This window comes from Periophthalmus magnuspinnatus, chromosome 21 (genome assembly GCF_009829125.3).
Source record: "Periophthalmus magnuspinnatus isolate fPerMag1 chromosome 21, fPerMag1.2.pri, whole genome shotgun sequence".
Classification (NCBI taxonomy): domain Eukaryota; kingdom Metazoa; phylum Chordata; class Actinopteri; order Gobiiformes; family Gobiidae; genus Periophthalmus; species Periophthalmus magnuspinnatus.
In genome coordinates this window covers 11,061,890-11,348,953 of record NC_047146.1, presented here as the reverse complement: position 1 = coordinate 11,348,953, position 287,064 = coordinate 11,061,890, and the positions used below count along the sequence as shown (strand labels likewise).

The 287,064-nt window shown below is 40.2% G+C and overlaps 19 protein-coding genes across 30 annotated transcripts; 7 read left to right on the top strand and 12 right to left on the bottom strand.

Moving 5' to 3' along the window:
* The first annotated feature begins 62,779 nt into the window (after positions 1–62,779).
* On the top strand, positions 62,780–65,956 carry hnrnpa3 (heterogeneous nuclear ribonucleoprotein A3). Of its 2 annotated transcripts, none has more exons than XM_033986562.2 (10): positions 62,780–62,911; positions 63,006–63,152; positions 63,212–63,422; positions 63,513–63,602; positions 63,684–63,755; positions 64,079–64,129; positions 64,194–64,310; positions 64,394–64,510; positions 64,576–64,643; positions 65,827–65,956. In XM_033986562.2, the coding sequence occupies exons 1-9, from the start codon at positions 62,780–62,782 to the stop codon at positions 64,626–64,628; spliced, it is 990 nt and encodes a 329-aa protein (XP_033842453.1). In that variant the 3' UTR covers positions 64,629–64,643; positions 65,827–65,956. The 2 variants fall into 2 exon arrangements, with proteins under 2 accessions (XP_033842453.1, XP_033842452.1); XM_033986561.1 differs by lacking the exon at positions 65,827–65,956 and adding an exon at positions 64,746–65,290.
* Positions 65,957–67,116: 1,160 nt separating this feature from the next.
* nfe2l2a (nfe2 like bZIP transcription factor 2a) lies at positions 67,117–72,976 on the bottom strand. 2 transcript variants are annotated; one of them, XM_033986560.2, is made up of 5 exons: positions 72,772–72,976; positions 70,061–70,327; positions 69,734–69,826; positions 69,491–69,664; positions 67,117–68,657 (listed from the first exon to the last, which is right to left on the bottom strand). In XM_033986560.2, exons 1-5 carry the CDS (start codon positions 72,805–72,807, stop codon positions 67,437–67,439), a joined length of 1,791 nt encoding a protein of 596 aa, XP_033842451.1. In that variant the 5' UTR covers positions 72,808–72,976; the 3' UTR covers positions 67,117–67,436. The 2 variants fall into 2 exon arrangements, with proteins under 2 accessions (XP_033842451.1, XP_033842449.1); XM_033986558.2 differs by having other exon boundaries at positions 69,491–69,826; positions 72,772–72,947.
* Positions 72,977–75,428: 2,452 nt separating this feature from the next.
* Positions 75,429–92,288, top strand: agps (alkylglycerone phosphate synthase). The gene is made up of 20 exons (XM_033986763.2): positions 75,429–75,618; positions 76,701–76,790; positions 77,906–77,996; positions 78,073–78,193; positions 78,258–78,332; positions 79,006–79,077; positions 79,251–79,330; positions 79,994–80,074; positions 80,770–80,895; positions 81,347–81,455; positions 83,115–83,242; positions 83,432–83,483; positions 84,870–84,946; positions 85,025–85,137; positions 85,782–85,851; positions 86,460–86,521; positions 87,040–87,129; positions 88,057–88,156; positions 88,259–88,316; positions 91,717–92,288. Exons 1-20 carry the CDS (start codon positions 75,443–75,445, stop codon positions 91,836–91,838), a joined length of 1,893 nt encoding a protein of 630 aa, XP_033842654.1. The 5' UTR covers positions 75,429–75,442; the 3' UTR covers positions 91,839–92,288.
* A 1,332-nt stretch (positions 92,289–93,620) lies between these two features.
* pde11a (phosphodiesterase 11a) lies at positions 93,621–123,806 on the bottom strand. 4 transcript variants are annotated; one of them, XM_033987282.2, is made up of 20 exons: positions 122,710–123,806; positions 122,043–122,201; positions 117,773–117,862; positions 117,133–117,273; positions 116,855–116,919; positions 111,381–111,513; positions 110,833–110,908; positions 108,931–108,998; positions 108,754–108,846; positions 107,686–107,736; positions 105,246–105,392; positions 105,048–105,155; positions 104,124–104,233; positions 102,943–103,033; positions 100,689–100,789; positions 100,450–100,527; positions 99,756–99,819; positions 99,593–99,667; positions 97,894–97,977; positions 93,621–95,171 (listed from the first exon to the last, which is right to left on the bottom strand). In XM_033987282.2, exons 1-20 carry the CDS (start codon positions 123,499–123,501, stop codon positions 94,938–94,940), a joined length of 2,760 nt encoding a protein of 919 aa, XP_033843173.1. In that variant the 5' UTR covers positions 123,502–123,806; the 3' UTR covers positions 93,621–94,937. The 4 variants fall into 4 exon arrangements, with proteins under 4 accessions (XP_033843173.1, XP_055086335.1, XP_055086333.1 ...); XM_055230360.1 differs by lacking the exon at positions 122,710–123,806 and adding an exon at positions 122,610–122,624 and having other exon boundaries at positions 94,120–95,171; XM_055230358.1 differs by lacking the exon at positions 93,621–95,171 and adding an exon at positions 97,762–97,832 and having other exon boundaries at positions 122,710–123,800.
* A 712-nt stretch (positions 123,807–124,518) lies between these two features.
* On the bottom strand, positions 124,519–125,792 carry LOC117389589 (cytochrome c-b). Its single transcript, XM_033987283.2, has 3 exons — positions 125,673–125,792; positions 125,131–125,305; positions 124,519–125,053 (listed from the first exon to the last, which is right to left on the bottom strand). The coding sequence occupies exons 2-3, from the start codon at positions 125,300–125,302 to the stop codon at positions 124,908–124,910; spliced, it is 318 nt and encodes a 105-aa protein (XP_033843174.1). The 5' UTR covers positions 125,303–125,305; positions 125,673–125,792; the 3' UTR covers positions 124,519–124,907.
* A 1,020-nt stretch (positions 125,793–126,812) lies between these two features.
* Positions 126,813–151,133, top strand: osbpl6 (oxysterol binding protein-like 6). 2 transcript variants are annotated; one of them, XM_033987141.2, is made up of 23 exons: positions 126,813–127,083; positions 131,859–132,127; positions 138,260–138,382; positions 138,589–138,642; positions 139,389–139,502; positions 139,587–139,757; positions 141,595–141,736; positions 141,884–141,987; positions 142,249–142,341; positions 143,272–143,440; positions 143,663–143,793; positions 145,295–145,402; positions 145,738–145,869; positions 147,037–147,124; positions 148,165–148,418; positions 148,577–148,714; positions 148,915–148,978; positions 149,233–149,311; positions 149,408–149,552; positions 149,699–149,843; positions 149,929–150,055; positions 150,162–150,284; positions 150,391–151,133. In XM_033987141.2, exons 2-23 carry the CDS (start codon positions 131,972–131,974, stop codon positions 150,500–150,502), a joined length of 2,772 nt encoding a protein of 923 aa, XP_033843032.1. In that variant the 5' UTR covers positions 126,813–127,083; positions 131,859–131,971; the 3' UTR covers positions 150,503–151,133. The 2 variants fall into 2 exon arrangements, with proteins under 2 accessions (XP_033843032.1, XP_033843030.1); XM_033987139.2 differs by having other exon boundaries at positions 126,814–127,083; positions 141,592–141,736.
* A 4,049-nt stretch (positions 151,134–155,182) lies between these two features.
* prkra (protein kinase, interferon-inducible double stranded RNA dependent activator) lies at positions 155,183–158,518 on the bottom strand. Its single transcript, XM_033986609.2, has 8 exons — positions 158,341–158,518; positions 157,260–157,432; positions 156,882–156,963; positions 156,571–156,640; positions 156,214–156,331; positions 156,048–156,142; positions 155,813–155,975; positions 155,183–155,567 (listed from the first exon to the last, which is right to left on the bottom strand). The coding sequence occupies exons 1-8, from the start codon at positions 158,382–158,384 to the stop codon at positions 155,410–155,412; spliced, it is 903 nt and encodes a 300-aa protein (XP_033842500.1). The 5' UTR covers positions 158,385–158,518; the 3' UTR covers positions 155,183–155,409.
* A 159-nt stretch (positions 158,519–158,677) lies between these two features.
* casp10 (caspase 10, apoptosis-related cysteine peptidase) lies at positions 158,678–225,334 on the bottom strand. Of its 2 annotated transcripts, none has more exons than XM_033986607.2 (13): positions 161,976–162,140; positions 161,212–161,492; positions 161,026–161,131; positions 160,826–160,958; positions 160,657–160,730; positions 160,543–160,588; positions 160,437–160,456; positions 160,335–160,365; positions 160,183–160,263; positions 160,027–160,094; positions 159,840–159,948; positions 159,150–159,645; positions 158,678–158,912 (listed from the first exon to the last, which is right to left on the bottom strand). In XM_033986607.2, the coding sequence occupies exons 2-13, from the start codon at positions 161,487–161,489 to the stop codon at positions 158,747–158,749; spliced, it is 1,608 nt and encodes a 535-aa protein (XP_033842498.1). In that variant the 5' UTR covers positions 161,490–161,492; positions 161,976–162,140; the 3' UTR covers positions 158,678–158,746. The 2 variants fall into 2 exon arrangements, with proteins under 2 accessions (XP_033842498.1, XP_055086336.1); XM_055230361.1 differs by lacking the exon at positions 161,976–162,140 and adding an exon at positions 225,331–225,334 and having other exon boundaries at positions 158,684–158,912.
* LOC117388849 (protein FAM237A-like) lies at positions 162,499–163,212 on the bottom strand. The gene is made up of 2 exons (XM_033986405.2): positions 162,855–163,212; positions 162,499–162,620 (listed from the first exon to the last, which is right to left on the bottom strand). Exons 1-2 carry the CDS (start codon positions 163,210–163,212, stop codon positions 162,499–162,501), a joined length of 480 nt encoding a protein of 159 aa, XP_033842296.2.
* Positions 166,775–187,990, bottom strand: LOC117389040 (disintegrin and metalloproteinase domain-containing protein 23). 3 transcript variants are annotated; one of them, XM_033986603.2, is made up of 26 exons: positions 187,657–187,960; positions 186,961–187,178; positions 186,518–186,594; positions 184,506–184,569; positions 183,766–183,848; positions 183,613–183,676; positions 182,011–182,083; positions 181,686–181,753; positions 175,360–175,425; positions 175,202–175,270; positions 174,714–174,880; positions 174,503–174,587; positions 174,345–174,432; positions 173,833–173,884; positions 173,529–173,628; positions 173,368–173,439; positions 172,882–172,968; positions 172,695–172,775; positions 172,570–172,620; positions 172,438–172,501; positions 172,228–172,333; positions 171,899–172,018; positions 171,649–171,817; positions 169,762–169,873; positions 169,340–169,430; positions 166,775–166,945 (listed from the first exon to the last, which is right to left on the bottom strand). In XM_033986603.2, the coding sequence occupies exons 1-26, from the start codon at positions 187,730–187,732 to the stop codon at positions 166,900–166,902; spliced, it is 2,349 nt and encodes a 782-aa protein (XP_033842494.1). In that variant the 5' UTR covers positions 187,733–187,960; the 3' UTR covers positions 166,775–166,899. The 3 variants fall into 3 exon arrangements, with proteins under 3 accessions (XP_033842494.1, XP_033842493.1, XP_033842497.1); XM_033986602.2 differs by lacking the exon at positions 169,340–169,430 and adding an exon at positions 168,475–168,565 and having other exon boundaries at positions 187,657–187,954; XM_033986606.2 differs by lacking the exon at positions 169,340–169,430 and having other exon boundaries at positions 187,657–187,990.
* cmklr2 (chemerin chemokine-like receptor 2) lies at positions 190,441–193,555 on the top strand. Its single transcript, XM_033986915.2, has 3 exons — positions 190,441–190,617; positions 191,717–191,818; positions 192,410–193,555. The coding sequence occupies exon 3, from the start codon at positions 192,422–192,424 to the stop codon at positions 193,496–193,498; it is 1,077 nt and encodes a 358-aa protein (XP_033842806.1). The 5' UTR covers positions 190,441–190,617; positions 191,717–191,818; positions 192,410–192,421; the 3' UTR covers positions 193,499–193,555.
* Positions 194,776–203,434, top strand: LOC117389625 (INO80 complex subunit D). Its single transcript, XM_033987319.2, has 10 exons — positions 194,776–195,336; positions 196,605–196,851; positions 196,936–197,738; positions 197,850–197,952; positions 198,026–198,250; positions 198,965–199,074; positions 199,208–199,341; positions 199,418–199,635; positions 199,772–199,929; positions 200,091–203,434. Exons 2-10 carry the CDS (start codon positions 196,634–196,636, stop codon positions 201,074–201,076), a joined length of 2,955 nt encoding a protein of 984 aa, XP_033843210.1. The 5' UTR covers positions 194,776–195,336; positions 196,605–196,633; the 3' UTR covers positions 201,077–203,434.
* Positions 203,474–210,639, bottom strand: stk24a (serine/threonine kinase 24a (STE20 homolog, yeast)). Its single transcript, XM_033987320.2, has 11 exons — positions 210,248–210,639; positions 208,813–209,043; positions 207,650–207,706; positions 207,413–207,521; positions 207,169–207,326; positions 206,763–206,948; positions 206,548–206,684; positions 206,314–206,437; positions 206,171–206,239; positions 205,954–206,090; positions 203,474–205,885 (listed from the first exon to the last, which is right to left on the bottom strand). Exons 1-11 carry the CDS (start codon positions 210,287–210,289, stop codon positions 205,852–205,854), a joined length of 1,284 nt encoding a protein of 427 aa, XP_033843211.1. The 5' UTR covers positions 210,290–210,639; the 3' UTR covers positions 203,474–205,851.
* Positions 211,301–215,681, top strand: cfap91 (cilia and flagella associated protein 91). Its single transcript, XM_033986404.2, has 17 exons — positions 211,301–211,388; positions 211,479–211,555; positions 211,769–211,917; positions 211,990–212,073; positions 212,148–212,204; positions 212,271–212,449; positions 212,690–212,867; positions 213,266–213,423; positions 213,499–213,648; positions 213,721–213,851; positions 213,911–214,015; positions 214,085–214,156; positions 214,244–214,390; positions 214,455–214,676; positions 214,878–215,026; positions 215,107–215,189; positions 215,484–215,681. Exons 1-17 carry the CDS (start codon positions 211,301–211,303, stop codon positions 215,651–215,653), a joined length of 2,199 nt encoding a protein of 732 aa, XP_033842295.2. The 3' UTR covers positions 215,654–215,681.
* Positions 219,468–224,969, top strand: nr1i2 (nuclear receptor subfamily 1, group I, member 2). Its single transcript, XM_033986922.2, has 9 exons — positions 219,468–219,639; positions 221,117–221,295; positions 222,080–222,210; positions 222,307–222,476; positions 222,567–222,910; positions 222,985–223,130; positions 224,065–224,181; positions 224,541–224,646; positions 224,726–224,969. The coding sequence occupies exons 2-9, from the start codon at positions 221,123–221,125 to the stop codon at positions 224,868–224,870; spliced, it is 1,332 nt and encodes a 443-aa protein (XP_033842813.1). The 5' UTR covers positions 219,468–219,639; positions 221,117–221,122; the 3' UTR covers positions 224,871–224,969.
* A 43-nt stretch (positions 225,335–225,377) lies between the features above and the next one.
* gsk3ba (glycogen synthase kinase 3 beta, genome duplicate a) lies at positions 225,378–243,956 on the bottom strand. 2 transcript variants are annotated; one of them, XM_033986809.2, is made up of 11 exons: positions 243,108–243,956; positions 238,805–238,998; positions 233,222–233,305; positions 230,161–230,271; positions 229,827–229,957; positions 229,626–229,732; positions 229,187–229,284; positions 228,969–229,076; positions 228,642–228,828; positions 228,079–228,177; positions 225,378–227,968 (listed from the first exon to the last, which is right to left on the bottom strand). In XM_033986809.2, the coding sequence occupies exons 1-11, from the start codon at positions 243,193–243,195 to the stop codon at positions 227,898–227,900; spliced, it is 1,278 nt and encodes a 425-aa protein (XP_033842700.1). In that variant the 5' UTR covers positions 243,196–243,956; the 3' UTR covers positions 225,378–227,897. The 2 variants fall into 2 exon arrangements, with proteins under 2 accessions (XP_033842700.1, XP_033842701.1); XM_033986810.2 differs by having other exon boundaries at positions 228,981–229,076.
* Positions 243,957–244,872: 916 nt separating this feature from the next.
* On the bottom strand, positions 244,873–254,951 carry gpr156 (G protein-coupled receptor 156). 2 transcript variants are annotated; one of them, XM_055230645.1, is made up of 10 exons: positions 254,769–254,951; positions 252,586–252,734; positions 249,472–249,599; positions 249,252–249,369; positions 249,074–249,184; positions 248,873–248,998; positions 248,697–248,792; positions 247,896–248,132; positions 247,284–247,442; positions 244,873–246,772 (listed from the first exon to the last, which is right to left on the bottom strand). In XM_055230645.1, exons 2-10 carry the CDS (start codon positions 252,694–252,696, stop codon positions 245,495–245,497), a joined length of 2,364 nt encoding a protein of 787 aa, XP_055086620.1. In that variant the 5' UTR covers positions 252,697–252,734; positions 254,769–254,951; the 3' UTR covers positions 244,873–245,494. The 2 variants fall into 2 exon arrangements, with proteins under 2 accessions (XP_055086620.1, XP_033842709.1); XM_033986818.2 differs by lacking the exons at positions 252,586–252,734; positions 254,769–254,951 and adding an exon at positions 250,475–251,878.
* A 5,772-nt stretch (positions 254,952–260,723) lies between these two features.
* Positions 260,724–264,086, bottom strand: lrrc58b (leucine rich repeat containing 58b). Its single transcript, XM_033986814.2, has 4 exons — positions 263,379–264,086; positions 261,752–261,880; positions 261,389–261,666; positions 260,724–261,303 (listed from the first exon to the last, which is right to left on the bottom strand). Exons 1-4 carry the CDS (start codon positions 263,834–263,836, stop codon positions 261,110–261,112), a joined length of 1,059 nt encoding a protein of 352 aa, XP_033842705.1. The 5' UTR covers positions 263,837–264,086; the 3' UTR covers positions 260,724–261,109.
* A 549-nt stretch (positions 264,087–264,635) lies between these two features.
* fstl1b (follistatin-like 1b) lies at positions 264,636–278,745 on the bottom strand. The gene is made up of 11 exons (XM_033986815.2): positions 278,600–278,745; positions 278,437–278,493; positions 268,277–268,378; positions 268,064–268,193; positions 267,606–267,638; positions 267,040–267,170; positions 266,767–266,885; positions 266,566–266,678; positions 265,992–266,102; positions 265,815–265,909; positions 264,636–265,692 (listed from the first exon to the last, which is right to left on the bottom strand). Exons 2-11 carry the CDS (start codon positions 278,491–278,493, stop codon positions 265,651–265,653), a joined length of 933 nt encoding a protein of 310 aa, XP_033842706.1. The 5' UTR covers positions 278,600–278,745; the 3' UTR covers positions 264,636–265,650.
* Positions 278,746–287,064: the final 8,319 nt, after the last annotated feature.

Sequence of the window (287,064 nt, the reverse complement as noted above, 5' to 3'; positions counted from 1 at the left end):
GTACGCTTTCCATCCGCAGAGAAACCAAGAGGGAGTGCAGCGGGAATTATGTTACAGGGATCAAAAAATAATAATGATAATAAAATGATTACTCTGCGCATAGTAGATTATGAAAGAAAATCCCCATTAAAACAGAATCAGGCATTTATGGGTAATTATGCAAATCATGACTAAATAAACGGTGTCTGTTGGAGTAGCTTTGTTTTTGTGTAAATCACAGTTCATTAATACTAGTTTAGGATGATCTGGTGTGATTTAATATAACAGTTTTTATGAATGAATAGTTATTAATAACATCCCATTTTTCTGAGTGTGTCTCTCAAGTAAATCTTATGTTAAACTCAACACCGTATCAGTTTCCTTAAGGTTAATCTTTTTAACCTTTTCTATTATTAGACTGATAACCTGCTGTGTATACAATGATTTTCAAGAGGATTACAAAGGTCCTAATAGAGGATTAGCTTAATCCCCTTCTTGTCTGTTCCAAATTCTATTACACTGAGGGATTAGACTATCAACAATAGCTCAGGGCTGCAGGGCTGAGAGGCTGAACTCCAAGACAAGTTGCTGTGCTTGTTGTAATTGGACATAAATGGCTGTTAAGCGCCACAATAGACTGTAAAATAAAAGGACCGTGTGATCCCAGTGATCTCGAGGGAAACTGGAAATGACATCACAGTGGCATGCAACATTCGTGCTCAGTATTTTAGCCTCAGTCAGTGGGACTGTGTTGGTTTAAATTTGTAATTACAATCTGGTGACAAGAATGCACAGTCTCCTTTGTGTGGTCCACAGTGTGCAGGCTCATACAGAGATGATGTCAGACTCCCCCTATAGGACACAAGTGATAGTACACAAACAAAAGGAGAGCTGACGCTGGAGGATCCGTGCCAGATTTTTGTTGTGTTATAGAAAAAAACAGTAGTGTTGAAAGGGATTTAAATGATAACAAATTCACGTTAAATAGACTAATGTAGACTCAATTAAAATATATCTTATCTTCTATCTTTAATGGTTGATTATAATTACAAAAAGAAAGTTTTGATTTCTTTGTATACAACATATGTGCACTAAATATCTTATGCGATGACATTTAATGCACATTTTTATCTGAATTTGAACACTTATTTTGCTTATTGACAATACACAATATTTGCACTTTCATTTGAAGCAATTAAAACCATAACGTGGTCTTGTTGTGCAGATGCCACAGTTACTTTTAGTGCCTTGTACTTGTTCTGTTTACTCTTGACGACACACAAATAACTCTGATTGTTTGCTGCATGCTTTTAAGCCAAATGCTTATTGGTGGATATTCGTGGAATTTGAGTGAGGGCTTCACACTGAGCCAGAGCAGAAACACGGGGAGTTTGACAGTGCTAATGGCTATAAAGATAAGTGGAAGAATGTTGATGCTCGAGAAAGCCACAGGCAATGGCGGAGGATGAAAGAGAGAGTTCACAGCCAGTCCCACACAACTACTAGTATTTATCAAGTCTTACACTTACACCAATTAATCCCTTTAAACGCTGTTTACAGCAGAGGATAAATAAGTGTGTCTGACACTATTATCTCATATCATGTCCCATAATGCTTTTGGCCTTTGCCTGCTGTGTGAATGAAGATGTGGGTTTCAACATGACACCATAAATATACAGTGGAGACAGTGATAGTTTGTTGCTGAGAAATGGGATACTGTCTGCATAGCCCTCTCTCTCTCTTGTCTTTTATCTGTCTCTTTCTGTCCTCATCTCTGCGGCTCGGCCTGCATCTGCAGTCTCTGAGGTACGGCCAAAGTAAACATCATGTTCAGAGCTCTCAATCACAGGATCTCTCAGAGGAAGAGGGGGCAGTGCCCGGGCACAGGACTGGTGGGTGAGGGACAGGAAGTCAGTCACTCCCTCACAACAGCTCTCATTCCTTTGCCAACTGGGGATTCACCTATATTAGAGCAAAACATCAGCATGCTCAAGTGCTTCTACTTGACATAAATATTTGCATGACATGGCCGACATGGGAGATCCTATCATATGTCATGCAAAGTCATCATAGTCCATTACAGGCAGCACTCATGCTGACCACCAAGACAGACAGTGGCTAAGTAGAGAATAATGGCTGACTCCTGGCCTAGCGGCAGCTACAGTTACTGAGACATGGGATCATTCTGTCATCACGTTTTTAAACAAAATGTCATCCCAGCTATTATACTGTCATTTTTAGCTGCTCTGTCACAGCCCTGCAACAGTCCAGTGACAGATTGTCCTCCGCTGCACGCCTCTCGGCAGTTGTGTGCTGCGCTTTTTCCCACGTACTTCAACCTTTGCCTGACTGCAGCACATAACTCTCAATTGTGCTTTGTGTAGCAGCATGAGGAAGAGGCTTTGTTATTTTTGGTGTTTGAATGTGTCCGTGAGGTGTTGTGTGCGCGAGTTATTTGACTTTTTGTCCATCATCACTTACTGTACTGCAGAGGATGTGAGGCTTGCATGCAGCAGGACCAGTGTATGGCATTTCCTACATGTGCTACAAGAAAATCACATTTTGTCTTTGTTTTCCTCCCCCCTTAATTCTGAGTGTGCCTCACTGATGGCTTTGGCTGAGGACCAGCACAGTTTGCCAAGCGGGTTATCCTGCTGTGCTCTTAAACATAAATCTACTGCTAAATAGTAAGTCCTGGACACACGGACAAGTTGTTCTAAAGGGGCTGACTGAAAAAAAATCACTTTTGAGATGTATGGTTGGTGTTAGGTTAACAGCTGGGACAAAGGTGAGAAAGTTTCAGTAAATTTTAAACACGTCCATATCTCAGTGTGAGATGGTAGTTCCTGTTTTTACTCTGTCAGTCAAATCTGTCAACCACAAACTCAAATAGGGCAAGAGTCATGTCAGGGGTCAAAGAAGATGGCAACTCAATAGTGCATCTCGTTACAGTTGTAGCTGTGATTTTGGGTGGTTGTACACTATTTCAGTAGCCACAATTGCTATGGGGCTGATAGATGGCCAACTACCTTCTCACACCCCCACCAATAAAGCACTCATACAATTACAATGGAAGAGTGGGTAAAGTTTATTTTCAAAGTACTTACAATCAAAAATGTGCATAATTAAAACTACCAGCTTTTCATTTACGAAGAATTGGCAGTTTCCCTAGTGATTAACAATTCAAAACTAAATATTATGTCTTTTTAATAGTCAGATGTCTACAAAATGTCACCTATAAACAGGAAGTTGAAACATGTGAATATGCTAGTGAGACTTTTTCCTCACTTCTGGACCCTGCATGCTTGACCTGTGCTTGTGAATTTACATTTGGAGCAGTAATCCTTGACAACTTCTTAAATTTGACATTTTGTGGTCAGCCGGGCCAGCTGTGATCAAGATGAGAATTATCTACATGCTGTGATGCTACGCTCCTGTAGAGAATGATCACTGTCGTCCCCAAACAATGGAGCTGATTTATGAAATATGACAATACCCAGACATTCATGATTATTGATTGGTATTGTTAGCAGCTTTAAAAGAGCCATATGTCTTCATCTTCACCAATGACATATGTATAACAAATAAGTTTACTGCACAGTGAAAGCCGAACCCACAGGCAGCATTTAAGCTTCTGATACACATCACAGGGTTATTTCATTACATCTACTGTCATTATGGTGAGATTCTTGCATGAATTAACAAAATAAATGAATACAAACCTCTTTCTTGACAAGCACATCCATAAAAAACAGGAGGGTGTGTTATTGAAATACAAATGAGTTTTATATTAGACAGGTGTGCACTTATTATAGGCAGTGTAATAAATACAATATCATAATACACTTATAACTTTTACAATGCCGCTTCAGTGAGATGGGCCCAGTATGGTCTTTCAGTGCTCATGCATCTTAGTCAAGCATTAGATCTCGCCTAGAAATGTGTTTGCAGAAAATAATCTATTTGTTTTGAATAGTCACAGACAGGAGGATGTTGCAAGCGCCATGTTTTCAAGGTTAGCAAAGTTGTTCTGATGAATGGTTGTTTGAGACTGCACTCGTATGTCAATGTTTACTCCATTAGTGACAGCTCTGAGGCAGTAGGCCACTTAATATTGTGTGCGTGGCCCCGACTGTCCCCGCATGCTGGTTCAAAAGTTCACCCACTTCCTCAAGGGTCTCATCACATTCTCGCCACATCTTGATTTTCAAAGCTTCACGGGGAGAGACTGGAGCTGTCAGGGGAGATACCACAGAAAAAAAACAATGATGGAACACAGGTTTTGGAGAAGGGGCCATGCACGAAAACGCTGCCTCTTGGTTTTCTGGTTTGGAGGCCTGGCCCACAGAGCACATATGAAAGAGTGTGTAGTGGTACGGGCTGTGGGATACTTGCATACGGCTATACAGAGGGGGGATTGATTGTTCTGGAAACTGATGAAGCCCGGGCACAATTAGATTGCTAGGCAGTGCTGTGAGGTGAGAGAGCAGCCTGCCTGCCGTGCTGTTGATGGATGGTAAAATAATAAGCGCTGCGTATTAACTGCAGAGTTCACCACTAGGTTAAGGTGGAACCAAAAATTGATGCTCTTAATAGATTGTGATACGACCATGGCGATGTTTAAAAGATTACTTGTATTGTGACGGTGAACAGCCATTTTGCATGTGTTAAAGGAGGTTTTGCTGTCAAATGTATTGCATAAGAATTATTAGGGGAACTAGGTCAAAAGTCACACCAGGACAATTTAATGCCTTCATGAACATTTTCATGACTTATTTCAGTAAACCATAGTTTCATCGTAAAGTCAACACGTATGAATACTGCATATGTTACTACTATTTTGGGAATACAAGTTGCTACTAAAACGAGGAAGATACATTATATGCATTTCTCATCTAACCTTGCTAGATTATGTGTTGTTCAAAATGCTCTTTTAACATTAAAGGAGGATATGTCACCTGCTTAGAGATATTAATGCTTTGTCTAGAATATTTCATTGTGTGGTCTTCAATTTATCTATCAGGCCAGGTTACAGATCATCCCAGCCCACTCACAGTAGAAATACATGTTTTACAGATTTTTATAACTTAAGTCTGCTTTGCTTTTTTTGTGTGTGTTTAAAAAAACTGTACTATTTGGCATACATTTTAGGCTACTCCACCTCATGTGTCTAGGAGTCAAAAGAGTAAGTGGCCATGACACAAGGGAAGAAATATAGAGGGCACTAAGCAATCCATCTGCAGCCCTTCTGTATAGATAAAGATTAGGAAGGCCAAACAGTCAAACTCTAAATACATTTTTTTCTTGAAAAGCGCTTCCTCAATGCTCACTTACAAAACAATTTTCCCTCTTGCTCAAAGTGCGTAATCCTACTGGTCATTTGTTAGCCGGCGCATCTCCCACAAAGTGAGTGTGGGTGGAGGAGGGGTGGCTGGTGTATATATACAGGAGGTGAAAGCTTATAGTAGCATATCAGAGCTCGAGATTTTCTGTCATTTATCTCAATTTCTAGCTCACCGTGTCTAGTAATAAAGGCTCAAGTGAAAATGGTGTTTATCATTGGAATGACAACATCTCCCAGACGCTGCAGGAAGAAATCTAGTCAAAGAAAAAAAAAAGAAAGATAACACATTTTTCAATAACAGGTCCTTACTCTGCGCAGAATCCAATTAGCAGAGCCTTGCATCATGATAATCAAGCGGAGGTGGACTAGTTCATTTAGGCAGCCGGATAAGAGAACACAGGGAGGTCTGGTCAGGGGGAATGGGGTTAGTGGCTGTTTAGACTGGTGCATACATCAGCACTACACTCATCTGCTGTGGGGAGCTTTACCCCCTAGTGGTCAAGAGGGGCAATAACGAAAGGAGCATGTTGCTGGAGCGCATAAAGAGGTGGTGAGGATTTAATGCTGATTATGGCAATATGATAAAACACCCACTAATTTGACATGCTGGGGAGAGAGTTGTTTTTCTTTTTGGACAGATTTTGATAAATAAAGCCAGTACACACAGGCTCAGGATATCAACATGACTTCATATACAATGTAGTTGGGGACTACTTTTTGATATTTCTGACTCATTATAGTCTATATTATATGGCCACCCCAGATTAAATGAACATTAAAACATATGCACATGTTTTGTTGAAACGAAAAAATCAGTGTTATAGCAATTTTAGATTTCTGTCACCCACCCTTGATTAAGAACTTGTACTTGAACATTATTTAATATAGTAAAGATTTGTATGCCATGTTATGTAGCTAAATGATTCTGTTTTGAGCAATACAAGTGTTAGCTTCAGATGGCATCCGCAGCTTTAAGCGGTAAACTTAAGAAAAGAAAGTATTAAGTGGTGGTGTATTTTAGTACAGAAAAGTACAGAAAACTGTGGAAAGGACACTTCTTTTCTGAGCAGACTTTAGGAACATCCTGATGCCTGAATGATTATCCCACAGCTCCAGTTGAGTGTGGAGATGTGTGCAGATGTTGTTGATGTTGTTGTTGTGATGTGCCTCTGCTGTATCCCTGCTGCTCAACACTTGGCAGGCCTCCGGGGAACCATGTGATCACAGCTTGTTCCTATAGAGACTCAGTACAAACCTGAGCTGATTTTCAGCGCTCACAGTCCTCCTGGCGTGTGTCTGTCTCTGTCCCCTGGTGTGGAGATGGCGTGGGGCCCGGGCAGCCTCGCTCTCAGAGCTGACGGCTGCAGAGCAGGTGCACATGTTGCCGCAAGGGCAAAATGGACATTTGTTCGCTCCTTCCTCAGCAAAGCTCAGTGCTGACATAACAATTTACCACCCACCAGCACATACTATGTTTGGATCACTCTTTAACATTTACATGGCCATGCAGTGATTTATTAGCACCAGTATAATTCTCTGTTCAAGGATGCAAGCTGCACAGTATGTCTCTGTGTCAATATTCTGGATTGTTCTGACATTAGGAGCAGCTCATAATCTAACATTCACACACATAATATGTCTTTGTTTTATAACTGAGACGCTTTATAGCATTGATTGGAAGAATTACTGCTGAAACGCTCATTGTTCTCTGCTTTGCAATATTCTTTATAAAGGCTTATTCCATATCCTTTTGATTGTAACAAGTCTATATAAGCAATATGTTAAAATGATTATAGAGCAGCGTCTCAAATAAACAGCACTGAACTTTTGCTGACTCATGTCTTTTTGAGGATCTTATTTATAAATACAGTAAATTTGTTTCTTTTAGCGCAATATTACATTATACATTAAAAGCAACATAATGGCAGGCCTAATGTAATTACATTGTAGCTCATGTGAGCAGCCTGTTCTGGGGTTGTGACTGTCTTGTCTCTGTGCTCAGGGCAAAGCAGTGCATTGTTTGTGACTAGCATGAATTTTGGCCTTTGACCCCACTGTTGGCCTCTGCAGCCCCCCTGAAAGTTCACAGGATGGTCACAGAGTCTACTGCAGACGCAGTGTTGATGGAAAATCCACGCCCTTCTCCCCCTCCTGCTCTGTCTGCCTGTCTTTAGTCTGACACGCCTAAGAAATAAACAAACAGATGGACATTTGACACTTAGGAAATATATAAATATAAATATGGCCCTCATCACCGAGCATTTCACATAACACTGAAATATTATATTTCAAATGATCAACACCCAAATGTCATTAGAAATTAGATCAACAGTCAATATCACTAGTAATCAGGTCTATAATAAAATGTAGAGTTTTATTCATTTCACTGATATTGTATTTACTATTGAGCATCAACAAAATGTTTAAAACATATTAGTTAAAAATAAAATCTTTAATCTATTTCATAAAAAATACAGTTGATTTTAGACTTGATTGCTAAAATAGGTCTCAAATTTTGATTTGAGAGCAAAACACTGAACCTGAGACTCTGTTGAGTTTGAGAATGGTAAATAATATTTTGTACTGCATACTCTCGTGACAGGGCATCAGGTGTAAACATTTGCCACATCACCTTGTGAGGTGTAGTTGTTTCTACTCAGAGATGTCTCACAGCGTCAATAGAATAAAACTCTATCTCCATGTGCTTAAAAGATGGAGGCTTTTGCGTGGCTGTTGTGATAAACGACAACAGCTTATGGAGAGTGTCAGAGTGAAACACAGGACCTGAGCTGCTGGGCCAGATTCATGCCTTCGACTATGCACTGTGGCTCCAGGCACCACCGATGGCGGATGGGCTTGATGCTCATCACATGAGATATCACATGCTGCTAGGCAGAACATCCACCATGTCCTGAATGTGAGATATACTGGGGTAACATGGAGATCCTTTTGGTTTAGGGGGATCCATTAATACTGAGGATCTCCCAGCCCTTCTGATCAGCTGGATGTAAATGAATGTACGCAGAGCCAGAGCTTGGCAGAGTGCTTGGCTCTGCAGCGATGGTTTGTTTAGGGATCAGATTAGGCTCATGTCATTTCATGCTAGAGATGATAATAATGGTCGCTGCTGCAGAGATGGTGTTGACATCATTACTCATGCGTTGTGCCACACACATCAATCTTCACATGCTGTACTGACGCTCCCGAGGTGAATGCATTTTTCTCTTTGGAGTTCAGCGCGGGGTCACACAGACACATACCCTTACATATGATACTAGCACAGCAGGCAAACCGCCACTCACAACCACCATTTTTCACACATTTTGAAGCATTGCTGAGGTTCTATTTTTGTTGTAAGAAATGTACATGTGTACATATACATGTCTTGGTGTGTTCATGTCTCGATGGATCAACAGTGCTCTGCTAATCCTTCATCAGACTACCGCATTGCATATTACTTTGCACATTGGATATCTATTGAACCTAGCACACATTTAGAGGGCCTTTTCTCTATTACTGACAGGTAGAGTGAAGGTGCAAGAAAGTCTAGATTAACCCACCTAAACTGCAAGCCGTCATCTTTACAAAGTATGTTCTGGAGGTGTGAAAGGGATCATTAGTTGTGTGGCAGAGGAAGCATTGGTGTTGTCAGCTACCTGCTACTTACCTCCCTCATTACAGTACGCTGCTTGGCTCTGGTGGGAGTGTCAACATCATTAACATGACTGTCATTAGTCCTGTCCCACTCTGCGTGCAGCTTGTCCCATGGTGAAAAATGAAGCATCTTTCACAAAAGCCTACCTCGCTGCTGCTCATGCCTCTGTGTGGTCCTTGTTTACATGGACTAAGAACATTTTGTAAAGATGGAAGAGCCAGTTTCAGTTGGTAGATAGATCAGCGCACTTACAGTACATTTGTGTTGTGGCAGTATGCAACTGATTGACCACGACTTTTGATTAAATTGACTTTAGAGACAGACGTTACTATTTTGATTTTGACTTATGCGAGATGTTTACAACACTACTTGATTCTACAAAAGTATGGAAAATTATTTTTCACATATGGATCTCATTTGATTAAATTGGATATAAACTAAATCAGGACAAGCTCCAACTATAATATAGATCTAAAGCATAAATAATATTTTTTACAAATTGAAATAGATGGAGACTTGGAACCTTTTCAACACCAGTGTTACATGTACAACCGTTTTAGAACTGAGAATGGAGTCATAAATAGAGGCCAGGCTACATAAATTCAACCACCGAACCGAGCTTGTTTATCTACTCTGACTTACTCATCCAGTACGGCTATATCAGCACATACAGTAAAAACTTTAATGTGGCCATTGGACACAATAAGATAACAAAGCAGCCATGCTCAAATGCTAATAAGTAATATTCAACAATTATTTTGTTGAATATTTGAGTTAGTACAAGTATTTTTGTCACATAGTTCACCTACAGGATCCTGGTAAAGATACCTTCATCATGTTGAACACAAAGAGTGTCCCTCACACCTTGTCATCTGCCTGACTTGGCTGGATGTTATTGTAGCCAACTTCAAGGCCTCAGCAGCAGCTGCAATCACTTATAGCAGCATTCTGCCTGAGCCCTCAGCCCCTCTGTGCCCCCTAGTTTCCCATCAGCCTTAAGGGGGTAGAGCTCCTTGCACTCAGTTTCAACTCTGAGCCTCTGTGTCTTCTTGGGCGGAGACCTCCTTGACCTCTGCAGAGGTGACCGCAGAAGTGGAACAAGGGGAGTGTAGCGGTGCAGGACCAGTCCCTGTGCAGAGTGGCTGCACACACTCTGTTTTCACAGGCTTTTGTAAAGACTCAAATTCACTGTGGGCCGGGCTTCTCTGCTCTCAGCTCTTGTCCAATGGCAGGGATGGCTGTGTGGCTCCACTGATTTACGGTGCATCATTAAGTCAGTGCATTCCTTTCCCCTGTGGCCCAGGTGGCGCTGGGGCCTGAGGAGGGCTCTGAGGAGCAGCCCAAAAGAGGGAGAGACACAAAGGAGCAGCTGTAGACCACAGAGTCCACACTACACAGAGAGGAAGGACCTATACTAGTCATATCAGCACCTCACTGTCCACTGAGGATATACACAGCAACTGTAAAATACTAGATTCTGATTTACAGACCTATACTGGCAACGGTTCTGCGTTGACAACAGAATTCAGTTTACTTTTTATTGCTTTCCTATTCAAAACACAGAATAGTACTTTTTTAACAATTTATTGAACTTTGACATAAATACACTCATTTGTTATATAAGGAAACTCAAACAGTATGCTTTCGTCCATTTCACTATTTATGAGCCATTTAGACTGTTTACTGTATTCATGTGTTCAACCCCCTGTGCTGCCTTAACTATGGCAGGAAATTGAGCTAAGCTGACTGCAAAACAAAGAAAGCTGTATCCAGAAATAACAGCTGTCATAAAATAAAAAAATTAAGCCTTGGTGTTTGCTCTAATGTAATGTTTTAATGTCTTTTATAGCTGTGCTCTTAAGGCCCTTTTACTTTTCGCTTGTAAACGTTGTGATATGAGATTTACAGCCCACTCTATTCATAATGTGCCAAACATCTCTCATATTTCAGCATCTCAAACAACCCTGGGTCATCATGGCAGATTTTTGGAGCTGCTTTGCCCTCTAGTGGTTGGTCCCTGTGTCACTGCAGTGAACACACCCACATTTGAACCAGCTCTCCTCCCATTTCTCTCTCTCTCTCTCATTCTAACCCACAGACCCAAGCCTAAGAATGTGTAAGCAGACGAGTTGTCAGTCTAGACCAGGACTTCACATTAACAGCTTTGTCATTCTCCAAAGAGTGACAGTAAATGGAATTGGCTGTTAGATATTTCAACACTTTATGAAACTTTACAAGCAGACTTTAATATTTACAGGCCACTAAAAAGCCTGGCGAGCCCTGACCTAGGCATTAACGACACAGTGCGGTTTATGTTAGTGGAGAAAAGGAACAGCTTACACACAAACAGCTTGATTTATCAGTTTTATGGTTTGTTATGTAACTTCATTAAACATGTGGTGTGAGCCAAGGAGCAGGGCTGCACTGCAAGCTCCCCAGAATCAACCATGTCATTGTAGTTAGCCATACAGTGCCCACTTGTGTCCTTTTTTAGTAATTTAAACATATGATTGGAAAAATAATGGGACTAATATAAACTCACTGAACCAAACATTAATATATGATGTATTCTTACTTCCTCAGTTTTTATCCTAGTGCAAATTAAACATTTGACCATTTGATCTGTATAAAAAGGGGACATTTTATACATTTTAGATGTATACTGGATGCCGGCAGTATTTTAATTCTCCATATAACATGGGCATACATTTGTACTTTAGACAAACTTCTCTGTTAAATGTGAATACCTTTATTTTGTCACTATATTCAAACACAATCCCAATTTAATACAATATATGAATTAACTTTTAACTCTTATCATACATACAACTTTCCTCTTTTGTATTTTTAATAAGCTTTTCTTTGACATTTGCTTTGGATTGCAGGGTCTGGAACAGTGTGCTGTGATGAGGTACTTCCTGCCTGCTGTTCCCGTGCGGCAGCGGAGCCCTGCACAAATTGGCCTTGGTGTTGGTGAGAAGCCCCTGGGCCCCCCTGGTTGACAGTAGTAATGTGAGACGGACGGCGTGCCATTTGCTGACCAGGCCCACTGGCTTATCTCTCCACCACAGCATTGGTCACTTCACACCCAGGCCACTTGACCATCCGGCTGCATATTTCACAATGAGGTGCGTGTCAGAGTGTACCACACAGCCAGAGTGCAGTTAACAGAAACACTGCAGCATTCTTTTATAATGACCCAATTAAACTGATATTAGTGAATACTTGCCATAACCAACAATGACCTGCTCTCAAGAAACCTTGAGGAAATTGTGAGATTTTTCTCACCACTCACGATTTATTTTCAAACAGAATTTACAACAGCTCTTACCATCTATTAACATGATTTAAAATGCTTGTAAAGGTTTACACACTAATCAAAATGTATTTGTATGTTTTTATGTGATATCTTGAGTTGGTACATCTGCCAGTAACACCTTTCAAATTTTACTAAAACACCAAAACTATAATATCTAAAAATTTGAAAACATTTATATCACTTGAAAAATTACCCCAGATGCCATCAAGGATCCAGTAAACCTCATACTTAAAAATCAAATCATTGCCCCTTGAGTTAGGCTAACAAAAACAAGAAACAGATTTATGTATACTAATGAGTCATGTCGCATTATTCATCCATCTTATTGAGGAAAGACAAAGAACCGAGTCATCCATAGTGGTGCGTCTAAGGCCAAAAGTTTACTCTGAAGTAAAAAAAGTATCTACATAGTGTATAGTTTTGGTGTCTTCTCAGCATTTTGTTTTGCTGCTTGAACTTAAGGCTAAAGAATGTCTTTTTCCACAGCTTGGTCAGCAACTGAACCAATCTTTAGGACATTTTCAATAACGTGCAAAACAAATTCCTTTGTAATCGGATTAAAAGTTCATTAAGAAATAGATGTGTACATGAAATGTAGTTAACATGAATACTAATGTCCCTTGTGAAGATATATAATCGATTAAGCCACTTCACAGGTATTTAATGCGTGGCCATTAGGAGTTACAGCAAGAAAAATACCTTGAGCGCAGGTAGCAGTTCTGCACAGAGCCAAGTGTGTTTGCTGACACAGTAAGCCTACAGCCGTCACACAAAATAAATGTTCCGCCCAATAGCAAAGCAATTTTGCAATGCATCACTTTAAGTGAGTGGACCTCTGTGCCACAACCAGTCTCTTAACCTTTCCTTAATTTGTCTCGTCTTGTTATGAGCTCGCCGCAAAAACAACCTTGCACTAGCACTGAGGAGAACTGGACCAAATCAAAGCTTACTTAAATGAATTTTTTGTAATGTAACAAAACCAAATGGAATTGCTTTCTCTCTCAATAAGGCTTTATAGACACAGAAACATATAACTCTATATATGGCCTATTCTTCCTGTTGTCACGGCACCATCTATTTAGTAGCAGTGGCTTTCTACAACTCAGTAACATCAAACAGCTCATTTCAACAGAGAATGCTGATAAGTGCTGATAAGAGAATGTTATCGCAGTCTGAAGGAGGCTCTGACCTCCCGTTTGCTTGTAAAAGGTTAGACGATACAGTGAGGAAAGTATTTGCTTTAGTCCAGCTTTCACAGCCAAGTACAACACAGTGCTTTGAGAAGCTAGAGCGTTTGTATGGTTTTAGACTCCACACCACAGGCTCCTGGTTTGATTCCAGTATTAAAATACATCTCAGGAGAGCCACTTTTCCACTTGTTTAATGCATCATCACTCTTGTTCAACAACCTGACACGTTTTAGCTAGGATTGTCGCCACAAGAAGGAAGTTGTAAAAGCTAGAAAGAATCCCATCCCGGAAAGACTGTTTTTAGTGCATTGGGTATTGTCACCTTGAAAGCACGGTGGTCCCTACAGGAGCTAGCTTACCTATCAACATTCTGAAAATGAACCTAAAAGAGGATAATCACAGCCCAGATTTTGAAGGTGTGAAGCAACATGTTTCAGATCGGCAAGTTTAAACTTTAGCACTTGTTTATGTTGTGTTTATTCCTTCCCTCATTCCCTGGACACTTTTGGTAACTCCAACCCTTCATTAGGCCTTATTACGCACACAGCTCACTCAACATCTGGCTTGGGGGCTCCCAGAATGGCTCATTTGCTGTGCTTTTTATTGCCGTCATATAGGTGGTGTTGTAAATGCCTGTGCGGTATTGTTTTGTGTTGTGGGAAGTACACGCTGTATTCACACCAATGTCTTGGAGCCACATGAAAACTAAACATAGCCACAATCCACATTTTGTACAAGGGATAGAAAAGAGCTACTGTCATATTTTGAATTATTGCTTGATTAGGAAATCTCATTAGCAGTGACAGTATTTAGCTTTAGTGGGAGTGGGTTGTTCTTGTTGGGGTGCGATTGGATGGAGTGGGTTGAATAAGTGGCGTCTTGTACAGGGATTGGCAGGTCTATAACTCCGGACGACAGGTTTGTCATCTATGTCAATGAGCCACCAGGGAGCCGGCCCTAATATCAGACCCAATGCTGATGGATGGCTGCGGTTCCAGCTGCTAAGGCACTGTCACAAACAGGTTCCTCTGTCGCCTGTCAACACGTGTGCGCCGCTGAGCTTAGCCATCTCAACCTTGGATGACCCGATATGTGACCATGGACAAGTTATCATCGTTAGCTAACTGTGAAGAGATACTGTGCAGTTTAAGTGAAATTCTCATTGGATGGCAGCCAATTTTTCTATGTACCAAGAATTATACTAGATATAGATGATTAAATCTGCTCTAAAATACATAAAGCTATGCTTCAAATGTCTGTAGATCTAAAACATGCCAACAAAAATGATTGATACAAGTTCTTTTCCAGGCTTGACTTTCAGCTTGAACAGTTAGGGACTATTTATTGGAATGTATGGCTTTTGGCTATTCTGCATATGCTCATGTCTCATAGTAAACGCTGTCATCAAGCAAGTAGTAGTGCAGGTAAAAGGTATATTATTAAGTATGGCATACCTCACTTGGTACAATAACACTGTAAAATAACCAATTGTAACTCAAACGGAAAACCTAATTTTCTTTCTCTAGAACCGTGTTTCCCAACCAGGGGTAATGGACACCTTTTTACATAACTATTGAGAATGTTTTTGAAGGAGATTTTGGACATCAGTATCATTATAGTAATAATAATCAAGTAAAGAGATTATTAATCTGCAGAATCTGCTTCGCTGTTGCTAAAATTGTTTTATTATCCAAAATACAGGCTACCCAAGTCTATTTTTTCTCTTACAGTAGACTGGCCAGCAGACTTTTTTTTCCCCTTTTGTCACAGCTCAAATTAATTGCAGCGTTGTTGGACATCCCATATATGACATCATGAAATGGTCTCCTAAGTGTCAGGTCCTGCCCATGCCCTGCACACACACAGGCACAGCTCATTGTTTCATTGTTCTGTGCAGCCTCTGGAGTGGCTCAAGTGTAAGCCTCTACAGTACAGCAGGAAGGAAGAGGGACCTGGTGGGGGTGGGGACCATAAAAGCTGGCAGCCGCCCTCCCGCATTGTTCAGCGCTGCCACCATTCCTGGCCACAGCCACGGCATGGTCCATGTGCGCACTGCATCCTGGGATTTTAATGGCACTAAGTGTTATTGTCCTTTAAACATGAATCCAGGCAAGGCTGCTCATCTGTCTTTGTTCTGCCCGCTGCTGTTAAAAGATACAGAGCTTAAAGGAAGACAGTAATGTGGAATGTAAAATACTTTTCTCCATTGTTAAAGAATTCCTGCACATTTTGGATGAGGCATGTATCTAGTTTTAATTGAAAATACACCAATTGAATACAAAAGCATTTAAACCATTGAGCTTTGGAGAGCATTCAAATGCCTTCTTCTAGCACCACCTTGTGGCTGCTCACAATGAATATTTTTTGTAACACGCATATCCACCGTGCGTTTGGACCCATTAAGATATATTTCATGCATTATCAGTGCGTAGTTGTTACAGTAATTTAGTATTAAATGCCATAGAAGTGTCATGGAAGTGCTGGCTGCAGTAACAACTATGTAAATAGCATTAGGGGAGTAGGGTGATAGTACGAGGATATTAGTAATAGCTTGAAGTAATAGCTTTATATTTGTATCAATACAGCATCCCCAGTGAACCCCGGGAAGAGTAGTTAATGCTCAGGTAATCCAGAATAAAGAATTCTAACACTCAATATAATATATTTACTTGACATTGAGCTCAACCTATAGTAACTGTACTTGAGAACAGTTTTTGATTACATCCTTCAAGCACCATAATTGAAATGTGTGGGTCTAAAAGACTTGATTGTAGGTGAGTGACAGATCTCTCGTCACTGCAGTCTGTGGTGATGCGTGCCATGGAGCCTTTAACCGAGTGCACTGGGAGAGCCCCTATGTTTTGGAATGCACATGCCTCTCTCACAGCCTATTCATGTGATTTAGGGCTGTCAGGGAAGCTAGAGCAGCCAGGTCCAGACAGGAGGGGGCTGCACATGACAATGAAGCTGAGGCTCAAACATACAGACACTGTGCCCCCTGCTGGTGGGGTATGGGAGAACAGGGTAAACATGGGAGGCTTTTTTCTTTTCAGTATATTCAATTATTGTCTGCATTTAACTTTTACTTACATTATGTAACCTTCAATCCACCTTTAGAAGAAATATTATCATTTTATAATAATTATTTCATATCTTTGTGAATAAATGAGTATTGATCTTAGCCATTAGCCACGGAATATTAACAGCAATTTTAAATCAAATCAAAATCAAACTTTATTTATATAGCACTTTTCATACAAAAAAAAAGTAACACAAAGTGCTTTACAAACCATTAAAATCAGTCCCACCCACCAAACCCACCCAGCCACCCGACAGCCCAACAACCCAAGTCCATATTGAATACTTTAACCCTATATACCAAGAAAAAAAAATCCCAATTCGTGTGAGTATGATGATAATTGCCCTGTAATTTTATATTAGTTCATGTTGAAGGCCATATTGAAGTCAGTTAATGTATATATATTTATTTAGTCACAGTACTCCATTGCTGCATACACCTCCATGCATTCCTTCAGCCTCTCATGACCATCTTTATTAATCTCTCTGCTTATTTCTCTTCTTGGTGACGTAGATCATGTAAATATGGGCAGAAAATATCCCTGTGATCTTAGCTGCAAATAGAAAAAGGAGACCCAGGAACATATTTGGTCTGACCGCTAGACCCTCTGAGCTAAACGCAGCCACTTTTCCAGATCCAAAGGACTAATTAAGCCTGTCATAATCAGTTCTATGCTACATTAACACACTGTAATACACTACAGTTTGCCTTGGCTCTCACAAGTGTTGCTGCGTAGCCCCAAGCGTTCACAAACTCTAGCCACCACTTCAGCATAAGTGTGGGGCCAAGTTTTACCGACATACTCCACATAAACAGAAAGTTGAATTTATTTTTATTTTTATATTGCAAGATCCTTTTTATGTGTGAATTAACCCCTTAATAGAGGTAGGTTTACACATTTGCTTTCTAGCATGCTTTTTATATACTCCTACTTCAGAAATGTTTTTATTGAAATAATATTTCCACTTTGAGTAAGTCTATGTGACAAAATCTTGTATTAACAATATTAAATGATTTTACTGGTTTGTGTTTTTTACATTGCTCCTTCAAATATGTTAAATCCTTTGAAAATACCAGCTTTTGGGCATTATTTATGTTTTTATAATTACAGTAACTTCAAATTATAATCAGATGTTACATCTAGACTGTCTTTTCTTTTTTATTTACCTAAATAGTAGTTTTCCAAAATACATTTCTACTCAGACTTAAGTAATTTCTTGAGCATCTACTTTGTACTTCTACTAGAGTAATATTATTTTGTAGTACAAATGATTATAATTACAATTAAAATTACATTACTACAAATTTTGTCTACTCTACACATCTCTGCCCCCGTTTGATTTTATCAGATAATCCTCTTTTTTGAGAGAATATTAGCATGGATGCCCTGGCCAGGAGTAAGCATTTTCAAGAATATAGGCATTGCTTTTTGATATCAATATACAGTATGATATAGGTGAACCACATTTGTTGCTCCTTTATCTTGTGCTACATATAGCAGGTCACTAAACTGGTGGGAAACGCTGTGCACGTTTAAAGCAGAGCCTGTATTTTCAAAATCAATTTCTGTCTCCCACTCCGTAGTAGTGCCACTGAAGTCATCAGGTCACGCACCTCCCTCCACAGTGGTTTGCCAGCCGCTCGCTCGCGCTGAAAAATGGAGCTCTCTGGACTGGAGGTGTATATGAGCAGAGATAGTTTGACACCACCATTTGTTTGGCTCAGGTGAATACAGGCAGACAGCAGCCCAACTCTGCAGCGGAGCAATACTAAGGCCACAGCATGGGCACTTGCTCCTTAAAGCTGGACTATAGGAAAGTGTTCATAATGTCTATATTTCTATTATAAAATACAATTTGAATGAAAACAACCTTTATCTGTTTCATTATAGAAGATCACAGAGTTGCTTTGAAAAAAAAAGCAGTTGCATTTCATATTTTGCCAACAGTGCAGTGATTTTGAAGTAATTGTTTTCAGCTGCTGCTGCACTGGTTTTCATTTCCACTCATCAGAAGTGTAGCATGTTTGGGCTTGACAAAAACATTTAATGGTTCACTATCTAACTTTTAACTTTTTAAACAGGTTGTGGAGGGTCCACAACCTGTTTGTCTCAGTGGAGATGTTATTGCTGTTGCTAGAATTTTCCAAAGTATGCCATTAAACACATCTATTTTGCAGTTTTTTTCAAATGGTGTTTTTATTGCTCAGAAATACCTTGGAAAAACATGTGTTCTCATTGATAGTGGGATGGCCTGTCTACTTATCTGACCTGTATCTTGGCCTAGTGGCATCAAACCTTACTGTGTTTGTAGAACATTCTGAGGAAAAGCAAAAACATCTCCGTGGAGACAAATAGGTGGTGTACCCTACCAGAAAAGTTACATGGTGCACCTTTAAGTTACCATTCTTATATTTTGCTCTTATCAAGCTTTTTACGGTCATAGGTTTGTTCTTTTCCTGCTTTGCTCTTTCTGTAATGAATTTCTAAGAGTGGCTTGTTCAGTATTCTTCTTCTTCAGCTCTGCGGGAAATGAATTGCCCTTTATTTAACATTACAAATTACAGGTGACCCACGGTGAGGAGCGACATCAGCCTGAGAGGTGCGACAAATAGATTTAGAGGGGCAATGACTCGCTCTTAGATTCCTGTTGTGCAAATGCAAGAAATTAAATGACAGAGGATATTAGGAAATCATTTGTGATTCCCACTGTGATGAGTCTAACACGGTTAAGAGCCAATGAATATGTCTGTTTTCCTCACAATTAAATCGAATTAAGTATAAGATTGCATTACATTGATTTGTTGTATTGCAAATTGTCATGTTGATGTTGCAAGCAGAAGGCTAATGAGGAGATGAGGTTAGGGCTGCTGCAGGGCGGGTTTGTCTTCAGTAAGTCTTTTACTTCTGGACTGAGAAAGACCACAACATCATACACCCAGAACTGGAGACTAAATTCTATTTTACAGATATAGTTGGTGTTTTCATAATGTGGACAGCAAGTGGACCAACCCACTTACTGTCCACATTATGAATATGCAGCTGGTCTAGTCATTGAAATGGAGATGTGGAGGCTTTGTCCAAACACTTGCACTTGTCGCAGTAGTTGTAGGTACATCACTGCTCACTTTTACTACTACTAATATTGAGCATTATACTATAAACATGTAGCAAGGATGGTTGCTATCATTCATGTATATTGGTGTCCTGTGCACACACAGTAGCCCTGCGCCTCTGTGTAAGTGCATCAGTCCTACACGATCACATTAGCTCACAGATAAATCCATCCGTCCCCTCCTGGATGTGCTCAGAGCTTACACCATTTTGGGCTCTCTGTGCCACTGACTTAGGCTGTTGAGTAATGAAGTGTTGGAGTCAGTAATGAGACTGTTTACAGGGCCTGCTTGTTTCTCATGAATCAAGCCCAGTGTGTGGTTAGATAAATACCAGCTTGGCCCCGCACGAAGCCAGTCAGACCTTCTCCTCTGCTCAGGAAATGGCAGCCAAATTCCTGTGAAATGAATGAAGAGGAAATGTGCGAGTGGCAGCACGAGATGCTCTGAATGTAGCGGCTGGAGAGCCCTCGCCGCTGTGGACCTGGGCCAGGGCTCGCGAGGTGAGACTGATGGAATAATAATACACATCCTGAGTGTTCTTTTCATTAGCAGCACGGTTTCATGTTTTTCATCATCCTGCTGAGAGCAATGGAGAGAGCCTTATTTCTGAGCTGGACAAATTACCTTTCCCTTTGGGAGATGCAGCTGCATTCAATACCGAGTATGTGCAGTGTGTGTTGTAGATGGGCTGGTGGCTGAGTATAGGGATTTCCTGTGGAAATGATAATTAACCACAACATGAGCACAGTGCTCTCGCACTAAATATTGCTTTATAGGACTAGCTTCATCATATTTCCTACCTGAGATTTAGATGTAACCTGCTTCCTTTAGGATGTCAGTTAGTCCAGTTTCTAATCTCAGTCAATTTGTGCCTGTTTATAGTAGATTTTCATAGGTATCCACAGTTTAGAGCATTATCTGTGATTCATTTCAGCCCTTAACCAAACCAAAGCCTCCATTAAGTCCACCTGTAAACACCTCATGTCCCAGGTGACCTATTTTCCTAATTACTGTCCACATTGCCCAGCACTTTGCTGCCTATCGGGTTGGAGGAGACCTCCAGAAGACAGTACGTTTGGACAAACTCCTGACGACTACATTAGCGTACATTTTTCTGCACAGTTTCTTCACTGAGATGAAGAGTTACAGCTCCTCTCAAATGAATGGGACTGGAGTGATAAATCTGCTGCTCTAATGTCCACACTCTGAGTTTTGCACTGTAAATAAAGACATGGGAGACAGGCTGCACTTACTATGGGAAAGCCTAGAGGAAATGCTTTCCTTGAAAACAGATGGGTGTGTATGAATCCAGCCAATCAGAAGGCTTTCTATTTCCACAACCAACCCTACACGACTTGGCTGTTGAGTTTGTCTTTTTTATTTTAGTAATGCAGTGCAACACACTTATTCATATGACCACACTCCAATGTAAGAGATAAAAATATCCTTACGATACAGCTACTTCCTTTAATGCATGTGGATCTGAGAGTACCTACCAGAGCAACATCATCTTACCAGTAACATAATTCATACCTCCCGTTTGGGAACTGGACCTTTTCACTGAATCCTCCAATAACAAACCATTAGTCACATAATACAGTAGCAAAAAATTATATCAAATGCATCAGTAAGTATATTTCTAAATGTGCTATTCGCTGGAAAGATGTTGGCTACTGCATATGCAATCCGCTCATGCAGAGAACTGAAACCATAGATGTCCATCCATTATTTTATATGCAATGTGAAATGGCATAAAAAAGTACCGAACACATGAGGAAAGTGAGGTATTAACAGCCATGGAAAGCCAGGACACCAGTCAGATTTTCCTCCATTCCTGCATAAACTAATGAGATCAGCCACAGGTGTTTAGTTAATTGAGAAGATAGTCCATGAACATCAGGAACACAGGGAGATCAGATGAACCGATGCATGTCCATTCTTGTTTGTTAACTTTTGATATTAAATAATAAAAACAATAACCATGCATTATTTTTCGGTGAGATTGTTGTGTTTAAAGGACACATATTATGCAAAAATTCCTTTTTTTATTATTATTATTATTATTTTTTAAATCTTTTTGCCATTTTATATTGGTGTTCCCTCATCAAATACATACCTGGAGTTGTATTTTACTGCATTCACAGTTTTTTTCATTCATTAATCTAAAGTCATCTTCTCAGAGAACTTCAAAATGCTCTGTTTAAATTTTACCCATCACAGATAAAAAGATGGACGCCTCTATAGTTTTTAAATTCATAAGCCATCTCATTCTCTGGTTAAACTGTGTTCACAACGCATGGCTCTCTGTTAGTTTAGCATTCACATTGGAAGGATTTAAATTAACATTTTCCCATTGTTCATTCCTGCCTCTGACAGCAGAGGGAGCTCCAACACCTAAAAGTCCCCCCTTTGAAAATGGAGGTGTAGTTTATAAAGTGCATTTTCCAAATGTAGACGTTATTTTAAGTTAGAAAAGGTGAAATATTTTACTCCCAAGGTGAGCAAAAGCAAAAAAAAAAAAAAAAAAAAAAAGTTTAAAAAAGAATTAAAGACACACAAATATATCTGTTCTTTAAATAATAAGATATATAGTATACCCCACAACAATTACTACAATTACAATAGACATAATCAATTGTATTTTAACTGTAACCACACAACTTGTATAATATGTAAGCAGCTATTTTGCTAATGTGTACTTCAAGGACCACCTGGATGCACCTAAAGGTACAATTTGGACACCTTTACTTGACACTTACTCTCCACTGGTGATGTAATATTTTTTATTTTTATTTTTTTGCATTACCAACCTCATAGTCAGATATATATGATATATCCTCATGGGGTCAATATTACTTAAGACCATCAAAACCTCATCCATCGTGACCCAAGCTGCGAACTCCAGTGCCACCTTAATTGCCTTCCTGATACATTCACGCTGTCAAAACAAGGTAATAATCAAGATCCCTCCACCGCAGCCATCGATGTTCTGCACTAATCAGAGCTCCTTCATTGATAAAACAGACATCTGTGTATAACAACACTTTGCTTTGAAATAAGGACCTCATTTCATGTTTGCAGCGTGTTTGATTCTGTTCATTATTTTCTCATCTATCAGTTTAAACAATACAACAACTTCCCATTCTTTAGACGAGCGTTGCAGTGGAGTGGAAACACGCCTTCACGCAGACCATCAAAAAGTAATTGGTTTGGAGTGGAACGGAAGAATCAAAGAGCAGATTTTGGATGACATCCACAGTGATGGAGACATCCTTTAAGTAAATGTACAAATCTTTAAAAGCATCCAGCACCATATTTACTCCAACTCCGGCCCGTCCAACTGTGCACCAGGTGACAGACAATTCATGCTTACTCCTGATGCTACCTTTTGCTCTAATGAAGTCCACAGCCGCACTCAGAAACTTCTCTGGCTGGAACGTATTTGGGGAAGTTGTATTCGTGACTTCCCGATGGGACATGGTACAGATGGAGCAATTAAAGCTGAGCCACAACAATCGTATTGGAGAATGAGCACAAACAATGCTTTCACTTTTAAGAATTTCTCACTGAGGTCCACAGAAAACAATATAACTAGCCACATGAGGACAGAAATTGTGAGGTTGCAGCTAAATAGCAAGCCGCTGTGTTTTGTTCAGGGATTTCCATATTTTTCTGTTAAGTGCATCATGAAAGTGTGGAGTATGTTAAATTTGTCCAATTTACTATAGTGTAAGACTTGCAACTTTCTTTCAAACACAAAGGGCATGTCCTTGTGCACTGGTCTGTCAGATAAGTCTCCTGGCACACTGCCCTCTGATTGGTTGTCTCTTAGGCTGGGCTCAGAGAGAGAAGGATGGTCACAGCAGGGTTGCTAGAAATCAGATTTGGTCCCATCTTCTGGTCTCCTTCTAGCTAATACTATTATTTTGATAATTACTAGGTTCAAATTAAAAGGATTGGATCATGTTTGACTTCATATTTTCGTATCATTTAGTCTTTCAACCTCTTTTCTCTGTATGTAATGATAGACTTTATGGGAAATTGTTTCAGTCACATTTAGCTGTTTGTATGGGTGTAAACTGTAACATATCAATATCATTTTGTTACACAATGCATACAATCAATTACAGACCTCTATCACACAGGATCTTTTGTACATTTTCACCTTTATTTTACAAAGTGCACTGTTATACACACATTGTTTATTTTTAGACAGGAAAACATAGGATACACATACCATTGTGATTATTCTTATGAAGAAAATATATATGATTTTTGTTTTTTGGAGCGTGTGGGTCCCTCCAGGCAGTACTATACATTGCAGTCCATAGTAAGTGAGTGATTTCAGAGACATTCCCGGTTGTGTTGTTGCAGCAGAATCACAGATGGGCCACACACTCAGCTCATTATTCCATTATAGCAATTAAAAGAAGACTACCTGGTGTGCAAAAATGGAGAGCAACCTGCTTGGCTATACAGTATGACCGCGGGCGAGCTGGTCAGCAAGTCACGCACAAGTCTGTGAAGTTTAATGGAACAAGTTTTCTTCTAAAGCAACATTTTGTGGTAGCATCAAACATGTTTACACTTATTTATGTTGATGAAACCATGTCAGACACACAATGCTTATCGAGAAAGTTCTGAAAGAGTGAACTCTATTGGCGGCAGCTTTACAGTCTCATCTAGATTACGTTTTGACAAATGATTATGATGATTGTGATATTTTCTACAGACAATTCGACTTTTTCATTTCCTGCTAAATTGTCTCGGCTCCAGTCTCCGCGTCCTGGTGGGCTTCCCTCCAGTCTCATCTGTGCTCAGTGGCTTTATTAAAACTAACATTTGTCAGCAGGAAGATAGTGGATATGCAAAATGTGGAGCTTTAGTAAGTCTGCCCGTTGAAAAAATAAGATATGAAGAACGCCCGACACAACAGATAAGACTCATGACTAATGTTGGCAAGATTTTTGTGTTATTACTCTTTTAATATGTATTATTTTGAGCTGAATACACACAGCATTCCAACATGGACACAATTGAAAACATCATGCGCAACACACAATAGCTAAACCGACCTAAGTTACATGGTCTGGTTAAGTTTGATTTCTAAAGCTGAGGACAGAAACATATTGAAGACTCTGATGAAAAAGAAAAGATGAAAAAGTGATAGGCCTGAGTCTCTTGGACAATACAATGAACAAAAGGAAGAGGACCTATTCTGTCACTCACAGGCCATCCTCATGTCTAATGAACGCTCTTCTGGGGAGCTGGTCCTCAGAAACTCTTTTGTACTTTGACAATGATTACAGTTACAATCTCAACTGAAACCTTTTGTTGGTGGCATAGTGTAAATACTTATCTATTAGGCCTGCAACTAACAATTAGGCTGGTGAATATTCTTTTTATTAATCGATTAGTTTTGATTGCGAAGGCCCGTAAAAATGAAATTTGACCATTGGACCAAAATCCTTAGCAGATTCTTAGATTGGTAAAACTAGCTGGTAACATCATGGGGGTGTTCAATCTGACTGGCCCACAGAGCATCTTTGAACAGTTGTGAGACAAGCTCTGAAGATCATCTGAGATCCCTCTCATGTGCTCAACACACAGTATGAGCTCCTGCAGTCTGGGAGGAGATACAGGGCTCCTAAATACAAAAATTACAGGTATACAAACTTGTCTGTACCCCAGTCCATAAAATGTATTAACAACATGGACTAATATTGTTCAGTTCTACATATTTTTCTTTTGTCTTTTGTTATGTCATGTCGGTATGTTAACGATACTGACCCCTGCTCTGCGGCAATTTCTCCATGAGAAGACAAAAATAAACAAAACCTGAACCTAAAATTAAGTTAAAGTTGTGTCGGGCGTTCTTCATATCTTATTAACTTAATTAAATTAAGTTAAAGTGATGCTTAGGTTTTTCATCAAAAACACTACCTGTTTCCTGTTATGTTTTGGAGCCTTTATTGTTCATATTGTCCAACACTTATTCAATTACTAAATTAGCTGACAATCATTTAAATAATTGATTAGTTAGATTAGATTATGATTTATCTAAAATACATTAATTAAACTGTGTAATTAATGTATTTTATTGTTTCTCAAACAATGAAGAGTGGCCCTTGACTTGTTTTCCATCCAATGTAGTAAAATTACTCATGCTGTTAAATTGAGACAGTATTTTCATATAATACATGAAAAGAAACATGGTGAGAATATATTTAATATGAGATAAACAAGTATCATTAGATCCATATGTTGGTTTGTTGATATAGTGTAGTGCTAAATGTATAGACATAGTGCAAGTCATTTCAGTGAATATCATTTGTGCTGGCTCCGTGAAGCCAGGGGAGCATGCTGTGTGAGGAAATTGTTCTGCTAAGTGACTCTTCCCCTCACATCGCCGAGCGGCATTTCTCTGTATAAATGGCCGTCCGGGCTATTTGACAGGAACACACATCAATCTTTGTGTGTCACTGCAGAGCCAGGGGGCGAGCTCTGCCTCCACCAGTCACAATGTGTTGAGTTTGTCTCCTTCGGCCACCCTCGCCCTGTACAGCATCAGCGCTGAGCACTGTTCTGGAGACTGGACACATTCATTAGAAAAATCACAACTGCAGACCATACCATGATTCTGTCTATACCTTTTACAGGAAGTGGGTCTGTTCAAAACGGTTTAGGAAAAAAACTAACTAAAAACCTTAATTGTCTTACATTTAACTAAACACCTCTTCTCTCCTAGTATTATTACCAAGCACAATTATTGCTGGTTTGAAATACAAAATGTGTTTTTTCTCTTTTCTTTTCACCCTTCATAATGAGCTTTTGTCACCGTTTGTTGTAAAATTACAACCCTTTGACGCAACAACATTTACATTTCTTCAGCATACAGTAATTTGTAAGCTTTCATCCACCAGTAATAATCAGTTCTCATAAAAATGGCATATCTATAGTTGGCTTCCACTGGTTCCTCAGCTCTCTCATTTTTCACGCTTACATTGTCATGACCTAGAAGAGTGTGTATGTTTCTGATGTGTGGAATAATGCGGTGTGCTGGTGTGGTGCTGCTGCGGCCGGGGGAGCGCGTTGCCATAAAATATTAACGACTTGGAAGCCCAGCCTCATGACAAGATGAATGTAATTGGCCCTCGCAGCTCTATCTGTGCATGTTAATGAGAAGGGCTGGTATTTAAATCAGGGGCGCCCCAGACACTGGGGCTGCAGTCCAGAGCATGCACAAACAAAGACACCCTCAAAGAGCACACATGTAATGAGATAGATGCTCCAAAGGAGCCATATTATATGCTAGCTTTTTTTCTTCTTTTTTTTCTAACATTATTCTTTCTTTGTTCAAAAGGGGGGGTACAATGGGGATACAACTTCTTCCATATGAAAATACATTGCATTTATGCATTCAAGTCTCTCAGTTACTCATTATACCATCTACATCTTCAGTATACTTACTCAAGCCACAAGATGTCAGTAAGAGGACCAATCATTACATTGTAATACAGCTCCTCAGAAGTATGTTTTTTATCAAGAAGGACAGAGTAGGCAGGTGCTTTTTAAGCTGTCTTCTATCCTCTTTGACTTTCACCTCTGTGAAGTTCCTCTCAGTAAACACAGATATGATTTGCCTAAGATGGTCCATGAGCCACATGCTGTTCTAGGCTGCAGATGTCTCTTAAAATATATGTTTTGTTTGCAAACATTCAATTAGAAAACTATTCTATACCATCACATCATGGAGTTTAAATGACACATGATAATGCATTCTTCAGTGTATTTTTTTTTTTTACATGTATTCACTGCATTTGCAGAAGTTATTCTGCACCTGCCACACCTGTCCTGCAGCAGCTGGGGTCACTGAAAGAGAGGACTGTGGAGCCAGGCTAGTCTCTAACAATATGACCACCTCAGGAGAGAACACAGGGCACAGGTAAGTGCACACAAACAGCTTTAGACTAGCCTCCCAGGGGGCAGAACATGGGGCTGGAGCGGCCAGCTCCAACATTATCTGGATCTTAACGGGGAGGAAGGCCACCTTGTGCAGAATGCATGTGTGGCTAATGCTTTATTTAAACTGTAGGCAGTTATACATTAAGTTACAATATGAATTACAGCCAGTAAGTGTTCAACTGCTAACCAGAGGTTAGCCGGTTCGAATGTCACCCAAGCGTATGTAGTCTTTATTGTGTCCCTGGGTAAAACACCCACACTGCTCTCTGCATACCTAGAACCACTTAGATAAAGCAATGTGTCTCATTATACATAAATGATACAGTCCAGAATATTATTTCTCTGCTAAAAGGTGAGTGGATCTCAATAAAATCACACATAATCAGGAATTATTATAAACATATAACATAGGTAATATAGTAAATATAGTTTTAGTGTGGTGTGGATTATTCACATATATTAATTTAACTGACTAAATCTGATTCAAACTTGTTTCATGATGACCTGGTGACCAATGCCGCCTACATATGTGAAACCGTGTTTCTTTCCTTTAGTTATTATTTGAACTTTGATGTGGCAGTTGCAACGTGGTCATCCTCAACAGCACCTTATAAAAACTCGCCCAGGGGGTGTTCTCTGGTCACATGACTGTTGAAGGAGGCTGTGGTGTTTCTGAACCCTGGCTGGCATGTTACTGTGTTTGTGTGTGACTCTGTACAGACTAGGACAGACCTGACACCCTGGGGTGGGGGAGGAGCAGGCGCGAGGACAGATGGTCTCCCTCATGGTGGCTGAAATAAAAGAGGGAATTAGAGGACTCTGAGGTGTACACTCTGACGGCAATTACAGCAAATAGATTGGAAGTGGACCTCCAGGCACCTGGGGAGGCAGCTCTGCGGGGAAGCTCCACCTCTCCAGGTCAGTGAGCAATGCAGATTCAAACAGTGGCAGAGTACAAGCTCACACTATTAGCATGTCATTGTGTACCAGCCCAGAAATCATACAACAACAACAACTAACCTCAAATTGGATTTCTTTCTAGTCATTTTCTTGTTTGTATCTGTGTAAAAGACGGCTTTACAAAACCAATTTCAGACATCCCTGGGAGCTGTTTTGGTTAGTTATTCAGCTGCCTGCAGGAGTTTGAAAACAGTCAATTATTTTTGTCTTGCTCGCTTCCGCACATTGATTCTCAAACGATTTTCACTGCCCCTGCAAGTAAGGATATGCAGCGATTGAATTAAATAAGCCCACCCAATCAATATAAAATACGTAACACGTCCATGGTTCTTTTTCATATCGCCTGTGGAGACTTTGAAGTCATTGCCAATGAAAATGCAAACAAAGTTGATATGGACTTTTATAGATTTGGGAGCGTCTTTATGAAGTGAGTATATCAAATATTTGGGATGTAAAATGTTTAATGCATGTCTTCTGGCAATATTTGTGCTAAGAATTTCAAGTAGGATTTGGTGTTTCTGTTCTCTTCTCTGTATTCTGAAGTCATTTGAAACAGTAGAGATCAGCAGATTCCATTAGCTCTGCCCTGTGGCTGAATGAGTGAAATAGCACTTAGAGAACAAGTGTCTCTAACCCCAAAACCTCGTGTTCCCATCAATGCAGAAATGATAAAGACCCAGCCTAATGAAACTAACGGCTCCCTGCCAATGCCCGCCATAAAAATAACATTTGGGTGAGAGGGACCTAAAGCTTATCCATTAACCTCAGGGATCTGTCTACAAGACGGTGCCAGCACTTCTAAAATACAGACAAAATGGCTACAATAAAGTTACATCAGCACTAATTATTAAAACTCCCCAATTGCTGCACAAACCATCATCTCATTATTATAGGCGGACTAATACTGATTTGTATTCAATAACTAGCCCCACACTTTACCTTCAAACTAAATGAGGAAGCTTTGTATTGTGTACAATGTAAATAAGGGCAACTTTTGGCTCGTGAGTTATGGCCTCGAGCTGCTTTCCCTCGCTGCATAAATTCATGAACAGTAAATCACTGGTTTCTAAAAACAAAAGAGAAGATCCATGCATAAAAGATAATTAGGACATGAACATATGTAACTGATCAAAGTGGTTAGTCATACCCACATTTGAATAGTTTTCAGGCACCAATAACTTTCAAATGCACAAGTTCAAGTTTCCTGTTGAGTTTTGTAAACAAACAGAGTTTACACGCTATACCTCTTAATACTTGTAAACCTTAATGGCTCATTTTGCTTTTATAGAACCAATTAGATGTAATGGTGAAGGGAAATATTTTTGTCACTGCATAAGAGAAATAAATTCTAAAAGTTCTTCAAGATGTTCATTGTCAATTATATGTGATGTGTCAGGACAAAATGCACCTGAATCGGGTAACCAATAAGTGGGAGCAACCGAGCAGTATAGTTAAAGCACTGCAGTTTGATTCCATTATGACAACGTAGTGAATATATTTTTTATTTTTATGGTAATATCAGTGTTTCTCAAACTGTGGTACATGTATCACTGGTGATTGGTGCCCTCTGCAGTTTGAGTATTCATTTTATTTAGAGCTTCTTAATGTTTTTGTCCTCCTTTGGAATGATTATGTAGAACTATCTAACCATGGTCTCATATAGTCTGGGATTAGATCTGGTAGTATTTGGAAGCCAAATTTTATCTTATTAGTAGTGCTTGTTTAAAAAAGTTTGCAAAACAGTGGTCTATGTACAAACAAAAGCAATAGTTTCACATATTGTCAGAAGCACAGTTGGTGTCCCAGTACATCCCTGTTCTTCTATAGACATATTTTTATAAAAAAACACATACAAAAACATACTCAAAATACAAACAGTACCTTTAAAAGTTTATTAATGTCTATTTAAACACTTTCATTGGTTATGCTGTTGAAGCCATGCAGCTGCAGCAAACACTATTAATTACTGCATGGAAGCAAAAGCATGCATTGCAATGACCTAAACCACCTCAGATATTTCATTTCACGCTTTGGCATATGCAATTAGGCTATTATTCATTTAACACATTCAGATACCAGAGATACATTTCAACCTGAATAACACTGTAGCATTCGCACAATGTAAACGCACACCAGTAAATGTAATAATCATCAAACAGATTTAATAAAATAAAAGTAAATGTTATCAGTCTTTAAAGAACTATTCAATATCCTCTGTGAATGATTTTAATAGAGTGAGTCATATTTCAGGTGGCCTGCATTTCAGATTGTATCACAGCTCAACATTCGTCACCTGTCAAATTATTTTCCCCTGCATGTCACGTTCATTTGTCAAGAGCGCCGTTGTTCAAAGTTGCCTGCCGCTTCGCATCCTATGAAATCAGATTTAGAAGGATTTTTATTTGGATGTCATACTTATGGTAATGCTACAATAATAAAATTGCTTGCAAGTCTAAATGCTATTTATCTAAGTCGGGACACATTAAAGCAAATATAGGAGACTAATGGTGGAGGAATGAGAAGCTGAATACTTCACTATGTTTCACTAAGTTTAATTGTTATTAGGTTCTTTGTTATCAAACATTCTCACGTGATTATCGCATTTGCATTGGTTGGTATTGAATTAAAAGAGATATATGCAAAATCAACTTTTCTAAGCTTCTAACCTTGTTGTTAAGACAAGAGTGGATTCATGCATTGATTAATATTTCAATTACCTCCTATCCCCGCCCACATCTACTTTGTAAAAGTTATTTGAAAAATGTAAACTCTGAGTGATACATGTGGGTACAATTTTGTGAAATACTAGTATGGAGTGGATGAGTTTTTTCTCGATAAGATCTAAGATGGAATGAAAGCCTGATATGTGTTTTCGAATTTACTTACAATACACTACCCCGTTACAAGAAACAAAAGACCAACTTGCAAATATAAATGATTTGTGACCTTGTTGTGTCATAGATTTGGACTGTTTCCACCCTTGCTAAAGCAGTTTTACTAAACATGAATCACTTGTCAGAGGTAAACAATTGCAGCCTGTTAAGTGTAAAGAGGAAGTCATTACACTTAAACTCGTGTTACCTGAGTTTTGAAGGAGCGTTAATGAGTACTGGACCTGGCTGGACTCCGGACCACCTCAGACCAGTCTCCTCCTATAACTCCTGCTTCTTACCAGCTTTTTAACACCTTTATATTTCTACTGGCCCTGATCAATGCCAGAGGAAACCATTTCTTATCATTCTTCTAGCTACTTAGCGGGCACGTCTGAATTATAGCCGGTGTATCCCATGCACATTTATTCTTCCGTCCTGACAGTTTTATGGAAGTCATTATCCGCTTTGTGGCCATAGCTGTGAATGGAGAACCTGTGGGGGTTTTATGTGTAGCCAGTAGCTCCTCCGCTCACTGACCACTTTTAATGTTCTCCGAAAAACCAAAAAAGCATAAATTGGGAGGGGTTTGGAAAGGAGAGTAGTCAGAGTCTGTTGATGTAAGGGCAGCCGAGAGAACTGGACTTGAGTTTTATTTACCTCAGGTGCAATGGCTCATTATAATGGTGTTAATGAGCAGCAGATGTAGTGGAGTGAGGAGGGAAAAATGTGGCGTGGTTGGGAGAGGGTGGAGGGGGGTGAGGTGTGGTCTGAACAGGACTGGCCCTACACGGAGGTCCGGTCCCTGGATCCCATATTTTCTCCTGTCACAACAAACACTCTCTTCATGCAATAATATCTACTCTGCAAGTACTATTAGCTAACACTGAAATAGCAGGATTTAGTGAGAACCGTCGCTATGGTGCTAAGCTAACACATTACTGCATGTTGGTTGAATGATTTCAGTCTATAAGGGTGTTTAATTTGAATGTCATTTTGTATATCAAAATAATCTAGGTTGGCAGTTCGATTTCCACTGCAATACCTTGGGCAAGACACTTTATCCTCCTGGATTGTCGGTTTCTGATCGTGTGATGGATGGTGGTTGGAAAGGCAATGACGCATAATACCATGTCAATTTCTATGTGCTAAATAAATTTCACATCCGCCATCATGATTTTGCACATGCAAAAAAAAAATTTTGCACAGAACCACAAACAAAATCAATTCACAATTATGAAACAACCCAGTTTAAATAAATAGTTAGGAGTGGCCAGGGAGAATGTCACAATAAAGGAAGTTTTGAAAAATTGAAGGGAAAGTCTGATGAGTAGGATTATGCATTTTATTGTGTATATTATTCAGATAAAATTACTTTATATTATTCATATATTACGGAAATTAAATTAATATTAAACTGTATATGGATAAACAAAATCTTTACAAATAGGTGAGCCACTATACTATACATCTGAATACAACAAACATATAGTAACACTGTATAGCATTATTTTTATAGTAAATAGTGGCATATTTCATGTAGTGACCGGTGCTCATTGTTTGTGATGAGTAAGCAGCCCGGGTTCCATGTGTTTCCCTCGAGACGCGGGTTGTGGAGGGAGGAACAGTATTTGGTGGAACGGCACATTTGTCTCCCTGTTGAGTTTATTATTTTCTCATTCATAAAAAGTTATGTGCAGCTAAAACGCTCCGTTACTCTGCACCATGTATCTGCTTTATTGCAATGTAAAGAGAGCTTAGGTCCACCACCGTATTCTCTTTGCAGAAGAATATTGCAGGAAATAAATGGTATAATATAATATCAAGCATAAAATAGTGTTGAATTACAGAGCAAATATATAAATTAGATGACTAAATACACTTTTAAATGTAATATATTTTTGTTTTATTGTAAACTAAACTGTTCAAAGTTCAAAATAAATGGGAATGTCATATTTCCACGCCAAAAGGGCCAATATATTTACTTTCTCCGTTTATGCGTATTTATTATACGTATTTATTACAATCAATTCAAAATTCAATTCTGTCAACTGGACAAAAAGTTGTAGGAGTTTTTATTATGGCTCATACCTGGACTATCTAAGGGATTACCCAGATACCCCTTTATAAAGAGGCACAACATTTATAACTATAGGAAAGGCAAAGGAATACCATTTTGCCTTATTTGTAATTGACAATTTTGAGGTTACTTGAAACTAACATTGAACAAACATATGTGAGGCTGTAAATAAACAATTATTAAATCGTAAAGATGAGTCTCACAACCAAGCCAAACTGAAATGCACTTTTAATTTGCGTCATTAATATAGCCTAAGCTAGATCCCCGAAAAGCAGTGAAAAGTGTCACCTTCACCCTCGGCAGTTCCCATTGAGTGTGTTGACAATGGAGCGGCTCAGCTTTGAGTTTGCCTTTGTGCTTGCTCTGTGACTGAGGGCTGCCAGTAATGATCTCCAGGAGACCAGTGTGCTCGCCAATGGAGGGCCGTAACAGTCTTTATTCAGGCGGAGGTCTGCTGTGGGAGCATCCTCGTCCCCACGGCAACAATGCAGGCAGCCGGGGCACACACTCACTAGGCCCTCTTTTACCTTTTTATGGGCCTGGCCTTCCCCCTGCTATTCAGCCAAATGTAGGCCATCAAACTGCACAATTTATGACCAGGGCTAAATTTGACCTTGGGCCCCTCAAATGCCATTGCCCCAAGAAAAAAACACAAGCTATAAATTTGAAAATGTCCATATTAAGACACTAACGGGTTTAATAGTTTGCTGTTTACATTTTAGTGTTATTTGTGACCTTTGCAACTTTAAATATGACCCAGTTTCACAATATTGTAGCCAGACATCTGTTTAAAACTGGGATTGTCTAGTTCAGGGATAAACCTCAATGCCATCGGCCATAAACTTGATATGTATTTTTATAATCCCCTTAGTATGTCAGTAAGTTTAATAATAAAATACAAACTAAATGTGTTGCAATACATTTGTTGGTACAGTATGGATATTGGCTGCTGTTTAAATATATTGCCATAAGCACTTTTTGGTATTTCAAATGACTTTGCACTTAGCACTACAACATTATTGCTTGGTTAGAGAAGTAAAGGCAAAGCGTATACATTTTTTTGATCATGGAATTATATGTGTTCCAGCAACAACATGGACGTAAACTGCTGTAAATATGTAGTAGTTCCTTTAACAACAGAAATATAGTGCGAATACCATGTGCAATATATCAATTATCATATATCCTACTGTGAGAGACCTTGTAATTCTAAACCCTATTACAAAACATTACTTCCAAATGTCTTAAAAACAATAAACCACTGAGTACTAGCGAAAACATTCAGCACAGCACAGATAGACCACAGGTTAAACAGGATTTTATACAGTGCTGGTACTGTCTAATGCATTCTTTCCGTCGCTGAATAAAGCCCCTATTAGAGATAATGGAGTTGTCCTTCACGCCCGGAGCTTGAGAGCCACTGCACCTTTAGGGCCTGACCCCTCATACCTCTCCACTGTTATTCCCCCTGTTTCCTGATGCAACACCCTGACCTGCCTGACTTGTGCCTTCTGGTTTGTGAGTGTAGCTGTAGGGAATTCCATATTATTTACGGCAGGGGTGTGCCTGGCCCTGTCCTCATCCTCCTACAGACCCAAACCCACTGCTGCTATCACTTTTTTATAGCTCCAGTTGTTTACGGCACCATCTTTTTTTTTCAAGGAAGCGCAAATTCCCATGTCACTGATTGCGTCTTTCACACTGTGTCTTCGTAAACAGTGTAAAAATGCGTAAACAAGTCCTGCAAAGAGGCATTATTGCACATAAGTCGGATCTCTCTCAAATGCGTTACATTATGGCCGTTTCATTAGCGCGTGTACACATTGGACTAAGAAGCATGAATGATACAAGACCAAAGCGAGGGCTCTTCATCTCTGCTGCGTTGCATGGATTCTCCTCACGCATTTCCCAGTGAGACAAGGGCTTCAGTAATCTGTATCCTTTAGTGAGAGAACCCCACCGAGATGCATTAAAGAGATAAATTGGTATCATCCACGCGGTGACAGACTCCTCATCTGTCTCTGCTCGCCCCCATTGATCACAATTTATTTTATTTGTGTTGTTTCATTATTAGGCGGAAGAAAAGCATTGCATTAATAAAGCCCTGATTATAAAGTTAAACAGAAAGGCTATATGGCTGCACAGGAAGATCGGGTTAAAGCACGCGGGCAATGGGACGCCGGTTCTCGGATCTGCTTACACAATCAACAGAGATTTAATTCATTTTTAACGATTATCAGACTATCCTAATTGGACACACTCAACTAAGGAGGGCAGTAAATACTATTATGTCTTGTATTAGTCCTCTCCAATAACGGTGGAAAAAATGTCATGTATTGATGTTGTAACTTTAGCAACATAGATTAGCAACAAGATAAGAGTTTTTTCCAACATTAGCCAAAACTTAACCCCTATAGTTAATATTTCACAGGAAATTCAATGAAAGGTTCAAATGTGTAACCATAAGTCACAGTTTATACTGAATATCCACCATAAACATTGTAGTGTCGATATGGAAATGTTGGTGGTGAAAAAGAAAAGGCTTGATACTCAATAGCAATTTTGATACCACAGTGATAATAAAAACACACTTTCTGGACACTAGAATTTTATTAGTTTTACACAAAATAATTATGTGTTTTTTCAATATTGCCATATGTTTTTATACTGGTTTTGATATAAGACTATTCTAAAACTATTGAGGAAGCCCTACTATAGAGAAAGCTGTTAAGTTTGTCTTGTCAAAATGACTACTCTACTACAACATATAGAGTCTTGCCTAATTGACACCACCAATGAATCACTTCAGCTATGAAAATATTAGTGTTAATCAAACATTTTGTGTGTCTATTCAATTTGTAATTGGATGTTGTAAATCAGTGTATTAATGACTAACCGAATAAAACTGCATGTATTCAACACTATATAGAAATCAGTCTATTTGTCTTTAACTAGTGTTTTAATACTTTACCATGAAAGGTTTATATTTCCTAAAGAATGCAAATCTTAAAAAAAAAAAAAGTTGAATAGAATCCAGGGCTGAATAAAGCTTGTATTGACGGTGCAGTTAATTACAGTAGGTTTGTTCAGGTTAGCGAGGCGCTGCCAGGAACAACACAGTGCTAAATGTTCAGGTCTGGGTGTACGTGGCCTCAGCTGTTTGTCATGAGGTGATGTGTTAACGTGCTGACAGCACCATATATCAGCACCATTTCAAATGACCTGTTTAATATTATCCCTTTATACAGCTCTGCAGCTGACCATAAACACACCTCCGCATGCAAAACCTGGACCTGCGATCGCCTATTACAACCCATTATACTCATCATAGTTGCAATAATAACTTAATTTAGCAAGATATAGCGCGCATAAATTTCTGTTTTTGAGTTTAATCATCCTTTTTAAACATTACTGGTCAATATATTCCACACCAGAGCTTTCCTTTAGTGGCTGTTATTGTCAGTTTTCCAAAGGTCCAAGGTGAGGAGACATCCACGGTCTAATGGCTCTCGTAAAACCGCCCACTGATTGGATATAATCTATATTTCCTTTATTGCAACGCTGGGGTTATTAAAAGCCTTTTCACTTTCTCAGATCTGGCCAATAAAAGTCACAGGGAGCGGATAAAAGAAGTTGTAATACGTGAAGTAATGGTAACGTGCCCGCTGAGACTTGGCCACTGCTGTTCTTGATGTCATGCGTTGCTCCTACAGCAGGGAGCTCCTGTCCGGGTTATTTTTACCCGGGCACCTGGTTGTCGTACACGCTCGCACTGGTCTTAGCTCGATATCAGGTGCGTGTGAGAGCAAGTCATCGCAATTAAGATTCTGCCTTCATCTCCTCACGGTGCACAATTACCGCTCGGCTGCTGTTGGCTCTAATTGCTCTTTCTGCTGGGGATTGGTGGAGAGCCAGTGCTAGTGATGGGGCTGGGGATTATCTCCTTTTCTTTCTTACTCTGGCCCCTTAAAAAAAAATCATTTGTAAACTCCCCGGTGTAATTACAGAGCTGCATGATTAATTGTCTATTGAAATTAGCCCTGCTCTAGCTTTCATTTTTACGGCAACGAATATTAATTAATGTGGACGGTCTCTTTGCTTTTCACAGCCTTTTAGATATCTTTTGAATATTCATTACCGCACAGCGTCTTGAGTCATTGAGTTGACACTTGGCTATCACAAAAATATACTTATTCAGAATTGTGCCTGATTTTTATTTTTAAATTAAAAAACAGAATGAGTTCATTTTTAACAGTGGTCCAAAGGTTTTCCTCACTCACCTTTTGCATTCTAAGCATCCAAAGTATTCACTCTGAGTTTATAAGCACTTTCCACAACTTTCAAAGGCAAGAGCAGAGTTTTGTTGGCATGGTAATTCTAACAACAACTAACATGTTAACCAAGCACTTCCTGAATATTGGGTAATAAAATGCTTCATAATTAGATGCAGGCTTTATATAGAGCACTTATTTTGATCTCAAGAACTGCCTTTACAATATATCTGTACTGGGGCTAGACAAATTTTGCTCAAATACTAGTATGTTTAAAGGCTATAAGGACGAGGAGGTCGGCAGGTGAAGAAAGTACGCTTGTATTTAAATCCAGGCTCAGGAGTGTCAGAGAATATGCAAAGCAGCTTTTGTTTTTCTTTCCAGAGCCACGAATGGTCACATATAATTCAGTTTGTGTTTGTTTAACCCTTGTGGAGAATGACACGTTGAATAAGTGCTATATAATCACATTCAGCATATTGTCATGGTGTAATGTGGGGAGACCAATGTCACCTTGAATAAAGCATGTGTCCAGAGAATACATTTGGGTAATAATATGGAAATGCACACTAAGGTCTGAATCAGATTAACATTTGAATATCTTCATATTCTATCAGCAGGCCTGCGCTCTCATTGGCCTGGACCCCAAACCCACAGCTCCACACACTTACACACTCAAGTGGAAGGAGCCAGTGGTCAAATGCTGATAATGAGTTTGAGTCATGATTGTAGCCTCTGTAAATGAATGAGATTTTCTTTATTTGTTGCAGTGTTTTATGAGAGAGCCACAGGGGATATGCTATCCAGCTTTATTTGATTGTTTCTATAAAATATTATAGACAGAAATGCATGAGAAGTTGTAATGGTAGTTTGGTGTTTCATTCCCGCACCTTCACTCGAAATGATGACCATAAACAACCATGAATAAATATATTTTCATCGAATGTTCTTAAGTCATTTCTGTGTTCTTAGCTATAAAAAATCATGTCAGCCATTACAATCGCTTATATCAAGTTTAATGCTGGCCAAACTCGACTAAAACCACGTTTAGTGCAATGGTGTTTAAATAAAAGGGACAAAATATCAGTATGCAGTGTGTCTTGATCTGGCTGAACATTTTGATTGGTGAGTGAAAACTCTACTGCTGTTTCACTGCTCTTACATGATATCATTAGAGTATTTTACACAAAACTGTTTTTATCCTGGAAATATAATAGAAAACTAAACTTAATGCCATAACACCACTACTCTGTTTTTATGAATTTTTGGGATCGATGGAAAGAGCACCACTGTTTTTTCATGCTTGTCTCAATAAAGTGACATATCCTGTCATTGCAATGAGTTGCCTGTATTCCGCATTTCTATGTGAAAGCTCCTGTTTGGTGTACATCCCTATGAAATTCAGCTGACCTTGATCTTAAATCTGCGCTTCGACAAAGAGTTCAGAGGGTGCTTCTGCATATAGCCGTACAGAGGAGTGAATGACTGTGACATAAGTTGATCCACGTGGTGACGATGCACACCTCTTGCTGCCTGTAATACATCAGTGCCAGGTGGATCCAAGCTGATTGGATTAGAGGCCAGGCTCCGGGGACACTTCATCTGGACTTAACCAACACTCACTTTAACTCTATCTGTGCTAACGTAGTTTAAGGACTTTCAGGACACTGCTGCTGCCCCTTTTAGTCTAAACAAGAGGAGTTTGTAGCCTGGTATTTTTGTATAGTTTGTAAAACTTGTATGACATCTACGGTTTATGGAGTCTTCTGCACCTCCTTAATGTGTCACTCTGTGAGCACTATACTTTTTACTATGTAATATGAATTGTTATGAGTGAACGAGGTAGCAATTCAGTCATTGTTTGTATGTTTCAATATAGTGACTTACTGGCAATTGTCCAAGATGTAAGATGACGCAATGGTCATCTTTGCAAGCATTGCCCCAGCCACCCATGTACCACAAATAATACAATGTGGTGCACATTGTAAAGATGACCTTTGTTTTGGTTACCAGAACGTTTCACAGAGGTTATTCTGGTGTTATAATTCCTATAATAGCAAAATCTGCTTCATTAAGTTAATAAAGGCTATTTAAACTAAATAGAAAATATCCAGGTATTATTTTCAACAACTTATTGAAATTTCCCACCATGGGTTACATTGGAAATCACTTGGTTGATGGATTTGAAGTAAAGGGCACTTGATGAATGACCAGTGCCTCAGATTAATGACTGTAAAATATTAATGACTGTAAAATTACCTTTAAGAGAAAGATAAGAGGAATCACATTCTCACCACTCTAGACTGACAATACTCTGTTTATATACACCACTATGGGCCTTAAATTATCCAAATATGTGTTGTTACTGATAATAACATTCCTTAATGAAAATGTAAAGACCTGATATTGTTGCATATGAGTCTAGTTTTGGTTGAGTTTGTAGTCCTTAACATTTCAACCTTATTTAAAACTTTAATTACAATAAGTTGTGCAATTAATTTTATTGTAACTTTACATACAACATACAAATTTAATTTCACTTAATATTATTTACCATTACATATTATGCAACATCAGTTCTCAAACATCAAGTCATTGCTGTACCTGAGTCTACTGGCATGGAGCAAGGACAAGTGACTTCATTCTTCTGTGTTGTAGGCCACCTCTCCTAAAACGAATGTCCCATCTCGTGCACCGCCATGACCCCCATCCTCTGTGGAGTGCTGCAGCCCCAAAGTACCCCGAGTTGCCATAGTTACCTCCTCCTGGCTACTTCCTAAGGTCACCAGCTCCAGAGCACGTTCCTCAGAGAACAGCATAACTAATGTCCTGCAGATTCTGGCTGATGTAAATAGTCTCCACTGACAGCCCACTGTACAAATACTCAATTAGGTTTGCTTAAAGGAAATGATTTGTTGGGATGCACAGCACTCAACTTGTGTGACATCAGCGTTGCCTGGGTAACAGCAGCTGATTGCATGGACTGGAATTAGGTATTGATCAGAGGAGGGGGCTTGGCGCCAGTGCGGGACTGGAGCGATTTACACAGAAAAGGGAGTGGGGGCAGGCTGCATACTTTGCCCCAGCTCTGTAAGCCGAAAACCCCTCAGGAACCAATTTACACAGCACCACAGTGCAATATCTTCAACAGTCAATAATGGAAATCTGATGCCCCTTCGCCATCAATGTGACCGCTCCTCATGCTCTCGTTAGAGCACCTTGAAAGTTCTAGGCCAATCCATGGACACAATAGATTTCCAATAGTGTAAGGATATTTTGACTTTGGTATTCTCCCTGTAATTACACCTCAAAGTAAGGTACTGCCCCTTTGTTTCCTCAGTTTAGTCTTGCTTTTCACATCAACATGTGTTTTAGCACATATCCAGAATGGTGCTAAGTTGTATTTGTAGTAGAAAGACTTATGAGATATTGGACATTATTATAAGATTTTAAAAGAATAGTGAAAAGTATGTAATATTTTTTTATTTCCTATTTCAACTGCCACTTTCTGTGTATTTAGTGAGTTTAAGTCAGGTTTTGTGTCTAATTAAACATACAAATGGTGGTCATTTTAACTTTTCATTTATATTGTGGAAATGACTCACCTGACTCTAATACAGTTATCATTATCAACCAATAGATATCCAGCTTTTCATTTCCTCTCTATTTTTCCATCTGCACAAGTTTCATAGCAACATAACTGTGCCCCATTGTGGTATTTGTTATTAAAACTCAAATGCAGCTGAAAGTTTTCAGTCATCCAAAACTTGCCATCCAGTTTATTCAAGAGACACTCCCTCTGGTGGCAGCTGAATGCAGTGCTGTCCAGTATGATGTGGGTGATGTAACACTCTTTGACATCTGAACACATTTAAGTCTGTATTTAGCCAATATCCTGCTCTATTCAAGATAGACCTGTTTGACACTGACCAGACCCTCTGTATGTCAGCCTCATGTCTCATCACTGGAATCGATTATATAATACATTTGCCATGATGTGATGAATGCATATTAAAGTGGAGCTCAAAGGCAACGGACCTGAGCTCTTTAATACAGTCCAGCCATCACTAGGAGTAAATTCCAGGACATAAAGGTAATGGAAACGCAGCCTGTCTGAAGCCCGGCCTATTCGGGGCTTTTAGGGGTGTTTATGACGCTGGGGCACTGGTACCTTTCCTTTAAGTGCAGTAATTCGATGACACCAAATACACGGAGACAAAATTATGACCCGTTCATCAAGCAAAGCAATAAGAGCTTCATAAAATGGGATTTAATTGGACAGGCAATGATATAGAGCGAGTCAGATATAAGCCAACGCCAGAGGGAGAGAAATCATCCATTCCTTAGTAATTCGGGAGAATCTAATCAGGACTCTGGTGTGAAAACAAAAATCAGATACCTCCTCAGAGCGGCTGCCTACACGTCTATTCATTTTCCCCTGTTTGTTTGCCGTGATTACACAGAGGCTGGTGCTGCGACTTTAATATGTTGTACATCTTTTTTGTCTCTTTCGCAGCAGTCCGTTCAATGTCATCTCTTTGTTGTCTCAAAATGCAATCAATGAAGGTGTTCCCAGCCCATCCAGTGAAAGTCACAGCCAACCTATCCCAGGCCTCTCTGAGCTCTTCTGTCAAATCTTCCAATCGGGCCCATATTTCTTGGAGTCATGTTGTGCGAGGGCTCACTCCAGTTTGTGCGCGCATTCCCACCTAATATACAAAAGATCTATTGAAATATGCATGAGGCTTGTGATGTCGGCACTAAAAATACACTCAAATAGGGAATACATTGACAGCTCTGTTATTGAGCTCTCCTTGAGATTCTTCTGTCAGCGTGGCCACGGATGGCTCTCAGACTCATGTATTATCAAACACACGCAGCACCTATCCCTCCTCCCTCTGCCTCGCACGCCAGCCCCTGTAATCCATCTCTGCACCGTGCCAACACTACTACTTTTTACACACATCACTCTTTGATTTGCACACATGCAAATCCAAAGACATTGTGTTAAGATTTGTCTTTAATATTTTATTAAAGCAATGGGATCACCTTGAACACAACAGTAATATATACATTTACAAAGACACCTGTTATGTTGAAGTAGTAGCTCATAACAGTTAAAGCTGTTCTTGATGTATTTTGAATAAACCAACTGTCCCCGTCTTCCTACTGCCACTGGGCCATGAATGACACTTGCATGTAGAGAGTTGTTGACACAATGGCATGAAATCTTACCAAGCACTATATTTCACATTTGGCAGAAAATGCATGCAAGACTATAATTATGGGGAAACGTTAAAGTGAATTTCTATAGAATATAGTATTAGATATCATATACAATAACCCTTTATGTTGTAATGGTAATATCATATGAAAAACAGATATTCCAAAATCCAGTACTTCAAAGTTGTGTCTGCAGATTTTGAACATTTTTGTCCACCATAACAAACCACTGTACTTTTACAATAAGGGGCCACATTCACCAGGATCAGGTCCTGCTACACTTCTGTAATTGGGTAAATTTGGGAGAAGGTGCCATGAAATACCCCTTTGCAACTTTAATAAGTTCCTGTGCTGGGCTGCAGGTTGGTGCTCCCGAGGTGCTGGTCTGAGTGGGCCAACATTTATCACATAAACATTGCACACTACTCCTGCTAAAGCAGACAAATGCCTTCCTGCTCTGCAAGCCCTTCCCCAGCCATCAGAATCAGGCCAACAAATCCTGCTTTAATAGTTATCTATGGACTCGCTCGCATGCAATGAACACCCACATTTATTTCAGCGCGTTCTCCCGATGAGGGTAAGTGGATCAATTAGTGAAGACTACAAGTTCAGCATCTTTACACATAGTATCAATTGTTAAGTTGAGCCACAGCAGGTCCCCAGATTATCTGCGATCTGCTCCTCCCCTCTCCTCTTGCTGCTATCCCTCTCCTTTGCCTCCTGCTTGGGCTGTGCGGGATCCTTACATTACAAATGATCCTGATACACACAACCTTGGCACACACCTTCGCGCTAATGGCCCACAGATTGATTTTTAATTAGTAACACTTTTGGACGTGAGCCAACTCAAATGGACTTTTATGAAAAACTAATCACCTTTTAGCTTTAAGTGTTGAATGGTGCAAGTAAGTGGACTCTTAACAGCGTTTACACATCCACAAATGAAAATGGGTAAAATTGCATTAAACAGTAAGTCTCCATTTGTTACATTGTACTTGGAAGAGGATATATCTAAGAACGCACAATATGTCTTTTTAAGTTATTGTTTTTATTCAAGTAGCAAATAATAATGATGCATTTTATATTATTTAACTTATTAGATGTTGTTCAATGTACAACAATGCAATACTAACAGGAACATATGTACATGAAGAGTGACACAACAGCATAGTCGAGTGTTGTTTAAGATTTGTTTTAAATTTGTTTTACTTGCCTGCTGGCCCTTTACCTGATTTTTTCTTTGATAATCTTGTTTTTTTTTATCATTTGAGTTAGTTTGTACTTTTATTGAGCAGTACAGCATTCATTAATCATTAAATATACAAAATTTTCACCACAAACAACAAGTGCTTTGAATGACTTATTGATATCCTTTTTGTTGCTTTCTTTTAATATTTGCTCTCATAGATGTTCTGTAAAGTTGTGTGAGGGGACAAAAGTGGGTCAGGTGGTGTGTGGTGGCAGGTTTTGGCCAGGGGAAAAGTCAGTTGGTGTCTCATACTCAGGTCAGACAGTGCACATGAGTTTAGCTGGCACTGCTCCTTCCCTCAGTGTACCCGCCCTCAGTGTCTGAACTGGGCCAGTGTTTGTGATGGCACAGAGACCCACATGTGCCCTCAGACCACGGAGCAGAGCTGTGGAGTCTGCAGCACAACCCAACATCCATCATAAGGACTTACTGTCACTTTTGAACAGGTCCTGCTCTAAATATATTTGCTAAAGGTGCACTATGTAACTTTTCTGCTTATCTCATTGGAGATGTTATTGCTCTTACATGTTCCACCACAGTATGGCATTAAATATGTTATATCTTTATTGTTGGAAAAAAACAAAAAAAACAAAAAACATGCATTCTTAAAATGAGCAGACTTTCCTAACAACAGACCATTGGCTCGGCCATGGAGATTTAAGTTTAATGCCATATTTGGAACACTTCAGGCAGCACCATGGAGACAAGCAAGGGCTGGACCCTTCCTCTGGGAGAGTTACATATTGCACCTTTATATTCAAACAAGGTCTGTGCATTGATGTCAGATTATCATTTCACTTTTTGGGGTAATTTACTGTGCATTGATTGATTGAATATATTTTTGGCTTTTTTCTCTCTGTTTGGTAGGTTGTTTTCATTATCATGTATTGAGGTTTTTTTGTTGTTGTTGTTGTTTTTATTTATTTTTATTTATTTATTTTTTGTGCTGTATACAGCTGTAGGACAGAGCTGTGATATAACTGTAAAATGTAAGTGTGAAAGGAGTCATCACAGCCTGGAATCAGTCCCATGACAGTGAGGTCAGTGATACCCATCATCTCTGACTTGTGATTATTATATTATTAATTCAGTAAATACATTTTTTGAAAACATGTTAAACTCATATATCTAAATAATCAGAGTTTTTTCTGATTACACAGTTTATGTTTCAGCAGTGAAAATGCATCAGTTATGTTAGATGGCCACAAGCAGAACAGTTGCAAGTGACAAGAATCTTACTAAATTAAGGTTTTGGGATTGAGTATTGCACATGACATGACTGATTCAGTTTCCTTCACCAAAGTTGTTTTTCTCAGTCAAGAAAATTAAAAGTGACCAATGGCCATTTTATATTTGTTTCTATATTTGTGTTATATTTGTATATTTATTTCTTCTCATTTATCCTTTTAAAGATGTATTTGGAGTGATTTGTGCATGTTTGAGCAATCTTTAATCAGCGTAACGGCAGACGCCCTCTGCTCTGTATTTCCTTCTCCATTTTGTTTTCTTAATCAGTGATACGCGTAGGATTCGGCAGCATCTCGTAGTCATTTTGGTAAATCTGCAACTCACTACCGTGAGCTACCCTGCAGCTATTCATCGACTCTTTTACGTTTAGTGTGACGTCTGCTCCCATTGGGCACTGCAGTTTTCTAACACAGAAGTTAGCAAACTTTTTTCTTTTACTAAGTCGTTTTAGATGAATATTGCGATTTAAAATGTGCACATATATATAATATAATCCACAGGTGTTGTAGATCATAACTATATAGGAGGCTCAAGCACCATATGTGTTCTTTGAAACAACAGGATAGCACAATATGGTTTCTGTATAGCACACTCCACTGCACATCTCTACTGGCTGCCTCCATGAGCCATTGTTGTGTGTTTTTGTTTGTGTTGTGTTTACCTTGCCCGGGGGTGTGCTCACACTACTGTGGGTGATCAGGGCTATCGCACATTCCCTTCACACACACATACACACACACCTCCACTTGTGACCTAACAATCCACTCAACAGTAATTTATTGGTGCGATCCATCATTATCATGTTTTACTATGGCCACCGTTGGAGATATATCTTACAAATAGTTGCTGGGCTGGGGGTATGACAGTGAGCTAGAGGGATGTCCTTTACCTTTTGTCCTCTGCCAGGAGTCTCAGTCCCACAGACAGGGCCCAGGAAAGAGGCAGGGTGTGACTTGGGAGCTGGCTTATTAGCACCGCTGCATTGTGGGCCAGCTGCAGGACTCCCAGGGTAAGAGGGAAGAAAGAGCGTTGTCCTCGGTAACAGCGGCGTCTGTGCCATGTCATGTGACCACCTTTGTATTCGCTGGCCATAACTCACTGCCTGAGCTGGGGGATTGATCCGCGCCTGGACACTCCCTGGAGGAGCCTGGCACTCAGTGGACTCAGAGCCCACAGATTAATGCTAGAGGAATCCTGGGTACAGGCCTTTGTCTCAGGCCAAACACTTAATGTCCCCCGAATTTGTATCCAGCAAAGGTTGAGTCCCATGTTTATTTGGGTAATGAATTGCTGTAATTAATGCACCTATTGATTCCTCCTCAGTGTCTTCCACAAAGGCCAGTCCGATTTCTAATTTAAAGGGAGTGGGAGTGTTAGGATGAGGGAAGGGAAGGAGCAGCCGGTGTTATAGGCAAAACAATCGCACCACAGGCTTGTAGAATGAGAGTGTAATTGTTCAATGAATCACATTTGAATACATTCAATTAAATCTCTCCAAGTGCAGGGCGTTGGGGCTGCTCTCGCTCAGCCCTGTTTCTGGTGATGCAATAAAAATGTAAATCCTCAGAGGGCACAGGAGAGCCCGCGAGGACGTTTGCCACGCGCCATCTCGGATCTCTGGTGCCACACTAATAACCACAATGCAATTTTCTCACACAAACAGGGCAGAGTGCATTAGCATACCATCGGCGGGAATTGTGGCTGCACTTATCTCCATCAGTGTGAAGATTTCTCATGCAAAGGTGGACTCTGTGTGTGGAGCAAAGCAACTCTTCAAGGGCAGAGTAAGTAGAAATGTAATCCACTTATCTCACTTTGATAAAAGCATAATATTACCTTGTGACATTGTGTGGTCTCCTTTAGGTACCCTGCACCTTCTGCGCTCAGCCCTCCACTAAACGACTAACAACAGCTGATTCATTTATTACTGTGTTGCGCCTCCCGTGAGTAATTACACAAAATCAACCTTTGACCTTTGATGTTTATTGGAAAAAACTTGTACTTAAGTGTAATAATGTCAATAAGTGAATATTGATCCAAAGTGTAATTACTGATAAATAACAGGTCAGTCCTGGTCAGTAAGGTCTAACTTTAAAAGAAACATTATAAATTACACCTGTTAACACAGGCCATATACACTCATGATGAGGTGGTCCCCTGGTGTGGATGACTGTGATATGTAAATCCAAGCACAGCACCATAGTGTGACAACAGAACATAGCCAGTTCTTCATCTCATTAATAACAGGCTTCAGTAAATGATAGCCAGCAGTGGAGTCTATTGGCCAGTTTTCAGTGTTTTAAAAACAATGATGATGACTAATGATTCCTTCTAGATTTTCCCAGAACCTCTGGCATGCCTTATTAAATACAAAATAGGTAAAAGACTAATTAAGCAGACCAAACAGCAATGACGGCATGCCCAACTGCCAGAGCCAAGTAAGAAGTTGAAAAATGACTCTGGTGCTATTTCAATTAATCAGATGTATTTTGCTTAATTTTGTTTGACGTTGGCAGAGGATACGTCCTCTGGGAGTATCTGTCCTTTGACCACTAATGCTTTAGTAATTCTTCCATCAGTGAGAGCCATGATTGAAACAATCAAGTGTGTGGCCAGTGTATGTGTGTGAGTGTATATAGGTAACATCTGTATGGGAAATGGCACATATGTTATTTATACACAGTATAATGAGAGAGGTACTGAGATTATGTACTGCCCCAAACATGCACATTTATGCAGTTCTCCCTATACTATTCTTCCAATAAAGATATTACAGTACACCCCCTTGCATCTTTACTATTAGCTTAATACAGCTATCCATGTAAAAATGTCACAATAAAGTCTCTGACACTTAATAAAGACTGTAGTTCTGTAGTACTAGAATTACACAGTAACGTCTACACCTACACTTCTGATTATAGCAACTCACACAGCCAATGAAAACACACACGTTTCATGGAAGCTTTAGTCCTTGCTACATCTTTATAGTCTACATCTTTATAGTCTATATCTATGACTTGTTTTCATGTATTAGTGGGATAGTTCTCTCACCAGTTGTATTGGATTTGATTGTAGAGCCCACACAACTGAGAGAGGAACCTGATTAACCTTACAGTGACTCCAGAAGTGTGTGAGTACCTACACTTCCCCCCGGTTTTAGCTTGAACCCAGGAAGGAGATGTTGAACTTAACCTCTGCTACAGTGATGAATTAACAATAGAACAATTCAATGCCCCAGTAATTACCAAACAGTGTGGACATGAGCACATTTTTCAGTGCCACCAGCTCTGTCTGTATAGGTGGCTTTCATCTGGAATCCTGGGGCTCTTGCTCTTCCTAACTTTGTTTTCTGTGACGCAGATTAGATCTGCCACCCCATTACAGATTCATTTTCCTAATTTTTCATGTCTGCGCCGCACCCCATCTGCACAGGGCTGATAATTGTGGGGACCAGCCCTGGTGATTAACATCAGCAGAATTAATTACGCCCGCCATTAAGGCTCCAGGTTGCACACAATGATCAAGAGAAATTAACTTTCTCCCAGGCCCCTAAATCATCTCACCTTCAAGTGGAGTGATGGCAGACAGACAGGCCAGAGTCCTGGACCTCTGGGTGCCCCCTTATCCAAACACGAGGTGCACCTCCACAAGGAGATGAGAGCTGTGTCATTTACCCTTCGTCTTGTGGGATGAGTGAGAGCTGCCCTGGGTCCAGTGACAAATGGACCTGGGCTGGAGCCACTGCCGTCCCAAACCAGGCCTGAGAGTGTCCGCTCCAAGACGGACAGATGCTGAGGGCTCAGATCAACAAATATCAGCCTCATTGCTCCTGGTCGAGGAGACTATTGGCCATCTTTAAAGGTGCACTATGTAACTTCTCTAAGGGAGGGTCCACTACCTGCTTGTCATTGAGATGTCATTGCTTTTCCTGAAATGTTCCACAGAATGGTATTAAACGTGTCTGCATTTATCTAATTATTTTTTTTTTTTAGTTGCTTAAAAACTGTGATAGGAATCATCTCTCCACAGATCTGGCCTGTGACGTGGCTGGGTGCACCTTTCAGTTTGGACACAGGTTTAATGACAGTAACAGTAGACTAGATAGGAACCAAAATTGGTGGCAGAGTTGTTATACAGCTGGCAGTTGGAAGAGATATTTACATGTGTTTGAGTACTCAAGAAGGTGCTTTCCTTCAAACAAGAGAATTGAATTGTGAATATCTACTCATTGCCTCATTGTTGTCTTTACCGTATCTAAGGCCCATAGAAGGAGACAGGCTTTAAGCAACCATATGACATGTATTAATTGTGCTGTCACTGGAAAGTTCTGTTTGAAAAGGCAAAAGTTTTATTTAACATGGACATTTTAAAATACAAATCAAGGGATTAGGAATTTAAAACTCTACAGCTCTCCAGCTAAAATAGCAAGGATTGGTCAAATAGTTACATCACTTCTACAAAAAATAAGGAGTGACCATGCATATGGGCACCATAAAACACAAAATGACAAGCTTACACCTACCCAATAAATGGCAATAAAGTTGCTGAGCTATGTAGTGGGACAAGGCAGAGCAGCAGCTACCTGCAGACACCAACTTCCTACCTAAATAAACCACAAAATGATCTTGTAATGCAGAAGTGGTACATGGCGGCCAGCTGAGTGTGACATCATATGGTGTTGTTAGAGGGACCACGAGTGGATACACATTTTAAGGTTCCCTCAAGTAACCAAGTGAAGCCAACAGCCTATACCTACTCAGTACGCAGCTCTGGTGCAGATGTCTTGCCTTACACGTGTCAGACAGTGCCCGCCAGTGCAGTCAGTGAGCAGCTCCTCCAGGGGAGACGGATGTGTTTGTAAGCTATGCTAATGGCACAGGCCCTTTGCCCTCGCAGCAGGAGAACAGTAGTAATGTCAGCAGCCGATAAGCAAATTGCGTTGCTATCATATTGACTTGTCAAGGTTAAGCAGTGTGAGCCAGGAGAGAGGAGGGGGAGAAAGCTAAGACTTGACAAGTGAGAGAGGAGATGCACAGTGTAGTGTTTAAATTTCAGTTGCTTTAAATACGGCACCCTGTAGTGCTAGCGGTCACATGGATAGCAGCGTGTTCAGATGGGTAGACTGGGCTCTCTGCTCTCAATTACATTGATTAGATTTGACTATGCAAGATCTAATTAACTCAGACCCAAGCCGCTTTGGAGTTTGCCGTCCATATTGAGTATATCAGGTTTTGAGGGATGACTTTGAGTCAACAACTTGCACTACGATGCCATTAAAATGTAGCCCTGTTGTTTTAAGTGCAAATAATAATGTAATACTACTATTAACCTGCAAGTAACAAAAAAATCTACAATTACGTTATAATCGGCAAATGTCTCTTTAAATGTCTTGTTCTATTTGTAGCTGTCATATATGACAGCATACAACTGCCAAATCTGTACTTAAAATAAAAATGATCAGTATCATGTTTTAACATGATACTGTCATGAAATTATGTGATACTATTTCAAAATGTCGTGATTTCATGTTAAAACATGATACAAAATTATCATAAAATAACGTGATATGTACAATGAGGACCTATGACATCAGTGGAGGATCTATCCACTTCCACTGTCCACTACCCACTGCACACCGAGCACCGGGTACTGTGCAGAGGCAAAGCCGCAAATAGGTGAAGGGCTCCAGGCATGAGACTGTGGATAGGCTGTCTGCGAGTTAGGTTCCCTACTACTAGGATACTACTAGTAGAAATAATGTCAACATAGTTTCACGTAATTTTGAGATGGTATCATGTGATTTTGTGATACTATCAGGTAATTTCATGATAGCATCATGTTAACACATGACGCTGCTGATTTTTTATTTAAGTACGGATTTGGCTGTTGTCCACTGCCGTAGTCACAGCACTCATGGAATTGCTTGGCATAACTTTTTTGAAGGTTGTATCACACAATTATTAGTACTAGCATATCCATTTTTAATAAAATAGTAACTAAACATTAATGATATTGTTGCTGAGTAAACTTGCTCAGATGCTACAAGTGCAGAAATTGGCCAAAACACACGAGCAGAGTCGGAGGTGGGTCCCACAGAGATTGTCACGATGCCTCCCTTTAGCTCTAATTAGCTGCTGCAGTTTTGCCTGGATTCTGTGGATTATCCCTGGATGATATGCAGTCAGCATCTTTCCTGTTCCTAAAAGCACAAGAGGTGCACTATCATCAGCTCCATCTTCTCCAGCTCTGCCTCTGGATGATTTAATAAGGTTAAAAGACTAGTCAGCAATTACCCCCAGCTCATTGGAGGAACACTATATTGGATTTGTGCTGTAGACAAATGCCAGACAGTACGTTCACAAAGAAGGTGGCCAACTCTGGTTAAATTTGAACAATGGAGGTTTGTACTAATAAGTAATTTCCTTTGTATTTGAATGAATCCTGGTGAATTGTGACCACTCCATTAATGACATTTTCATGCTCGTAATTGTTACAACAAACAGAGTCATTTACTGCTAACTTAATCATTTCTGTAAACTTTATGTCTACATAGTTAGTTTAAACTACTTTAATATTCATAGTTTCTGTTCCTTTGCTTCTTCTTAAGACACTGAATATATTGGTAGGTTTTACTGTGTGGGCTACTTGTAATTGGTTCTATATTTGTCAAAATGCTGTCAAATATAGATATAAATTTTTTATGTGTAAGTATTATTTCATACAAAATCAGTAGATTTTTTTATGTATTGATAGGCCTACTTTTCATTTGATGTCATCAACATTGTTGGAGGAATAAAGCTAAGTCATTAGAGTCACTAGAACCTTACCCGATTTAGCAATGTTTTTGAAACTGCACATGCCCAGATACTTTGGCACAAGCGCTGAAGTTGGCCTAGTAACTGTACTTAGGACAAATCTCATTTCTGAAATTCATTTGATCAAATTTACTCTTGAAATATAATCTGTTTTACTGATAAATACTTACTCAAAGTGTCAGTACAGTGAGGCTAAATCTGACATCATAGGTAAAAGAGCTAACTTCTCCATCAAATTGTCAAAACTGTATATGAATACATTTAAGTTTAGCCATACTTTAAACTCAGCAAAGAATATACAATTAAAAGAGTTAAACAAGCTAAATTAAAAAAGTGCCAGATCAGACTGGGTGCCAAATCAGGTAATGACATCACATATTGACTTAGCTAACAAGCATTAGCCAAGTGTCACTCTTACCCTTTTTTTTGAAGATATATAATGCTATAATATAATGCTCACATTGATCATAGGTTCATCTAAAACTTATCTGTCTCCTCATGTTTGTGTTGTTTATCATTATGGTATCAAAATAAACTATATTTGAGAATAAAATTTCTTATAATAGTTTATATTTCTATTTAGTTTCAGCTCCAGTCACGTCAGCACCTCCCATGCCCTTACTAAACTCTTTTTTGAACTCACCAGTCTTCCCTGTGTTTGGTCTATCTCCTAATGATCTGGCTGAGACTTTTCAGAGACCACCGTTCTTTGACATTTACTGCCTCTGCTGTTTGGAAACAGGTAAGCAGAACACACCATCTACAAAGTGGTCCCCTTTGACACCAGCACTCCACAAATCAGGGCTGAAGGCCGGGTCTGCACGGAGGGCCGCTCACACAGAGGTCCTTAAGAGTGGACTAGGAATGTGGCAGAACAAGCAGGCGTCTGGGACTTGTCTGGCATCGTGTACTTGGTTTTTACCAAGCTCAGCACAAGACCAAAGTCCTGGGAAGTGAAGGGGAAAGAAGTGTCTAGTTCAGACCTGTTCCACTAAACTAAGCCAACACTTTTATCCCAATGATACAACTTCTATGTAGGTTCTATTATTCTGCTGTACAAAGGTGAGTGAGTACATAGTATTTTGTACTAAAATCTAGCTTTTTTAAATAATTTTCCTCTCTTTGAAATACATAATATTTTCCTATAATTAATAAACACAAGTTATTGCAATAATACTGGTAATGCTAAATCACTACCACAACCTAAATTCAGAATACATTTGAACTTTTAGTCAATACTTTATTTTTCTTGTAAGGTTTTTTGGCCCATAGTCTTTATTCAACAGGACAATGGGAAGAACATTCAACTAAAAAGCCAGGAGCCAATCAAACAGCCTGGCATATGTGCTGTGGCTCAGAGGCTCGACTTCCAAGCATCATTGCTCAATACATTTAATAATATAATACTTTACTTGATTTTTTATTCTTTTGTCACATACTTCCATGATTTTACTTTCAGAACCAGTCCTGCTTGTGGGTGGTACGGCCTTGGTTGAAATTAGCCCGGCACTTATTAGATAATACTTCCTGTATTAGTAGTGCAGGGGTGATAGCAGGCAGATTTACAGCTCTCTGCCGTGGTGCGACTTGTGCGGCGCTAACTCTGCTCATTAAACAGAGGATGTCATCACTCCACACCCGAGCTGCATGTACTGTGTCACACATATCCCCCATAGGCCCAGTGTCCGTCCACCTCCATCCACAACATCCTCTAAATCTGTCACTGCCACCTGGAGAGGCCACATGTGCTGGGACATTACACCTACTCCTATACAAGAGCCCTACACCCCGCGACATGTGTGGAGGGGCGGCCCGGGACAGTGCTCGGTTCTTCCCTTATGGGCCGAGGTGCAGACGTGACGCTCATTACACACCCAACTTCTGTATCAGGCCCGATAAGAGGAGCAGGGACAAGATAAGGAAGCAGCCGCGGCCAGATCCCAGAGATGAAAGTGGCACCGAGACACTATCCAAGCATTTACTGGTCACCCCTAAGTAAAACTAGGCATATACACTGTGGGCTAAACAGATCAGCCCCCAGTCTAAGAGGGCATATGTCCTAAAATGGATGTAAGATTGCATAGATTCAGAATATATTTGCAGTGGTGTTCAAAGACTGAGTCTGACTGGTGACTAAAAAGTTTTAACATTATGCATTTTTGAAGTAATGTGAAGCATTTTTTTATGTGGCTATATGATCTATATGATTATATATACTGCAAATCTATATTAATATTTACATGTTGTTAATTGATTGATAAATAACACACTGTACAACCACTTAGATCACTCAAGGAGGTATGGCAAACATGTTATACTTTGGGAGAAAGATAAGGGGCCTATAAGGAGTCAAAACTTCAATGTAGCTTAAACTTCATGACTAAGGCTCCCTCCAAAGTTGTCTTGAAGTATTGCAAGCACTTTTCTTTACTAAAAATACTACAATACAAAGTTATGAAATAATTAGTTTAATAACTTTTATACAACTGTCTTCATCTTAGAACACATCTTGCCTCTATGTGATAAAAAGCACATGGATTTGCTTACAGTTTAACAGGCAAAATGACCCACACCAGCTTTTGCTAATAAACTGCATTCAGAGTCATTGATGCCTGTAACTATGTAAGTCTTTTTTTTTTTTTTTATGGGATGCCATCGTATTAGACCTAAAATCAAAATTGTGTTTATTGACTCATTGCCATGATAAAAAAGTGTAACGACAAATGAGTTTGTGCCTGAAGCTCATTATTCAGCCTCCTCATAGTCATGCAGATACAGTGTCCAAACAGTGCTATTAGACAACTTGTCTGCGGGAATTTAACCATCGCCTCTGCCAGCGATGGATGACTGCCCTCACCATCAACAGTGCAATCATTCTGGGCCATAGTAAGCGCAGGGGAGAGACACGAGGAAGAGGCCGGTCCAAAGATGGATGCGTGTTATTGTTTGTGGGATGACAGTGTGTTTCAATCAGGTCCTCTGTGCCCTAATCCCAGGTAGAGCCGTCCAAAGTGCTGAGTCAGGGCCAGCTCCATCGATCCATCACGGAGGGTTAGTGGTGGGCAGGTGTACTCCTCCTCTCCCCTGGGACAGAGGGAACACCTGCCCCGCGTTGCTCCAGTCTTCATCATCCCGCCATCCTTTTGTCTCCCTTCTGCCACCAGCTCAACGTCGGGGCCGCAAAAAAAGTGTGAAAGCAGCACTTTTCTGCTCGTTTGTCGCCCGTACACAAGAATTAGAGGCAATGGGGAGAGATGGTTTTCCCCTGTCGCCCACACCTACACCTCTCCTACCTGATGTACACACAGGATTTACTGAATGGACTGCACACTGACAGATTCCAGAGGTGCAAAGAAGTCATTATATTCTCAAGTATAGTTAGGAATAGGTTAAATATATATTATACAGTATCACCCTCTTCTAAAACTACAGTTGCTTTTTTTTTGTCTAAATAAGTATGTTTTGAGTTAAGTGGTTAGTAATTGTCTTTATGCACATGATGAATATAACTGTCCTACTTTTTTGAATGGTCGAAAGCTCACTACAGGCAAAAGTTCACTACAGGCAAAAGTCATGTGAAACCCATGAATAATATGGTCTAATGGAGTGATTTGACTTGGTTTATGTTTAAGACTAGACTGAAAACCACCCTCTTCTCCCTGGCATTTAATTCTAGCTAGGCAGGATGTCTTGGTCTTTTATTAATGTTTTATTGTTCTTCATCTATGTATTTTTTTGGTTTTTGTTGTTGTTGTGTATTTTCATGTGAAGCACTTTGGGCAGCTGAAGTTGTGCTATATAAATTAAATTAAAATGATTAAGATACACTGTGTAACTTTGCCACCTACTTGTCTTCATGGCGATGTTATTCTTTGCCTGGAATGTTCCACATTCCACTATGGAGATGTTATGACATTAAACATGTGTCATAACATCTCCATAGAGACAAACAGGGGGCACCTTTAATATCTCAACAATTAGACATACTGAATACAAGCATAAAGTTTAACACCTTACCTGTCAGCACAAACTAAAGTTATTTTAATAAATTTTTATCAAAAGGCTCAAAAGTAGTGGCACCCCTGATTGTTGTCAGTGTTGACAAGATACATGATCTTGTGCACTAACATAAATCAGGGTCAACATTTGATAATATTCTGTTTAAAATAGTAGAAGTATCTTAGTATAAAAATAATGTTAGCTCCCATTCGGAATCTGAAAAAGTAGCATTAAAATCAGAACATGAACAAAACAAATCCGAGGTTAGAAGCCTATTAGTCCTGAAGTATAAGTTATAGTTGTTTCTTATCCAGTAACTACAAGGTTGTGGGTTTGATCACTGATGGTCCTTAGTTCATGTACAGTGTTTGTTTGCACGGTGTATAAGTAGTAGTTATTTGGTGTTAAGTGCTTTGAGGGCCCTTTGAGTAAAAATGTGGCTTTAATCTAACTGACAGGGGTAGACTGACAGAAATGAGTACCCCCAAACACCATCAATCCCTCACTCACACACCACACTCATACAGAATACTACTAATGGATAGTGAAACATAAGAAATAGTGGTATTAGCGACTGTGATGGTGGTGGAGTGCAGTGGCTCAAATTATGCAGGTATAAATTGCACTATTCATTGGAGGTATAGGTTGGAAAATTTATCTAAAATAGGGAATGCATTTACTTTTACTGGCATTAATATTTTGAATAAACAATACCATAAGGAAGAGACTATCTGCACTCCAGCTAGTCCCCAAATCTTCATTTTATTAGACAATGTGTTATGAGACTGAATACAGTGCTATTATAATAACTGCAGTAGTGTTCTTATTGCATGTGAGCCGCTTCAGTGAGGGGCCACAGTCTGTGTTTCTGCTGCAGGCAGTCAATTAGTGCCAGAGGGAAACACAGCTCTCTCTGTAGCCCTGCACCAGGAGCTGTAAATAAAGCTTTTATTACACTCACTATCTGCGCCTCTTCTCTCCACATCAATAGGCACTGGGCTGTTTCCGAGCATAATCACAGCCCCACTTCCACTCGATCTCAGGCTCAGGGAAGGTCATGGTCACTGCTTTAACTACAGGGAATGACAAAGTAGTTAGATGTGCATATAGTTGAAATCAAAAGCTAATAGTAATTACTGGAAGTAAGCCATTATCCAGATAGTACAGCGTTTAATTGAATTCAAATCCAATATGTATTTATTAGGGATGCAACGATGCAGTTTTCTCACAATTCAATATGTATCTCAATATTACGATTCTGATACATTTTAGGCCTCAGTTAAACAAAAACAAATGTTTCCTCAACTATTTGTATGCTAATGGTCAAAACATAATATTTCAATAAATTACATTACGTCTTCTTTGTTTGGAAATTGCAGAGTTGGGCAGAGTCCCTATATTACTTATGTAGATTTGAATTTTTATTCAACTCAGAGTTGATAAAATGATAAAAAGATTGCTGTACTTTGAACTATAACCTTTAATCTGAATGACATTTCTTTTTAAGTTGCATGACCTTTATATCCGTTGATGGTTTGCACTGGACAGTTTATGGCTAAGAAAGCTTTTACAAAATTACAATACCTGCAATTGACTACTTCAAACTATTGGCACACACCATGAGAGAAAATAACACAGCTTTGATAAAGCATCTGCCATAAATATCCCCATATGCTCTGTAGTATTTCACTAGTTGTAAAACAAATTACAAATAGCCCTTAGCCTATTTATCCATGTGTTATTTATACCACAAGTTGCTATGTGTTGCTGTTGAATTCATCTAAATTGTTAATGGCTGAAGTTATTCTGTTTTGTTTATGCTTATTTATTGCATTCTCAATGATGCTCCTGTGTCCCTTTATCTTATATCCTAGAATTGATTTATTCAATCCCACAGACCCAGATCACACAAGATACTGTAGATTTTAAATTATGATTGAGATAAAACTGTCTCGAAACCATAAAGTATATTTTATTTTTTCCCATAAAGCTAAAAATCTAAAACCCCCTTGAGTTTCTGGTGACAAACCTAATTCGGTGGCATGTTCTCTATCAAATGCAGACACACACGTCAGAACAAACCAACCAAACCAACCTTAGGCTCCTACAAATCCAGTGCGGATTCTATTTTTATTCTGATTTACACCCAGTTTCCTTGATGTGAGCGGACAGGAAACAGATGTGAGGAATTGTTCTTTCCCCCCAAATTCCACAGAGACGCATTGTAGCCGCCGGAGGTGTGAGCCAGGCTTTGTACTTGCATGTGAAAAAGGTAGTTGACGGCGACTTAATTGACTCTCTGGTTTTCCTACTATGAATGTACATTTCCTGTTCAAAGTTTCCATTTACGTAGGTCCATGCGTCCAGTGGCGGCCCACGGCCATGCGCCGTGGAACCAGGAGAGGACCGAGCAAGAACCGAGCAAGAACCGAGCAGGAACCGAGCAGGAACCGTCCAAGGTCAAGCACTACAGCTCACCGCAGTGCGGTCAGGGTCTACCATCAACACTTATATTCACTGACAATTACTCAGGCTATGACAAAAGACAAGATTTAACACCTTTTCAACAGTTTTACTAAGTTACTGCATACTCTACTTTTGGAGTAGACCTATGTCTAATCAGATGCACTTGAAATGGGATAAAGTGGCAAAGAGGCCTGTAGCCTACACACTTTGAGAGTCTTTTAGCGTCCTGAGATATCCTTTGACGCTTGAATGCGATTTCAAATTTGGACCTGTTTTTTCGTGGACCATGGTGCCATCTAGAGGATGCTTACATCAATAGCCCACAATTCTTTTCGCTTTTGAGTTATCTTTATATAGGCTATTTAAATAGCAAATGTTCATTATAGTTTTAGCTTTAACTGAACCTATGTATTAACCATGTTTTCCATAATTTAGTCCATGCCTATTTTAGCGACCCATTGGTTAACCACAAGTTAATCATAAGAGGCTCTCCTATCAATCTAGAGTCTGTTCAAGAAAGAGAGGGGGGGAAAGTATGTAATTGTGTGCATCTCACTTTGAGTGTGTCATCCCTCACCTCACTTATAACTGGTCACCACTATAACACCACTTCGCCATGATTTACTGTGCAGATTTCTTTTTTTCTTTCTTTTTTTTTTTTTTTGCTGACACAGACCTTAACCATTCGGCCTCAGACTAATGGTAAACTATAATTTGCAGGTGTAAAATTAGAATAAAACCTGTATTAATTATGTAATCATACTGCTGCCTGTGTGCACATACAAGGATGTCCCCACTCAGGAGATCTTTATATCATTAATTTGTCAAAGACTAATTACAATCAGACTGGCCAAAGCTATGGTAAAACAGTGCAAACAGAGACCAAACCGTTATACTGTTATTTATTATATTAATTAATTAATTGTTACCGTAATTACATTTAAGTCTCCTTCCTTTTTGCACATAAACCAATAAACATGAGCATATGGAGAGGAGCTTTTAGCCATTTATATATAAAACCCAATTTAACCCAATATCTAACTCTGCCTAACTCTATCCTGTGATACTAGGTGTCAAAGAAACATGTGCTCCAAGGATGAGGACATTTGAGACAGGTAATACAGATGATTTTATATATATTCTGTGCCAATAAGGCAATCTTGGAGGCAATCTTAATGGATGGATGTTTTTTTCATATAGACTGGGCCTATAAGGATGATTTTTGGTCATGGTTTGTGCAGCATCCACCTGATAAGAAATCAGTATGCCTATACCAAATGTTAGGACAGTGCTGTTGATAACTGGGTAGCAGCTTGTAACTTTTGTTGAGTGCTTCTATTCAAACAGGCCTGGCCTACATAGTGCAGTGGGATAAATTGAGGAAAACACCGACTGGCCGGACTGTGTTGGGATCATAAATTCTCATCATTAATAGTGTCAGAAAAACATTAGCTTTTTTATAGGGGCTGTATTTTCCTCACACTCTACAATAAAGTTAATGACGGACATTGTCTTAACCATAAAACAGTCATATATTTGGAGATGCCGGTCAGCTTCAACAAGGTTCGGTAGCATCTGGCTCTTTCATCATACTTGTCAAAGCAAGTGTCCATGTCATTGGGCTGAGCTGCAAACACAAATGTAGTCTATAACATGTCCTAGCAGAGATTTGAATCCCTGACAAAGGCAGCATACAACTGCCATATCTCTACTTAGATAAAAGTCAACTGTATCAGTAGTAGTAGTATTGCCTCTAGGAGTAGGACTACTGCTTGTGCATAAATGGCAAGGCCACATCACCAGTGGTAAAATGAGCCCATGAGGGAGCATTGAAATGACCATGTCAGCGCTGTAAGCTACCTGTGGTCCTCCACATCTAAGTTCATGGCTGAGTGAACGCAACTTGGAGCTATGGGAGACAGATGACTTGAGTTGCCCTCTTTATGCACAGATTTAGGTATACACCCATAGCCTACAGCTGTGCACACAGCAAGAAGTAGCTTTCTGTTGTTGACAAAAGCCTACATCTTTGGTAAATAAATGATATGTTTAATAGCACCTACTTAAGCAGCCTCTGTATCCTCATTCTGATCCAGCAATCTGTCTGCTGACATTATCACGGAGTAATCTATCCCCCTCTGCAGCGAGTCAACCACAGAGAGTAGCCAGTGAGGGCAATCCCCAGCCCTGCTGAGCCAAAAAGACAGCATGACGTTCTGTCTAGCAGCCTTGGGGAGTGAGCATCACTCTGCCTCCAACAACTTGGTCTGACAACCTGCAGACAGCCTATCCACAGTCTCACGCCAAGAGTCCTGTACCTATTTGTAGCTGTGTCCTTGCGCAGTAACCAGTACTCGGTGCTTTGGCCCCAGGAAGATGAGCTTCCTGAACAATGGACTAGTAGGGTCTGAAGCTCCAGAGGGAAAACATAGACCAACACAAAATCATTCTAATTTTGATTTACACTATTCATCCAAATGTAACATCCATTGTAGGCTATGCAGTTTACCTGGGCACACACTCCATCCTACCACTGCCACTCAACTAAGTGTCCGGCTTACTTTTATGCATGGGTGATAGATTATTGCATTACAGTGGCTGCAGAAGACAGACACTGCTTAAGCAGGTGCTATTAAACATATAATTTATTTACTAACTATTACTACTACTACTACTGTGGGTGGGAAAAGTCATGCCAACATCTGTAGCATAGCCTATATCTCGCCAAGCAAATGTGCAAAAGTGGATAGAGCCTCCACTGATGTCCTAGTTCCTTATTGTACATATCATGTTATCTCAGGGTAATTTCTTATCACATAGTTTCGTGAGAATTTTGTATCACATTGTAACATAATTTCATGATGCTCTCTCATAAATTCATGATAGCATTAGGTTAAAATGTGATGCTAGATTTTTTTTTTTTTTTTTTATTTAAGTGCAGATTTGGCAGTTCTGTGCTGCCGTACATGTCCTTTGTAGTATTGAAGAAATACAACTAACTCTTAAAACAAAGGTGCATATGAATATTGTAGCCTACTCTACATTTAAGCCTATTTCTTAAATTAATTCTCAATTTGACCGTGGCAAATGAGCCTATCTGATTATTTTCTAGAATGCTTATGATATACATTAAAACGAAAGAACAGGGCTTGGAAGATTAAAGCGAAAGAACTGGGCATGGAAGATTAGGCCACAGCCGTCTTGGAGATGTTAATTTGAAGAACCAACCAAAAGGGGGCGCAAATGTGCTAACTAATTTTAGAACTAAAACTGAGACATTGAAATTGCAATTACAAACAAGTCTTGACTATTACCACATTAGGCTACAAACAAAACTCGATTAACAGGGTGAAAATAACGTCGGACTATATTATTGTAGCACTGTCTATCAATTAGGGTATCCATGATTTTCTGTTCTTAGTAGCAAGAAGCCGTAAAGATCGATTAGATAAAGGGTGCTCCTAGTCTTTAATTGTCTGTAGCCAATATAATTATGTCCGATTGAAGTGCGCTCATTAATTTAGGCGTTTAGCCCTATAACTACTACGCACCATGGTCATATGACTGTACCGTGCTATAGCCGCCCCAATCCACCAGGGGCAGTGTCGTTTGAACGCGCTATTCCATCTCATAAAGAATGTCCACGGGCATCAAAATGGAGGTGAGGCGTCTCTCGTTCTGTGTGCAGACAAATGTGTAAAACAGCAGAATTAGGCCAGTTTTGTTTCTAAGACGTATAAATTATTATTCTTCTCATTCGGATCTTCTTTGCTGTGTTATAAGACAAGTGTTAAGCAACTGTTTTGAAGTGCTAGTGGAAACTTGTTTTTCTCGATAGCTCGGTAGCGTCAACATGCTAGCGCAGCGTCAGGCGGTCAATGTAAAACTAAGACGACTTGGAGGCTAAAATCTGTGCATATTAAACGAAAAATATTAACACGATGTAATTTATTATGTTACAGAATCAGGATAGTAGGGAGCCTGAACAGGTAAGGAAGCTCTTCATTGGAGGCCTGAGTTATGAAACGACGGAGGATTCTTTGCGAGCTCATTTTGAAAAATGGGGAACGCTCACAGATTGCGTGGTATGTGGTCTAGTGTGTTTTAGGTGATTATGCACCCATCCAGATTTTTCACCTTAATAAAATTTTGTATCTTATCTTCATTTCACCTTAACAGGTTATGAGAGATTCTGACAGTAAGCGCTCCAGGGGCTTTGGGTTTGTGACCTACTCCTCTGTAACTGAAGTCGATGAAGCCATGAGAAATAGGCCCCATAAATTGGATGGGCGGGCAGTTGAATGCAAAAGGGCAGTGCCCAGAGAGGTGAGCAAGCTCACAATTTCTTTTTAAATGCACCATACACTTACCATATACGCTTTCAGGATTCCAACAAGCCTGGTGCCCATTTGACAGTGAAGAAAATCTTTGTTGGCGGAATAAAGGAAGACACAGAGGAACATCATGTTCGAACATACTTTGAACGCTATGGAAAAATTGAAAGTGTTGAGATAATGGAAGAGCGCTCCACTGGAAAGAAGAGGGGATTCTGCTTTGTTACTTTTGATGACCATGACACTGTGGACAAAATTGTTGGTATGTTTAATGGCTACTTTAATGATGCAAAGTAACAAAGTTGGTCATGTAAAATGTAGCATTAATTGCCTGTTCTTCCTGTCTGTAAAGCTCAGAAATATCATACCATCAACTCCCACAATTGTGAGGTCAGAAAAGCACTTTCAAAACAAGAAATGAATACAATGTCTAATTACAGAGGTATGGGTGAATTTTTATTACAAACACGATTTACAGTTGCTATTTACTCACTAGAGCTCACAATCCTGTTTCTCATTCCAGGTAGAAGTGACAGATATGGTAGTAGAGGAGGGAACTATAGTGGTGGCAGCAGTGGAGGCAACTTTGGCAGAAGTGAGTAGTCAAAAAGAAGGTGTCACATTTTTTTGATACTAGTTCAAAATGTTAAATTGAATATGAGTTACACAAAAAGGTCAAAGCACTGTGTCGCAATCTTGGGGAAAAAAAAGTAGTTTATTCTTAATCAGTGGAAAATGTCATTCAAGTATAAAGTGTCATTAGTTTATTGATGTGGGTAAATTAAAAGCTAAAGTTGATTATAGAAGCCCCTCTGATTACAGACAATGTTTTCATTCTAAAACTTCGATCCAATTGACTTTAGATTTTTTGCTGTTTGATTTGATTGAATTTAAGACTGAACAATCTCCCCTTTTTAGGTGGGGGTTATGGTGGGGGACAGGGTGGATATGACGACGACTATGACAATGGTAAGCTGCGTTTCACAATCCAATGAGATGTCTTGGTCCAAGAGTGTAATGTGCTTTTTTGTAGGCCCCGGAGGTAGTTACGGTGGTGGTTATGGAGGAGGGTGTGGCGGCTACACATCTGGGTCGGGGTATGGAAACCAAGGTGGAGGATATGGGGGAGGCGGAGGCTACGGGGATGGAGGTAAACATTTTGCATCCCTCTAAAACTGGCAATATTGCCACAAAATCAATTCTGTATCTTAATTTTCATTAAATTATTTTCAGGATATGGAGGAGGTGGAAATTACAATGATTTTGGAAATTATGGAGGGCAGCAGTCCAACTATGGGCCCATGAAGGGGAACTATGGTGGGCGCAATTCTGGAAGCCCATATGGTGGTGGTGAGTATGAACATAAATTTATATGAGAACTGTGGCATGGTTTCTTAACTGCTTCTTCACTGCAGGAGGTTATGGCTCTGGTCGTGGTGGGGGCAACTATAACTCGCGGCGATATTAATTATTTCATGTTTTGGTAAGTCTTAAGCAGTTGCACAACACCTCCACAGTACAGTACGGCGTAAGTCTGTTCAAAGTGCAGAATAACCCTCTGTTTTATCCTGTATCCATTCAACAGGCTTCAGTTCTTAGCAGGAGAGAGAGACAGAGAGAGAGGAAAGCTGCAGGGTACTTTGAGAAAGGAGCAGTCAGACTTAACTGCAGCTAAAAGACTGTCTAGATATTCCTCTTCTCTAAATGTGATGATTCACCGAACCATTTTTTTCCTTTTGTGCGTCTAAGTTGTGTGTATTGTGCCTATGGTATCAGGGGTCCTTTTTGTATTCAAAGCCAGTTTTTAATGTCCTTACTTTTCTATATAGTTAGTTCCTTCTGGTTGCATTGCAAAATTGTGTTCTTGCTGGACATTTTTACCAGGCTTCATATCAGCTAGAATTACTCACCACACTTTCAATTTATCATGATTGCTTTATTGCAAGTGTATTTTCATGTTGTATGTGACAAGAACCGTGTGAGATCATTTTATACCAGTGTCAACAAATGTGTGATGCTGCATTTAGGAACTTCTCAAAATGCGTGTTATGTTCTGAGCAAAGTAAAATAGATTGTTCAAGGTATTTTGATCAGTAGAAAGAAATGAATAAAATTGTGTAGTAAAGTGCAGCAAGGTCTAGTGCTTTATTTAGAAAAAAAAAAAAGTTGTCTGTTGTTTGTTTAGCTTATGAAACCTGACGCAGAACACCCTTCCTCTCAATCTAGGTGCCAAGGTATGGGTATATGTAGGACAAGGACTCATGGACTGATGATCACACATGTAGAGGGAAAACAGCCAGAAGCACCAACAGTTGGGCACTTGGTGTCACTAGTGTGGAAGATTGCACATGACGATCAGACAGGACATCTCCAGCGCGAGCACAGAGGACCAGTCAGCATTTTGAGAGACAGAGAGGCGAAAGACGGCATCCAGCACAATGCCAATGGAGGAAACTTGCATTGTCTGGCTGGTAGTGAGCGTCTATTCACTCTCAAGAAGGCTGCCACTAGCGAAGAAAGACTAGTTCCTGGACACATTGGTTCCTGTTGTGTCAGAAATGCGTCAGGCCAACAGAATATTAGTTTTCAGATGTTAAATACAGAATACAGAGTCAATTATGCTACAGAAGATCGAGGTAAGAGTAACTGCTTTGCTTGATTTTCAGATTTGGAAAGAGGAATTCTCTTCTTGCGGAAAAGAAGTGATAGCATGGAAGGTAATGGATGGGTAAGACTTTTCCAAGTTTTCTCAGGTTCAGGTGCATTCTTATAGAGGTATTTGGACTGTTTAGAAGTCTTTAGATTAAACTGCTTTAAGTAATGGTTTTGAAAGTGGGGTAGTCTACATTTATAAAGTAAAGAATTTTAAAATGGCCTTAACATGAAGAAATTCATATATAAATACAAACCATATATATATATATCTCATAGCAAGTTATATAAATACTGTAGCCTATACTAAATGCAAAAATGCATTACCCAGCCTCAAGTTAATTGATGTAAAATGTATGATTTCATGATAGTCTATTCAAATAAAGATTATATTCATATTTTCTGCTTGCTCATTTTTATGTTCTTTTGGGGTTTTAATTTTACATGTGCGCAGGTATAGTGAGTATTTAAATCCTTTTGATAATGTCAGATAACCTTTAGTTAAGAATGTAGGGAAAATGTGCTTGTGGAGTAAGAACAAACACCATTTTACCTTGCAGTGTAAACTATGAGGACGCTGGTCTAATGCAGATCATTTTACAATTTTGAGTTGAACCTAGTTAACCTTTGTCCATGTCATGACGAACAACGGCTATTCAAAGCCCTACCCTTAATGTAATTTAATCTCTCACATTTCCTTAACAATACACACAATCCTCCCAGTGGGTGGGTATTCATCACACTGTGGGGACTGAAATCTCAAAAATTTGCTCATGAATTAGTTGGATTATGCACTATAAATTATGTAAAGAATTCATGCATATGTCTCTGTGTGTTCAATAGCTAAACCTGTATTTGCTATCTTAGCCAACCTGTTTCTTGTGTGGCACAAGGCCTGGTATTCATACGTTTGTATGTGAAAGTGCACTGGCAGCACCTTGATTGCATAAGCTATTTCTTTGAAAAGGCAGCTGGTTGCTCTGGTCATGTGGGAATTTTGCATGAGAGCATTTCAAAATGTTCTTATAATAATGTGTGATCAAATGGGTGAAAGTAGGTGTGGTCTCATTACATGTTTGTTCTACAGTATTAAAAGAATTGGGTTACTGTAAAACTTTTCCGGCTCTATAAGAACAGATTGTGAAAGCTTTTTTGTTTTAAACACAAAATGCTCTTTATACTCACTTAAACCACTACAGCATGCCACCAAAGTTAAGAACTAGCTTGAATGGATTGTTATGTAACCATTCTTTACATGTCCACATGGCTTTAATTGTGTTAGTTTTATAAAACTGGAGCCCATATAGCAGTATAACACTAGTTTATTGAAAATATTTCAGACTTTAAAAAAGGCAAATCAGTTCTAAGATTAATGATTGAATGCACACAGAAATATATACACAGTATATACAGTAGAATAACTCACAATTTGACTCAAAAGCAAGTAATATTGTATACAAAAAGCGGTATCAGATATAAAATAGTAATGTTAAAATATTCCAACATTTTAAGAATAAGCAGAAACCACACACAAAGCAAGGAATACCGTACTTCTGCTTAAATGCGGTATCTTAAGCTGCACAACTACAAAGTTATTGCATAGTGTTTCAAGGTCAAAGCAGTGTTACTTAAGAGATAAGTGGTTGTCTTCACGCTTAACAAACGTCTTTTTAATGCGAGGAACAAGAAAGACGCTGCCATCAGTGGACTGTTGCAGTGAGTACTCAGAGGGAGAGTAGCCGTTTCCTTTTTCATCTTTCAGCAAACTGAAGACCTCCAGGTAAAGGCTGCTGAGCTGCTTTTTCATTTCCTTCAGATTCATCAGGTTTTTGCTCTTTTCACTGAGCAACCGCTCCTTTTCATCTTGTAGGGAATCCAGATCACTCTCCAGGCCTACTATGTTTTCCATTTTGCGCTTTCGACAGTTTTGGGCAGCTACCTTGTTCTTACCACGGCGGCGAATATCACGGACCAGGGCCAGCTGGGCCTCATTCAGTTGGTGCTTTGACATGAGTTCATTGAAATCATCCACAGGTAAATTGATTATCATGTCGACTGTGAAAGGGATTTTGAGGGCCTTGGCTCTCTGTTCGTCTCTTGTGAGACGCACATCCGAGCGCTTCTTCAACTTGTCCTTTGTAAAGGGACCTCTGTTGTGGCCGCTTTCCTCTGCTAGCTTGGTCCTCTGTTTTTTTGGATTCTTTTCATTCTGTGTTGTTGATTGATCTGTTGATATGGAAACTGATGTGCCTGGTAAGTCATCAGGTGTGAAATTTAATGAAAACATCTCCGAGTAGTCAGATTGTGCACTTCCAGGGTTATGGTCTGTCTCATCCATGTCGGAATCACTGTATCCAAAGCCATCATAGACTGATTTACTTGGTGAACTTGCGTTTGAACTTGTATTTGGACTTGCATTTGATATTCCTGAATCAGAATCTGGCATTTCCACGGTGAGGCCTGGTTTGTCTCTGTCAAAAGCTTCTCCTGGTGAGAGGCTATACAGATCTATTGGAGTGAACGGTGAATTGTTTGGTACCCCAGACATGATGTTGCTGTCATATTCATCACGACCACTGCTCTCAGCAGTCACATTCTTTGGGTAAAACAGGTCACAGAAGTCTTCAGCTTCAGCAGTGTAGTTAGCTGGAGCATCCACTTGGCTTTGATTGTCAGAAGGAAGGACATTGGGTGTGACCGCATTAAAAGAGCTGAGATATCCAGCAGCACAAGCATTGCTAGCATTCTCTGACACGGGGTAGTAAGTATAGTTTGGATTCTGCACTTCTGAGTTTGGATAAATAGTAGTCTCGAGGGTGTCCTCCATTTGCATGTGCATGCATTGCTGAAAGAAAAAAAAAATTAAAATGTGCCTATATAGCATATACACAGATGGTCAATATAGCCTTACACCTGTACTGTACAGGCTTGACAAGCCTCAGATACACTATTCATTTAGCCAGTCTCTGTAGTGGAAACATGGATCTATAGAAAGCAACGTCCAGCCACAGCTGCCCCAAGGTAGACAGACTGAAGCAAGGCAGGTAATGTGTGCCATTGACTCCTGACCACCACTAACCATTTACTCAAAAAGCACATTCACACTAGGTAAGTGTCTTGCCTTAAGGCACAACAATATGCACCCAGATTATTGATTAGAGATTATGCAACTGTTGTATCTAAACTGGTGTTTATGATGTGATTTGTGTGTGTCTAGCATTTGCCTTTAGCTATACCATTTAAATGGTTCACACAAATAAAAGCACAACTCATTTGACATTCTGTCAACTTTAAATGAAATCTAACTCAAGAAATAACTTTGGTTAATAGTTTACTTATCCACTATGAGAGTTCAGAGTAGCAAAAGGGCTCACACCACTCTACCTGTCACCTTATTCAAATATAAGTAGCCTTTGTGAAAAGGGCAGATAAGGCCACTTTCTGAAAACTTTTAGAAAACAATGCCCTCTCCATGTGTTATTTCTATTTAAAACAATTATCAGAACATTATCAGAATTCACTGCACACACCTGCTTCCCCACGAGAAGCAAATCCTGCACTCAAACAAAAAAACGTTTGTCCTGAATGCTGGGCTCCAGCAGTTCGAGCATTCTTTGGGTATTTGTAACAGAGTGCAAACATTGACTCCATTGATGCAGTAGAATCCATGTATTATACCTGCAGCTCTGGGAGAGACAAAAGCTCCATCCAGGCTTGCTCCAAATCCGTGGACATCCTGTGTGGTGGCAGCTGGACAGGGGAAGGTGTGGTGGGCAGCAGAGACGGCTGCTCCGGAGTCATCACAGTGGTGCTGGGCGAACTGTCTGCAGTACACAGGCTCATAGAAGTATTCTGTAAGTACACCATCAATGAGCATGCTATATCTACAAATGTTTCATTGAAAAATGAAGAAGTATTTACCCCAGTTTCCTCTACAGGAAATGTCTCTGCCAGCAGCTGCAAGCATTCATCAAATGAAATGGCATCATTATTCTCTTCAATGAAGGTGAGATTCTGTAATGACAATACAAAAGTAGTTTAGATCTACCTTATTTAAACAACTGCAGAAACCTCTAATACAGGAGAGGGCCTATGTGTACTATTTACACCAATGCAAAACGACCCACCTGTGCCTCTGTAATAGCACAGGATGGGGTGGTTACCTAGTTACAGCAGCCTGGGCCTATCAAAGGTAGTGGGAGTGGTCCAACAGTCAGGACATGAGTAATGATGCTTTTGTGCTTGTACCTGTGTAACCTCCAGAGGCGTGCCTGCCGCCTGCAGCGGGATGCTGGGTGCCGGGCGGGGGATGTATTCTCCGGTCTCCTCATCAAGCTGGAGCTGTGCCAGCAGGGCCTTCTCCTGCTCCTGAAGCAGATGCTGTCTTTTCTGCTCATCCAGCTCACGCTGTCTCTGAAGCTCGCACTCTTTCTGTCGATGGTTGTAGTCAAACACCTCACGGCGTGCACCCAGATCTATGTCCTGTTTCCACAGGATGTCAATCAGGTCCATGTCCTGTGTGGGATACAGACACGGTCAGATACACATACACACAACACCAGCATCTGAGAGGAGAGCAGCCTGCTTGCTGTGAAGCATGGCGGCAGCCACACCTCTGCCACAGTATCTGTTTGCAATGGCAAGACTGGCAGTAATGTCGAGTGGTAGGCCTGGCATGAATAATGGATGTACTTCTCTTTTAGTACACTGCCAAATCACCACCATACACCAACACCAGTCAGTCACCTTACCAGAGTTGCCAAGTTGCAGTTACCTATCTGATTAAGGCAAGGTGTGACTTTTGCCTGTTGCCTCCAAAGGGCAGCTGCTCAGTTGAAAAACAACTATAGTCACCCTGGCTTGGTAAATCAATACTTAGTTTACTACAAATGAAAATAATATAAACAATTTTAAGATAGAGGTGGCAAAACTACATGTCCATAACTCCTCATGAAGAATTATGTACACATTGGGCACCATTAGTAAAGCTGCTTTTTCAGATGCAACTGAATTTGCCATTGAATTACTTGCAACCTTTTTACTGAAGCAACTGCTCTCACAAAGGGTGAAATGTTGCATAAACTCAACATCCTTCCTCAGAAATGTTTCAGAGCACATGACCCGTTTGTTCCTCAGATTTATTAACATAACTAATGGACTAATTCTTATGCCACAGCCTGGAGGAAGTGAAAAGGAAAATGCCAACAGAAACAACCAAAAGATGTAGAACCAAATAAACATTCTGAAGTTACTATATCTCCATGTCAGTTTACGTTGACCCACAAGAACAGTCTGTTGACATACAACTCACTTCAATTTTACCCTAGAGAAAAAAAAAGCCACAAATCCGTTGTACCTCACCATTGCATCAGAGCTGTGGTTGCTGGAGGATTACATGTTACTAAGGCTGCCTACTATAAATCATACTCACCCACTAAGAGGTGTGCACACAAGCAGACATTAAGGCTACTGCGGGAATGAGGAAGTCTCCTTAAAATGCCTGAGCACACATCTTGAGGTCATCTATTCCAAGCATGAAAACCCCACACTACTTTTGTGTTTGTCACACTTCATAAGCCTATCAGACAAGTCATACAAGTCCTTTAGAAAAACAAATAACCGTGCACTGACCATAAAAGGAGTTTTCATCTCTCCCTTTCAATATCAGGTGCTATTGGATATTTATGGTTCTAACTATAAACTCATTAACATATATTATACCTAGTCTAATCCAGCCAAATGCATTGATAAAAAGGGTGTGTAACAAGCATATCAAGTTATCAGTAACAAGGAACACTAGGCAGTAGCACAGGGAAGCTAGCAAATTACCTCAAATTCCCAGAATCTCTTTTTGACCAATGCCTATGAGCTCTGAATCATATAATAAAATGCAAGTAAAAGAACACCCTTACAGCCAAATGTAGTACATTTGTCAACTTGATCATATCAGATCCAATAGTTTAAAGCAGAGAATGTTTTTTTAAAGATTAATGTTGACAGATCCCAATAAGAAAAACAAGTTAGGCAATATATTTTAAGATATTATATAAACATACCCTAGACACTTTTCAACATGAAGCCAATATACCAGCTATGAGCGGATCACAATGTTGTTTAGGAGACACGAGGTCAAAGTGTGTATACATTTAGTTTTGGAGTTGTTCATTTACCACCCTGAAGCTAATCACAAGAGGGCCTCAGACGGACCTGGCTCTCTCATCACACGCCAATGGTCATCCACCCCTGACCACGGATGATGAAACACCGCTGCAAGTATTTCCAAAACAGCGTGATCACTCAGCCGTGGACCCCCACTGACCCCCACAAGTTCAGCTAAACTCTGAAATACATGTCCACATTAGCTACATATTTCACTTCGTTATTACATGTCCACATTAGCTGCATATTTCACTGCTTTTTATATCAACACTATTATTTTATGGCCAGTCCCAGGAAACATGTCCGGGCCAGTCTCCACATGGTTACACAACACACACATTCACATCAACTTAAAGCTGGGAATATGAAGAGGTGAATTTGACTTGAATCGCAAAGGTTACGAACATATTTATGGTAGATAAGAGACCAGAGATCACATGCCTTAAAAAGGGGAGTGGTAAAACTAAGCAGCGACGAGAATGATCTGTTCGCCCGTTGGCTAAAATACTAATAAAACATATGAACCCAGTACACCATGATGTAAATATTCAAATACATTATATAAATAGTGGATAGAATAACTTATAGACAGCTGTAATGATTCAAGCTGAGGCTAGAGGAAGCAGCCACAAAAGCTCTACTTATTTCAGTAACCAGGTTTTCAGTCAGTTATCACAAAGCGACCAAAGATAAGAAAACAACAAAAAGAAGATAGACGTTTTCCGCTAAAGTGTCGAACTTGAAGTGAAAGTGTAAACGGTAACGTCAATGTCAGGTGATGAGTCTGGATTCACTTTTACCTGTTGACTTGGATGCGGCACCTCCATTTCCATCATTATGGAGTTAGCAATGGTGAAACAAACCCCTTTCTATCACTATAGGCTTGTAATCTCTGTATAAAATGGCAAATAATCCGACACCGTACAAGTCCTTGTGAGTTGCTGAGTTGAGACAAATATTACTGCTTCCTCTAATCTGATGATGATCATTACGGAAATAACAGCTCCTCCCCCACGCGGTGACGTCAGAAACGCCCCTCTGCATTGACCAATCAGGCAAGTTCTTAATATACTTCATTTGATCTATTCAATAAAGTTCTTCATGAAATTCTTCTCTAAAATCTTTGTTAAACTTGATTATAATAATAAATCCACTTTATTCGTTTATTATTTTTTGCTTGTTACACAACCATCCATTTGGTGTGTGATGATTTGGTGTTTACTGCCCCCTGCTGGTTAGTTGGTGGGTCACAGAGTTAAAATGTCCCACGATTGAAAAATAAATAAATGTATCTGCACTTTGTTTACCCTAGAGAAGTGTACGTAGACTTGCCGTAAGCCTTTGTAGATCTAATTTTTGATATGGTCGCACATATAGCCCTCATTCCTTCATGGCATGCTTTATAGGCCTGTCATGTTTGTGTTTAATAGTTTGCCTATAATCAGGTCTTCAGTATGTGAATGGATGAGAATGAAACATTGTCCTAACCACATATAAAATAAACAGTTTATGCTACACCAAAGTTAAGTTATGAAAGTGCCAGCTTAACAGCTCAAGACATTTAGCAAGATAGACTTCTGTTCTAACTGTAACACCTATTTGCAAAGGACCTCACACTAAAGTGCAGCCCACTGTGCCACTGCGCGAAATTACACTAAAAAGCCCCTTTCCCTCTGAAGCGCGCTCCTGAAACGCGTTCACGTTTGGCAGCTCCACGTCGACATTCTTCCAGCTGCATATAGTGAACTGCACAGGACTGGGGGAAGAAAAGATAAAAGCGTTCGTAGCCACCTTACGAATAGAGAGCTGCATGTCCGTGGACTACCGCAGTGAAAAGTGGCGTTTGCATTTACCATTCAGCTATAGCGTGCTATGTGTGGAGATTGCTTTCCACTTTAAATTGTATCTGCTCTAGCATTTCTTCCTCCTGTCTGATTGCAGCCTGTCCCCTGCGCCAGCATTACATCAGGTACAGTATGACACAACTTTGTTTTTATTGTAACTTGCAACTTAATCAATCATTTGACTGAAAAAAGTAACTAAGAATTATTTGTTTTTTCAAATTATAGCCTATGCTATACATGGTGCCTTAAGAATATATAGCTTAGTTTAAGCACAAAACTGGAAAGCTCAGCTGCACTTTATTGTTGGTATGGCTTTTAACGTTTTCTGTATTCAGGTCATGTTGATAAAGTTTCATGCTCAACAGGTAGGTCTATACTGCCTGTGCTTTAAAACCTAAAATACAGATCAGTCAAATGCAAATGAATCATTTTTCATTATAGAAGAAGACACATTCAGCATGTGCAAATGATTCAGGAGTCTGAAAGTGAATAAATACCCTATGAGCCACAGGCTTCAAAATACCAGGGTCATAATATAGGTCTAGGCATAATTCAGTAACAATATGACAATATGTAAGATGACTCCACCTGCCCTACCTTACCTGTGTGACACCAGGAAGGATCCACAGCACCCTGTCCCTATGCCCAAATTCACCCAAGTCTGGTTTTCAGGTTTTGACGTATTATTTCAATAATTTCTTTTTTCCTAGGGTCAACCAATAAAGTTGGAGGTTCCACAGACCTGAAACAGGACATCTATGATTAGAATTTATACTGGGTTCTGTATAGGGTGAGCTGCAAAGTATTATTTCTATGCTTTTGTGTTTTTCAGAAAAGAAGTACCCTTGTGATGTGGCTAATGTCTCGCACAGGCCTGTGAGGTGGCAATGTGGCTTTCCAAATGAAGTTCTGTGATACACTTAGACTCTAGTAAGTTGTTTGTAGTCAGTGCATTACAGAACTTTGTTTTGGGAGCCAGTATCTTTGGAAATCACATGTGACATTGTGTTTTAAATGTTCTTTCTGTCAAATAAAACTGCTTATTTTGAAATCTGGTGTTCTATGATTAATGATCAATTGCAGGTGCACATACATTCAGATCTTAGGCTACTTCATTGGCCAATAGCTATCAATTAAAAAGTATGTTAACAATATAGAAACACTAAACAAGATAAATTGGCAGATATTTTGGAAACATTCTTTTACTTCAGAAAATTGTCTTCTTGACTTAAGATTTTAGGCCTAAATTACACTATTTGCACTTTTGACCTAATTTTAAAAGAAGCTCAACAACGTTCAGATAATACACATGACATGAGAAATATTGTTTTGTAACACCTCTCTTTTCTTTAATGAAATTCTTATCAATCAACAAGATTTATATATATATATATATATATATATATATATATATATATATAATTTATTTTTATTTTTTTTCTTGGTTGCAAGGTTCTTAATTCGTTCAATAAACTAAAATTATGTAAAATAGTTTAACAATCGAACACATGAAACATTTATTTTGGTTAGAGTAAACGAGATGTCCGTGAAAGCAGCGCACGTTCCCTGCGCTCACCTCTGCCCCTCCCCCGCCCGCTCCCCCTCCCGTCACAAACACGGAAACAGCATGGCGGCCAACAGCAGCTCCGACAGGCAACGAGCTGCACAGCAAAGACTACAAATAATCGCCGGGCATTTACAGAGACCCACAAACTACCAACCAGACATTACAGCTGCCGAATGCAAGGCCCAGGAGGGTAACCCCAATGTCTCTAACGAGGAGCGGACCGTCCCGAGGAGGAGGTAATCGCGTCTTGAGCATCCTCCTCTGTGCCCTAGCTTGTGTTGTAATCACCCACTTTTCTTAGCTTACCCAGTCAAATGTATCATTACCCTATTGCAAGGGATATGTTTAGAGAACAATTAATGTAACTGTACGTAAAATATGCGTTAACTTTCTTGCGTTATAAGTCACCAACACGTTTTGCGAGACTGAGCCATTCATTTCCTCCACTGAGGGTGCGGTTGTACTTGGCATTGCCAGTTTTTCCCACAACAAAATTAAATTTGGTGTATTATAATTATTACTGTTGTCGAAAGTTTAGCTTACTGCTGCTTTATAAAGAGCCTGGACGCTGTCACGCTTTGATAGCATTTTACATTTCCCGGTATTGTGTTAATATTTAGTAGCACAATATTTTTATATTATATGCTTATGTACATGTGTATGATATACGCACAACAGCAGAAGTTTCTCTACAGGGGAACAACTCAAGGAATGCTCATGGTAAAAGTTCCGGAAAGTTATTTGGAAATCAAAAGTCAACCCGTCATTGAAAGTTCCCCGCCTCCTCAGTTGGTGTGATTGGCCAAGACAAGTGGTGGTCTGACTTTCAACCTACTGGCATTTCTGTTTGGAAGCAAAGTGTGCTGACATCTAGCGTTTATATGAAAAACATGCACGTCTGACAGAATATCTTCATGGCCTTAAATGTTCAGACATTCTTATATTATCTAGGGTGTGTCAATTATTTTTAAAACTATAGGACTCAATGTCAGGCTTTAGCCCTGCGTTTTAATTGCTTTTCTATGAGCTGTCTCTAAAAATCTGGATTTGCAGGTTTTGCTACAGTTTTAGTGAGTTGTTTTTTGTTTTGTTTTTTGCCTCAGAGTTTACTGTTACATTTTTCTTGCTCACAGTTTTCATATGTTACCAATTATCAGGCCCTGTATTCAAATTGTTGGCTTTGTGAGAGGAAGGGATATGTTTAGATTCATTTCTATGCCTAGCATGTTAAATGTTCATCTTCATGTTTTCTTTTAACACTTGGTTGGAGTGAATATCATGGCTTATGTGGTGTCTTTCTTATGTGTTCTTTTCACAGACAGGACATTATGAAATGGAATGGTTGGGGTTATAGTGACTCAAGATTTCTGTTTAACAAGAAGGGTCAAGCAGAATTCACAGGCAAAAGGTAACCAAACCCACTTACGGTACTATTATAATTCTTACAATATGTTTGGGCATAGTTTAATATAGTTTTGTACAGCTGCCTTAGTGATGGTCAGTTTCAGACTGCTAGTGCATTTACAGCCATGTGCTTTTACTGACACCTTGTGGTTGGCATTATAATTACAGAACCGTCATTAAGGTCAATGGTGTTATATCTTCTAAACCCCACACGTTGAATTAAACTGCTTATTGTCTTTACCAGTATTATGCTGTTAAATATTTGTTTACTAACATATTTGTTTTCCACATGCCAAAGGTATTTACTTTTTACGTTTTCATCAAAAGTACCAGTGTTGTTTGTCCTTGTTATCTATCGGCCATGAAAAAAGCTGCCTGAGATTGTAGATATTTGTTTTACGCATAACATTAGAAGCAATGTCACAGAAGTAAGTCATCTAGCACTCAGGGAGAGACAGAGATACATTTTTTTTCAGGAATGAAATGGGATGTTGTGTCTACATCCTTTCAGTCTATGTAAAACCTGCTATTATCTGCTCAACTTCACAAGTATCTTTGTATAGTCCAAGCAGTATGCTGTTGTATAGGTTTTTCCACTGTGTTCATGGTTTCTTGGTCAAAGACACAGCAGCACACAGTACTGGTCTGGCCCCGACTGTGCCAACATCTCAAATATACAGAACACTGGGGTCACAATAACAGCATTGTTACATGACTTGAGTTAAAGATAGGGTATGTAGTCAGTCTTCTTGTTTAAAAAAGGAAGTACCAATATAATTGAATTTGGATGGCCTCATGTGAAAGCTCAAAACCTCCAGAATTCACCTACTGAGCTGCAACCATTGGCTGTCTGCAGGTGTTGAGGTTAATTAGTGAGCACTCAGATCAGAGAAGGCACTTCTAGGTTTCTGTTCTACTGGTTTTAGGCATTGGAACAAAAATGAGTAGCCTTTTTTGCATTTTTTAGCTTGCCATATAAGGATGATCTTTGCATTTCAGAATTTTGTTTACATACATGTGAATAATAGTGTTTCTTTTTTTGAAAGAACTTTAAGCTTTGAGCTGACTCGTCTCTTTGTAGGCAATTTAATTCCAGTTTTGATTGTCCTGATGTTACAGGTATCGACTAAGTGGTATGATCATTCCTGGGCTCAAAGACTGGATGGAAGGCACATTTGGAGCAAGTCTTCAGCACAAAGCTCCTGCAACAGTGAGCCCTGTTACTGTCAAACACATGCCTCAACATGTGAGGAGCCAAATGTCTAAAACCACTCATGTTTTTGCAGCCTATACTAAATAGCACTGCTGTGCAGCCAGCAACTATTAATGAGGCCTTTGTGGAAGAAGTCAAAGCTACAACTATTCCATTCTCAGTTGAAGCAGAAGACCGAGTGTTTCGTGCCCATGGTAAGAAATGTTTTAAATGTGTTTTGTTTACATTCAGCTTATGTATGTGTACATTTTCTTATAGGACATTGCTTACATGAGATCTTTGCCCTGCGAGAAGGAAAGATTGGCCGTGTTCCTGATATGGTTGTGTGGCCAAGTAAGTGTGAAAACTGAATCACACCTGAATTTGATTGGTCTATTTCTATCCACCCACATAGTAAACCTGATCCTACCCTTCCTCAGTGATTTAAAGGGTTAATCTCAGCAGAAGCAGTGATTTTAATATGTATGAGTGGAGGCTCGGTGTCAGTAGAATGGTTTGAACAGTAGTTTAGGCTATGTACAGTGCAGTTATGAATTATGATTTTTGAGACTCATCAGTTCTGGCACACATTCTATTGTTTTTGCAAATGAGCATTCATCCGCAATTGTGAATTTGAAGCAAGCTACATTCTTCATACATTCTTTCACAACAAATATCCTTGTCCATAATTTCCATTCCTCACCACACTGAAGCTTTTGAGACATTTCTCAAACGCATTAGAGACCAGTCAAGCCTATCTACGTAGGTGGTAGGTATTGCTGCTCTTGTCACTTGCTAACCTCTCCTGTAAATGGATGAGGGACCCATGACTAGCTAAAACGCATTTGTATCGATCCAGTTCATCCCACTCTTGTAGCCTCACAGCCTGTGAAAACCCTGATCACTCAAAGGTATAAGGAGTTTTATTTACTGGTGCACACAATTTACATGTGTTTATTCAATCTCTCAGTTTAAGTTTCCCATTTCTTGTTCTGTAATTTATATAAATATATCTTATCTGTTTCAGGTTGCCACAGTGATGTTGTTAAAATTGTAGAATTGGCTTCTAAACACAATGTATGTTTGATACCATATGGAGGTAAGACACTTGCATGTCTAAAGAAATAGACATTTTTTGTCATTAGTCTTCACTAGTTGGACAGCTTAACAGATATCACAATGCTGAACACATCTACTCATATTTTCCAGTGTCTAAAATGTGTGTCCCATGTTAAAATGTGGTGCATTAAAAACCTTTGGTCTGTTTGCTAGGAGGAACAAGCGTCTCCAGTGCCCTAGAGTGCCCCCCAGAGGAAACTCGATCTATTGTGTCCTTGGACACCTCTCAGATGGTATGTAATAGCAGCAAAGCATTATGTGATTTAGAAGCAGTTAAAATGATTTAATTTGTATATTTATGGTATATTCATTTAAATGACTTACTGCCATATACTTATTAAAATGTATTTTTTTAATGAAATGTGAAATTATTGCATATTTCTTAATAGTTAATTTATGGAAATAGGGGTGCACTCACTCTCTTCACATTTGTGAATTCTAATAAAATGGTGAATTTGAGCACTCGGGGCCTTTGATGGTGGCACATATAGAAGTGATTTATCAGCTGTCCTCCTGCTGCGAGCCTACTGCCTGTGGAACCTAGGCACCAGTGGTCACTGTTCTGTGTCAGGGGTCAGAGGTCAGGTGACTCCAGAGGAAGCACATGAAAAGGGCTATGTGTGTTGAGCGTAAACTTTATTACCTCTTGAAAATAATGGATGGCAGGTGTAAAATGGCCTCCTGTAGGTAAAGTTAGGGCCCGCACTCAGTGGCTTTACTAAGCGGCATGTATTTGGAAATGGATGTTCAATTTGAGATAAACCTTGATGCAACTGTGTTTTTTTTTTTCATTCTTTACCCAACCAACATTTATTTTAAGCCCATTACATATGATATATAGCCTACGATATAAACAGTACTGTAAAAAAATATTGTTGCATGTGCTTAACTCGTAGAATCGCATCTTGTGGATCGATGAGAAAAACCTCACTGCCCATGTAGAAGCTGGTATTGTGGGTCAGGATTTGGAAAGACTGGTAAGTGCTTGCGTGTCCATATTCACCCACTAAAATTACGTTTGATCTTTTAGAGACAACGCCTCAGCTACACATGCCCTTGGCCTACAATGGGAATATTGAGTTTAGAACAGGAGCAGCGTGGTGGAGATTAGGGACCTAGGCTTCAGTTACGAGCAGATGGCACCATCACGCTAATTCAGAAAAATGGAGAAGGAGCAGGTCTGTGATGGAGAGAGTGCGTGAGTTGCATTCAAAGCAAGTCACCTTTGCATTTTATCCACTACTTTTATGGAGCAGATGGGTCTGAATTATAAAGTACCTGCTTGTGGAGAAATGTCATAAAACACGGTCTAACATTACCTCCTGGTGGGATGACTGCCCCTGGAAATTATGTATTGGTATTATTCTGACTTCAGTTGCCCATACATCTCTTTAAAGTGCCTACACCCACAATATTAATGCAACTAACACAGCATAATGTTTTTCAAAAATCAGAATTTGAGAATACAATCTTTTGTCTATAAACTGTAATTATTTTTAAAAAACACAAATTCTATCACTTATGAAGACATTGCATTCAGGACAGGACAGAGAGCCCAGTTTATTCTATTATTTTACCCTCTTGCTTGTTATTAAAACATTCTTGCTTATTTGCATCATTCCAATCTTTTTCCAACAATTATTGCTTCCCTGATTCCAAGTTGTTTCCACAGCTTAATGAGAGTGGTTACTGCACAGGACATGAGCCTGACTCCATGGAGTTTAGTTCCCTGGGAGGCTGGGTTGCAACCAGAGCATCAGGCATGAAGAAGAACATCTATGGCAATATTGAAGATCTGGTAATAATTACTTGAATTGTGCGTTTACTCCAAGACTGTTATCAGTTCATAAATGAAGTTGTTTACCTGGAGTTTGTAGGTTAAAGATGCACTATATAACTTCTGATAGAAGGCCCACCACCTGCATATGTACATGGAAATATCATTAATGTCTGGATGTTTGATCTAACCTGTAACTTGGGCTGATCACATGTTCTGCTTGTCTCCATGGAGATGGATACAGTGAATACCATACTGTGGAACATCCTGGGCAAAGTAACACTACTTCCTTCTATGAGACATGCAGGTGGCTGACCCTCCACCAGAAAAGTTATAATTGACCACTGCACCATTAAATGCAATATATAATAACAATAATAATATTTGTTGTAATTTTGCCAATGCCATGGCGACACATTTAAAATTAAATGGTTTATAGCTCTGATTGTACTTAATTCTAATGTCTTTGTAGGTGGTCCATGTAAAGATGGTGACCCCACGAGGTGTAATAGAGAAGAGCTGTCAGGGCCCTCGAATGTCCACCGGCCCAGATGTCCACCACTTCATTATGGGCTCTGAAGGTTTGTTGACTCTCATGTGACTTCACTAGTGTGGCAGCACATGTTGCGCTGGTTAAGATAGTCTGTAGTGTTTGTGTACTGACTAACGTGTTTGATAAATGGTAACATCGGGATTGTTCTCATAGGTTTGTACATATTAACCAGCTTTGGTAGAAATGGTTTTAGTTCAAAACTAGCAAATGTCCTCCCTTTCCCATCTCGGCGACCTGTCCTTGTGAGCGCCCACAGAGGATACTGCCATATGCCTGGTCCCCCACAACATAATGAGCATATTGAGACTCTTGGCATCTCTGTGTGAAACAGCTGTGCGCACAAACTTTTTATTCGCCCTGCAAAGCTCAACAATCTGCTCTCTGGCCATCTTTGGGTATTTGCAGAAATATCGATTTGTACATATTAGTCCAAATGTTTACTAACTTCTGTATTAAGTCAAATTGTGTAATAGTTAAATCTATTTGGCCTATTTTACACAGTACCAGGATTCAGTCACTTACGCAGACCCAATCAAAATGTATCGCTGGTAATGAGACCTAGTGCTGGTATACAACTAAAGCATTTCACACTTTGTGTATGTGTGTTTTGTTTAGAAAATTAATGGTGAAAAGAGCTCATTCAATTTTTTTTTGTAGGAGCAAATAAGGAGCAGTACAATATGAAGGAAAAAGTGGTTTATTCTATTAAAAAGCGAGCATGGAACTGCTAATCTAATATAGTGCTCAAGCTTTTGTATCCTTGGATGACACTGGCTGCTTTTAGAGGACAATGGAAAATCAACTAAAGTCTCAACAGACTCTTAATTTGACTCAAACTTAAATTTAACTTTTGTACCATGCAGCTTCTTTAGTTTGATGTTTTAGTAAAAGGTTACCCACATATTGCATTGTACCACATTACTCCTTTTAGTATTTTATGGCCTTGCTTGTCTTCTACTCAAACTATTGCCCCGCCTCCCAGTGTCACCCTTTCTTTCTCTCTCTCTCCCTTGTGGCTCCTCCCATTTTGTCCTTAATAGCCCCGCCTCTTCTCTGTCACATGGGAGGAACCTGCAAAGCTGTCTAGGCCCTTTGTTCTTTTTTGGCCACTAGGGAGCAGCGTGTGGTATTTAGAGACATGTAAAGGCCCATTAAATGCTCTAACCACCAGAGGCTACCAGCAAAATGACTCACAGTCCATGAGGAAAACTTTATCTAAAATAATTCATAATTGCTATTTACTGCTTGACCCAAGAACACTAGGCATGTCGCAGTTTTTTTGTTTATTACACTCAACTTAAAAATTCTATACCATTTTTGTATAGTGTTTTAAACTAATTGTTAAGAATGTAGATATTTAATGAGAAAAAAACATTTTAATAAATTCAGTCTATAATTTTGCCCATGTTAATTGCAGAAACAAAACACTGCTCCGTGCCTTAGTCATGGGATCAGACATGAATGCTAAAGCTTCTTCTGATAAAGTTGCTGATAAACGTCTTTCAACATTAGTGTTGTTGTTTGTAGAAGAAACGGATCTACTGGGTGAAATGTGAGACAAAGGTCAAACTTAACCCGAGGGACATGTACCCGAGCCTTTTAAAAACCTGTAAAAAAAAAAAAAAGAAAAATGGTAGGCCTTGTTCATAGTGACTGGCTCATGTTGTTTTTGCCCTATTATCTGCAGGAACCCTGGGTGTGGTTACCGAGGTTACACTGAAGATCCGACCCATGCCAGAGTATCAGAAATATGGATCTGTTGTATTTCCTAATTTTGAGCAAGGTGTTGCTTGCCTACGAGAGGTTGCCAAACAGGTGTGTGCAAAAAGTTTATCCTGTTTTTTTTGTTTTTTTTCCTATGTCAACATATAATTATATAGGACATGCATGAAATATGTGGGATAATTAATTTCAGCCGTTTACACTTTCTATTTATATATTACATCTAATATATATATATATGTATAATTAAAGTAATTTTTAGTAACAAAATCTTCTTTTTAGAGATGCGCACCAGCTTCAATACGACTCATGGATAATGAACAATTTAAATTTGGTAAGTTTTCTGTCATCTCTGGGTTATGGGTGGAGCTTTAGATTAGAATTAAGAGGCAGTAGTTATCTTATATATAAAGATTTTCCAGTGATGTGACTTTGTTTTCTCTTATTACTCAGTGTAACTTCCCACTTTGCTCATAGAATTATGAAACTGCTATTATCTGCAATCAGTGCATTTAGAAGGCCAATACCAATAATTCATTTTTGTAGAAATGTGTATTTTTTTTTTCAATTTTAGCAGAATAGCACTGCAGAGTCGTATCAATATAGTGTGTTTGCCTTTGGGAAAATAGCAACGCACAGGTTTGATTTACCTTCGATAACCCTGAATTGTTAAATTGATCGTTTTCACAACAGAATTGGACACAGCAGCCAAGATTTCAAAGTGTGAAAAATGACCCCAGCTGAAATTAAGCAATTGTTAACACAGTTTTATGATGTTGTTCGAGAGCAATGTATCTGGTATTGCCAAAGATTTCCGTAAAGTTCACCAGTCTTCAGGGACCTCATTATCCTTCCCATATTTCCACTTTTCTCCGAGTAGGCACTTCTTAGCATTAAGTAGGGAAGATGAAGCGGCCAGGTTCTCCACTAATGACTGAAACCCTTGGCTCTCCGACACCTCCTTTGGCCTATTAGGGGCGTGTTCTTACATTCTTCTAATCACAAGAGCTGTTGAGGAAGGAGACTGGATGTGTTAACAAGTCCTTTCAGTTTGGGGTTAACATCAAGAGGAAACAGTCTCCGTACACAAGTTGAAAAATTAGGAAACTTGTGATTTTATTTAAATGTACCTAAATGCAAAAGTACAATTTGAATTATTTAACTTTCAAAGTTTAAGAGTAATTTTCTCTCAGTGGATGTTAAGTATTTAATTATTGACTATGATGGCTGCAAAGACCTTGAAGACCTGCAATCAAATTTTGGAATGAAAACAATTAGGATACTAAGTGATGAAGAGACTTGCGCATGGGGTGAATAAATGAAGTGTTAAGTCTCAGTAAGATCGCCCGTGACTACCCCGCTGTGATTGATTGTCGTCCCATTGGCCCAAGCCCCTCATTTTCACTTGTCCACAGGCACTTTTGTTCGTCCGATCAGGAATAAATCAAAAATTGTAGCTGAGGAAGACGGATATCAGCATGTCAAACTCACTTCCCTTTGGAAACCCTCTGATTTATAGCTGCTGTCGCTGGCAGTCAATGGCCAGTTGTAAAGTTATTTAAATGTTACAGTTTATTTAGTTCCCTCTTTGTTCTAAACCTGAACTAGAACTGGCTTAAGTCTGTTTGAGGATGTCAGCATCATAATTTAATTGCTAAAGTCAATTGTCCTGCCTCAACAAATGTATCCATAACCAGTGCTTTTTTTTTTTTTTTAACAGGGCATGCACTGAAACCCCAAGTATCTTCAATTTTCACTTCATTTTTGGATGGTTTGAAGAAATTTTACATCACAAAGGTAAACTGCTGTCAGATCAGCCTTGACACTACTGTGATATAGCGTAATGACAAATGAATCTGCCTCTTAAATATGCAGTTCAAAGGCTTTGACCCTAACCGCTTGTGTGTGGCCACCCTGTTGTTTGAGGGAGACCATGAGAAGGTCCTGCAGCATGAAAAACAAGTGTATGACATTGCTGCGAAATTTGGGTAAGTTATTGATTTGCAATATCTTAAAATACATTTTCTTGCCACAACCTTCTTCTCCATCTAATGAGATTGACACCTGTTCTCAAACTGAGTCATTAAAATGGGCTGAAGGTTTTTTGGCACAGTAGTGCAGTACAATTTGTTATATTCAAATGCTATGTTGGAATAATTTATGTTCATAAGGAGCTTTCGGCAGAGTATGTTTTGTACCATAACTGAGTTTAGCTCCACCACAGGCCCATGATAAAATGATACAAAAGTTGTCATCTGCATTGCACTGAACAATCGTTTCAGATCAGATATTGTCACCCATCAGATAAAGTGCCAATGGTAGATTATTGTGGTTGTGTGAGAAATATCTTTTTTCCTGGAGTTAGGAAGCAAGAGGAAGGGTAAAAAAAAATCAATATAGCGATTTTCTAATGAGCTTGCCCTGATTAGTTTGGGAGGTTAATGAAAATTTGATTACACACTACAGGTGATGGATGTGTGGCTGACCTGTAGCAGCGCACAGAGCATAGCACCATTGATCCATACATTGTGGGATTGACAGGCTTCCTGGCAGCTGTTAAAAGGAGGAGCGCTAGCGCCGACAAGCCTGAAAGAAAGCGCTGTTAAATATTAAGCCTGTTATCTTCTTGCAGGGGCCTGGCAGCTGGTGAGGACAATGGGCAGAGGGGCTACATGCTGACCTTCGTCATCGCGTACCTTCGGGTGGGTCACTACTGTGGCGTTTTGACGGACAGTTGGGGAGTATCCAGGCTTGACAAGCTTTCTTACAGCAGAAAGCTTAGTGCACAACACAAAGGGTCATGAAGAGAGACCCTTTGAGGTGCTGTGGTCACAGTAGATGTCATTCAGGTGTCTACTTCACAAACAGCTCAGTAGGTGCAGTCAAACCACAATTGGCAGCTGAGTATAGAATGTAGAGCATGACCGTCGTTCTTCTGAATAGCGCTGATGTTTAATTGAGCAAAAGGTGCTTCTCTAAAGGAGACAAATGCTGGGTTTCTTTCTGAGAGAATTGAATCAAGTTTTTTGTTTCTCAATTTTTTTTCTTCACAGTAATTGGGTTTAATTTAAACACATTTAAGAAATATCAATTTCATTATGAACAGTTTTGTAGTATTTGTGTTGCAAGGACCTCCGCATTGTTTCCCTGAATGTCAAAGATATGTTTAAAAGAAGCCTAAATTTAGACCTTTATCCATACCTATACAAAATGAAAATCAATATCCTCTCCACACAGTCAGCATATGTAATTCTTTTTATTTTGTCTGTTTGTCTAATGTCTAAGTGTTTGACATTTTGAATTTTTATAGGACTTGGGGATGGAATATTACGTAATTGGTGAATCCTTCGAAACCTCTGTGCCTTGGGACAGGTGTGTATAGATGGAGAATTATGGAACATTTGGAAAACGATCACATCGTTTGTCAGATTCTTCCTTCACCTTCATAGAAGTAATCTGTATTTTATCCTTTGTCGTTCTTTTGCCTCTATACACAAAAGCAGTATTTCATTCTTGCATGTATTTCAGTTTCCCCACCAATACGCATTGTTTTAGTGTTCATGTTTCTAACACACACATGTAGCAGCCAACACACAGTTTGTGGCATATCTCAGCTGATGGAGAGAGCAGAGATCAGGCACTGATGCAAGCGCCTGTGTCCGCCTCATTACCCGTCATCCTCCCCATCCTCCACACGGCACACTCCACTGCTCATGCTCAGTACTGGCGGCCATTTTCACTCCAATGGGGACCTCTCCCCCACAATGCTTTTTATGTTAATCTGTGGCTGCTCCTATTTTCTGTCACTATGTTCTGTTCTAATGTTGAAATTGTAATGTTTTTGGGTTTTTTTTACATTTAAAAAACAAAAGTAATGTACCTTTTTTCAGGGTCTTGGACATTTGCCGAAATGTAAAAGCACGGATCATTCGAGAGTGTAAAGACAAAGGAGTGCAGTTTCCACCGCTTTCCACTTGCAGGTATCAGTTCTGTCACCAAATGAGGTCATTTATTTATTTGTTGTTGTTTTTTTTTTTTTATTAAGACAATGCATTTTAATAAACAGACATGATTCGACATGAATGTAAACACACCAGATTATTGTCAAAGGCTAATTTCCATTGTCTCATGGGCTGTCAATCTCGTCCTTCAGTTCTGGGGTAAATGCTCCATGCATACATCAAAGGAATATTATTTTTATTAATATTGTAGATTGTATCATACATTGTACCACAAATGTCTGAACATCAGGATACTTGGCCTTCTAACATCTTCTGAAAAGTCTGAAAATCTTAAGACCCTATAAAGCTAAAGCTTATCTAGGCAGCACCAACCTCAGCCAGAGAAGGCCTCCCAAACAGCAGAAGGTCCGGGCTCATAGACTGTGCAAAGATGAGGCCTCTGTCTGATTTATACCACAGCCATTCATTTCCCGGCTGCAGTCTGTCAAATGATTGATTTGTCCATTTAACCTCGAAGAGTCAGTGTACCAGGTGATGGGCCATGCAGCCAACCCCTGTGCAGAGGGCCAGCCCACACTCTGTTAATGCAAAATCAAGAAGAAGCTTTGAATTTTGAACAATTGTGTCCACACATAATAAAATGTACATACTCAGGCTTGGATATGATTTATTATCAGCGGAATGAAAGTACAACCATTGCAAATAAAATTAAATGTATTAATAGTACAGTTTAAAAGAATATATACTTAGATATTCAGACTTGGCTTAGTTTTATGCTGATAGTAAATTTTAGCTTGTGGTGTTTGTTTGGGTTTTTTTGTTGTTTTTTTTTTCATTTTTAGTTTTAGCCTTCTAGTAGCGATCAGATTATAAAAAAATATATGATCTGTACAATATCTGCAGTTAACAGATAAAAACCTTGTGTTTGTTATATGTCTATTACAGGGTCACTCAGACGTATGACGCTGGTGCCTGTGTCTACTTTTATTTTGCCTTCAACTACAGAGGACTCAGTGACCCAATCCACGTGTCTGAACAAGTGGAGGTAAGGTCATTTGTTACATTACTGTGGACTTTAGCCCTCCATTATCCCCCATTAAATGATAGTTGCATGTGAACCAGTTAAGTTGTGATTTTATCTTTTCAGCATGCAGCTCGAGAGGAGATTCTTGCCAATGGAGGGAGCTTGTCACATCATCATGGAGGTATTTAGTTTTCATAATTGAATGAAAATAAAACACGTAATTCAAGTAACAGTTGGTCCAACATGGCTGCCTTGTAACATGAGCTTTCACTTGTTGGTGCTCATCTAAACTGTGTTTTGTGATGGAAGCATATGCTGATCTGGGCAAGCAAAATGGTTAATGTGGCCAGGAATAATTTCCTCTGTAGAGCACAGCCCAGCATTAGTTGCGTAAATGTGCGTTTGAATAGAGACCTTTCACTTCTACATGTTCAAAATATTACTCTGCAGTTCAGATAAATGGCTCTGACTTTGCCATTTGTTCATTTGAGCAGAGGCCAAATGAAACTTGAGTTGGGGGAAGAGGGGCAACTCTGCACCCCCCATCAGGGCTAACCGAAATGGCTGCTTTATCTATATTGCCATCCTCCTCGCTGTTTTCATACATCACTTCAGGCTATTCATCACACCTGTCAAAAACAGTATGCAGTGAATCAGCTGCAATATTAAATCACAATTTTTCCTGAAGGCAGGGACGGGTTCAAAATTAAAAGATTGCTAATAAAAAGGAGGCAGTGGGCTGCGGTAAATGATGCCAGCGTTATCAGTGGCTGTATAGTGACCTCCAAACGGTGGCCCGGCCACCCCGATCTGCTCTGCGCTGACAGGGGAGAGGAGGGGATATTGATGCAGCGCCTGTGTTCAGGCCCACTCTGTAATTGTGATTAATAACAGTGGGCCTTGCTATCTTGCCACAGACAGGCTGGTTTGTCTGCCCACAATCAGCGCTTGACAAATGGTGCTAGTTTCACTGGGTTTTGTGTATCAAACAAAACAGATGTAGTCATGGATGGAGAGGTGGGAGGGCACCACAGGAAATATACATTTATGTGGCCCTGAATTCACAGCAGGTCAGTCTGTTGCTGCCAGGTGCCATTGGCCCTCCGCCGTGTTGAATTCTCTGCTGAAGATGTTGTAAAATTAGTTGTTTCTGGTTGTAAATGTTCTCAGACCCTTTGAAAAGCATGTTTTTGAGGTGAAGCTGTGTTGGTAACTAGGGCACTAGTGTTGCTGCAGTGTGGAGTTGTTAAACATCCATCAGCTGAAGTTGTCCATCCATCAGGTCTGTGCCGACTACTTTAACCTCTACCATATCACAGACGCCCAGGTCACTCCTGAAGCTCGTCTTTCATGTCCAAATTTGTCAAGGAAGAGAAGTTGAGCCACCCTCTATGGTCTCTGTTGAACAGCCACCCTGGAGTGCCCAATACCCATAGTCTTCAATTACATCACCTCAAAGCCTGGCAGGTTTCTCAACTTTGCATAGAGAAAAATGACCTATTTTAGTCAAGTTTTGTCGTCTTGTTATTCCCTTGACTTCTTCGCTCAAGAGATAAATCTGTCATTGCAGGAATAACTACCTGCATCTCTTTGCATGTCTCTGTGGCACACACGACGCTGGCTGAGATTGATTGCAATAGGACTCCAAAAAGAAAGAATATGACAAGATAGATGTGTAAATTATCACTGTTATGGAGGCAATGATGCAGTGGCAGCACCTTCTGTTTTTGCTCTTGTTGGTGAGAGGAGGGAGGGATAGAGGTGGGACCAGGATGAACCAGAGGTACAGGAGTAGTTAGTGGTTTGTGTCTTCATCTTGAGGTGTGAGGGGTTTGCGCTCTAGTGACCCAACTGTCTGCACTGGTGTCGGGAGACCTTGTGGCTGATCTCCATCTGGGGTTTCCCCGCTGGCCCTCCCTCATTCATCAAGTCTCTACACAGCTTATTAACATGGGCTTCCCCTGGCACAAAAATAACCTGCCATATCACTATGAATGTGAGTGTGAATGTAACACTGTGCTCATCTAATCTCCAATCATAGCTTAACCTTTATTTGTCAGATAACATCGGCGACTGCCCGCTTTGTTTTCACAAGGTTACTGTTAGTGTTACCCTATCGAGGAACACTGCTTAGATTCACTCCCTGATTTCATCTTGGTGTTGGTCAGGTAGTGTAGTGATGATAACACTTAAAACTCACCCCATTGATTAAACTATCAACATAAACAAAGCTTTTAGTTTTATTGTTGTGATAACACGTCGTGTTAATCTAGTCGATAAAAAATAAGTAACACTTATTTTATACAATTACATATTAACATTTACCAGTAATTATAGTTTTTCAATAAATATATTGACTTTATTAATGCATTAGAAAATGCTCAATTAAGCAATTAACTAATATGTATAGTACATTAATAATGTTGAATGAATTGCTCATGTAACTGTTCTTTTTCCTGTGGAATTGAAAACTCCCATTTTGGCCATTAGGTAAACACACTTAAAGATCTTGGCCACTCACTCCCATGACAGAATTCTTAAAGTTTAGTTTTATGAAGTGTGTTTAGTACAGCAAGAGTGCAGTCAGCAGACCCGTCCCTGTCTCCTGTCCCTGTATTAGATGTCCTGCTGGGAGCTGTGGGGGGCGGAGCTGTAGAGGATGTGACAGGGGACAGCTGCTGGAGCTGTGGGGACTGCTCTAGGCCCACTGCCTCAACAGGACACTTCTTAGTTGGACAAAGTTTTGCTGACGGAGGCCAGACAAACTGCTCTGAGGACAAATATGCATTTGTTTTTACTTTGTATTAATTCTTTCATAACAGAAAAAAAACACAATTTTAAAAATTCATAAATTTGGCCCAAGGCAATATGTTTGATTATAGTGTTAATACTATACTATTTACTTTGTATATATATCAAAGTTTCGTGCAACATTCAACAACATTCATCATGAAAAAAATGCAGCAAAAAGTAACTACTTAAATGTGACCCTGAAGTATTTGTCATTCCTCCTGTTGTGAGACATTCATTACTGTATCAAATAACTTTATTAACATGGTTTACAGAGCCATTATGTCTGGATAATTGCAGTATTATTGGGACTGGGCCACAGTTTCTGGTTGGTTATGGCTGTGCTGTGTGTGTTGGGCCATAAATGATGTGCAGCCCTCCCAGGTCAAGTCTAGGGGCCTCTGAGCACACAAGGCGGCAGACATAGGCGGGGTCTACAGAGAGGGAGAGAGAGAGAGTGAGAAAGACAGAAACAGAGAGGGGGGGAGAGGGGCACTGAAGGGGGAGAGAGAGCAGGGGACGTCCTGCTCCAGCCGGCCCCTCCTCTGGGAACACACACAGCCTAATGAGTTTGATAGTCTGCTGAGCTCCATAAATCATGCCATGCAAAACATTTCTCCTCCCTGAATAAAAGCATTTATCACCCTCTGTTTATTCACTCACTCTCACAAGATTGATTGGCTCCCGGCAGCCTGCTGAGCAATCAGCCGTGCCCATTCCTCTATTTCTCCCCTTCGGTCTTCTTCCTCCAGTTGTTTCTTTCTTTTATTTTATTTTTTTGTGCCATCCAGTGGGGAAACTTCGGAAGGAGTGGATGAGAGAGACAGTCTCCGATGTGGGTCTGGGGATGCTCAAGTCTGTGAAGGACTACGTCGACCCCAATAATATCTTCGGCAACAGGAACCTCCTCTAATTTCATTCTCCTGTCCATCTTTGACTCATCTTTTCTAACCACAAGTAACATTGTTGGATACTAAATGTGAATTTAAAATGGACAGAGATCTGTTTTTTCATCAAAATGTCATCAGTGCCATTTATTGATTCACCCAAACCTTTTTTTTAAATAATATTGCACTTAATATGCTGTAACAATCATTTTGTTCAAATAGATACATTTCCACTGTTGTCATGGCCTTAGACTGTACAGATAATATAATGTCATCAAGTTATCTTTTACATTACTGTGGCCACTGTAAAACTTGATCAGTAATGCAACAGTTTTGATTTCTCACCTTTACTTGCATTTACTTTTCTCCTTGCCAATAGTTACTGAAAGCACCTCATGTTTATTCTGACTTCCTGATGTGTGTGGCACTTCTTTAGTGATAACTTCTATGAATGCACTCTAAAGCTCTGTGCCTCTCTAACAAGTTGTCTGCCTGTTACTTACCCATGTGTCCTTTACCTGAGCTTTTTGTGTGCCCTATTATATCAACTGACTTTGGTGAACTGTGTGTAGCCTAAGTGCTGAACATGTCAACAAATGTGTTCTTAGTCCCTCTGCCCACAGAATTGTTACTCCCATATGTGCATAGTTTTGTACCAAAACCTTGTATGGTTTGTTACTAACCAAGTGAAGTGGAAAAAGCCATCCTGTTTGAGTCCTGCCTGCTTTAGTGAGAGCCTGAGAGTAAAGGCCAGTGATCCCAGTGCTCTGTTGTACCAAAGATGTAGTGTATGACCAATCACTCTCGATCTGTAGGCTACACAAGAACATATGCAAACTCCCTGAATATGTTTTTTTTTTTTCTATTTTATCTGATGATAAATATGGTAAACGTTTCATCACTGGTGACCAGCTTTCAAGGCTTTCTTTTTGTCTCTAATTTGTATGAAGAATAATTGTTAATTTTATCTGAAGTGTAACAGCCATTCGCCTATGTAGGCCCAATTTTCCACTTCTCTAACAATGTAACATCCATTTTGTCAAAGCTCTTTGTGCAATAAACAACTAAAACCTATGTGTGGATTTTCCCTCAGTGTCCTTGTTCATTTGTAATTCTTCATCTTTTAGATGCTACGTGTTATTTGTTGTCAGTTATTGCTGCAGGGGTCAACCTCAAACAACGGCCTACGAGCGACACCCTCCTCCGGTACAGCCCCAGTATCCGATCCAAATTCGCTAAGGCCGGTAATGGCTCGGAGCATGTCAGCGCAGCAGGCTTTTTCTTCTGCACGCGCTCAGTTGGGAGTCATCTTCACCCACGCAAACGCCCACGCGCAGCTACCTGACGTCACTACCACCTATCATCAGCAAAAGCCGTTTTGGCTCCTGACAAACGCTCCGGTTATAGGCCTGATCACCTGGCCATGAGTGGATGAATGTGGGTGACATGATTATACATAATAAAATGGAAATTAGCGATTCTTAAAAAAAAAACAAAAAAAAAAACCAACAAAAAACAGAATCTCACCTGTTGTTTTCTGGCTGCATTGATCCTAAATATGGCGTCATGCACATGTGTAAACTATACAGTGGGCCTATATTTCACAGAAGTTGAAGATGTTAATGGACAGTTTATTCGTGCAGTAGTAGGGTTTTGTTTTTTTGTTTTTTGTTTTTCTGGCAACGATTCAGGTATTTTTCTATGAGTGTCCACACGAGGGCACCACAACACAAGAAACTATAGAAATGGGACTAGAGAGCGCAACACCATTTAGGCTATAGAAGCGGAGAGATTTTTGTTTTTTATTTGAAGTCTCTACAGAAACATTGCACATTGCCGTTTCATGCCTTGGATGTCTCATTTGATCCCACTACAAATAAGTTCCGAGTTTAAACAAGGAAGAATAGGCCTAAGTAGTTGCAACTTAGTCTGCAAAGATACATGGCCATATAGGAAACGTATTAGAAAAATAGAACAACAGCAATATTTATACGTAACTTGATGCAATAGGAGCTCAAATCATGCATTTAAGGGTACTACGCCTTTACCTAAATGAAGTTTAAAATATGAGGTATTTGTTGGCTCACAGGACTGCTACATCCTACAAACTGTACTTTGGGTTCAATACAAACATGCAATTCAAATGTGTAAAGTAAAATTTTTAACTCAGTACAGCAGAACACTGATCCATGCCACACATTGTGAACAACTTCAACAAAGCTACAACGCAAGGCATAAGGCATAACCTTTCAAATCAAGACTATTTCAAATGGTACGTTTCAGTGTCTACTAAAAAGGGATGTATTCTGAAGACAATGGGGATACGAGATGTTAAAAAGGCACATTGAGTTAGTCTGTGGATGAAGACAATGCAGTCATTAAAGTGGTGGTTCTGAGTGGTATGGATACATGTTCTGGAGCTAACGTGCTTGACAAAGTTTGTCATTGGTTTTATAAATTGTGACAAAAAATGCATCATGTTTTCAAAATTGATTTTCATTCTGTATATGAATCCTGGTGAGGAGGCCATGCATTTTTCATTAGAATCTTAAAACAAGGCACAGTAGGGAAGGGAAAGGAGCACTCAATTTGCATTGCAAGCACTGTCATAGTTCCTGCTGTACTGCACTCCTCCATCCTTCACTATCAAACTGCATTCCCGAGTGTACATTTAAACTGCACTTATAAATAACATTATTTTCAGTAGCCTATATACACATTTACAAAAAATAACTTTTGTCCAAAACACAATGTGCGAATAGCAAACATGAATGCAAACCAGGATTCTTTCTATATTGTGCTGAAATCTGTGTAATGCCCAGAAGAGCAGCAGTGGGTCACAGTTGACATGTTGACATTGATTAAAGTGTTCATCCCATAGATTGTATGGTTCATCCTGATGTTCTGTATCTTTAGCTTCTCCCACAAACTGGCCAAACACATGTGTGAGAAGCCTTCAGCCCTCCACACTGTTGGGAGCAGAAAACTCAACATAGCACCGCTCTGGTGTCTAAAGCTCATCTTTCAAAAGCTCCACACACTCTGTGTGAATTGCTCTGCTTTCTCTGCAGGCTGCTTTAAGAGTAAAGAAGCTTAAAAGCCTGGCTGTGAGGCAGCAGCTGAAGCTAACTAACAGGTTTAGAAGGCGTGCTTTCAGAAGCACCACTGCAACATGGGGTGCTGCCCATTTTAGCTGCAGCGCCCCCACTTGGTTCAGAGCTGTCAGCGCTGCGGGGGCTTGTTGGAGCAGAGATGCTCTGGCCGCGCTGTCTCTTTTTGTTTAGTTCTTCCCATTTGGATCTGTTTGCTTGGATCATGTCAAGCATTGGCTGAAGTTTAGGATTCAACTTGACCAAAGTCTAGAGAAAAAGAAAACAAATGAAAGTCAAACCACAGACATGTAAGACAAAACTACAGAATTAGCATAAGTAGCAGAGCAACATTCATCAAACACATTTGGGGCTACACTACAATAAGAGCACACAGGCTGTGTGTGCAGATTACACCACATGCCTGGCTCAGATTAGGGACCTCCACCGCGGTGCCTTAGGACTGACTTGTAGTCATAGGTACGAGCTGTCATCAGGTTTAATAAATGACCTGAGAGACAAGGGGATTGTGCTCTGAACACAGTCTATTGGATTTCCTCACAGTTGTGTGCAATTAGTTATTGTTTCATTAACCCTGCTTCACGTGGACACTGAGCATGGGCTCAGCTCCCACTCACAAAACATAAGCCCCTCTTTGGTATAGACTAGAGGAGCATACATTATTCTACTTCTATTTGAATGCTCTTCCTCATTTTTATATAACATCAGGCAAACAGTGAAGATTAAAGAGATACTTCACTAACATTTGTTCTACAATATTACCACTTTTAAAAGCATGTGTGGGCTAAATAAATAGGCACATTTGTCAGTATGGCTGCACTGGGATTGTGTCCTGACTTTAATGGGCACTTTTACAGCCAGCCAACAGAAAAGTGAAAATTGAAACCATTGTGTATGTGATTCACTCTAACTCGGTGCCATAAAGTCACGTCTTTATGAAAAGTTATGAAAAGTGTGCAACTAAATAATTCATACTGTTGTAATTACTGGAATGTGTGTGCTACTAATTATGAGGCACTTTACCTGCACACAAAATTGATTTCCTTTTGCTGTGCATTGATTTAGTGAGAGTGCTTGTGTGTGCTAGACTGCTTTTCATGAGTGGGGGGCTGATACAGTGGAATGATTCTGTGTCTGTAAATGTTCACTCACTGAGGAAGCCTGTGGTCTACATAGAGCTCTCAACAACTGTCAAAAAAATAATATTTTTTAAAATATCATTAAAAATTACATGAAATCTAAGAGTACAAACAAGATAAATTGCCTTATTTATAAATACTGCAGATATGGCCCTTTGACTCGTGCTCACCCCTAGAGTTGAACAGGAATATCCAGTACAAAAATGTATCACAGTTTTTGTACAGCTTAGGTCACCATTATTATTTTACTTTACGCAATGCCTTTAAGAAATACTCAAAGATACAGTGTACATTTTTCTTTGACTGGCTGAATCTGCCTGTCTCGTGTGCATTCACTATTCCAACACCCATAGCAAAAATATTTTTAGGCCTTACTTAACATTTCTTTTTAAATAATGAACTGCAGAACAAATGCAGGGCAATTCCCTCACCTTGCAAGTTTGAGATCATGCTGACAAATGCCTTTTCATGCTCTTTCTCCCCACTAAAGAGTCAGAGAAGAGGTTCATTTTGGCAATCACTTCTTGAGTGCTTTTGTTAGCAAATCCAAACAGAACAACCAAACCATCACTAGAACCACCATGTAACATGAAGGAGCTGTGTTCTAAACTCTATTATTGAATGTGGAATGTGAATTTTATGATTTTGTATTGTGTTTGTTTTGTTTGGGGGGGAAACATTGGCATTGTTGTGAGCTGGGACCGACAGAACCTTGCTTATTGAATGGAGAAGGATTAATATTCCACAAAGTGAGGGAGCACCACCAGGAGCAGAGATCAGTAAGATCAAGCTGGAGATCTCTTGCGCCCACGGACCCAAGCCTCTGAAACTCCTCTGTTCCTCCCCCGTTTTGCTTGACTTTAATTGGCAACAGCATTGTGATCATGAGGAAGCCCCCATGCAGATAACACAGCAGTGCTCTAATGCATTTGTCAAGGTTACATACTGTCACAATGGTTATAATGTTTGACAAATATCCTCTACTAATGTCTAATCTGCATTTGTGTTTCCCTCTAGAATGCCATATCTATCTCTTATTATGTGTGAGAGGTAGAACTGAATGAACTGCTCCTTCCTTCACTCTTTTACCAGCTCCTTTCATAAATTTACCTCCAACAATCTTAGCAGGGCTCAGTAAGTCCGCTTTCTTCTCCTGCCGCCCACACAGCCACTGTTGGGAGGGGCAGCTCAGGCTTTGACGTCATTCAGAAAAGCACACACATTACAACGCTGGTGAGGAGGACACTGTATGGATTTCCATTGATGCATCCAAAAAGAAGCCCTCTGATGCATTTACTAACACTAAGGCCAGATCTTCAGTGACACCTCTGACAAAGGTAATTAGGGTACAGCCATACTTTCAGTGTGTATGTTGCGTTAACCTACCCTTGCCGTCAATAACATACTTCCAGTACTTTCTGAGTAACCATAATTAATAATCATAAACTCAAAATATAATATAAATCACTTGCACTGCTAATATATCAGTCAGTATGTCAGTGATCATTCAGCAATTAGACGAGAGCTTGCAATTTTGGTACAAACAGAAGAAGTTAAAGTCCAGTTTATCTGCAAATGCAAAATCTGACCATTCATCTCTGATCACACTAAACACATATACTCACACGAACATGATGCAACCTTGAAGTAATTTCAAAGCTTGCAATAAAACCCATTTGTGAAAGGGAAAAGTGAAGCGTTGTGGGTGACAGTTTGCCTGCTGGCGTCAGTGGCAGTGCGGCACAATAGCTGATGAAGGACAAACGCGCGGCTGATGTCAGAGGAAGAGGATGAGAGCGTGAAGGCCACACAGAGTCAGACTACAGTTGTACCTCGTAGAGTGGAGAACAGATGCCATCAATCCACTCCAGCTGGAGCCCCGGCAACTCGTCCTTCCTGTTTCGATCAAAGATTGCCTGCAACATACAACTGACAGTCAGGCATTTCACTGGAATTTTTTATTTATTTATTTATTTTATGTGTCTTATTAGGATTTTTCCTATGGCAATCAAAAGATACAGCAACATTATATATATATATATATATATATATATATATATATATATATATATATATATATATATATATATATATATATATATATATATATATTTAATGGAATATTCACATGTAAATAAGAATAGTGTTTGATGAGCTTGTAAACATTAAATCAATAGTGAAATACAAGTGTTTGTAAGTATTTATAACCTCCCCCTCCCATCCTCTCTGGTGGCACTTGATCCTAGGACTGTTCGTTCAGTTCCTGTAGCGTTTCTGCTCTGCAGCCTAAACCTGAGAGGATCCACGGAGGCTGGGCTTCAGAGATAGTCACCAGGCTACCACTTAAAAGTTCATATTTAATTTCCAACTCCCACACACCCAGCTCTAAACCTGAGGCTACAATGACTTTTTCAGAGGGAGGCAATGTGCCACACTCTGATTACTCAACACCATTAATTGTGTGCAAAAATCTGTGTTAACATCTTAGGACAGTGAATCGTTACAAAATAATAACTATAATAATGTTAACTTAAATCAAGTTTCATAAATTGGCCCAGAATGTGACAACACTGTTAACAAAAGAGATCTTCAAAAATATTTTAACATTTCTCTATTCAAAGTATTTGCTGTGCTTAAGATTTTTCAAAGAATAATTTCCATAGTCCGCAGTTTGCTCTTGGCGGCCCAGCAACACATTTAAGTGGTCTAGCTGACAATTCACTTTTCTCACACTAGGCTCTCATGTTTCTCTCACAGTGTGTGTTCAGAACTGCAGAGAAATGATCTTCAACAGTACTATCGGATACAGACACTGAAAAAGGAGCAGAGCCAGAGGAGAGATAGAGGAGCAGAGACAGCGACAGAGGAGCAAAGACAGAGGAGCAGAGACAGAGGAGTAAAGACAGAGGAGCAGAGCCAGAGGAGAAGAGCCAGAGGAGCAGAGACAGAGGAGCAAAGACAGAGGAGTAGAGACAGGGGGGCAGAAACAGAGACAAAGGAGCAGAGGCAGAGACAGAGGAGCAAAGACAGAGGAGCAGAGACAGAGGAGTAAAGACAGAGGAGCAGAGCCAGAGGAGAAGAGCCAGAGGAGCAGAGACAGAGGAGCAAAGACAGAGGAGTAGAGACAGGGGGGCAGAAACAGAGACAAAGGAGCAGAGGCAGAGACAGAGGAGCAGAGACAGAGAAGCAGAGACAGAGGAGCAGAGACAGAGGAGCAGAGATAGATGAACAAAGACAGAGGAGCAGAGACAGAGACAGAAGAGCGGAGACAAAGGAGCAGAGACAGAAGAACAGAGACAGAGAAGCAGAGACAAAAGAGCAGAAATAGAGACAGAGGGGCAGAGAACGAGGAGCAGAGACAGAGGGGCAGAGAGTGAGACAAAGGAGCAGAGACAGAGGAGCAGAGACAGAAATAGTGGAGCAGAGACAGTGACAGAGGAGCAGAGACTGAGACAGAGGAGCAGAGACAGATGAGCAAAGACAGTAACAGAGGAGCAGACATAGAGGAGCAGAGAAGAGTAAGTTACTCACTGAGGGTGTGAGCTTCAGCTCTGATCTCTCTCGATCTCCCTGCTCAAAGAACTCACTGGTCACCAGCTCAGCCACCTGCACAGACACACATACACACACCTAGACCATTAAAAACACACTCCTCATTTTGTGTGAGTGCAGAATAGAGAAAAGCACTTCTGACCTTCTTTGAAATATCCCAAGGTTTGGTTACAGCACCAAGATCACATGCAGTCATCATCATGGATCTGAAAATATGGCACACATTACAATAAGATGTATTGAATTACAATAGCAGAAAATAACTACTATGCCAGAATACTGATGACACGGTCAGTGGCTCCTTGATGTAAAGTGCTTTGAGCACCTTGAAGGTGGAAAAGTGCTATATAAAAATGTTATCATTTACCAACTGTTTGTACTTGGATGGGAGCCCACTGGGCAGCAGTGCAAACTGTTGTGTTCTTTGACAAGATACTACACTCACATTGCCTAGTATGGAAGTGGGGTGTGTATAAGCACAAATTGGAAGCCCCAGATCAGTTTACTCCAGGGCTGTGGCTACAGACATAGCTTACCACTACTGCAGTGTAAAACTTTTTGGGCGTCTTGAAAGGTGCTATATAAATCTGAAGCCGTATTGTACATTTGTTAGTTTTCAGAATGAATTTATAGTTCTGATTGTAAAGCTATTTACACATGAATCTTTCACAGAAAAATGAATAACCATACATTATCAATATAAAAAACACATATTGTAGTTTAAAAGTTTTGGTGCTTAAAACTCATTTTGTCGATTTCTCTGGGTCGTAGTTGATAATAAAAAATAATGCATCAAAAATTATGTAAAAGTGTAAAAATGTTGCTCTTCCCATTACCTGCACATGTCTCTGTGTGCCTTCACGTTCCAGTTGTACTCCCCTTTACTCACCAGCTCAAAGAATATATTCCTGTTTCTGCAAACATCAACACACAAGCGTAAACTCACTTAAATCCACAAGGGGGCAGTGTCCGCTAAAAGACTCCTGAGCAAATGGCATGCTGTGGTTGCCTTCATAATGTATGAGGTGCTCTGGTTGTATGGGGAGAAGGAGCTGTGTGCTGTGGTGAGACATACTCGAAGTAGAGCGTGAGATCTGTGGCCAGGATGGACTGTTTGAGCAGCTGCATGAGGTCGCTGTACTCTGTGGACGACAGGTTGGAGAAGATGTTGTGACCCTGCAGAAGAACACACACAAAACAACATGAAGATAAAAGGAAAATAAGGAAAAGCTTTGAAAGGAGAAACACCCCAGTTTTATTGTACTAAGATAGATATGACAATGTGAGAGTCAGCAGCCCCTTTTGTAGTTTAATATATCATGTTGCATATTGGAAATTGAGAACAAATTGAGCCCTTGTTCCAAATAAACATATTTTAATCACAGTTGTAAAATGATCCATGATGTATCTAGTAGGCTATAATTCTCCAATAAATGTCTTACTCCAGGCAAACAACTAGCCTATTAAGCAGGCCTTTCTTTATTAACAGGCAGAAAATATGTGATTTTTGTCATATCAGTTTGGTCTTTTTTATCTTTATTATTTAATGTTTATATTTATATATTTATTATCACAAGACATGTACATGTTGAGGCAAATCTTAAATGCCGTTTGATACTACAGGCTGACTATAAATCATACACGTAATAATAAAAACTGAGCTTGAAATCTCACTGTGCTACAACTGGGCCCCAAGCAGCACCTTGGACACTTTTAGTCCCACAGCATCATATAAAGTGAGTTATCCAGGTGTGGGCTAAGTACACGGGTCCAGCAGCAAAAGCATTTTATTGGTACTTTGTGCAATAATAATATTCAATGTGTAGAAGAGACAATAGCAAGCCCCTCCCCTCTTTCAGGAGGACGCTCTTAATAAGTAAGCATCATTTCTCACTTGAGGCTCTCTGGCATAATGTATTATACATTTATCCTCCACTTAGCACTTCTCCAGAGGCTGCGGGGAGAGTGAGAGAGCAGAGATAGACAGATAATGAATTAAGTCTAAGAATGGGCCACAAATTGAGCAGAGCTTCAGAGTTTGAGTCTATGGAGTGTCTTTGCAGCTGTGATTCTGTCATCAGCTCATGTGTTCCCATTAAATATTGAACCAGCCCAGACATAAAGGCTTCTCCCATCACAGTGGAGCAGGAAGCGCACAGAAACTGAATGATAGAGAGAAGTTTTGCACACAGCAGCATGAGTGATGTTTAGATTTTAATTAATGGATTTCAAGCGAGGGAAGTCTGGGAGTCCCTGCTTAGACTCCTGCCCCTACAACCTGGACCGATAAGCGGAAGAAGATGGATGGATGGATTTGTAAAGGCTGGCTGGATTGAATCGTGAGCCTCCTATCGTTCTCAAATTAGCCACACTTTTCATTTATATGCTAATATGACATTGGTAGTTCAACTCTGCTATCAACAGAAGCCATTATGATATTCCAAGCAAACATTTGTCAGCTTACTGTGTTGTCAGCACTGTGATAATGAAGCCACTAGAACCTACCCCTCTAAGCCCCTTCTCAGCTGCTCCCTCAAAATGTCTTTAATTACAGCCTCATGCGAACGAATCACCTGGTAAAATGTCTCTTTCAACCAATTACCAGCAAATCTATGGGCTCTGTAATTATATTGATTTGAGGGCAGCTCCAGCCTTTTGTTTACTCACTCATATATACAGCTGCACATGCTTGCCTTTGGGCACACTGGGCAAAAACAAGCTTTCTTAATTTATGGACTTCAAAAGAAACCATATTGATCCTTATATAGGGCTGGTCTGAAAATAGTAAAGATCTGGAAGAAAATTAACACCAGGGGCCGTAACAATAAAATAAAGTTAGTTCTTAGTACCTGTTAGAAGTGTGAGAAAAATGGGGTTACTGTGATACTGTTTATTGTGCAACTATTTAGTTATATTGTGTCATTATGGTAGACTGCTGTTATCTAGTTTTTAAAAATGTGTATATGTAAGTACCGGTAGTAGTAATACTGCTAAAACTTCTTTGACAATAGTGATGTGTACCACATATATCGAAGCCTGAAGCCACAGGTACCCTGTGATACCCAGCTCTGCAATTATGATTATTGCTTTGAGCCATTGCTGGAGTAATTGAGATAATTAACATCAACTCTTAATATGTTTCTCCTTGAGAGGAAAAGTTGTAAAGTGCACTGATGAACTGCCTTATCTATAAGCTAATAAGAGTTTGAATAATCATGATTTAAACTATGATTTAAACAATAATGGATGTTATTTTTTCCTAAATCAAGTAGCCCTACTTTAATGTTTATGTGTAATTTATATACATAGCTGGGTTACAAACATGTCACCTCGCTTTGCAGGATCATAACAGCGTGGTTGAAATGGTGGTGCTCCAGGGTAGCAGAGGTCCCATAGAGCAATGCCAGAGCTGAGCCCGTCCTGGTACACACAAAAACATGAGCCCACACTGTCTTAATTTAGCTAAACATTTCAGCAAAAAAGTATTTTTCAAACACACTCTCAAGATATAAACCTCTCATTCGGGCTGTGCCTCTCATTCTGGCTGTGTGATTAGGGCTCACAAAGCAAGAAGGTCCTGGGATTGACTCCCGCTCAGGACTAAGTCTGCATTTGACCTACATAATTTTATTGTACAAATTGTGTATGTACAATGACACAATGATTTACACTTCACACACTATACATTTATTATGTAGCTGAAAGAAAAAACAGTGGCCGTAGTGATAAATGCTGCTGAATGCACATCAGTTACATGTCGAAATGTTACTACAGCGAATGAACTAGAGCACATATGTCAAACTAAAGGCCCGGGGGCCAATTGTGGCCCTCCACATCATTTCATGTGGCCCTCGACAGGGTAAACTAAAAGGTATGATGGTCTTAAAATGTAATTTTATCAGGAGATCAGCAGTTACACAGCCACATTTTTACATCTAGGCTAATGCATATGCAATATTTGTAACTTGAACAAGTAATAAATACAGAAACAGTTAACAAGTTAAAAAAGTAGTTAGATTTATTTTACATCCGGCCCTTTGAAGGCAGCTAATTTGCTAATGTGGCCCCCGGTGAAAATATGTTTGACACCCCTGAACTAGTGTTTCAATGAGCCATTTATTTATTACAGTTCATGTTTCATTTATGTTATGATTCATTTAGAAAATGGATTATCCTCTTGTATGTTTATTTTAGGGGCATAAAGTGGTCTTTGTCAATATTTTCTGTAGCAACATATTCCACAATATATTATAAATGTAATTTCATGACTGACTTGATGATCAGTGTAACATCTTGTATGACACAGCTTCCTTCTTGTGTAATTACCATCATTATAAATGAAGAGAAGATAAGCCTCATGCAATTCAGACAAACACTTTAAAAGAATTTCACTACTTGACTCTTGTTGATGTGGGTTAGACTAGTGCAGACTGCTGCAGATGGGACACATAGGTTAAACTGTGTGTTAAGAAACATGGCCATGATGTGTAGAGGAAAGAAGAGGGCTTACTTTGCCTGAAACGCATTGTTGGTGCCGCGGTGGTCTAAGTCATGGCACACACAGCCCACAATGAGAGCCAGGATCTCCACCTCTGTTAGCGTTTCTTGAAACCCCGCTGTCTGATTGGTGCAGAGAAAAGAAATGAAGTCATAAAAGAGCTATGCAATGGCAGCACATTTTACTTTGTGATCTGATAATGCTGTGAACTGCACACTAAATAAAAATGGAAAACAGTTGAACAGCAGCATCTTCTTAAAAAAACTGTATCTCCCTAAAATGCCACTGGGACTGCAGTAAGGCAACCACGCAGAGAGATTTATGGCTTGGATGAATGGGTTCTGGAGGCCATGTGCTGAGTGAGTCACTATGGGTCACTGTGGGGATAGGAGCAACCATAGCACTGTCCTCAGACCACTTATTAAAACATATGCACAATAGAGAAGAGTGGAAAACAGCTTACATTTTACTATTTCACTATTCTCTCCAATCTGGTGTATGTAGACATTATTGAGTGTGATCACGTTATGTCCCAAAGTAGAGATTAAGTGGTTTTAATGATAGAGCGGAGAACTGAAGTCACTCTTCTGTGATCACTATAAAATTAACATCTGGTGTTTTCAGCAATGAGATAAGACTTAAGTTAATGAAATTTAGCAATTAACAAAACTGACTACTGTCCAAGCAATTACAAGCAACTATTTCCTTCCAAATTGAGCCTTAGATAATCACATAACTTTCTGTCAAGAGTATTTATTAGCAAGAGTAACTAGTACTTTTTCTATGGTTAGGAGCAACAGCAAATCATTTGTCAGAATCAGCACCAAACAATTGTTATCAAGTTGTTTCACTTACAATATGTGGGTCATGGCTAATATTAAGGCACAATGTAGTTTACATAAATCTGTGCATTACAGTCATTTATTTTTAATTTACCGTTAGCATAGCAAACATGCACTGGCAGACGTTGAAGGCATGTCTCCAGTTGTGATAAAGAACCATTCTGTAGTTTTTTCGGACTGTCAACAGCCATCTGCATAGTGTCTGGAGGAGAACAGAAAGACACAAGTGCATCACAGCTGCCATCACAAGAAAACAACACCATCTTACCAGGAGTTAGCAGTGTAGTCTCACCTCATAGTCAATCTTAAACTTCTGCAGCATTCCCAACTCCATAAACATCCGTAAAGCAGCTGTAATCATGGCATCCACATCCAAGGAGAAATCGTCAAAAGACAATTTATCAATGCCCAGTTCACATACAAGAGGAATGTTAGCTGCCTGGAGTTTGTAGTGGGGATCACACAAAGAGAAAAAAAGATTTGAGAGGTCAAGTGATGCAATAATATTTCTTTATGATAGCAAGACAGAACAGTATATTGACAACTCTAGCTGCCGCCAAGAGGATAATTTTGCAAAAATGGAAATCAAAAAATACAATTAACATTGATAACTGGACCAAGTCACTTCTTTGTATAAATGAGTCCAGTTATCGATGTCATATCACAATCACAACCAGCAGCCACGCATTAATCTGACATAATGTTTTTTACCAGCACTTGGGCACTTGGATAATAATAATGATATATAATAATATAATGACTACTTACTGAAAATACATACACAACAATAGACCTACATACAATAATAGACCTCATAGTATCTGAAGTACATGATGCATGTACAATGTTAATATGACATATTGTTTCACTTGGTGTTGCTTAAATAAAGGGAACAATAAAGACAGACACAAATTAAGAGGCCAGACTCAAGAGGAATGAGCAGGCTCTCCTCACACTTTCACAGCACACTGTTTATACTGTTGGCAACTGAACAAAACCCCTTTTTCGATATTGAAGGTGCTCATGTAACTTTACCAGTGGAGGGTCTGCCATCTGCTACTCTTCATGGAAATGTTATTGTTTGCATGGGATGTTCTACAATATGGCATTAAACTTATCTATCTCCAGGGAGACAAGCAGTTGATGCCCCCAGGCCAGGTAACAGTTCAGTTCAGATATGTTTAGCCTACCAGAGTTGCCGATCCCATGGGCTGATTTTTTGAACATAGCCAAATGACCAAATTATTTATGCTTTATCTCAAATTCTGTTGCCAATATTTATTTAACGTATAAAATCTACCGCTAAACAAATATGTACTGTGTAATGGGCAAATAAAACAGTGTCTAATGTCTAACTGCTACCATGAAAATATTAGGACTTGTAGCAAAAATGCAGCAGAATTATTCCCCATGTCTTACTTTGTCACACATCTGTCAAAAGAATGAATTTGTCAGATGTTCTTTTTTTCTAGGTTCTTAGCCCCGGTTTGCAAAATGTCGGTGGGCTGTATTTGCCTGTGCCATTTGCTCCTGGTGAAGTCCCAGTCAAGTGTGCGGCATATGTAGAGCAGTTATGAAAGAGGGAAGTGAGGCAGAGGCTGAGATCACACGCGCACTCTGAGAAGCGGGGTTCCTTCTCTGCGATAATGGCCACAGGGGAAAATCCAACACATGAAAGTGCAGGAAAATAGGTCATATCTATATTTCAGAAATGCCACGCCAATTAAAAATGTAGATATTTTCATTTTCTCATCTTAATAAATAATACACATGGAGTTATTTGCTATTGATTTGACAAATCCATTTACAAATATCACAATATCCTTTGCGACAAACAGCTATGGGATTGTGCACCGCCTAAAATTAACAGAAACTGTGTAAAGAGAAGTGACTGCCCAAAATTTCAAGTCAATAGGGACAGTCAAAAATAATGAAAATATTTAAATGGATCCGTTTCAATTATTAACAAGTCTACGTGCAATATAAATACATTAATGAGTAAATGCATGCACATAAAGGAGATCAATTACACACTGAAAGCTGCACTGACCTAGTTTCTTGTTAGGTTTGTGGAATGGAAGCATAAGTAACAAAGAGTCAACAAGGCCTTATGGATGGCATTTTTATACTCAACCCAAGCTAAGCACAAAGAGATGCAAATATCAAATCATGAGCACATTAAATACACTGCACTACCACCCCCAGGTATAGGTACTGTTGGTACTTGAGGATTACTGAGAGTTTTTTGACAAATGTGCAATGTGCAATGTCCAGGCTTATTAAGGCTTTCAAATACTTTTTAGTGGGGCCCTTACAAAAAGTAACATGAAAAACAACTGTGGTTAATCGCAGCTAATCTGTTTTTACTAAGGGGTCTTCACATTTTACACTGGTTATCTTTGACAAATACGCGAAAAAGTTTCACAATAAGATGAGAGGACTTGTTTATATCTTGTGTCACGTGTCAATGTCACGTTCCAATGGTAAAAAGGTGAGTGAGTGAGTGAATGATTGAACAAGTACTTATCAAATGTGCTAATAGGTATAATAATCATCCACATTTAATACTCAAATATTCAACGCACATATTGTTGTGTGCTGTCACTTCAGATGACATTTACTTACTTCAAATATGTCTGAAATAATACTGACTTTTAATCTCTAAAAACTGCATTCCCTGACTACGTCTTATTATAAAGATTACTGCTTAGACAAACCTGAGCAGTTGTTACCTTAAATTTGTCAACTTCCGTCTTTGAGCAAGTGGCATGGTAAGACAGCACCTACAAGACAAAACACATAGAGTTAGCATCAAAGACAGGTGTGCAGTAAAAGGCACCACATTTCTGATGAGGAAGCTGACGGCAACACCAAGTTGCCTCCAAACCGCTGCAGGAGCTGAAGTGTCAAACTTGATTTCATCTTCTTTTTGCCTTTATTTCCTGAGAGAATCCCTCACAGACCTGCACTCACTTATTGGATCATAAACTCTCATGTTTATTCAGCGCTGCCAGGAGCAATGCATCTACTTATTTAATTTTGTGCCTCTACCTTAAATGTTGTAACTCCACTCCCCTTTCTTTTCCATACAGTAGAACTAACGGCCCTAAATGTGCTCCATTGTAATCAGCGACAATGGCTGACTAGTGCTGAATGCCTATGTACGCAAGCAGATGAGGGATTGCTTTTCACCGCCTCTCATTAATTTTCAATAAAACCTTTGTGTGGAGGTTATCTACAAAGAGAGATCAGCACTTTTTTCATCGCTGCTTCTGAAAATATGAGACATAAAGGACAGTGCCGGTCTGATATTGGCTTATTAGGAAAACAATGATAATAGGTAAATGTGTCATTGGCTGCAGTTAAAAGCACACTCCAAATCTGCTCCTGGAAAACTCCAAATTGTCAAATTTCTTTCTGATGATGGTCTCTCTGATAACTCACGTCAGATTTAGTGGTTTACATGCAATTTAAATAATCTAACTGGGGTGGGATTTAAAGTGTCTTCTTCTTCCCACTCCTTTTCCAGCTTAAATAAGAAAAAATATGTGAAATGTGCATTAAGTGTACTGGAGACTTGTATACTGACTTTTTATGTTCATTAATCAGCTCGAAATAAATAAAAATGAAATGCATGAAATATTAAAGGTCCAGAAATCAGATTATAATTAGATTTTGGTGTACATGTGAACATAGCCACTGTAGTACAAAATTAACAAAATCACAAAATCAGCACAATAGATGGTATTTTTTCGACACATCAGAGGGCTGAGCATATACTGATCATTTTATGTTCTTACATCCAATGCTACAGACTGCTTGGCCCAGGACTTCTTCACCTGGTCATACATGATGGTGTTGTTGATGCCCAGTCCACAAAAAATGACAAATGCCTGTGACAACATGAACCACATTACTAACCTCAACAAACATGGATTCATTTTACTGTCTTAATGTAAATAGGGACAATACACAACCTCAAAAAGACGCTGATCTGCATCGTCAAAGGGCTTTCCATCCAGTCTGTTAAGTACTTGAGCAACACCTGTTACACAAAAGATTAGATTATGACAGATATTTTTAAATATCACTCAATCTGGCTGTGTCATGTGTGCAATAACCATTTCATTTGAGCTATCTCTTTAAAGCAAAAAAGAAAATCAAATATCAACCAATAGCCAGACATCTGATACATAATTCTTTGATGACATGCTTCTCTGTGTTGCCAATTATTAAAGTTAAAAAGCTGTAGAAATAATAGCAAGGGATGACTAAAGGATTGCCATGCAATAATGTAATACTGTTTGATTGAACTCCAGTGCTGAATATTGTTAAAGCTGGATGATCCGATATAGCATGCTATGTTCACATTTTCAAAGCATAGCAAATTAAAAACTAGAGACAAAAAACTAAAATGTGAATGAATAGTCCATTTGCTGAATTTTACAGATTCTTTCTTGGCCAATGACTCCTCTCCTGTTGTTTTAAAACCACTCCAGCAGCAGTATTAACACAATGTCTTTAGTCATTATTCACAATAAGTCTTGTTTACAGTAGCTTTCAGATGAACAAATAATACACCCATAATCCACTCACATTAAGCTTACAGGCAGCTACTTTTAGGCCTAACTTGTCTAATTTCATTTCAGTAACAACAATATTTTGCTCTGACGGGTTTCAAAGCGCTGCCTCTAGCCTTGATGGCAATACAAGGATGTTCATTCAACTGCGTGTATCCTTGACGGGAGAATTTCATCTCCTGTTGCTTTGTTTGTATAATGGTTTTTCACTTCAGGTCCTCAGGTGCCACCCACACACATGGATCTCTCACCCTCACACTTTCTCTTCCTTGTGCCCCTCCTTTCTCCATAAATTCACTTACACCTACGCAAAAGGACCCAGGACACGACACATGACAAAAGAAAACAACACATACAGCCCTCCGCTCCATACACACTGGGCCATCAGGCTACTACCATTGGCCCTCTCCTCCTGCAATATCCAGCACCAAAACCGGGCAAGAAATCAATGATTTATCAGTGTGTCAGTATTTGCCTAGGGCTGAATAACGAAGACAAAGCACACAGTCAGAAAAAGGGAACTCCACTTACAAGTGTAGAGTGGAGCTATGGTACTAACATACAGTACACACACACTGTGGAAGTACTGACATACAGTACACACACACTGTGGAAGTACTGACATACAGTACACACACACTGTGGAAGTACTGACATACAGTACACACACACTGTGGAAGTACTGACATACAGTACACACACACTGTGGAAGTACTAACATACAGTACACACACACTGTGGAAGTACTAACATACAGTACACACACACTGTGGAAGTACTAACATACAGTACACACACACTGAGGAGCTACTAACATACAGTACACACACACTGTGGAAGTACTAACATACAGTACACACACACTGTGGAAGTACTAGCATACAGTACACACACTGTGGAAGTACTAACATACAGTACACACACCGTGGAAGTACTAACATACAGTACACACACACACCGTGGAAGTACTAACATACAGTACACACACCGTGGAAGTACTAACATACAGTACACACACCGTGGAAGTACTAACATACAGTACACACACACTGTGAAAGTACTAACATACAGTACACACACACTGTGGAAGTACTAACATACAGTACACACACTGTGGAAGTACTAACATACAGTACACACACACTGTGGAAGTACTAACATACAGTACACACACTGTGGAAGTCCTGGGATGAATATCCCAAACACTGATTATATTCATATAATATTCATCCCAAACACATGGGGAGGTCACTCATTCCACATGTAGTTCAGTGATGTGCTCAATGGTTATTTGCTTACCAATAATTTGGTGGTTGCTGTTCCATATAGGAACACAAAGCACAGAGCGGATGTGAAAGTCTGAAAACTGGTCGGCCTAAAAAGGAGAGGAGTATTTTAGTAACAGTAAAAAGTGTTTTGGGCATCTAGTTTGTTCAAGAAAAAGGCACATATATTGATCATATTGATTATTCTCAATTTGCGATTCTATTTTATTTTGTCTTTTCAAAAACTAAATTAAAATGGCTATATTAATTTCTTGAGCATAAATAATATAAGCTTTTAATCAGTGTTATTTAACATAAAAAATACATATTTTCCCTTTAAAGTCTGAACTCTGCTCCAAACCACAGGACTGACAGGTGATTGGCTGTAGATCTCTTGATTCAAAAACACCAACCATATCATTGATGGTTAGACATGACTGATTCACGATCTCTCAATCTTTCGCTTAATTGCCCAATTGCGTGCATGTGTGTGTGTGTGCGCGCGCGTGTGGGTGTGTTTGTGTGTGTGTGTGAGAGAGAAAAAGCCCTATGATGTCACATTGACAGTCATTAAATGGTTACCTCAGCATCAAAGCGTGGATCTTGATAGGCATCACTGATGTTTACAGGCAGTCCTGTGGAGGCTACCAGCTCTGCAATACTGTTATTAATGAGCCAGTCCGAGTAAGAAGATTTCTCCATGCTGTCTTTGAAACTGTCAGGAAAGAATGACATAAGAGACAGTCAAATGTTTAAGGTATGTTCAGTTTTGTTTAATGGACATTCCATAGCACAAAGCAGTATGCCTCTCCTGCTCCCTGAACTAGTAATGAACAGCTAATTGTGTGATTGTCTCCTTCATTGCCAAACGCCCACACAACTGCATGGCTACAGCTTCCAAATAGTATACGGCCTGAGCTAGAGTTTAGAGCAGATATCTATGTTCAAAATGTCTTGTTTTATCTTTTGAGATTACAATAGAAACAAATGTGTTGTTGGATGTTGTAATATCTTTAATCAAATGAAGTGCAAGTGTGGATAAATATTGCACTGTGGAAAAATACCAATATGCCTTTCTAGGCTGATCTCTGCTTTTCTACTATGTCTCTTGTTGGTCATTTAGCCGCTCTAGACATCTACACTAGTTCAGCATTATCCTTCCCATGGGGAAGGTTGGGATTGTGAGAGACATAGGATATTCCTACACTTCGTTCTCGCCTTTTGACAGAAAATGTATTCACTTAATTACATTCTGTCATGATGTCAGTTTCCCTGTCCTCCCGTGCTCTCTCCCCCTCCCCTACCTGTGTGTCTGGAGCTGGGTGGAGTGCCTGACTCCTCCCGTGCACACCTGGGGTGCATCAGCCTAATCACCACCACCTGCTGCTGAGTACAAGAAGGCTTGGCAGTCTACACTCGGTGCCAGACCGTCCGCGTGTAAAACGTGAATGTTTCTTGCTAAGCTTTGTTATATGGTACTTTCCGGCAAATGCTCATTTGGATTTATGCACCCTCCAGATTCCTGCCTCTACTCGCCCAGCTCCTGCCGCCACGTTCCAGTCCCGGTATCGCTTCCAGCTCGTCTTGTCTCCTGCTCGTCTCGTCTCCTGCTCGTCTCGTCTCCTGCTCGTCTCGTCTCCTGCTCGTCTCGTCTCCTGTCCGGTCCTGGTCTCTGGTTTGTCACCCGCTCCCCGCTCTGGTCTTCGTCTGATCCGCCTGCCCTGGTACCGCACCTGCTTCTATCCCCGTCCTGGTCCTGTCCTGCCCGCCTCTACCTGCACCGCACCCGCCTGACCCGTCTCCCGCTCCCCGGTTCCTGTACCTGCTCTTGTGACCTGTTTAAAGACTGCATTTTCACCGCTGTAAATAAACACTGTTAAAACTGCTCTGGTCTGCATCCTTTGGTCCTATCCGCACCGTTACGACAGAACGGTCTGGCCACTATGGACCAAGCAGGCTCAGATCCGGACCAGATGCGCCGCCTCACGCACTCTCACCCCGAGGCGGTGCTGGGTCAGCACGAACAATCCATTCGAACTCTATTGGAGCTAAATCAGACATTGTCCCAGCAGGTGGCACAGCTTAACCACCAGGTGGCCGCGCTCCTCGTCACCCCGCCTGCTGCAGCTGGAGCGCCACCATGCCTCCCGGAGCCGAGAGGCACGGATCCGGAGCCGTATGCTGGACAACCTCACCTCTGTCGCGGATTCCTGTTCCAGTGCGAGTTCATGTTCCAGCAATGCCCTTCTCGTTTCAGCTCGGGGGCCACCAAGATCCGATATATATGTGGATTACTCCGGGGCAGAGCTCTCCAGTGGGCAGAGGCGCGCCTAATGAAGACGTCTGTGGATAGCCTGGATTTTAATGAATTTGTGTCCACGTTTAAGCTGGTGTTTGACCACCCGCACTACCAGGACAATGCTGCCTCCCGGTTATTGACTCTCAGCCAGGGCTCCAGGACGGTAGCGGATTATTCCATTGAATTCTGGACACATGCGGCGGAGCTGGACTGGACGGACAGCGCGCTGCGGGCTGTGTTTGTGCGGGGCCTGAACGAGACTTTGAAAGATGAATTGGTTTCCCGGGACGAACCCCCCGACCTGCGGACCCTCATCTCCCTCACTCACCGTATAGACAACCGCCTACGGGCTCGTCGCCGAGAGAGACGCCGGTCACCGGTCCCGCCGGAGCCACGCGCTGCCCCGCCCCCGCCGGATGAGCCCATGCAACTCGACAGGACCCTTGTGTCGACCGAGGAGCGTCAACGGAGGCGTCGTCTGGCCGGGGCTTGCCTCTACTGCGGTGAGCGCGGACATTATGTGGTCACTTGCCCAGTTCGGCCAAAAGGGGGGGCCCACCAGTAGCACTGGGAGTACTGGTGGGCGAGCAACACATCCTGGACTCTTCTAATAGACTGCGGCTCAGCGCCACCCTGTGCGTTCGCACAGAGACCTTATGCGTTTCCGCCCTTATCGACTCCGGGGCTGAGAGGGACTTTATTGATGCCCAAGTCGCGGAGCAGCTCGGGGTCTACCTGGAGCCCCTCGAACGCCCCTTAAATGCCCAGGGGCTCAATGGACGTTTTCTGGGGCACATCACTCACATCACAGAACCTGTCACCGTGATTCTGTCCGGCAACCACCAAGAGAACCGTCAGTTTCATGTCCTGTCCTCCTCCGCTTCTCCTCTGGTCCTTGGTTACCCCTGGCTACGCGCCCACAACCCTGTTTTCGATTGGGCCAGGGGCGGAGTTTCGGGCTGGAGTCCCGATTGCCACGCCAAGTGCCTTCGGTCCGCCCTCCCTCCGGCCGGGAGGTCCGTTCCTGTCGCTGATCCGTCCCCAGACACCCCCAATCTGTCCTCGGTGCCTGCTGAATATCACGACCTGGGGGAGGTTTTTAGCAAGAGCAAGGCCCTCTCTTTACCGCCCCACCGTCCATATGACTGCGCCATTGACCTCCTGCCGGGTGCCCCACTACCATCTAGCAGGCTATATAACCTGTCTAAACCTGAACGCGAGTCAATGGAGGACTATATCCGTGGGTCCCTGGCTGCCGGAATCATCCGCCCGTCCACTTCACCCGTGGGAGCGGGGTTCTTCTTTGTGGCTAAGAAGGACAAATCCCTGCGGCCTTGCATTGATTACCGGGGTCTGAACAATATAACCGTAAAGAATAAATACCCGCTTCCCTTACTGGACTCGGCATTTACGCCCCTCCACGGTGCGACCATCTTCTCAAAGTTGGATTTGCGGAATGCGTACCACCTGGTGCGCATCAGGGAGGGAGACGAATGGAAGACGGCCTTCAAGACACCCCTGGGACATTTCGAATACTTGGTTACGCCCTTGGTCCCACATCGCCTTGGACTTCGTGACGGGCCTCCCCCCTTCCCAGGGGAACACGGTGGTTCTCACCATTGTGGACCGCTTCTCCAAGGCCGCCCATTTCGTTGCCCTGCCTAAGCTCCCCACAGCCAAAGAAACTGCCGACCAGCTGACCAGTCATGTCTTCCGACTCCACGGCATCCCGGTGGACATCGTGTCCGACAGAGGGACCCAATTCACCTCTCAGGTATGGCGGTCTTTCTGCGACAGTTTGGGGGCCACGGTTAGCCTCACGTCCGGGTTCCATCCACAATCTAATGGGCAGACGGAGCGGGCCAACCAAGACCTGGAGTCGGCCCTACGGTGCACAGCCTCCGCCAACCCCGCGACCTGGAGTACTCACCTACCCTGGATAGAGTACGCTCACAACTCCCTCGTGAGTTCCGCCACTGGTATGTCCCCCTTCGAGGCATCGCTGGGATATCAACCCCCTCTCTTTCCCACGGAGGAGAGGGACCTCGCCGTCCCGTCTGTTCAGCGCCATCTCCAGCGCTGTCGCCGGATCTGGAAGAAGGCCAGGGCGGCCCTTCTTCGGGCTGGAGCGCGCACTAAGGCGACGGCCGATCGCCACCGTGTCCCGGCGCCCGTATACCAACCTGGCCAGATGGTTTGGCTCTCCGCCAAGACGGTCCCGCTGAAGACGGACTCCCGTAAGCTGTCCCCCCGATTCCTGGGACCGTTTAAGATCATGAGGATCATAAATCCATCGGCGGTGCGCCTCCAGTTACCCCCGTCTCTCCGGATTCATCCGACCTTTCACGTCTCCCAGGTTAAACCAGTCCGGACCAGCGACCTGTGCCCTCCGGCCGATCCCCCACCGCCCGCCCGAGTCATTGACGGCCACCCGGCGTTCACCGTCCGCCGCCTGATTGACGTTCGTCGCCGTGGTAGGGGCCTCCAGTACCTCGTCGATTGGGAGGGTTACGGTCCGGAGGAGCGATCCTGGGTGCCCAGGGCACGCATTCTGGACCCCGACATGGTGAGAGACTTCCACCGCGCTCATCCTGACAAGCCTGGGGGTCCACCAGGAGGTGGACCTTAGGGGGGGGGTACTGTCATGATGTCAGTTTCCCTGTCCTCCCGTGCTCTCTCCCCCTCCCCTACCTGTGTGTCTGGAGCTGGGTGGAGTGCCTGACTCCTCCCGTGCACACCTGGGGTGCATCAGCCTAATCACCACCACCTGCTGCTGAGTACAAGAAGGCTTGGCAGTCTACACTCGGTGCCAGACCGTCCGCGTGTAAAACGTGAATGTTTCTTGCTAAGCTTTGTTATATGGTACTTTCCGGCAAATGCTCATTTGGATTTATGCACCCTCCAGATTCCTGCCTCTACTCGCCCAGCTCCTGCCGCCACGTTCCAGTCCCGGTATCGCTTCCAGCTCGTCTTGTCTCCTGCTCGTCTCGTCTCCTGCTCGTCTCGTCTCCTGCTCGTCTCGTCTCCTGCTCGTCTCGTCTCCTGTCCGGTCCTGGTCTCTGGTTTGTCACCCGCTCCCCGCTCTGGTCTTCGTCTGATCCGCCTGCCCTGGTACCGCACCTGCTTCTATCCCCGTCCTGGTCCTGTCCTGCCCGCCTCTACCTGCACCGCACCCGCCTGACCCGTCTCCCGCTCCCCGGTTCCTGTACCTGCTCTTGTGACCTGTTTAAAGACTGCATTTTCACCGCTGTAAATAAACACTGTTAAAACTGCTCTGGTCTGCATCCTTTGGTCCTATCCGCACCGTTACGACACATTCATAGATCTACGACAGCAGCGCTTGCTATTCAGATGTGAACATTTAAGAATGGTCATGCCACAAATGTAATTATTTGTAATATATGTGTTATATAAATAAAGCTAAAAGAACTGCATGCATTTTCAAATGGCTGGTCAGAATCCCTTCGTTTGTTAGTGGTTGTGTAAGTCATGGCACATGCTTGACCACAGGGCTTTATTTTGATTCCTTCAAAATATATGAAGCCTGTCTTGCTTCACCCAATGATCCCTGTTACAGTACACCTGTTTTTTTACAATCAACAAATGAATTCTGAGTTAACTTCACAGTTTAGCAGAGCTTTCATTACCAGTACACAGGTATATCGAGTGTCTAGATCTTTCACTTTGGTCATAACTGGTCCCTCCATTGTGTACGATATACAGTATGCTTGTACTTTAATAGGAGTGGAGTACATACCTGCTGTCAGTGTCAGCACTACACTTAGGAGATAGCAGCTCAAATGACTTTGTGAACTTGACCACCTGAAAGGTTAGGCAACACATCACTACAGTCTACAGTTAATGGTGTGTGTGTGTGTGTGTATGTATGTATGTATATATATATATATATATATATATATATATATATATATATATATATATATATATATATATATACATATACATATACATATACATATACATATGTACACACACGCACATTAATTACACATTACACAGAGAGAAAAACAGTACCGGTGACTCAATGTCCTCCAGCAGCTGCACTGAACAGCGCTCGCACTTAAGCAATGTCTGGGCACGGTGCATGATCTTCCTGACAATCTTCTCCAGGTCAGTCTGCTCCTCAAACAGGTCATTGACGACCTCTAAGAGTGCCTGAACAGCAGAATAAAGAGGAAGGGCACAGGATTGAATCCCAACAACAACATACACTTCAGACGATATGTGTTATTTGAGTTAACCCATTACTATTAATGCCATGGCATAAAACAAAAGGCCTACGTAAAATGCTTATCCCCATATAAAGTGGGCTTTAATCTAAAGAAGCACCAATTCAATTTCAATAAACACAAGTATATGGCCTAGCCCATGTCTGCATCCACTAATCTGAGTTCTCATTATCTTTCCTTCATCACAAATCAATGTATGACATAAATTAGTGGTGCTCTGAACATTCCTCCAAGCCTTAGATCACAGCCCATATACCATTAGAACACAGGCCCATCCCCCTCAGCAGAAGCAGAGAAAATGTCCACACTAGGCCTCATGCAGCTCTGCAGTGGCAGCAAGTGGGCTGGGATCAATACACAGCCACTATGTCAGCAGTGGGGTGAGGGGGTGTGGGGGTGTGGGGTGCTGGCCCCAGCATCCTTACCCGACTCCTGTCATATTCCTTTCTGGAGGCAGCAAAGAGTTGAGCGTTGGAGATGGCAATCCCACAGAAGGGGAGGTACATCTGCAGAACCTGCAGAAAATACGAGATATTTGAAAATGTGAGCTGAATAAAGTACTCATTACTGGTCAACGTAACATTCTAACTCAGAAAAAAAAACAAAAAAAACAACAACGTTATCTCTGCTTGATTTTGTTGCCTAAAAGCATTAATAGCATCATTACTTCTGTGACTGACATTTTACCATTTTACTATTCTGACTCTCAGTGCCTTAGGCTGAAAATGTAAATTTTGTAATACGCTCATATTCTCAAATAAATAATGAAAGCAGTCGATGTAATGTGTTAATGTAGATTGGAAAATTCGAATCAGCATCTTATTTTGACTATGTTATTTTTCATAACATTAGAAATAACTGACAATGAGGTACATGGAGTCTTATAATGTCAAGAATTACATTCTATAGCCAACATGAAGACCATGAAAGAATTCATAAATTTTAGGGGGAACATTTCCTCTTCCAGGCCCATAGTGTAAATCATCTATATTTAGCATCTGTCTGTGGTGTAAACCAAACAATGGGCACAACAGGACCACTAATATTTACCACCCTCAGTGCGACCTGAGGCAGCGCTGTGTGAATGGGAAGTTAGTCAGCTGCAGTTGCTGATAGAGGAGGGCTCTGTCACCTCTGAAGTGTTTCCATTTAGCCATAAATGACCAGAATGAGAAAACAGCCAGCACCAAATACAAACTGTACATCTGTAATTTGTACAGCTAACAGGTAAAGAGAATAACTTATGAGCTCAAGAGAGTTCTAAAAAGTATACATATTTTAGTATGACAGACTAAAGAGCTAACCTCTTGCTCTCAACCATTGATTCATATAATCACATGAATACTTGACAGCTCTAATTGCAAGGTTTGTGATAATTGTAGACCTTCAATGATATACTTGGGGAAGCTACAACTCCCTACATAATGCATATAGATTTAATCCTCTGTCCTTAAATACACTGGAAGTGGAGTGTCTTTAAATTGCACATGTTCTAACTTTAATTTATTCAAAGGAACAATGCAACACATAGCTGCTGATTGACTTTTTCACTATTAGTTAACAAACTTTATATCTCAAAGGTAAATTTTAAATTAATTATTTGGTCCAATCAAGTAACATTTTGGCAATAATGGTTTGTTTGTTTGTTTGTTTGTTTGTTTGTTTTTTTGTTTGTTGCATATTCATTTAAAGGTTAGTGAAGAAACCTTTCACACACAATCTCACTCACTATGCATATTATACAGCTAGACTTAAGTTGAAAGTTGATGTTTTGCTTCCAATCAGATAGCTTCTGCAGTGCTTAGGTTTGTGACTGTGACCGCCACAAGCTATCTGGCTGGTAGTGCAATGTTGGCTTCCAAATTAAGTAGGTCCACCTATATCAAGTATTTTGTACTATCAGACACCAAATTAACACCAATACCAATACATTCATTTTACATCATTACAGCATTGCTTAAAATGCATATAAAATATAACGTTTCTATGTATTGTGCTTAGATATGATGAGGTAAAATGAATCATGTATTGGTATTTAAATTAATTTGGGGTCAGATTCAGGAAGGGGCTGTCCTCATCATACTTGAGGAAGGTCCGAGTGATCGAAATGTCATTGAAGTAAATGCATAAGTGATACAGTGTGCAGGACTTTTCCTAAATGTGTAAAGAAGTGTCTTCTCTCTACACACCTGTGCGTTTAACCCCCAAAACAGGTTAGTGAAGAAAGAAAACATAATTTTCTTATATTGATGTATAATTTTAATTGTCCATCATATTCATAAATCCACAGTGATTGTTTTATATTAAATAAACAAAAACTTTACCTTTTATATGAATTATGGTCACATTGAAAACATGGCATTGTCCTGTCATTATACATAAGGGTTTAAGTGAATGAAGGTGTGATGCAGTAAGTTCACAGAGCAAATGCCATTTCAGCTGTCCAAAGCAAATCTCCAGTGAGGCTTTCCCTGAAAGGCAGTGGACATCAATAGCCCCAGTAGGAGCACATTCATTAGCAGGCTGGACTTTGGGGATCTGGCTATGGATCTGCCGTGGAGTTAACAGGCAAAGCTCAGAAAAGAGCTGCTCTCTAATTACATTCTGTCAGCAGGGCCATTACACAAGGCTGCATTACAAACAGGATGCTTTACCTTTGGACCAGGTTATAGGTATAGAGTGGTGTAAATATAAATGTAGAAGTCTCAGGCACTATGCCACTTCCTCTCTCATCTGTAAAATGTTAAAGGTGAGATCCAAACACAAGACCTACTGTTGCTGGACAGTAAGATGTAATCATCCTTCCCTCAGGATGAAAAGAGTATTATCCATGCCCTGAAATAGTCCTTGGTAAAGTTCAAAAACACACTTAAATAACTTTTTTACTTTGCACACTTGTAACTTATTACACACCACATGCCCTTGAACAGAGTACTACAAACAACTTGTAGTTTTACAGTGTACTTGAAAAGATATGTTATGATCAAATCAGATGGGGTTTTTTTTGTTCAAAGAGACATCAAATATTTATGCAACATATATGGCTAAATTTACTATAGAGTAAGTCACTGCCGGCTACAACAAATGCACCTCAGTAAATGCACTACAGTTACTGCAATACTACTCCAGCAAAGCACTGTTCTCTTAAGTAGAGGACTGGAGTGAGTAAGTTTCTCACACTAGTGTTGTATTAATGATTCATAGTGAACACATGAGAGGGACATCACCGTGAGCACTCACAGTTTGGACATGCGGCACAAACTCATATATCTAAAATACGACTGGGGCTTGATAAGTAGTCCAACATTTGCATTATTTAAGTACGATCAATCGCGGCAGCTTCGCCATTCTTAGAAAACGTTTAAAAGTGTATAGCATTTTTGTTATTGTTTGGGTAGTGCTGTGTTGTAATGATCACCAAGTATTTCTCTTTTAACTCTTGAAACCCATGCCTCCTTTGCCAGCAGGAAAAGACAACAGTACAAGGCTTTAATTCCTGTGCAAAGATCAAGTCCAGATATGAATCTGCAGAGACTGCATGATGAACAGAGCTTATGCAATAGCTATATAGTTCTTCTCACAAGATGAGACAATGCAATTATACATGGGTTGAACCATTATAAGCTTCCCAAAGGACTGCAGGATATCAACACAACATAATTAGGATAATGTGGGTTTAAAGCCAGTACTATAATGTGTTTAAACCTATAAGGTTTCAAAATGTGATGGGCAGCTGCATGTTTTAATAAAAGAAATACCTCCAGCTAATAACATTTACAATTGCAGTGCACTTTAATGGGGTGCTTTTTCTTAAGCTGCAGAATGGAATTCTCTGACGCTAACGTGGCCTTTCATTACTAATTCAGCTGCAGCCATCCTGAGCATTAGACTGATGTTGATGCAATGTGAAATGCACTGAAATGTGCACAAACAACAGAAATCATCATTGGAATTCATCATAAACAATGCATAAATTAAGGATGTCATCAGACATTCGGTCTTACAGCCTTTAAACCATTACATAAATAGGGAATCAAGAGAGACGACTAAAATGTCACTACCTATTTTAAAACTGTGCTATTTCTGACAGATTTTATCTTTAACTATAACAAAATGGGAAACAGAAGATAAACTTTACAATTGCAAAGTCGCTAACAATTTTCATAAAGGTCAATATATAGCCGTGGTGTTTTAATACATTAGCTATTCATACAAACACATTGTGCTTGGAATAATTTAAATAACAAAGCAATTGTTTCATTCTTTCCCCCAATGTGCCAAAAGGAAAATGAATCCACCCACTCCCAAGATCCATAAATAACATATTTTTTTGTGAAATTCACACTAAACATTTTAAAACAGCTCATAGGTTTCACAACTTGTTTGGTGCCAAACTTTGAGGTGGTTTTGAATTGACTAAAGAGTTAAAAGTCTAGAGTAATAACTGCTTTGAGAGAACAGAACAAAAAAGCAAATGAGACACATTTATTAAGTGGTTGTGGTTATTTTTTTGGATTACAAAAAAAGGATGTGCGCACATGGAGTCAATATGATACATACAATATGCAGTGAACTTTTGTGATCGTGTTCTTCAGATTGTTGTAACATAGGCTATTCATACTTTTCTCAAATTTACGAATGGCTATGGATTAATGACTAAAGATTCAGCCTTTAGAGGCAAAGGCTTGAACTTACCTTTTCATCGTCTTCAGTGAAGAGTTCTCCACTTGAGGTCTTGTTGATGGCCTGAGCTACTCCAATAATCTCCCCATCACTGTTCCGAATGGGCATGCACAAAAGTGACTTGGTTTTGTAGCCTGTCAACTTGTCAATTTCATCACTGAATCGACGGTCCTACAAACCCAGGACATAAAAGGTCAAGACAAGTGTAGAGGTTTCTTCTTCATATTTTTCTGAAATTCTGCAACAACAAAAATGAATTGCTTGCGTTATCATGGCCCTATATTAGGAAAACTATAACTGCACACTTAAAAAGGGAAATATTAAGCTGTGAATGAAGCAGTGTGTCTGGCTTGAGAGGACTGTGTATTATTTCAAACAAAACTAGATACACAGGAGTTACAAAGATCATCATATTTGTGCATGGAGGACCCAGGCACTGACCTAGATCTGCCTCAAGGAATGTGCAACACTTTGTAATAGCAAATATGATGAATGTGCATACATGTTATGGGGTGAATGTAGAATTCTGCAGAAGAATTTTTAAAATTGCGCATTTCTTGCACATTTACATTAATTTACCATTAACTGTGAATGAAAAAGTGATACTTTGATCCCCTGCGTCTTTCCCTGTGAGTGACTCATGCAAAATGCACACACGCTCGCACATAGAAGCAGGCACCTGATAAGCGTCAGGAATGTTCACTGTTTCTCCGTGTTCAGCCACATAGCCAATGATGCCTTTTCCCCAGGGCACTTGAACTTCATCAGAATTCATTGAGGGCAGAACTGTGGTACCAGCGTGTACATCAAAGAATTTAGACACTAATGTCTTTTTATTTCCTGTGCCCTCCACTAAAAACAAGGAGCACCGGTCTGCGTCGACCATAATACACACAAACACGAGGATTTTATAGCTCAGGCTTGTTAAATCCAGATCATTTGAAATGTCTTTGACCAGTTCTAAGAAAAACTCTCTTTCGTTGTGCTCTTTGAGGTAATATTTAAAATCCACAGCGGTGGATGGGTACTGTGGGATGTTAACTCTGGACTCAAGCAGAGCGCTCAGGATGTGCGCAGTGGTCGGGGGCAGAGAGCTGGCTTTTCTCAGCAGCGCTCTCCTCCTCATGCTAGTTAGCGGCTCTTGTGCCCTAGAATTCACATATTCGTCATACGTTCTGTTGACATTAATCGCTTTTGACCTCGCAAAAGTTTTCCGGAGCTCCTTCTGTGAGGCTCTCCTCTGCAGCCCATCACATTTACTCGCCCAGCTGTCCTTACACGCGGAGCTCTTCTCCTCCCGAGGCTCGCTGGGAGCCGCTGCCGCTGAATTACTTTTGCTCGCCTGATGATTCTTGAGCCATTTCTCCACCATGCCATAATTCCCCTTTCGATTCAGATAGTCCTCAAATAAGTCGGGGTGCGAGTCCAGAAAAGTTTCGACGTCAGAGAAGAGCATTTTTGACACTGCCATGGCTCTTCTTCACAGGGTCCTCAGTGCACCAAATACATGAAGTTGAGCGAAGAAATATCATTTATGTTCCTTAACTGGTGCATAAGTAAGGTATCATTGTAAAACCCCAACTTTCAGGCTCTTTTGTGTCAGGGGTCCCTTTTAGGCTCTCCATACATTTCCAAAGTCCACTCAGGAGCGTGAAGGCTCCGTTTGCGCGCACTTCCATCCTTCAGCACATTCAGTCTAAATGAAACAAGAGCAGAAAAGGCTGCACTGGTACCACACTTTTTTGCAGCTGACCGTCACAGCAGGCATTGGGAATCACATAGACTACAGCGCTCACCACTGTTGTGAAGACTTTTAGTGCGCAATGACGCTGGTTGTGGTTGGCTCGGTCCCGCTGACGCGCTTCGTCACGCAAAGGAACTCAGTTGTTTTAGTGATCATGTCTTTTTGACTTGATTTAGCTTATTTTCATTTTCAAGAGAGCTTCAAAATGCAATTATTAAGTACATGCACTGTTGACTTCTAGCCTATGTATTTAAATAAATAGGCCTATCACTTTAGCCTCCCATTGTCGGCTGCGGCCAAATCTCGTCTATGTTGGATAAATTCAGCTAGAACTATCTAAAATAATTTTAACAGAAAACCTGACTAATACCCAATATTGTTCTGCATTGCCAAATTCCCAATGAACAACTGGAAAGATAGCATGATGCAGTAAAACGATAAAGGCACAAGATGGCGCTACAAGATGCATTTTCAAACGCCACAACAGACCAGGCTCTAATTTTCAAGTTATTAGATTGGACTTAATTGTATCCATTTACTGTAATGTTTTTGTCAAAAAACATTACATTGCCCGACTGTAATGTTTTTGTCAAAAAACATTACAATAAATTACATTACAATCTCTCAAATGTTAGAGAAAAAAATTTAAATTAAAAATAAACTATTTCAAAACACACCCAAAACCATTAAGTATTCATTGTTGAATGATGGGCAATTTGTTAAATAAACAAACAACATTTGCTAGGGCCATTTAGTGTAATTTTTTATTTAAGACAATTCATTATACGATAAGTTGCCCTGGGGTGGACTAAAGGGCCCGGTTATAAAACATTTAAAATAGATTCATTACATCAAAGAAACATGTAGTAAATACTACTCTGCCATATCTAGGTTTTTACAGGATCGCAGCTCAACCATTATCACAGTCAACCTTTTTTTTTTACATAATATTGTGTTGAAGAGTTCAATAACTTATTTAGAAAAATAGTTAAGGCAGAAAAAAGTACATTTTGAATTTGGAGGTAGAGCTGTGATACATGCAGCAAGTCGAGATGCCAAAACCCCTGTGGTTTTCATAGTTGCAATATTTTGATATTAAAGATACAGAAAAACTAACAGGCATATAGAGTTCTTTATGAAGTTGCAGACTTCAGATATGCTATAAGATCAACTCTTTCGTTCTTCTTTTTGATGCCAGCAAAGATCATCTTAGTTCCAGGAATGTACTTCTTTGGGTTTTCTAAATAAATATTCAGGGTGTCCTCATCCCAAACAATACCTGAAATGAAAGAAATCAAAGTAAATATCATGTTATAAGAGGGACAACATGTATGACTATGGATTAAAAGTCCTTACCCTTGCTTTTGTTAGCGTCTGTGTAGGAATAACCCTCTGCCTGGCCTGTTTTACGTCCAAACAACCCCCAAAGGTTTGGCCCGACTTTATGCTTTCCATTCTCCTCAACAGTATGGCACTGGGCACACTTCTGAACAAAGGCCTTCTTTCCTTTGTTGATATCTCCAGGCATTTTCTAGGTGTCAATAAAACAAACACAATTAGATTATCTGAATTCGTTTGAAAGCCCAAAGCAAAAGCATCCCATGCTAAGCTAATGCTAACCAAGAGAAGTTATTCTGGCCTGTTTAAACACGTTCTCTTGAAATTACTTTACGTAAACTATTTAAACAATTTCAGCTTACATAGACTATAATATATATGGATATATATGAATATAACTGTAAATTGACTCCTTGTTGGACATCTCAAAATTAGAGGTCACAACATACAATGAAACGTTCAGATTTGTGGCATTAAAGTTGACTGTACTGTGTTGGAAGGGAAATTCATTCGGACCCTTCGGTGAAATAATAAAATATGATATTTGAAGAGTGACTTACCGGTAAAATAATCACAGCTAAGCTTTAAAAAAAAAGAGAGACTTGACTTGTCCTCGTGCCGGGTAGACGACTGCCGTAGACTAGCGCGCACCAACGTGGTTCCTTTCCGTAAAGTTACGTCAGCCATTACGTCAATACGTCAGCTGACTCTTTCATCACGTTTGATTACGACACTCGAAGTTAGAAATGTCATCTAGTGTCAAGGATGAACGGATAAAAAATCAAATAAAACTAGTAGTTAATTAGTGGCAAAGTTTAAACCCGTATTTCCAAAACCCTTATATTTAATTGCCTTACAAAGACTGTAATAAAGTGACAACAGACAGGCTTAAAAGCTCTGAGTCTGTAAAAGCTTAGCCTAAGTTAGCATATCAGCTTTGTAAAAAATATGTATCTACTTCTATTCCCTAATACTGAATGGTGATTTTCTTCCCCTAAAACGACACCTAATTCAAAATGAAGCTCTTACAGAACCCTTTGGAGTGTAAACAAATGGTGGTGCTCTTAGTGAATCTGACACTTGGCCTCATACTGTCTGATCTACAAGGGCTATATAAGGCTTAAATTGTTGAGAATTTCAAGCTTATTTTTTATATGATTTGACTGAAAATAAATGGGTTAACTAGCTTTAGTGACAGTTTATCATATGGTGGACAAAAAAGAAATGAAGAAAAAAAATTGGGGGTTTTGCATAAACTGCATAAAGGTGTAAACCCACAGTATGTGTCACGTAAACGTAAATCTATCCGATGTGTTTGCCATTTGTCCTGGGCAACGCATTTTTGCTACTAAACTATATTGGTAAGCTAATTGCACATGTTTGCTAGTCTGAGTTTATTGCGTGCTTGAATAAGGTAAGGCTAATGAATGATGAGAGATAAAAGATTATTCCAGTTTATGAAATAGCCCGGTGTTTAACTAAACCACAGAGACAATTTACCTTACCTCAAGGTGCCCATAAAGATCATGAGTTGCCCCCGGAGGAGTCTCATTGACGTCAGGTGCTCCGTTCCACTTTATGGTGCTCCGGTTCCGTTTTTTTCCGAGCATTTTCCAGCCGGTCTGTGCGATCCAGGCCGGTGTTTTGATCCAGGCCGGTGTTTTGTTCCCGCTCAAAGCTGGTCTCGCTGCTGCTGCTGCTGCTGCTGCAGGGAGGAGCGAGCGCCGAGTGCAGTTGAGCTGAGTCGAGCATCACCACAGCCCGCATTCAAGGAAACGGGCTAACACAGCACTTTCCACTATCGTGACTCCCGGTTACTGCGCGTATCTAGGTGTAAAATAGAGTTTTGTGTTGGACGTTTATGGAGGCCATCGGTGTTTGAAAAGCCGGGAGTCTGCCCAGTCAAGGAGACGTCTCAATTGTTTCCTGCGCCAAGAACACTTAAGACATGGTCATTACATCGTGTTTGTGGTAAGGAAATCATATTTTTCTGTTTGGACATTTCATGAGACGTTCATATTTTACGCAGATAATGAAAGAGATTAAGAGTGATTTCGTGACAGTTTTGTGGTGCCGGGCTGTTTGGCCGCTGTTCAGAGGCAGCATCTCCGTGTGCATCCTGAGTGAATCACCAAGGAACACCAGTCAGTCAGACACGACTCTTGACACTTAGCAAGCTGCTAAAGGTCCTCTACAGAGCCTTCATGGAAACAGATAATGTTTAAGGGGGTCTGTCAGTGGTGATCAGTGGTCAGCCAGCTCTTCCTGGCTCTTGCCGATAGTGTAGCATAGCCTTCAGTAGACGTAATGCGTCACTGAGACTTTCACAGATGAACTCATCTCTATATTTATACATTGTAATCTTGTCCAAGAGCCTCTATAATATATCTATGTATATTTAGCCTAAGGTATGTTTCCAAACAGCCTATTTATCTGCTCTGACACTGACCTACCATCCATGTTTATAGCTCATTACAGGAAAGGCAACTCTTTGAAAGTAAACTTCCATTGCTGCTGCTCCTTTCATCCACCAATTATAACTGGTTTATGAAGGTCAAACAGTGACTTTGCAGCTGCTTGAATTACTCCAAATCAGATTAAATGTACATGGGAATGGCTTCTTGAAAACATTGCGTTCATCAGCAGGAATGATTGATTTTCCCATTTATTTCTTGGCCCTGTCCTGTTCAAGGTGTTCCAGTATTCCAGTTCTTTCACTCCTGATTTTGTGAAAGAACAGGGAAGTGGTAAATATAATTAAATATGTTGATTTATTTTTAGCATTGCTTCTTTAGAATCAATTGACAATGCTTTAGCTGCTATATATGATGTGTGGCTTCATGTAGTGTGATACATGACACCTACCGCCAGTAAACAGCCAAAACACTGTTGTACTGATCAATGTGCATTATTAAGACAACAGTCATCCTCAATTGCTTGGTAATCAGTATTGGGAAGTAAGTGAATGTACCAAAAATACATATTCTGAATTCAGTTTTCCAGCACATTTCCTCTTTTATTTGGTGGTATTCAGAATACAGTTATTTTCATAAAATCAGAGGAATACATTGTAGTATTTGATCACACAATTTAGTATTCCTTTTTCCTGTGTAAAAAAAACAAAAAAGAAACATATATATTTATAAAGTATTCAGAATAAAGTACTATGAATGGACCATGTAACCAAATATGTTATAAAATACATTTTAATGCAGGTATTCAGTATTCTTTAACTAAATACATTTTCAAAGTATTCTTTCCATCACTGTGGGTAATACAACCTTAGGACATGAGTCTGCTTTTGTTGATCTACTTTAATTATGCAACATAGAGGGGGGTATTAGCAAGCCTGTACAGTGAAGGTGGGATGGGATGGCAGGACTTTGTAAATATTTCCCTCAACTTTATGATGATATTACAATGAACTACTAGAATCTTTAAGGAGGTTAATAGTATAATTCATGTTTTATACTTGGTTCTGCAATGTAACATTTGCCTTTTGAGGCTGTGAAGCCCCTTGACTTCTTGGGATACTAAACTTCAAGTCTGTTTTTCTTTTCCATTTCACAGATTAGGAGCACACAGTCAGTGGGCTACTAGAGTTAAATAGTCTTTTTATTTGTCGTCTTTTGACCCTTACCGAGAGGTCTACCATGTTCCCTTTCCTTGAATTTTACGGCATTGATATATAATGTTATCTAGATGTAATTGCTGTTTACATTTTAAAATGGGAAGTTTGCAAGCCATCTTACATCTACATCCTTGAGCCACACATGATGTAACACACACACGATAGTTTAACAGGAAGCATTTCTAGCAAAAGTTACGCTGAGACCAACGACCCTGCATTTAAAAGTGTAATAAGGATCAATCACTAGTTAATGATATGGAAAAGAATGTAGATGGTGTTCTTCCTCTCATCCATCAATCACATCTTTTTAATTTTGTTTTTATTTATTAAATACAAATAAAGGTCCATGAACAAGACAACACATATGGTTTATATATTTAAACAACAAAGGAATGCTTTTATACTCCCGTGTCACTTAACACAAAAATCTCTAATTTGTATCAGAAAGACATTCCTGAATTTAAATGGACAAAGTGAAAACTTTGTAAATATTTTCTTTCATTCTTTCAACTAGTTATACATTCTTGTTATTTGACTCTGTTGCCTCAGAGGGTTTATACAGACTGCATTAGAAAAGACAACACTTTTTTCATATATTTATAGACTGTGAAGATAACCCCACTTGTTTCCTTATTAGGTCAAGGAGTGAGTAGTCTAATATTGTGCCTTGGGCTTAGCAGCTTATATCCTAGTTGGCTTAAGACAGGCCAGGCATGATGACGAGAGGATCTGAATTATAGATTATGGTGTGAGTATGCTCCATGTACGCTCCCTAACCACACGGCACTCACCAGCGCTCCAGAGGAAAACATCCTGCTGCTCAAACACGTGTTGGTCTGCTTTCTGCATGGTGAGTGAGTGAGTAGGGGGTATAAGGGAAATTCTTATCAAGAGTTTGACCAGATCAAGATCATACCATTGTAAAACAGTAAAGACAAAAAGCAGAACTGTTTCATGTTCTTTTTGAAGGTAATTTTTATGCAGACTCTCAGTCAGATAATTTCTTTCAGTTGTTGTGAACGTTACATAGCAACAAATAAATTGAAGGAATTTCGATAATGAAGAAAAGGCTTTCTACTTGAGACCAATTTCGATATCACAATGATGATCAAATCACTTTTTCAGACCATAGAATGGGGTTGTCAAAAGTTTAAAAAATCTGATACTAATATATACTAAAATTAGTATCAAAACTAGCTACTCATTGGAGCAGGTGTCGATACTAAAAAAGTCGTATTCACAGGACAGAATAATTTTCTGAATAGCTTTAGAATGATCTTGAGCTGTATCAGAACATTATAAGACCACATATACTAGTATATGCCCATGGACCAGGGATTACACAGATATAAGGCCACATGGAAATATAAAAGAAAGCATTATTATTTAATGTAGAAAATCCCATTCTATTGTCTAAAGAAAGAAGGTTTTTGTTATCGTGGTATCAGAATAACTATTGAGTAGTGAGTCTATTCCTTAATAGTGAAATCAAGTTTGAAATTTTAGTATTGTGACAACACTACCATAGAATGGGATTTTCAACACAATATATCTTCAATATTACCATGTGCTCATGTACTACTTTCAATAACTTCAAGAAATATCATAGACTATATATAATTTTTTTCATGTTTTTATTTATTCAGGAAAAATGACCCATCTTTATACAGTCTATGGGAAATAGCCACTATCCATCCAATTTGATGTGATTTTTAAATTTAGATTCTTCTTCGCTGATACTTTTTTTTTAGCATTGGTTAGTATTTTTGACAATCCTATGACAATCACCTATTGTCAGGCTGTAGTTTATTCTTTATCTGCATCACTGTCTATAAACAGCATTGGCTTTAATGCTGGGGGCGAGGTTTATCCTTCCTGCTGCCTAATTTATGTTTCATTGCAGCATAAATTTGTTCTCATATCTGACTTATATTCAACCCATTGTTGACATTAGAAATCTTTAACAATTTTGATGTAATGATTATAGCAGAAAGTATACATTTGCTATGTGACTAACTTTAATGAATCAACTGAAATATTGAAATGTCAAGTAGAATCTGATTATGGCTGCTGCTCTGTGTTGCCAAATGGAAACTTGCAGAGCTCCCTTGAATTGACTAAATAATGAACAACATTCACTCAGTTGTAATTAGTTTGCATGGGAACGCTACACAACATTACACTTTTATTGCCAGCTGCCATTTGTTTTAATTACATCAGGTGTAACAGTGGTAAGTCTGGTCAGTGTTTTAATCAGAGTTGTGGAAATCTGTTGTCTGTACTGTAATAAGTACTCAGGAGTGGCTGTTGTTATTATAATTAACGTGTCCATCAGTAATAGTGAATGTGATAGGGGGATATTTAAAAGGCAGGTTTCAAATCATTGCTGGAGCTGCAGGCTCCAGTCTGAATCTATGAGGGGCTTTGACAGAGGGCATTCCTGAGACTGTGAGCCAGACTGTTCTTTGAATAATAACAACTGAGTGCTGTTTGTACATTGAACCTTTGCCACTGATCAGAATAATAAAGTGAGGAGTGGAGGGCTGGACTTGTACAGGTGCTGAGGAGATGGCCTTTTCACAGACAGTGATTTGTTTGCTGTTCTTGTTAGAACCATATATTGCATTGATTTGAAAAGAAAAAGCTCTGTAACATCTTGAGAAAGAAATAGCTACTATGTAATACAGCTCCAGTACAGTTCCTAGTGACCAACATTGTTTTATAAGTTGAAGATCTGTATAATGGTTTCATTACACACTTTTTCACTCAGATACAAGCTCATCTACTGCCTTGGCTTCTTTTCTGCTATAATAATTGCTTACTGCAAATATACATTATATTTTGTCAACAACAGTATCACAAAGAGCAGCTTCTATCCCACTATTGTCATGGAATTCCATGGCTTTACATTTTACACAGCTCAAAACAATTGGCTATTCACAGCTTACATAAAGCTTCACATTTAGGCGTGGCTCAGTGTCTGAAAAGCAGTTTGCCAAAGCATTTTGATCAGCGGAAACTAGCATCCCAAGTGTTGCTATCATGGTAGTCATAAAAACTGCATTATAAATGGTAAAGAATTGTAAGTAGTAACTCCCTCTGGGTTGTGTTTCAGATGAGGAGTGAGCAGTAAGCAGAAGGAAGTGTGCTGCCCCAGAGGATGCTTCTTACACGGGCTAAGTGCTGAGGGACGTCCACAGAATCCTCTCCCCTTCACCAGAGCCCACCATGTCCCAGTACCATCAATGCCAGCCCCCCCCACCACGCCTGCCCCATAACCGCGCTCTCAGCTCTGAGGACCGGAGCACCACTCCTCTCAAGACCTCCACCCCAGTGCACAAGAGCGCCTCGTCTTCCTCCTCCTCCCAGCGGGACAGCCGGCAGGTACGTATATAGTTACATGCACAAGACAGATGCACTTTGCTTGGCTGTAACAATAGAGCAGCGGCAATGAAGACTAAAGAGAACGTTATCCTGATAACTGTCAAAGCTGTTCTGCATCATCTGTTGCTACAGGTAAAGCCATGTGTCCTTTGTAAAGTTTGAATTGCTTGAATTTACATAGACCAGAATGAATCATCTTTAATTTGTAAGCAATGGCCAAATACAAAATGTAACAAATTTTACCTTTACATATACTAAACATAAACTAGTGCTGGAATTTGAAATCAGTATTGATCCAGTACTGAAAATGTTTGGCTGTTATCTGTGTAATTCCTCAGTCATCCGGGTATGATCCATAATAAAAGAAAAATTAAACATCTGTCAACTGGACAAAAAGTTGTTGGAATGAAGACGTTTTGCTGCTCATCTTCCTCAGTCCTGGAGAAGCGGCTTGATGAGGTTTCCCTGCTCATCCCCTTCTTGCTCATTCCCTCCTACAACTTTTTGTCCAGTTGACAGATTAATTTTTTTTCTTTTACTATTTGGCTTTTATGTTTTCTTAGCTGCCCCAGCCTTTGTGTGCTCATGCGTCTTAGTCTCCACTGCATCAGACGTGTTTTGATTGCTAATGACTAAAATGTAAATAGAGGAGCAATTAGGAAAATAATATGGCTTTATGTTTACATAATCGTGCATTATTTTATATTCCAGATAACGCATTGTCATTTGTAAATGAGACTCACACTATTTGGCTTTTGGGCTTGACTCAGCAGTTTTCCACATACAAATAAAAAATTACTTGCGTGAAAAAGGAAAAAAAAACATTAACAAAATGCCCTCAAGCTCCTCCATGGTTGAGATAACTAATCAGCTATCAGAGTGCAGACTGTATTATGTAAATGAAAGACTTTCGTAGGCAACAATACCACTCTATTTCACAGTTCACGGGTCAAGCACTTAAACCCAATCCCAACCGCTTGAGCCCCCCTTCCTCTTGCTTCCTCCGTAACCCCACCGAGTCGCTGCATCACCATGGCTGCGGAAACTGAAAACCGCTACTGGAATCTCTGACATCATAGCTTTTCCGTTGGACACGCTTCGTTAATATTTCATGAGCAACACTTGGAGAACATGTGGCATTCTCTGGAAGTCACCACGGGAGATGGACACTGGACTGGCAACTGTGAGGCCCATTTAAACGTTTGGCTTGAACAAAAATCCTTTTATATACAGTTCTGTTTCACCAGACTCTAATATACTGTACTTCTAAAGATAAATATACACGTTGCTTCATTATTCTAATTACATTTGTCAATGTTCCATCCTGTAGGACCTTGATTTGTAATCCCTTTTCATCTCTTTTTAATGAAGTCCTGGGCTGACCAAAGCTGCTTAGATATTAACAGCCTCAGCTTCTCCTAGCAGCTACCATTTAGCTTCACGCACCTGCTTGATCAGGAGCTAAAGATAAGTTGCTATGGTTTGGGACTCATTAACATTTAATTGGGATTTAACTCTTGGTGGATGCAGCTGCTCGGAGTCATGATGCAGCAGATTGGTCAAGCTGTGAAATATCTCGGGTAATAGTGGACTCTTTTCAGGGTGAAAAAAGCTTAAATGTGTGAAGTTAGTAACAGGCTGGCTAGTTCCTTAGCTACAAAGGAACTAATGCCCAGTACACATCAGGCATTCTGACCCCTTTTTAGTTTGTTATTTAGTTTACAAATAGACTAAAAGTAATACTACTAATTGGATTAATAAGGCAATTAATCAGTGAAATAATCAACAATAAATGTAATAATGTATCTGTTAGGTTATCGGATCACTTTTTGAAAAAACTGTATCCCTGCATATTTTTATCCAGTTGCTACCTGTTTATTATATACTAGTTTTCTAGTTTTAGTTAAACCTCTTCAGTTTAAGATGCCAAATTTGAGCCCAGGTAAATACTTCTGCTCAACTATTGCAAGAATTATTAAATAAAATGTTTGTGTGAGTTTTGTTGGAAAAAAAAAAAACCTTAATGGAACAAGCCCAAATTTCCTGGTCAATACATGTGACTTTCCACTGTGCTGCTGACAGCTGCTGCTCTCTCCTGAGAGCAATTAGAGGCAGCACATGCAGAATGCAGCAGCTCACAGTTACTGTTGCTTGGTCCACACATTACTTTGTTGATTAGGTCTGGCAACAAACCTGCACCATGCAAAATCCTCTGACACAGAGATGAGACTTCATGAACATGTCTGACACACTTCAGTTCGCTGATTGTGGTGTGGTCTGTATAATATTGTACAGTGTATATGGTGATGCGATCATTTACACTAAGTATTCAAAGCTTTGAACATAGGACACTTCTTCAGGGGCATTTAGATGTATCAATTTGTCTATAATGCAATGGATGATGGAATACTCCAACAACATGCATTTATCCCACTTTTAAAAATTGAAGAACCATCTAATTATCTAATTATAATTTGATATGTATTATTTATTTCAGTACAAGTATTATGATGACACTATAAAATTAAGTAATTGAAGACACGGGATATTCAGTGCTGGAGCTAGTGTAGTCTGCTCTCAGCCAGTGTACAATGTCCATGCCCTGGTGTTGTGCCATCATACTAGTCAGATGACCTGTATTTGGATCTGTTTTTGTACTATCCTATGCTGTGCTGAGTGACTGGTGACCTCCCCCTACATGAGCTCAGAGTAGAGGTGGAGGAGCTGCATTAGAGACTGCTCCTCTCAGGGTGTTAACTCCTCATCCATGTGTCATGCCTCCTCTTCCTCTCTTAACTGCTGTGCCAGCCTTACACTGTAGTCAAATTCACCCTCTTTCCCTCGGTGTCTTTGAGCTGCTACAGTATAATGGTTTAAAACTAATATTGTGTAAAAGCCCTAAACTGGTTAAAGTCGTACTTTGCACCACAAATCTCAAATATTGTCACCTGCATTTGCATAATTATATGCTAAGTATACCGCACTAATTATGTAGCCATTACAGGCTTTATTAACAAAGAAGTAGTAAGCTGAGACAAGATGGTATACATTTTTATCACTAATATCTTTGCCAGTGTGTATATTTTCCCTGGTTGATTAATTGCAGTTCAGAGGATGCTTTTATTCTAATCATCACTTTGTGGGTCTACATAGCCCTTGTTAAGTACTGTACACACACTATAGTATTTATTGAGTCTGACAGTCATTAACTGTGTGATCAATGGAGACTGGCAGTGCTGAGTTCATGCAGTGAAATGTCCTGATTCTCCATCTGTAGACCTCTCACATGGACTATGAGTTTGACTGTATTAAAAAAAAACAGGCACCACACAATTGATATTTATAGTAATGATTTAGCCCAAGGCTTCCCTAAGGACGTATGTCCTCCTTCCTCATTCACTGTAGCATTAACAGGTGTGTCATGCTGATTGGCACTGGAAGGAGCTGTTGGACGTTTTAATGTATTCATTTCTTCTCTGATTGCTCTGTGTTGTTTTGTAGTAAACAGGCTCATAAACAAATACATGCACTGTACATGAGGAAGTCATTCAGTGGAGCAAACTCTGAGAGGGATCAACATCATATTCACTTTGAAATCTCTCTGGCTCTGTGTTTTGGATCATAAAGCCTCTGCCATCAACTCAAATGGAGCTGTGGGTTTGTGCAATACCCAGTGTATTGATCTGTAGTGAGAGACAGGCTTCTTAGAGTCTTTTCACCAAACCACAATACTTGTGGAATGGAGCATGTTATGTAGTAAAATATTGACAATCTAAGTATGCAGTAGTTTAATGCCTCTATTGTATATTTGCTGTTAATAAATAATAAAAGCCAGTCGTTCTTAAACTGCATGGTCTCTTTAGGTGTGTTCACACTTGTCTTTGTTGGGTTCTGGTTTTAGCCCACTTTAGTCCAGATGGTAGACTTGTTTTGGTCCTGTTCTAGTCCTGTTTTAGTTCTTGTTTAGTCGAGGATTAGTTTTGAAATTAGTTCAGTTTAGTCAAAAAAGTGTGAATGCACTCTTAAGTACCACCGTGACTAAACCTCAAGACTTTAACTAAATGCTTTAACTAAAGACAAGTCTGAAGACTGCATCCTTGTGATATATGGGTACAGAGGCAGAGAAGCATTTTGTGTTACATAATCTGTTAATGTAGCTGGTTTGCTTAAACTTGAGTTCTGCATATGCATGAAGCAGCTGACAGGAGGAGTGCAATCTGTGAAGAAGAAGCATGACCTCATTACAGAAATGATGTGCTCCTCTTGGTCATCACATAAAACAAGCTGTGGGCATGTTTTTTTTGTTTGTTTGTTTTTTTTAAAGGTAATGTGACTTCAATCGTGTGTGAATCACTTTCTCATAAGCTGTAGTTCAGCACTGAGGCGACAGGGACAGGGTCGTCTGGGGATCCACAGCAGAGAAATAGCAATTTGTCTTTTGCTTCACAAGCTAATCAGCATAGAATGTGTACAGTTATAGTTAACAGCAAATTAGCAGTAATGTAGTAGTAGTAATAGTAATAGTAGTAGTAGTAGTAGTAGTAGTAGTAGTAGTAGTAGTAGTAGTAGTAGTAGTAGTAGTAGTAGTAGTAGTAGTAGTAGTAGTAGTAGTAGTAGTAGTAGTAGTAGTAGGACTAGTATGTGACATCACTGGCATCAACATCAGCAGTAGACTTAGTTAAGGGTGTCATAGAAATGGCACCTTCACTGTGCAGTTCATTCATTCATTGTGAGATTTCTGGTGCTATCTTACAATGCTTCTGTGATGAAAAGACCGGACTCAGGGATATCCATGTCCAGGGATAAAAGCTATAATTTGATTTCTTTTTTGGCAGGAAGTATTGACTAATAGTCATTTTTACGATAGGCATTATGTGAGTGGTAAATTGATGTGACTGATAAAAATCATAATTTCTATCTTAAATGAAAATCTTGTATTGTAGTTTGAAAGTTCTGGGAGTATCACTGGCTCCTACATTGAGCTGAAGACACACCAGAAATGTGAGCTAGGAAAACATGACACAATACTGTCTCCTGTCTGGGCAGTACAGTGAGAAGGGCATATTGCTCCTGTCACCATAGCCTCTTTTCCATTGGCACGGTTCACATGGGGCTGCCTTGGAGCGTGTCGGTTTGGTGCGGCTCCCTCCAGCCAAGTTGCGTTTCCATGCCCCAAGCCTGGCTCCGGGTCCAGGGAGAGGGCTCTGCTTGTATTTGAAGTATACTCATAATTGTATGGCCGATCTCAGCGATTCACAAAAAGGAGTTCCAAGTAATCCAAGTTTTAAGATAAAGCCAGTGTAAACACAAAACGTCTTCCGGTTTATTGACAGCTTTTTCTGGATTTATTTCATTCTCTGCTTCTTTACGCCACATTTTAGCATCTTTTTGTGTAATACATTGGGTTTGGCTCATGTTAGATGCATTATCCATTGAGAATATAATATGTTTGATTTTGTGCATTGATAAACAGGAAATAGTGGTGGACAGACACAAGTTTTGAAGCCTTGTCGCCTGTTGTCCTTGCTCCTCCACACTGTTGCTTTATCCATAAATTTACAGAGGATTGCGTATCACGATAGGTCTCATATCTGCATCACTATTTAAGCGATATTTCAAGTCGGATGACTTATTTCTCCTCTAAAGCGATAGCACTGCTGCGCAACATGTAAACAAACCGTGCCATGTGATGACGTCACCCGGCCATGGCTCGGGTCAGTTGTGCAGGTGTGAGTGGGGCCATAGAATCCTACGCAATCGTGCTTGAGCACAGCACGGCTCAAAAGTCCTAGTGTGAGTGCGACCTTAGACACTGTGGATGTTTTCCGGCCCATAGAGATCCAAAGTGGAAACGAAGCTATGAGTCTCATGATTCCACGGTTGCCAGTTCTATGCTCTTGGTGAAACTGGGGTGCAATTCCATACCTAACCCTTCGGCTCCTTGTCTCTCGAGGCATCACTTTGATGCACAGATTTTAAATAGGGAAGGACAGCATGGTCAGGGAAAGCTAATGGTGTGGAAATGCTGAGAGGGCAAAAGGAACCTGAATACAATAGTAGGTTTAGAGATGTTTTGTCTCAGTGTAGACTTTGCAACAGTAATCCTATCTTGTATTATCTTATCTCTTTTAGGAAGCAGACAGCTGGGAGATCATTGAGGGGCTCAAGATTGGCCAGAGCAATGTTCGGAGGCCCGATAAACATGAAGGTTTTATGTTGAAGAAGCGCAAATGGCCACTGAAAGGCTGGCACAAGGTAATCGCATTAGCAAACACTGACACAAAGGCTGCTGCTACTGGCACAGCTGCCCTCAGAATGCTAAACAACATGCCAACCAAATAAAGTGTTTTATTTTCTTACACTTAAGTTCACCCTTTGTCAGACCTTATCAGTAGGTTTAAGTTACACTTGAAATAAAATGCAGTACGAATTAAAAATCTAACCTTTCTTTCTCTTTTCAGCGTTTTTTTGTTCTGGACAATGGCATCCTCAAGTACTCCAAGTCCCCTCTTGATGTAAGTACCTCCGACGTCAGCCCCATAGCAGCGAGCTGCATGCTCTGACATCAGCTGTAACTGGCCCTGACTCAGCAAAACATATGCAGCATGACCCCACTGTGCTCTCAGGGGTGTACAAATATATAACAACAGTATAATAATATATTCAACTTTAATAATACTTAAAGACTCAAAGACCTTTTAGAGTTCAACACTTCTTCAACAAGAACTTCTGAAATATTTGGAGCAGTTTTTTAATCCAATTAGACTGAAATCTCTAGAGTTCAGTTTATTGTTTTAATAACTAAGAAGTGCCTGCTGTCATTGATTTTGTCCTTGTAAAGTAGATGCTTTTGAAAAATCTTATTTTATATTGTGTTGGTCACAACTATATAGGCTTGCACTAATTTTAGGGAGAATTAGATTTTTCACAAAACACATTTTAGGATTCAGTACATTTAAATATGTCCAGAAGCACCATTTGAGTGAATGAAACAGAACATACTAATACAAAAATCAAATGCACTTCAAAATGTTTATAGAGGTCTAAAACTATCCTAAACACAGGATATTTGGTTGTTTACACAGGAAAATATGGTACTTAAGTAATCGCAGTATTTGCCATTGGAATTTGTATTTGATTGCAGTTTCTCTTGCAGCCCTTGCTTTTACCCAACACCAAAGGAATTATAGGCCCAAGAATAGTTTTGTCATTCTTGTTAAGTTGTTATATTGGTTTAGTCTTAAATGTGGTTCTCTCTTAGATCCAGAAAGGAAAACTCCATGGCAGCATTGATGTGGGCCTCTCTGTCATGTCAATTAAAAAGAGGAGTCGGCGCATTGACCTGGACACAGAGGAGCATATATATCACTTGAAGGTAACATAGATCAATACTGTCACTGCAGCTTTGTCACATAAGATCACATTCATCACCCAGTTCCCTGTCTTTGGTTCACTCTAGGTCAAATCTCAAGACATTTTCGATGCCTGGGTGTCCAAGTTACGTCACCACCGGCTTTACCGACAGAACGAGATTGTGCGATCTCCTCGAGAGGCCACCATGAGAACGTTTCCTCCTCCAACTGCCATCGAGTCTCCCCCAAATGTATCTACTCTGGGACATGAGGCCAAGGTGAGTTCTTGAGTTAGCCTCGCTGCTAAATTCAATTCAATTAATTTTTGTAAAGCCCAAAATCATAACAGGAGTCGCCTCTTAGGGATTGATTTAACCAACAGAAAGTTAGAAGATCCTGTCTTTAGCCCTTCACGGCAAGGACAAAAACTCAAAAACAAAAAAGAAAAAGCGAAACTTCAAGAAGAACCACAGTGAAAGGGGGATCCACTCCCATGGACGGACAGGCTACAGATGTGTCCAGGACTAACACGCATCCATTCCAGATAAAGTTTAAGTCTGTAGAGCCAGAGCCCACTCAAGACTAAGAAACAGAGGGAGGGTCATCCAGGATACGGTAGGGTCATCCAGCCAGGTGGGGGAAAGGGAGGATCTGGGTCCACAGAACTGTCGTAACCAGCAAGAGGGACCCAAAGTGCGCGACTCTCGAAGGGTTAAACAATGTCTTTATTCACAAAACGTGGGTACATAATAATCACGGTTCAATAGTTCACAAGACCGGGGAACGAGGGTGCTTCACAGCGCAGTTCATGGACAGTTCTTAGATGCAGAGAAGCTGGGGAGCGTGGGTGCGGATCCGTGAGCAGGAGAAGACATACGTGCAAGGCGTGGGTAACGTGAGACCATACCAAGGTAGGAGTGCAGGTGCAGGGAGGTCCGGAGCTGGGTCTCGGGCGGAGGTCTGTAGAAAAGCCAAAATTCCAATCAGACATGGGTTCACAAGAAAGTGCTAAGGTACAAAGTCGAGCAGAAATATTCACGTGTGACACGTGGACGTTCCGGCGCCGAGTGTCTGGTCCTCGCTCCTCTTATCCACAGCAGGTGGTGTTGATTGCGTAGATGGGCTGCAGGTGCGCGCAGGAGGAGCAGGACTCCGCCCAGCTCCGGAGACAGGCAGGTGAGGGAGGGGGGAACACAGCACGGGAGGACAGCAAACCGGGATCACGACAAGAACAGGGTTATTGTATAGGAGGGGAAATTAAGTTTAGGTTCCCATGTGGATTTCAAAGGAAAATTTGGGATAGAAGGAAAATGTTCATTATGAGAGTTGCCTTGGGCTGACTATCTAATTCACTATGGGTTTATCATGGGAGCTAATTTTTAATAGAAACTGGGATAGACTGAAATAGCACAGACAAGAAGATGCAAAACCCACACTACAGATACTGATTTTCTGTCTTCTCCACTACTGACCTTGCTGTAGTCTCTGATTTGTTTGCTAAGGACAGCAATTGTGATCAGACTGGTAACTGGATCCAGATCATTTGGATAACAGAACGGCTTGTTTGTCAGGACTTGCTAAGTTTGAACCCTCTCAAGTGTGTGAACCAGTGACGCTCAGGTGAAGGTGCCCACTGAGACCTTGAACCCATTATTACAGGTGACCAGTACCATCTCAAATCAGAGCAGTTGCAATGGCTCTAAATGAATTACAATGTACAGTACTAGATCAAAGGCTCACAAGATATCCATATAAATGCAAAAGATAGTATTAGCTCTGTGTGGTTAGTTTTGTTTTATCAGTTAGTTTTGTTTTATTCAGTGATTTAACTATTCCCTGTTTCATGCAACAGTTTGAGGACTTTTTCCTAGTCAAAATATATAATGTTTAGTTTTAAACTGTTAATCACTCAGACGGCACACAGGAGTCGCTGATGAACCGGGTGCAGTCTCTCGTATTTTGTACTCTACAGAATACTAGAGCTGCACTGCATGGGCAATTTTTCATCTTTTGGAAACCAGCCCTCTAACTATAACTCTATACATTACATTATGTCATGCAATCTGAAATCACACTTTAATATGTTCAACTTATTATCTATTTCAATTAAAGCAGATGAAACCCAGCAGCTTGCCATGGCAACCAGTGGCCCCCAATAACAGCAGCAACAGCACCCTCCCAGCTCCCTACAGCAACGGCCAGAGCAAGGTGGCAGTTTGGCTCCAGGAGTCAGAGGAGATGGACAAGTGCGCAGAGGGTAAGTGCTATTTCCCTGCTTATATTTAGAACAAATTTCATTGAACAGAGCAGTAGATTAAATAATGCTCCAGGCTTTTGTAGCCTCGAGTGCAGTAATGAAAACCATTTGGTGACACCTCTCCCTGTTTGTAAATGTAATTGTTAGAGCTTGCCCGATGCCAGTCCAACCTGACCGATTTGAGTCGACTATTACAAAGTCTGGAGATACTACAAAGAACCCAGTCAGCTCCTAATTTCACTGAAATGCAGGTAAAGATTTTCCCAGCTTAAAGTAAGTGTCACATACTAACAGTGTTCCTGCAAAAGTTTATAACAACTGTGTGGGTGTAGTGCTGCCTGGAATCACTTGAAACCACTCACACAGTCTGCTCCATAATTGATCAGCCCTTTTGTGTTTGTATTTTGCTCTGCTTATGTTGTTCAAAATCCCAGCTCACCATTATAATTTACTTCATAATTTTTGTCATTTCACTGTAATCACTGTGTTGTGTGTTGATATGTGCCACTTAGACCAATTGTGTAGAATTGTCTAAGAAAGAAAAGCGCATAAACAGAAGATGGAGAACAAAAAGTGTCGGGAAAGATGCAAAATTCCAGCTTCAGGTATTCATCCTCTCACCCATAAGCATTCACATAACACTTGTATTGTAATTCTGATGTGTTGTACAAAGAGATGAAATTATTTGTACTGAGGTAGAGCTGAATCATTTCCCCGTATCTTTCATTTCGTTCTGTTTATCTCTTAATGAGGTCACTTGGCTTATATTAAAATACTGCTCACAGAGACATGTTTTTTCCATTAACCTCTCTTTCTTTTTGCTTTTCACAAATGACAGTGCTTTTTAAGAAAATTAGTCATTAGGCATTGTTGCTTCACATTCCATTGTGAAAGAGGGTTCGAAGATATTTAAAAGAAACTGTAATCTGTCCAGTCTTGCCCTTAAAAATAACTAAAAGCACATCAAAGACAACTGGGTTTGCTAACATTCTGCTAACTGGTGTGCAGTGGTGACATTAATTGGCCAACTGGCTTCTTTATAGTCAATGCTGAGTGAAGGGAAAACTACAGTAGTTAATGGAAAATTGCTAGTAGGGCTGCACAATATATCACAAAAGTATCAATACCGACTGACGCAATAATCTGTACTGCAACAACAAATGGCAAGGACACCAAAGTGCTCCATCTAACAAAAAGAATATGTTAAATAAAGATGATTTTATTAATGATAAAAATTTGCTTTGATTTAGCCCTGGTTTTGTGTTTTATTTTGACAGAATTTCACTAGTAAATTAATTGTTTAGTTTTATTATAATTGAAATTATTGAGTCAAAAAATGATAATAATATTAAGATATCACAATAATATCGATGTTGTTGCTCTTAACAGCCAAATTACATATCACAAAATTTGCTAATACTGTGTAGCCCTAATGGATAGTCATATTAAGAGTGTGTTGAGTGTGTTAGTTCACAACTCCAGTTCCCTCCAGGTGAGTCATTGTCTGTCATTTATGGACACTGTCTCATCTCCAGGTCCCACAGTCTGCAAGTATGTCCCCCATCCGCCTCCATTCGTCCAACCCTAATCTCTGTGCTGAGCTGGCGGACTACCAGCCCCCTGCGTCGCGGCTGACGGAGACTGTGGAGTATACCAGTGACTACATTAAACTACAGGAGGACTTCTGCACCATCGCCCAAAAAGGTCTGTGCAACAGTCAGTATGCATGAGTTGTAGAAGCAGAGATCATACAATAATTGTAGTTGCATTTAATAGGATTCACTTTCAAATCTTTAATTTTGTGTGAGGCCTCATCTTAGATTTTCTGTAAAAGTACATATTGGAAAGTTTGGAAAAAATAAAAAAGTCTAAGTATTAAGTGTAAATATTAAATAAATTCCACTTTTTTGTCCACATTCTTTCTAGTGCACTCTCTTTTGAAGTCAGCCTTTAACACAGTGGCCATAGAAAAAGAAAAGATCAGGCAGATTCTGTCAAACCAGGAACAGACGGACCAGGCAGTTCAGATCACCTCGCTCAGGAAGTCACTCTCACAGGTAACTAGCTACTTTTATTTTTCATTCAAAACTGCAACTGTTAGGAATCTGAAGCTGGCAATGTTTACTCCATGTAGTTTTTGTATGTCTTTATAGCTAGTAATTCCCAATTGATGAGCCGGGAACTAAAAATTTGTTACAGGAGGGTTACTGCAATTACTAACCTTGGTTTTAAAGCCAGAGTGATTACCTATCACATTAAAACTGGTTTATTTTATTACGAGTCACGGTTGCGCCTACGTTTTTGACAGGTCACTTTATGAGCACTGCTGCAAGCTTAAGAAATGAATCACTGTTGTAATTTATTTCTTGTCTCACATATTCAAATGCACTGTTTATCTGTTGTGTTCATTATCACAGGCTGTCAGACAAAACACACGGCAATGTTTATATATATATATATATATATATATATATATTTTTTTTTTTTTTTTTTTTTTTTTTTTTCAGCCGTCAATGTAATCACAATTAGAAAGCATGATGTGTGAGTCGTGATCATCAAATTATCCTTCTGCACTAATTGCCGAGATAAAGTATGAGGTGCACTTCATTAACTCCGCTCCCTAGCCTAGTCTTCCAACTTGTCACGTAATTGGAGTTTTCCTGCTAAGAGTTGACACCGTTTCAGTGGAACATTTTTTTCCCTGTTATCTACAGTTTGTCCCTAATTGGGCACAGACATGGCAAGACTGTTGTAGGCAAGAGGTCAGAGTTGGTGGCCAAGTAGGAGTTAAAAGTCAAAAGACACGTCAGGAATTCTTGAGCAACAGCTGCTACTGTTGTAAAATTCAACCCCCGCAAACCATCAACCTGGCGTTTCTGACTTAATTAGGTGGTAAATATACTGCGTAAAGTAACAGCATCTAACAGTGTAGCCATGTTAGTGGTTCAACAACATCATCTCTTATATGGAATAAAGGTTGATTTTGTTTTCCAATTACACTAAAATGTCTAAAAAGATTACGAGTATTATTACTACTACTACAACTATAGCACTTAAAATAACTCAGGTCTTAAAGGTCCACTATGTAACTTTTCTAATTCAGGGTGTTCCCGCTGTTCTACATGGAAATGTCAGTGTCAGTTTCAGAAGTTTGCTAAAAAGTACAAAAACATGCTACACTCTTACTTCTTACTGTGTGATGGGTCGCCTTTACTAAGATCTAGTGGTGTCACGTTCTTGCCTCTCTGAAATGATAAGTTTAATGCCATTCTGTGGACAATTCCAGGCAAAGTAATAACATTTTCATGGAGACCTGCCACCAGAAAAGTTACATTGCTCGGAGGCCTGGGCAGAATACATTCTGATGCCTTATTACTTACTGTTTTTATCTTGCAGTCGTTCAGGATTTTCTTTTGGCTTAATATTTATTCTATATTGTTTCACAAAGTACACCAAATACCACCTTCTACATACCATAATAAACCATTTTCCATTTGTAAATTTACTCCTATTTCACAATGGAATATTTGAGCTGTTTTTTTTTGGTTTTTTTTACAGGCTGTGTCCCAGAATGCAGAGCTCCGAAGCCGCCTAAACCGTATCCATTCTGAATCGGTCCTGACTGAACAAGTTGTCAGCGTGAACATCATCTCAACGCCTGACGAGGTACTATAGGTCACACATGGTCATTTTGTCATTGACTGGGCTAATTTTCTGCTCTCAAGGCTTGCATGCTAGTTGGAAGTGCTTGCTTGCTTCCTGCGTTTGACAGTTACTTTATTGATTCCTGTCCGCACAAATTGATGGTCCTTTCGGTAAGTCTTGTCAAGTGAGCTTCAAGGATTATAATTCTGTAGTGGTGCATGACATCAAGGTTAATGGAAAAAATGACTAATTACAAATTTATGACAGACTGTTGCGTGTTACTGTGAGTGGGTACCCAAATCTGTCTATGTTGTTACGAAAAGCATTGTCCCATGAATTGTGTTTCTTTGCCTCAGGCTGGAGAACAGATGGGGATCCCTCTGACTCAGCAGGCTTCCAATGAGAGTCGACTATCCATGTCAGAATCTGTGTCGGAGTTCTTTGATGCCCAGGAAGTGCTACTGTCAGCCAGCTCCTCCGAAAATGAGGTAGAAATACAGGAAAATAAGGCCTGTACAATGACTAAGTTAATGCATACTGATTGTTGACATAGGAAGGATGTTGTAGGGGAAGTTGCTGCAGATGGAGATAAAGTTTCACTAACAGTTGTGTGTTACAGTACATAAGACAGGTTAGACTATTCACTAAAACATAGTTAACATAATCATATTTAAGATTTTACTGCAAGTCTTGCTAAGATTTTTTTTTTTTTTAGTTTATAATTGTACTTCCTGCTTGGATACGGGGCAGCAGATGTGAAAAGGCCCATGGAGCTAATTTCATAACTGTTAACTAGTAACCCTACATTCAAGATAGTCTTGTAAGAGATCTTTTTAGTTTTATAAAGGGTTGAACGGGGGAAAAAAAATATTAACAAGCACCAAAAATGTCTAAATTAACAAATAAATGATAACCTGATAACCTTTATTTTGTAAAATTAAATTCAAGTAAATTATCCCTACATTTTGGATAAAAATTTTGGTGTTAATAACACGTGTAGAGGGATTCTTTTTTAGAATTCAGTGCTACGTCCTTGTACATTTCAACATTTTTTCACAAGCACGACTGAAGAAATATGTTTATGTCAGAATGTGTGTGTTTAGTGATTTGCACTTCCACTCTTTCTTTTAAGAATTTTAATCTTTGAGTTGTTGTTTTTTCTGTAATCACCCTTTGAACACCCAGGAGCAATAGCTCTCTGGGGGGCAATGCGGCTTTGTTGCTCCCTAGACATGCATTGAGCCATATTGAAGGATTATTCTCCAAGGAAATTCATCAAGCCCCCGTCCTTTAGCCCCACTGGCAGACCCACTGTTAGACTTGCATTACAGTTTTCCAGCAAAATCGCATTGACGGAAATAGTCTCTATCAGAAATTGGCTACAACATGCTTCCCTTTGGCAACATATAATGACCCTATTGTGTTGGTTGTAAGTTTAAACCCCCCGCAGTGTCTCATCTCATGATTACTGCAGAGGGATAGATAGTAGGTGACTGCTGCAGTTTGTTGGCCAGTGGCAATCTGCAGTATCTGTGTGTGTGTGTGTCTGTGCGTGCACGCGTATGTGTGTCCACCTCTTCAGCTCAGGGACTGCTATTGTGTCATTGAGTTGTACATTACTGACTCTATTCACTTTGTACCTGTTCCCCTCACAGGGCTCAGACGATGAGTCATATGTCAGTGATGTGAGTGACAATATTTCCGAGGACAACGCCAGTGTCACAGATAATGTCTCCAGACAAAGTAGGTCACATTTTACATCAGCGCAAGTCTGAATCAAGCATCAAACCCACGATTAGAAAGGAGAGAAAGCAGGGGATCCTACTCTACACTCCAACACTCACATATCCACAGTTATTAATCAGTGCGACTGGGGGAGTAGAGTGTGGCAGGGCCCTTTGCCAAAGGCTGTAACTGCAGTGTGAGTAGGCACGGGAGTGGAATCTCCTCTTTTATCATTGTCACACTTAATAATGATAAAAGGCACTTGAAAGTCTGCTGAAGAGCATGAAAGGCAAATGCATCAGGTATTAATTGAAAGTGATCTAAGAAATGTAGAGGAATGACATCATGTGTTTACATTTTAGATTTCATTTGTATTCATACAGTTCAGCAAGAGCTGCAAAGAGCTTTACAGAAATAGACATCAATAGGGAAGCACTGTATTTCACCTGATCGCCGACACTCTGTTAGGGGAAGGAAAACCCAAAAAAGGAGAAGTGAGAGCATTTATAAATATTTAATAGCAATTCATCATATTATATAACATAACAGTGGGTTTAGGCCCATACATAGCCACATCTAGCAGGTGGTGCACAGTTAGGGTCATGAAGCAGTCAGGACAGGAGCACAGATGGGTCCAGCTAAGTAAACATAACTGACCAATTACTCTCCCCTTACTAACAATATTCAAATCACTCTGTACAATACTTTCACGATATGCATTTCACTGTATGATATTTATTGTGATATTTTGTGGAGGCTAACATTATTGTGAATATGCTACTTTTTCCATATAAAATGCCTTCACAAGCCTTTGGTTCAGTCATAACCCAAAGAATTAAGGTTAATTAAGCTTATTAACAGTTATTTCTTCATGTAGTCTGTCCTGAAATGAAGCAAAGGATCATTATATATGCAGTTTCCTCTGTTGTTTAGCTATTGCTGCACCAAAACAATGAAACAAAGAAAGTAAATTGATATATTATGATGGCCCATGATATTATTGTGAGACAATACGATATTACATCCCTACTCTTTACTGCTACCTTTGCTGTTTTTAGTGGCCAATGGGGACTTTGCTGGCAGTGCCTTCCGTAATGGGCGCCGCACGTGTCTGCCTGCTCCCTGCCCTGACACCAGCAACATCAACCTGTGGAACATCCTGAGAAACAACATTGGCAAAGACCTATCCAAAGTGTCCATGCCGGTAGAACTGAACGAACCGCTCAACACTCTACAGCGCATGTGTGAGGAGCTAGAGTACAGCGAGCTCCTGGACAAGGCCGCAGAGACCGAAGACCCATTCGAGCGCATGGTAATAACCTCACAGAAAAGCAGCCCTCATTAGTCTCATTAAGTGTTGTGTCCTATAGATGCTGATGAACGAGCCACTTACGAGCCCTCTTTAACCTGCCCTTATGTTGTAACTGTTGCCAAAGCTTGCCTTAATTTACTCCATTTGATCTCAAACAGGTTTTAGTGGCTGCATTCGCTGTCTCAGGCTACTCCTCCACTTACTACAGAGCAGGAAGTAAGCCATTCAATCCGATACTTGGAGAGACTTATGAATGTATACGTGAAGATAAGGGCTTTTGTTTCTTCTCTGAACAGGTATGCGTGTTTTTATTAAAATTTTAAAATATATATTGAGAAATTATAGCTCCAAATGCTGTTGGTTAAAAGCTTTTTATACAAATGATGTCTTAGTGAACGGGCATGTTATATCAGATTAAATATACATGATGACATATTTAATGCAACACCGTGGCAGAGCAGCTGTTAAAAGCTTTTGGCTTGATGTTGTTTCAAAGGTGAGCCACCATCCTCCTGTCTCTGCATGCCACTGTGAGTCAAAGAACTTCACCTTCTGGCAAGGTAAGCCATGGTTCCAACTAGTGCCATTTTAAAAGTGCCATTATTATTATTATTATTATTATTATTATTATTATTATTATTATTATTATTATTATTATTATTATTATTATTATTATTATTATTATTATTATTATTATTGATAATAAGAATATTATTAATATTAATAATAATAATAATAATTTTTAATTTAGCATTTATTGTCTTGTATATAGTACTGCCTTTTATTTTGTAATGTCTATGTTTCTTTTTTCTAGATGTTAGATGGAAAAACAAATTTTGGGGAAAGTCCATGGAAATATTACCTATTGGGTCTGTGAATCTAACAATCCCAAGGTAATGTACTCTTTAATTATTTTTCATGCATAGTACTAAAATCTGTACAACTTCAGTTATTGCTTTTAACCCACTCTAAGACTGTGTCTCTTGTAGTTTTGGAGATCATTACGAGTGGAATAAAATCACTACCTGTGTGCACAACATTCTGAGTGGACAGAGGTGGATTGAACACTATGGAGAGATCACCATCAGAAACACAAAGAGCAGTGCCTGTCTTTGCAAACTCACCTTTGTCAAGGTTAGGAAAATTATCTTTAGTTAACTTCAATAACACTGCAGTATCAGATTTTGCATGTTACAATGAAGCCAGTGTTTTAAAGTCACTTTGGTTGTAACTTTTACCACAAACACATGTAGACTGACTGTTGGCATTTTATTTTTAAGGGAAATTACTGGAGTTCAAATGTCAATGAGGTGCAGGGATTTGTGATGGACCAAGAGGGCAAAGTCATTCATAGGCTTTTTGGAAAATGGCACGAAGGCCTTTACTGTGGAGTCCCACCTTCTGCCAAATGTGTCTGGAGACCAGGCATGCACTTCATTTTTTCACATTGTCTCCATGCTTAATTTGTCTTCCCTATTCTTATTATGCTTCTCAATTGTTCTCTATATAGGCTCTATGCCCACAGACTATGAGTTATATTATGGCTTCACCAGGTTTGCAATTGAACTAAATGAACTATGCCCAGAATTAAAAGATGCCCTACCACGGACTGATGCTAGATTCAGACCAGATCAAAGGTAACATACTACCTGTTGGGTTTTGTTTTTTCGACAATGTTGTAATTCATACAAGAAGCTGCAAAATATTTTAGTGAGTATTGCCTGTTTGGCTTTGGCTTTGCAGGTACTTAGAGGAAGGCAACCTTGAGATGGCAGCCTCAGAAAAACAGAGGATAGAAGACCTTCAGAGAGCCAGGAAGAAATGGAACGAGGAGAACAACATCAGACAGGAGCCACGCTTTTTCAAGTCAGTTCAGAAGATAAATGAACATCTAGTGTAACTGTGTTTCTGTAAAACTGTGAAATAACATCTTTCTTTCTTTTTTTTTTTTTTTTTTTTTTTTTTTTAACAGAAAAGTGATAGATGCCAATCACAGGGAACGGTGGGTCTCCAACAGCACATATTGGGAACTCCGGAGAAATCCTGGCTTTATCAACATGGAGTCGACTGTACATCTGTGGTAGTGCATTGACTCATAATCCCAGACATGAAGGAAGCTACCTATGCACAAAAGGAGTGTGAAAGAAGGTATTAATAAAAAATGAGTGCATGGTTTAGAGCTGCGGCAAAACTGGGAGAGGGCCGTATGCCCAGTGACCCTGTGGAGGTTTAGAGGCGCTGTCATGTCGTCACCCATCCATGGAAACACCCTCTGGGGTCACCTTCATTGTGCTCCATAAAGCTGGGTTGTCAGGGCAACAATCTAACCACTCCTATATATTTGTGCCCTCAGCTCGTAAACGTCTGTCCTTGCCTTAAAAAGACATGCATCTCTCACACACTAGTGCTGTTTAGATGAAGACATTTTAATCCTCACTGTTGTTTGGCTTAGATTAGTCTTTAAAAAGTAGTTAGTCTTTTATATTACTTTCGATACCATGCATGCTTAGAGTGCAGCTCTTACTGGCATCGAGCTTTATTTATTATATAATTGTAGAAAAAAAAGTTATTTTTATATATTAAAAACATCTTGAACTATGAATTTAGTGAAAGGAATATTATAGTAATCGGCAAATTTTTATTTATTTATTGCCTTTTAATACTGTTGAATTATTGAAGGCAGACACCTGTGAAGGAAAAAAATTAAAAGGTCTTAAAAAAAAAAAAAAAAAAAAAAAAAAAAAAGCAGCATTACATGGAAAATAAGATTTCTGATGTTTGTTTTTTTTAAGCTTTTACTGACAAATGCAGCTGTAATATGTCTCACAACATACTCCACAAAAACCAGCTCACAACAGTGTGTCGTGTCTGTGCATAGTACTACTCTTAGCAATCCTCTGTCCCTCTGCTTATTTTAGACATGGTCACGAGAAGAAACCTGAAACCACCTCATCCCCACTCTACTCATTCCTCATTACACAGACTCAATTCTACTCACCAAATTGTGCACTCTATTGGTCTACAAAGGACACACTTCTGTCATATTCATTTGGATATTATCATCACTCTGTAGTAAGCCTTTTTGGTTCTTATTACTGTCAATTTAATAGCCAAAAGTTGCTCACTGACTCATCCAGCTTCAGACTAATCCTGCTAAAGAAAGATATAACTTTATTTTTAATATATGTTTTATTATGATACATATATCTATTATGGTTTTACAAAAATATATTATTGTAACGATGTGAAGAAGCCAAAGTAATCCAATGTAAGCCTTCAAATAAAAAATGAAAAAAAAAAAAAATCATTTCCAGGATGTTTAGATTGTGCTGAACCAACTAATACATGTCATCTGTATTGAGTAAAGCCTGATACACATTGATCAATGATATGAAAGGTTTTAATTTTTCATTTAACACCAGAGCCACCTGCTGGACATCCTGAAAAATTGCTAATTTCAATTGGTTATTAATTTTTATTTATTTATTTAAATATGTTCTACATTTTTAAAATGAATGTGCGATTGTATATTTACCCTTTTACAGATTTGTTGTTAAATTCTTTGGCATAATTCTAGTGGAGTTTTGTTTGTTGTTTTTTTTAACATTGAATAAACTTAGCATTTAAACACTCCATAAATGCACAATAGGAGACAGATAAAGAGAACAGATTTATTTTTAGGACTACTGTATGCACAGTTCATGTAGATTACAAACCAAAAATTAACATAATCAACTGGCTTTACATCATAGTTTTCTATTTTAATAATGTGCTTAAAATCCAATGCTAAATCTCAAAGTCATCATTGGTTTCACTTACTGTGCCTTAATGAATTAGACTGTATCACGAAACACATTAGGATTCCCTTGTAAACACGAAGGTATGCCATTAACCAGTTCCACTGTCCCCAAATGCTTACAGCTCATTTGGCTCTGATGTTCGTCATATTGAGTCATCTCCGGTGGTTAGAATATGCAACCAACTTAAAGTGCTTGCAGATTTTATGAGATGACCTCTTATTCTCCTGCTTTTTCAACCATAACCATTAAAACTGTAAATACAAGAGCTTTAGATTACAAATTTATAACAAAAAAAAAGATTTTAGTCTGGGATTGAATAATTTTAGGATGAAAGGATCTTAACTTATCATTGAAAAAAAAAAAACTAAATGTTTTTAGGGGTAGGTGTCACCCATTGTTCTAGCTGCATGTCTAGATTACACAGCCTGCCAATGAATGAATGTCGCGGATGCCTTATGAAAACTTTTTTTCAGAATTGAAGTTGTCATTGCAGATGTTTCAGAAAAAACCACTATGTCAGATCCGTTCATTTCTAATCTTTCAAATGGGTACCTTCTGAAGTGCAATTTAAACAAGAACATATCTTTCCATAAACACTGTACACTGCTGCTACATAGTGCTTGTTCTAATAAAACTGGAAAACAAATCATGTCTCTCGGTCATTATACTTTGTGGTTGTATATTAGTTAAGTTACTAATCAGAGAACTAGTTACAATTATGAGATTTGGTCTCTCCATTACATAAGAATTTAGCAGTCAGTTATTTTTAAACACAACACACATGGTTCCATTTGGTCATTTATTGTTTTAATTAGAGGACCTACAACATACTGATAATTGACAATTTGTTTAACTAAACTGTGAGACAGAAATACAAGTGAAGAACAACAAACTGCACTAATTTCGCAAGTCATTTCAGAACAGCAGAGGTGGTCAAAGATGGACCAATATGGGTTTTGCCATGGCCGATTGGGATTATTTAGAATCCAGAGCTGCTGATTGCCGATAACCTCTGCCAACGTTTTTGGGCCAATATGTAGGGCCGGTTTTGATTATTTCACCAAATTATGTAATTTTTATTTACAACAAACTCACCAACAATCCCTTTGTTACCACAGACTTAAGAGAGCTGAGTAGTAGCATATTGATCAGTTATCCATTTGCATTAAGGTCCATATGACGAGTTTTGATGATTCTCTAATTTTGGCTTAATTCGATGGGATAAAACCTGTTGTAAATATAGATTAAAGTTTGACACCAATCAAGAAGCAATTTACAGGAAGTTGAGAGTTCTACTTTAGAGAGTTCCATATTGATAACATCACACTGATATTTTAAATACTATTCTAACAAAATAACAGTGTTTTCCTATATTTGTATTTGTAAAATAATTTCTGTGTACATTAGAGGAGTGTTGGCCCAGTGTAAAACTGGTTGCTAGCTAAAAGTTATGGAATTCCCTAGCGTGATGTCATGATTTCCAAACAGGAAGTAAAATTTTAAACCTGAAAAATGACCAAACAGGTAAAAAAGTAACATCTTAAATATTATAATTATTATAATTAAATATAATCTCTTAACTGTGTTTTAGTAAAATGTATCATTCAACCTGTAAGTGTTAAAATAAAGCTTTGTGTGTACTCTTTGGGCAGCAGGTCAGCTAAAATAAAATATAGGCCTGTACTGGGAATTTAAGGTCGAGAGCCGATACCCTAAATATCGGCCCGATATATGAGCCAACTGATATAGACTATATATACTAGACTGTATATATAAATGGACATAGTTAACCTGCTAGCTGGTTCCAAATATGAAGAGAGCACGGGCGTCGACTGCATTGACTCCAATTAACTTTCTATTGAAAAACCGTCACCCCTCTCTCTCCGTAAATGGCACTGTCAGACTCATCTTTTTGGTCTTAAATTGTTTGTTATAACCCGCTCCGCATGATCCTGGTCTTTGTATTTTCCTATTTTGTCCATAAATCAGGATGAATAACAGCCAAATCAGGTGCTCCCAACATCACAGAGGCTAACCAGCTACATGGTAACTAGTATCCATACTGCAGTTGTCCAAAAAACACAATTAAAACTAAAGATTCACCTAAATAATTTAATAACATTTTAGAAACAGATTTTAAATCAAAATACAGGTCTTGTGGTCATTAGTTACCACATAGCTGATTAGCCCAAAGCCAGCTTGTAAACTTAAATTTTTATTTATTTATTTACTTTTCAGAAAGTCCATGGGAAAAATGAATGAACAATTTACTTCCGGAACAACAGGAGGTGTCACACTCCCTTGGTCCACTTCTTCACACAGTTTATGGTTCACTCTAAAAGAAGTGCATGTAATGTAGTGAAGTTTCTATTGAGTACGTATTATTTTAATCCACTACATTTGAAAAATAAATATGCTCCATGACAGACATATAAGACCAAATAGAGTTTACAACTTGTATCAAAAAATAGCCTACTGTATTTTATTGCTTTTGAAGTTGCAATACTGCAGTACTTTTAATACTGAAGTAATTTCTACAGCAAATACTAGATTGTTCTGTATCTTTACTTTAACTTAAGAAATGAAATTGAATACTTTGACCACCACTGCTGAACAGTATACAGCATAAAAATCTTTAGTTTACAAAACAGCACAAAGGGAAAATGGACCAGATGTTTGATGCATCATCAATAGCTGCATTATTTGTGTACTGCTTGGAAGGAATTGAAGAGTGTAAGCACACTTATTACCTAAAAAGCTGGTGGCCATCAAAACACAGCACGGCAATTATCATTTTTATATATATATATATATATATATATATATATATATATATATATATATAAAACAAAAAAACAATGAGTATAAAACCAATAAATTAATAACATTGAAGAGTCACTAAAAATAAAGTGTTATACATCACTACATTTAAAGTATGTACACTTTCTAAATTCAGCCAGTTCTAAAATGTTAGCAAGAAAGTCCAAATTGGAACACATTATTTATTTTATTGCTTCACTAAATGTTTAAATAAATGCACAGAAGAATATATTCAAACTTATCTGAAACATGATAAAAATGTAACAACAGCTGCTATAGTCAACATTGATCGTCATGATAATGCCTTCACTGTGATGTTTGCTGAGGACTGGAGCGGAAAAAGCACCTGATACATACATATACAAGAGGCTTCACTTTGAGGAGGCCATAATCTTGATGTACTGAAGTGCATTGTGGGCTGCGTCATTGTGCGCGTTGCTGCAGGAAATACCTGTGCCGTGACATACAGTGACTGGGGAGGTGGACAGCTCTGCCAAACACTGATACTGGCCATTCACAGTTAGTTCATCTGTAAGAAATTCATGACTTTAATACCATCTGAAGTTACATCCATTGGAGACCATTTTTGACAAATTCATTGTTGCTGTTGTTAGAATTTGATTTCACCAAATAATTGGCACAGTTTGCATTTAACCCAACTCATTTTTGTTGGAGCCTTGCAATAGCAAAAGGCTGTTTACGTCCTTAATGATTAACAGATATCTAATGTTTCAGAGTTCTTACATTCTTTACTTGAGCGGTGTCGTCTCTTACCAATATCAAAATATGTGACTTCAAAGCCTTGTTCTTTGGAAAGGTCCAGCATCATCTGAATGTAATCTGTGTTGGGAATGCTTAGTGGGTTTCTTCTTAATAGAGAGATTTTTTCAGACGTCGAGTTGCGCAAGTTCTCCAGTCGAACGCTTGATTTAAGTGTCTGAAAGATGAAACATTCAGGTCATAAAACCTCACCTCACAGTGTGAGAAGGCCAGAAAATATGTGTCATACCCATGTTATTTCAGAACCATCAGAGAGACTCTGTAGCTTTGCCACTAGTTTCTCTGCAGCAGCCTTTTTTGCAGCTTTCTTAGTGTGCCCCACCGCTAATTAATAGGGTTTAATTAAGGAAGATTAGCATGGATTGTCATAGTCTTTAAAGAAGCTTAAAATGTACCTTTCTCAGTTAAGGACTCCATTCGGCAAGTTACTGTGAACTCTCTTTTGTGAGGAGGGCCGGCCTCCATCATAACTGTGTACTCAGGCAGACGCCACCCTCTCTGTAAAGCAATCTCCTACAGAGAAACAAAAACATCAGATTCAAAATGTTGAATTATTACAGACAGTTATCAGACAATCTATGCAACCAAAAATGTTTATAAAAACTAGCCTAGAAGGTTTAGGTCATTTTAGCAGATAATAAGTAAATAGTGCAGATTTTGAAAAAGTGATGTTAGTTTAATTTTATAATGCACTGTCGTCAATTCATAATGGACATGTCTTGTTTGTGCAGATGACAAAGCTGTCAGGACACCTGTAGCTTTCCCACTGAGTTGCTTGTGTCTGCTGCCACACCATTGGTCTCAGACTTCACAGGGACCTTCCTGTTGAGAATCACATCAAAGCAGTTACTACAGCTGCAACAGATCTGCATTCAGAGCAGCCCTCCAGGCTGTTTAAGTTTATGTCTGCTGCTGACCCTGCACTTAAATCAGGCCCAAACACACGCAAAATCATACATTACTAGCCAACTACATTACTTTTTATATTCACATAAAAGGTAGTAGTTATGAGCATGCATCAATACATTTATTTTGATAAAAGTTGTTAGGAGCCTGTACTCACTGTGCTCCACCCTCAATTTGAAGGACTTTTAGAGCAGCCTCCGCAGCCTGATGTTTTGCAGCCTTCTTACTGGAGCCTTGGCCTGAAATAATAGACACAAATCATATGCATCATCCTTTTAACCAAAAATACAAAGCCATTCAAGTTTACCAGACAGAAGTGCACCTTGGAAAAAAAAAAAAAAGTGCTCTTCAGTTCAATGTTAGCAGCAATCTCAAATGTAAAAAGCTAAGTAAGAAAAAACCTAAGCAAAAGCTCTAATATAATACTGAAACTTAATAAAATGTAAAACAGGTTTTGATGGCCATTGCTTGACTGTTAAAAGTTGTTAGGAGCGCATTAAGAATTAGTAAATGGAAACTGTGACCTCACACATACCAGTGCAGTTCACATCTCCGATCTGTACACTAAACACAAAGCTGGGCTGGTGAGCTTCTCCTTCAGACTTCTCCAGAAGGTATACGGGCAGGTTGCCAGTTTTTGTGCCATACTCATGAAGGATTTGAATAGGTGTTTTCTCAGGAGCTCTTCTGTGCATTCCAGAGTCCATGCTGCATTGACAAACAAAAAACAGTCCTGTATTCCCCATAATATGATGTGTGTCAATTAATATTTGTCATAACGCCTGTTATCATAACAGTTCTAACAGGAAAGCAGATGTGGGTCACGTGCTCCTATACTACAGAGCAAAGTGCCCATTCACAGATTTGTGCACAAACCCTTTGCTATATGCATTTGCGCTACATAATTTTACTACATAAAAATATATGTAACCAGTTGGTTAATGGACATTCCCACGAGCAATAAACTGTGAATGCATCACTGGCAAATCTAGCCCTCTGTTGCCATGTAATATAAATAACAATAAATATTTAGCTGTACTGATTTGTTATTCTGGGATCCAGGGGTTTAGCCAAGGTACCATGGTTCACATGAAGACTATAATGTAGGCTACCCAGTGTGTCCCGAACGGGGTGTGAGAATGTAAAGGCTAAAGTAAATGCTCCAAAACTGTCTGGCTAATTTCAAGAAAAAGAGCTAATGTGTTCATGTTTCTATTTACTTTACAGACAGCCCGGGCTGCTTTGCTTACGTCTGGCTGTTCGGTTAAGTTGATCCTCTCCTTAGTCTTGAGTTTTAAAGAAATTGTATATGGCAAAAATATAAATTCTGTCAACCCAATATCAAATAAAACAGTCCATCATGCTTTTGTATTCTGTACTCACTTTAATGCCAGAAATGCTTTGTAAAATGTACAGGGGACCCTGAGCCCTAACTCTAAGGTTACATACATCGACAATCTAGAGAAGTATAGAGATTCACTATATAATGAATTACTTAAAAGAAGCTCCCAGTGTTTTTGGACACGACACTGACGGCAGTTGACCAAACATTAAGTGCAGGTTTAATCTGTAGTTTACATGTTGACGGCGGGTCCGTTACGAGAGAAGCCGCTCACCTCGTGTCAGCGGGAATGTTTAAAGGACACTGCTCCTGAGACATGTCTGAAGACACTCGGATGGGATTAAATATAAATACTTGATTACAATATGCTAAAGGTTTCAGAAACAGTCTTGGATAAACACAAAGAATAGCATGTATCTAAAATGAAAATGCTAACAACTGTAGCTCAAACAGACCGGATGTTATTGTTATAAACATCCGGGTAAGTAGCGAAAATGTAGTTTATTGCCACCTGCTGGTAAATAAACCCCCGGAAGTGATGATAAACGTTACAGTACTTATTCAAATAATTTTGCATTAAAATAATTAACACGTATTGGTATTAAAGTAAGCCTATTTATTTTCTGCATATTAAAAAACATACAATAAAATCATTCCAAATGTTTTTTTTCTAACGGTTGTCATTGCCACAGTCTAGGAGGACAGGCTGAAGGTACAGGGAAGATCACTTTCTTTCGCAGTGAAAAGGCTGGTTGAGGCATCTGTTTTTTTGGTCCATACTGATAACCCGTCTTTTGGCTGACATCTGCATTCACCTTGGTCAGGATGGAAACCAGGTCCAATTCCCTGTAGAGGAAACAACGCATTAGTATCAAAAGATTTCCTACACCAGGCAGCACAACTAAACAAATGGAGGGAATGGTGCTAATCAAGCTTACACAGTGCATTAAGTGCATTAATTTTATCTTTTTTTTATTTTTTATGAACCACTTAACTGTTGTGCCCAGTAAGTACAAATAAAATGTCTGTGTGTAAATTATCTGCCCTATTACACAGTATGTACCTATAACATGTAAAACCAACCTGGGTACCAGCTGGATGAGGTTTTTACACAAAGCCTGAATAAACCATGTGCCGCTTTTCCTTTCTCTGTAGGAAACAAATGAAGGAACTGTTGCCATTCCCAATAAGAAATCAGCATCAGCCGGGATCGAGTCGTCAACTTTAGCAGCATCACTTTCAATGCAAGGAGTAGGGTCATCTGTCTCAATTCTGACCGCTTGCTGTTCAAGGACACCCTGGCAAGCTTGGATGAAAAAGATTTTTGGCTTGTCAACAAGAGAGGGGCATTTGGATCCATTCAAAAACATAGTCAGCTGCTTGATGGGAACATTTTGACCATCTACTCCTAACACGCCCCCCTCCAGACCATGGCTCAGAATGCAGCACACCACACAGTCCATGTCTCTGTGGTCTCTGCTGCTAAGCTTCTCCATCACTGACAGCATGTACTCCCTGGTGCAGTCATGATGGACCTCCACATCAAAGCCCAGCCACTGGAAGACTCGCTCCAGGCATTCTGCAGGGTATACAGAATATTGAGTTCTTCTTCTCATTCTCATTGCACTTCCATTATGCATGACTTTCACATTGTTTTGAATGGTTTACAATTATTTTCACAGTCATACTGAAATTTTATTTGCTCCACATCTTGAACACACTTTGTAGATGTAATTATCCAACAAATATGCTTTCTTTAACTACAGCACACACCTTGATCAATTTGTGTCCCTTCACGCCTCTTCTTATTGCTGAAGTCATAATTGTTTATAATCAAACAAATGCCTCTTTTTGCTCCAGTCATGGGATATGTTTCTATTTCCTGTTTGATTGAAGGCAGAGATTTTAAGCAAAATAACCATAACAGGCAAATTGACTATAAAATACTGATGGCAAATACCTCATCATTTCTGACTCCAGTGGAAAAATTAACCACAGAGGCTGTTTTTTCAGAGGTTTCTGCATCTTCTGTTGACATTTTGAAAGCATCACAGTTTGAATAAAATCCATTGAACAAATTCATTATTTAAATTGTTTGTCGAACAGGTTTACTGACCTTTTAATGAGGAACAATTTGGCACGATGTTTGGGTCACGGACTTGCTCGAGTGACAGAGAACATAATCCATGTGGAAAATCTACAAAGAAAATGTATTGCATTATAATGACAGTTTTATTTATTACTTTAAAGAAATCACCCAAAACTCACCCACAGAGGCATTTTGGGGATCAGTTGGAAGCTGTGCAGGAAAAAGTTTTGCTTAGAATAGTGAATATAAAAAAAACCAGCAGATGAATGCAAAAAATTTACCTGAGGTGTTACCTGAAAGCCTATGTGTAAAAGACAGAGAATCTTTACTTTACATGACACAAAACAAGACACAAAACCAATTACAAAAGCAATAATCTCTGCTTACTCGACACATTGCTCTCTCCATATAGAGGCTGGCCATATAAAGAATTCTAAAATAGAAACATGCTGGTTAGATGTGACAATTTGCCAAATTGAAAAATAATTCATATAATCATACCTGGTTCTGATCCATGGGAAATGACATGGAAGTCGATGAATTAATTTCTTCAAAACCAGATGGCACACGCATAGCTTATGATTCAAAAGCGGTGGACTATTAGATGTATTGTAAATTTATGTTATTGTGTGATTTTTTGTGTGGTGTGTAAGGCTATTTTGTACAATACCTTGTTCCTTATAGCGAGTGATTTTCTCATTCAACACAGGACACACTGACTGAAATATCTCCTGCAGTAAATCCAGATTAAATTCACTGAGGAGATCCATGTGCTCCATCTCCATGAAAAGCTCCAAAGTTGTCTAAAAATAAGTAAGATCATTTCAAACCTAGTTAAACTGTTACTATTGAACTGATCTGTGCACTTACAACACTTTCATCCAACTTTCTTCTTGGGAGGTTTTGGTTTAAAAGGAATTTGATATTTCTCAGGTCTTCATCTGTGATATCTTCAGAGAGATTGTACAGCAGCTTCCTGGTATAAGACATAACCTTCATGCATTATTATATTGATAACAAATACATATTAAAACAACATATTTGAGTTTGTCAGACCTGTATGGTGAGATAAGCTGTGTCATTGGTCCTGGATGAGTTTGTTGGAGGTATCGGAGTAGACGTGGTCGTTGTATGGTCAGGAGCAGCTCTTGCAGGAGCTGGGGGTTGTCGGGTGAGAGCAGGTCTTGGTCTGAAAGGCTGGAGCACAGATCACTGAAGAGTTCAAGGGAGTTCAATCTGCGTTGAGAGACATCTCTGCACAGGAACGCCAGGGCCTTCAGCTCCTCCAACGACAAAGACTGCCCTATTTGTAATAGCACCCTCTGAAAATCCATTTCCTATAGTCACATAGTCAGAAATGAGGGTCAGTGTGTATCATTTAACATCGGAGAAACATGTGTTTCTTTCTAGCCCAGAATAGAGTTTTACCCCACACTCTTTTTCAGGCTCACTCACACATTTGTTTTGCTTATTTCTCTTTTGTACAAAATTGTAATTGAGGCAAATATAATGCTTTTATATATCGAAATCATTATAGTCAATGTAACGTATGGACAACAGAGGTCACTGTTTAATGTTACTGTTGGCCATGGTGTTGCTTTCAGTGGCTACCGTGATTACTCATCTTTTTGATATGGATAAAGATAACTTATTAAAACTATTCAGTCAGTAACAAATGGTTTCACTGGGTCATTCACTGACTATATTTTTACTTTTATCACAAGTTGGCCAAACAATCAGAGCCTACCCCCACAAGTGAAGTAAATGAGCCTAGATTAGCCTTTTTACTATAGATCAGACCTGGACATAAATGAGCCTACCTGTTTTGAACCAGATCCAGTCCTTTTGTCAGCAGCAGGCGAGTGACTATAGATTCATTAGTTTTATTTTTTTATAGGTTACTAATATATATGGATTGTCAAAAAGAGTCAACACAATACTGAAGAAAAGTAATGTATAAAACAGAGAATAGTTTGTGAGCGTGCCTATACGGAAAAGGAGAAAGCGAAAGTAAAATAATAACAGGCTGTGAGGACGCGTCACATGACCCCTGTGTGATTGGTCATGTATTTTATGTTCTTAGTTCCTTATTAGGGCGCACATTTTAAGAGAAAAAGGTTATCCAATTGTAACATTCACATTTTTGTGTGTCAAAAATATGTTTCACCATTAGAAATGACAATGAAGGACAACATTACATTTATATATTTTAATAAACATAGACGGTTAACTAAATACTAAATACAATCCAAAAATAAAACAACATTGATGATATACAGAGCTGCTCTTTCCATCTCAAAATTCACAAGTACAATTTCAGGTAAAATCACAGGATAGATGATGTTAGTGGAGAAGTGCATGCGGCTGAGGTTTGGACTCCAAAGTCTGGATTCGTCCTCTGTGTCTCACTCGGACACTGAGCCACCCCAGGGAGTTCAGCCCCATACTGTCAAAGCTGAACCTCTCTGCATGGGACACACGCAACACACAAATGCTAACAAGTCATTATTTAGCCCGCATAAACCTGGAAAACTACAAAGACAAAAGAAAAAGGTCAACATTAGCCTAAGAAAAACTTTCTTTTTTCGCTCCAACCTCATTCTATTCATAATTTTAAAGTTGCGTCTCTTTATTTACAAATCATGTACATTTCATTTTTTTATTCATTCATTTTACAAAATGATTTTTGAATCACTTACTGTCTGTAACGAGTGCGCGCACAGAGGTCACGTGTCTACGGCCCAGACCGTGGCTCCGGGACATCACACAGTCCAGGTATAGGTCCCAGAAAAGTCCCGCGAGGTCCCAGAAGAGCGCTGTGTGTTTGTCATTGTCAGACGCTTTGAGAAACACCATGAGGTCCCAGAACGCGGACACCGAGTCTGCGATGCGAGGGGAGCGCATCTCTAAGAGCAGCGCGGAGGACGACTCCCAACACTGTGGGTGGGCCCGGGGGACAACCAAGGGGTCAACCTGGCCTGGTTTCTGCGCCATGACGCACAAGCAACAAAGCGTCAACACCGTGACCGTGAGTAGTGACAGATGCAGAGGAACCATCTACAAACAATGAGAGGAGAGTGATAGAACTTCATCTGAATTACCTTAGAGAAAAAAGGCTACGTGCAATACAGCTCCTTTTGCGCGTCATAAAATCATTTAGGCCCATAAAGTGCAAAATAGATATAGTTAAAGTGTCTAAATGAGAAAACACCTTCAAACCATCACTAAGAAACAATTTCCCTAAAGTGACTGTTTAAGCTTTATCCAAAGTTATTCATTCATTTTTCTTAAAAAAAAAAAAAAAAAGCAAGATGCTGAGAGAAAATCCACTTACCTTTAAGTGAGGCCAACAAAGAATCTATAGTGTTTGAATGAATTTGATAAATAGCTGTTAGTCCTGAATGACGTCACCCCTCGCCCCAGGAGATCTCTGAGCCACTTCTTGTCATGTTAAGTAATGATGTCTGATCATCTGCCTTTTATGATCAGTTATAATGTAAATATCTAGTCCTAATCAATGATCAACAAAAAATAACAATTGGGTTTATCAAGTTCAACCTTTATTAAACTGGACAATATTAAGACTGCCACCTTGGATTTTACTGACAAGCTCCCAAGCACTTTATGTTGTGTTGTGTATTGTTGGTTCTGCTATGTACAGATGCAGGTTTTATGCCCAGACTCACATACTAACCCAGTGCTTCCCTTCAGAGGCACTTCAGAATGTCTGCATTGCCCATGCTACACATGTACCTGATGTCTGTGGCTGTACTGCTCATTTTGTTGACCACATGGACACATAATTCAAGGGTTGAGGTTTTCTGAACAACATTGTCACCCCAGAAACAGCAGGCTGTCAGCCTGAAAGAACAACTGCAGCTGTAACTGTTGTTCAGGGAGTGTTTGGCAGTCACGTTTTGATGCTTTTACTGAAATGTCACATACATGGCTGATCTCAGGTGCAATTACTTTCACAGTAAGAGGCCTGCGTTAAATGCACTGGGTGGATTCGCTCCTGATGATGCAAAGTGTACTTGTTATGACCATTTCCGTTCCAGTCCTCAAAGTACAGTGGAATAAGAAGGCTTATTCATGTATTGATTCATAAATGTAATGTTCAGTTATTTGAAAATGGAAAAAGGAAGGAATGACTAAATTATTGTTATTATTAAGAAATGAGAAGTGCATTGTAGTCAGACAGGAACAAACATCTAGATGTAGAAACAAGGTAAGTTCAGACCCCATGTATAAAGGCGCCCAGAAATCGAGCTCCAGCCCTTATTAAGTATTTAGCTTTTAGGTTCAATGTAGAGAGGAAATTTATCATGATCCTTCACGCACTTGAAAGTCCATTGTATATAAAACTTGACTTTTTGAACTTTAAATTGTTGTTACCTCATCAAAAACTTTACTATTCTGGTTCTTATGGAACAGCATTGTATAAATAAAAGTGCAAACATTATGAGACGTTCAGGGGATGCAGTGGTCAGTAAATAGTCACTATGATTTGAGTGGCCCAACCCTGTGCCAATATCCATGAGCATTCACCTGAATCAGTAAATACTTGTGAATATGAGCTGATTACCTAATGCCCATGTGTACAAGGAAAAGTAGCGTTGACCTGATCAATTCAAGGCAGTCTTCACTCTGTAACTTAAAAATGTGCAATGCATTTAGCCTAATTTAAACTGCCTCACCCCTCAATCCACCGATTTTAGTCAATCAGAGTCATTCCACTCTCTGCTGGCTCTTTGTTCAAGTTGTTCTGTTGTAATATGTACATCAGAAATGAAGTAGTACAGTCCAGATAGGGTTTCTATGGGAGTTTATGTAGCGGATTGGTATCACAACTGACTGAAGAAAATCTGTGCTGAATTTAACTGTTGAACTGACGGAATACAATTTTTCTTGTGTTGCAAGACTATGAACACAAAAGCTATCAGAGATAATAGGTCAGATGGGTGTCTCTGGATGCAGGTAGGAGTATAGAGTGTAGGCTTTTCAACATGTCCAAGACACATGTGACATAATGTTTTATCTTTTGAGCCACACACAAATGAGACTTTTGGTTATGTTAAATAAAATTGCTTTATTGAACATCATTGTTTTACTCCCCAAAAATACAATGACAAATGAAAAAGCAGAGACAAAATATGTCCGTAGTTTATTCGCCAGTCCAACTGTACATGATGCAGTGAGAGACACAAGACAGTGACCACATGGAGGTTACACTGATGCCAGTGCTATGGCAGCACCTGGAGCACACCACCTGTCAGCTGGACTGAGAGAAGCCCTGCACGAGGAGACTGGGCCTCAGTAAGTACAGGCACCATACAGTGTGTGTGTGTGTGTGTGTGCATGTGTGCGCGCGTGTGTGAGCCATACAATATCAGGTCAAACAATGACAGTCACACAAACAGGTTTCATATGTAAAGGGTGCTCGCTTGTTTTATTTTAATCAAAATATTAATTCAGCTTTTATTTGTAGTATGTTTAAGCATCATGAAATGAGACATATGACATGGCCAAATACAAAAGTTGCAAAGGATTTTGTAAATCCTTGTTTATATTGAAATTGTTATTACCCATATGTTTGTGCAATATCTCTCTTTGCATAGTAAATAAAAGTTTAAATGTTTAGTTGTTGTCATGCACCTATCTTTTGTAGAGTATTTTGTTGCAGATTTAAGGGACTCCCATACAGAATTATAAGCCTACTATAGTGAAAGCATGCAGCGTAACCAGTAGAGCTGAACTTGAACTAAAAGTTTATGAAAGCGAGGGCTAAGATAGTATAGTGGGTGTTGAGGAAATGGTCAGAGGACAGACTTCACACCAGCATGAGAGGCACTGCTGGCTGCAGACAGAGGGAGTGCTCTGTGCAGCGACATCCATTAGTTCAGAGATGACTTCTTTGGCTTTGCAGTTTACTGCTTAAGGGTATAGGGTTTGTGACAGTAACCAGACATGCTCTGTTTTTAAATCTGCTTTAAAGAAACATTTGACCTCTCCTAACAGTCATGGCAAGTTGAATTTGTTATTATAATAATTATTATTTTAAAATATGATTTGGTCCATAACACCCGCTATACAGTATAGCATGCTATAATGTTGTTAAACAAAATGACTGATGGCCTTGCTGAGTATGCTGCCCACCCCAGACTCTTCTTGTATGTACACTATTGGATGTGTGTGTTGACTATGTGCACTGCACCACCCTCTTGGGCCCACTCATGCACCAAGCTCCTTAAAATAACCACAGGAGCCTCACCCAGTTTCCACAGGGTTCTACAAAGGCTATTCCACGCTGGAAATTATTCACTTCAGTATGTTGTTTTTGCTGTATAAATAGTCGTAGCTTTCGTAGCCATGCAAAGCCCCACTAACTGGGCTCCTCATGCCAGGGCACCAGCAAGCAGCATACTTTGTGCGGATTATCATGCCAGGTAAGAGTGGTATGGCTTCCGCCTGAACGCCTGCACTGGCACTTAAGGATGGAAGAGGATCTGACACTCTAGATATGGGTAGGGGTCAGCTCGAGAAATGGGAGAGGTTATTTTGAAATGGCTGTATTTCTATAGTTCTACAATGGAATTTGTTAAAATGTCCACTATGTTTGTTTAGTTTTTTTTTTCAAGTAAATCTAATGCCAAAGATCAGCAGCAATAAGTGCAGTCCAGCAGTCGGGTTACCAACTGAAGAAGCCTTGGAGGAGTCCATCTGTGATTGCCAACTTTCCTCAGGTTAAATGGCTGTGGCGTTGGGGTCGTACCGTCGTTTCTTCACATTTCTTGGGGCAAGACCAGAGAAAATGGTTAGTGTCAATATTGGGTACATTTACAACACACACAGTGCAACCTGGACAAGCTACCACACTGACATCTTCAGTTTGGACACACTTTGTGACACAAGACAACAAAAATACTAAATACACTGAAGTGAGGAAGGTTGGTCCATGTTGGCTTGGGAAATACTGACAAAAAGGCAGTGGGAGTATTTGAGCATTTAAAACTATTTGAATCAGTATTTATATTGTTTTTAGTCTGGTGATGACAAATATCTCCAGCTGCCTTTTTGGAATCTGACTTATGCGTGCAACGAGGAGACAAAGTGAAGAGATGTGTTCCGTTACCCGTTTTGATGGAAAAGACATTAGTTCCACTCAAAACATAACCAGCTGGGAGGAAAGAACTAACACAAACTTTACTGTATAGAGGGAGAGAGGAAATAAGCACACAGAGGATGACTACAGTGGCAGCAGTAAGAACCACAACATTGGGACGACATGTACAACACCAGGAGTGATGCGTAACCTCCCCGTACTGTGGCTTGTTGTGGGGCCTTTTCACTCTCTCATGCATCTGTTCCAATAGTAGGCCATTTGGAGGTGGCACTATTGCTATGATTCATGCAGTGCAATGCGCCGTGTCTGTACCAGGTCTGTGAAGCAGGCAGCAATGGCAGCTGGTGTGGGCGGGTCCGAGAGTCCTGCTCTGCACTAGGGCGGAGCCTGGGAATCCAGGTGGGTGTGGCCAGCCATGGCACAAAGGCTGCCAACAAATAGGTCCTGACTTCTGCCTCTGCAGCCCTTAACCACTCCATTTAAAGTCTCACCCTCAAACACTGACGGATTGAGAGAGAAGTGATGGATGTGATGAGAGCATGACAACAATGGGACCTGTGATCAGCCTTTGTGCAATGAACTGGCCTCCTCCAAATCAAACAAGTCAACATGCAGAATGTCTTCAGATATTTGGTCATTGTCTTGCATGATGCTTTGCTACCTGGCATGCTTTGGTGGCTGCAGGATTGGATAATTCGTTTAAAGCTTAGGCCTATTTAGGTCCAAGTTAACACCCCTGTTGCTCAAGACAGCAGGCTAATTAGTCATTGATTGGATCATATTATAATAGGCAACTGTACAAATAGTACTTTACCATTTCCGGAATCTATGCAGTGTATTAGTGAGAGGAATCTGAAGTGTTTCACTGCACTCTCATTTAAAGCTCTGATCCCTCATTGTACATGCACGTCAAACATTAAGCCTGTCCAATCAGTTTGAGTTTCTGCTACAGATTCAGAGACAAGCCCCACAGGATGTGGAGGTTTCTACCTTCACATCCTGATCTCCATTAAAAAACAGCCATACACAGTGGATGATAGCCAGATATGTACTGTTTACATGCAGGTAAAAAATAAGCACGATTGCATCTCGTCCAGCCCAGGGCTTCAAGTCGGTAGCAGGAGCTCAAACCCTGTGTCTAGAAGCAGCAGGGATGCTAGAGTTAGAGCAGGAGAGGCATGCGACGTGTTGCTTACTTAAAGCCCCATCCAGTCCCCCCCAGCACTATGGCAGCCACAAGGATGGCTCCGGCGATGGAGCCTATTATAAGATTGGTGGCACTAGGACCTGTAAAGGGTTATGGGAAAAAGACATGAGTTTGTGTGCTCACTTGAAGTGTTATTAATGACATGTAACCGTACAATGATGATTTCACATGGAACAAGAACATACCATAGTATACTATTACAATAGAATGACTGGTTTTGATTTTGGCATGCTTTTCAGACCTAAGATATAACTCAATGTAATGATGCAAATAAACTAGTAACTGTACATTTATCTGGTGTCAGTTGAGGTAGTGCATAGTGATATTTATATGCTTGTGCAGAAGACTAGACCATCGGCAAATTTAATTCAACAGTTTAACAGATGATATGTAAATGATACCCACAGTATGAATGGTGAATATACATATTTTAGGGTCCCAGTCACCACACAGCCTACCACTGACTGACAAGCCAGGTCACTCTGGACACGTCTCAAGACTAACATCTATCTCAATGCCCCACATGCCCCAGAAAGGAGAGGATCATAGGAGCAACAACATAACAACTAAGAATAAGAGGAAGGAGAGGGGAGAGGAAGATGAAGAGAGAGGCTTGTTGTAATGCAGAACAACAGGAAGTGAGCAAGAGGAGAAGGGAAGGAGGAGGAATCCATCAATCAATCACACAACACTGAAAACATCCAATCACAACAGTTATATGGTCATCACCGACACACACGAGTAAACACAAAGCCACCGGGACGCACACACGGGCTCAGGCCGGCTCACGAGACCGCCCGCACACTGAGGCACCACTATGAGAGGAAGAGCTGTGAAAGGGTTCAAATGCTTACTCTATTCCCCACCCTGTGCCTCCAAATATCACCCCCAGGGCCAGAATGGTCCCTGCTACTGCCCCTATCAGCCTGTTAGTGGCCACGCTCACTGTGCAGAGGGAAAAGCAGCATTATTACCACCTGGTCAAAACAAAAACAGCAGGCTTCTGCGCCCCCTATAACCACCTCCTCGTACCTCCAAATCTGCTCCAGTTAGTGAAGTCTGTATGACCATATACTGTAACAAACTAATCATTTGGAAGTGTTTTTATCAAATTATGTTTTAGTAACTGCCAGCAAATCAACAGTAAAATAAATGATTAAAACTACTGGTCACATATTTGATATGCCTTGCAACTTTATGCTGCATTTTATGGCACTCATTTCAAATTATACAGAGTGTATAAAGTAATACAACTTGTCAAAGATATAAAACCAACCCTTGGGTCCTTCATCCTGAGTGGCCTTAGTCTCTTTGGGCGGATCAGGCATGCTACAGTCTGTTCCTGCCCACGTGGCGTCACAAGTGCATGTAGCTTCATTGTTGCACACCTGTACACAATAAACAACAAAAGGTGTTTTGCATTTTGCAGTATGTTTTTCTCCAGTGCATATACCGTTATATACACTCACCTAAAGGATTATTAGGAACACCTGTTCAATTTCTCCTTAATGCAATTATCTAATCAACCAATCACATGGCAGTTGCTTCAATGCATTTAGGGGTGTGGTCCTGGTCAAGACAATCTCCTGAACTCCAAACTGAATGTCAGAATGGGAAAGAAAGGTGATTTAAGCAATTTTGAGCGTGGCATGGTTGTTGGTGCCAGACGGGCCGGTCTGAGTATTTCACAATCTGCTCAGTTACTGGGATTTTCACGCACAACCATTTCTAGGGTTTACAAAGAATGGTGTGAAAAGGGAAAAACATCCAGCATGCGGCAGTCCTGTGGGCGAAAATGCCTTGTTGATGCTGGAGGTCAGAGGAGAATGGGCCGAGTGATTCAAGCTGATAGAAGAGCAAAGTTGACTGAAATAACCACTCGTTACAACTGAGGAATGCAGCCAAGCATTTGTGAAGCCACAACCTTGAGGCGGATGGGCTACAACAGCAGAAGACCCCACCGGGTACCACTCATCTCCACTACAAATAGGAAAAAGAGGCTACAATTTGCACGAGCTCACCAAAATTGGACAGTTGAACACTGGAAAAATGTTGCCTGGTCTGATGAGTCTCGATTTCTGTTGAGACATTCAAATGGTAGAGTCAGAATTTGGCGTAAACAGAATGAGAACATGGATCCATCATGCCTTGTTACCACTGTGCAGGCTGGTGGTGGTGGTGTAATGGTGTGGGGGATGTTTTCTTGGCAACACTTTAGGTCCCTTAGTGCCAATTGGGCATCGTTTAAATGCCGCGGGCTACCTAAACATTGTTTCTGACCATGTCCATCCCTTCATGACCACCATGTACCCATCCTCTGATGGCTACTTCCAGCAGGATAATGCACCATGTCATAAAGCTCGAATCATTTCAAATTGGTTTCTTGAACAAGACAATGAGTTACAATGGCCCCCACAGTCACCAGATCTCAACCCGATAGAGCATCTTTGGGATGTGGTGGAACGGGAGCTTCGTGCCCTGGATGTACATCCCACAAAACTCCATCAACTGCAAGATGCTCCTGTCAATATGGGCCAACATTTCTAAAGAATGCTTTCAGCACCTTGTTGAATCAATGCCACGTAGAATTAAGGCAGTTCTGAAGGCGAAAGGGGGTCAAACACCGTATTAGTATGGTGTTCCTAATAATCCTTCAGGTGAGTGTATGTAACAGTTCAGTTTAGAATACTTATATACTGTATTTTGTTTTTTAACCATCTCGCAAGAAGTAGGGCAGTCTGTCAGGGAAGCATGCACACTCCTATAAAGTTATGCATGTGACAGTAAAGCCTCCCTTAGACTTCCATATGGGCTCAAAACAATATTATTAGGACAAGGATTTAGTTCTTTCTTTCTCAAACATCAACCAGTATTTGAAACTTTTGAGAAAGGAAAAAAAGAAAAAAATCCGGTTATTATTTTGAGTAATTGTCATACCTGGGTGTAATGGAATTTTTAAGAATCTTGAAATGGTTTAGACAATGAGACTGATTTTTTTTTTAGACTTTGACTTGTGACCAGGAGACACTGAAGAAAGATGGTGGTACAGCAGCCAAAACAAGATAAAGGGAAAAATGACTTTATCTGACTACAGAAATACCAGAAGTTCATTGTTTTTTTTCTTCAAGAAGTGAGTTGAGTATGTGGATGTATGTGGACTTACCCCATGGGCAGAGCACACCTGTCCGTTAGGTCCAGAGGGGCAGCTGCTCATGTTCAGGGACTGGATGGGGAGACACTTATGGTCAAGGCACATCATTGACGGCCCACACGGAGTGCCATCCTCCACGTAGCCTAAGTCAGTGTCATCATCTAAGAGAACATGGCCGCCACTGTGGAACAAGGGGTGAAGAAATGAGACACACATCTAAAGTAACAGGAGCCCACGCTTTCCCAAACACACACATGTTTACCTGCAGTCTACAAGCTTGCCTTGATGGTTAAAGGTTGTGGGTGTAATTTCTCCTTTCATAATGCCAATGCGTGGATTGCGTCCAATGTTGGAACACAAAAGGTACCCACAGAAGACGTCACTGAAATAACACAATAAGCAAAATTACAACTACTATCTATTTTACTACTTAAAAATTAATTGAACTTTGATTATCTTGATGACTTACTGAAATTATAGTAAGTTAAAGAAGACTATAGAAAGGGCCTACAGATGCTACATGTTTTTATTTTCAGTAACATCTTTTATTGTAATATCTTTATTTTTATATATTTTTAAAGCCAAACTAACTGTTTGCTACACTGGATCCACTTGTCTCCATCTCTCCCACAGTTGCCTTTCTCTGTGCCCTCAGTGTTGAGCTTCTCATAGCAAAATTTCTCTGAGCCTCCAGCCTCTGAATGAAAAAGAAACAAAAAGAAAACAGAGGAAACAGATACGTGCAGTACACACCGCAAACACATGTTTTCTGTCATTAGATAATATCAAACAGAAACTTACTAGGACCCCAGATATATTTACATTGATTCTCTCTGGTCTTGCACTCTCCACTGTAACAACGACCCTATGGCAGATCACACACACATGAGACATCGTGTTAATACTCATGCTCCTCTGAATGTCTGCTCTTACCTGGCTGACCTGACAGAGATAACCATCCTGTTTATGAAGGTTGGGGGGGCACTGCAAACAATGATACAATTCAAGATAATAATTCACACTACAGAAATGTAATATGATTTTAAATAACAAGTCACCTGTCCAGAGTCCCCAGAGCAGGTTTCTGAAATGTCACAGTCATTCACAGCATAGCGGCAACTGTACCCTCTAGGAAAAAACTAGAAAGAAGAAACTGGGTTGGTTAGGTGGCAAAAATAAAACAAAAAACAAACAAAAAACTAGTGTTGTGTTCAGTTAATGTAGTAAGCTTTAAAAAGTTCATACCAGACAGGTTACGTTGCAGCACGGCCCATCGCTACAATGTGCCCCATTTGCAAGAGAACATTTCTTGCAACATTCCTTGTAACACTCCTGTAAATGAGCACAGATTTTACATCACAACAGCTAACAAATTACAAACCCTGGACAAAAATAGAACACAGTAGAAAGAAATATGTTTTTTAAGGAAAAAATACAAATACATTTTTATTGTTTACAACTGAAATGTAGTTAGGAGAGAGAGGGATTCCATGAGCATCGTAAATTATAATATTGATGGTATGGAGTTTGCTAAATGCCATATGAATATTAGTATTTCTATTCACAAAATTAAAGTAACAAAGTATTTTTTTTTTTTTTTTTTTTTTGGCTTAAGTAGATCACCATTGGGATTCAAAAAAAGGACACTTCCTTCCAGAGTTTCACACATTGGAAACAGTATTGGCACATATATAAAATGAGGAAACCATAATGATGTCAAAAGTAACTTACAGCTCTTCCTCCGCAGTCACACTCCTCTCCTACTTCAACAAATCCGTTCCCACATTCAGTTGGTTCAAACAGCTGCCAGACAAAACCAGAGGAGTGTGAAGGACAGAGCCACATTGATTTACGATGATATACAGGAGATGAAAGCACAGAGAGCATGTCACCTTGGTTGGCCTGTTAAAAAGACATGACCCTCCACCTTTTAAAAGGAAATCTTTGTAGTCAGAGATGCTACATTTGGAAAATTTCCTTGAATGTTGAACTCTGTGAAGTAAAAATGAGAATAGAAATTTTAAATGTGTTTTCTGGGTCTATTTAAATAGTAGACAGTAAATTGTATGTTGAAAGTACAGTATATACTGGAAGGCTTGGATCTGTTTTCAATTCAGTGTATTTTAATATACCAAGCAAAGTCCTTACACATGGTATATTATTTCTGCTGTTAAAATTTTTGTGCCAGGGTCTTACCCAGTGTCCTCCATGAGGCAGCCGCTCCAGGAGTCAGCACAGCCACATTCCTCTGCAAATAAAAAGCAAAAACAACTGAAATCGAGTTAAACAAATGAACTGAGATCTTGATCTTGGTGCAAGTTTGAAGAATCACATTATATTATTTGCCGATTACATATATTAAAGTCTGTATATAACTCATTGTGAACTAAAGGTAACTGTTTATTGTTTTATTCGGCAACTGTTGGCAAATTTTTGTAGTGTTATATGGTAGATGTCTGATAAAAGGAAAGTGTGAAGCTCCTGTGTATGTAAAACAGTTTGGGGTGAATCTTGAAACCACAAATAAAAAAAAACAACCTAAAATTACAAAAATGTTACAGCGGCCGCATAAAAAGATGCAGAACGAAGCACCTCCAGCACATTTAGACAGCAAGCCCCACTAAACATGAGGTTGGCAGGCTACAGGTATTTATGTTTGCTTGTGTGAACTAATAATAAAAATAATGTGATGCAAGTGTGATGTGTACTTCTCTTGTTCGCTGGATCCCACTGAATGGCGAGGTTCTGTGCTAAACTCTGTGAGAGCGATGTTGCCATAGACCATGTGGTGCCATACTAAGGACAAGCAGAATAATTATTATTGTCATGCCAAATCACGCCAATGGTACTATTGAGCAGATCTAACCTCATTGACCCCTACTCCACGGCTGATGGAGCACATGCCTCCAAAATACGCTGCACTGCTTCTGCGATAGTGGAACGTCACATTTCTAGATACATTTGAAGTAGATAATATACAGTGAAGTAAAACATATGACCTTGTTACACATTTTCATGAATAAAATTTTCTAAAATCTGTTTGTGGTAATAATAAATAATAGTATAAGTTGTCTTACGAGAACAAATGTACAGCATCTGCATGATGTTTGATGCTTTGTTGTCTATACTTGGAGAAATCTCTGAGCATTTCCAGTGGCCTCACACTGATCGGTATCTGATCCTTGTCTGTCCAGATCTCCACGGCAACAAGTACCACACGTGTATGCAGTTGTTCTTTGAAGATCTGTCATTGACATTGCAAGTGAATGAGACAAAAAATAGAGAGGGGGCAAAGAATTGTGAGGTTTGAATAATTATCTGAATGAATTGGTCAGAAAAAACACTAGGTCATAGAGGGATATGAGGATGTATAAAACATATAACTTAAAATATGAATTATATATTATTTATGTTAAGCAGTGCATTTTAAATATTGGCCAGAAGCTTGTCCAAAATGTCACAATATGAAGGTAAAAAAGAGCATATACCATACAACTCAGCATAGCATTACGGATACACAAATACATACATGCATTGCGACAATATCCAAAATATGCATACTCACAGCATCCACAAGATTGACGACAGACTTTGCAAAATTTCTTGTATGCTGCTTGTTCCTATGTCTCTTGTGCTACAGAAAAAAACAAGAAAGTGAAACATACATAAGCTGAAGCAATACACTTCACAAACTAGTCTGCTTAAAAAAAAATGAAAACGTACCATGCTGTGATCACTGACAATCATGAGCTCCAAATATTTCATCTCTTCAAAGATATTTCGAGGCATCTGTCACACAAAATATTAACATACATTTAAAAATCTGGCCTATTTTTTCCTAAAACGCCTGACTGAAATGACATCCAATTCAAACTGAATCTGTTTCTGTCATGATGTCAGTTTCCCTGTCCTCCCGTGCTCTCTCCCCCTCCCCTACCTGTGTGTCTGGAGCTGGGTGGAGTGCCTGACTCCTCCCGTGCACACCTGGGGTGCATCAGCCTAATCACCACCACCTGCTGCTGAGTACAAGAAGGCTTGGCAGTCTACACTCGGTGCCAGACCGTCCGCGTGTAAAACGTGAATGTTTCTTGCTAAGCTTTGTTATATGGTACTTTCCGGCAAATGCTCATTTGGATTTATGCACCCTCCAGATTCCTGCCTCTACTCGCCCAGCTCCTGCCGCCACGTTCCAGTCCCGGTATCGCTTCCAGCTCGTCTTGTCTCCTGCTCGTCTCGTCTCCTGCTCGTCTCGTCTCCTGCTCGTCTCGTCTCCTGCTCGTCTCGTCTCCTGTCCGGTCCTGGTCTCTGGTTTGTCACCCGCTCCCCGCTCTGGTCTTCGTCTGATCCGCCTGCCCTGGTACCGCACCTGCTTCTATCCCCGTCCTGGTCCTGTCCTGCCCGCCTCTACCTGCACCGCACCCGCCTGACCCGTCTCCCGCTCCCCGGTTCCTGTACCTGCTCTTGTGACCTGTTTAAAGACTGCATTTTCACCGCTGTAAATAAACACTGTTAAAACTGCTCTGGTCTGCATCCTTTGGTCCTATCCGCACCGTTACGACAGAACGGTCTGGCCACTATGGACCAAGCAGGCTCAGATCCGGACCAGATGCGCCGCCTCACGCACTCTCACCCCGAGGCGGTGCTGGGTCAGCACGAACAATCCATTCGAACTCTATTGGAGCTAAATCAGACATTGTCCCAGCAGGTGGCACAGCTTAACCACCAGGTGGCCGCGCTCCTCGTCACCCCGCCTGCTGCAGCTGGAGCGCCACCATGCCTCCCGGAGCCGAGAGGCACGGATCCGGAGCCGTATGCTGGACAACCTCACCTCTGTCGCGGATTCCTGTTCCAGTGCGAGTTCATGTTCCAGCAATGCCCTTCTCGTTTCAGCTCGGGGGCCACCAAGATCCGATATATATGTGGATTACTCCGGGGCAGAGCTCTCCAGTGGGCAGAGGCGCGCCTAATGAAGACGTCTGTGGATAGCCTGGATTTTAATGAATTTGTGTCCACGTTTAAGCTGGTGTTTGACCACCCGCACTACCAGGACAATGCTGCCTCCCGGTTATTGACTCTCAGCCAGGGCTCCAGGACGGTAGCGGATTATTCCATTGAATTCTGGACACATGCGGCGGAGCTGGACTGGACGGACAGCGCGCTGCGGGCTGTGTTTGTGCGGGGCCTGAACGAGACTTTGAAAGATGAATTGGTTTCCCGGGACGAACCCCCCGACCTGCGGACCCTCATCTCCCTCACTCACCGTATAGACAACCGCCTACGGGCTCGTCGCCGAGAGAGACGCCGGTCACCGGTCCCGCCGGAGCCACGCGCTGCCCCGCCCCCGCCGGATGAGCCCATGCAACTCGACAGGACCCTTGTGTCGACCGAGGAGCGTCAACGGAGGCGTCGTCTGGCCGGGGCTTGCCTCTACTGCGGTGAGCGCGGACATTATGTGGTCACTTGCCCAGTTCGGCCAAAAGGGGGGGCCCACCAGTAGCACTGGGAGTACTGGTGGGCGAGCAACACATCCTGGACTCTTCTAATAGACTGCGGCTCAGCGCCACCCTGTGCGTTCGCACAGAGACCTTATGCGTTTCCGCCCTTATCGACTCCGGGGCTGAGAGGGACTTTATTGATGCCCAAGTCGCGGAGCAGCTCGGGGTCTACCTGGAGCCCCTCGAACGCCCCTTAAATGCCCAGGGGCTCAATGGACGTTTTCTGGGGCACATCACTCACATCACAGAACCTGTCACCGTGATTCTGTCCGGCAACCACCAAGAGAACCGTCAGTTTCATGTCCTGTCCTCCTCCGCTTCTCCTCTGGTCCTTGGTTACCCCTGGCTACGCGCCCACAACCCTGTTTTCGATTGGGCCAGGGGCGGAGTTTCGGGCTGGAGTCCCGATTGCCACGCCAAGTGCCTTCGGTCCGCCCTCCCTCCGGCCGGGAGGTCTGTTCCTGTCGCTGATCCGTCCCCAGACACCCCCAATCTGTCCTCGGTGCCTGCTGAATATCACGACCTGGGGGAGGTTTTTAGCAAGAGCAAGGCCCTCTCTTTACCGCCCCACCGTCCATATGACTGCGCCATTGACCTCCTGCCGGGTGCCCCACTACCATCTAGCAGGCTATATAACCTGTCTAAACCTGAACGCGAGTCAATGGAGGACTATATCCGTGGGTCCCTGGCTGCCGGAATCATCCGCCCGTCCACTTCACCCGTGGGAGCGGGGTTCTTCTTTGTGGCTAAGAAGGACAAATCCCTGCGGCCTTGCATTGATTACCGGGGTCTGAACAATATAACCGTAAAGAATAAATACCCGCTTCCCTTACTGGACTCGGCATTTACGCCCCTCCACGGTGCGACCATCTTCTCAAAGTTGGATTTGCGGAATGCGTACCACCTGGTGCGCATCAGGGAGGGAGACGAATGGAAGACGGCCTTCAAGACACCCCTGGGACATTTCGAATACTTGGTTATGCCCTTCGGTCTCACCAACGCCCCTGCCGTATTCCAAGCCCTCATCAACGATGTGCTCCGTGATTTCCTTAACCGATTCGTCTTTGTTTACTTGGATGACATCTTGATTTTCTCGCGGTCCCCCCAGGAGCATCATCAGCACGTTCGCCAGGTTCTCCAGCGCCTCCTCGAGAATAAACTGTTCGTGAAAGCTGAGAAATGCGAGTTTCACGCAGAGGAGGTCAGCTTTTTGGGCTTCATTGTGGGGCGGGGCCAAGTAAGAGCTGACCCTGAAAAGATCCAGGCTGTCACTGAGTGGCCCGTTCCTACCAGCCGGAGACAGCTCCAGAGATTTATCGGCTTTGCCAATTTTTATAGACGTTTCATCCGGGATTTTAGTAGGGTTATCTCGCCCTTAACTAAACTCACCTCTCCTGCTTTGCCGTTTGCCTGGTCTCCTGAGGCGCAGACAGCCTTCGAGAAGCTTAAGAGACTATTTACCTCCGCTCCCATCCTGCACCAGCCCGACCCTTCACGGCAATTCATCGTGGAGGTCGACGCCTCCGACTCGGGAGTGGGGGCCGTGCTTTCGCAGAGGTTCGACCCCCACAACCGCCTCTGTCCCTGCGCCTTCTTTTCCCGGCGATTGTCCTCGGCCGAGGTCAATTATGATGTGGGGGATCGGGAGCTCCTTGCCGTAAAGCTGGCCTTGGAGGAGTGGCGCCACTGGCTCGAAGGGGCGGAGCAACCATTCATCGTCTGGACCGACCATAAAAACTTGGAGTACATCCAGTCCGCCAGGCGCCTCAATCCCCGTCAAGCTCGTTGGTCCCTCTTCTTCAGCCGCTTCAACTTTCTCCTCACCTACCGCCCCGGATCTCGGAACGTCAAACCAGATGCCCTCTCCCGCCAGTTCGCCCTGGAGGATAGCCCGGTCACCGCAGAAACAATTATCCCCTCCTCGTGTGTGGTGGCCGCGGTCCATTGGGATATCGAGGACACCGTCCGAGAGGCCCAGACCAACGACCCCGACCCAGGTAACGGCCCTCCAGATAAACTGTTTGTTCCCGATTCTGTCCGGTCTCAGGTGCTCCAGTGGGTCCATGCCTCCCGTTTCGCCTGCCATCCTGGTGCCGGTCGCTCTCTCTCCCTCCTCAGGAGACGCTTCTGGTGGCCCACGATGGACACAGACACCCGGGCTTATGTCGCCGCCTGCCAGGTATGTGCTCGGGCCAAGGCCTCCCACTCACCCCCTTCTGGTCTCTTGCATCCTCTCCCAGTTCCTCGTCGCCCTTGGTCCCACATCGCCTTGGACTTCGTGACGGGCCTTCCCCCTTCCCAGGGGAACACGGTGGTTCTCACCATTGTGGACCGCTTCTCCAAGGCCGCCCATTTCGTTGCCCTGCCTAAGCTCCCCACAGCCAAAGAAACTGCCGACCAGCTGACCAGTCATGTCTTCCGACTCCACGGCATCCCGGTGGACATCGTGTCCGACAGAGGGACCCAATTCACCTCTCAGGTATGGCGGTCTTTCTGCGACAGTTTGGGGGCCACGGTTAGCCTCACGTCCGGGTTCCATCCACAATCTAATGGGCAGACGGAGCGGGCCAACCAAGACCTGGAGTCGGCCCTACGGTGCACAGCCTCCGCCAACCCCGCGACCTGGAGTACTCACCTACCCTGGATAGAGTACGCTCACAACTCCCTCGTGAGTTCCGCCACTGGTATGTCCCCCTTCGAGGCATCGCTGGGATATCAACCCCCTCTCTTTCCCACGGAGGAGAGGGACCTCGCCGTCCCGTCTGTTCAGCGCCATCTCCAGCGCTGTCGCCGGATCTGGAAGAAGGCCAGGGCGGCCCTTCTTCGGGCTGGAGCGCGCACTAAGGCGACGGCCGATCGCCACCGTGTCCCGGCGCCCATATACCAACCTGGCCAGATGGTTTGGCTCTCCGCCAAGACGGTCCCGCTGAAGACGGACTCCCGTAAGCTGTCCCCCCGATTCCTGGGACCGTTTAAGATCATGAGGATCATAAATCCATCGGCGGTGCGCCTCCAGTTACCCCCGTCTCTCCGGATTCATCCGACCTTTCACGTCTCCCAGGTTAAACCAGTCCGGACCAGCGACCTGTGCCCTCCGGCCGATCCCCCACCGCCCGCCCGAGTCATTGACGGCCACCCGGCGTTCACCGTCCGCCGCCTGATTGACGTTCGTCGCCGTGGTAGGGGCCTCCAGTACCTCGTCGATTGGGAGGGTTACGGTCCGGAGGAGCGATCCTGGGTGCCCAGGGCACGCATTCTGGACCCCGACATGGTGAGAGACTTCCACCGCGCTCATCCTGACAAGCCTGGGGGTCCACCAGGAGGTGGACCTTAGGGGGGGGGTACTGTCATGATGTCAGTTTCCCTGTCCTCCCGTGCTCTCTCCCCCTCCCCTACCTGTGTGTCTGGAGCTGGGTGGAGTGCCTGACTCCTCCCGTGCACACCTGGGGTGCATCAGCCTAATCACCACCACCTGCTGCTGAGTACAAGAAGGCTTGGCAGTCTACACTCGGTGCCAGACCGTCCGCGTGTAAAACGTGAATGTTTCTTGCTAAGCTTTGTTATATGGTACTTTCCGGCAAATGCTCATTTGGATTTATGCACCCTCCAGATTCCTGCCTCTACTCGCCCAGCTCCTGCCGCCACGTTCCAGTCCCGGTATCGCTTCCAGCTCGTCTTGTCTCCTGCTCGTCTCGTCTCCTGCTCGTCTCGTCTCCTGCTCGTCTCGTCTCCTGCTCGTCTCGTCTCCTGTCCGGTCCTGGTCTCTGGTTTGTCACCCGCTCCCCGCTCTGGTCTTCGTCTGATCCGCCTGCCCTGGTACCGCACCTGCTTCTATCCCCGTCCTGGTCCTGTCCTGCCCGCCTCTACCTGCACCGCACCCGCCTGACCCGTCTCCCGCTCCCCGGTTCCTGTACCTGCTCTTGTGACCTGTTTAAAGACTGCATTTTCACCGCTGTAAATAAACACTGTTAAAACTGCTCTGGTCTGCATCCTTTGGTCCTATCCGCACCGTTACGACAGTTTCTGAACCCTTTGGAGAACAAACAAATGGCTGGGCTCTTTGTGAAGCTGCCTTAGTTTTAGCCTCAGTTGTCTGATTTGCTCTAATAAGTGGCAACAAGCTTTGCAAAAAAGAATATCAGATTTCAGACCCTACAAAAATTTGGGGGTAAATATAAAGATAGGTGTAGCTAGTTTCTGGTGGAATAGTCCAGTAGATGTTAGATTGAGCATTTGTTAGGTTTTGACAATTCCCATGGTAACCCTGAAGCATATCTCACTAAAATGAGATTTAAGGACTTGTCTAGACACAATTTCTATATAAGTCCTATTACATTTTTGTGAATTTTAGTTGTTGTTTTTTTTTTACTTTACTTTAACTGTTTTGCACACCCAGGAGCTTCACACTTTCCTTTTATCAGACATCTACCATATAACATATGAAAATATAAAATGACATATAAAAATAAAGAAAGAAAAATTATAAGGGCCCGCCTTTTATGAGATAGATTTGTTTTTGAGTAAAGCAAACTTTGCAAAAAAAAAAGGTCTTACAGCACGCTTTTTCCTTCGCTTAAGCCAGGACAAGTCATCCAGCTCTGGGAAAAACTGTTCCTCATCCACTGTAAAACAACACACAATAATACCACCAACTACATAAAATATAAGCTTGAAAAATATACAGTGCGCATCGTCTAAGGGTCAAATCACCAAGGACGCCATCCTAACACACGGGCATAAAGGAGCTATAGCAATGACAAACTGTAGGTGTTGACCTCAATCAAGAGCTGGTGATGTCAGTGCATATAAAGTGCAGTGGTAACAGTGAGGGGTGGGGGCACTTGGAGGAGGTGAAAATGCACAACCATGGAAAGTTTACCCTGTTCATCCGAAGCATTGTTCCATCGAAGCGAGGTGGTCCGTTTTAATGTGTGAGGCCTTGCAGATGTTTCCTGCAAAAGCAGAAGCAGTAACTGTTACGATAAAGGAACTGGAATATGCAGGAGCTGATGATAGCAGAGGATGGATGTGGTTGTTTAAGATCTCTGTGCACAAGTGCACCAAAATAACTGGAGTAATAAATAACTAGAACACCTTTGATAAGACATTGCAAAAAAACTTAAATATTTTTTAACATCCTGAAACCCTGCCTCCACATACATGGATTGGACTTTATTTAGTTGTCTAAGCTAAATGATGTAAAAATTACTTACTTAAACCTGTTGTAGACACTTATAAGAACAAGGACACTTATAGTGCCATCTGGTGATGTCATGGGAGAAAAGCACCTTACAGTGTAATTTAAAGATGGATGCCTACACACCTGAAAAGTCAGGCAGTAAAAATTGGTCAGGGTAAAAAATTGTAGCGAGATGACATTGTGCATTCTGATATTTATACTTAGCAATGTTGTATCTTATTTCTGTAAATTGAACATTTTTTGTACAAAATATTTAATATATAAAGCACCAACATCTTCACTCAACATATTTAAATAATTTATTAACTGGTTCAGACTGTGTCTAGACTGGTTTGTTTCAATCGGTTTTGACTGGGCCAGACTAGGTTTATATGCTTAGTTGGGTTTGGATTGATTTAGAATGAGATTTTGAATGAATCTGGTTCTGTTTTGTTTGAACAGATTCATATGTTTGAACTGTGTTCAACTAGGTCTGGACTGATTATTACACGGTCTGGGCTGGCTCAGAATGGGTCTAAACTAGTTCTGATTAGATTTTGATGCTTTTACACTAGATCTGGACTTGTTTAGACAGAATCTGGACTGGATCAGACTGTGTCTGGAGTACTTCAGACTGGGTTTGGATTGATTCTGAGGGTTTCGGCCTGTTCTGATTGGGTCTGGACTGTTTCAGACTTGGTGTGGACTGGTTTTGCAAAGGATTTGACCGGTTCTTATTGGGTCTTGATTGATTCATACTAGGTTCTAGGTCCTAGACCTTTACCTAAACTGGACAGATTCAGACTTTGCAGATTGAGACAGGGTTTAAAATGGTTCTGACTAGGTTTGGACCTTCTCAGACAGGTTTACATAATAGTGTCTTTACTGTGTTTTGAGGTAACTCAGACATGTAAAAGTTGTTGCATTTATTGGTTCTCCGTTGCCCCAAAAACATAGAACATAACCAATGCTCGAGTCTCAGGAGGCTAAAAAGGTGTTTTAACTAAAGAATCTCCCAACATCCCCTTTCATAAAAATACATTTAAAAAAATACATAAAAATACAAGAAATACATAATAATAGAAATACAACATTACTTACTACAATACTACATAGCCCATAAGATTCCGAGAGTAGAAATAGCAGAGCATATGACAGTATGACAGTGATGTTTGGATTTGCACAGGAAGTTCACAGATAAGATTCAGATCAGGGATTTAAATCAAATTTTAGGATCTTAATTATTATATTAAAACATCTGACAAGTCTATTTTGTTACTGGAAAAAAACAAAATTACTTACTATAAAATTAGTCTGGTTTAACGGCTCAATTAGATACATGAAGACTCCATCGTCAAACATCCCGCTATAAAGACACAAAGATACAAACAATAAGAGCGGAACAGCAGCACAGATCACACCACATACAGTGCATTTGCCTGACACAGAACTTACTGCAGCCCATTGCAGGTAGATAAGGCCACATAGGAGCTATCTTTCCCCCTCACCTGACCGTGGTAGTAGCAGTGCTCACCACCCTGAGGAGAGGAACAATGCTGATGCAGCATCAAGACAGCACAATACAATGCATACAGATCACATTTTACTCTGCCATCAGGCATTTTCAACTCCCAAGGATTTCCAACAGCTTGTACCACAGTGGATTCATAGTGTATGTGTTATGGGGGTCTATGGGGCACCTCTTCCCAGATTTGTTAACACTATAAGTTAATGTGTCACAAAGTGGGCCCTCTCACTATCTGTGACTCAGCTGTCAGGCCCAGGGTGAGCAGAGGACATCCTATCTTTTCCACTCCCGCCATCCTCTGCTCTGCACTCACACTGCAGAGTGCTCTCTCTCCTCCTGTCTCGCATCCCTCCCTCCTGCTGTCACATGACCACATCTCCAGCAGGAGGCTGCAGGGGAGAAAAACCCTGCTGATTCAGCTCCAGTAATGCCAGCCCAGCCCTGTGCCTGAATCAGCAGCAGCGGCAGGAAGAGGCTCTTATTCCCTCTATGTCATCTTTACCTTGTTTCTTTTAAAAATTCATTCCTGTGGCAACTTAGCAAAAAAAAAAAAATCTAATAATAATAATAATAATTTTATATCTATCTATGTGTATGCATATGCATATATATATATATATCTCACCATTAAAAACATTTATCACCATTTAATCGGAGCAAGTCTTACCTTTGTTTTAACTGATTTGCCATCTTCAAAGTGAATCTCAACATAATCTGAAGATAACAAATCACTGAAATGAAAGTAAACAAACACATGGAGATAAGTTACAATCATTTTAAACCATCAAGATGCGCTGGGTGTTAAACAGACCTAACCTAATTACCACTGTGGCTGGATTACTCTGTACTAGAATCATAAGAACACAGTTCAGTGATTTGCAGCATAAGCAGAAGTAAATCAGTGGGTTCCTCACTAAACATTCAGCCACAATTTGGACAAATATAATAATATATTAAATTAAATTAAAAATATATGTATTTTCAGAGCTCAAAGTCTAAAATGATGCTGGATGTGTCGTGACATTTCGAGTGATGCTCAGCAGCATGTGAGGAGGAAATGTGTAGCATTATGAGTGGCTGGCCATAGCATGAGAGGTCTCCAAGTGAGGGCTATTTTTAGCTGCATGAGGCAGGGAGAGCCGAGTGGCCTATCGGAGTTTATCAGTCTTTGTACAAGTGTGTGTGGGTGTGTAGGGGTCTGCGCTACACAAGGTTAAGTGTTCAAGCTTGGCCGTGTTTTTTCTACAGTTACCTATAAAGATGTAGAGATGAACGGAAGGCACAATTTAATACTTTACTACATTAAAGCAACCCAAATATTATTAGTGCATTATCTATCCACGGTCTGACACTCTAGGAGCTTATATGTGTTAGTGTTCGTGTAATGTCATTCATCTCATACTGTAGATGAATGAGAAATTGAGGATCAAGTTGACCTAAAATTTTGTTTTATTTCATCGTATGCTGATGTGTTTACACATGTTTAAATGTATTTCTTTTTTATCCTTGGCAGGGCTGCAGTGCCATGATCAAAGCCACTCAAATCACAGCAACATATCTAAAAGGATTATGAATACTCATTGGTTGGTCCCCAGTTATGCTAAACAAACATAGGAGCATCTATTGGTGGGTTGCAAACCTGTCTAAATTTACCACTAAGCAGAATTCAAGCCCTGAATTCTCACACAAAAAGCCCATACAGAAGTTAGCTCATGTATCTCACAGATAAGCTACAAAAGCAGCAGCTGGAGTCAAGGTCACAGTGTATTGTCCAAGCATAGAGGTGCTGTTTATTCTGCAGCGGGCCACTCCTGAATGTCTAAACAGGACAACATTTGTGTGTCCCCAGACCCCCAGTCAAAGCTGAAAACACCAATGACAAACAGGACAGAAATATTTGTGTTCAAGCTGTCCTGCCTCTCATAATTATTCAATCAATTTAATTGAATAATTACAATTTATTTTACATGGGTTGCCAAAGCAAACCAATTCCAAGATTTTGTATTTTGCTCATTCTACTGCAGCTTCATTAGTGACTGGGGTGGACCACGCTGCTTACCAAGGGAAACAACAGTATGTGAGTATTAAACCAGCTTTCTGCTCCGACAGAAAACGCTTACCATCTACAGACTATGAACTGTATCGGCATCTTACCACCACAAAGTTTCCAAGACAGTAGACACTCAGCCATGTTAACAGGATTCAGTTACTATGTTTCAGAGTAGCACTGAGTTTTAAATCACATTAGGGGGTTGAAACTCATTCTGATGTCCTTGTGCATGTGCCTTCCCTCATGTAGAGTGGCTATGAGGAGGGAGCAAATCAATATGAGTGAGAGTGCAAGCCCTGTGTCTCTGGATAGGGCAGTGATCTCACTCTGCTCAGTTCAAAGCAATTAAAGCTAACTTGAATGAACACAGAAACGATGGTTCCCTGATCATTCTAAATGCACTTTGTCTTTGTTCATTGTGTGACCACTAAGAGCTACATGGTTTTGACTTTTAAGGACATTGTGTACTCAGCAGATAAATTATACCCTTAATGTTTGAACATGCAATGCTCAAAACTCAAAGGACAGGAGTTTTAACAGTGGCTAATAACCTAGGATTAGGATTAAAACCTAGGATTAGTTGTTTGTTTCACTTAAAGTAGTTAAATAAGAGGAGGTGTAGTTCTTACTTGTTTAGTGAAAGGTCCAGGACAAAACTGGAACCAAATGCTTCTAACTGAAAGCTGGCCTGGGCCAGGTGGACTGGCTGTAAAGAACACAGATACAGAAATACAAGTCAGTTGTGGTGAACCATCTTTAGACTATGGCACTTTAGAGAGCAGAATCCTCCAGCATCTATAATGTACTACTCTGCACAAACAGCGGATGTGGACATAAATCAAAGTCACATGGCAGTACTCAAATCGAGTAAAAAAAAAAAAAGCCATCTTCAGCACAAAAGCTCAAGGATTACTTTTATTTTTAAAGTCACAAAAAGCCAATGCATTCCTAAGCTATGTGGAATAGCACACTGAGGAAAAGGTTATAGGTGAGAGAGGACATTATAGACTTAAGACATCAAAGCTCACTGCATGACACAGGGAGATCAAACACAGCAGCTATCAGCTCTCACCTGTCCCTCTGTGACTTGGTTTTTGACTTTTGTATCCAAATCATGATAGGCACTCTCCGAGTCGTCGTTCAGGTAGTACAGCAAGCGTGAGGGGTACGTTATCACAAGCTCTGCTGCATGGTGTGTTGTGTTGTCTGAAGCAGGTGCTGCAGTTGCCTGTTGCTTCAGTGGCGTTAGCACTGCATCCCTCTCAACCTTGTCCTCTACTCCTTGAGAAACTGCAAGACAATTTCAACATCACATATAAACATATATTTTGGAAAGCCAGGCTTTATTTACATTGGAAATAGATTTTAGATCATAACAAAACTGTTACCTACTCATAATATGTATAGTTAGTCTGCAGGACATACAATATGCACTGTGCATTATGCAATCTAAACAGCAGCAGGAAATAGAAGCAGACATCTCGTGCAGGCTGATTTATCAGTATAAGTACTGATGACCTTCTCTCTCAACATACAAGATATTACAAAGAGAAATAATCTACAGAGCTGGACAAAGATGATTGAGTGTGTCTCAGTGCAGCCTCACGCACACTATACGCAGTCTGGGGAACACACTATTTCCTATTATCAACTGTGAGTATAAGTAGATAGTCTCCAGCCCAGCATCTTATTCTAATAATAGAGTGAAATAGCATACATGTGATAAGATCAAAGTTACCAACATACAAGACTATGTTGCAGTACATACCGAATGACGCTAGTGATGGGTACAGCCAACGCGAAGGGATGCTGACGAGCAAAGTGGCCAGAGATATCAAATGCATGATTCATATTTGAGAATTAAAATATCTCGATATCAACACGTCAAGGCGATGGTTAGCTGGCGGACCATAGTGGTAGGGAGGTACTGTCTTCATGGAACCCGGGACAGAGACGCGCACACACGGGCAGAGAAAGACACGGACCGGGGCTTGGTGGTGCTGATGCTGCTGCTGCAATAGAGAGCTGGAAGAGAAGAGCAGGAGGAGGCGAAGGAGGAGGAGGGGGAGCGCAGAGGAAGGCGGTGGCCACAGCAGCAGCAGACGGATTCCTCAACCAAACATGTTTTTTCGCTCCCTCCCTTCTGCCCTCTCCACTTCCCGTTTAGCCCATAACCAAGCAGGCCACAGGAAGCAGAGCAGGTGACTTCAAAGGCACGGCTCAGACACATGGTAGACAGAGCAATTGACCCAATCCGGTAAAGGGTAAGGCAGAGTGCACTGATGGTTAATGCATTTAAATGACATCCCACTGGCCGAGCAGTGCCTAAGAAGGTTATAAGGAAAGATATTAAACCCTACATTATTGCTCTTTATGCATATCAAGGGCAGAACAGCCTTAAAGAAGACCTATTATCTCTGCTCTGTAGCATCATCTATGACACCCGTGGATCATTATGTTATAATTAGCATATTTTATATCCCACTATTTATCTAAAATGACTTGAATTAAATGAAAAGGAAAACAAGTCCAGTTACTTCCGCCTTAGAAACCTGCAGTGCCCAATGGGAGCTGACGTCATCGTTAACGTCATCACAACAAAGGGTCCGCGCCCCCCCCCCCGTGGAGAGCTGCAGATAACGCTCGTGGTATTTATTTATTTATTTATTTATTTATTTATTTATTTATTTATTTATTGTTTGTATTTTATGTTATTTGTTTTTGTTTTGTTTTTTTTGCGTTTGTACCAAAATGACTATGCAGCATTGCTGAAAGCAGTGGGCGTGTACCGGTGGCAGTGAAAGCTGGGTGGAGCTCAACCGTGACAGCCTTTTCAGCTTCAGGAAGTACATTCTCCATTCAAATATTTAGAGTTTAAAGACATTGTGAAGGCTAACCAGCTATGTGGTAGCTAGTATCCATAAGACGGTTGTTTTTAAGTCCAAAAAGGTTGTTTAAAATGTAACGTTCTGCGAAATGTTCTAATAAATTTGTGGTTTATAAAGCTTCAGAAACATATTTAAAATAAAATGATAAATCTTGTGGTCATATACATATATACATATATATATATACATTTGTTGTTGTTTTTGTTTTTTTTTTGGGGGGGGGGGGATTGTGGGGTGGGCGGTCACTGTTTAATTTTATTTATTTATTATTCTATTGTTTAAAATTTTAATTACATTTCCAAGTCAAATTATATCCCATAAAAAGTTATTTTCAACCAGTACAAATTCTTCAGGCATCCAATAATCGTTTTATGAATTCAAACATAGGTCTGTACAAAAATGCAAAATATTTATTATCTTGTTCATAAATAACACATCAGTACTGTGCTATCGTACGGGCCACTCCCATGGCCTTCAAGTGAAACACTGATTAAGAAAAAAAAGAAAGAAAAATCCACACATTCAGTAGGGTCTTGGATTCACAGGTTTACATTGAATTTCACAGGGCAGATGTTAAACTCTACAAGAATCTTTGGGCTTGACTCAACTAAAGAATTTCCTGTAACTTGCCATGTTTGTGAAGTGAGTTTCAATGCCACATGATTTATGTAGGCTATTTTAAAAATTTCTAATCACATCCTGGATAGCTCCACCTCTAAATGACATAAATATATATATTAGTGAATTATGAAGCAAACCTCTTGATCCAAGCAACCCATTTATAATAGGTAGTAATAGACAAAGACATCTACCCATTTAATGGAACATTCTTGATATGTGGGTAACGGTCTCTCAAACTGAAAAAAAACAAAAAACATGGCTTCCTCATTGTTAGAGACTGGTCTAATATAGGCTTATATACAGACTTGAGGAGGAGAAGACTGGCAGATTGCACAATAGCATACTGAATGGTGGACCACAATAACCCAACACATTCTTCATCACCCTCAACTATTGAAAAGATAAACTAGGCTAAATTAAGCCGCTATAAGGACAGGTCGTAGTAGTAGTAGTAGCAGCAGCAGCAGCAGCAGTAGTAGTAGTAGTAGTAGTAGTAGTAGTAGTAGTAGTAGTAATCTCACATAAATCAATGAATTCACTGACTCTCAAATCACTCAGTCACTTTTTAATATACTTTGTGACTATTTCCTTTAAAAATAGTAGGCCTACTTGATCATGCCATAATAGGGTCTCTTACAAATGGCACATGCATTTTGTACTTCCATCTCTAGGTTAAACAAGTGAACATTAATGGGTTAAAGAAAGGCTACCTAAGTGCTGTGTGCCTACTTTAAGTCTATGTCTGCCTGTGCTGCAAGGCTTTTCCGTAAGTAGACGGTTAATGCATTGGACGTGAACATTATTTATCGGTTTAAACGCTTTTTGCAGCGTTTTTACAAGATCTCTACAGTTTCCAGAGTTTTTTTTTCTCTCGTGCGTGCGCCGAGTTTACCCTGGTGGTGTTATGAAAAGCAGCCGCTGCTCTGTCCTCTCAATGAAAGCATTCTTCTTTCCAGACGGCTGACCAATAACATTTCTTCATTCTGTGGTCCATGTGTGACGCGGCAGACAGGCGCGCCTACTGTTAATCTGCGCACCCCGTAACAAAGTTAGTTTGGATGGACTCACGGAAAGATTATACATGCCACATCAATACTTGTGCAATCGAGAGGAGAAGTCACGAAAACTCTTACGCTAATCTAACGGAGCTATAGTGTGGTCTTTTCATGTGTCAGCAGTCTGCCTTTTATCCAAGCAATTAAAGAAAAACTGCTCTTGGGGTAAGACTTTTTTCAACTATATAGATGACTTTGTGTTTGTGCAATTTGAGAGTTAACCTACGTCCAAATGTAAGGCAAAGATTTCATGTGTGGTGTGAAGTTAGTTAATCTCATTGATGTTAAGGTATCCATAGTGATGTGATTTATCCATGAAGTGGCCTCTGTCTCCCTCTAATAATATCGACCTACTTCCAAAGCTGCAAACTGATTATAACTGTTAAAACTCTTATGTTATCAACCAATGCTGCCTTCATGTGCTATGGGGATTATTGTATATACGAGTGGGAATTTGCAGGCTACATGAACGTCCCTTCTTGTCGTGTTATCTACTGGGGAACTGGTAGGGACTAATAACCTTTGACCTCTCACTATGGTGGACAGCAGTGATTGAATTAAATGTGCATTGTTTTACTCTAGTTAGTTGGTTGTTAATTTTGCCTGTTTAATTGTGTTACATTTAGCAGTTTAATGTATGTCTATTCTCAGTTAATTACATAAAAAACAGCTATTGTTTTACATTTTTTCCTGAGTGATCTGTAGGCTACTGTCTCACTTGAACAAACACAATTCTGTTTTAATGTTAATTTTATGATGATTATTTGTGATTATTTATGTTTTGATTTGTGTGATTTTAATGTCTTTCTTATTTTGTAAAGCACTTTGAATTACTTTGTGTACGAAATGTGCTATACAAATAAACTTGCCTTGCCTTGAACAAAACGCACTCGTAATTACCACTTCACAAGTGGAAAGGATCATCTTCATAGCATATGAAGGCAGCATAAAAAACCCAAACGTAAACTCATCATACTTTGTACAAACCATAATTGCATTGTTTAGTTTAAAATATTTGTGTGTCTTGTAAATTATGTCTGGATATAAATGTAATAAAAATGAATGGAATGTTATTTTCACTTCCTAAAAACAATGTTTCACTCTAATGGCCTTCATGGCAACTGTTGACTTAACAATTTCTGGTTTTGTAACACAGCAACATCTGTCACCCTTTCCATGTACGCACAGAAATAATGCTATGAATCATAACAGGGTGGTCTCAGTGCATCCAATCGTCCTAATCACTGCTGACGCTATGTTCCAGGGGTTAAATCCACCACACCCTTTCCTAACTTGGCCACAGAGACTGAATGATCACACTCACCAACCACATATACCAGCGGGTGGTTTAAGAGAAACCTCAGAGGTGAGATGTGCAAAACCCTCGCTGACATGAGTAGTTATTTAGTTATTTCATACCTCAGCTACTTATTTTTCACTTTTTCTTTTTGTTATTGTGCATGTATATCTATGTTAAAATGCTTATAAGTCCCACAGTATTGTTTCTATTCATTTAAATTAGCAAGCATAACCTTTAAGATGGAAAGAAATCTTCATAATCATTGTTAAGAAAAATGTACAATACTGTTGTTAACTACTGCTGTTAATTTAAACTTAAAGGTCCCCTATGTTATTTTACTTGGTTGGGGGTATGTCACCGCCTTGCCTCCAAACTTGATTACAGTATGGCATTGAATTCACCTGTATTCAATAACAGGTGATTTTATTTCCAAAAAATACCTTGGCTCTGAACAGCAACAAGTGGCATCCTGCGTGCTTTATCCATGGAGGCAACATTCCAGAAATCTCCATGGAGAAAAGTTACAAAGTTCACCTTGAATTAGATGTGCAGTACTTTTACTTTGGGTACTACTGCTGCTTAGTGCAACAACTATTTAAAAAATGACAGTTATTACTATTACAACACTTTGACGTAAATGTGTTTGTTGATTTGCAGTAAACTTCAATAATGGAACCCAGTGAAGACTATGAGAACTACACTTACGACTACTATGTTGAGTATGGCGACATGGACGATGTGAAAACTGGCCACCGGCAGAAAGAGACCATGCACATTATCTCTGTGATAATCTACATAATTTCATTTGTGCTGGGCCTGATTGGAAATGGAACTGTCATCTGGGTGACATCCTGCAAAAGCAAGAAAACTGTCAACAGTATATGGCTGCTTAATCTAGCCCTCGCTGACTTTGTGTTTGTACTTTTTCTACCTCTGTACATTGACTACATCCTTAGGGGGTTCAACTGGAACTTTGGAGTGGTCATGTGTAAATTCAAATCATTTGTGATAGTTATGAACATGTATGCCAGTGTGCTTTTTCTAACCCTCCTGAGTATAGATAGATATATTTCTCTTGTACACCTGAATTGGTCTTACAAGCATCGCACTGTGCGGAGAGCTTGGCTTGTATGTGGATGTGTTTGGGTTGTGTCGGCCGCCCTCAGTTCTCCAGCATGGATTTTTCGGGACACTATACGCGTACATGACAAAGTGGTGTGCTTTAATAACTTTCATGCACACGACAGTCACTTGGCAGCTGTTAGGCACATAGTAATAGTTGCCATACGAACAACAGTAGGCTTCCTCTTACCGTTCACAGCAATCTGCATAACAGCCATACTACTCCTAGTTAAAGTGCACCATTCTGAACACTCAGTGCGAATATCAAGCTTCACCAAAACAGTATCTGCAATTATATTAGCTTTCTTTCTTTGCTGGGCACCATTCCATATTTTTAGTTTAATGGAATTATCAATACATTCATCAGTATACCTTCACAATGTTCTAATGACTGGCTTTCCTCTTGCAACAAGCTTAGGATTTTTTAACAGCTGCATCAACCCTGTTCTATACGTGCTTTTAGGAAAAAAGATTCGCCGTATTCTGAAACCTGCGTGCCTCAATATAATCAAGAGTCCGCTGCAAGAGTTGAGCCAATCTATTTCTGCTACAGAGATGGAGTCAATGCCTGAGGCCTTTCAGGAGAGTCTCCCAAAGGAGCCTATAGCTTCTTCTACTCTCTGACTGGTCAAGAGTGGATGGATAATTGATCATTTATCTATATAAAAATGTCACCGTCCAAAGATAGTGATTCCAAATTATGAGGCTCTCTTCGAGGATTGAAAGGCTAGTGTTATAGTATTAACTCTGTTTTTGTTTTCAGAGAATAATGTAAATTTGTTTTATTTTATATTATAAATGTATGTTATTTCAGATGTGTACAGTTTGATATATAGTTATATTGTGTATAGGAGTCAAATTTCATTCATACTAGTTAGTTACATTATCTTATAAAAAGCTCAACTGCAAACCTTTTTGTGTCTATTATATAAAGGGTGCAGACAATGGAAATTAAACCCCTCAGCAGCTATAAACCAGACTTTAGTGTTTCATGTTAAGGATTTCCTTTTTTCACAGAGAGCTCTACCAGACTTATGTATATCCAGATGTGTTTCCTTCCTCCTCCTGAGGGTCTGTTTACAGATACAACCATTTCCTGTTATTTTCAACCATTCCCTGGCTTTTTTCTGTATCCCTTGTCATTTTCAGCAGATATAGGGCCTACTGTATGACAGTCTTTGTCATAAACACATTTGCAATAATGTATGTATGCAATATGCTTTGCATTACATTACATGGCCCTACCAATTCAAGTTTGCTGAAATTATTACTGTCTTGAAAATTATTTAACATTTAATAACATGATATTATGCTGACGTGAGTAAGTTTGGTCTCTGTGTAGTAAAAATTGTGCAAATTTATTAATGGAATTACATTTGTGAATTACCCACAATAAAATGACACTGCTTTGATGGGGATGCAGACTATGTTCTTACATAATTAATGGCTACAATCCACATTTACAGCATTTATTACATAATGTTCCTTAACATGCACTGCCCCAACCAAATACACATAAAAACATAAACAATATCTGAAGTGAATAATTGAAGTTTAGCAATTTTAGGAAATTGATATCTGTAGTAAAATTCTTTAGTTACAAAACTGTACATCTCAATCTTGAGGATATAAAAGTTTTCTTAAATTTTCTATTACCTGTGCCTATTTCATCTATGATAGCTTATGTAAAATAAGTATAATTACAATGAATGAACAAACCACAAATTGTGTATTATTATTATTATTATTATTATTATTATTATTATTATTATTATTATTATTACTGTAATGTTTTCAGTTTTCTTAATAGTTCTTGGAAGATGACAGTAATAATGTTGGATGTATTATTCACATTTTAAAATGATTACTACTTACTACTTATTATTATGACTTTCTGTCGGTTTTCTTCGCAGCGCACCTCACCCATCACCAGAGTGGCAGTGTTGGTGGTAACTCATGTGAAGAAGAGCCGTGGTCCAGGTTGATTTTACACTGTGCCACTTCACTGGACCTTTCTGTGTTGTATTTTCCCTGTAATATCCAGAAAAGTTAAAGAACGGAAAGCAATCTTACCTCTGCACAAAATGCAGTTTATGTTCCAGACAATAAAACTACAATTTCTACAACAAAACGGCTCTTAACAAAGTTCAATTTCCAATATGGTAGGAGAGGTTGTTGTTGTTCAGCGGGCTGTTGTCATGTCCCCGCAGTGCCTGTAGTGGTGCTGTGTGGAGTCTGCTGTGGATCCCACTAAAATCCCCAGCAGTCTTCCTACTGCTTATAATTTGCTCTGGATAGCCTATATTCAAATGCATCCATATTTTTAAATTTGCGGAGCCTGGTGAAGATTGCTATTATCATCTAATCTCCGATATCGATGCACATATAGCCTAGCTGATCGTAATAGACACTTCGGCCGTCTGTGTGGAGCGAATACCGTGCACAGCCCATATCAATTCAAGGTAAGCAATAAGCGATTAAGCCTCGGCCTCGATTTAAGGGAGCTGCGCTTTGCGCTCTCAAATGTCGGATAAGCGTTCTAGGCCAGCCCGCCGTCTCTTGTAGCTAAAGGGCCTCTAAACATGATACTGTTTTATTGCCTAGCACTAATTTGGGGGAATAAATGCAACACGCAGTTAGTCAATAGGGACTCAGTAACCGCACAACTCACTCTCGATGCCATCCAATGTCACATTATGTAACAACAGTGGCTATAATTCCTATCAAATTTCGGGAGGCCTTGTGGTACAGGCCGTGGGCCTGGTTTGACCCTTTGTTTGGATCTACTTGGCAATAAACGATACAGATTTTAGTGACTAATATCTCCTGTATTGTATGCTTTCAGAATGTTTTTATTACAACGCTTGAAGTTTTCTATCATCAAATAAAATAAAAAAATGATAATTTACAGCGTTGCTTATCTCCGATGTTTCCGTTTCCTGGTTAGCTACCGCCCACTGATGTGTGTTTTTAGCTTTCGCTAGCTTAGCATGTTAGTGGTCTAATTATATCTATTACTTAATTTTAAAGGAACCTTTTACTTAAACAAATACAGATGTGGCGTTATGTTGATACGAATACACAGCGTTTAAGTATAACTTTTTGTACGCTACATTGATGTTGTACAAAGTTAAACCTGTTGGTTTATTCAATGCTAAGCGCTAGGTAGCTTCTCTCTAGGCTATTATAGTGCTCTGTGCCTTTTATTGTATTAATACATTTGACAAAACCTGGGGTGTTAGTAGTCATAGTGTGAGACTATACTGACAGGTTTATAGCTATTGTTATGATATTTAATTAAACTTTATTAAGAAACATAACATACTAGCCACTTGCCACTCATTAATAAAGCGTTTTCTGTGTTGTCAGTATGAACAAGTTATTCAATGTAATTTTTAATGATGACAAACATATTCTCACATTATTAACTTTTATTCCTTGAAGAATGTACTACTACAGATGGTGCAACAGCATCTGATAAATACAGCTACTTGCTAACATTCATTTATTTTTTTATTTGCTAACAAATTGCAACCAGATGTTAGATTAATAATGGCACATACAGAAACGCCAATCATGCTTTAATTGGTATAAAAGTTATTATTTACTTCTATTATACTATTGTGCATTTACACATTATTGGCAGATACATTTGCCACATGCTAGTTATCACTTTGTTATGAACTTTTACTAATTACATTTCTTGTCTTCCTCAATTTTATACCATCAGCTCATGTTGTCAAGGACAAGAGTCACGTGATGTATGAAGGCAAACACATACACTTCTCAGAGGTTGACAATAAGCCGCTGTGCTCATACAGCCCAAAGCTCTGCAAGCAGCGCAGACTGAATGGTTATGCCTTCTGTATTCGACATGTTTTAGAGGATAAAACAGCGCCCTTTAAGCAATGTGAATATGTGGCCAAGTACAACAGTCAAAGATGTACAAATCCAATTCCCAAGTCAGAGGACCGCAGGTATGTTTTAGTCCATGACAAAACAGCAGTTTTTGGCACATACAGTTGTAGAGATAAAATAACAGTGTTTTCCTTCTTTTCTAGGTACTGTAACAGCCATCTCCAGGTCCTTGGTTTTATTCCGAAGAAGGAACGCAAAAAGAAAAATGACACATTGGAGGAGATGCGTTCTAGAGCTCATTTGGAATCAGTGGCTCTTAACATAACTGTACCTTCTTTAGCTTTAAAAGCTCCCAATGGCCTAGATGAACTTCCACCATCTCCGCCCTGTACCCGTCTATTAGCCCTTCCTGATGGGGAATTACTGGACCCTTTTGCCTTTTATGAAGATGACACAGATGGGGAGGAGATAAGTACTCATCGGAAAGACAGTGCCATCAAAAAGAAGCTACAGAGTAAACTAGTGCTCAACCAGAAACTTTGCCATGACACAGACATCTTCCACACAGCTCCTGAGCACTTTACTCCATCCCCTGTCCCCCGTGTTCACCCCTCTTCACCCCTCAGCACTCACCTCTCACGGCACCAGTCAGGTCTTCAGCCAGTTCAACACTCCAGTGTGACTTCCTTCAGCTTTCCAGGGCAGCAGCAGCAGGGGTTAGTATGCAATCCACCTCCACCTCAGACAGTCAACTTTCTGCCTCCAGGGATGCCCACAAGCGCAGCACCCAGTCCTGTTCAAGCTTCATCACTTAGAAAAATGCCTTTCACCTCAACAAACTTGCCTGTTACCTGCAAAGACAGCAGTAGTAACTGTCAGCGGCATGTGGTAGTCATGCACCCTGCTGCCTTCTCACCTTCTGCCACCTGCTTGGCCAGGCTGCAAAATCTTGTACAACTCTGTGCTAAAAGACAACATGAATATGGAGACCTCTTTCCTCATTTAGGTGACTTATTATTTTGTGTTTTCTAAGAATACATATTTAATATAAATGCATATTAATGTGAAAGCATCCAACAAATTACAAAGCTATATTTATATGTGTAATATTCTTTAGGACTGGACTGGTCTGAGGACAGTGATGATAATTATGAACATGATGAAGATGATGCAGGGGAGAGACTGCATTCTCTTCACAGCTCATGGGGACCATTAAATGGGTTTGTGACATATGTTGTCTGTGTTATTTTGTGCCCTGAGGACATTTTTAATTGTTGTTTATTCCATTGACAGAATGGAGGATGAGAGTGGACTGCCTCGACGATCACGGCTACTGAGGCTTTGCTCATACCTTCAGGAGAAATACAAGCACATGTGCAGGCAGGAAAGGGCCAGTATCCGTCAGAAAAGATATCGTTATGCCTTTCGCAAAGCCCTGCTTCATGCAGCCAGTAAGAACCCTGACTGTGCTGGGCAACTAATCCGGGAGCTGCATGGTGTTTCGGAAAACTCTTTAAGGTACTCATATTTTTTGTTCATATTTAAAGCAAAATGAAATTATCTGGATATATAGTGGGGTCCATAATGTCAAATTCACACTTAACATGGGCTAGGTACATTTTAGGTCCTGCATGAAATCCAAAGTACTAGTAATTTAAAAAAATGTGTGTAGTCGCACCACCCTCTACGGGCACAGAGTTACGGAAAGAATCCGCAAGGAGTCTTTTTCTCTGCAGTTTCTCAAGCGTTTTTTTCATTAAGCAGAGGGAATGAGTACTTGTTTTTGCATGAGCCCACATGAGTCTGCACTCCTGTTGGTCTGTTATGCACCGAAGTACACTGGTTGGTGTGACAGGCACTTTGCAAATAATTTGCTTCAAATGCATTGTTAATCCAGTAAACCTATTTGGACAATGACCCAATTTTTGTGTTTTTATCCGTTTCCCAAATGTACCAGCGGCATTGAAGGATGAGTCAAATAGAGAGGACAAATTTCTACATTGCGACAATAAAGTATACCTTCCCCTTAAACAAATTTCTGAATGCTCCTTCTAATTTCGACTTGAAAACCTTGAAATTAAATCTGAGAGTCTCTACTCCAGGCGCACATTAGTGTATGTTGAATATGTTTTGATACACAGAAGAAATGACAAAATGCGGGTCACTGTCCAAACACTTACGGACCTAACTGTCCCTGCTTTATCAAGCATATGAACCTCTCTGTTTGTACAGTGTGGCTCAAGGAAAGCAGCAGAATACAAACGCAGGAATCTGCACTGGCAGCACAAAGGGTCAGGCCTGCAACAACAAAGCTCTGCCTTTTACCCGACACTGTTTTCAGCGTATCCTTTAATCTACTGTTAGAATTTAAGTTATAAATTATATATTTTATGGGCATTTCATGGAAAGTACATTTTATTACATGTTAAAAGTTAAAATAAAAATAGTGTTTTTTTCCTTCATTGCATGTTGTAGACATTCTGTTGAACCGCTCCCAGCAACTTTTTTCTAGTTGCACAGCCAAATTTGCAGATGGTCAGCAGTGCTCTATTCCTGTGTTTGATATCACTCATCAGACACCTCTCTGTGAAGAACATGCCAAAAAAATGGTTAGTCTTCTTCTTTCTACCTACAAAATTTATTTCTCCTTTTTTGCGTCTTAACTTTCATCTTGATTCTTAAAAGGATAATTTTTTGCGTGGAGATGGACACAGAAGAGTGCAACACCAGCAACAGCGCAAGCCACGTAAAAAGACAAAGCCACCAGCTCTTACCAAAAAACACAAAAAGAAGAGGAGGAGAGTGCCTCAAAGGCCTCAGAAACCCATCCCACCGGCTTTGCCACAGGGGAACCTAGGAATGCCTTCAACAAGTTTAGCAATGCCTTCACAGGCCTGCATCAGGTGCACACATACTTCAGTAATTGTATTGATCTAGTTACAGTCTTAACATCATTCAGCTCCTGTGGCATACATTTGAATAGCTTCATTACGGCCAGGGCTTTCAGTGTGTTGCTAACCAATATGACCTCTATGGCAGGAGCCCTTCAACACCAGAGCTGAGTACAGATGAACTTCCTGATGACATCACAAATGACATGGCAGACATTCCAAATGACCTTGAGCTGAACCAGGAAGATTTTTCTGACGTTTTACCCAGACTCCCTGATGATCTGCAGGACTTTGACTTATTTGAAGGTCTGTATGCCATCAGCACTATTAAAAATTAAAACACTTTTTTTTTTGCTCATATTTTTTTGTTGCTCAGTGTTAAAGCTGCAGTGTATACGCAGAGCAACTAATTTGCCTCCGTTTGAGTCAATGTGGAGTTTAATCACAAAGATGTGTATTTTGCATAGGTAAAAATGGAGAACTATTGCCCACTACGGAGGAGGCAGAGGAGCTGGTGCGAGCACTGCAGGCAATGGGATCTTACCCAGATTCCTTGGTGTGCCTGACCTCCATAGGGGATTTAACACCCTCTGAAGGAGTGGACCACAGAGCCATGACTGTATTTCCTGGGCCTGTGCAGACAGGGAGCATGGGGGACCTGCTCAACAGTCGCATCCCAACAGAAAACTTCACCAGCCTCGAACTAGCGGACAATCTACTGCAGTCCACTGGAAGTCACTTTCCTCCCTCACCTCCATCAGAACCCTCAAACCAGCCTCCAGCATCATGTTCAAATTTAACTCATCCAACTCCTACGGTGACCCAGTCATTAACAGAGCGGACGTTTACACAAACGCATACATCCACTGTCCTGACAAAGTCAGATGCTCCCACACAGTCTTCCCAGCGCAACCACTACAGCAGTGACCCTGTGCCATCTCCGTACAGTGATCATATATCTTCACCTCATGCCCCTAGCTTCCCCACAGACACCCCTCTGCTCCTGGAGGTGCCTCTGAGCAGTGCATCAGGAGCCCCTCGCTCTTCATGGAATAATATCACACTCCCTCTCACTGATCCCTCACAGTTTGGTAATCTTATTGGTTCTGACAGTCATCTTATATCCACATCTCTGTCCACTCCCCCAGCTACTACTCACTCTGCCACACTGCAGCCAATGGCGGCACTCTCAGCAATGCCTCAGACTGGTCTAACTGGTTTGGCCAACCCTCCAGCCCCCTCCTCTTCTTCACATGACAGTTCGACCCAGCCTAAGCAGCAGCTCCCTCAGTTCAGTGCGGCCTTTGGCCATCAATTGGCCTCCCACAGTGGCATCCCAAAAGATGTGCAGCCTAGCCACAGCTCCACAGCGCCTCCTGCTGGGTTCTCAATAGTGAGTGCCACCGCTGCTAGTGCCAACAGCACCACACCGCCATTCACTCAAAGTAAATGAAGTGGCCTGCAGCGGCTGTGAGATTGCTGTGGACTCCAGTCACTGACAATCCTCTTTGGCTTAGATTTGACCAGCTTTTCTATCTGCTGTGTGCAATATTAAAATGGTGCACTATTTGATAATGAATTTGCACAACCTCAGATTACCTTCAATAATTTCTGGTTTCCTTAGTGTACTTGACAGCCATGCACGATTGCCGGTCACTGTGAGTCCACTTGTCTGATGCCTTGTGGTTACCAGGAGTTACAGAAAAAAGACATTCTGGTGAAACCCTGCAGAAGGACCTTAGCAGAGATTATCTCAGATTTCAGAAACTTAGATGCCTCAATCAGTAGTTTTTTTTAATTTGCGTTTACCAGGTGACTCCTGGCTTTGATTCATCTAAATTACACCCTGCCTTGCTCAGATGGCCATTACATTTTTATTTTTCTACCTATGTATGCTCAGCATTTGTCACCCTGTTTAGAACAGTAGAAGAACTGCTTTTGATGTCAGTGACCATTATGTATGAAGCTATAGTTGTGAGTCATGTTTTGTCATAATGTAGAATCTTATTGAGTCATTTCACAAATATGAATTTACCAAACTACTTTTAAACAGCTGTTTTTATATTGTGTATACAGTGTATGGACTCATTTAATAGTTTGCTCAGACGTCATATATTCTGACCTCACCATTGGTTGTGGGACTCTGAGTGGCCTAGTAGACACTTGAAGGTAAATCAAGTTCAAAGCAATAAACACATTATCATGACTCATCATGAAAAGTATTTTCTTGGTCTCGTTACTTGTAGCTTCACTTGGTAAATTTTATCAGGAATATATTTTAGCTGTTTAACTGTTGTTTTTGACAGCAGTTTCACTCAGAAGGAGACCAGCAATCAGGTTAGCTCACATACTTGGTGAATAAGGATAAGCAGTCAGTCAGTGGTTTTATGGTGGTGATGGTGTAAACCAGGGGCTTTAAGTGTCTACTCCAAAGGTACTCTGGTCCACATAAAGCAATGGTCTTGCATGTAGTATTCATAACAAAACTGTGTAGAATCACTTTGATGGTGTCATGGTTGGTGCCCCCGGTAAAGGCCTGAGTAAATGCTTTTAATTGACACATTACTTTGAAATTTTGCACTCATTTTCTCAGTAGATTATGATAATGGTAAAATTGTGCGGAGGAACAGAAGTTACAATTGTGCGGAGGAATAGAAGTTACACAACGCTTTTGAGAAAATGCAATTGCGGGATGTCTGATTAGAATAAATCAAATTTCCCCTGTTAATTGCAACAGCACAACCATGTTTTTGATTGATATATTACGCACCGACATTGTAGACTTTGATATTTAGAGTAGAGATCTATCTTGGGGTTTGTGGGTGATCATTGAGTAGCAATTGACATAGTTCTTTGCAATGTATTCAGTGGAAGCTGTGTGTTGTAGAGTTCAGTCTCCAGTTGTTTTTAATGGCTATCAAAAAGTTTGTACGTTTTTGTCAGGTTTGGAGGGGTCAGTGTTTAGTGTCATTTTCTGTCTTTTTGTTTTCAAATATTCCAGTGGAGAGGGAGACTTTTGATAGCTATTAAACTAGAGGAAGCAGTGTAAGATTGCATGGGGCAGCAACACTTTGTCAATATTGATATTTAATTATGGTCTCTGGTGGTATAAAGCATAGGGATGTATCCATCAACGTTACTTGTCAATGAGAAGAGTAGATTTTTATATTTGTTGTGTTTTATGTTAATTTGCACAAAACCGAAGGATGCTAAAATGTGGCAGGTCTGTTTTGCCTTTTTTGCTGAGCGCTCATTTAACTCTACAGCTGCTCTGAGCCTGCACCAGACCCCTTATCCGCCTGTGAGAAGACCCCCATATCTGCCCCCAGTCCCCTCCCCCCCTGAGAGAGATGTCACATGATCAGTGAGACAAACAGGCTTCAGTTCTTTCAAATGTTAGATAACCTGTTGCATTAAGGTAAACTGCTGTATCTACATAGCATGAGATTAGTTGTTTCACCCATTTCACTCTGGAACACAGAACAAATGTTACAGGGCTCGTAGGCACATGTAACTGCTTGAATTCAGAGCTGGCTGACAAATTCCTATACTCATTGAATGTACTGTATTACTGTTTTTAAAGATAGGATGAGCTAATCTAGTCACCTTTTGTTATTGGTCCTTGTTTTAATTTGTCTAAGGTATTTTTTGTATACAAAGGTTTACATTTTTATGTATATTTTTCTTGTGTACAAATTATGTAATATGTGTATAAACACTGTATGTAATTATCTGTATATAGTGTGAGAAATCTGATCTTTTGTTTTTGGATGTATAAATAAAACTTGCTGTGAGGTATTTACTGATACAATTTGTGTTTGTGTTTCTTGTCTAACAGTACAAACAAAGATTTAATAAAAATGAATTTTATTTTTGCTCAGTCAGTTAACAACTTTCAGTCCAACAACACAGTCCAAAATTAGCAAATATTATATTATAGGACTGAAGTGTAAGCAATGTCACACAAGGTCAACCTTTAAGTCAGCACAGTCAAGAATTTACTGTTACATAAATGGAGCCTTTCTATTGCATAACACTGTTGTGGAGGGTTACAAAAATAGACTTTTGAATATCGTGCTCTAAATGATTTAAACTAGTTTGTCTTAACACAAAAGCAGAGAAACAATTGTTGTAATTGCTACATCACATAGTCTTGTTAAGAGCCTATTTTTAAAAAGTGCGAAACAACAAACTATTCAAAAGGTGCATGATGAACTTTGAATACGTCTATCGAATGGCAGTGCATGGCACATATTACATACGTCTATAAGAAACTAAATCATGTAGCTTTCCACAGAAAAATCAGTCTGAACTTAAACATAATGAAGCATTTAACAATAATTGTCTCGTACCTTATTTTAACACATTGTTTCAGTTGCACTACATTCACAATATAGAAAATCTGAGGCAATAATTCCCCATATGTTAATTTAGTTTATATTATGAACCATGTGCTTCTATGGAATTTCAATTTGTGCATTTGTGCACAATCCAGGAATGCAAGAAATAGAAAACATACATTTGTCATGTGTGTGCTAAAGTGTTGCTGCATAAGCATTTTAGTAATTAACACTTGATCCACCAATTAAAAGCTAAAGCTATTCACCACAAACACTAAGGCTGATTTAGCTCAGGACTCGGTCCTCTGGTCCTGGAGTATGCTAAAACACATACTGCACAGGTCATAGCTGTTAGAACTATCAAAACGTAATAGCAGTGCTGCTAGTCATCTGCATTTCAGAGCACTGCTTACATTGTATGTAACTGCAGGTCTAATCATTTGCTGAATATATCCGGAAATGTCTGCTGTGCATCTCATTTCACAAAGTTCAAATAGAGAAATACAATCAGGCAAAGAGTACACTACATGACTGCCTCAGAGATGGGGGAATCCAGGGGAATCTTTGAGCCACAGACAGCATGCGCTTACCTAGAAATAGTCTCATGCTACTGTTGTATGGCTACTTTTGTTAAAGTAGAAGGCATTTATATGTGAAGTGCAATTAAAGCTATTAGTACAGTGGGTATAACCATGTACCAATGCAGCTTCTAGGAAGACCTGAAGATGGCACTGCCCACCTATGGATGAAGGGATGCTACCACAGTTTGTCCAACAAAGCACGCACACATGCACACTCAAATACACAGGATGAGGCAAAAGCCCAACATGAGCCCAGGGCATCTCGACTGGCATTTAAGAATCCAGTGTTCAAACCGGGAGGAGTTTGATTGATCCAGCCACATTATTTTTACATTCTCCACATTATTGACTATAGTCACAGCATAAAGTATGAAATGATAAGAAATCTAATATGTTTGCATATTCAGGAACACATGATAAATGAACATAATCAAAACTGATACAGAGCAGCCATTACTATTTGAGCATTACAGGCTACCCGCCTATTGCGTACTAGTGAAATCAAAGTCTGATATACACAAAGTTCAAAGATAAGGCAATATCATATACAGCCAATATTTTATCAAAATATTTAGAATGCATCCATTATCTACAATTATTAATTTGGCCATTTTGTACACAGTGGTTTTGTTATAAACAATGTCTGTGGAATACGTGGATTAGCTTATTTACAAATTCCACCCCACAGAGCTCTTTCAAGCAGAATACCTGAGTTTCACTCCACTCACCACACTTTTGACCAAACATCTGTCACACTTCCATAATCACAAAATAAAAGCAATATAAAATGTGAAATTTGCATTAGAACTATGAACAAACTGGACTCTTTTTTTCTGCAAAAACAAATTTTAAGACTATGACATGATTGGTTGAGCGCTACACCTACGCCCCACTCATGTAAACAAAAGTACTTGGGGAAATGTATGGTGACAATACTGCACTTGATGTTGTTCTAAACATTATATAATCAAAATGGGAAGATTTTGTGCAGAAGTGATTGGTTTAACCTTTTGTTTTGCTTTTTAGGTGCAGCAATACCTTTTTAACAGAAAAGAGTCTTCACACTGAAAACAAAAGTTATGAAGGAGGTACTAGAAGACAGCGTGTAGCAGCGATAAAGTGAACTATTTGTGCTGCCTCGAGCATCCTGAGCAGGACCCTGGTGGTGTGCTTATACTTCAGAAGCTGTACAGAGGCTGGCGTTTTCTAGGGGCAAATGAGTGGTATACACTTTACTGCAAACTTCCTCACAGCTATAGAGGTTGATTCTGATGAGACCAGGTACAGGACCATTCAACATAACAGGTCTAGTGTGTGGGTGAAGTCTGAAGCACCGAAAACCTATAAAAGAAATATAAAAGCTGTTCAAACCTGTACAAATAATATAGATGCTCAGAGGATTGTGTTACCTCTGCAGCCTCTGCACCAGCTCCACAATCAGCGAGTCACAGATGCCAGGGTGAGTCTCTTCTGCCACAAACAAAGCCTCTCGCAGCTTCTCAGCAGCTTCTGGCTTACCATTGCTTGTCTCGCCTTTTTCTTTCAACTATAAGAAGCATTCATCCAAATCATGAACAATAATAAAGACTGAACAGTATCTTAATTAGAATAAAAAGGTACAATTACCTCTGAAAATAGTGGAGTAAAAATGTCTGCCAAACTCTGGGACAGAGGCACTGGTGGATTCTCCTGGACCTTAAGAGAGCATTTATGTATTTAGTCTTGGATCCTTTTGTTTTGTTGTTAAAGCAGGTAGATAACAACTGTACCGGGCTCTCTTCAGCCTCAACAGGCTGTGGCAGTGCTGCTCCATTAGGAGCATGAGCAGGACTGATTGTGCCCCACAGCCAATCGTCTTGATCCTCATTTCCAGAGGCCTGAGCATCTGTCTCCCTGTTCACATGTCAAAACATTTTTAACAAATGTGCTTGCCACAGACATAGACATTACTGTCAAAAATAAAGGGTTAAGCAAAGATTCTATGTCATCCACTTCAGACTCACTCGTCAGAGCTGGACTCATCCCGAGACTGCTCCGACTTCCACCTCTTGTATCTGTCAATCAGCTCTGTCAGGTAGGATGTCTTTTTGGCATGCCTCACAATAAACTTGTGCTTTAGCAATTCTTTGGCTGTAGGCCTCTGAGGACACAATAGCACAAGCTAAATGAGATGTGTATGTTATATTTTCACACCACAACACATTATTCCTACACTCACAAAGCTGGGCTCCTTGTTCAGACACGCGTCAATGAATTCTTTGAGAGGCTTGGTGTAGTTTCCCTCCAGTGTGGGCGGATTGTTCTTTGGGATCAGGAACAGGACCTTCATGGGATGCAGTTCAGAGTGAGGGGGCTCTCCTTTAGCCAGCTCTATTGCAGTGATTCCTAATGACCAAATGTCTGCCTGTTGAGCACAAAAAGATTACAGTGAGTACCAGCTACTAGGTAATCGCAGTTATTGTGTTTGAGGAGAACCACTGAGCCACTGTCGATTATGTTCATTATTATGTTAAAACACAGAAAGCTATTATCCTTGGCCACAAGACTGACTAGGCAGGAAGCAACATGCAACCCTCACTATCTCTGACTTCAATTATGAATACAAGTACAAAACATAGTTCAACCTTTGAATCATAGGCCGATTGTTTAATGACTTCAGGTGCCATCCAAAAGGGAGTGCCCACAAAAGTATTCCTCTTTATCTGAGTGTCTGTGAGCTGACCCGCCACTCCGAAATCTGCCAGCTTCACGTCTCCTTGTTCTGATAATAGCACATTGGCGGCTGAAAACACCAAATATATGAATTATCTTTATTTAGATACAATCAAACATGGTTATAGTCATTGTGTGTTGATGAAACAGTCTTGCCTTTAATATCTCGGTGAATCTTCTTTTCAGAGTGCAAATACTCTAGCCCCTTCAGGATTTCTCTCAGAATTGTGGCAATCTGTGCTTCGTCAAGATGCCCCGGTTCCAACTAGAAAAACAAACCACATCACAGATACAAGGCCACTATATTCTTATTTCTCTTCAAGTTTAAATTTAATATGGTTATTAACTTAATACACAGGGAGCATTTTAAGTAGAAAAAAAAAACCCTCTTACCAAGTCAAGTGCTGATCCTCCACCCAAGTATTCCATAATAATCCATAACTTTGTACCCTAAAGCACAACATGTATATATATTTTATTTTTTTTCAAAATCACAGTAAAAAGTCCTCAGTTGTCATAATACTAACACCAGATGCTCAACACATTCTGATACCATGATGATAATTTAAAAAAAAAAAAACGCTCTTTAAACAATAGAATGTGACTTTCAACATTAAGTCCTAGTACTTTCTTTTACATTATGTAGCCTTGTAATCCGTCATTTGTCCAGGTAGGTTCCATAGTGGTCCATGGGCATATACTAATCTATGTGGTCTTATACTTGTTCTGATACACCTCAAGATAATTCTAAAGCTTTTCAGGAAATGTTCATTTCTGTCCTATGAATGTGACTTTTTTCAGTATCGATACTTGCTCAGATGAGAATCCAGGTTCAATACTAGTTTAGTATCAAATATCCATTAGTATTCAATTTTTGATACTTTTGACAACGCCAATACATATACACTGCAGTATATAAACACAGTATGCATTATGTACATTTTATTCAACAAATGATAAGAGAGTGTGTCATGTCCGTGCCATTCTTGGCATACACTTTAGGTATGCATAACACTACATTATGAACAAAAGAAAAAGCTGAATGCACACATCTATAAATCAGGCCTCTCTCTCAGTGCCATGACATGGGCTAATGGAGCACCACACTTTGTGTTCTTACTCTAAGCACTACTCCACACCCTGTGAAAGGCACTTTAAGCACTATCACATGTACAACAGCATGAGAACAGACGCTATGCAACAGTGATGCAAAGTAAGCCGCCTCTAGTAAACAAGGCTGTCGGAGGTTATGTACAGGCCATCCAAACATACCAGTACTTGTTACTCTATTTAAAAAAATGTATACAAACCTTTACCAGCTCAATTTTTGGTCAGAGACAATTAGCAAAAATGAAAGTCGATATCAAATATAAAACTAAATAAAAACCTAATATTTTAATATAATTTGCTGTTTTAGGTAGATAATTTTGTACACTGTCCCTGTTAAATAAGTAAATAAAAAGTGTGAACGCAGGCTAAAACACACCACAGACATGTAGAATATTATAAAGTAAACATTGCATCATTAGTTGTCTTAATTAAAAGTTTTATTTTACCTTTAAATAGGATCCATAATACTTGGTGATAAAGGGGCTGTCGCACTGACTGAGAACTGTTATTTCCTGTTGAATGTCTTCAATTTCATCTTCTGCTTCTTCCAGATCGATAATTTTAATGGCCACAACTTTCTGAGTCCGATTGTCAATGCCTTTAAAGACCTCTCCAAAGGACCCCTTGCCTATCCTCTCCATCTTTGTGAACAGTTCCTCTGGATCTGCTTTTAAATTCTGGGGGAAAGGGACAAACAAAAATATGTTTTTTAACCAGAAGGATGTTGCTACATTTGCACAAAACTTTTTTTATTCTGGGTGTGAGACCAACATATACAAGTATCAGACAGATACTGAAGCTTGATTACAACCACCACTACGGACTAGACACTGTTGTATTGACTGAACTAAGTGGCCTAGGTCCCCAAGGAGCACCAGACAGCCTGTAATGGCTTTCAAAATGTCTACTTATATTTCTTTTTGGCAATGGCTAGCCAAACTTGCAAACCTGAAATATTAAAGACACATTTTATTTGTATACATATTTGATAGATGCAAGTTTATCAGAATGATGATCGTTTTTCTCATTAAAAATTTCCAAAACTCCCCAGAGACAGGATTCCAGTAAAACGGCTAATGCATGGAGAGGGGCCGCAGAGGTGGACTGCCTCAATCCTACTCCAAAAAGGATGAGCCACAAAGCTACCCATGCAGAATAAAGCCAAGTATGAAACAACTGTCATAACTCCATAGTGGTAAATCATGGTACATGGTACGGTCAGGTACAAATACATCTGATCTCAAAGAACATTATGACAATACAGCAAACTTTCGTCAAATCTGTAGACACGACAAATACTGCGTGCTCTCAGGAAACGACTATCAGATATGTTTTGAAGATGTGCAAAATATAAAATTAAAAAGTTGCAAGCTCCTAAGAGTGTAATATGCCACATTTATCATGCACTTTATGAGGACAATCTAAAACAATAATATTCGAGACATATTTGCTCCCAACACTGTACATCCCTTACTTCCATTTGCACGTTTTTTAGTCATCAACCCTCCACACTCTCAGAATTGCAGGGTCCAGCTGAGTTTTCGTGTAAGGAGCATCTCAGATCAACATTACCAGGTACAGGTTGCTTTTTATAACCTTGTGACAAACGCTTAAAATGTTAGGGCTTAATAAACATTAGTTTACGGAAAGAGAGTTCATTGTGACCTTAAATATTGTCTTTCTGCATATAGCAACATACAAATATGCATTCTTCCTCAAAAAAAATCCTTATCTAACAGGCTATTTAAACTATTGCTACAGTTATCAGTCCGCAGCAGATGAAGCAAAGGAGACTTGCTGATAAAGTAATTTACAGTTGGCTAACATCGTAACGCACCTCAATTACACTCAAACACAACAACATTGACGGAAAATAATTACCTGCATCCCTGGTATTGAAGCTTGAACAGGGGAATGGGCCATGGCGTCAACTTGGAAATTAAATCTTAACTTGGGAGATATAGAAAGGTGGTTTAAACTCTGTCTCAGTTGTACTTTGAACTCCTAGTTTCTTCGCTCGCCTTCCGCAGTACGGTCGCGATGCTACTGTAGCCGCTATTTTGCAATACTACTTTGCCGTCAAATGAAGACGTCCTGCCACGGGAGGGAGGGGGGTACTTTCCAATTGTTTGAGCCGATGTTTAAAAAGTTGATTACGAAGAGCAACAACCCACTTCTGAATACTTGTGTCGCTTGTTGTTCTGTTTTCCTATCACTTTTTTCTTTCACTCAGCGCCATCTTGGTTAATGTCATTTTCAATTTCCGGTTTGACAAAAGGATGGGTTGCCAAGTAAGCAGTGGTAATCTGGCAACACCAGGTTTGCAAATATTATCTATACTACTGTTCTCCAGTAAGTATTTTAATATCGCGACCTTGTGATAAAACAGCAAAGAAAAGCTTACTGTTCTTTTTGCAAAACACAAGACACAAGTCATGGCGAGGAGAAGCATCGCTTGACAATGCTAACGTAAACAAAACCCTGCATGCCTTAAATGTTTGAAGTCAAGTACAGAATCAAGTGAGGATGCATTAAGGTGAACACCCGGAATTACAATCATACATTTTACACCGTTAAAAAACAGCCAGTTATAATAATTTAGTGCCTCGTTCAGGATCAAGATGCATAAACACCATCTAGTGGTTATGATTGTTTATTACTCTGCAATTGTTTAGCGTTCGTTCACTAGACGTTTCTTGACCATGTAGAGGAGTTTGGCATCTGTGTAAACCAAATAAACATTAAAAAAAAAAAAAAAAAAAAAATCATAATATTTTCCTCAACAAACAGCCTTGCCTAGCTTCAAAAAGCACTACACTAATACCGGAAGTTTAACACACACATGTTACCATGGTTACGCTCCCAAATACACCGGAGCACTTTTGGATGAATAAACGCTTCCGAGAATAAATATAGAAGGCTGTAACTGTCAAGATGAGTGTGTCAAACACTGGCACAATCTCCCATAAAGATACTGCAAGCAAATTTGTCAGCAAGGAGCGCACTTATGACTACCTGTATGGTAAGTCGAGTTAATGAACGTAGCCATTTTCACGTTGTATGTGACAGACCCTGGCTCATATTTTCATATTCATATATTCTTCCCATACAGACCCAGTTTACACCGTCTCATCAGAAGTAGACCATATCAGGTCCAGTTGGAAGGCCTACACATCCAAGGACAGAGTGGTAGGATTTTTTTTAACTTGTTGGTTTGATTTTTAAACTGTGGACTATAGTTGTAGGTCTTGGTTAAAGCAATAGGCCTATATTGACACATTTTATATTAATCTTATCAACAGGCCATCTAACTAAGTTACATAAATTAGGCACAACTAATACTGACATTTGTATTGAAACGGGTTCTTTGTATCCCAGTAATTTGTGTACTTTTTTATACAGTTGAAAATCCCGGAGTATGGATCTATGTTCAGTAATTTTCCGAGATTCAAATTTCAACTGGACCCTTCAGATCCCGTTCCAGCCACTATTGACCGGCGATGGAGAGGTCACAGGGAACAATACAAAGAGGCACTGCATCAACTGGCTGGGTAACTGTGTCTTGTTCTTGCTTAATTTCTTTTAGACTGTCATTGCAACAATTAATATGACTTCTATCGCAGCGTTACTAGCTGCCATGACTCACCATGGCTGCAGAAAGAGGAAGGTCACATGGCAGGATCTGATCGCTGGAAGTATTTCTCACGGTAAGCCTTGGGGTTTGTATCATATGATATTACTTCATGAAATCTAACTTTTGTATATACATGTTTTTATCTAGCCCTTTGATTCCATTTGGACAGCAGCTGCCCCCAGATGTGATCTTTGCTTTGCCAAAGTATGTTTTACCTGGATATTTTGATGTCTTGTTTGCCTGTTTGATCATTTCTATCCTTATCCACAGAGAAGAGTTTGTGTCCAGTCTGGACCAAAAGCCTGTACAACAGCCTACACATGCTACTGTGGCAGCCCAGACTGACTACAGAGAGAGTGAGACACAGACAGATCCTTATAGTCCAGAATATATTAACCAAGCTGCCACGACGCCCTCTGAACTCCTGACACTGGCATCTCTGACTTGGGGTATGAAATCATGGCATTATTGAAAATCGAACATTGAATCTAGTTTACTGAATAATTCAATTATCAACACATAGACATGTAAAAAACAGTTTATCCTAGTTTAGATAGCGATGCCAATTTTAGAAAAGACGTTGCCTGTAAGCTAATACATAATAATGCCTAGAGAAGACAAAGAGTGATCACTTAGGAATCATTCATTACTATGCTGTACTAAAGTGTCTTTATATTTGAATCCCTTAGGTCATGGACTGCCAGCAGGTTTGGCAGAGGTAGAAATGATAGAGCATGCTCGAGCCAAACGTGCATGGGAGGCCACACTTCCTCCCTTGGATGACCTCAGTCAGTTGGACAAGAGGAGACGCATGATGGCAGAGATGGAAGCCAGGGAGTGGGCTTTCAGAGAGGGGGAAATCCAGAAGTGGGTACCGCTCCTTTCATCTTTTCACTGTGGCCAAGTGCACATGGACAAAGGGAACACACCATAACATAACATGTGCAGTTGAATACAACTTCATTGCAGTGAGGTTTATATGAACACTAGGAGGCAGCATACAGCAAAACAATACATCGATCAACTTAAGTGTTGTAAAGCTGTGACTTGAGACAGACTGACTCCCTACTATATATATATATATATATATATATATATATATATATATATATATATATATATATATATATATATATATATTTTTTTTTTTTTTTTTTTTTTTTTTTTTTTTTTTAATTTTTTTTTTTTTTTTTTTTTTTACCTTTTATGAAAACAAACTTTTCCTATTTATTTCTTTTTTCTATTTTGCATCGGATGGTGTTCAGGCTAAAAGAGGCCCGTCTAAAGGTGTTGACAGACCTCTTGCGAAAAAGAGATGAGGTTCAACAGAATTATACACATGACAGACTGAAACAGATCGATCAGAAGCTACAAAAAGAGAAGGAGTCCAAAATTAACAAGATCAACAATGACTATTTCCGGGGTAAAGGATAATTTTTTTCTGTGATGCACAGTGAGAGACACCTAAGTATGTTTTAACTTTTTGTTATGCCAACAGCAATGAGAAAATTGAACTCCCGACATAGTGTAGCAATGGACAAACTAACACATATGTACAACTTCAAAGATTATTCTGACCTTTCCTCTCACACACGTCCCGCTGTAAGGCAAAAACATGAAGACAAGAATTACTACTTTGACACAGAAGGTCAGAATAAAACCATAACGATTTTTTTCTAATAATTAAGTATATAACAATGTTAAGATAATGTTTTAAAAGGCTTGACAGAACTGGAAACTGGGCTCTCTGCTTCCTCACTGAAATCATCAGTGAAAAATTCACAACAACCCACTAGGAGTATGATCAAAAACTCTAGTCAGAGAGCAATTCAGCTGTATGAGCAGTATAGGGTAAGTTAATAAAATTATACAAATGAATGTATACCAAATACTAAGTATTGTCTGTTCAGGCTCTACGGAGAGAAGACAAGTCAGAAGATAAATTGGAATGCCTTGTCAAGATTGAGAAGCCCTCTCCTCCACCAGTCACTCCTGAAATAGAAAAGCCACCAGAAGTAAGATCATACCAAAAAGATCATGACATTGTTAAAGACATACTAAATCTATCTGTTACCTTCATTAAGGGGGAAGAAGAGAGAGAAATTGCTATAATCAACTTGCAGAAGTTACTGAGGGGAAGAGCCATTCAGTATGAGGTTTGGTCACATTCACAAGTTTTAATTTGGCTCTGCATGTTGGTCATATTTTCAGCATATTTAATTATCGAATCTGTTTTAATGCAGCTAATTAAAGGTAAAGAAAATCACCTGGACCTTATCAGAGAAATGAGGACAGTCCATGCTCTTCAGAGGGAAGAACAGTTGCTACAGAAAGCGGAAAAAGATCGAATATTGATCCTCAAAAGGGAAAGAGATCAACAGAGCCGCAGGGTAAAACTACATCTGACATTATTATATTACAATGAAATACAAAACTCCTCACACGTTTCTTCAGACTGAACAGGTGGAGGCGCTGCAGGCTAGAGCTGTGGACACAGAGCTTGAATACATGTTTGACACTTTATCCAAAGAGCTGATCAGACTGCAGGAGGAACGCAGGATCCATGCTTTCACTCTCCTTGCTGAGAGAGACCGCCGTGTGCGAGAGGCAGAGGAGAGTAGGCGGAGACAGGTCGAAGAACGCAGAAGACAAGAAGAAGACGACATTTTCAGACAAGTCAGTGTTAAAAGTTTACCCATAATTTGTGTTTGTGTTTATATCACTTTGATTGCATTCACACTTGCACAAACACATCAAAATTGGGACTAAATCTGGATTAGAATAGGTCCAAACCAATTCTATATCGGGACTAAACTAGGATCGAATCTGGACCAAACCAGGACAACTGTAAGCACAGCCGTTGAAACTGTGTTGTAGGTGGTGCAGATAAACCAGGAGAGTGTAGACTTGTACTTGGAGGACATCATTCTGGCAACCACAGAGACACTAGCAGATGAGCAGGCAAGAAAGGAGATCCACCAATTGGCCAAAGAGGTCAATGATGTAGCGAGCGCCATGGAGGAAAGGTCAGTGAGAAAAGCATGTGATGTTTTGTTCTATAAAACGTAATAGGCATCACTAAAAAGCAGACTGTCTGTCTGAACAGCCTTCAGTCTGAAGCCATTGTCTATGAGTTGGTGTACAGCTTCCTCATCCCGGAGGTGGTTAAGACCAGTGTCAGGCAAAAAGGTAAGTGATCGTGTGCTATAGTGACAAAAAAGGAGTTTCATTTGAAAATACAATATCCTCATGTTAGTTTGGCCATTATCTATTTAACTTAAATCTATAAGGTGTGGATCAGGTCCAACAATTCAAACAATCAGATCAGACATTGATTCATTGATTATAAATTGATGTTACGAGTCATCTGCACAGCTCAGATAGATTTTGTGCTATTCAAATCATAATTCCCCAAAGTAGCCTCATTTCAACCAATGTGCTTCAAAAGACTGAAGTGTAATTGAGTTTTTTTTCCTTACTCAGTTCAACAGAGGCAGGACAGACACTTGCAGGCAGCTCGGAGCATCATTCAAGGCTCTTTGGAGGGGATCTCATCCTCAGCTCCCTCTACTCAAAGCCCCTCAAACTCTATTACTCAAGATGAAGAGGGAGTGAAAGAGCCAGAGCAGCACCATACACACACAAACAATTAAACTGCACATTAATTAAGTTATCCATGTATTGTAAGCAATAGCAATTTGTGATTTTAAATGTTAATTTATGAGATCAGGCTTGTATGAGGTAAAATGCAATAAGCTTCTAAGAAAACTGTACTTTTTAACTATGGGAGGGATAGAAGATCCCCGAACCGCCACCTTAACGTGGTGGAGGGGTTTGAGCACCCGAATGATCCTGGGAGCTATGTTGTCGGGGGCTTCATGCCCCTGGTAGGGTCACCCATGGCAAACAGGTCCTGGGAGACGGGTCTGACTAAGAGCGGTTCAGAAGCCCCCCATGAAGAGACAAACAACAAGGCAAGCTATGTCGCCCGGACTGGCGTTATCGGGGCCCCACCCTGGAGCCAGGCCTGGGGTGGGTGCTTGGCAGCGAGCGCCTGGTGGCCGGGCCTTTCCACATGGGGCCCGGCCGGGCCCAGCCCGAAGGAACGACATGGGGCCGTCCTCCCGTGGACTCACCACCTGCGAGAGGAGCCATGAGGGGCGGGTGCAGAGAGATCTGGGCGGCAGTCGAAGGCGGGGACCTCGACGACCGGATCTCCGGACATGGAGACTAGCTCTGGGGACATGGAATGTCACCTCGCTGGGGGGGAAGGAGCCTGAGCTTGTGCGGGAGGTTGAGCGTTACCGGCTAGATATAGTCGGCCTCACCTCCACGCACAGCTTGGGCTCTGGAACCCAACTTCTTGAGAGGGGTTGGACTCTCCATGTCTCTGGCGTTGCCCGCGGGGAGCGGCAGCGAGCTGGTGTGGGCTTGCTCATTGCCCCACAGCTCAGCCGCTGCGTGTTGGTGTTCACTCCGGTGAACGAGAGGGTCGCGTCCCTGCGCCTTCGGGTCGGGGACAGGTCTCTCACTGTTGTGTCGGCCTACGGGCCAAGCAGCAGTGTGGAGTACCCAGCCTTCTTGGAGTGCCTGGGAGGGGTACTAGACAGTGCACCAACCGGGGACTCCGTTGTTCTCCTGGGGGACTTCAACGCCCATGTGGGTAACGATAGTGACACTTGGAGGGGCGTGATTGGGAGGAACGGCCTCCCCGATCTGAACCCGAGCGGTGTTTTGTTATTGGACTTCTGTGCTAGTCACAGTTTGTCCATAACGAACACCATGTTCGAGCACAAGGGTGTCCATCAGTGCACGTGGCACCAGGACACTCTAGGTCGGAGGTCGATGATCGACTTTGTTGTCGTGTCATCTGACCTCCGACCGTGTGTCTTGGACACTCGAGTGAAGAGAGGGGCTGAGCTGTCAACTGATCACCACCTGGTGGTGAGTTGGATCCGCTGGCGGAGGAGGAAGCCGTACAGACCTGGCAGGCCCAAGCGCATTGTGAGGGTCTGCTGGGAACGTCTGGCGGAGCCCTCTGTCAGGGGGGTCTTCAACTCCCACCTCCGGGAGAGCTTCTCCCTTATCCCGGGGGAGGTTGGAGCCATGGACTCCGAGTGGGCCATGTTCTCCACCTCTATTGTCGATGCGGCTGCTCGTAGCTGTGGTCGTAAGGTCTGTGGTGCTTGTCGCGGCGGCAATCCCCGAACCCGTTGGTGGACACCGGAAGTAAGGGATGCCGTCAAGCTGAAGAAGGAGTCCTATCGAGCCTTGTTGGCTCGTGGGACTCCTGAGGCAGCTGATGAGTACCGGCGGGCCAAGCGTGCCGCAGCTTGGGCAGTCACAGGGGCAAAAACTCGGGGTTGGGAGGAGTTCGGGGAGGCCATGGAGGAGGACTATCAGACGGCCTCAAAGAGATTCTGGCAAACCGTCCGATGCCTCAGGAGGGGGAAGCAGTGCTTCACCAACACTGTTTACAGTGCGGGTGGAGAGCTGCTGACCTCGACTGGGGATGTTATCGGGCGGTGGAAGGAATACTTTGAGGACCTCCTCAATCCCACTGTCACGTCTTCCGAGGAGGAAGCAGAAACTGGGGACCCAGAGGCGGACTCGTCCATCACCCTGGCTGAAGTCACTGAGGTGGTTGGCAAGCTCCTCGGTGGCAAGGCTCCGGGGGTGGACGAGATCCGTCCTGAGTACCTCAAGTCTCTGGATGTCGTGGGGCTCTCTTGGCTGACACGTCTCTGCAACATCGCGTGGCGGTCGGGGACAGTACCTGTGGAATGGCAGACCGGGGTGGTGGTCCCTCTGTATAAGAAGGGGGACCGAAGGGTGTGTTCCAATTACAGGGGAATCACACTCCTCAGCCTTCCCAGTAAGGTCTATTCCAGGGTACTGGAGAGGAGAGTCCGACCGATAGTCGAACCTCAGATTCAGGAGGAGCAGTGTGGTTTTCGTCCTGGTCGTGGAACACTGGACCAGCTCTATACTCTCCATCGGGTCCTCGAGGGCTCATGGGAGTTTGCCCAACCAGTCCACATGTGTTTTGTGGATCTGGAGAAGGCATTCGACCGTGTCCCTCGTGGTGTCCTTTGGGGGGTGCTCTGGGAGTATGGGGTCCGGGGCTCTTTGCTAAGGGCTGTCCAGTCCCTGTATGACCGGAGCAGGAGCTGTGTTCGCATTGCCGGCAGTAAGTCAGACCTGTTCCCGGTGCATGTTGGACTCCGCCAGGGCTGCCCTTTGTCACCGGTTCTGTTCATTATATTTATGGACAGAATTTCTAGGCGCAGCCAGGGGCCGGAGGGGGTCTGGTTTGGGAACCACAGGATTTCATCTCTGCTGTTTGCAGATGATGTTGTCCTGATGGCTTCTTCGAGCCAGGACCTGCAGCAGGCACTGGGGCGGTTTGCAGCCGAGTGTGAAGCGGCTGGGATGAGAATCAGCTCCTCCAAATCCGAGGTCATGGTTTTCGACCGGAAAAAGGTGGTTTGCTCTTTCCGGGTGGGTGGTGAGTCTCTGCCCCAACTGGAGGAGTTCAAGTATCTCGGGGTCTTGTTCACGGGTGAGGGAAGGATGGAGCGGGAGATTGACAGGCGGATCGGTGCAGTGTCTGCAGTGATTCGGTCGCTGCCTCCTGGACGCCTCCCTAGGGAGGTGTTCTGGGCATGTCCCACCGGGAAGAGGCCCTGGCGAAGACCCAGGACACGCTGGAGGGACTATGTCTCTCGGCTGGCCTGGGAACGCCTTGGGGTCCCACCGGAGGAGCTGTCCGGAGTGAGGGAAGTCTGGGAGTCCCTGCTTAGACTGCTGCCCCCGCGACCCGGCCCCGGATAAGCGGAAGAAAATGGATGGATGGATGGGATAGATGGGAAAGATGTTCAGAATACTTTTTTCTAGAAGCAGAAGAGACTAATTACTTTGTTTTGTTTTTTGTTTTTCAAATGAATTATCCTTGGAAAGCAGTGATTAATTAGTTTAAAATCCGCAATAAAAGATTTTGTTAATAGGACCATGACAAATAAGTCTGTAGGATGTTCAGTGTGAGAAGGCTGCCAGGTGTTACAAGTACTGTAGCCTTTTTTCTATCTAACCTGGTCAATTTTATACAAGTGCAAGCTGATAATATAATAAAAATACCTACATATAAGATCATATTCAGTTCCAGACACAGCACATATTTGATTTTCTTGGCTTTTAAAGTAGGCTAAAAAAAGATGACAAAACATGAGATATTGGATTGAGATATTCACATGGAAGTTGTTGTTTAGTTTCCTTCCTAAATAACCTTTGTAATTTAGTCTTGTCCTAGAAGCTTACATAATTCAGTGCTGAACATTGTACTCAGTGGCTAAGGATGTTCATATGGTCAAAAACCATATGGGCGGTAACGGACAAGCCTCTCTCCGCCTCCCCTCGACGTCCCCCCTTGGCCCCTCTCACCCTCCCTCACCCCCTCTCACCCTCTCTCGGGCTGCAGCTCCAAACTTCGGCCCTGTGTGCCTCATAATTCAACTCGTCCAACAGGAAAACACTGTTATGTAAACTTAAGTTTGAGGACTGTCTGTCACCTCTGGGATAAACGACACTTGAGCGACACGTCTGATTACAAAAGGCAGCTGTTTGGACATCTGGACCTTCTGTAAGTACAATCATGTATTAATGTTTGACTGAACTATGGCCTTAAACAGCAGGTCGGGAAAGTAGTCCAAAGTTTACCTGGTTCAGCTTGCTTTAGTAAGTATCTGTAACTACCTTGACCTTGTATGTACAGTATAGGCCACGTCCAAAATACAAATTAATATGTATACGCTACAACTACTGCAGTAATTACAAAACCTTACATGTTATTTCAAGATTAGGCCTAGTCATAAAAGTGGTCATTTAAGGTGAGACATTAGTTGAACCAAAATCCAATAATTCTATTCTCATTCAGTGGAAAAAAAAAACCCCAAAAAACAAAAAAAAAACAACAACTCTCAGTTTATATTTGACAATTTCTGTAATTTTAAGTGACAGCTTATGTTAATGGTGTGAACTGCCACAATCTGAAAATTACGAAAAATTTGTCTTGTTTTACCATTGCTCTCTATATTGGAATAATTTGCCAACAGAGATTCTAACCTGCAGGTTTTCAAATGTTTGCACATCTGACAAAGAAGTGGCGTAGTAGAAAGTAAAAAGTGTGTGCACATGTAGAGCCTCGATGAAGGGTGGGAGGGGCTAAGGGGAAGAATGTATGCGCTTATATGTTTGGCTATATGTTGTTTTTAGAATAGTATCTGAACAATGTGACCCCAGATAATATGTTTAATTTATTTTTGGTATTTTTTTTCAATATACATATGCATATTTTCTGTATTTCCACCAGCCTGCTCCAGGACAACAGGTGTAAATGAGCATTCATGCCATAACCTGGCACCAGCATCTCTCCTGTGACTTTTGTATTGGTCAATGTATTGTTGTGCACTGTTCCTGTACAAATAATACCATAATAATAATAACAATAATAATAATAATAATAATAATAATAATAATAATAATAATAATAATAATAATAATAATAATAATAATGCCATACCACAAAATATTCTTATCATAGAATTATTGCAACAAAAATATGTCCATACATACGCTAAAGTATAAATAAGATGAATGGGTAAAACTTGTATTTAATTGTATGACCAATATGTAAGCTTTATTTTCCGTTTTCTCTGGAATTATTAGTAGACGTTATACACATGTCGTACTACTCACATTGTTGTAATATATCTAAATGTCCCTTGTCTTTTTGTAAAGAAAAAATGCTACAGCTAAATATTTCAGTCCAGTACCCTTTGAGACACTGAATAAAACAGTGCTGCTTAACACATGAAAACATCAGCACTTCAAGCTGCAGAGGCCAGCTTCATAATTGATTTCTAACAGTGCTACTTTGGAGTCCTGACGGAAATACCACTGCTTTTTGTATCTCACACCAGTAATGACTTCCAGGGCCTGCTGAGCACCACTTCCTGTTGAACCTTTTGCGTCTGTGAAATGATTAGAAGAATATATCGACATACAATTGACTGCACTTATACCTCCTCTGTGAAACATTCACTCTTTGTGCTTACCAGGTTGAGATGAACAGTATTGACACACATTTACAACCTTTCTGCCAAGCTTTTACCATTGAAGAAGAGGATGATGAGGAGTCAGAGGATGAAGGGGCCAAGTTCTGTGGAGTATGTGGGGACCAGGCCAAGGGCTATCACTTCAACGCTCTGACATGTGAAGGCTGTAAGGGTTTCTTCAGGTGAGAACATGATTAAATTAGAACCAGGTTTTAGGACTGAATGCCACTTTAGATGTAACTTTAAATCAGTTACAATTGCACTATTTAACTTGCTTGCCACCTGCTTGTTTCCATGGTGATGTCATTGCTTTGCTTGGAATATTCCACAGTATTGCATAAAAGGTTAAAGGTCCCATATTACGCAAAATTGACTCCTGTGAGCTTTAAGCCATGTTATAATGTTGTTACCTCCTCAAAAACATACCTGGAGTTGTGTTTTCTCATTCACACATGCTTGAATTATCCTTTATAATTTGTCTGTCTCCACATCTCCAAAGCTCAAAATGCTCTGTTCCACCTTGTGATGTCATGATGCGGTAGTTTTCAAGTTAGCCCCTACCTTTTACCTTTAGTTCAGTAGACAGTTCCAGGGCTAAAATTATCCAAATGATTCTAGTGAAGGCGTGTGGAGTCTAAAAACACAATGTAGCACTTCCTGTATTACCACATGATGACATCACAAGGTGAAACTGAGTGTTTTCTGTTTGAGAGAAGAACTAAATGGGCAGGATTTGTGTGTTAAACAAAACACAATTCCAAGTATGTTTTTGATGAGGAAACAACATTATAACATAGATCAGAAAATGGTGTAATAAAGGCTCTTTAAGCCACAAGTTACAGGTCAGATTTTTATGCCATACTGTGGAAGATTCCAGGCAAAACATAGAGACACGGACACAAGCAGGCAATGAGCTAAACTAAATTTTATAACAAGTAATAATTTAAATGTGTAAAACTTGTGCAGGCGTGCCATAAAGCGGTCAACTCCACTTCAGTGCTCATTCTTGAATAAATGTATAATAACCAAGAACAACCGCAGATCATGTCAAGCCTGCAGATTCCAAAAGTGCCAAGCGATTGGGATGCGCAAAGAAAGTAAGTCCCATTTAAACAAAGAAAATTAAACAGTTGTAATACCTCTGGGTGGCTGTATTGGCTCAAAGTGCGCTCAGATGTTGTGTATTTTTGCAGTGGTCATGTCCGAGGAGGAAGTGCTGGAGAGGAGAATCAAAATCAAGAGAAGGAAAATGCGAGCTGCGTCGTCACGGCTCTCAGCTCAACAAGAAAAAATGATTGAGGAGCTTCTAACAGCACACCGCAAAACATTTGATCTAGACTTTTCGAGTTTTAGGGGTTTTAGGGTAAGTAACTGATTCACACTAGACACTGAGAGTCTCTGCGAACCGACATTTATCCACATCCTTACTTATACTTATTCATATGTTTTATAGCCAATGGACAGAACAATTGCTTCTCCCAATGACTTGAACCAGTTTATGAATGAGCCCTATGACCCACTGTGCAGTCACACCACAGACTTCAGTGCTGCTGCTGAGCAAACATTTTACGACTTTTTTTTACCCTCTCCACCTTTTTGTTCATCCTCCACCTTCTCCTGCTCCTCCTCCTCTTCCTCCTCCTCCTCTCCCAGTCTCTACCTGTACTTTGACAAGGATCAAAACAAAGAATCTGACCAGAAAATAAAGTTTTTTACATCGCTCCCACACCTCTCGGACCTCACCACCTACATGATCCACAATATCATTAGGTTCTCCAAAAGTCTGCAGGTTTTCAGGTAAAACACTAACACTGATTCAGTAGTTCTCCTGTTTAACCACAAATATAGTATTAAATTAAGTTCTTTTTCAGATCTTTAAACATGGAAGACCAGATAACACTACTAAAGGGAGCGACTTTGGAAATGTTGCAGCTACGTTTTAACATGGTGTTTAATGCCAAAACATGTATGTGGGAATGTGGCTCCATTTCCTACTACAAAGATGATGTCGTAAGAGGTGAGAGTTGCATAATAATGGAATGTAATAGCTTATAGTAGCATATATTTTACATAAATTTGCTAGAGTGTGAGCATTTGTTACACCAATACATGCCTGGTTTCAAATATGGCCTTCAGAAAAAATTTAAGCTATTACTACTACACCACTACTACTATTACTACACCAAAGTCCATGCATTCACTGAATAAAATAATCGTGTGAAATTTTTAGTTAGCTGGAAGCATGTGTGTTGTGATGATCTAACCTTGTTACATTTTATTAAGAAGTTATTGGGAGTTGTGAGGTGTGAGACTAATATTTAGGTCACTGATAATACAGAGAAAGGAAAGCAAAATGATATGTAGGACCGGTCTATTATGTCTAAAAAGCAAAAAAAAAAAAAAGTTCAGATAAACCCTTGAGGCTGTAATTAATATCTTTATAAGATAATCGGATGAGGAGCAAAATGTGGGAAAAACAGTTTGAATCCAAATACTGCTAGAATATCTCACCTGCTTGTTTACCATTGATACCAGAACATTCAATACCAGATCACATGACTGCATAACGCTAAGGACTAGCTGCACCAAAACTGAGATGGGAAAGAGGCTTTTAGCTGGTAATTTACACATACACCTGCACCTGATTTTAATGTTTTATATGGACTTGTATACTTCTTTGTTTTGTTTGTTTTTCTGCTTGTATTGCATTTTAAACAGGGCGCCCATGAAAATAAGAGCCCAAGTGCTCTCATTGCGTTCCCCTGTAAATATAAATATAAAGATAGAAAGAAAAAGAAAGAAAATTAAGATGATCAAAATGCCATCACTGAACAAAGCTTTCTTCTGCACTTCTTGTGCCATAATTGACCTACTAAACAAACCTGAACAGACTAAGTGTCTGCAAAGATGTCTTTATAAATGACTTAGTTCTGACCTCTTTTGCCTTGTAGCGGGTTTCGAGTCAGTCTTGGTAGATGCATTGGTGAAGTTTCACCAAAACCTTCGTAAACTGGGCCTACAGGAGGAAGAATATGTGATTGCACAAGGCATCTCCCTGTTTTCTCCAGGTAATTCTCACTTTGTGCTGGTAAAACAGTTTGCTATAGAGATGTAGTGTACAAGTATATACATTAAAATAATTAAATGTTGGATACTCTAGAACAATATTATAACCTGTAATTACCATTTGGAACATATTCATTTCAGAACTTGGGGGCAGTATGTTTTTTACTGGGAGCAATAGTAGGTAATTGCCATAAGAACTGAAGTAGAAGCAAGTTGTGGTAGTAGTTTTAAATACATAATACTACTACTCCCACCACATCCTTTTATCAGATTTACATAGATAGTTTAACATACAGGTTCACACTGTAAATGCAGAGCTTTTTGCTAGTCAATCATGTGAACTGACAGTGTAATGTTTTAGATCGACCAGGAGTTCAGCAACGCGACTTGATTGACCAACAGCAAGAAAATCTAGCACTGACATTAAAAACCTACATCGACAGTAAAAGGAGAGGCCCAGAGAAGCAGTGAGTGACATAATGAACCTTACATGTCTCATGAACTTAGTACATTTATTAGACTGACCTGTGCTTAACTTGTGTGCAGCTTGCTTTTTCCCAAAGTGCTGGCCTGTTTGACAGAGCTGAGAACCATGACTGAGGAATACAGCAAACAAGTCCTGCAGATCCAGGACATTCAGCCCGACGTCTCTCCTCTGATTATGGAGGTGATCAGCAAAGACTTCATCTAAAGTATTTTTACTGACAGCACTGTGTAATCACAAAATAAAAATAAATAACTGCAACCAAACAAATGCAAGTAAATATCCACTGAGTAGCGTAAAACTTACTGAAAGACTATGTAGTGGTGTGGGCCTCAAATAAGCTCATATACAGATTGTGTAATTATATTTTATTCAATGAATAAGCAAACCAATTTTATTTCAGGTTCTAATACAGTAAATGTAAGACAATTTGATGCAGTTGTGATGGTTCATTCCTTTTTAGAACAGTTCATTCCAGTGCGGACACTGTACCTTTTCCCTAAAATACTTGGAGCCAAACACATGCTTGAATATAAGGGCAGTTTGTACAGGCACAGTCTGTTTTAAATAAGGATTTCACATACAATTTGATTATGGCTTTCTTTTTTGGGTGGTTATTTAAAAAACGTTTTTCATGTCAAACCCAGACTCATGGCGACACTCGCACCTGTTTTGAGAATAATGATGAAATTATGAAACTGACACAGTTAACTCATTTCCAGGCTATCCTACTCTTTATTTAATGCAAATTACAGTACCAGGGAACTATTCCTCAGAGCACGCAGAGGGAATATTTACAGAGGCGCACATTTAGCATACCTTCACAGAACAAAAATAAAAGAACAAAACAAAAAGGAAATTAAAAAATCAGTCACAAACATAGGCATTCAAGTAGTATTACTGTTATACAAGATGGTTGTATCTTTTTCTGTTTTTCTTTTATTTAACCTCAGATAAACCCAGTTAGCAGGTTACACATATGCTTCATTTTGACAGACATATGTTACCAGCTTATGTCCTTGCATTTCTTTTTTGGTAACCATTGTGGCAATTATTAATAGAGCAAAAAGAGAAGTGATCAAACTTTTTGGTGGAGGATAGTAACACGTGTCATGAATGCAAAAATTACAGCAAGCAGTTTTAACAGGAGAAAGGCTACATGACTCTGACCCCTTTAGGTGCTACTGAATCCCCCCCAAATATGTGACACAGAAGGAACAAGGAGCAACAAGAAACAACAGAATACGTTATTGCCTCTGAGGATGGCTCATCACAACTATGTCATAGTTTGGCTTTGGTAACGCAACCAACACTGAGAAATACAGAACCTACTGTATATTATATACAGTAAATGAGGCCTTTAAGGACCCCAGTTGCCATCTGTAAAAACAACACCCTTCCACTTGGCCACTTCATGGTGGTTTGTGCACACGTGTCCAAGATAAAACATCTTTTAAAATAAACATCTTCAACTAAGGACAGCTTCCTTATTATTAATGTCTGTATATTACATAAAATGTGCAATGACAAAAAGGGGGAGATTTAGATGGAAAGGGGAGCACAACATCAGGTGCAACAGTGCTTTGCCGATGAAGCCAGGACATTCAACAGCACCAAAGGGAGAGTCACAAAACGAGTGGGGGACTTGGGGTGAACAAGGCGAAGGTGTATGAAAGCAAAGGCACTCCAAACTATAGTTACACTATACATGACTAGTTCTTGTTACAATAATACAGCGGTTCCTACTGTACTGTACAGGTAAGATTGAACATATGGCTGGATAAAGCTCATCATCATCTACAGTATCCATCAGTTTTGCCCTGATTCTGTTTTTTTTAAACCTTTTTTTCCATTCCCTAACCTTTGTCATCTTTGTTTTTGCTCATCAACAGTACATGGGTCTGCATATATACATACTTCAAAACACAACATGGAAAAATAACATAAAAAAAACATACAAGTCAGACTTTGAGAGGAGCATTTATACTGTATATACAAATTCAGATGTTTTTGTAGTTTCCAATGGGAGTATCTCTTTAAATAAGAAGCAAGGCAGACTGTACCAGGTGGCTCTGTGCGGCACGTGGAAGGAGAAAAAAGAAGGCTTGGGTAATGTTTCAGTCAGTGGTTACAACACGCTAGGCGTCGCTCTGGTCAAATACAGAATTGACAGAGACTCCCATAACAAGAAAAAAAACAAACATCTGAAGACAACTAGAGAAAGAGGAGGAAAGATGTGCTGCAATAGAAACACTTAAGAATCGGAGCACAAAGGGGACATAGAGCAGTACCCTAAAACCATCTATACTTTTACAGAGAAAAAATTGTGCTGGAATTAACTGCACTCCAGCCAAAGAAGGAAAACTAAATAGCATATAATCTACTTCCATAGTCTTTAAGCAGCCACAAATATTGCCGCTGCTCTGCCAGATATGAGCTCACCATAAATGATTTCTGAACCATTGTAGTTAATATACATATATCTATATATACCTTTTTTACATAAGGAAAAGTAATATATAAACTGTGTATGTATGCATGTTTTCGTATTGTATGTATAGAATATACAAGCACACAGGACCAGATACAAGTCACATCCATAGCAATCCGACCGCCTGGGTAATAGAAAATATACTAAAATAAAAACGATTTGCGGATCATTAAAAACAACCCCAGGCAAAAACAAAGAAAAGAAGTAACCTGTCCAAATGTGACCCCTGCTTGCGTCTCTCAAACATCAGCTTGTCATGCATCCGGGTGGTGACTGTTGGGATGGGTGTGAAAACGCGTGCCTCATGCCTTTGTCTGCAGAAACTGGAGGTGGAGAGTGAGTGGTCCTAACCGTATTCAGGTCATGCACTACAGGGGGAACCGAGAGGGGCAGGGTGGCCAGGGGACTGGGGGTGGGGGGGCAGAGGATGCATAAAAATTCAACACTGTAAGAGCGGGCCAAAGGTTTAGAGCTTTTTTTCCTATAGATTGTCCTCTTAAGAACATTAGCAGGCTAGCGCTGTGATTACATTATATCTCTGGCACATGGGTTTCCACTGACAGGGCACAGAGACTGACGGGACGATGAAGAGTCTGGATGAAGAAGAGGGGTTTGTTTGGTTTGTGGCTGTGGCACGGGGGCTGTGGCTAGCTGCTGACCCCGAAACTGTCTCAGCAAGGTTCGGCTACTGACGCCCCCCTGGCCTGGGGCAATGGAGAGGCCGGCGGCGTAGCACCCAGGGCTCAGGAGGTGGAGTTAGAGGCTGAGGCGGAGGCCGTAGTGGTGGTGGGTCCTCGCTCCGTGTTGCTACCATCTACGGACACAAGAACACAACATTAAACAGTAGAATATGGTCATTTGCTAAAAGGAGAAAATAAGGTGAATTCCCTTTAAATAGCTTTCAATCTAAACAGAGCCAAGTACCTGTGGTAGCAGAGGCATTGGTGGGAGTGGAGGCTGCAGCCTGACTGCGGGCGTGAGCAGGGATGAGTATGGAGGCCAATGAGGGATTACTGGACAACTCTAAAAATGAACCATAAAAAATATTCAGGAAAAAAAGGCCTATGCCTGTTATTGTTAGCTTATGAAATAATAAATGCACCTGTTTTCCCTCAAAGGATATAATAATGCTATTTTTTTAGTAGGATGTTTTGTTATCAGCGCCCTAGCTAGGCAGAATGCAATGACATATGTGATATAAAAACACGTTTGATCAGATTGCCAAGCTACTTCTAAAAGACAGCCTTTGTGTGTGAAGACCTAACTTCTCAATCATAACTATTTACATAATAGCTTTGTCATTATAGGTACATTAGATGGAAATGGAAATAAGACAAAATGCAGTATTGTGATGGAGTAGTGAAATGTAAACATACATTAAAGATCAACAAGACTGAACAGAATTGGTTCATTAATTCAATCCAAATGAATGATGCTGAACAACACAAACTTGTGCCTACATACGTGGTGCGACTGCATGTCTGTACCTTGAGTGGTAAAATTGAAGAGGGATGGCTTCTCTCTCCCATTGGGCAGTTTGACATTGGGGTCACGCAGCTCATCAAAGAAAGAGTGTGCACAGGCCTCTAGAGGGGTGAGGCGGGCGGTGGGCGTGTACTCCAGCAGGCGCGAGCACAGGGCGATCGCCTCTGGGGGTGTGCGTGGCCGAAACACCTGAACACAACACAGAGTGATTGTAGCAAAGGCTGAACTTACAATAAATTTCCTGTAAAGAATAGATTAAATAGACTAAATAGTTTACAAGTATCATGCAGATATTGTGAGTTTACTTTGAGAATTAAAAGGGCTCATACTTTTTGACCCACCTTAGTCCAAGGATGTGCCTTTATCTGGGGGAACTTGAACTCAGTGTAGTTGGGGTTCATTTCACGGATTTGCTCTCGAGTTGGAGTACCCAGAACCTTCAGACACAAATAAACAAGACAATATTAGGATATGCAAGTAAAAAACAAAAATGAACAGAAACAAGTTTTAGTAGGTTATTAAAACAATCAGTTTCCTTTAGCTGTACCTTTATAATTTCAACCAACTGATCCACACCGCTGTCACCAGGAAAAATAGGTTGTCCTAGCAACAGCTCTGCCAGCACGCAACCAGCTGACCAGACATCTGTGTGACCAAACAAAGAAAATAGAAAATGTGTGTATTAAATTAAAGGCCATATATTTTATTATTACAGTTTCAACATGATATATTTCATTATTTTGAACTGTTGGTAGTGATCCAGCTATGTGTATTTAACTAATTTCAGGAGGGAATGCAACATTTTAGCATCATGGCAAAGCTAACATCTGGTCCTGGCCAAGTCAATATCTGGAGATGGAACGGCACTGAGAAATGGGTCAAAAGTAGAAACAAATTTTCCATACGGAGGTTTTAGGAAAGTACACTTTCACTAAAGTATAGATGATTTGATCTGATACAGTTAGCATAAATCAGTAACAGTGTACCTATGCTTGAAGTGTAATCAGTGGCACCAAAGATGAGCTCCGGCGCCCGGTAATAGCGAGAGCAGATGTATGACACGTTGGGTTCTCCGCGAACCAGCTGCTTGGCACTGTGCACAAAATGAGATGGTTAGCTTGTGCTAACAGGAGTTTTTGAATGTGCTTAACCAAAACATTTACCCATTACAGTTAAATATATCTTACCTGCCAAAGTCACAGAGCTTGAGCACAGCGGTCTCGGGGTCAAGCAGCAGATTCTGGGGTTTGATGTCCCGATGGCAGATCCCAAATGAGTGGATGTAGGCCAGGCTCCTGAACAGCTGGTACATGTACAACTGCACAGAAACACACACACAGACAGGTTAGGACAGCGCACATAAGAAATCACTTTTTATTGGAGTATTGACGTATGGGAACAACTACTCAAATAGGTTTACAATACACAACGATTTATTAGCAGGTGTGGAGTGGTTAACATCATTTTGCTTATTGTGTTGTTGTAAAGATGTACAAGAATAAATCAGAACAAGAGTTGCACCTTCACATAAACCATGGGCAAGGTCTGTTTGGCTCGGCTGTAGTGTCTGGCCACTCTGTACACCGTCTCGGGAACATAGTCCAGGACCAGATTCAGGTAGACTTCATCTTTCTGTAGAAAAAACAATACTTAAGAGTCTAAGTAACTAAAGTATAACACATAAAAGTAACTCATATTTTCAATTCCACTCGTTCATGTTTTCTCCTCTCTGTTAAAATCTTCTGCTGGGAAAAAAGCATTTGAAAAGCGCTCAAAGATTTTCTCAAATACAAACTGAGGATCAATTGTGTAGTTTTTTCCCTAAGGGCAAATGCTGGGGCCTGCGTCATAGTGGTCTGGTAGTCACAGTGGTTGCAGACAGTGACATCATTTACACACTTCCTAATTAGGGTGTGAACTTGGAGCACACTGACCCACAAAGAACTTCTCTGCAAAAGTATTGATGGAGAAGGAACTTCCTTTTCCTCCAATTCTCTGAAGCAGGTCTACGCTGAATGAGTCAATGAAGGAGTTCTTTGTGAGAGGCTGATGCAACAGTCAAGACAGCGCCCTAACATTTGATGATTAAGATTTAGTTTAAATAAAGAAGGCTTTTAAGTGGGTATGTCCATTATTTTTATTTGAAATACTTGATTACTCAACTAAATTCTATTAACAACATTAAGTGAACAAGTGGAGAACGTTCAGTCCAACTATCTGTGGTAGACTTCTGCTCTATGACCTGTTTAGCATCGGCCAAGAGGAGGTGCTGTGTTGCCCTCTTGTCAAATACTGTCACTAAACGCCTTCCCCACACTTTATTTTTGCCATCACTAAACGCTCCAGTCTGTGCCTCTACGTTCCCCAAGTGAGACCATTCCATCTTCATTGATAACATTTGTAATGAGTACAGCAAGCACTCCGCCTACTGCTAGCACCCCAGTTATATTTAGCCTAGCAACAGCGATGACTCACTTCCTGCCTCACTACAAAGCCACTTCCTTGGCTTGTTCCCAGATAGTTACCCAGACAGGCATATGATTGGCTCCTAGAGCACATTGAGCTGAATAATTCAGAAAATTGGCAATCAGTGGACAATTTCTATATGATAAGGCGAGAAACAGCTGTCTGGTACTTGGCTCTGTGGCTGTGTTTCTGAATGAACTAAAAATAGACGCAAATTAAGTCATTTAACAGTCAATAGGGAACTTATTTACATAATGGAGAGGAAAAATAAGTAGAGCATGTTCATGGCCCACTGACAAATAACAAATGCATAATTAATCATACAGCCCTGCAAAATTTTGTGAAAAAAAAAAAAAAATACAATTCTGATGCATTGCAATGATGCATGTTACATGTTGTCTGTGTAATCCCTCAGTCGTCCAGGTCTGAGTTTGGTCTGACAGGCCAAAACATTATATGTTACATTTGTTTTTATATATGTGTGTATCTGTGCACGTGTGTGCGTGTACCATTTTGCTATATGGACTAGAAGACACTTGCATCTTCTGTTTTTACCTTTAACTGTCAGAAATAAGTTAATAATAAAAAATAAAGCCAATGAGACCAGAGATATTTTTGCATTTGTTGTACTTAAAATTAATGAGGTGTCTGATATGACACTGGACCATTATTGGAAACCATGTTCATGTGACTAATATGTGGTGAGGTCTGGGAGTAGAGGTCGGTCTTGTTCGACAGTAGTTTTTTTGGCTGTCTGCACGTAGCCCCTGGTGTTTGGACAGTATTATACAAGAGGTTAATGGTTAAGATAAAAGGGCTGCTGCGTGAGTGGAGAGTAGCACACAGTGGCAGTTACATAATAATACCTGGACACATTCAGATAACACTATTTGTCCCGGTTCAACAACAGGTTAATCATGTCTACAGCTACACAAATTTTGACAACCATGGCTCAAAGGGTGGCTCAAGGGGCGGATCGAGGGGTGGCTCGAGTGGTTTGAACTCGCACGAAGATCGTTTGGATTCAGGATCTTATTTGATTCTGAATTATTGTGGATTTAACACTACTATACATGTAACACTTCAATTTGATTCGGATTTTTGCAGAAGTGTTGCCGAATCCATCCTTTGTCCTTTTAAACTCCTTCATTGCAGACATGTGTATAAAATCCCAGCATGACAGGAGGTAGATGATTTGCTATGGTTAATCCAGCTAAACTTTCCAAATTTGGCCTTTTTAGTAAGTATTAAAATTTTTTGAAAATACTGGTGACATTTCACACCGCTGCCTTTACCTTTACCATCTATGGTAAAGCTTTTATCAAAAAACAATGTTGCTGTCCACCATAAACAAACTTTACTGACCCAGTGTTGGCTGAAGACAGAGCTACTTACACAGAGACTACTACAAAGAACTAAATGACCCAAGTATCTTAAAATTATAAATTACTATTCAGTGGGTAGTGCAGGGGTGAGAAAAAAAGGACTGCCCATGTGCCGAGTCACCACCGTCTGTGTCAGTAAAGTGGAGTCAACTTCCATAGGTCAGATATGGAAGAGGTTGGTGGGGTTCTGAAAAAGAGGGTTTAAAAGTAAGCCACAAATGCAATGATTTAGCTCTTCTCCCAACATGCCGCACTGTCAACCCCACCAGTTAACAGTGTCCCAAAGTTTTCCTTGGCCTGCAGCATTCCCAACTGCAGAGTCATGGTCCCACCAGAGCTGTGCCAAGCCCACGTGCCTCTACAGCTGACACAGACACCTCAGTTTGTCACAGACACTGACAGTCTGCAGGGAATCTCCCCTGATCAGGGGCACAATCCAACGATTTACTGGCTCTAAGGGAGACTCTGAAATTATTAGAATTATGTACAGCTTTCACTTGTAATGTATTTTAAATGTGTGTTTAATATAATTGATGAATGTTATATTATAATACTAAATATTTTAGGATTTCTTTTACCTAAAACAAAACAACAAAATCATTCTCTCACTAACTGCCATCATTGTTTAGGCTACACCCCTCACCACTACTTTGGGGTAATAAATAATACAGTATTTTCCCATTTTCAATGATTCAACATGCATTTTAAGTTAGGATGAGCAGCCTACAGACCTTGTCTCCACTGGAGTAGAAGAAGTAGCGGAGGCGCACTATGTTGCAGTGGTCCAACTTTCTCATGATCTGCAGTTCGCGATTCTAAACAGAAAAAAAAGAACAAATTCATTAGGATACATCTTTATTACAGCAGGATTATAACAGTCTTATGGCAGTCTTTTCCCCCTAAATTTTATAATCTAGCCTTACCAGATGTGGGTTTTTAAATGTTTTGTCATTCAAATTAGAACCTTAACCTTGATTAGTGGTTCTTAAATACTTTATTATTTTGAAATAATGGTACAGTTTTTGGCTGCACTACACACCTCTGTTTATTACATACCAGTCACCAATGTGAATGCTGCATAGAGGAGCATTCAGTAAGAACAGAAAACAGACAACTATTCTTTAAATTGTAGTGGGAATGCATCTACTCAACATTAAGAATGCACAACATATGTAACAGCACAATCAATGAGCAGAAATGTAAGATTACAGATGATGTGTACAAATGATGAGGAGCCATTGTTGATATTTCGACATGTGACCCATGAACCTACATCTTTACCATCTTTATATTTATTAAAAACCCTGACAGAAATCTGTGTGCATGTGCATATTGACATTCAGGGGCAGAGAGCAGGTTGTCCATTACATAAATCAATCATCAAACCATTTGGCAACTCATTTGTTCCCTCTCCCTTTCTCCACTTGCTTAACTCAAATCACAGAGCAATATTTGAATTCCATGGATACATTGTCTTTTTTGGATGATTTTTGTGCATTTGTATAAAGTCAGATACACTGTGCATAAATGGCATGCTGTAACATGCTGAACATTAGCACGCTGAACATTAACTTAAGTGCCCATACAGGGCCCATTTCAAAGTACGGGATATTTGTCAGTACTCAGTAGTACCTCAGTATCAGAGGTGAGTATTGAACACTGTGCACTGGTCACACAATGACAATGTTTGTGTGAGCCAGACCAATCCCACCATGAGCATACAGTTTCCAAGAGGCTGATATGTGATCCTTATATAGAATGAAGAAGGCCCTATCCCACAATGCATCTGGAGTGTGTTTTGAGCCCACCACAGTATTGTCTGACACATTAATCAGCTGCAGTGACGCTCTGCCTATTCACATGATCATCCTGCTTGTCTTGCATGTGAAAATGAACTATTAGCTTAGCACACATCAGGATTGCAAAACTTCCTTTTCACAGCTGAGATAAAAATACAAGAAACATATTGTCTTCTGTATACATAACAAAAAAAATCGAAAGAAACTAAGTGAAAATCAGAGGTGTGTTGGGGTATGCAATTGAGTGTATAGCCATCATGTGAGGAGACTTAGCCATGGCTTTGTATAAGAAGCTGCTGAGCTACAGAGTAAATGTTCCTACCAAGCCTTTGAGTTCACAAACAGGAAAAATGATATTACATGAAAATTTAAAAAATGAATGTTATGAGTGCTCAACCGTGCTTTATAAAAACAAATCCCAAAACATAATGTCTATTCTTCCTACAGGTTTATTTTTTTAAAAATCTGTAACAAATAATCATTATTTAAGTTATGTCCCAATTCTCAAAATGAAAATGTCACAATATTAGAATTAAGTATGAGAATTATTGTGAGACAAAACATTACAATTTAACAATTATTCACAGTTACTGACACCATGAACAACAAAGCCATAGTCTTCTACCATTACGTTATAAATTAATGCTAAAGAAAATGTGTGTAAGATTTAGATTTTAGAATTCTATAACATAACCTAATTGTGTCCCAGATACAAGGTAGACTTGTTCAAGTCAAATATACACTGCCTGGCCAATAAAAAAGTCACCCCCCAAAAAAGGTCACACACTCTAATATTTGGTTGGGCCGCCTTTAGCTTTGATTACGGAACACATTCACTGTGGCATTGTTTCAATAAGCTTCTGAAATGTCACAAGATTTATTTCCATCCAGTGCACTAATTTTTCATCAAGATCTTGCATTGATGATGGTGGAGTCTGACGCTGCACAAAGCCTTCTCCAGCACATCCCAAAGATTCTCAATAGGGTTAAGGTCTGGACTCTGTGGTGGCCAATCCTCTGTGGTGTGAAAATGATGTCTCGTCCTCCCTGAACCACTCTGTCACAATTTGAGCCCAATGAATCCTGGCATTGTCATCTTGGAATATGACTGTTGCTGAACCTAGACCTGACTCGTACCTATAGGCTCATACCTATTTGATTTATTCTTAGTTACAAAAACATTGGACATGATGGCCAAGTTGGTTTGGTTTTCAAGACTATTATCCAATCAGAAACCAGACGTTTCAGTCCTAAAATCGGGTTGGTTTAAACTTAAAAGGCTCCTCTCCGATCTAAATCCTCAATACTTTAAACCTTAGCACATGCAACCAATCATGAATCAGTGCTAGTGCGGCCTCTGCAGCTCAGTGATTGAATTCTGGTGGTTCTGAGCTCTCACATGAGGCATGGCCTGTCCATGTACTGAGAATCAGAAAATGTGCGTGTGTCCTCTATCTGCGTAAGGCATACCAACACAGGTTCAGTGATTGTAGAACCTTTTTAAAACAGTAAGAGCGCAAGCTACAAGCAGTTACTTTAATGTGACAAACAACCAGATAAAAACACTTTATATTTACTTTTAAAAATTGAAATTACCTAAATTTGCTTCTAAAACTAATACAAATATTTGATAAAGTGTTGGCCTGAACAATAACGTTTATCAATTAACTGGTCTATCCCAACATCACTGGCCTCAAAACAACCAATTTTTTTCAACGTTGAAGCGTGTGAAAACTGTGTAATGTTCTTCAGCCGACCACCTGCTAGCTAACCACATGCTAACTAAAGCCTAGCAAAATGACTTCATGGTGGTAATGCATGCAAGGCTAGCCCAGGCCCCGAAAGCGTGTGACCACAAACTGTTTGACTTTCAGTGACAGATGGCCCGGCTAATAAATGACTCCTCCACCAAGCATACACACGTACACACATGTACACACACGTGCGCACACGCACGCACATACAACATTTAGCGACACCATTTATCTTTCAGGGGGAGAAGTGACCAGCACCTGCCGTAAAACCAGGCTGAATGCAGAAATGTTTAAAACAGGCCATTGAAGAGCAGAGGTATTTTGTTAAACTGGATAGAACAAAAATGTTAACAGCAGCATCTGAGCAAAAACATGAATGTAACCCTGCAAGCATGGTAAAATAAAACAAAAAAAATACACATAATGGTATTTTGAACATAACACACCACCTCCAAGAGTATAGATCTTAATATTAGCCCATATCTGCATCTGCATGTCCAACCTAGTATCAAACCATAGATCTTCCTAGTTTAGGGGTAAATAATCGACTGACAAAATTCTTGGTCAAACCCACTAAATAGAATTATGTACTTTCACTACATAATTTTTTGTTTCCTGTGACCCAAATATTTTTTTGTAGTTCCACACTGTAAATAAGAGATAAAATAACGACATACCAAAATACTACCGTATTTTTCTGACTATCCGTTGCTTCGGAGTATAAGTCACACCAGTGAAACAAATGCAAATACAGAAAAAAAACATATATAAGTCGCATTTTTTGGGGAAATTTATTTTACAAAACCCGAGACCAAGAACGGACATTTTATCCTGAAAGGCAAGTTATAATAACAATAAAATAGAGAACAACAGGCTGAATAGCAGTACAGCGTAACACATTTATATTTATCTACATGAAGCATAGACAACGAACTGATTACATATCTGTATGTTAACATAAAATATTAACAGTTAATCAGGTAACTAAAGAATAAAAAACGAGCTAACAAGTTTACTCTCAATCTCACTCCAGAAGCGACACTGAGGATGAAGAATTCAATGGATTTAGTGATTTGAACAAGTTCGCCAGCTCCCAAAGTAGATGAAGAGCTGCTTCCTCTTCCATGTGACTGTCATACTGGTACAAAGGCCTAGAGTGCCCTCTCGCAGTTGTCAGTGTGACAATAATGAAGATGTAAAATTATATATTTTAATAATTTCAAATATAAGTTGCATCTGGGTACAAGTCGCACCTCTGGCCAAACTATGAAAAAAAATTGCGACTTATAGTCCGGAAAATACGGTAATCATATTTTAGCATGTTAAACAGTTCTTGGATCTATAGCCTGGCACAAGACTGGTTTAAACAGCTGTCCATCTCCAGTCCTGCATGTGTAAGCAGTGAGCTAGCAGCAGGAGCAGGACAGACAATGTGGCCCCAATGACGGAGCAGAAGCCATCAGTCAAATCTATTCAAAGCACAAGGGGAGGGCGCCTCTGGGCACCGCCAGGCAGGAAATATGACATTAGTACTGCTTAGGCTGATCAAAGCTAATATTCAACATAGTTCATATTAACTGAAGAAAACATCCTATTTCTACATCCAATTTCTAGAGAAAACAGAAGACATGTACTTAGACATCCAAACTATAAAACATCTCCTTTGAGTGCAGAGCCTTCTTTGGGCTGTTCCTCACTGTTCTTGTGAAAGATCACTCAGTCACTGTTTTTCAGTGAGTCACTTCATTAGGAACACTAAATATACAACAAAAAATGTACCACAAAACAACGTTCAGGTACTTGTTTTTAAGCGTTGTTTTTAGAGCTGGGCAGCGATTAAAATTGCTTAAATTGTGATTGTGATTTTTCTATGTACCTGAGACCATGTTATTTAAAATGAAATGTTCGAATGTCTACTTTCAAATAAAAGATTTGAATGTTTTTAACATTTTGAAGCTGAAACTATTTTTCAAATATCTCTAATCCTGTGGTTGCCTTGTGTAGTCTAATATGAGCCTAATAGAAGGCTGGTAGAGTACTGGCTTTAGTCTTTCTTTAGTCCTGATTCAGATCTGGTAATCAGTCCTATTTAGTCCTTGTTTAGTCCTGGTTCAGTTTGGTTGTGTTCCTGGTTCAAACTAGCTCTCTGCTTACGAAACATAAATATCTCAGTAGTTTTCAAAGTAAACATGACTGACACAAGCGGTTACCTCTGTGCATTGCCACTGAACAATCACTAATTCTCCATGTGCATATTTAATTATCTATTTAGCATCACTCATGGTTTACAGACTTTAGCGATGCATTTCTGCATATGAGAGGAAAAAGTGAGGAGGGCAGCACCTCACAGATGAGAGTGGGGCACTCTGATCCAGATTTTTGGACTGATGCATGTGACCTGCGTTAACTTGTGCCAAAATAATTAATTGCGATTAAGCCCTAGTTTTTTGTTACAGAAATGTGTTTTTTTAAAGCAATTAACATATGAATTTCTAGGACAGATAAGCATTCCCTTTCACACTGAAAAAGTAACATTTCCCAGGAAAAATTAAATCATCCAATTTCAGTACATAAAAACACCACTGCTTCACAGTTTAAGTATTGCAAAAAACAAAAGTGGTTAGCTTCAGAGTTGGTTATATTAACACTTTCACTCTGTAGTGAAAGCAATAGGATTGATGGCATGATCAGAGCGAAAAATTGCACATCACATATGGCTACATCTGTTGTCAGAAATCAGAACATCACAAGATAGATTTACCTTAAATCTCTTGTCTTGCAGGACTTTCTTGATGGCCACCATCTCTCCAGAGTCACACAGCTTGGCCTGGTAGACCACTCCGAACGAGCCATTGCCGATGACTTTGGTGTCTGTGTAACTCACTTCCTGTGGCCGATCAGGGCCTTGGCCTGGGGTCGCCACCACTGTTGTTACTTTACTGCCATCTTTATCCCCTAGAAAATAAGACAAAGAACATTTACAGCTTGTAAAACAAAGTAAATTATCTTAGTATAACTTTATTATATTCTTTCTTTTAACATTCAATCACATCATTTTCATGGGAAAATGTCTACGGTTGTGTTAATGGCCAGATTTATTGTATTTACAATTGCAAACTCCAAGTTTATTGCCAAGGCTGGGTGAAATGACAAAACAATCACATTTTTTTCCTCGTATTTAGCTTGAATTTTGATTCACTTTCACAATAAAAAATATCTTTCTGTATGGATTTATTGAACACACTTATTTACATGTCATTCAACACAAAGAATACTCAGATTTCTACATCCACAGTCTGCTCCAAAAGACATGGTTTTACAGACACAGAACTGTCTGTAGACCTCTCGATTAAAAATTACCCAACCATCTCATGACTGAATGCCAATTAAAATTAAAATAATTGTCAGCCCTAGTTATTGACAATGAAAAGTCATATATTCTCGTTTTATGGACCATAATCCACTTAAAATTACTTTTTTTAATCATAAACACACAAGGTTCACAGATTAAACAGTTTGTGGAACAGATCACATTACCGTTCTGTGAGCATGGGGCCAAAGTTCACATTAGCAGGCAGTTAAAAGGACAAGTAAGCAAAATTGAGTCGCGTGCCTTTAACATGTGCTGGCTACACACTGTGCCAAAATTAACTCCAAAATGTCCTCCTCCTGCAATCCTACCTCCCACTCTCGAAATGAGAGTAAGTTTCTGCACTGTTTGAGACAAGCAGAGTTGAAAAAATCATTAATATCATATTCATTTTTTGTTTTTTTTTACAAGGATTTTGTATGTGCTAAAACAATATTAAACTATTCAAAAAAAGAGATGTTCTTTTTGTGCCGCAAGTATTTTTAATCAATAAATTAAGTATTCAATTTGAAAAATGAAGGGAGAATGAGGGGCATGGTGCCCCAGCTCTCCAGGATTCAAGTCTAGAAAGCAAGGCTGCGGCGCGATTCAGCAATGACAGAAATAGACTTTCCAAGAGCGGAGTGTGAGTAAAAGAGAGAGAGACACAGCCTACATATTCCAGCAGGGCCATTTCTACAACGCCTCTGCGCTTCCTCAAACCGTGAGAAAGTCCTGCAAACACCACAAACACTATGACTTACTATCTCTACTCACATCCCACACTGTAGCTAATGAGGGATGACCCAGTAATTAGCCAGCTGTCTCCAGATGAATTTAAACTATTAGAGCACTTTACTGCATACTGTAACATAGCAGTGAGATTTAAAACACAGAAAAACAACTACATCAGCTGGATTTTATTTTCCTGTACACCAAAACAACAATGTCAGTCATCTAGTCGACTTCTACTGGACCATGGTTCTCTGCTCCGTTTTGGACAAGACGAATACTTAAATCTTAATGCTTTGGAATATGGAATATTTACAAATACAATGATTGCACTAAAGGCTCTCCTTGGTAGTTGGGGGAAAACTCACATTTATATATATAAAAAAAAAAAAACACTGTGGGGGGTTAACCCTAACATCAATAGAGTTCATGATTTTATTGCAACAAGATGCAAGTTATTGTAAAAGGGAACCACTAGTTAAATGAAGCACATTGTAACTCAGTGCATCAGTCTATCAAGGTCATCAGGGCAGTTCACCACCTCCAGCCACTGTACTAGGATTGAAAATATTGAAAAAATTAAGACAATATGTCTATAAATAAGGTGAAATGGTGGAAGGCAGTGGTAGTGTCAAGGCCTATTATCAAGGCCCGAATGTGTGGTCTGAGGAGGCCAGACATCCTGCAAATCTGCTAATTTCAACTCATTAACACTTGTGATATTGATAAAATATAAAAAAAATATTTTGTAATACCAATGTAACAGGTTGCAGCAAAATCATTAGAGCCAACATTCAGCATTAGTAGCTTCACTTAAAGTAAAATCTGTAAATTCAAACCCACAGACAAACTTAATAGAAAGATGTCATAACCCTGATATCAGGATGCTCCAGCACAGAGCGAGGTGCTGACAAGTACATGCGCTCATCAGAAGTGCAAAGTGCTGTCCCACTTGTGCAGAGTTGATGAGATAATTCACTGCATTACTGGAACAGCCAGTCACCAGAATGTCACAGAGGCAAACCTTGGGGAGAATAATGCTTTTTAAGACTTCTCCTCATACTATGGAGACAGTAGAGTACACGCATTTGTCATGCAATCAACAGCCGCACACAAACTAATCATCTTATATCCTGGAAGTACCTCATGCTTTCTTGTGTTCAGATTTTATGTGAAATCAAAGACTATAGTTACTTAATTTTCTTTCAACCATAATCGCTTGCAAGATGCAAGAGAGAGGAAGGGGTAGCAAAAAGGGGGAGAGGGAAAGCTCTGGCTTTGAAATGCTAAACAAGATGTTCATTGTTCTTGGCCAGCTGCCTCATCTCTAAAACCCAAATCTGAGTGCTCAGGTGGGTGTGTGAATGTATATACATATTTACATATTTGTGTCCTGCGTAGGAGAGGTGAGGACATTTGTCCAGGTTCACAGCTGCATCCGGTGGATGACAAGTCAGACACTAATTGCTAGAGGAAACTGCCAAGGATCGTATGCCTATTATTTGCTACAGAGTAATTATTACCAATTCAAAGGGTAACCCAGACTCCAACAGTTAACTAGAGGTAATCAACCACAGTTTTTAGGACAGAACATCACTCTGAGACAACAACGGCCTGCTCACAAAAACACCACATGCCTCCTACCCACACACAGCAGATCACCTGAAGAGAGCAAAAAAAAAAAAACCAATCTTTCTTGTATTTATTGGCTGGTCTTCTGTTGGCTGCAAGTAGTTGTCATGGATTGTTTCTTGAAAATGTACATCACAGAACTAGTGCAGCAATAACTCCAAAGGATCATGATCACAAGCAACAACTGTGCTAGGATATGAGGTTTCATCCATAACCTTGTGAGTCTTCATTTGTAATAAGGAGCACACTGATACATTACTGTATTTTTCTACATCTCACAAATCTCACATAATATGAATACACACTGAATGAGGTAAATTAGTGGTTCTCTTTCACACAAAGTAGGTCTTGTACTGCAATTAACATTTTGCAAATCAATTAATCAATGAATACATATTTGACAGACCGACTCAATTCAGTCTGTCAAATATGTATTCATTGAGTAGTTATTAAATAGAAAAAGGCCCATGAATATGATATTTTCTTTCTAAGGTGATGATATAAAATAAAATATACATAAAACACAATACCTGTGCAAAAAAAGGCCGGTTTCAAGATGTGCCATCTTGAAAAATTTTGCTTTATTGACCACAGAAATTTACTTTTCTCATAGTGAATAAACTGTAAAATAAAGGGGCATATTGGAACCTCAACCTTAAGCCTGGCTTTCAGGTTAAATCTGACTTTGATCTTTCTGGAGCAGAAATCTTTCTGTGCAAGGGAGAGGCTGAGTGAAACCAGGAGGCTCCGCTGCTGTTGAGCAGGTCCAGACTCCAGGCCCAGTCAGCCCATAGCCTACACTGCATCTGCAGCAACCTCCTTCATGAAGAGGATGCCACAGCACGCCCAGTCGTCCAGACGTCTCGTTTCACCCCAACTCCGAGAACGGGATCTGTAACACACCACTCTCTTCGGGACCACGTCAGTTTCGCCCCAGTCAACTATGGGCACACCTTCTTCTTCCCCAGTTGCGTAATAGACCAGCCTATCGCTGTACTCTGTATTACGCATACCACTGAAGCTATGTAGCAATACTCTTGAGTGACCTAGCATGCATTTAAATGGAAGGGAAAAGGCAATACAACGTTTAACATGGGTAGGTGCCAGAGCTACTTCAATTGGCCCAGCCCGACTCAGCCCAGCCCGGTGCGGCCTGCTAATGCTGCACACAGCCTGCAATGACTGTGTGCCACTGAGCCTGGCCAATTTCACACTGACACAGATACATAGATAGATATACCAGTGTTTGACCCGTTTTCAGCTCAGTGAGCGATGAGAGGTCCAGGAGGATGTGTATCCACATGGGCCTGCTGCCTGTACAGAGCTACACTAGGATTACACGGTTACTTACTGCTGACTTTCATGCTGCCGAAAGCAGAGGGCTGCGGCACTGGTTTGCAGCTCTCTGCGAAGGATGTGGTCCTGGGCCGACCCGACATGATCCAAACCGGCTGACACTCTAGTCCTGGAGACTATGACTTGCTAAATGGTTGGGCAGGTCTTTTCGCCAAACCTTCTCATCCAAAAAGGATGACTGAGGATGAATATTGCTGTAATACACCAAAGATGCCAGGCAGAAGGCTTCAGTCTGGCACTGTCCCACGGTCCTACTTTCACCCAATAACACGTTTTCCCACCGACAGTCAGTCAGAGCATCATTTATACTTGTTGTATTCCCAGTTAGCTTTCAGCAGGCCTTTGAAGACACGTCTCCGTCTAAAATAGTCATGAATCTGGCCTCCGCCTCTCCCTGTAGCCCCCCGGATCACAGTCAATATTCTCCTCAGTTTGGGCTGTGATTTACAAAAACGAAGGAAGACTCCTTAGAAAAAAATAATCAAAGTGCACTTCCCAAGGCAAATGAAGGCCTTTCCTCGGCGTTTTCAGCCACATGCAGCTCCTCTTCATATCCCGATATGGAGGCTCTCTGATCCGACGGCCATGGCGGCTCCTCGCGACAGTCAGAGCTACAGCGTCCAACGGAAAACCCGCAGCTGCCACGGTTTTCTTCAACGACTCTCAGAGACTCCGACCTAAAGCTTCCCTCTGCCGTTCAAATACTTGCTAATACTCGGGACAGTTACTTCTTCCCAAAAATGATGGTGTTTTAGCTAGGAGTGTGAAGGTACTGAATTTCTTTTTTTATTCCTTCCCCATAGACTTCGGGCTCGCTGTCTTTGTCGCTACGCTCGTCGGTTACGCTGTTTCCGTAAAGCGCAACTGGAGAGCTGCGTTTCTACGGAGAAAGTTCACGAGGCTGACGTAAGTTACATTGGTGAATGGGGTAAATGTGAACGCGCAAACGCTGAATCTGGTCGGCCGTCGTAGCCAATCACATTATGGTTCCTTTAAAAATGGGTGTCGGCCTGATGTTGGCGGCCAATGAAACCCTCGCTGCTCAACACCACATGGCATAATTTTCCAGGTACCGCCCATGCTCACTTCAAAGGCTTTTCGTGGAGCGGCAGGGGAAATGGGCGGGTTCACTTTAGGGATTGATTACTTTGTCAGCCAATAGATTTCTCAAATCCTGCTGTCAGTTGTAATGGCCCCAGCTGCTGCCACAGTGCTCCAGTGGTCAGGCTGCACTGTTGCTGGTTAAACCATCCTCTCCATTCGATGTTTCCTCGAGGTTGTCCACATGTCTCACCTCAGGCACGACTTATTACAACATAATAACACAGCATAACCTCCTAGGCCTATTTCACATATGGAAAGATTATCTAAGTATTCTCATCTGATTCCTATGTTCAACAGCTTTTTCTAAAAACTAGAACAAGCTGTTGAACTGGAGCAATGCAGTTCTTCTAGTAAATAGCCTACATTTCCTCATGAGAGGAAAATATAGGTTGCAGTATCTGGAACTTACAACATAAAACTTAGCCTGTTGTAAAGGTAAAATGTCTAATCTGCTGCATAAACACATGCACACACACAATAGGCTCTTGACCTTTTTATCCAGTTGCTAAAGTTAGACTAATTATCTCTCTCTACTGTGTTTTACATAATAATTGCAATTGCCAATCAATGATTGATTCAAACTTTTTAATCAGTGCTTAATATTAAAAGGTAAAGTAGACCGACCCATTGTCAACTTCTTGAGTCAAACATGTAATGGAGTTTATTACAATTGTGTCCAACAGAAGAAAATTGTTCTGAAAAAAGTTATGATGAATGTCTTCCAGATTGAATTCAACCCCAAAAGCTTGCACAGAGTGTAACACACAGTGTGACACAAAAACATTGTTGTAAGAGGAAAAGGAGTGTTGATTAAATTGAATGGAAAAAATAAGTATAAACTCAAAACTTAAGAAAGAAATGTATGTCAAGTTTAAACCTCTGTTAAGATGTAAACATCTAAAACATAATGGCATGAATGCTAACAGTACATCTGCAAACAAATATATTTAAAAATAAATATTCAAATAAATACTAGTGTCATAGCTTTCACAGTACATTTTGTAGTTTTTGTGAAAATACACACTGAAATGGGGATGTATATCAGTCAAATTTAGTGTCACTTAAGCTTTACTTTTTATGAAAAATATATCAATGTATTTCTTGATATGATCAGATAAAGACAGAATTCCAATAATGTACAAAGACAACACTTTTCATGGAACTATTTCACATCTCTTCAAACACAGCTACATTTTCCTTATTTATTCCCAGATTTGGGGAACAGGAGCAGAAATGGTTGCAACTGAACACTGTCATTATAAAGTGCAGTAAATGTGATCATACAAAAGTAGGTTTGAGGTCTTCTTTAAAAACTACAGGGTGTGGTGAGCAGTACAGGCCTGTGTAGTCCTCGTACTCGCTGTCTGAGTCAGAGGAGCTATCTGAGGTGGTGAGGGAGCCACGCTGCAGGCAGGATTCACAGTAGGGCCGGTGGTAGTAGCAGTAATCTGTAGAACTGCTGGAGTCCGAGTCCCAGTATCCAGACGAATCTCGAATGTGTCTTTTACAAAACATTTTACTCGTCTCCTTCCCTGGGTTTTCAGCTCCATCACAGCACACATCTTTTGTACACATTCTTACTGGAAACCTATGTAACCTCTGACCTTTTCTCCCAGTGCCATGTTCCTCTGCTTCTTTTGTCTTACTATTCTGAGCATCTTCTTCCTCTCCTTGAAGCAGTGTGCTGGGGTCACACGATTGTCCTTGATCCTTTGGTTTGCATGCATCTCTGGTTTTCCTACATGCGCTGTCTGCACCGGTGTAGAAACAATGAGGGGATAGGGCTCTTCTGGGTGAATGAAAAGGTGGTCTACGCTTCCTCATTGAATATGGAGAAATACTTGGATACTGGAAGACCACAGGCACGGGAGGAGAACGCTGGCTCCACACAGAAAGAGGGGAGAGTGTATCAGAACATTTGGTTTGAGCTGGGAAGATTTGCCCAGGAGATCTAAGTGTAGTTTCCAGAACTGTATCCACACTCAGTTCCTGAAGTATCTCCTGTAGTTGCTCACTGCTAACAAAACCAGTCATTTTAGAGTTTGATGGAGATGTAAAATCTTTGTGTTTGTTCAAAGCTTCTACAAGGGAGGGGTTCAACAATCTGCGTTGTTGCAGGGATGTGACAAATTTAGCTGCCTCTTCTGCAGTTCTGAGTAATCCAGAGGACACTTGAGGTGCTTTTTCCACAATCTTTGGAGAAGCAATAGAACTGTCTTCAGAAATTTCAGTCTCATTTAATATAGGAGAGGAGGCGGGTACTGGAGATGACAGCTTTGGTAATGTGGGTGCTGGTGAAGATGGTAAAACAGAAGAAGTGAGAAGAGGGCACAGAGTATCAGGTGAGCTTCTGGAGTTACAGTCCCTCTGAAGAAGACTTGGGTCCTCAGATAACAGCTCTGTGGTCTGGGTGGAGGAGGAGTGGAGGTTGGTTGTGGATGATGACATGTCTTGATCCAGGTTGGGAGCAAGTATCTGGCTGGCAGACATGAGGCGTAGAAGTTTTTCCTTGGCATTTTTTACCTGCTCCTGGAGACTGTCAATCACTGCATTTTTCTAAGGATAAAAAGACACAATATTTAGTTTATACAATACATTCATGTGTAATTTGCATTATTATTTGGACCAATGCTATTAGTTTACGTGAGTAGTGATACTTTAAAGATTCACTATGTAACTTTTCTGGTAAGAGTTACATTGTGCTTGCCATGTAGATGTTATTGCTGTGCATGTGATCTTCCACTGCGAGGCCTTTATTGCTTAAATAAATACCTTGAATAACATGCATCCTGTGTGCAGGGATGCCTCTCCACAGATCTGATTTTTAACATGGCCTCACCTGCTTGTCTCCATGGAGATAGACACGTTTAAGGCTATAGTGGAACATCTTTAAATTGAATGTTACTAGAATAAAAATCCTTGGGTTTTGATTTGTTCCTGAAAATCACTATAATTTGACAATAAATTAACATACTGTTTAAAATGGCATGTATAATATTTAAGTGAGTATGCAACAACCCCAAGTATGTGATTTGTATATTCACTTGACAAAGAGGTGATGCAGTACCTCATTAAGCAGCTTCTTCATGGAGTCATTCTCTCCCAGCAGGTAATAGATCTCCTCTTGGCTGTACAGTGAAGCCTGGCTCTTGCTGGGACTGCTAAAATACTTTGCCATCTGATTTGGATTGTTCTGGTCCTCCTCAAACTGCCTCCACTGGGTCAGCTGCAGTGGTGGAAAATTTACTTAATACCTTTATAAACTACAGTAAAAATTGCATCACATTGCATAAAGAAGCATGCATGGGTCCAGGTGCAATTGACTGTATTAGTCATGCTTCAAATATTTCCGGCCCACTTAAGATGCTCCCTTTTATCCAAACATAAAACCAGAGCCAGAAATTTGGAGAGTTGTAAACCTGTTAGCAGCAGGCTACGTAGTTTTGACTCATAAACGCCTTCTGTGTGACTCACGCTGACAGACAAGCGTTTAGGAAACTCAAGGTGTCTCTACAACTATAATTTATATAACTATAAATGATATATATATATATATATATATATATATATATATATATATATATATATATATATATATATATATATGTTTGTAATGTAAGAGACTCTTCCCTCGGGACATCCTAATTGCATATTTGAAGTATCATGCATAGTTTCTTACCTGTGGGACAAACAGCATGCAGTTAGTTGCCAGAGTGCAGATGAAGATGGCTCCTGCAACTGCGCTGTAGACCAGGTTGGGCCAGCTGTGCAGAAAAAAGTACACAGGGATGACCACCATGGAGGCCAGGGTGACCAGAGTTACAGCTGTTATGATGGTGGGCGACTGGTTGACTGGAGGATGACTGACGTTACTTGTGAGACCGGCCAAATAAGTTCCATAAAGTAGGAGACAACCCTAAAGGCATAAAGGAAATGTGTTAAGTTAAAAGTGCACTATGTAACTTTCTGGGATACTACCATCTGTTTATCTCAGTGGAGATATCAATACTTTGCTTGGAATGTTTGAATTACATTTTCTCAATCTCAATGTGAGTGAGCAAGCCTCTCCACAGATCTGACCTATACCTTGGTACAACATGCCATGGAGGTAGATACATTTAATACAATATTGTGGAACATTCCCAGAAAAGCGATAACATCTCCACGGAGTAAAACAGGTGGTAGATCCTCCACCAGAAAAGTTACATACCACACCTTTAACAAACAGCAAGGCATTCTATAGGGTTTGTAAGTCAACAGAGCCTATGGCTAAAGGCTACATTGTAAATATTATTATACCATAAAACATTGTCTGTACATAGATATGAACTAACTTTAATAATAGTGTAGAGACTTGAAACTCTGCACCAGGCTTCCATATTGATTTTCCCCTTTGCTGCGACATTATTACATAACAAGAGCGTGTTTGAGCATAAAACATCCACAGGTTGACAGCGTAATACTGTGCAGACAGGCTTACCTTTTGAACAGCTATAATGATGAGCCACAGATGTGAGTATACAGAGGAGCAGGACTGCACCCGAGACAGAGAGTAGGAAATCTCTTTTTCCACAATCTGAAGTTTAACAACATAAGATTTTGTTTTCATGAACAAATCACAAAAGTTAACAAGAACCTGAATTAAGTCATCACTACCTTAACAACAGCACCCAGAGAATGGGAACATTTGATTGGATCTGTGATGTTCCAAATCATGAGAATCAGTATGTCAATCAGGATTAGCAAAACCACCAGTCCCATCAGCTGAATATCCCTGATGATCTAAAAAAAAGACATGTAACCTTAACGCATCTGAATGCACAGCAATGATTAACTTGGGAAGTTATATTAGCATACCACTCTCTTGTCTGGAACCCTCTGTGTGAAAACTCTATACAGCCTCCATGTCTTCCCCAATATGGGACCAAACACCAAAGTACTGCCCAGACACAAAGCCCATATTCGAACCTATTGGACAAAACAGGGGCATGAGACCACCTCAGAAACATGTTACTGTCTTTCCATTATGGTTTACCTGAATGATGACTCCACTATACTGTCCATCAGCCGCAAACAAGAATCCACTGCTGTATGTGAGGATACTCCCAAATAGAGTTAGGACATTCAGATTGGGGCTGGACATCTTCACTATCCTGATGACACATAAACACAATTACATGATAAGGCCCTTCAAGTGAATGGCTCTATAGTAAAATATGTGTTATATTTTATTAATAATATAATAATTACTTCACCTATTGTTTTTAAAGCGCATTGTGAAGAAGAAAAACCCACACGCCAACAGGATGCCACAGGACAACATGGTCCAAACCACAGCACTCAGAACTGGGGACAATGCTCGTCTGGGAAGCTCCACAGCCATCTGCATGCAATTGGAAATATGGCTTATAATGCTATTTATCAGAGTTAATCGAAAAATGTTTTCTAAATAAAAATATAAAGGGACACCACAACAACAGTCTGTAAACATTGATTTTATTTCACAGTGTAAAACGAATTATTACATTAAGACATGTTAGTTATAAGAGAATTAAAACATTACATTCAGAAACCGTTAAAGCGCATCTTATTTTTAATAGATGAGCCTGAACCTTGGATTTCACAAGTCAGTTAAGCAATTGTAAATGTACTATTACCCATAGTTTATAGATTGACTGGAAGACTTTTGAGCATTTTTAAGGTACAAAAGTGAACAAAAAAATAAGCAAAAAAGTACAGTAAATTATTGAATGCTGAATTGAAGTGCAAGGCAAAAAAGAAAATTGATAATAGAACAGATTATGTCCAAGTTTATAAGACTGGAGAAATAATCAGAGGTGCAGAGTTGGTGCCTCCATGGTTACGACGGGGATTAAAGTATGGGTATAGTTTTTCAGTGAAAGAGTAACCAGTGAAAGAGTAAATGTGGCTGGCGGAATCTACATTGTAAAATGATACCTGCCCTCCCTCTATGTCCACATAGACTCCCATTCTCTGTGGCATGCTGACCAGTGGCACCGCAATGGGGGTGCTACTGAGTGCCCAGTAGCTCTTTGGATTCCTCATCCCCAATGCCCAATATCCATTTTCTGGATTCAACGTATTCCCTCCTTTTCTGTTCATAGATTCCTGTCCAACTCCAATATCCCACTCTGTTTTTCCCTTCACCACAATTTCAAAGTAAAACCTCCCACATGAGAAACCCTCTTTGCCCAAAACACTCACACAGGGGTAAAATCTTTTAGGATTTTCTGGTACATTAAGAGCAATATCATTGTGATAGACTTGCTTCATATTCTCTGACAGGACCAGCTTTGGATGAGCAGTGTCAGGGTCCAAAGTTACATTGACAGCGTATTGTCGCACCCGCTGGAACTCAGTGCTGCACAATCTCTTAACTTCATCCTTAACGGTCTCATCAATCTTGGATGCCACTTTCCGGACAGCTCTCCTCAAAGTGCCCACGTAAACAGCACTTTCGATGACAGTTTCACACCCGTCTTTGGTGACAGGCAGTTGGGAGAGAGCAGGAAAACTCTTGAGAAGGTACAGATCGTCTGCAATGTTTGACAGATGTTCTAGTTGGATGCTTCTCTGGCGTAGATCATTTATTTCTTGCTCTAACTCTAACATAGCTCCTTTGGCATTGATTTCCACTTGCCTTTGCTTTGTGTTGATAACCTCCCTCACCTCATCTTGGTCTTTCTGGAGCAGCTTAAAGAGTTTGGAGAAGATATGCAATCCTTCTTTGAGTTCCACTTCTGAGTTGTTTCTGCTGAGCTCAATAGCTTCTTGGATCATGTCTATTTTCTGAATCCGGCCCTCGATCATTTTCTCTACCTCAGTGTTTAACTCTCCAATTTGTTCCTTTATTTTTCTGCCCTGGTCTTCAATGGGGACAGTGTGGTGGTCGGTGTGCTCTTCTTGGGTGCAGACTGGGCAGATGTAGGTTTGGTCAGTGTTGCAGAACAGCTCCAGCAGCCTCTCATGCTTCACACACATTCTCTCCTGCATGTTCATGCGAGGGGCAATCAGGGTGTGCTTCTTAAAGGTCCCCAGGACGTGGTGTGGTTCTAAGTGGGTTTCACAGAAGGAGGCCAAACAGTCCAGACAGGACTTTAGAGCCGGGACCTTTCTTCCAACACACACATCACATAAGACTTTGCATGAAGTTTGATCTGAGCTGAGTTCAATGTTCTGGGCTCTAGATGTCCTGAACTGAGCAGCCACCTCAGCAATGAAGGTATTGACTTTGAGCTCTGGTCTCTTGTAGAACTTGTGTTTGCACATGGGGCAAAGTGACATGTCAGTGCTCTGCCAGTATCCTCGTATGCAGTCCCCACAAAAATTATGACCACAAGGGGTGGATACAGGCCGATTGAACAGATCCAGACAGATAGGGCACCGGAGCTGCTCCTCCGACAGCAAACTGCCAAACGTAGCCATAGCTGTGAGTAGAAAGAGGGAAATGCAGGCTTTAATGATATGGTCCAAATACCTCTGACCTATTTATATTTATAGTAGCAAAGCTATGGTGTTTCATTTCATTACACATTCTCTTTTGAGTCCGATATATTTATATCAACATAAATAGAACCATAACAAACTTCAGGACCCTTGGTTTTTAAGGACACAGTTCTACTTACTTTATATATGTAAATTCTCAGCACACTAGTGATCACAAATGTGTACAGCAATGCGGAATTTCTCTAAAAGTGTTTTTCCAGTTTTACATTGAATCCTATGCCTCACCATAATCATGGTGAAAATGTGGTCAAACAGGTGCTTCGTGTCAACACAAGTGCAAAACATTGTAGGTGTGTATTTACCTTTATCTCCTCAATACACTTTCACTATCAATAAAGAATTGACTAGATTGTTTAGATTGTTCGTCTGATTTTTGTTCATAACTCAGTCTGACCACTGCTAAACACACAAGATACATCAGACCTGTTTAGTGTTAGTCTTGCTTTTTTATGCCAGTAAAACAGTTCAAAAGATATTTCATTACAATTATTTCATGCCTTTTCACCTAAATAAGTGAATATGATGTAGTTACAAGTCATACATTTAGCCCACTCTATCCCACATATAGACAAACAAGGCAACTTACCGTGATAGTGTTGTTAGTCAATGCCTGTAGCAGCCTGCCGGTGTTACTACTCTCTTACTGGTTGAGGTATTTGTAAATGACATTCCCCTGAGTGCGGTGCAGTCTCTTAAAGGACACCACACACAGCACTAAACATAGCGACAGTTATATTGACACTGAGGGGAACAGCGTATAGGAGGAGTCAAAGCAGAAATGGGAAGGGCCAGCAGGGAGACACATGGGGTCAAAGACAGACAAACAAGATAGGCCAGGTTACCGTGGTTAAGCTGCACATCCTCTGAAGGACCAGGAGGGCCTCAGCACTGTTCAGGCCTGAGGGGATGGAGCACTTTGAGGAGTCACAGTGGGTGCTGCAGTTGGGCTCCATGTCTCAGCTGCCAGTGGGACCACTGCTAAACACACATCCTGGACCAACACAAGCCCACAATACATTTTAGACTCCTTGTATAAAATGTCTTTATTTTCAACAAATGAACTACCCTGACTGAGTTTACTATTGAGATGTAGTGATGATTGTAAAGTGTCTGAAGGTTACTGTCCTCTCATAACTGCATAAGTTATCTCTGCCCACAAAGGCAAAGTGCGATAGCTTTAAGCAAACATTCAAACTGGACTGTGCCAGCACTGGTCTGACCCTCTCACTCTGAGTAGAGCTCACTAGTTCATGGGCCCCAATATGTGAAGTAACTGCGTGCTCCAAGCGGAGTAAGCAGGTTCAAATCTGGACCTAGGTCCATTTATTCCAGGTTACAGGGGTATTGGAGTTCAATATGGCACTAGGAAGGTTGCAAACTAAAACTAAAAATAATAATAAAAGACATTCATTGGAAGTAAAAATAGAACAGATTTAGGTATTATCCTCTTCATACATATTTGCTGTACTCATGAATCTAAAATGCATTGCAACGTAAAGTATCAGATATGTTGCCTTTGTTAAGGTTTATTCAGTTGTAAAGCTTGCAGTCTCCACAGAGTGGTGCTCTTACAAAAACATCAAGAGGTGGAGGTCATGGCTCAGTCTGGCACACAAACAAGGGCTTAGATAACAGTTTTTCTTATACAGAGAATGGAGTAATCAAAAGGACATTTTTGTTTGTGTAGAGTTTCACTTATACCTGTGGTGATGAAGCCCACATGATGAGCCCTGTCATCATACCAGTCTGAAGCCACAGCGCACCTTCGCCCACTGTTCTGTCATTGCTGCCACAGGCATTTTTATGAGACTGCCCTCGCTGCTCTGACATGTTACAGGTTTAATTATGCTGCGTGGATCAGCCAATTCTGAGCTGTAACTAGCACACTGAGTCACTCACAGTGTTAGGACCACCTGACGCTTAGAGAGGGGCAGACAGGTGACTAGTTTGTTATTGAAACAATCACTGTCTGTACTGACTAACATACCTGTGGGCTAACAACACACACAGTTGATCATTTTTACATTGTAAGAGTTGAAAGGTTCTTCATGCCAAAGTCCACTGATGTCTGCAAAACAATACAGTGGCCTATCGATCAAATGTGTGCAATTCCAGCCCATGTCGTCTTGTCACTTTCCAAGTTTAGATCACAGTTCTGTTTCCCACAGGAAAAAACGCAGCACACAGGCATTTCCTCCGGTTTGTAAGAAATGTGCTCCATAGGAGGGAACAGCCACCCTGCTGAGGTTAACAAAGGTTGTAGGACGTCCCGTCACATGGGGCTCAGTGTGTAAGTGTATTTTTATGGACATGTTTTGATATTTCTGAGTCTAGAAATGTCTTTTGTAAACTTAGACAGTTTGTTACCTACTACTTGGAGCTGCTGTTCATAAAGGTGGGACTGAACCATACAGCTTTCACTTTCTCACCTCTGAGCAGGGCTTTCATTTCCTAAAATCCAAGCCACAGTTGGGATTTGCATTGATATCCCAGCTCCTAAACCCATTCATTGTGCTGTCAGTCTCCCTGTATGCCTTTTTTAAGCTGAGCATAGAGGTGATCAGGAAGGTGACAGAACTGAAGCCTGGTTGAGGGGCCAATATTCAAACATTCCTCCACACTCCGTAATCCGTTTAAACGTTTTTCTTCACTAAGCTCAGTTAGAATGCAATTATTAACATTCAACTTCTGTCTGAGCATACAGTGCATTTATAATTTACTTATTTTCTGATTCAACAGGAAAACCGTGAGATGTAAAACTTAGCCAAGGTAGGTTCTAAATAATAGGAAGAATAAAATCAGTCAACTTTAGTGGTGAAAGAACATGTCATTGTTACATATACTGGCTAAATGAAACAAGGAACAACTTAAGTGTAACTCTTTGGAAAGTAAAAGAGAATCCTGTGTCTTCATGAGCAAACAAATAATAATACTGATTTGTTGAAGCATCTTATATTGCACATAGTACAGTACAGAAAAAAAAACTATTTTAATGTATCAGTCTAGTATTAAAAAGATGTCAGACCTGAATCTTCACAGCACATGGAGGATCCCAACCCTTCGACCCGCTCTCCGGTCCATCTTGTAAACTTTGAAGAACACCATAAACAAAAAGTAAAAAGTATCATAGTTCCATTAGTCCCATTTTGTTCAGGTTTTTGGAGGGAAAAACAGTTTCATAAAGTGTCCAGAGCGTGAGGATCCTGTCACTGAGGAGAAGGCAGAGTGACGGTAGGAGTTTTCATCTGAGTCAGTCAGAGGAGGGAGGAGGGAAAGTAAGTGTACATTTCTTTTGTGCGCTCTGAGCTACTTACCAAATGTTTTTAGAGTGTGAGGTGACCCATGGGTAGCCAGGCTTTTTGACCGAGTGAGTCCAGCAGTATCCCGAGGGACTGGGTGGCATATGGGACGTGCAAATACATCACCCAATAACAGCTTTAATGGAAACAGAAACAGAAGGGAGTTAAGTTTCCTGATTACGACAGATATTGTGATATTCTAAAAAAAAACCCCAAAAAAAACAAAACAGAAAAACTCTTACTCTCGCTCATAGCAAGTACAGTTATCTTCATTTGTTCCCAAAGATAGAGGTGTTATTAAGTCGTCACAGAGATTTATAGTGAGAGCCAACACTCACGGTCATTCCAGATTGGGGAGTGTCAATGTTGCAGCTTTAGCATGTGGGGAAATGTCTCCTGAGGAAGAGCACAAGGATATATATTCATTAGTTACATACAGTAGGACTATAAATCATAAATGCCAGAATTGTGACATGTTTGTGCTTGACAGCTGTGGCATAATAACTGTGAACGGTCCTGAAGAGAAACACAAGTTGGTCTTGATTCAGGAAGAAAAAAGATGACTGATGAGAAATGAAAAGCTGCTTAGGTTTCTCTGTGTGGCTCAATGGCTGGAAAAGCAATACATATGCAGACAATGGACCTATCACACCACAGTTTGAATCCTGTCACTAACTTGCTGAATTTTGCCGAATGTTTTTTTTAGTGTTACGATTTATATGAGTAATATCAATAATCAGTCCATAATAATTAATACAGAGAATGAGGGGGGGATGAATATTGATAAAATGTAGATTTATTTTTTAACATACCGTGTTCTTGGGTCTAGTCACAAATATAAATGATCAGGTTCAATATTTGTGAATATAATTTCTGAATATTTCTTATGAAAATTCAATGTAATCAGTAGGAAAATCTGTCTCTTGCCCCCCATTGAATCGATACCTGCTCAAAATAGTGTCTACTTTTGATACAAGCTTCAGTATTGATTAGTATTTGATTTGACAAAACCTAGTTTCTACACATTATCTGTTTCCTTATGTGCCATGCGTGTATCCAATTTTTATAAAACATTATGGTCCCAAAATGCATATGTATCTATCTATCTATAAACAAATGCATAATATTCACTCGTTATGGATCACAGTGGCCTATCACTTGTTGGCCTACTTACATTAGATGAAACTGGGAAAAAAAACAACATTGTAGAACAAATTTGCTCCACATCAACTAAACAGGAATCTCCCCAATACAATTCAAGATATCTGTAAAATATATGGACTAAAATCACATCGTCTTTAAAATCTTCTGCATATGAAAAGCATTGCACAGTGAACATTTCTATGTGAACTTACTGAATGCCTGTCTGCTCTGTTACAGCTCACGCGTGGCACTCACTATCAAGTTTCCCTCGAGATCAGGTTCAATATAGGCTCCTCCAGTGGCAGGTGGACAGTACCACATCTCATGTTACAGGTCTGAATATTTTATGAACTGGCCATGCGTCGTTTAGTCAAAAGCCAGAAGTCAAAGGCAAGGATACGAAGAGGGTGAATGTAACAATAAACCTTTTGCTCTGCTGATGTTACAATGAGCTGCTGCTGCTCATTAAAATGTTTAAATTACAGGTGTCACTAACAGTTTGTACCCTGACTACATGATGTGTGCACCTGACAAAACAAATAGGGTTTTTGGTCTCACAACATTTCCTGTTGAGCACTGACACTGCTGTTTCCTGGCATGGGGGCACCAGCTCTGACAAATCACCACAAAAACGACTCTGTTTTGGTAGATACTAATGGCTTTTTGGGAGTAAATAAATCTTGATCAAAGTGCATTTAAGACACTGTCCCAAACTCGGCCAAGACACTCCCCTGTGACAAGTCCAGGTTTGCCCTCTGTAAGTGCACACAAATCCTCTATGTGTAATGCAGCAGCTCCTCCTGCTGTGTTGCCAAGGACTCTGGATTAGCAACGGTGGATCACAGCAGCAATGGGGCATCCGGGCGAACATAGAGCTGATTTTGTGGTTAAGTAACAGATGCTGCAAAATACATAAATGAAAATATATAGCTACCAGTAAAATGAAGTGTTCAAGCTATAGACTAGACCGAATACAAATAGATCTCAGTGTAGGGACCGTTGGAGAATGTGTGCTTTTGACACTGATTTTTCACTTCATAATTTAGTTATTATATTTTTTATATGGCCCATGCTGTACCACGACCAGATAAAAAGTCAATACATGGAAAATGGTTATTGGGTAAAATACCCTACCTGATTGCTATACTATTTTAAAGGGGCACTAGGCAGCTTTTCTGATGGAAAATTATTTACTATGCTATTTGTCTAAATGAAGATGTTCCACAGTAGGCTATAGGAGTAAACCTAGAAATACCTACCTTATATTTATTCAATTACATACATAGTAAAACATGCATTCTTACTGTGAGCATGCATGCCTTTCCACAGATATGACCTGGCCTGGTGGCCTCAGCTGCTTGTCAGCATATAGATTAAGGCTGCAATGGTTAAATGACTAATTTTTATTTTCATAATTGTAATCTTTATTTGGACTATACAGGTTCTAAATTACATACAGAAACTTCTGTACTGCGAAGTCACCACTTTCAACCTTTATTTGGTTGAAAATGAAACCTACTTTAAAAGTTTCAGTGTACAGTGGAAATAATAGTTGTGAGTTGATAGCAGTTGACTAATCAAACAGTCACTAACTGACAAAATGATTACTGAATAACTAAAATAATCGTTAGTTGCTGCCTTAATGCAGAGAGATAAGTTTAATGCAAAACTGTGGGATATATGCACTGGCAGAGCAATAGTATCTCCATGGAGACAGTAAACCCCAGAGACATATAATTAGTTGTCTATGGCACACCTTTAAACTAGGGCTATATTTTCTGTCAGGGGTGATGTAAGATACATTTAAACACGCATGCATTTATGTCCTGAGGTTAGGCTAAAACAAGGCCACCTAATGCATGACATTTTAGACCTATAAAAAACACTTAATACATTTACATGTTCATCTTTTCCTGTAGAAGAAATAAAAGTGTGAGCTATGTTTGCGAGGCTATAGTCAACCAAAACAGTACAAGAGCTCATGCACAGGTTGTATTCTTATATTCTCAATCAACATCATTTCTCTCCACAGCTGCCTGGCACTCACACAGAGCTCAAAGCCAAAAAGTAAAAAGTATAAAGTGTCATAAACGTTCTATCCTTGCACCCATTTTGATCCCTACATCTACTTTAGGCTACAACAAATATAAAGAGTTTACAAAGAACAAAAAATGCAGAGTTTACTGTGCTGTAGGAAAAGTGTTTCCTCTGTATTTGACCCTATAGTCAATGTCGCCAGATTAGTCCAACTTTATTGATTCATGAGGAAGACACAATGTTCCTCATGTACTGACACTACGGCGAAAAGGGTGTATATTTTGGTGTATATTTGAGGCCAGAGGGCGCGTGGCATTTATGAACCTTTTTTCTGTTATTCATGACTCTGTGTAGAGCTCCTGAAGTACACACAGCTCCTAAACTACACACAGCTCCTTAAGTACACAGCTCCTAAAGTACACACATCTCTTTAAGTGCACAGCTCCTGAAGTACACACAGCTCCTAAAGTACACACAGAGTTCCTGAAATACACACAGCTCCTGAAGTACACACAGAGCTCCTGAAATACACACAGCTCCTGAAATACACACAGAGCTCCTGAAATACACACAGAGCTCCGGAAGTACACACACAGCTCCTGAAATACACAGAGAGCTGCTGATAAATGTGGCAGATGAAAACCAACATCATGTTTGAAGTGGCCTGTATGTTGTTTTCATTGTAAAATGCAGAAAACGTATGATATTGCAGAAAAACAAATCTTAATCCTAAAAATATCCTAATACCAAATCCAGACCTGACTCAGGCCGGGCTCACATGAGATGGAGTGGGGAGTGGCAGTAGGTGGGCTCAAGATATCCGCCCTTCTGTCAGACCAGCTGCAGACCTCGAGCACAGAGTATAGGGCAGCCAGTCTGGTGAACCTGCCCGGCCTAACCCGCTGAGCATTGGTCTCTTCCCCAGCCTGGAACCAGCACCGAGGACACCCCAGGCTGATGCGCAGCGACTTGTGTCCAAAGATATGCATGCTGTTGTTTTATCCTTAAAGCGATCATGACTTTGTGTTGAAAAGATTAAAAAGCTATCCTCAACAATACTTAACTAGCAAACACACTTATGGTTACCAAATTACAACAATTAAACTCAGTAGATGCAGTGACTTTTATGGGTAGGCAGCAGACCTGGGATGGACATCAATATTTAGTCAATAACAATTTAATCAAACCACTTTTTTATACAAACTAATAGCAAATTAATGTATCTAGTTTACATATTAAGTGCATAATGAGCCTTTGAAGATCTACATAGTCCAGAACAGCCACATGTTCCTCCACACACGTGTAATAGTCCCGTTAGTCACAAACACCGTTGCTTTTTTTTTTTAAAGGCCACTTCCAGACCTGCAGTATGATTTGCGTGCACCATGCGTTCACGTCAGTTTTAATAAATCCCGGACAATGTCTTGTTTTGGGCACGTCATTCGCCAATTATACACACCGGTTTCGCCATACAGAAGTTTCATAAATGAGGGCCAATAGCTTGCAACAAAAAACACCCTAACAAGATGAGATGCATGCAAACTCTGCAAAGAAAAAGATCTATTAAGACTTTAAAACTAATTACATACAAGATAAACATTCAAATGCCCTAGAATAGTGTTGCTCAGTTGTCCAAAATGTTGACTACATAAGTGCCTAGAAAGGACAAATTCATCTAAAGTGAGCACCACTTGTGGCTCTTGCTAATTTTCCACTGTAAAAAGGCTATAAGTAAGAGGAGAAGATCAGAGGTATAGGGTACACCACTAATACTCCTGTTAATTGCAGGTGAGACTAACAAAATATCAGGATTACCGAGTGCGGCCTCTCAGGTTGCATCTTGGTGAATTTACGAGTCATGTCAAGTGGGTTAACTGTAACATAAGTCCCAATTCAGTGTCGTACATTTGGAACAAAAACAAAGTTAAAAAGCAGGAGAAAACAAACACCTATTTAATAAATAACCTATTTATGACCAGACAATGAAACAGATGAATATGAATGCAGTTAAGATTATGAATCAATAGTTTTAAACCAAATTTAATTAGACAACAAAAGTCAAAATACATGTTTAACTCATGTTCTATGTGTACAATTAAGTTAAATTGTTTTACAAGAGAACAATAAATGAATACAGGTGCATAGTCGACTAGTGTTAAATGAATAACGAGTTTTGCTTTATAATTATATATATTTTTTTTTATAAATCTATAATAATAAATGGTTTGTGGTTAGGTGTAGATAAAACACAATCACATTTGCCATGGTTACATTTCTCCATACCTCATTGATTTGGTTAAGAGATCAGTAAAACTAGTAAGGCACTAAGCAAACAAAAGCATAGAAACTAATGTAACATAAAGGACCCATATTTTATTTCTAAATATTAGATGTGCAATCAGGAAGCTCCTTGTACTCAACATAACATAGAGAAAGTAAAAAAGATTCTGTTAAAATTGAGTACTCTTGACATAAATATTTTCTGTGTGTATAAACTCACAGTCTCGTGTGTGCAGGGAGTTTAGTACTGATCAGAAACATGGAGTAGCCATTTCCACTCTAGTGTTCTATAGTTGCCACTGTGTTGTATATACTACAGCCATTGTTCTTTCTTGGTTTTCCCAGGTCCACCCTACAGTCACTTCCTGTGCATGAGCCTAGATAAGCATTCTTGTACCTACTCACCCATGTGGGCCTTTTAGGCAAATCCCGGGCTCTGCACGAGCACATAGCTTATACCTACAGTTTTAACAGCTTGAAAAATAGCCCCTGAGGTCCATATAATATAGTGATTGGAACTAGTGTAAGGCACAACTTACAATCTTAAATGGTTAGTACAGCACCAGTATGTATTTAAGGGGAACACTTTAGTGAGTGTTGTGTGGCGCTATCCCAGAAGCACCCTCTGCAGCCGGTCAGCTGGCACACTGGACTCATCCTCCGACTCAGCATCACTCTGAGGGTTGGAGCTGCAGGGGGACGTGCACTCAGGGGAGCACAAGTAGTGCATCAACGGCAGCCGGTACTTCCCACAGAAGTCCACAAATTTGATGTGACGCACACATGAATCAAAGTACACACCTGGAAAAGTAAGTGAAGTCAGTTTCAATGAGGCCAACACCACCAGAGAAATGCATTCTGTTTTTATCCTACAACCATTACTTACCAGCACATTTTGGGTTAGGGCACTTGCTGGCCAAATCCAGATAGTGCAGCAAATTATCTGGCAGTTCATGTGGAAAATATGGTATATTTCTGCTCTTGATGGTACGTCCTGCCAACTCTAATAGTGAAGGTGGGTCATAGGTCATTTCTTTGACAAAGCGAACTACCAGGGGGTTGCCGCGAAGGCTTAGTTCTTGCAGGTGGACCAAGCTGAGTATCTCCCGGGGCAGGTAAGTGAGCAAATTGTTGTGTAGACTCAGAGATCGCAGAGAGTTCAGCCTAAAAGCAAAATTCTTTAGCTTTTGCAGTCACATTGCAGATGATAAAATATATATGTACACACGATGTCGTTGATTGACATTACCTGGTGAGCTGTGGGGGTACACTTTGAATGCGGTTATCGCAGAGAACCAAGTACGTAAGGAAAGGCAGATTAGCCACTTCAGGAGGAATGGCATTGATGAGGTTACCTCCCAGATACAGCAGCTCTAGACTGGAAAAATGTTAAGTCAAATATTATACTTCAGCTTACTATATGTATTACAATTTTTAACCACAGGAGGGAGCCAGAGATGCATAGGTGCAGTGAAGGTCGAATGGTATTAATCAAACTTGATACAATCAAAGAAAATCGAACACTGATCGTTTTTTAGTTGAAGCAGGTAGTCAAACCAAGTAAAATTACCCATAATGTGTCCATATGACTAAACTGACTTTACTGAAAATGCTGACCTAGTAGTTTAGGGCCTGGTATAAGAAAAGTAAAATTATCTAAAAACTTGTATGGCTGTATGGTTGGTCAGAGCTTAAGTGAGCTGTCAGACTATCCGCCTGCAGGAACTGATGACACAGCGACAGAGAGACACAGGCCATTATACTGTCCTTGGTGGCTGAGCTGCAAAGGCATGTGACATGAGATGAGACAGTGAGGGTCTGCCTGGGGCTCTCAGGCTGCATTCTCACACTGGACAAGACACATTAGAACTCACACATACGTTTGGGAGCACTAAGGGAACCAAATAAAGGACTAATACTGCTGCATTGTGTAGAATATTTGAATTTTAAATTAAACTGTTGTTCTCAAAATATCTGCAGATTTCAGTGATCAGCTTTTAACAGATATAATTTAAGGGGCAGTCCTGTCTGGAAACATTAGATTTATTAAATTAAACTAGGGCTTAACGAGTAGGAAAATGATTTTCCAAGTAAGACTATGGTTCAAATATTTTAATATACTGAGCTCACATTGTAGAATTACATATGGTTAAAATCTCAGTAGAATGGAAAGGGACAGGAAGAGGTACGGTTTTTCTCTTTTTAACCAGGATTACATTTACAGACTAACCCATATTCTTGTGCTTGTGTACATGTATGTAATATCCAATTTAGAGATGTTAAATTAAATAAAAAATCTACACATTTGATTTTGAAAAGATACAGTGATACACGTGTGAGGATAGCTTATTAGTTCTTGGCTCTGTTTTGTGCAAAAACTGGGTTTAGCTCATGATCTCTGGTCCAGGTCACTATGGATTGCTACTTTAACTCACAAAAAGATAAGACAACGAGACTATTGATTTCTGCTGGTAGGGGCTTGGTGACCTAGAAAGACTATATTTTCCACCATCCATCCTTAAATTAGGCCAACATTGTTAAGGTAAGTCTGCCTACACGTTAAACTCTGCATTGCACCACACACATTTATTTATGTTATTGTACACTGTAATGTTTTAATGTAGTTTTAAATCTCCTGTGGAAACCATGGTAACGGCTGTCCTCGAGGGTCAGTCAACAGATTTAGTGCACATCTAAGTTTAGCAAAATTTTAGGTAGTTTTAGTAGTTTATTTACCGTACAATCTTATTTTACAACATGCGATAGGTAAAACAAATGGCCTTTTGATCTAATGAACGTGTGCAAAAAGTTACAACTCACCCTGACCACTGTTTTACAGCATTGAACTCTTTAGTTGTGAAGCAGTATTTTCATACCTTGTCAGGTTTTCTATCTCAGGGGGGATACTTTTGAGTCTGTTTCCACCGAGTGAAAGCGACTGCAGACGCAGCATTTGGGTGCACTGAAGAGGGATCTCCTCAAATCTGTTGCCACTGAAGTTCAGCACCTCCAGAGGCAAAGAGCCAAACTCTTTGGGCAGTGAATACTCGTCCAGTCGGTTGTTCTTGGCTAGCAGTGTTGTTAGCTTGGTTAGCCGTGTGATGCCCTCGCACAGGCTCGTCAGTCCGTTGTTGCTAATGTCCAAAAACTCGAGGTTGCTGAAAAGGTAAATAGAGGAGGGCAGAGAGACCAACCGATTGTTGTTTAGATACATTTGCTTTGTGTCATTTTTTCTCTCGTCGCTAACAGCATCAGCATTCAAAGTGCTAAGATTCAGGCGTGAAAAGTCCAGTAGGCCGTCGCCTGTTGCTGCGGCCCCTTCGTGAAACTCCATTTTTTAATCGATGGCGACTCCTTGTGCCCCGCTGTCAAAGTCCCGCTGGTCCCGTTAAAGACGAGTCAAATCCAGGAGTTCTTGCCTCTCTTTAAAATGAAGAACGAAGCGGGACAAAGGCGTTTCTATACTAACGGGGCCCGCTGTTACCCACATCGCTTCAGAAAAAGTATCTGGGGCAGTGTATGGGGCATGGAGGGCGAACTTCTACACCACATGCATCTACCACAGAAAAAACTACAACCAGCCTTTCTTGGGGAAAGGTTCTCGCGTAGAGATTGGTTCCCTCTGGTACAAAGCCCCGCCCACTGACTGTCTATTGGCTAATCTGACCGTCCGTTTCTTTATTCTTTCGCTACAAACTCAAAGTAGGTGTCTTACTAAATCTTTTTATAACTGTTCATCACATTTATGATCACTCTGGGTCGAATAATTCCATAACGTTTTATAACTTTTATTACAATTGTTGAAATGTGACACTATGATCCACGCTGCTGCCCATGTTCACTTGTGAAACATTATGCAACACCTCTCATCTGTTACATTATGCAAGAGCAGTCTGAGTGGGGCATGCTTTGAATAAGAAACAAGTGAATACAAAAAGAAAACCATTGCAATCGTTTGTAAAATTGCCTATATAAAGTCACTTTTCCTAATACATTGATCATATGCAAGGAATGGGGATTTATTTTTGAAATCAAAATTAATATTGCCAACTGTGATATTACAGTAGCCACTGACCAGTAGGCTATATTTCACATCAGCCTTAACAGTCCAGTTACAAGTAGAAGACTCTGAGTAAAAGTTGAGTACTGGGTTTATTGTCATACATACAGTATATTGTCCATACAATCTCAGCACTTTTAGTGGAATAAAAATATTAAGCCTGAATATACTATAGAAATGCAATATCAGATATAAAGATTAAGTAAATCAACTTACAAAATGTCTGCACATTCAGCCATTTGGCTTTGTGCAGGCAATAATAGACTTGAGCCATGCTCTTTGCAGGTCTAAGGCACTGGTATAACAAGCTAACAAACCCAATTACTCTCAACATCCACCATGCACACTGAACATGCATCCAGTTACTGGAGCACTACTGAGCAGATACTGAGGCTATTTCTGTTAGTGATGAAACAACAGGTATAGTGTAGTTGCTGGGTCCAGAGTATAGCACTACTCTGAGGATTATTCAGACTCTTCATACAGACTTTGGCGTTAGTTACAGTCCCACCTAAATGCCTGAGGGATTACAGACATGATAGATGAAGTAACATTTAAATTAAGAGCACCAGTGGGATGAATATGAACACAACCCAGGAACAGGGTGAAGCCAATAATATACTGTAAGTGTCAGCAAACATTACATAAACAGACAAATACAATTTAAGAATGTGATAAAATACATGATAGAAAGCAAGAGAAAAGTAAGAAGTGCATTTATCAAGTAATGTCGTACTGTGACACTTCTGTGGCCTCACTATGACTCTGCCCTCTGCGGTGGCTCCATAAAGTAACCTGCCAGTGCAGGAACCCCCCCATCTCTACCTGCTCAAACAGTGACGTCCATATTCACAAACAGTGACAACTTGACTTTTCACTAATAAATGAAAAAAAAAACACCTGTAAAAAGCCCTTACAACAGGGACACAGTACAACAATCAAATGAGTGACAGTACTGAACACAGAATTAAAAAAAACATTCCACATAGATGTATTGTATTTAACATAGCAGTCAACAATGCATGGCCCCAAAGTCAGTCAAGTATGTAAAGGGGTGATACTGGGCGCCCTCTTCTCTGTAGTCTTATTTAGGCATCCTTTGTGCTGGACTTCATCTTTTCCATTGTTTCCTATGAGGAACCATAGTTTAATTTGAAGAAAATAGCACATACCAGTAATATCTTTTACAATACTAATTTTTTTGTATAATAAGGGTTGGTGATATTGCCAGTAGAATAGGTTTAATAGGAACCTGATGCTTGTTGAGCTCAGCCACACGGAGGTTCCATTCTTCCTCAGTCATCTCAGCACCAGTATCTGATGTGTCAGCCATTGCTGCTGTCTTGTCTGGCAACACAATAGAATTACACAGGTTTTATAAGCAGATTCATATCAAAGATAGTTTAAGAAAATAAAGACTGGTAGTTACCTGTGCATGTCATAGCAGTGCAGACCCAGTTTCCACATGCACAAACACAGCGGTTACACTCCACCTGAGTCTCTGCTCCATCCTCATATGTCTCGTCCTCCAGAGCACACTCTACACAGAAGAAATGGGGACAAAGAATGACTCAGCAATTTTACATCAGCTGTAGAAGCAACCCTTAAGTACACATAACTGTTACTGTATTTGATATTCATTCATTCACTCATGCAAGTAATAACTCTTGCCAATCATGTGGCTTGGTGTAGCCAAATTCATGACATGTACTGGATATTCCAGTTAAAGTGGAGAGAGCTTCATAGACACTGCTTCTCTGAAGTTAATGTTATTTTTGGCTGCATCCAGAGTGCCCGTTTCCTCTGAACTTTAGCCTACTTTCATCCAACTCAGAAAATCAAACACTGGGGTAGGCCTATATTGCATATATTTTTCTTTCCTTTATTACATAGTATTTAGTACGTTTAATAGTTTGTAGTATTTAGGAAAATGAATATACACATATGAAACACATGTTTCCATCTAGTTATGGTATAGAATGGAAGTTTCTTTTTAAACTCACTTTTTTCTGGTGGGTTAAATCCAGGTTTCAGGCAGTTGAGGAACTCATCAAAGCTGAGTTTCCAGTCTGCATTTTCATCAGAGAGCTCAATGAGGGCATCCACACACAGGCTCCTGAAAGTACATACAAGGTCGAGAATATATAACTTATTCTGAATGAGTTTAGGATAACTGGCCCATAGTGAGATGCAGCACTCCTGACCTCAGCAGCTTGTTGCTCTCCTGGTCAGCATATGACTGCATCTCTACCACAGACTCATTGTGCTGGATAAATTTGAGCAGCTCAGAGGAATCCATCTGGGCATCACCATTATCATAGGACTGTAGAGAAAAATACATGAAAAGGACATAATATGATCTGAACTCATGCAACAGCCATAGTTTTCTGTTTGTTGTTACTTCAACAGTATGTTGGGTAAGTCAGTGAAGTACACAGTGTGATGTAGGGTCACTGGGGGCTGGAGAGTGTGCCCACCTTGAAGTATTTGAGCAGGATGTCAGAAAAGTTGGAGCCTTTGACAAACCATCCATCTGGAACAACCTCGGTCTGAAGCCACTGGATGATCCGACCTCTCAGTTCATTGCGGTCAGCAGCAAAGCACACCACTGTGAGCGTAGATATACATTTATATATTTATACCTTTATATATTTATACCTTACACACCACACACACACACACACACACACAAAGTATATATATATATATATATATATATATATATATATATATATATATATATATATATATATATATATATATATATATATATATATATATATATATATATATATATATATATATATATATATATATATATATATATATATATATATATATATATATATATATATATATATATATATATATATATATATATATATATATATATATATATATATATATATGCATTTATATATGCATTTTTATGACCACTGTGGCTTTTGAGAGAAGGTCAAAAGTTACAGAACACATAGGCCTACTATATTATTATTACATTATATATGTATATATACACAAGGTTTGAACAGAGCATACAGACCTGGACTAGCAGCTGCCTTGTCTGTCTTCTTCTCTGAGGGCAGAAAAACACCAATAAATTAATTTCAAGTCAAATGTAAAATATTTTGTGCTGGTCACATTGACTCTTTGACCTGTAATGTCATGCCAAGTTTACTTTAGATAAGGTTTAGATGTATCAAATGATAAACCAAAAACAATGTCAAATTTATTCAGTGACATAGACAGCTGTAAAACAATAAATCTTTGAACTTGTTTACCCAACGAGGTCAGGTCATCTGACTATAAGCTTGATCAGAGATCACATACTAAATATCTTATCAGCCTGCTGGGGAAGTGCCACTTGTGGAATATAAAAGATGTGTTACCTCTTCAAAGTGCAAAGTCAACAAGTCTAGCGGGCACTCTTATTCTAATGCTTTTTTGTGGCCGTAGAACAAAGTAAAACTAACAATTATTTGGTATACTGTGTGCTTATACCCTGACAGTGTCCATCATAAGCCACTTGGATCTTCAAACCAGTGAGACAGGCGTCTCTGTGCAGCTCACAGTGGTTTCTGTAGGTTTTCCCATTACTGCCACACACTGACCTCTTGTGGGGCTTGCAGCTCTACAACAGTAAACACACAAATATCATCGGGAATACATGAAATGGACGACATATTAGAGCCAGTAAAGCCTGTTCGGTCTTACCTCGATACACAGGCAGCTGGGCTCCCCCTTTTCATTTACGGCACATTCCCTGCCTGCTCCACAGAACACATTAGCACACACTTTGCTCTTACTCTGCAGCTCCTGTACAAAAAACAAACAATAGTTGGCAAGGAATGGGGAATAGGGTTAGACATGGACTTGGTTCAGTCAAAGCACTGCATTTGGTTTTATTAAAGCTCCATTATATGTTTGAGGTAATCTCCTCTAGATGGTGCTACACCTCTTCTTCAACAGCAGATCTCAGCAGGCCTGGCTTACTTCAGAAAGATTCTCCAATGTGCAAACATTTTTAATAATATAAATTACTTTTAGCTTTTTTCCTCTTGTTGTTTAAGCAGTTTGACATATGCTCCAGATAAAGCAATTTAAAAGTAATGACATGTATCCCTATACATGTTACCCAGTGCATGCTTTCAGGAAGCTTATACTATTCTCACCGAGCACACAAAGGTTTTTACTGAGCTGGAGGAAATGCCTGGTATAAAATGCTGGAAGCAGACATGTGAAAACAGCTGGTGACTTCAGCACAGAGTTCTCTTTGTGCGAATACAAATGCCATGTTTGGACAAACAGTGAGCAGCCAGAGACAAACTCTGTAATTTTACAATAAGACAGAAACACAAACAACAAATATCAATGCAAAACGCTACAACAAGGTATAAAAACATTTGTTTTAAAGTTCATATGGACAGATTTTAAAAGGTCTGTTGTCAATGAAGGTGTGTGAGACTATGGTCATGAAGAATGATGAAGAACAGTTGATTGCCCAAAGAGTTTTCGCCAAGAGAGTTTTCGCCAGAAGATTTTTCGCCAGAAGACTTTTCGACAGAAGACTTTTCTTGAACTCCAGACCAATCAAAAGACGCCAAGCGGAGCCAGCTCTCTGGCCATTCTTACCTCCTCCTCCCCTGTGTGTGCAAAGGGTGTTCCCACATCTGGGGTGTGAGTGAGCCATGTTTTCCTTTGGGTCCATTCCCATGCTTAGTGAAATCTTTTCTCTCTTCTCCCTCCCTGTCTAAGCTGCTATTTCCTGAGAGAGCCAGACGGAGGGCCGGCCCTGGCTCTGAGTGCACGTGAGCAGACCCCGGAGCAGGAATCTGGGTTTAAATCAAATAGGATTCTTGTGACTAGAGCACAGCTTACTAATGAAAGCACCAGAGTTGTGTGGAAAACTAGGGGGGATGTTTTTGACCCAGGGCAAAAGAGAGAAATGTATTGAAAAGTTATTTGATTCATTTCCATACATGATTTAAGACCGGACCTGTACTCCAAAGCTGTGGTCATGCAATAGCTTCAAAGTGGTCCATGTGGCCTTGAGCAGGTGGGAAACATGGTGTGTTAAATTGTTGGAAACGGTGCAAACCTGTGATGGGAACATGAATAATGGATAGCAGTTTCCCCTTATTGCTGTGTCCAGTGCTTACAAAAAATCAGCATCCCTGACATTTGCTTAATGAAAACACAGGCAGAAGTTTGTTGCTATGGTAAAACCATGTTCCAGCTCATGTTGTGGCAGATCACATCTGTGTCAATCAAAAAGAAAGCAGGAGGTGCGATATGATCACAGAGGATGTGTTGTGGTCTATAACACACACGTGCACAGTGTGGTTAATAAAGGGGCAAAATATAAACTGACCAAACAAGAGCCAAATACAAAATTAAACCTGGTTTATGGACCCTACTCTGCGGTTTGTTACAAGTACCTTTTCTTATAATACATGTTGATTTCTGTGATAATATTTTTACATACCATAACAGACAGTTTAGAAAATTATTGGTTATAATGCTTATGTGCATGTGTTGTGACCTAACATACCGAAAAAGTCAATATCAGCATAAACAATAACAGTGGGTGCTGTGGGTGTCCTACTTTAATTACATATATTTTTCATCACTGCCAATAAATCCAACCTTATTTTTCAGCAATGCCATTTAAAACCAATCTAAAAAGCTGGAGCCATGATAAGTGGAAGATGATTCATAACAGTTCTAGTCAAACTCATTATGAAAACAGCTGCCACCAGCATATTTCAGCTTGTATATAAACACATTTTAATCTAATTTATCATCATTTGGGGGGAGTTTAAGTATTTTGAGCTTTTAAGAAGATTAAAAGATTCCAGAGATATATCCTCCCTGTACATCGACTTCTATCAGTGAGATGACTTTCAAGTCTCTACTTTCATTTCTTATCAGCTGTAATTCATGTCTTGTCAGATTCCCAGTGCAGTGAAAATACATATGTGCAACGTATGATATAAGCAAAAACAAACAAACAAACAAAACAAAAAAAGCAAAACAAATATAAAACTTAAATGGTCTTTTTTCTGTTCTGTTTCATGGTAGTAGTAGTAGTAGTAGGCTATATGAAAGTATTAGCTTTTGAAAAGACGTGGCCATAGCTTTCGAACGATCAAGTTTGGTATGGACCTGTATTCAGTTTGGTGGTAGCAAAATATTTTCTTAGTTTGTTCCTATTGTTACAAGTTAGTTAGACTGTTAACTGGTTGCACTTTTTGTTACTACAATCCATAACTTGAGATATCTCTATGAAAGCATTGAAAGAGTGGGGCAATGCACATATTTTTACACTGTATTCCAAACATTAAGCTTATAATTACAACACTTTTACATAGCGATTATTGCAAGAGAGGGTGTGTTGGATATACTGCATATACAGAACCAAGCCAAACTGCCCTGTAATTGAGGACACTGGGCCATTAGCTTTCTCTCCATGTCTGCATGACTTTACTACACACTGTACACAGTCGTGGTGGCGCTTCATTGACCTGTAGCAGCCTGATCAATGCACTGGACATACTGAGTGGAGCTAATCCCACCATGTTCCTGCCTGCATTAGCATAAAAACCATTGATCTACAGTAAAGGGACCTATGCAGAAGATATTGGATGTGGGCCTGTATAATGTGATAAACGAAATATTATGGATTTAATTTAAGCCAGTTTATTTCTGTTTTATTGAGGTTTAAATATATTTGCCCTTCAGAACGTGGCATGGTCAAGGCTTTAAGATGGCGATATCCGCAGTATGTGTAAGGGAACTGAGCTGTGCCACATTTAAAAGGTGAAGAATGGTTCAGTGCGTCTCTGACAATGAAATGTGATCACTGATGAGCTTCATAAATTTGGTTATTATGGGATGGGCGTGGGGCTGCATTGCACTAAATGGGATCTGGTAAAATGGCGGTACAGTGTAGAGAGGAAAAACATCTAGTGCTTTGTTAAGAGGATGTCAGCTGTATGTTTTCATTAATAATATATTGTGGTATTTTGCAGCTTTAATTATTAAAACAAGACATTTGTGTCTAGTACGGGAGACAGACAGATAGGTTACTTGCTGGAATTTGTCCACAATGTTAAATGAAAATAAAATAAATCTTTTCTGAAGGCGGGTAATGTTATCTGAATAAGGGCTTTGACTTCTGCCTGTAACAACAAACAAGAGCACGGTCCATAAGAAAAATGCAGGTATTCAGAAATATGTACTTTATGATTTAGCCTTCATAGATGTTATAATGTTATAATGTAAAAAAAGGGTTTGGAGTCGATGGTACTAAAAAAGCTGGCAAATTATATAGTAATTAATTTAACTTAGTGTTTAGCCTATCAGCCACATCTCGTGCAAACTGTAAAATAACATGTAAAAGTAAAAAGAATGTGAAGAATGTACAGATGAGTGAAGTTCCAGAGTTAGGGGTACATTCCAGCGCTGTGTCCAGTCTCAGAGTCCACAGAGTTCATCTTGAGCCAAACTCTAGTATTTAGGTCAGAGGAGGTGTCCTTGTTTTCCAGCTCTTGTACTGGGCGTACTTCGCCTCCTGTAGCCTCACAGTCCACAGCTGGGCTCTGCTCACACAGACCCCTCCAACCGGGCCTAACCCGCAGAGACTGAGAGCGCAGCCTACTACACACTTTTCCTCTCGCTTAACTGGAACTATGAACCACTTTCCTCCTTTGAGGAATTCTCCAAGCTCGCTGTAAAATTCACCACACAAGGGAGAAAGATCACAGAGAATGGCCTTCCCATCTCTGCTGTAGCATTTCCCTCAATAATTCATACATGTACATTCTCTAATCTCGAGGCAGTTCTTCCTTTGAATTGATCCAAAGAAAATCGGCTTCATTTCTGCTTAAGTGAGCTAAGCTCAGGAGAACAGTGATGTAGGATCTATACTCAGAAACCACATCATGCTTTTCGTTTTTTATAGATTTTTGCAGCAAAGCCCTGACAGTGGAACAGCCAGGACGCTTCCTTGTGATATTAAGGCCAGAGAAAGCTAAGACTACGATGGAAAGATGTGTTGTTTGCTAAAGTGGTGCGGGTGGTCTCGGGAGCACTCTAAAAACACAGGATCTGAGAGAAGACCTGTAGAAACAAAGAGAGCCTGCTAATAAGCGCTCTGCACAGATCGGCCGCTTATTCAGAGAGAAAGGAATGCACCAGTGTACGATGATGTCAGCGCAGGCGGCCCCACATCCCCGTTATACTGCCCTAATGTAACAGCTACACCCTGAAAGGAGAGAAAAGAAGACCCAGGCTCTTTCAATGTCAACCATTTTAGGCAGCATATTTTGTCTAAACTACATACCATACATAAAATCTGTCCAAGCAGAGATTCATTATGTTGAAACCATTGCATTAAACAAGTGATGCAATCCAAATGTTTTACAAACGCACTCAAGCAGATGACCTAAATGTTTTAAACTAGGCCAAGTACTTCATCAAATCAAAAACATTGGAACTGCTATTTAAGAAGGCAATTCACTTGAGGAGCCCTTAAGAAATCCAGACGAAGTGTGGTAAAAACAAGAAAAGGGACGATAAACAAATAAAGCAGCACAATGGTGGAAAGGGTTTGAGAAAAGTAGGAAATAAGTCACGGTTTGGGCAGGGACACATCTGTGAGCAGTTAAAACGTCACTGCGAACATAAAACCCTATAAACACAGACAGCAGCAGCCTGGCCCCTCCCCTGCTGTTCAGTGTCCCCCTTGTCCCCTCCGAGTGACACTTATCAAGACGTCAGCTGTCCCACAATGCATTCCTCACCTTCTTCTTTGCCACATTGATTAAAAATATGCTGTTTTAGCTAAGAACTATAAGTGAAATTTACAGCGACACTAAGAAAAAGGCTCAATGTTTGATTTTGATACTACAAAGATAATGAATGTGACTAAATGAGACATTGTCAACACTAAATAATAGTACTTTCTTCTTGTTACCATGATCAACATTATTCTGAAACTGCTTAGGAAAGGTCAAGTTTTGTCCTCTTGGGTGATTTTTTTAGTGTCAATACTTGTTCAAAGTATCTAGTTTTGATAAAGTTACAAGTAGGGAGAGACTTTCCTTTGTTTATTTACTTTTCATTTTTCTCAGCTCATTGTTTCTAGAGCAAACATGAATTCTCTGTCCACTGCTGTACAAATGGAGCTTGAATTGGGCCAAACTGCTACTCTAAAAGTCATAGACAAATGCAGGATGAGTTATTTGTGCAGTCAGTGGTCTAACATTGAAGCTGTACTTAATTTCACATCTAGTAGCATTGAAACATCTGTTTTATCACCACACAGAATTTAAACAGACCCCTCACTAACCTTGCATTGGTTGATTAGACTTTCAATGCAGATGTCAAGTAAAAATACCCCTATTGAGTATGGAACAATACATCAAACGCTGCCAGTTTCTATAAAAATACCCTTAGTCTACATCATGAGCGAAAAGTAGCCACAGACTGTAGCCAGGTCTGCAGTGTTGACAGAGTTTGGGACTTGGTGGGTGTTGTTGCTTTATTGAATTATAAATATAACTTGACATATGGATGTGGGAAACAAATAGTATGTTACTGATGTTTAGGAGCAATAGGAAGATTGACAATAGTGGAAAGGTCTTGCATTAGGCATTCAGAATTTTTCAACTATAGAGTATAATCATGATTTTTCAGGTCACAATACACATAAAAACGTGATAATGAAAAAGAAGTAATTTCAGTTCAAGCTATAGCCTACTTTAAAAACAATCCTAGATGTAAAGTGTAAGTATCTGTTAACATTCATAAAGCTGGCCTTCACTATTGTAAGTATGTTTTTTTATGAGGATACTGGTTTAAATCTCAAAAAATTAAGTTTGTTATTATACAGGCAAGGCAAGGAAAATGTCTTCGTATGGCACAACTTCTACACAAAGTAATTAAAGGTGCTTTACAGAATATGAAAGATATTAAAATTGTAATCTATACAATGTAGACGCAGCTGTGCTCTTTCTGAGTTGAAGAGGCGTTCAAGTAAAGCAGTTACAAAACAAGAGCTTTCTTCCCAAACTTTGAGCGCGCATTTCCCTGCGTTGCACAGTAATTATCCCTGACAAGGCCTTATGTGAGTAGGCGCCCCTTGTCATTTGTGCACGAAGCCTTTGAGAGCAGTGTCATTAGCGATAAGGCACCGTTTGGGCTGGTAAGCTAAATGAGGACTCCTTTTAAGCTGGGCCAAGAGTGAGCGAGAGAGAACATTGCACAGGGACATGAAACGCTGCCCAAGCCGCCTGCAGCCAGAGTCTTACCTCTGCACCCATCTCTCCCTGACTGTAATTGCACGGCTACCTCTCCATCCTCCTCCATGACGCCGGGATGTTGAGCCACAGTAATTAGACCAGGCTGGTACAGACAGAGGACACAGCGGCCTCTCATGTTCTCTCCACCTGGGTAGATATTTTTAGCCAACCTTGAATCACACAGAACGGGCATCGACATGGCAACATACTGGAACGACTGGGAGGACGAGCCTCAATCATGTCCTCGAACAACTTGGACTGAACCATTAAAAGACAAATTACTTAAAGGAAAAAGTGGATCATATTTGCTATACATACCCTAAACACAGGCCACAGTCTTTCCCACAGGTTTATACTGATTAAGTCACTTACATTTTTGGAGCAGGCTATAAATATCACTTATTGCCTGATTACAGATTCAATATAGTTACTTCTAAATATTTATGACAGTACTACTATATTAATATTAATACTATGATGGCCAATAATAATAATCATAATCATAATAATCACAAAAATTGTCTGGGTATAGCCATAAGCACATTGCGCCTATGGCTATACTGAAAAAATGAACTTGTCATAGACAAATGAAATTCGGGTGGTGGATCAGTCATGTTATTGTAGACAAAAAAATATATTATACGGTTGCTAGGCAACCAACAGGAAGTCGCCCATAACTGATTGATCATGTGGCCTTTAACAAACTCGTCCTAGGTTTTTTGACCTATCAACACCAGATTCATTCTACCATCTAAATAAGTGCGGCATTAAAAGTTGTTAGAAGCTTTTCCAAATACTGAATGTTGTTTCCATGCCAACGGCACAAATTTTGGGTCATTTTTTGCAACTCGCCATCAAACGCCGACTAGTGTTAATTTGCACATACTTTGGCCGATTTCACTCAAACTGTAATTGTTGGCGGACACCCCGGCCCAGAACAGACTGATATAAGAAAATAAAAAAATAGGTGCAGTAGTAATAACATTTTTGTACACATACAAAATTGGGTATAGAGATATCCGTGGCATGGTCTTGATCAAAAAATTCAAAGTCGTTTTGCCACAGTAATAAGCCTCGACATTGGGAAGTCCCTTGAAAAACTTTGACATATACAAACCAAATTTGGCATCCTGGCAATAGAAACACCATGCCCCCTCACAAACTGTAAGTCCGTCCTCTTGGATTAATCATGTGACATGTCACAATGCAATCCTATGGAGACATGAAATTCTGCCACAATTTCATTTATTACATTTTAAAAAACAAGCACAACCTAAAATGTGGGCAAATTTTTTAAAAGGTGCATTCAGGCCCCTATTATTAAAAGATATTCTCTCCTGTAAAATTTTCTTGAATTAGCAAGGAGTTCTCTGATTAGCTGCTTCAGAATCAGCCCAGAGACAGCGTGCTTTACATGCCTGTGTAAATCATGATTTAGTTTGTCAGACTTACATTTATCACATACCCTACAAACCCAAACACTCAAACAAAGAGGCTGTGATCTGACAGCTTATCTTCAAACACAACAATTTCAAACAACTGCTAACTGCTCTCCGTAAAGCAAAATTTAAACACTGATATCCTTGTGTGCATTGTCAAAGCTTTATACATTATGCAAATGAACATGTATCATTTCATGTATTTTATTGTTCTCATTTTGCATTTTTGCATCATGTTGCTTTACCCTAAATAACCGCTTCATATTTTCAGCAATCCATGGCTTCGACTTCTTGGGCAATGTTTGTTATTAGTTACTAACAAAATCTCGACCTCATTCCTTCCAGATACAGTCATCGAATTCATCTGGTAGAAATTACATTTTTTTTAAGACAGACAAAACATATAACAATGCTTTCTTTATAGTCACATCCTGCTGCAATAAAATAAACACTTTACGTTCATTCTAATAACACAATCCCCACTTATTAACACACACTAGACTGATCACATCCAGGGCCCTTTGCTTTAACTTGTTGACCTCATCTTGGTATGCCAGTTCAGGCCCTTCCCATGGACAGCCAACAGGCCGTATATTATCAGGGTAATTACCTGAGAGAATAGCTGCTTTTTCTAATGCGTCCCCATTAACTTAGACTCCAGACTCTGCATCATGCTCATCATGCATCATGTCTTTATCTAACATAATTGCCGAACAGATCACTGCAGTGTGAATGCCATAAAGATACAATGCCTTTGTTTTTACAGTCAACCAAAGGTGGTGTCCCTGGTGGTGGGTTAGTATGGAGCAATGCTCAAGTGGTCCTCTGGCTGTAATGATAAGACAACAAATAGTGTTGTGATCCACTTTTGTTTTGCAAGAACTTAGGGGCGGGCAATATGACAAAAAAATCACGATTTTCTTGGAGGCAGATTATGACTTTAATTCATGTTAAAGTTAGTATATTTATATTGCCTTGAAGAGGAAACAACTAAGGAGGTGTGTCTTTGTTTGAGCATAGAGCTGCATTCAAGATATGCATTTAAAATTTGTGAATCCTGATATGTTTGTTGTCACAGTGATGAGAATCTGTATCACCATATTGCCTGAACTGCATCCTCTAATTAGACTTCAGCTAATGTAAAAAAATGAGGTTGCTCCAGCTAGTGAAGCAGTGGGCAGAGATGACATAGGACCAGGTGTTCAACAGCTGTGTCTGCTGAGGTTAAGGACCTCAGCCACCACCTGGTGCCTCAGTGGTTACCAAATGTGCACCAAGCAGTTGGCCAAACAAATGATGGTCCCTTCCAAGAAAAGACAAACTCATCAAAATGTACAAACACTGAAATGGGAACTTTATCCAGGCCTCACTCAATCTGACTGACGTCTATTGGTGCAGAGGGGTATTAATAGAAAAACAGATGTCCAGCCTGCATCTAACTGAAAACGAGGTTAGCAGAGAGGCCAAAATGAAGTCTAATTTAAGAGCAAACAGTGTTGTGTTTGCTCAGAGGACACCCACTTAGCCCCACGCTGTGACAGGTCTGAGGTGAGTCTTCTCACAGCTCCACAGAACACTGCCCACCCCCTGAGTACACAGGCAAACATGCACCATGACTGACCACACCAAACACATTACAGCAGATGCAAAGTGCCAGAGCAAAACCAAAACATCCTTCAGTTTGATGATGAGAGTCTAAAAGCTCCAAGGACATGAGACGCAGTGCCTTTGTGACCTCTACTACAGCTGTCAGTGTGTAAACTAGCCTTTCGCAGTGAGGGAAACAAAAGACCTTCAATAGATTGTTTATCCAATCTGATAAAATCTTCAGTGGTGAAGTTAAAAATATATAAACTGCATGTTTTAGTAGGGGTCAAGATTAATAAGTACAAATAACAAAGGAAATTCAAACCCACACGTATAGTAGCCTATAGGTGGAAAAGAAAAAGAAAATCCCCTGCTGAACAACAGGTTATTGAGCTAAATAAAAAAATTAAAAAAATAGCACTGATTAATACATTTACCCAACTTAGATCAACAGTGAAAGAAAAAGTGACCTGTTTGTTATCAACTTTAACAACTAGGCTATAACTGTATGTTAATTGTAATAAGTCCACAGTTTGAAACTTACCTCCGCGTTGGTGAGAGCTATGGAGAGCAGAAAGAGCACGGCCACACTTCGCAACATCTGGATGGAAAAGAGAAAGTACCGATGTCGCCGAGGGAGAAAAACAGATCAAAATAGTCAAATATGAGGCTCTTGCTGATGAAGACCAGGAATATAGAATAGTTACCTTTATGCTTTGGCTCGGAGGAGGAAGGGGCTGCAGAGGATGTTTGTCGACACAAAGCTTCGGCCGAGGAGCAGGGGGTCGGTGATTTCAAGAAATTTGAGGAGCGCGGAGGAATTCGTGGCCGTCACTCCGCCACGCGCCCTCCTCTCTCTGCGCGACGCGTCCAATCAGAACGCGCCATTGGCTCTCGAGTCCTCTGAGGTCATTCACAAGAGCGAGGAGGAGGGACCGGGCAGAGGGGTCTGTGGATGTGCGCTGCTGCTGGGGATGCGCGACCCCTTCTGACTATTAAAAATAGCGTTCGCACAGGCGTATAGTAAGTTGCACTCTGACACAATTAAGCAAAACATGTTGACGTTTACCCTAGTGTCCAAGACTAAACCATCTCAGTAATCCCAAACATCATTTAAATTCAAGCATCGTGCAAATAAAAACAAATCATGCAGTATTCAAAATGGAGAACAGAGGCAATAGCTCCTCTGAAGTCTGTCTGTGCTCTGCTCTGGGCTTTCTGAGGCATCTCATATGGGATTTACAAACATCCATCAATGTATCAAAGGTTCATAGTTTAAACTCATGTAGTGGGCTACTGGTGCAGTGCACACCACACATGCACTAAAAATATGAACAAAAGTGATATTTCTCAATAGGCGAGTCATTTCACTCCACTGTTTAACAAGAAATGTACATGGAGATTGAAATGAGAATCACATGCCAAACAAAACTCTATCACAGGAAATGTCAAAGCATTTGGCTTATGTACAGCAATTCTCTTAATAATATTCTGACTCTCTCTGTAACATGTCATTGGCTACATTTTAATAAGTTTATACGAAAAAGACATCACCTAGTAGGTTAAATTAAATTCACAAATCACAAATCTCTATTGTCTCACTGGCAGCAGGTGAATATGGACCAGTGGATTCACTCCGCAACAGATCAGTGTGTGGATGCAAAACAAATTCCTCCAGCTAAGCTCAGACAAGATTGAAGTCATAGTCTTTGACCCACAGAAACAAAGAGAACGTGTTAGCAATCACCTCCATGACTCAGACTTGAACTTTAACAGCCATATCAAATCAATAACATGCAACTTTTTACCATCTAAAAAACTTTGCAAAAATCGAAGGTATACTCTCTAAACCAGACTTAGAGAGACTTATCCACAGTGTTGGGCATCTTACTTCAAAAATGTAATTAGTTATAGTTACAAGTTACTTCTACCAAAAAGTAACTGAGTTAGTAACTCAGTTACTTTTTGGGAGAAGTAACTAGTTACTAGGCAAAGTAACCGTTACTTATTATGTTAAAACAATAAAAACACAACATGTGAACCTTTAACATTTATCTCACTTTAACAGATTACAATTATATTGCATTTGTTTAAAGTAAATTATAGAATGTATCAAAAATTATATATATATATATATATATATATATATATATATATAAAATGTCATTTGAAGTGCAAATAAATCAACATGTCACACAATTTCAAACTTCAAGTACTTTCTTCATTAAAATAAACAATAACAATAAAGTGCTTTCAGTATAATACTGAAAAAAATTATTGCAATGTATTGCAAAACTAAGGAATTCAAATGTAAATCTGTAATAAAATAATAAAAAAAAAACCTTTAAGCTTCTCTGGCCACACACTGTAATTCTCTGTCCAGTATTCAAATATTACTCACTCTTATTTCAACATAAACTGAACTTTATCCAACTCTTGTACATTCATTAAAAGATTCACACAATCCCTCTAACACTTATCTATTCCTTTATTTATCTATCTATTTATCTATCCATCCTAACGATTGGACCAGCGTTTGTATCTTAGAAGCAGAAGTCTTTCAAACCTCTGATCTAACCCTGTTCCTCTTTGGAGAGAACACAGTCACGTTTCTGATCAAAACACAACTCGGACCCAATCAGCTGTGAATGCACCTGTGGACGGGACATCATTTCCCATCATGCATTACGTGTTTGTAGTCCATGCAGGCGGCCGCAGTCGGTGGAAAGCTGCAGCGCTCGTCTTGCTCAAAAACCTCCCGTTACCGGTGCACAGGTTACGCTAGAGCAAGTCGGTGGCATCTTGGACACAAAACTAACCGGCATGCACCGTGCACCGATCGACGGCGTCGTATCTGCGCCCACCTCATCTCAAACAAGCCTTTTATCTCACCCCAGCCTCCTCTTTCACCAAAGAAACACAACAGCGTTGCAGCTCCTCGGCTCTGATGAAGAGCAGAGTGAACTCAATTAAAAGTAACTCGCCACATTTTATTATCGGTAACGGTAACGGCGTTACGACGCTGGGAAAAGTAATTAGTTAGATTACTCCGTTAGTGAAAAAATAACGCAGTTAGTAACGCCGTTATAATTTAACTCCGTTATTCCCAACACTGATTATTATTCATGTGATCCATACCTGACAACAGCCTTGACACTTTAAGTTACATTTAAAACATATGTCGATATCAAATATAGAGCAGTAGTTTGTGTAAAGTTGGAGGAGGAGGAGGCACCCGTGCGTCAGGACATCATTTCCCATAATGCATTAAGCGTTTGCAGTCCATGCAGTCGGTCGCAGGCGGTGGAGAGGTGCTGCGCTCGTCTCGCTCGTCTCAAACAAGCCTTTTATCTCACCCCAGCCTCCTCTTTTACCAAATAAACAAAGTAACGCGCCACATTTATAGTCAGTAACGGTAACGGCGTTACGACGCTGGGAAAAGTAATTAGTTAGATTACTCCGTTACTGAAAAAGTAACGCAGTTAGTAACGCCGTTATAATGTAACTCCGTTATTCCCAACACTGCTTATCCATGCATTTGTCTCCAGCAGGTTAGACTACTGTCATGACCTGCTCACTGGCCTCTCCAAACGAGCGCTAAGACAGGTGCAGTACATCCAGAACACTGCTGCTTGGGTCCTGACTAGACCCAGGAAGTACTAGCACATGTGTCCTGTGCTCAGGTCTCTGCACTGACTCCTGTGGCTCAGAGAATAGACTTTAAAGCAGCTCGGCTTGTGAACAAGTCCATGGACCAGCACCAAAGTACATCTCTGACATGTTAGTGCCATATGAACCATCTCACAGGACTTCTGAGGACTTCTGAGACCGGCCTCCTGCTGGTGCCCAGAGTCAGGACTGAACATGGGGAATCAGTGTTTCAGTTTTATGCAGCTAAAACCTGGAACAGTCCTGAAGATGTGAGACAGGCCTCTACTTTGACAATGTTTAAATCCATGATCCAAACGGTTCTCTTTAGCTGTGCATACGACTGAAAGGTTTTTATTCTGCACTCTTCTCTTTTAATGTTAATTTTATGATGATTATTTATGTTTTTTCCCACCTGTCAGTGGGAACAAAGATGGTCTGGAGCACACATTTGCAGGTGAGAAACTGAGAAACAAGCATAGATTCCAAAGCTGTAACAGACAAATGACAACCACACACCACACTAATTTCATGCACTGACAAAACTGCACTTATGATGAAAAATACATTCAGGGATTTAAAGATAAAGCTACAGTACCTGATTTTAATGTGTATTCCAAAAATAACACAGTTTGAAATTAGGTCCCTTTGTCATTATGTTAACAAACAGAAACATCACAATGTTTCTTTTCATAGTTACTCATCCCTATTTGTTTTTTGGTCATAAGTTTTACTTCTGCTTGAGTGACATTTTGTTTTAAGTAACAGCACCAATAAAGGTGAATGGGCCTGTTTCAATAAGTAACATTAAGTGATTCAAACACCTGACCTTCAGTTATGAATTGTTTTTGTAATTTATGTGTTTATTTGTAAATCAAAATAAATCACAATAAATCAAATCAGATTTGAAACATTTACATTTTATACCTAAACTGTTCCAAAGGCCTTTTAACTATTCACTGCTTTTGATTTCTACTTGATATTATTTCCCATAATTAAATTAGTATATGTATAATGTATAATACCACTGTACATTGCACATTCTGCTTGTAAAGTACCGGTACATGCAAGACTAAAGTGTGAATTTTCCTGTAGACTAACATCTGATACTTCCTGCTATTGTTACAAAGAGTATGTTGAGCATGTGCGCAGCTTTAGTTGATGCGATGGACACTATAGTGGAAATTCTTCTGCCACTTATTCTGCTCTGCAGTAGCAGTTCTGCAGGTAGGACAACAGTAACATTGTCTTTTAATCTGCATTTGTCATTTACAAGTATTTTGATTCCTAGATTCAGTCAGAATCATGGCATCAAGAGCAGAGCAGCTCAGTCTCACATGCAATACTTCACATTCACAAGGATTACACCAGGTCAACTGGGTCACGGAAAAATACCTTTATGCATTTAGTAACAACAAAACATTTTCAAATTTTAGTGACAGATTTGTAATACACCCAAATTTTCCACCAAATTTAACTATTTTGGACTTTCAAGAAAATGACACTGGGATCTATAAATGTGTTGTAAACCACAAAAAAGGTGAAGAAATTATCATATGGAATGTAACACTGAATGAAAACACTCAAACTGAAGGTAAGGCAAGACAAAACATGACTAATGTTAGAGCTGTCAAATTTCACTGTCATATTGTCATGTTGTGTGCTGCAGTAAGCCAGTTTTCACTGCCTGTACACTTCATATACATCGTGTCAGCTGTGGGGGGACTGCTTCTCATGTGTTCTTCAGCAGTTTGTCTCTGTAGGTGAGTACAAAGCATATATTTACATGTAACTGTTGTATTTGGAAGAAAAAGTACAATGAATTTTGTCTTTGCCAGATTAGTAGCATCCCTTTTATTTGCATAATCTCCCTTTGAAAACCAGCACGTGTTTGAACAATGGCTGGTTGAGCGCAGTCTAAATCTGATTATGATTATGATGATGATTTTTTTATTTTTTTTTAATGTTACTTTTATTAATTTTTTTTTTACATTAAAATTTTTATTTCTAAGCAGTGTTGGGAAGTAACGTAATACATGTCCCGAAAATACATGGGCTATTCTGAATACTAATTTTGAGAAACTGTATTCTGGTAGAGTTGGCTACTCCTTCATTTGGTGTTATTCAGAATTCAGTTACTTTTATGAAATTATACATGATGGGACTTGATCATGCAATTTTGGCTTTGAACACTGCACAGAATTAGTGAGAGTACAAAAAAGAAAGCATTTTTTAAGTATTTTTCCCATCACTGGTTATGAGACTTTTTAAATGACATATAAACAGCAAAAACTTTCTTTCTGATCTTGGTCCCTCTGAAAACTCACATCAAACTTAGGGGACGTGTCATTTAAACTATCTTAAATGTCCACAAATCAAACAATAATCAAAATTAACCATTTACATGACATTTTCAAGACTCTGATGTGTATGTAAAAAAATGCATATCCAATAGTTTTCATAGTTTTTATTTATGTTTGCAGTTTTCGCCGGAGATCAAACCAATGTGAGGATCAGAGGCAAACTGTTGGGGATTTGTACACAGTCATGCCAGATGTGAGAGGAAATAAATATTATTTAAGAAGATATGAATGACATTTATTGTCTTTGTGCTCCTCTAGGGCACACCAGTAGATGGCGATGTCGATCAATATGTGGAGAGGCTGAACTCCATCTATGGACTGCAATGAGAACTTTTCTAAACAGTGTGTAGCCAGTAATTTTCATCGAGAAGTGTCAGTGTAGAGCAGGGGTGTCAGACTCATTTTCACACAGGCCCACATCAGCAAAATGGTTGCTCTCAAAGGGCCAGATGGAAATATAAGACTGTTTAAATGTAAGTAAATGTAACCAAATGTAATGTAAAATAAATGTAACTATTGTTGTTAATTAACTGTTTCTGTATTTATGACTTATTCAAGTTACAAATATTGCATATGAAGTTGCATAGATATGAAAAATCTCCAGATAAACTGATATTTTAAGACAGTCATACCTTTTAATTTACCTTGTCAAGGGCCACATAAAATGACTTGGCGGGCCACATTTGGCCCACGGGCCTTGAGTTTGACACATGTGGTGTAGAGCATTAGTTGGCCTGATGTGGAAGTTTTTCTAATTCACTGTGAGGTTTCTGTCCCCACGTGTTCAAATAAACGAGTGCTCTCATTGTTTGTAATATTTGTTTTGTGTATTAGCATATACCACAGCAGGAAGCCATTTTGTTAATAGAGCACTACTACTACTACTACTACTACGACTACTACTACTACTACTACTACTACTACTACTACTACTGCTACTACTGCTACTACTACTACTGCTACTACTACTACTACTACTGCTACTACTGCTACTACTACTACTGCTGCTGCTGCTGCTACTATTACTACTGCTACTACTGCTGCTGCTGCTGCTGCTACTACTACTGCTACTACTACTACTACTACTACTACTACTACTACTACTACTGCTACTACTACTACTACAACTACTTCTACTATTACTACAACTACTATTATGATTACTAATACGTCTACTACTACTACTATGACTACCACTACTACTACTACTACTAATACTGTTACTGCTACAACTACTACTACTTTTACTACTACTCCTCCTACTATCACTACTACTGCTGCTACTACTACTACTACCTACTACTACTGCTAATACTATGACTACTTCTTCTACTATAGTACAACTACTATTACGACTACTAGTCCTACTACTACTATGACTACTACTACTACTTAGCAGAGACAGGCTGACACAGACCGTCCTGTACACAGTTGTAGATATTCAGTTTCCAGAATATCCATCTTCAGTACAACAGTTGTGTTTATACGAGCGTCAAACCGTGGTGTAAATGATCCTGTTATTTAATTTCTCACAGGGGAACACTTATACAAGGTAAGGAAAAGAAAAAATAAAGAGGAAATTCAAGACTGCGCGGGCCTCCTCAGTCAGCCCTACACAAACTCTGATCTACTTTGTCTAATGTGTTGTAACCGCTCTTTCCAAATCTTATTAAACCTAACAGATCCAGTCACTTTTTCCATATTATAGATATTAAGTATCTAGCATCTCCCTGTTCTTCCACCCGAGGCACCAGATCTGTTCTCCATCTTCTTGTGATTGCCTTTTTACTGGCCAAAAGCATCATTCTCATCATTTTATAATCTTAATTTCTTCTTAAATTCAATATTTCAATATTTTCTCGATTCCACATTTCAAAACTTAAGGGAATTTCAATATTCAGTACTTCATACTTCAATCATTCTGTATCTGCATACCCCCTTTGTGCCGGGGTTCAGAAAAATCGTATAATATTCTTCCATCCATATTCACTCAAAAAAATGAATTGTGGCTGTTGTTACTTTTACTAAAGTGTATTTTGTAGTTTTTATTTAAACACTTTGATTTTTCACATATTTTTAACATGCTTGTGTAAATATTATGAAATACATTCAATATCTGGCATTACTCAAGGCTGTATGCAAGGGATTACTCAACACTCTTAAGTAAAATGTTTGAGTTATGTCCTTCTGGGATTCCGTATTTGATTTGATTTTTTTTGCCCGCTCAAATGTGAGCACACACGCATGCGCTAATTTCACCTGCCCTGATCAACGAGACCTGACCATCTTTGGAGTTTTCTCTCAAATTTATTGGTAAGTAAAACTTTATTAACTTTGATATACTTTATATCGTTATTTATCCGGACATTTCGGCTGTATATAATATTCATGATTCGTCACGAGCATGTATTGAACGCTAAATTGAGGGAATATTTTGGTTAGCATACTTTTTGCACTACAGACTGGGGTTGCTGCACGTGCTACACTGGCGTGGGGGAGAATGGGAAGAATGTATGAGCGCGGGGCGGACCGGCCGGTGGGTCGGTCGGTGGGTGTGTGTGTGTGAGCGGAGACCAGCGGAGGCCAAATGAAAGCTGTAGTGGTGCGTGCGAAGGCGGCGATGGGCAGGCACAACCGCCGTGATGACGTGACTGCGGAGCCTCGCGCTGTATCCCGGTGAAGAGGGAGACTGAATAAGGAATTCGGCTATTATCTTTTTGTAAATACTTCGATAGGGTTTGAGCATGCAGGATCACTCCTGCCGTTGTATTACAAGTAGAACAAATAATAAATCTTCCCTCCATTTTGTAATAAGATTTTGTTTGCATATTTTAATGATCAAATCAATTAGTTTTATGTATAGACTTATCATGAAATTATTGAACATGTATCGAATGTAGTCTTTTATAAAGTTATTGTAATGACCATAAGACAAGATAAAACTACCTACACAGATAGAAATTTGGAAATTTGTGAAATTTGGATTTTATAAACTTTCAAATGTGGGTTTTAGTAGTTTTGTATTTGGAGGGCCAATGTGCAGACAGATAAAGCTCATAAAGCACAAGATTATAGCTAAATAGCTTTTATTACACAGTCCAATTATACATGGTGAGCTTGAAAGTTTGAGAATCCAGTTTCAGAAGGCAGTGCTATAAAAT

Bases quoted from the DNA above. Each gene is read 5' to 3' on its own strand.
- stk24a (XM_033987320.2), bottom strand. From the start codon at position 210,289: ATGGCCCATTCCCCTGTTCAAGCTTCAATACCAGGGATGCAG. The intron at 207,522-207,649 runs GTAAGAGGGTTT...TTGTTTTTCTAG, and splicing joins GAGGATCAGCACTTGACTTG to TTGGAACCGGGGCATCTTGA. The intron at 206,438-206,547 runs GTGAGTCTGAAG...ACATGTGAACAG, and splicing joins GATGAGTCCAGCTCTGACGA to GGAGACAGATGCTCAGGCCT.
- fstl1b (XM_033986815.2), bottom strand. From the start codon at position 278,493: ATGTTGCGAAGTGTGGCCGTGCTCTTTCTGCTCTCCATAGCTCTCACC. The intron at 268,379-278,436 runs GTAAGTTTCAAA...TTTTTTGTACAG, and splicing joins TAGCTCTCACCAACGCGGAG to GAGCTGCAGAGTAAGAGCAA. The intron at 267,171-267,605 runs GTCTGTATGCTC...CTACGCTCACAG, and splicing joins CAAGGCAGCTGCTAGTCCAG to TGGTGTGCTTTGCTGCTGAC.
- LOC117389040 (XM_033986603.2), bottom strand. From the start codon at position 187,732: ATGCATTTGATATCTCTGGCCACTTTGCTCGTCAGCATCCCTTCGCGT. The intron at 174,588-174,713 runs GTAAGACAACTT...AAATGTATCTAG, and splicing joins GATGCTGTACATTTGTTCTC to AAATGTGACGTTCCACTATC. The intron at 174,433-174,502 runs GTTAGATCTGCT...GCTTGTCCTTAG, and splicing joins GTGGAGTAGGGGTCAATGAG to TATGGCACCACATGGTCTAT.
- hnrnpa3 (XM_033986562.2), top strand. From the start codon at position 62,780: ATGTTACAGAATCAGGATAGTAGGGAGCCTGAACAGGTAAGGAAGCTC. The intron at 62,912-63,005 runs GTATGTGGTCTA...TCACCTTAACAG, and splicing joins GAACGCTCACAGATTGCGTG to GTTATGAGAGATTCTGACAG. The intron at 63,756-64,078 runs GTGAGTAGTCAA...TCCCCTTTTTAG, and splicing joins TGGAGGCAACTTTGGCAGAA to GTGGGGGTTATGGTGGGGGA.
- LOC117389625 (XM_033987319.2), top strand. From the start codon at position 196,634: ATGTATGAAGGCAAACACATACACTTCTCAGAGGTTGACAATAAGCCG. The intron at 199,075-199,207 runs GTATCCTTTAAT...TGCATGTTGTAG, and splicing joins TACCCGACACTGTTTTCAGC to ACATTCTGTTGAACCGCTCC. The intron at 199,930-200,090 runs GTCTGTATGCCA...TATTTTGCATAG, and splicing joins GGACTTTGACTTATTTGAAG to GTAAAAATGGAGAACTATTG.
- gpr156 (XM_033986818.2), bottom strand. From the start codon at position 251,662: ATGGCTACGTTTGGCAGTTTGCTGTCGGAGGAGCAGCTCCGGTGCCCT. The intron at 248,793-248,872 runs GTAGTGATGACT...GTTAAACTTCAG, and splicing joins CTCTGGGTGCTGTTGTTAAG to ATTGTGGAAAAAGAGATTTC. The intron at 246,773-247,283 runs GTACTGCATCAC...TTTTATCCTTAG, and splicing joins TGAAGAAGCTGCTTAATGAG to AAAAATGCAGTGATTGACAG.
- LOC117388849 (XM_033986405.2), bottom strand. From the start codon at position 163,212: ATGGTTCCTCTGCATCTGTCACTACTCACGGTCACGGTGTTGACGCTT. The intron at 162,621-162,854 runs GTAAGTGATTCA...TGTCCCATGCAG, and splicing joins GCGCGCACTCGTTACAGACA to AGAGGTTCAGCTTTGACAGT.
- prkra (XM_033986609.2), bottom strand. From the start codon at position 158,384: ATGTCTCAGGAGCAGTGTCCTTTAAACATTCCCGCTGACACGAG. The intron at 157,433-158,340 runs GTGAGCGGCTTC...TTGTCAATGCAG, and splicing joins AACATTCCCGCTGACACGAG to CATGGACTCTGGAATGCACA. The intron at 156,641-156,881 runs GTGAGTACAGGC...GATTCTCAACAG, and splicing joins CAAATTGAGGGTGGAGCACA to GAAGGTCCCTGTGAAGTCTG.
- LOC117389589 (XM_033987283.2), bottom strand. From the start codon at position 125,302: ATGCCTGGAGATATCAACAAAGGAAAGAAGGCCTTTGTTCAGAAGTGT. The intron at 125,054-125,130 runs GTAAGGACTTTT...CTTTCATTTCAG, and splicing joins AGACGCTAACAAAAGCAAGG to GTATTGTTTGGGATGAGGAC.
- agps (XM_033986763.2), top strand. From the start codon at position 75,443: ATGGCGGCCAACAGCAGCTCCGACAGGCAACGAGCTGCACAGCAAAGA. The intron at 77,997-78,072 runs GTGAGCCCTGTT...ATGTTTTTGCAG, and splicing joins AGCACAAAGCTCCTGCAACA to CCTATACTAAATAGCACTGC. The intron at 88,317-91,716 runs GTATTTAGTTTT...TGTGCCATCCAG, and splicing joins CTTGTCACATCATCATGGAG to TGGGGAAACTTCGGAAGGAG.
- nr1i2 (XM_033986922.2), top strand. From the start codon at position 221,123: ATGAACAGTATTGACACACATTTACAACCTTTCTGCCAAGCTTTTACC. The intron at 221,296-222,079 runs GTGAGAACATGA...AAACTTGTGCAG, and splicing joins GGCTGTAAGGGTTTCTTCAG to GCGTGCCATAAAGCGGTCAA. The intron at 224,647-224,725 runs GTGAGTGACATA...ACTTGTGTGCAG, and splicing joins AGGAGAGGCCCAGAGAAGCA to CTTGCTTTTTCCCAAAGTGC.
- osbpl6 (XM_033987139.2), top strand. From the start codon at position 131,972: ATGTCCCAGTACCATCAATGCCAGCCCCCCCCACCACGCCTGCCCCAT. The intron at 148,419-148,576 runs GTAATAACCTCA...GATCTCAAACAG, and splicing joins AAGACCCATTCGAGCGCATG to GTTTTAGTGGCTGCATTCGC. The intron at 150,285-150,390 runs GTCAGTTCAGAA...TTTTTTTAACAG, and splicing joins CAGGAGCCACGCTTTTTCAA to AAAAGTGATAGATGCCAATC.
- gsk3ba (XM_033986809.2), bottom strand. From the start codon at position 243,195: ATGTCGGGTCGGCCCAGGACCACATCCTTCGCAGAGAGCTGCAAACCA. The intron at 230,272-233,221 runs GTCTGTAGGCTG...TTTTTTCTACAG, and splicing joins TCTACTCCAGTGGAGACAAG to AAAGATGAAGTCTACCTGAA. The intron at 227,969-228,078 runs GTACTTGGCTCT...TTGTGTCCGTAG, and splicing joins CAATGCCTCTGCTACCACAG to ATGGTAGCAACACGGAGCGA.
- lrrc58b (XM_033986814.2), bottom strand. From the start codon at position 263,836: ATGGAGTTTCACGAAGGGGCCGCAGCAACAGGCGACGGCCTACTGGAC. The intron at 261,881-263,378 runs GTATGAAAATAC...ACATTTTTCCAG, and splicing joins GAGATAGAAAACCTGACAAG to TCTAGAGCTGCTGTATCTGG. The intron at 261,304-261,388 runs GTAAGTAATGGT...TTACTTTTCCAG, and splicing joins CCCTAACCCAAAATGTGCTG to GTGTGTACTTTGATTCATGT.
- nfe2l2a (XM_033986558.2), bottom strand. From the start codon at position 72,807: ATGATGGAAATGGAGGTGCCGCATCCAAGTCAACAG. The intron at 70,328-72,771 runs GTAAAAGTGAAT...TATCCCACACAG, and splicing joins TGCCGCATCCAAGTCAACAG to GACATGGACCTGATTGACAT. The intron at 68,658-69,490 runs GTATAATACATG...TTTTTCTTTCAG, and splicing joins TGTCTCTCCCAGAGCTGCAG to CAATGCATGCACATGCAAAT.
- pde11a (XM_033987282.2), bottom strand. From the start codon at position 123,501: ATGGCAGTGTCAAAAATGCTCTTCTCTGACGTCGAAACTTTTCTGGAC. The intron at 117,274-117,772 runs GTAAGGATGCTG...TCTGCTGTTCAG, and splicing joins AGGAATATGACAGGAGTCGG to GCACTCTTAGAGGTCGTCAA. The intron at 105,156-105,245 runs GTGAGACTACAC...GTTCTCCTCCAG, and splicing joins AGTTTAAGATTGACTATGAG to ACACTATGCAGATGGCTGTT.
- casp10 (XM_055230361.1), bottom strand. From the start codon at position 161,489: ATGGATTTTCAGAGGGTGCTATTACAAATAGGGCAGTCTTTGTCGTTG. The intron at 161,132-161,211 runs GTCTGACAAACT...GTCTTATACCAG, and splicing joins CAGCTTATCTCACCATACAG to GAAGCTGCTGTACAATCTCT. The intron at 160,366-160,436 runs GTAAATTTTTTG...TTTCCTGCACAG, and splicing joins GCTTTCAGGTAACACCTCAG to CTTCCAACTGATCCCCAAAA.
- cmklr2 (XM_033986915.2), top strand. From the start codon at position 192,422: ATGGAACCCAGTGAAGACTATGAGAACTACACTTACGACTACTATGTT.
- cfap91 (XM_033986404.2), top strand. From the start codon at position 211,301: ATGAGTGTGTCAAACACTGGCACAATCTCCCATAAAGATACTGCAAGC. The intron at 214,677-214,877 runs GTCAGTGTTAAA...ACTGTGTTGTAG, and splicing joins AAGACGACATTTTCAGACAA to GTGGTGCAGATAAACCAGGA. The intron at 215,027-215,106 runs GTCAGTGAGAAA...CTGTCTGAACAG, and splicing joins GCGAGCGCCATGGAGGAAAG to CCTTCAGTCTGAAGCCATTG.